The sequence below is a fragment of the Ambystoma mexicanum genome, chromosome 9 (genome assembly GCF_040938575.1).
Source record: "Ambystoma mexicanum isolate Mex_15411 chromosome 9, UKY_AmexF1_1, whole genome shotgun sequence".
Taxonomy (NCBI): domain Eukaryota; kingdom Metazoa; phylum Chordata; class Amphibia; order Caudata; family Ambystomatidae; genus Ambystoma; species Ambystoma mexicanum.
Window position 1 is genome coordinate 1,551,861,409 of NC_090931.1, and position 216,209 is coordinate 1,552,077,617.

The 216,209-nt window shown below is 48.9% G+C and overlaps 1 protein-coding gene across 5 annotated transcripts; it reads left to right on the top strand.

Moving 5' to 3' along the window:
- Window positions 1-15,255: 15,255 nt before the first annotated feature.
- LOC138489504 (zinc finger protein 271-like) lies at window positions 15,256-165,442 on the top strand. 5 transcript variants are annotated; one of them, XR_011274804.1, is made up of 5 exons: window positions 15,256-15,370; window positions 36,518-36,710; window positions 78,176-78,622; window positions 158,763-165,085; window positions 165,157-165,442. XR_011274804.1 is itself a non-coding variant. In XM_069617246.1 (5 exons), the coding sequence occupies exons 4-5, from the start codon at window positions 78,232-78,234 to the stop codon at window positions 160,385-160,387; spliced, it is 2,016 nt and encodes a 671-aa protein (XP_069473347.1). In that variant the 5' UTR covers window positions 15,256-15,370; window positions 36,518-36,710; window positions 61,127-61,164; window positions 78,176-78,231; the 3' UTR covers window positions 160,388-165,442. The 5 variants fall into 5 exon arrangements, 3 of the variants coding, with proteins under 3 accessions (XP_069473347.1, XP_069473346.1, XP_069473348.1); XR_011274805.1 differs by having other exon boundaries at window positions 158,763-164,911; window positions 164,983-165,442; XM_069617246.1 differs by adding an exon at window positions 61,127-61,164 and having other exon boundaries at window positions 158,763-165,442.
- Window positions 165,443-216,209: the final 50,767 nt, after the last annotated feature.

Sequence of the window (216,209 nt, forward strand, 5' to 3'; positions counted from 1 at the left end):
ATTTGTGCACCAGGTACGAGGTTGATCTGACAGTCATATGGCCTGTGAGGGGATAAGGTATTAGCCTGTTCTTTTTGGAAAACCTCTTGGAAATCATGGTATTCGCTTGGTAGTGTACTTGTTACACTAGTACAAACACCTCTTTATCTTGGACAGATGTCTGTGGGTCAGACAATGGCATTTCCACTTGGTAGCACGCATGAGCACACTCATTGGAGAAGGCTAATTTCTTGGCTCGCCAGTTGATGTTAGGATTGTGAGCCACCAACCACGGCATCCCTAGAATCACCCGGAACTGAGTGGCCTTGATAACGTCGAAGGCAATGACTTCCCGATGTCCGTCTTGGCACAGAAGGGTCAATTCTGCTCTGAGTTGAGTTACAGGACCAGAAGCTATCTCCGTGCATCGACAGTGGTGACCTTCTCAGTTGTCGTTTTCTGACAGAGGGGAAGCCCCATCCTTGTTACCAGGCCTTGGTCTATGTAGTTACCAATGGCTCCGCTGTCTATCTATATCTCCACAGCATGCATCCGAGACGGCTGTTGGTGAATGATCAAAATCACAGGCAGGGCAAGGTGTGAGGTCTGTGGCTCTTTTCCTTCACTCAATAAACAGACCTCTACGCTTGCCGGGCCTGGAAGTTTTCCAACTCTTGTTCTCCTCCTTCTTTCTCTGTAGCTCTAACTGTTCTAGGGGGTTTTATGGGACATTCTCTCAGGAAGTGACCTGATTTCCTGCAGTACAGGCATAATTGTTGTTGTCTCCTTTTGTCTCTTTCGGCCTTGGATAATGCGCTCCGTCCCTCCCCATTTGCATGGGTTCCGAAGTGTTTTCTGATGAACGCGGAATGTTCTCCGTTGAGCATATATACACAGTCCGATTCTCCGTTCTGGCTCGATATGTCCTTCGATCTTGCAGCCTGTGGTCTAGCTGCACTACTAGGTTGATGAACTCTGCACAGTCTTTTGGCGGGTTTACCACCTAAACTAGGACGTCTTTCAATTCCCCCCGTAATCCTCAATGGAATAACGTTGTTCGTTTCTCCTCAGGTCACCGACAAGTCTGTTAAAAGTGGCGATATATGTTAACAAATCTTGGCTGCCTTGGCAGAGGGACAGAGGTTTGTTATCCAGAGTTTGGCCCTGGATATGTTGGGCGAACAGCTTCTCCATCTCCTGTTGAAACCCCCTGAAATCCCGCAGGAGCGGGTCATCCTGGCTTACTAACAGTATGGACCAATCCGCGGCACTGCCACTCAGATATGACAGAATGAAGGCAACCCGCGACTGATCGTTAGGAAAGGCTCCGGGTCTACAAAGAAAATGGAGGCGGCACTGGTTCATGAATACTACATATTTTCTTGGGTCCCCCGTAAAAAGGTTCCAGTGGGGCCAAAGGAACTGCCCCAGGGAGGACCACCTGCACTGGATTGATGGATGTGGCTGAAGCCGACAGAATACTTCCTGGCAACGGAGCCTGCCCAGCCTGTGTTTGGAGCAATTGTCTGGCTAATTCATCGGTGCGGTTCTTGGTGACAATCAACTCCCTCCTAAGGGCGTTGGTTTCTTGCCGGGCGGAGTGCACCTCGGCCCGTAATTCTCCCAGTAACTAGGCTAGTTGTTCAGTCTCTGATGTTTCCATGACACCCAAGTGGATTTTTTAATTGAGACTTTGCGTTCTGTTACTCTCACCTGTTATCCACGGGGGTGCCACAGGATACTGGATGGAGGTCTAAGCGCTATCCCGGACCCCTCTCTGCTTGGTTATGTGCCAGATGTTGGGTAGCGCCTTAGGTTTTTGTGCGTTGAACTCTGCATCCTGCGTCTCTGTGCAGGGACGCGTGGTTGGTGCAGGCTTTCCGTGGACCTAGTTGCTTCACTGGTCCGTGTGCCCTTATGTCGGGTCCAGACTGGCTGTGACTCCGACTCTGCTTGCTGTCTTCCAGGTGAGTTATAATGTCTTTTCCGTCTTTATTCTGTCTGTTTCTTTCCCTACGTTTTCTCTGTTTTCGCAGTGTTGGGGAGAAGCTGGACCCCCACCAGGGCTGTGGGGGGCCAGCAGCCATACCCTCGCCAGCTATGGGAGACCCCAACACCTCCCATATGGCCCACAGAAATGCAACAGAGACCCCAGCAGGCAGCCACATGTTCCAAACTGCGTTTATTTCTGGGCAGCAAAAAAAGAAAAAAACACGCAGAGCATCGTGCACATCGAGAGTTCAGGCGCCGTCTCCCCTGGGGCTGGCTTGCAAGCCAGCTTTGTAATCACACTGCAGGCTGACCTCACAGAATTGGATCAGCTCCCAGAAACCTATCTCCTCCTGCTATTGGCTGCTAAGTGATAGGTTACCTATGTAGCCCTTATAGAGAGCCTGACAATTGGATGTTAGCCTTTTGCGTCAGTGGGTTGGTTTAGCTGTGCCAGCCCCCCATTACCTAATTCTAACTTGTTGCATTATGACTTTGTTCCCATAACTTTTTAGCTGAAGCAAGCAGTTCGCACCTGAGCTCTGAGCGCTGATTGGCTGGGCTGAGCCATTCTTGTTACAATTATGTTTCAAATGTTGTGCGAGTCCTTTAGAAAATGTCTTTCTTTCCCAGAAAGAAAAAAAAAAACACACTGGGTTGCCATGGTTTAGTCGCATTTGTGGAGAATTAAAAATGTTTGTCTGCAGAAATCAATCTTATCTTGAATGCGCGACCTTGGCTGCTCGTGGGTTTTGCAAGGAGCATTGCTGAAGGCTTCTGCAGCCAGTGTTCAGTGAGAGAAATGAACTTGGCTGTAATTTTCCTGAAACATGGCTTTACACTGTGCAATTAGACCATGTTAATTCATATAGGCATTTGCAAGCCTTTAAACAGGGATTTTTGTGTTTGTAGATTCTGATATTGCAGCATTGATTCTAATGTAGCATGGAAGTTGCACTGTTGGTGAAGTGGGTGTGTTTCAGCATATTTGTCACCCATGGGTGCGCTGGGGCCTGGTTGAAATGATAAGTGCGCTCCTTGTTCTTCCTGCTGTTCTTCTGTATATGCGCCTGGGGTGAGGGGGCATGGGTTTGATCTCGATTTTCCCTCTTCAGTCCCCCCTCTGGTCGACTTTGTCGACCACACCACCAAGCAACATTCACCTCCTTCCGGTCTGCATATCTTTGTCAATCCCTTGAAGTGTCCATAATTTTTTGCATTGTTGTTGATGAACAGTACATATAGGAGTGTTCTCCTTCTGTGTTCCACCACACTCACTTCCCTTCGTACTTCCTCTGATCACAGGGAGTGGCCACCTTTATTACTGCTGGAACCATGTTGCACACCGCTATCTTCTCCCTTAGTCCGGCTCTTCCTTTCACCATGTCTCTTATTTGCATTCCGATGTCTTCTTCTGTTGTTCTCTTACATCTTGCAATGTATCTCTATCTTGCACAATGATGCTGTGCTCGGTACTAGTCCTTCCGTTATCACCTTCAATCAACCAGGCAGTCATGATGTCATCCATTACCATGCAAGCACTAGCTAGTTCTTTGCTTTCTCTTTTCAGATGCATTTTTTGCTGATCATTCTTTAGTATGCTGGTACTTCACCCAATCATTCTTCTGTCTCGCTCGAGAAGTAATTCCCCACTCTTTTTACTCCTCTGTCTGTTTCTCTTCTTCCGTTGTTTTCCATCTTGGTGAATGTGTCACTCTTCACATCTTCCTTGGTCATCACCAACAAGGGCATGCTGATGCGCACGCATGAACACTCTCCTCCCCAATTCAGTGGTAGTTTCTCTTGATCTTTAGATGCATGTGCTCAATAGTAGTCCATAAGCAGTGATGTTCCTGCTCTCATCTCGCAACTTCTCTCAACTTTCTTGCATCCAGAATGATTGTCCACTTCTTGTCACTGTTGTGCTGGTAACATAACGCTGGTACCTTAACAGTATACGTCCTTCTTCATTCTACACCCAAGTGACCATCTTCGCTCTTTTGTCTCACTCCGTTAGGCACTATTTTTCTCTCTTTTATTTTATTTTTTCTTCTCTCTTTTTGTTTTTCTTTCTTCTTTTATTTATTTATTCTTTTGGGTTTTTTTTCTCTTCCAGCTTGCTCACTGGTGCATTTGCTTGTTGTTTCTTCTCTCTCTGGTCACTTTCCACATACAGTTGTTCTCCAATTAGCTGCTTTATGTAATCATCTTCCACAGGGGATTACCCCCCTTTTTCTTTTTTAAATGTATTATTTATTTTTTTTAATTTTTTTTTTTAATCAATCTCAATGTTGCTGTCTTCCCTTGCAATCTTCTTCACACCTTGGGATACACGGGCGTCGTGCTCTGCTGTAGTAATTTCTGTTGTAATCAATTCTCTTCCGGCATATGTTAAAGAACAGTCAGGACAGCTCTCTCCAGTGGTGTCCCTACCAATTTTGTACATGTGTGCATGTTGTTGGTCACTTCTGCTATGTGTGTTATGTGTATGTTTTACTCCCTTTGTGTCTGCCCTTAACTCTCCTTACTTTAGCAGCAGCTTTTCCTCACCCACTGACGCCGTAACTCTTCCTGCTTAGGTTAGGGAATGTTAGCAGGGGATACAGCGGTAATGCTCACTATTACAAATAATTTTCAAATTACCACCCCCATTATTTTGTTCATCATTATTAGTCCCATCGTGAGGGTAAAAGTCCTTATTTGCTTGCCCATAACCACTTACGCTGCTGGGTCCTTGCAGCTGATGAGATGATAAAGTTGCCCGCCTGAAAATCGCAAGAAAGGCGTTAATACGTTAGTACTTGTTAGTAACCTCAAGCTCCGCGAACTAAACAATCACTAAGGGCAAAAATCAAACCTCCCCCTGGACATTTGGTGTTTTCAAAATTTCTCAATATGGGTAGGGAAAATCTTGGGCTGTTTATTCAATGGAAGCAAGGAAATATACTTCAGGGAAACATGCTCTAAGGCAGTGGTATTCAAACTGTGGGTCGCGACCCCCTAGGGGTCCGCGGGTGCATCCCAGGGGGGCCCTGAGAGCTCAGCATGAAAAAAGATTTTTTTTTTTTTAGATTGGAAGAAATGGGCAGGGGTGGCCCACATGGGCGGGCTGAAGCATGAAACTGTCTCAGGCAACAATAAAAAAGTGGCCCACAGTTGTAAATGGATATTCATTCCTTTAGTCACAGACTGGGCCTCATTACTACTATGGCGGACCAGTAACAACGGTGCTGGTAAGCTACCGGCACCGTTGCTACCGTTCCGCCATAGTAAGAGTTGTGCTCGTGGGTGCTTGACAGCCCCCGCCAGGTCTGACCTCAGCTCGTCGGATGCACCAGCACCGTTATTAACGGTGCCGGTGCATCCGAGCTCCCCATTCCCATTTGAGCCATATGGGGCTCAAATGGGAATGGGGATCTACCGGCACCTTCGAAAGGGCAATTATCATGTCCGCCTAACTCGGCATGACCTAGTAATTGCCCATTCGCGGGTGCCAGACCCGGATGCAACTCCAGTGGCAGCCGTGCCGGTTTTACCGGCACAGCTACCGCCAGAGTAGTTATGAAGCCCACTGTTTCAATAGTACCCAAAGGGGTGCTTTGTGTTAAAATGTAAGTAAATTGTGATATATTCAGCAACAATGGTCAACATTACTAACTGCATAGTTAAGTAACTCATCAAAATGGTCCACATTGGCCAAAATGGTGGCCCATTTTGATTGGCCCAAACTAGCATTTTACATTTTTGGTACAGGCATTGCCCTATAGGCCTGTCCGAGCCTGGCGGCTCATCCATAATGGCAAGAGGTGCCCACCCAGTGGCCCCTCACCCATTATGGAGGAGCTAAGGAGCCAGCCCAGTGAAACAGTGAGCACTCCCTCAGCTGCTTTATCCAGCTAATGAACTGCTCCTGGGCTGGCTGAACTGTCAAAGGGAAACACTGTTTCCCTTTGACAGTTCAGTTTAGTTCCCCAGCCGCACATGCTCACTGAGCCATGCAAGTGCTGGGGCGTTTTGCTTCGCCAGCATTGCATAGCTCATTGGAAATGCTGGCTGGGGCACTGCATGTCTGTATGTCCGAGGGGGAGCTCCTGCGCCTCCTCGCACATACGGACAGAGCAGCTGGAGCAGGCCGTTTCAGCACCCACACACAGGCCAATGCAGAAGGTACGTTTATGTTCATTGTTTTTATTTAAACATGTGTATGGATGCGTTATGAGTGAGTGTATGGTGATGGATGCTCATGTGAATGATAGAGTGATTGCTGTATGAATGTGCAGCGCCTTGCATATACACATAATCATGTTCATTGTGTTAGGACCAGTGGGGCCCAGGGGACAGGGATGGTATCTTTTTACCGGACATCTATCATTCAAAACCCTCTGCCTTGTCCACAAGGCTTTCTGGGGCCTGGGTCCAAAATACCTTCAGCTATTCCTCCGCAAATACCTCCCCTCTCGAGCTCTTCACTCCTCTACCTCCAACTCCCTCAGGGTCAGTCGTTTATCAAAGAAACGAGCTGGGGGTAGATCTCCGTCTTCGGCTGGGGCCTCCCTCTGGAACAGCGCCCTGCCACTCTAAAACTTGAGGAGAACCATCTTTCTTCCTGCACTTATCAGACCTACCCTGTCTGCTGCCTTAAACGTAGCACTTGCAAATTGCTGGCTGCACTACCACTGTTTGTTGCCTTTATTATTTATTTATTGTTATTTATCTGTTTCTCCTCTGCTTCGCACTTTCCACTTCTCCCCCCTTCCATGCACTTTTCCCCTCACACTTGCGCGTTCTCAATGTCACTGGGCCTAGTAAGATCGCTATTTTATTCTCCTCTGTTCCCCTCCCTTGCCTTGTCACGCTCTGAAACACTTGTGTACGAGCGCGATAGAAATAAAATATCAATGCCTGCCCCCTGGACTCCCAGCAACAATTGCAAACTGTTTGGCTATTTACCCATTTTTTGTTAAAAGTATGCTCTACAATGCAACATTTTAACCTATTATTTAAAAAAAAATTCACAGGGGGAAACCCCCCCGAACCTCCCCTTAATGCCCCTCCACTTAAAAAAGATTCACCAGCCACCACTGGCCCTCAGACTGTGTTGGGAACGGGATGGGGGAACCGAGGGACTATGGTGGGAGCACAATGGGCGGGAACCATGGGATAGTGATGGGAGCAGAGTGGGGAGAGCCCTGGGTGTGTGATGGGGTGGGGAGAGACCAGCGACTGGGTAGGAGTGGGATGAGGGAGCCCAGCGACTTTGATGGGAGCAGGTGACGGCGCGCAATATATACTGTCCATTTGGCATTTCTGGGGGGTCCTGACCTGCCCAAATTTTGCTCAGGGGGGCCCTGGCCAAAAATGTTTGAAGACCACTGCTCTAAGGGGTCTGAGGTTCCTGATAGAGTGGGCAATTGAGTGGGGAATGCTTCACGATCCTTTAATTAGTAGTCCTCAGTGTTACTAATGGAAGATAACATTAAGGAAATTTCCTAACCATTTCTAACAGCATACATACGCAACAACCTGCATGTGCGGGGAAAAGAGAAGGAACAAAACAGTGTTACAGCTGTAGGTGCACAAAATGTAATATGAAACTCAATTAAACTTTGGACATGGGTGTGTCGGTCCCTATTCTAGTTGCTAGTGTGTGTTGGACCATAGGATGGCCATGTTTCCCTAACTCGGGAGTGTTCGTGCTATTTTGCAGTTCATGAAAATCTCTTGCGTTGGCCCTGTTGATCGTTCCTCCCTCGTTGCCAGGGTGGCCACCGCTTTGTAGGGCTTGACGCCTCACACATCTAACAAAGTCTGTCAGGAGGGCAAAATGTCCCACTGTAGTCCGTAGCCATTGGGTGTTGGTTGTCCGTTGTCTTCAGGCCTGCCCTGGGTCCTTTATATCTGGCGAGAAATTAAATGGAAGCGCTTGAGACCTGAGCATTTACAAATTCTTCATTTTCTTGACCTAACCTCTCTGCACTACTCTCACACTATTCAGTGTCCTAGTGGGAGGAGCCAATGGTACACCTATGCACCATCCTGTCACCACCTGGTGGCGTTCAATGGCGGTCTGACTGTAAATTGTTACACAATTCGAAATGTACCCAGAAAATGTGTAGGCACTTAATTTATGTGAAGATACTCATTACACACTTGGATCATATATATGCAATTTAGGTGCTAGTGTACAAATGGGCCTTTGGATCTTTATATTTACTGTGCTTTTGTTGTAAACTATTTATAGTGCGTGCCTTTGTTCCGTGGGGCATCAGGCACTGACAAGCTAAATAGGGAAACATCAGGGTGGTAAATTTGTCATATAGGGTGGCTGTGTTTCTAAATTAAGTGGACCATGTTACTTAGTTATGATAATCACAGGGTTTTTAAATCTTTTTTCTATGGCTCCTCTCTCAACTTCTCAGGGCGTGTCTCACAGTGAACTGCAGGCACTTTAAGCTGGTACTAATGAAATTCGCTACCAATTATTCGCTACCTGTCCCTCCCCTCTCTTTTTATTTATTTATTTATTTATTTACTTCCTCTTTTCTTTCAAACCCAACCGTCACAATTTACTCCCATTCTCTCTATCCCACCCCATGTCCACTTTTTAAACCCTACCTACTCTAATTACTCATTTGGTCTAGTATTTTATTACTCTACTACTGTAATTACTGTTACATTTAAACAATATATTTATCCCCCCATTATCTGCTCTCAAATTTTAATACAACCATCATTCTCCAGTTCGTGCAGCAATGACCTCTTTCCCTATGTGTGTTGGCTAATGCATTTGTAACAGTGCTGTGTTCAAAATCGCTAGTGGCATTACTACTTGCACTGTGTTATTTAGTCGCCAAATTGAGTCTGTTGGGAACATTGATCATCCACCCTTTACCTCTATTTCTCTCCTCCCGTGGTGAACTGTCAATGAAATGTACGCCCCCCCTCAAGTGCACCTTCCTCCACCTTGTGTGTCTCATTTAATTGTTCTGTGTTATTCGTGTATTCATGAGCCCAGTCTCCTCACTGAAAGATGTGTGCTCAAAATGTAGCTAAATGTACTCTCTTGTGATGCGCTATCATTATGCACCCCCCTCTGTACCGTGCACCCCCATTATGCTTAAACAATCTTCCTTACTTTCAACATGTGTATGCCTGGTGTTTAACAAGTTATGGGTTTCTCTGTTAATAAGGTGGTCATATCCACATCGCTCATGATGTCACAAATGTCTCTTCCCTAATGCATGGCCTGGTCGCCCCACTGTCACCCAGAAAAGAAAATGTTTTTATACCTATCACCACCCCTATGCAATTGTCCTCTGCATTATTGAGTGTACGTGAGTGTGTGTGTTGGTGTGCGTCTCGCCCGCTCTGTTGGGGAGGTGGAGCATGAGTGTGTGTGGCAGAGTGAGTCAAATCAAGTTTGTCTTGGGCTGTCCTATTAAGGGTATAATGTCAATCTATGTCCTTTGAAAGGTTTGTTCCCCATCAGGAAGACCCCTCCCAGTCATGTAACCGGTACCATTGCTATTGTGTCAGTGTTCTGTATGGGTGCTGGCTGCTGTGCAGTGCCCCTGTGTTGTGATTCTTGTCAGTCCTGGGGTAGTGGTGCTGTCATTTGTTGTGTCTGTACATGTGGTGGTGACAGCGCCTGCGTTGGTGCTTGTGGCGTCTGCTGAAATGATCCCGTCCTGCCCCATGTATCCTCCCCACATGGGCGGTGCATATTGTGGTGGTTGTTGACACTGCTATTGTGATTCTTGTGCGTGTGTGTTGAGGCTGTTTTTAACTGCCCCTCCCATTGCATACTTTAATAATTTATTTTGTGCCTACTTGTCCTCATCTGCCTTTCTCTGCCTCCGCTGTTCTCTTGCCACAATCTACAATGCACACAGTCAATGTCTAGCGCGCTATCCTTCCTTCCTCCCTTCCATAACCCCATGCATGCTGCACCACCCCTTACTGATCCTCTATCATGTTTGGCTGTGCTGTCTCGTTCAGTCCTTCTCTCCTCCTCCAATCCCTTTCTTCCCTTTCCAGTTCCCCCTCTCTGTTGCTATTGTTACTCCTTGCACCTCCCCCGTTATCTTCCCTTTAAATTGAATTCCTCTGTACCGGTGCCTTCAAATCTGCTTCCATGCACTGCAGCCCTCCCTTGCTCACTCCTGTGCTGCTAGTGGGTTGTTCTGCACCTTCCTGTTTGTTCGCTTTAGTGTATTGTGATTGTGTGTGTGTGTGTGTTTAAATGTCCTTCTGCTGTTTTCAGTTCTCTCATGCAATGCATTCCTTGCTTACCATCTGTGTCATCAAATATTACACTCCCGGAGGTTCAGAAGGGTGAGTCCCCTCTTCCCTCTGCTCGTGCTGGTTCAGCATCAGCTGACCCCTCGCATCTTCCCTTTCCTTCGTGCACACAGTTCAACTGTAGCCATGTGCTTTTAAAGCTATTCCCGTGTAAGTGCTGTGTATGTGTGTCCTTAGTGATTGCTGCACGCTTCTGGAGAAGCCGCCTATGAGCAGCCATGGTCTTTTTTAATTTACCTTCAGTACTTTTGAATCTTTGCACACTATGTTTTACTGACTTATTTCGGCATGGAAGCTGTGTGCTACACAACAGGTGAAGGGGAGTCATTTCTGTATTGTGTGATACATTTTACCTCTATTCAATTTGAAAATTTCGATAGTCCGCTGTTCAGGGAGCAAAAGTTAGAAGATAATTGAACATTTTTCAACTTCTGTGAGCCTTCTTGGCTCCGCACCTTAGCCAGTGCACTCCACGTGCAGCCGATCTTCACCAAACCATTGCCTTCTCCGGCACACCCCCACAATCTTGCGCATGTGTCTTCCACACACCGCCTCTGGGTCACCTATTCTCCAAATCCAAAACCACACCACTATCTCCTCACCATCAAAACTCTGTGTCCTATGCATCAATCTGAAGGTGACGTCACCAAACTAAAAACACAGTGCAAATGAACAGACAAATGTGCATACACAGAACAATAACCCATTTCTCCCAACCCCACAAAAACCCCAAAATAAAACGCCACAATCCCCACAGCTGTCTTCCTGTCTCAACTGGAACAAGGTAAATCACAATAAAAACTCTTATAATTGGACTGCGCACGCTGCGTCGCCTCACGTGTGACACCCCCCCTCACCAGGGGAGCTTAACCAGCCAACTATCTTCCGCACTCGGGAACAATCTAGCTACCTCCTGCGGGGAAACATCATCCACTCACTGAACTAAAACGCTCAATTAGCAGGGAACCTCATCTACTCATTGATCTACAATGTCAATTCATAGGAAATCCACACCCCTGTACATGGAATCGCCATCCAGACCAACCAGCGCGACACTCCTGTCCTATATGTGGGGAGTCACTACCCCACCCAATATCCTCATAAACACAAGAAGGGGCAACTGCCACCGCTCCAGTCCCAACAATTCACGTGCCGATCACCATCAATGCGCCGAATTTTGCGACAATGTACAATCACCCACCACCCAATTTACAATGCCTCCCCCAGTTTCTACCCAAACAAAAAAACTTAACATTTCTGCAACATACTGACCAACAATGCATCATAATACTTTAAACATTTCCCCCCCTCAAAGCCCATGTTGCTGGTTGACTTACATTTCCTATGCTGCACTGGCACTTGCTCTGCTGCTGGACACCCCCTCAAGGCGCTTCACTGGACCCCTTCTCCTGCAGGGCTCTCACCTGCCCTCAAGCGGGGTATTTCCAAGTGGCCCCCGATGCCTTTAGCCGGTTACGCGTTTTCCGGTGGTCTTCAGGTGCAGGCGAGGGTACCACAGCTTCCTTGAGTCGGCGGCAGGGAGTGCAGTTCAACGCAGGGCTTGTACAGGCAGTGCTCATTCACCCATGTTACAATGAGCAATGAGCCTCACAGAGGGCACCAACTTGTTGGGGAGAAGCTGGACCCCCACCAGGGCTGTGGGGGGCCAGCAGCCATACCCTCACCAGCTATGGGAGACCCCAACACCTCCCATATGGCCCACAGAAATGCAACAGAGACCCCAGCAGGCAGCCACATGTTCCAAACTGCGTTTATTTCTGGGCAGCAAAAAAGAAAAAAACACGCAGAGCATCGTGCACATCGAGAGTTCAGGCGCCGTCTCCCCCGGGGCTGGCTTGCAAGCCAGCTTTGTAATCACACTGCAGGCTGACCTCACAGAATTGGATCAGCTCCCAGAAACCTATCTCCTCCTGCTATTGGCTGCTAAGTGATAGGTTACCTATGTAGCCCTTATAGAGAGCCTGACAATTGGATGTTAGCCTTTTGCGTCAGTGGGTTGGTTTAGCTGTGCCAGCCCCCCATTACCTAATTCTAACTTGTTGCATTATGACTTTGTTCCCATAACATTTTAGCTGAAGCAAGCAGTTTGCACTTGAGCTCTGAGCGCTGATTGGCTGGGCTGCGCCATTCTTGTTACAATTATGTTTCAAATGTTGTGCGAGTCTTTGCGAAAATGTCTTTCTTTCCCAGAAAGAAAAGAAAAAAAACACACTGGGTTGCCGTGGTTTATTCGCATTTGTGGAGAATTAAAAATGTTTGTCTGCAGAAAGCAATCTTATCTTGAATGTGCGACCTTGGCTGCTCGTGGGTTTTGCGAGGAGCATTGCTGAAGGCTTCTGCAGCCAGTGTTCAGTGAGAGAAATGAACTTGGCTGTAAATTTCCTGAAACATGGCTTTACACTGTGCAATTAGACCATGTTAATTCATATAGGCATTTGCAAGCCTTTAAACAGGGATTTTTGAGTTTGTAGATTCTGATATTGCAGCATTGATTCTAATGTAGCATGGAAGTTGCACTGTTGGTGAAGTGGGTGTGTTTCAGCATATTTTTCACCCATGGGTGCGCTGGGGCCTGGTTCAAATGATATGTGCGCTCCTTGTTCTTCCTGCTGTTCTTCTGTGTATGCGCCTGGGGTGAAGGGGCATGGGTTTGATCTCGATTTTCCCGCTTCAGCAGCGTCTTGTCTTGCTCCACTACGCTGTTCCCTAACAATGTCTCTTTTTGTTTTCACAGGGATGGGTGCGATCTCGGAGTTACCGCACCGATGGCGAAGACCACAGTGAGTTATTGATGCGCGGAGCGCTGCGCTGTTTATTGGTGTTAATTGCTAACCTGTGTTCTCTTCTCTTTGTACAGGTTGCAGTGATGTTCCGGAGTGATGAGCGATTGAAGCGCTGCTTGCCCAGGTAAGTGCTTTGTTAATGCTGATCTTGTTCCTTCTCCCTTGCAGGTGGTAGTGAAACCTGGAGATGGGCGAGGTAAGAGAAGTGCAGGGGGCTGCCAGGACTCGCTGCTTGCCTGGGTAAGAATTGTTATTAATGCTGTCCTTGTTTCTTTACCTTTGCAGGTTGCGGCGAACTCTGGAGATGGGTGAGGTAAGCGAAGCGCAGGATGGATTCAAGACCGGTTACTTCACAGGTAAGTGTTCTTCCTCGCTAATGGTGTTCTTGTTCTTCCAGGTAATTAATGGAATCCGGATCTAGGGCTTCAGGATCGGGCCGCCGGAGAAGCAGGTGAGCAGGAGCTGGAAACGGTGAGCGTTACGCTGCAGGAATGCAGAATAACGCGAAGCGTGTTCTGCTGTTTGGGTGTGGTTTAAATAGCCCAGGTAAAGTAGTTCCAGGCCAAGTAGTTCCAGGCCCAGCCACACCCAAAACACTAGATCGCATGGCTTGGTTCTAAAGAACTGAGCTGTGTAATAGGCCCCCATGTTGGATTAAGGTCCAAAACTGCTATTGCTTTATTCCTGATGAGCTTGGTGCCAAAGGCGCCAGGACTGACTCCATGTATGTTTCTGATGGAGTTTTAAGGCCCTCGAGGCCAGTGTAAAGGGCTTTAGCCCCACTGCTGCCAGGGGGCTGTTATACCTGATGGGGAGCTCCTTCGAACTCAAGTGATTCCTCCCCTGAGAGGTTTACATGACCGACCAAATACGACTCCCCAGCCAAGTGGGATGCATTTCGGAGGGATATGATTAAAATATTCGAGAAGGCGGCCCGACCCCCTTGTAAAACAAGAAAGTCCATGCCCCTGTCGCTCTGTGAAGCCTCAAGTCAGGGACACAAGCCAGATTCTGATCGAGAGCCAACAAGGCTTCGAACTGACGGAGATTCCGGAATGCAGGCAGCAAAGGCAGCAGCATAATCCTATTGCTCCTGACCCTCTCCCTTTTATGATTAAAGGTGAATTATGAACTCTAAAAAGAAAATTGATTCAGCTGAAAACCCAATACCTGAGAAATCAAATCTGCTTCAGGGATGGAGGAGACACCTAGCACTCAGGATATTTATTCCTTGTTACTGAAGATGGCCCAGGATCTTTGAAAAGTTGTACAGGATGTGAGTGATGTCAAGTCCACTATGGAGGATGTTTCTCTGAAGGTGTCACAGTTGGATTGCCAGGTATCTGCCTTGGAAAGTGGATCTGCTACCATTACTTCTGAGATGGCTGGTAGTTTCAGGGTCTATAACAGCCTGAAGGATGAAGTGCGAATCTTGAATTGGATTTAAAAGTCAGAGCCAGGAACCTGAGGCTGGTTGGTGTTGAGGAGGATGTCTCAGAGGACTTGATGAAGATAGTCTTGGACATTTTCAAAAATTCCTTTCATTATGAACCGGTTGTATTGGGTGATCTGGATAATGCCTATAGGGTTGGCAGAAAGGATGGATCAAAATCCAGACAGATCCTCATTTCATTCACATACACAAGGATCAAAGAAGAGCTACTTGGGTTGGCAAGGAGGATGGGTAAAGCCTATCATAAAGGAAAACAGATTTTCCCCTACCCTGATTATCCCAAGGAGACTTTGGCCATACGGAAATCGTTTAAGGAGGCAAAAGAGAAGGCCAGGCCTGCTGGGGTGAAGGAAAGGTTTTCTTAACAGGAATATTGTGTTAACACTTGCCCTGCCTGCTGGAGATAAATCTACTCCAGACCACAAGGGGGCAGTAGGATGGTTGGGCCATTGCAGACCAGGGACATATAGTGTGTCCTAAAGCGTGCATTTATTTTTGGTATTTTTATTTTGTTTTGTTTGGCTTTAGAGTTGAAAACAGTTGCACGTTCTTGTTGTGAAAGTAATTGTGCTCACGCGGCTCGCGCATCTAATCAGCTCGTGGTCCATGGCCCTTTGTTGAAGGATGTTCGAAGAAAGGACCCTGCTGCAAGTTAATGTCACATGACATGGAGCGAGCAGAAAGACGTGACGTGTCCCTGCGTGCGGCCGCTCGTCACGTGTGCTCATGGCCGAGCAGGGGCAGGGGGGGCGGTGTCGTAGAAGGAAGGATGTGCCCAATGGCCAGCAGTCGCGGCTCCCTCGGGGCCGCAGGGACACTGTCCCCCGTGGTCGGATGCCTGCAGGTAGTGCGAGCATCTGCGGTTTGGCGAAACGAGTGCCGACGCGCGTAGAATTGCATGGTGTTACCTGCCAAGAGCGCACGCTTTCCAATTGCTAAGAAACATCTTGCTCGAATGTTTAATGTGCACAGTGCGTGTGTCAGCAAAGCTGCTGGGATTGTGTATGCGTCGGCAAAGTCTCCTCCCGCTCCTCCGTCTGTCCGAGGCAGGCAGGCTGGCTGGGAGGCTGGCAGGGAGGCTGGCTGGCTGGGAGGCTGGCTGGCTGGCTGGCTGGGAGGCTGGCTGGCTGGCTGGCTGGCTGGGAGGCTGGCTGGCTGGGAGGCTGGCTGGCTGGCTGGCTGGCAGGCTGGGAGGCTGGCTGGCTGGCAGGCAGTCTGGCTGTCTGGGAGGTAGACTGGCTGGGAGGCAGGCTGGCTGGCTGGCTGGCAGGGAGGCAGGCAGGCTGGCTGGCAGGGAGGCTGACTGGCTGGCGGCTGGGAGGCTGGCTGGGAGGCAGGCTGGCTGGCAGGGAGGCTGGGAGGCTGGCTGGCTGGCTGGGAGGCTGGCAGGGAGGCTGGCTGGCTGGGAGGCAGGCTGGGAGGCTGGCTGGCTGGCTGGGAGGCTGGCTGGGAGGCTGGCTGTCTGGGAGGCAGGCTGGGAGGCTGGCAGGGAGGCTGGCTGGCAGGGAGGCTGGCTGGCTGGCAGGCAGTCTGGCTGTCTGGGAGGCAGACTGGCTGGGAGGCAGGCTGGCTGGCTGGCTGGCAGGGAGGCAGGCAGGCTGGCTGGCAGGGAGGCTGACTGGCTGGCTGGCTGGGAGGCTGGCTGGGAGGCAGGCTGGCTGGCAGGGAGGCTGGGAGGCTGGCTGGCTGGCTGGGAGGCTGGCAGGGAGGCTGGCTGGCTGGGAGGCAGGCTGGGAGGCTGGCTGGCTGGCTGGGAGGCTGGCTGGCTGGGAGGCTGGCTGGGAGGCTGGCTGGCAGGGAGGCAGGCAGGCTGGCTGGCAGGGAGGCTGGCTGGGAGGCAGGCTGACTGGCTGGCTGGCTGGGAGGCTGGCTGGGAGGCAGGCTGGCTGGCAGGGAGGCTGGGAGGCTGGCTGGCAGGGAGGCTGGCTAGCTTGGAGGCTGGCTGGCTTGGAGGCTGGCTGGCTTGGAGGCTGACTGGCTGGCAGTCTGGCTGTCTGGGAGGCTGGCTGTCTGGGAGGCTGGCTGTCTGGGAGGCTGGCTGTCTGGGAGGCTGGCAAGCTGGCTGGCTGGCAGGTTGGGAGGCAGGCTGAGTGGCTGGCTGGCAAGGAGGCTGGCTGGCAGGGAGGCTGGCTGGCTGGTAGGCTGGCTGGCAGGGAGGCTGGCTGTCTGTCTGGGAGGCAGGCTGGCTGGCTGGCAGGGAGGCTCTATGGGAGGCTGGCTGGCAGGCTGACTGGCTGGGAGGCAGGCTGGGAGGCTGGCTGGCAGGGAGGCTGGCTGGCAGGGAGGCTGGCTGGCAGGGAGGCTGGCTGGCTGGCAGGCAGGCTGGCTGGCTGGCTGGCTGGGAGGCAGGCTGGCTGGCTGGCTGGGAGGCTGGCTGGCAGGGAGGCAGGCTGGCTGGCTGGCAGGGAGGCTGGCTGGCTGGCTGGCAGGGAGGCTGGCTGGCTGGCTGGCAGGGAGGCTGGCTGGCTGGCTGGCAGGGAGGCTGGCTGGCTGGCTGGCAGGCTGGCTGGCAGGGAGGCTGGCTGGCAGGGAGGCTGGCTGGCTGGCTGGGAGGCTGGCTGGGAGGCAGGCTGGCTGGCTGGGAGGCTGGCTGGCAGGGAGGGAGGGAGGCTGGCTGGCTGGCTGGCAGTCTGGCTGGCTGGGAGGCTGGCTGGGAGGCAGGCTGACTGGCTGGCTGGCAGGGAGGCTGGCTGGCTGGCTGGGAGGCTGGCTGGATGGGAGCCAGCTGGCAGGGAGGCGGCTGTCTGGGTGGCTGGCTGGCAGGGAGGCTGGCTGGCTGGGAGGCTGGCTGGCTGACAGTCTGGCTGTCAGGGAGGCTGGCTGGGAGGCTGGCTGGCAGTCTGGCTGTCTGGAATGCTGGGAGGCAGGCTGGCAGGCTGGGAGGCTGGCTGGCAGGCAGTCTGGCTGTCTGGGAGGTAGACTGGCTGGGAGGCTGGCTGGCTGGCTGGCTGGCAGGGAGGCAGGCAGGCAGGCTGGCTGGCAGGGAGGCTGGCTGGCTGGGAGGCAGGCTGACTGGCTGGCTGGCTGGGAGGCTGGCTGGCTGGGAGGCTGGCTGGGAGGCAGGCTGGCTGGGAGGCTGGCTGGCTTGGAGGCTGGCTGGCTGGCTTGGAGGCTGGCTGGCTGGCTTGGAGGCTGGCTGGCTGGCAGTCTGGCTGTCTGGGAGGCTGGCTGGCTGGGAGGCTGGCAAGATGGCTGGCTGGCAGGTTGGGAGGCAGGCTGAGTGGCTGGCTGGGAGGCTGGCTGGCTGGTAGGCTGGCTGGCAGGGAGGCTGGCTGTCTGTCTGGGAGGCAGGCTGGCTGGCTGGCAGGGAGGCTCTATGGGAGGCTGGCAGGCTGACTGGCTGGGAGGCTGGCTGGGAGGCAGGCTGACTGGCTGGGAGGCAGGCTGGGAGGCTGGCTGGCAGGGAGGCTGGCTGGGAGGCAGGCTGGCTGGGAGGCAGGATGGCTGGCTGGCTGGCTGGGAGGCAGGCTGGCTGGCTGGCTGGGAGGCTGGCTGGCTGGGAGGCTGGCAGTCTGGCTGTCTGGGAGGCTGGCTGTCTGGGAGGCTGGCTGTCTGGGAGGCTGGCTGGCTGGGAGGATGGCAAGCTGGCTGGGAGGCTGGCAAGCTGGCTGGCTGGCAGGCTGGGAGGCAGGCTGACTGGCTGTCTGGGAGGCTGGCTGGCTGGCTGGCTGGCTGGGAGGCTGGGAGGCTGGGAGGCTGGCTGGCTGGGAGGCTGGCTGGCTGTCTGTCTGGGAGGCAGGCTGGCAAGCTGGCTGGCAGGCTGACTGGCTGGGAGGCTGGCTGGGAGGCTGGCTGGCTGGGAGGCTGGCTGGCTGGCTGGGAGGCTGGCTGGCTGGGAGGCTGGCTGGCTGGGAGGCTGGCTGGCTGGCTGGGAGGCTGGCTGGCTGGGAGGCTGGCTGGCTGGCTGACAGGCTGGGAGGCTGGCTGGCTGACAGGCTGGGAGGCAGACTGGCTGGCTGAGAGGCTGGGAGGCTGGCTGGCTGGCTGGGAGGCTGGCTGGGAGGCTGGCTGTCTGGGAGGCAGGCTGGGAGGCTGGCAGGGAGGCTGGCTGGCAGGGAGGCTGGCTGGCTGGCAGGCTGACAGGCTGGCAGGCTGACAGGCTGGCTGGCAGGCTGACAGGCTGGCTGGCAGGCAGACAGGCTGGCGGGCAGGCTGACAGGCAGGCTGGCAGGCTGGCAGGCAGGCTGGCAGGCTGGCAGGCTGACAGGCTGGCGGGCAGGCTGGCTGGCTGGCAGGCAGGCAGGCAGGCTGGCTGTCTGGGAGGCTGGCTGTCTGGGAGGCAGGCAGGCTGGCTGTCTGGGAGGCAGGCAGGCTGGCTGGCTGGCTGGCTGACAGCTCCCGTGAAAAAAGAGCCAAAGGGCAGACATTTTTCCTTCCGGCAATGTAGAATTGGATCTGCTAGGTGGTGGATTGCAAACGTGTGCTTTTTGTATTCCTTCGCCTCCATGAGGGTTCTCTAAAGCCCTTTCTGGCATCAAGGATGTGGGGTCATAAACAGTTCCCCGGCACTTAGGAGAGGGGGATGCGCTCGTGCGGCATGTCAGCAGTTTTATGGCTTCCTCTGTCATTGTGAGAGTGCGCTCCCGGGTAATGAACTCAGCGCTGCCTTTTATTTGCCATGATGTCACCATGTGTCTTCGTCCGCTGGGGAGCGGCTTTTTGGGTACTTTTGTGCTACGCTGTTCCTGGTGAATCGTGGATCAGCAGGACTCGGGAGATGCGATTAGGCTCCAGACAAGAGAACACTGGAGTGGCGATTCATCTTCAGATGTCTTTTTATATATGTACACTTGGAACTGAGACTTTAGGCAATAGGATGTCTCGGTGCTTGGCAATTGATCGATATCCCTTATGAGTCATGAATCATTTGAGGTACACGCCTCGGATTGGGCGTCTGTTGTATTTTTGTAGAAGGAATGAGGGGGTACAATTGTAGTCTTTCCTCAGCAAGTGTGTGCGGTAGACGCATTCTTGTGAGCTTTCTACAAGTGCAATGCAATCTTGTCATCCACCCCATTCCATGCTCTGAGTTTTGATGGGCACGAGAACTCTGCTGTATGAGATATTACACACACCGATATGATTGATGCATATACCATTTATTGGCGATGTCTCTTCCTAGTTAGGCTGTGTCTGGCGACCTATAAATGTTCATTTTCCCTTGTTTCTACCAGCCCAGGATATTTTCTGTCTAACCACAGAATATATTTAGCGTTTTCGTTAGTGATGTTGAAAATTGGTATGCTCATTATTGTATTGGGGCAATGTGTGGGGTCACCTGGGTCATGTGTGGTTTGGCACGTGTCAAGGTGGGGCCATGCAAATGTTAGGGAAACATTTTTTTTGGGTTTACTCCACTGATGTACTGTAACCAGTGTTGCTACAGGCCTGTAGTATGTGGTAAATTGACGTATTTTTATGACAGAGCGGTTGTGGAATGTTTCAGTTTCTGTTGTATGGGCAGGCGCTTGAGCCCTGGGTGTGTTTTTGATTCTTGCATGTATATCTTGGTTTTTGGAGTTCATGAATTGCCATTTGCGTGCTTGCGTGCGTCCTTGTTGGTTTGTTAGTGTTGGTGGGTCCTTGGTGATCCGTCATTCTTCCTTACGGTCAGCTGATCAACTTTCAAGTGTGTGGGTAGTGGAGGATTGGTGCTTATTGATCCAGACTCGGGTCCCACTGGGGTGATATAGCAATTATTTATCCTATGATGTGCAGTATCTGGGGGAGGGGGGATGCTGATGGGTGCTGGGGTGGGGCTGTACTTCATTTGAGCTGAATAGAATAGACTGTACATTTCGGTTTGAATAACTAGAATGGGGGTTAATGGCCTACTATATGGAGGTGTATGGGCAGAGTGAGCTGAAGTTTCAATTGTGTAATCTGTGGTGTTTGTTGCTTTGTGGTTGTGCTGGGTGGGATGTACTGGGGTTTGTGTGTTAAGGGTGTAGCTTGAGTTCTTGTTTGATGGGGAGGGGCTAGGGACTTAAGGAATTTAGTATGTGTTTTGTGTATTATTGCTTGGGTTTGTGGTTGCTTCTAGCAGACTGCATCTGTGTCAGAGAGGGTGGGTTGGGTGCTTTGGGCGGGGGTGTGTGTATTTTGCCTTGTTCTCTTCCGTTGATTTTGGTAGTTTGTGTTGTCAGGTGGGGGAATCTTACAGTGAATATGGTGGGTGAGGAGTTGAGGTTGGTGTCTTGGAACGTTAATGGTTTGAACCATGTCAAGAAAAGAATGAAAATCTTGCGCTTCTTGGATGATCTCAAGGGTGATGTGTGTCTTCTGCAGGAGACTCATTTGGCAAAGGATGAAATTGAGAAATTGAAGGGGGCAGGTCTATGGTGCCTCATTTAATACCAAATCGAGGGGTGTGGTAGTTTTATTCAGGAAAAACGTCCCGGTCAGGGTTCTGAAAGAAATATCTGATGAGGGAGAATAATTGCTCTGCTGCTTGATGTGCAGGGCTTGAGGAGTCCTTGTGTAACATCTATGCGCCCTCAGTGGATGATGGTTCCTTCTTCAGAAAAGTGGCGCAAATATTGCAGGATTTGGGATCCAGGAATGTTGTGTTGGGAGGAGATTTTAATATTGTTTTGGATGAGTCAGTGGATAGGAGTGGAAGTCACTCTACGGGTGGTGCGGACCGGCAACATTTGGCATTGGCGGATTTGATGTTGGAACATAATTTACAAGACTGTTGGAGACTGGAGCATCCCTTGACCAGGGAGTTTAGTTTTTACTCGGGTGCACATTCAGTATATTCGAGAATAGATATGTTTTTGACTGCTGGTCAGTGTTGTCTGGGAGGCTTTGAAATGTACGATACGGGGCCATCTAATTGGTGTATCGAGTGGGTTACGGAAAAAGAGCGTTGAAAGGGAGGCATTGTTGGAGACTAAACTTACCGAATTGTCGAGGAGGGTGATGGTAGGCCCTGTTTGTGCAGAGGTGGTGGGTGAACTTAAAAGGGTGAGGAGAGAATTGAGTTCGCTCATTGATGAATGTAATGATCGAAGTAGCTTCTATTTAAAATGCGCCTACTATGAGAAGGGTGAAAAATGCGACCGGTGGTTGGCTTATAGGTTGAGGAAGCGGGTGGCGGAGCGGTCTATTCCTTTGGTTAGGACTCATGACGGCAGCATTAGCTATCATCCGGGTGTGATAAACAACATTTTCAAAGACTTTTATGAGGAACTTTATAATAATGAATCCGGGATATCAGGTGAAGGTGCAGAATTTCTGGAAAAGGTAGGCCTGTGTAGGATTAATGCGGATGATTTAATGTTGCTGGAGGAGGATTTTTCATTGGATGAGGTTAGGACGGCGATTGGTAAGTTGAATGCTGGGAAGGCCCCAGGACCGGATGTGTTCCCGGCAGAGTTTTACAAGATCCTGCCGGATTCGGCTTTGCGATTGTTGCTGGATGTGTATGTGGAGTCGTTGACCATAGGATTACTTCCCGGGACTACTCGGCATGCTTTGATATCGGTCTTCTTGAAAGGAGGGAGGAATGAAACTCTGCCTTCCAATTATAGGCCCATTAGTCTTGTTAATGTTGATAATAAGATTCTGGCGAAAATGTTGGCTTACAGGTTGGAGCGTCTGCTTCCATCAGGGATACATGTGGATCAATCTGGTTTTGTGAAGGGTAGGAAGACCTCCAATAACATCAGGAAGATTTTAAATATTGTCTCGAAAGCAAGTGGTTAGGAAGGGGATAGTGCTGTTTTATCTTTGGATGCGGAGAAGGCGTTTGATAGGGTGAATTGGGACTTCCTTTACGCGGTGTTGGACAAGATGGGTTTTGGTATGAGGTTTATTTCCTGGATCAAGCTGTTATATAGTGAGCCGACTGCAGAGGTAGTTAGCAAATGGTATGAGGTCAGGGAGAATTAGAATGGAGAGGGGTACGAGGTAGGGGTGCCCTCTGTCACCTCTTCTATTTGTGTTGGCTTTGGAACCACTGGCTGAGTTTATCAGGAGGGCTGAAGATGTGGTGGGTCACTCGTGCTGGGGGATAACGCAGAAGATTTGGTTGTTTGCGGATGACATGCTCTTAGTCCTTAGTGATCTCAAGAAGTCTATATCGGCATTGATGGATGTTATGGCGGAGTTTAATCTTTGTTCTGGATACAAAATTAACTGGATGAAATCGGAGATTATGCCTTTGAAACATTCTGTTGATAGGAGGTTTGTGGTGGATTTGGGCTTCACGTGGTGTCCGGATAGATTGCTGTATTTGGGGGTTTGGCTTAATCTGGGGATTGGTGACATGGTTAAGGAAAATGCGTTGGTCATGTGTAGTGGTTTGCGGACGGATCTTGAGAGATGGAGTCTTTTGAATCTTTCTTTGTGGGGTAAGGTGAACGCCTTAAAAATGGTATCTGCGCCGAGAATTAATTATGTTTTGAGCATGGTTCCTTTGATGTTCCCTACGACGTTCTGGAGAGATTTGGACAGGTTGTTGCAGGAGTTCTTGTGGGATAGGAACCCCCCCCCCCCGAGATTGAATTTGTGGAAGTTACAATTGCCATTACATAATGTTAGGAAAGAAGGTCTTGGGGTGCCGAATTTCAGGGCATATCACCTAGCCTTTTTTTCCAAATTTTTGGTTCCCTTTGTGGAGGATTTGCAGGATGTTTGGGTAGAGGCTGAAACCAGTTTCAATGGACCTCTTACTTCCAGAGCTGTGTTGACCTCAGTCTCCAGGAAGAGTTGTGGACATGATTTGTTGATAGATGACTTGAGGAGCGCCTGGAAGGGTTTGTGTCGTTATGTGGATGCTTTGAGGGAGCCTTGTGCCTCGGTGTGGCTAAATCCTGCTATCAAGATAGATGGCAGGGTGATTTTTTGGGCAGATTGGCATCTGGTGACCTGTTTACAAATGGTCGTTGATGAACGCAGGGGAATTGCAGCAACAATATGGTATTGAAAACTTTAGAGCTTCTGACTTTCAAAAGCTCAAAAGAGCAATTGGTGTTGTGGATTTGGAGAAGAAAGTTACGTTGGATTTGTTTGCAAGGGATTTGGTGGGATCGGGTGGAGGTCTGGCCAGTCGCCTATATAAAGTGTTTGTGTCGTGTTTACATGAGAATTTGCCTGAAGCCCAAAGCCAAGTGTAACTCCTGATACAACTCAGACCTCGGAACCCTGAAATGCAAGTGCAGGGTGGCCGAGAGGAAATGGCGTGCTTCATGTACATCCTCTGACAAACTGGCCTGCTGCAAAGGCAATACCGGCTCTCTGCCCTAACCAAGAAGACAGCTCATATCCAAGCCCGCGTCTCTGCGGCATCTAATAACTCGGCTGAACTCTTTAAAATCTGCAAGGAACTGGCCAATCCTGCCGCAGTGTCTACCTCTCCTGTCCCTTCCCAGGCCCTCTGCATGGCACTGGCCTCTCACTTCATCTCCAAAACCCAGGACATCCTCTCCTCACTCTCCTCCCATTCCCCCCCCTAATCCCTGCTCTTCCTCTGGCCCTTCTGCAGCCACCTCCCCACCCTCCTTCTCTGCCTTTCCCCTGTTCTCCGCTGACAGTTTCTAGACAAGTCTGATCTATGAAAGTCTTGTTGAAACAGGCTCACCCCTGTTCCTCCAAAACCATCAAGGACCACATCGACTCCCTGGCTCCTGGCCTGGCCGATTTCTGCAACCACTCCTTCGCCACTGGAATCTTCCCATCCCCACTGAAGCACTCCCTTGTGCACCCTCTTCTTAAGAAACTCTCTGCCGACCCCTCCTGCCCGGCTAAATATTGCCCTATCTCAATCACTCCCTTCCTGGGCAAGCTCCTGGAGAAACTGGCCATCTCCCAGCTTAATCTCCACACTGAATCTGTTGGTCGTCTTCATAACCATCAGTCTGGCTTCAAAGTTGCCAGAAGCACGGAAACTGCACTCCTGAACATCCGTGAAGACCTGCTCTCCAACCTTGAGTCTTAACGCCCTGTGCGTCCTCATCCTGCTTGATCTCTCTTCTGCCTTTGACACCGTCAACCATGCCATTCTGCTCAACCGTTTCCGTGATAAGCTGGGTATCACTGGTCGGGCTCTGGCGTGGCTGACCTCTTTCCTCTCTGACCGAACCTCCCAGGTCCAACTTGGGTCCTTCCTCTCTGTGATCTTTTTCTCTACATGTAGTGTTCCCAGGGGTCTAACCTCTCTCCCTGGCAGTTCAACCAATACCTGGCACTCCTTACCCACTGCATCGCTACTCTCTGCCGCAACTTTCAATGGTATGTGGATGACACCCAGCTCATTTTCAGGCTACCCTCTGCCTCCTCCTCTCCTTCCATCATCTCTGACTGCCTGTCTGCTATCCAGAATGGTGTGCCGCCAATGACCTCTGCCTTAATGCCAGCAAGACTGAGATTCTCCTCATCGGCACACCCGCTCCCTCCTTCCCTGCAGCTCTCTGGCTGGCCTCTCTTGGCCCTCTTCCCGCTCCCACATGCAAGGCTAAAAACCTCAGGGTCATCTTTGACTCCACACACTCCTTCTCTCCTCACATCTCTGACGTCTCTAAGAAGTCACACTACCCAACTGCACCTCCTCAGAGGTATTCTTCCTTTCCTCTCCTTCCCCCAGAAGCTCACTGTCTCCAGAGCTCTGGTTCTCTCTAGGCTTGACTATTGCAACAGCCTCTTTCTAAATCTGCCTTCCTCTACTCTCCGCCCTCTGCAACTTATCCAGAACAGGACTGCGAGACTTGTCCTTGGCCTCAAGCCCAGGGATCGTATCTCTGCAAGACTGAAATCTCTGCACTGGCTCCCAGTGTCTGCGAGGATTAAGTTCAAAACCCTCTGCATCGTCCACAAGGCCTTCTGGGCCTGGGGCCTGAATACCTTCAACTCTCTCTTCCTAAATATCTTCCTTCTCAAGCTCTTCGCTCATCCGCCTCCAGCTCCCTCAGGGGCAGTCGCTTCTGCAAGCAACGAGTTGGTGGTATATCTCTCTCTTCGGCTGGTGCCTCCCTCTGGAACAGCCTCCATGCCTCCCTTAAACTTGAGAACCATCCCCGGTTCTGGAAGCACCTCAAAACATTTCTTTGCTTCTGCCTTTTCTCCTTCGCTCCTCTGCTGACCACCTGGCTGTAACCGGAACTGTACTGACTAGCTGGACACACTTTGATCTCGGGCCCAGGTCCCTCCCGTGTCAGCGTCACACACCTGCACTGCCCACCTGGCAACCCCTGCACTTGGGGACTGTTTTTGAGGATCCCCCTGCAGTCCCCCTACCAGACCATGACACCTGATGTATGCACTTACCCTGGCACTTGCCACTTGTTGGCCGTTACTACCTGTTGTTATCATCTTTTCCCATGTACGGCACTTGTCCCTGCCCCCTTCCTGTGCACTTGCGCGATCTGAATGACACCTGGCCTAGTAGGATCGTTGTACGTCCTCCCTTTGTTCCTCTCCCCTGCATTGTCGCGCCTTGAAACACTTGTGTATAGGCGCGTTATAAATGCCATATCATATCATGCATCACCTTAGCTAGAATTTGGAAACCCAGGCCACTCTGAGCAAAGTAGTGGAATTTTTAGGATGGAGTAGACCTGTTCCTCCTTTCCAGCAGGATGATTTAACTGACATACTGGACCAAGGTCCACAGAGAGATCCCATCTTGCTGTTTCATGTTGCTCTCCAGAAAAGGGTTACAACAAATTGGGAAACTCAAAGTATTTCTGCAGTTAACAAAAACTTCTCTAGGAAATATAGGCCGCCCAACAGTGGCCATGAATATCGGACTATACATCCTACACCAGAAAGTTAAGTGGTCCAGGCGTTGACATACACCACACAGTCGGCCTACCCTACTATTCCATCGGACAGGGACGACAAACTTGAGCACAGAAAATCTTTACTGCAGAAAGCATGACTTTGAAGTCAGCAAATGCCACTTGTGCCTTGTCAAAATGTACGTTTACCCTGTGGGATTGTGTAGCAATGGCAGCTGATCAAATTCCCAATGGCTTCCTGGTTATCATCAAAGATGGAAAAGGGGCAATGTGTGAGTGCCTTCAGTCAGGTCTGGATACTGCAGATAGCATTAGCAGATCCATGGTGACTAGTACCGTGCTACACAGGTATGCGTGGTTGAGAAAGTCAGGGTTTGCACCGGACGTGCAATCCAGGCTTCTCAATATGCCTTTTTATGGCTCTCAACTGTTTGGCAGCAAGGCTGATGAAAGTCTGGGGAAGCTGCATGCCTCGAAAGTTGTAGCAAAGTCGCTCAGTGCCGCAATCGGACATCCTCAACATTCTTATCCCTGTGCATCATCTTGGAGGGGTAAGTCCTTTAGTTTCTATTCCTCAGTTGGAAGAGCGAGAGGACAGGCTAGTCATATAGGCCAAAAAAGATTCCCTTGTGGTGGATAAGGGAGAGGTACTAAATCCGCCCAAGCAACAGCTACTTTGCCCGCAGCCACTGCTTGAGCCACTTCAAATCCTCTCTGAGGCCTTAGCCCACAAGACCCGGTGGAGGCAGGCTCTCACAGCATCTGCAAGAATGGCGGGGAATTACTTCAGATGCATGTAGCCCAGTGTTAGTCTTCACCATTATAAAAAGGCCTCAGGATCATCCACTGGAGAACAGTTCTTTCAAGATTCCAGATCCGCTCCTTATGCAGGGAATGTTAACCCTGCTAGAGAAAGGTGCCTTAGAACCGGTACTTGTGGCTGAGAGGAGCAAGGGTTGGTATTCCCCTTATTTTCTAATCCCCAAGGACGGAGGATTGAGACCCATCTTAGATTTAAGAAACCTGAACAAGTTTCTCAGGAAGGACAAGTTCAAGATAGTTACCCTTTCTCAGATCCTTCAGACCCTCCAACTTCAAGACTGGATGGTGCCATTGGACCTTTAGGAGGCTTACTTTCATGTGCCGATCCATCGGAAGCACAGAAGGTACCTGAGGTTTACGGTTGGCAGTTCTCGTCATCAGTTTCGAGTTCTGCCATTTGGGCTGATGTCCGCATGAGATTTTTCACCAAGTTAATGGCAGTGGTGGCAGCGAGGTTCAGGAGAAGGGGGGGGGCTTCATATCTACCTCTACCTAGACGATTGGCTGATCAGGGCACATTTTCCCAACAGGCCCTGGAACATTTCAGCATCACCTGCCACTCCCTCCAGATTGGTCTTCTCCTTCAATTACAAGAAGTCCCACATGACACTATCACAAAAACTCCAGTTTTATGGGAGCAGTTCTGGATGCATCCTCAGGAAAAGCCTTGCCACCCAAGGTGAGGGCTCAACACATTCTGCAGATGGTCACCAAATTCCAGAGTGTCCAACGTTTTCCGGTCTATGACTTTTTGGGTTTGCTCGGCCTCATGACATCCTGCATTTTTCTGGTGCCAGAGGCTTGCCTGAGAAACAGACCCCTACAATGGGCTCTCAGGACACGGTGGTCCCAATTCTCAGGCAGGATGTCAGACCTACTTCAGGTTCAAACCAGAGCTTCTCAGGATCTCCTGTGGTGGTCTTGCGAGGACAACATTCTGAAGGGAGAACAGTTTTGTCAACCATGGCCGGAGATAACAGTAGTTACGGGAAGCCTCACTCACGGGGTGGGGAGCCCACACCAATGATCTGAGTCAGCGGTTGTTGGTCCCCATCGGAGTCCAAACGACACATCAACCTATTGGAGCTGAGGGCAATCAGACTACCGCTAAAAGCCTTTCTCCCCTCTGTATGGGGAAAGAATTTCCTAATAATTATGGACAACACAGTGGCCATATACACGGTCAAGCATATCATCCTGCTCAACCATTTCCGTGAGGTTCTCACCAATCGAGCTGTGGCCTGGCTGGCCTATTTCCTCTCTGATCGACCATCCCAGGTCATATTGGGGTCCTTCCTATCATCTGTCTCCCTCTCTAACTGTGGGGATCCCCAGGGGTCTAACTTCTCACCCTGGCTTTTCAACTAATACTTGGCAGCTCTTGCCCACTGCATTGCCATTTTGTGCTCAAATTTCCAGTGCTACGCTGATGACACTCAACTCCTCTTCAGGCTGCCCTCGGCCATCTCCTCTCCCTCTCTCATCTCGGATTGCCTTACTGCAATTCAAGATTGGTGTTCCACCAATGATCTTTGTCTGAATGACAGCAAGACTGAGATCCTCCTCATCGGCACACCATCTTTTCTCCTCACTCTTTGGTCGGCCTCCCCTGGCCCTCCTCCTACCCCCACCTGCAAGGCTAAGAACCTCGGGTCATCCTTGATTCTACACTCTCCTTCTCCGCCCACATCTCTGTTGTCTCTAAAAAGTCAAACTTCCTATTGCACCTCCTCAGAGGTAGTCTGCCCTTCCTCTCATTCCCCCAGAAGCTCACTGTCTCCCAAGCTCTGGTTCTCTATAGGTTGGATTATTGTAACAGCCTCTTTCTAAATCTACCTGCCTCTACTCTCCACCCTCTGCAACTAATGCAGAACAGGACTGCAAGACTTGTCCTTGGCCTCAACCCCTGGGATCGTATCTCTCCAGCTCTGAAATCTCTCCATTGGCTCCCAGTAGATGCAAGGATTAAATTCAAAACCCTCTGCATTATCCACATGGCTTTCTGGGGTCTGGGTCCAAAATATCTTGAGTTATCCATCCGCAAATACCTCCCATCTCGAGCACTCCGCTCCTCTACCTCTAACTCCCTCAGGGTCATTCGTTTTTTAAAAGAAACAAGCTGGGGGTAGATCCCTCTCTTCGGCTGGGGCCTCCTTCTGGAACAGCCTCCCTGCCACCCTAAAAATTGAGGAGAACCATCTGTGGTTCCGGAAGCACCTCAAGACCTTCCTCTGCCTTGGCCCCCCCTCTCCCATGCTGATCCTTTCTCTCTTGGCACTGGGCACCTGGCCACCCTCTGTCCTCTGGGCCCTGGTTCCTGTTCACCGTGCCATCCCCCCGCCGCACTGCCTCCAGGCCACCCCTTGCACTGGGGTCTGTATCTGTACCCATACAGCCCCCCTTTTTTTCTTCCTGCACTTATCTGACCTACCCTGTCTGCTGTCTTAAACTCAGGAGTTGTTGGCTGCACTACCGTTTTTGTTGCTTTTATTATTTATTCTGTTCTCCTTTTTGCTCTGCACTTTCCATTTCTCCCCATTCCTCACAGTTTTCTCCCCTCCACTCCCCCATGCACTTGCACGTTCTGAATATCACTGGGCCTAGTAAGATCATTGTTTTTTTCTCCCCTTTTCCTCTCCCTTGCCTTGTCGCGCTCTGAAACACCTGTGTATGAGCGCGATAGAAATAAAATATCAATATAAATACTGCAGCAAAAGAGGAGGTGTAGGGTCACTACCACTGTGCAGAGAGGCATTGCAGCTCTGGTACTGGGCAATTCAAGAGGCAATCTCCCTATCATCGGTTCACCTAGCTGGAGAGGAGAACACAGCGATGGACGCTCTGAGCAGGCAGAGCATAGTCTCCCACAAGTGGGAGATAGCTCAGGAAGTCTTCAAGAGATCTTCACCCTTTGGGGAATCCCTCAATTAGACCTGTTTGTGACCAGTGTCAACCGGAAGTGGGAGCTGTTGCGCTCCAGGGAATTTCCCCCAAGAGGAGCTCTAGGCGACGTGTCCCTAGTGGACTGGGAATTTCCACTCCTGTATGCAGAAAGAGGTGGGGTTTCTCCCTCTTTCTCCCTCTTTCGCTCTCGGTTCTCCATCCAGAGGTCAAAACACTCAGCCTTCACGCATGGTTTCTGCGAGATTGTGATGTAAGGATTGGGACCTCCCAGATGACGTAATGGAAATGTTGCTTTCGGCCAGAATGCCAGCAACAAAGTCCTCTTGCCTGGTTGACCTGTTCCTCTGCTTTCTTCCTGGCTACTCGATTCTCCTGTTCAACTGCTGTAGACTGAGGATTGCAAAGGATTGTGTTTTTAAAGATGGCCGCCGGTGCATTTCCTGTTCCGGCGCAATGACGTTGCTTCCAGTGCCAGTATAACCAGCATCGGCATACTGGTAACACCAGCATCGAAGTTGCTGGTACCTGCGGCATCGTGGATGCCGGTATCAAGAGTTTGGGGGCCGTTACCGGCATGCCGGTGCCACCGTTACCGGCATGCCGGAATGTGTGTGCACGCTGACTCAGAATCTACTGTAGATTCCGGCAGTAGTGGTACACGTACATGGTGGCACCGGCATGCCGGTAATTTTCCTTTTTTACTGGCAAACTCATAATGAGGCCCATTGTTTGTTTTTTTTCTGAACTCTGATCTGTCGGAGAACAAGAATAGTTTGTAGCCCATGGATAAAGTGCTGTTTTCCTCCAACAGCAATTCCACCACAATGCGGGAATTGAAATGCAAGCATTCACATCGATAAATTCAACCAATCTATATCTTTTGAGACTAGATTTCTCAAAACTGGTATTTCATAAAATAGTGCTATCACATTTGCACCGTTCAGTAAAGCGGGCCAGAGAAGGACCGGAGAACAGAGCTTCCAAACCTTATTTAAGAGGAACAATCGATAACTCCCTTTCTGAACACTCCAACGCTTTGCATGTGTCCAACATAGTAGCCTTTTCTGTGACCCTTGGGATATCTATGTCGGCTGGAAGTACTAAGTCACTAAGAGGGGTCACATGCTCCTACAGATCTTCATTGTTAGTAAGGCAGTACTGAGTCATTAAGAGGGGTCACATGCTCCTACAGATCATCAATGTTAGTAAGGCAGTACTGAGTCATTAAGAGGGGTCACATGCTCCTACAGATCATCAATGTTAGTAAGGCAGTACTGAGTCATTAAGAGGGGTCACATGCTCGTACAGATCTTCAATGTTAGTAAGGCAGTACTGAGTCATTAAGAGGGGTCACATTAGCATACAGATCATCAATGTTAGTAAGGCAGTACTGAGTCATTAAGAGGGGTCACATTCTCATACAGATCATCAATGCTAGTAAGGCAGTACTGAGTCATTAAGAGGGGTCACATACTCATACAGATCATCAATGCTAGTAAGGCAGTACTGAGTCACTATGAGGGGTCACATGCTCGTACAGATCATCAATGCTAGTAAGGCAGTACTGAGTCATTAAGAGGGGTCACATGCTCGTACAGATCATCAATGTTAGTAAGGCAGTACTGAGTCATTAAGAGGGGTCACATGCTCGTACAGATCTTCAATGTTAGTAAGGCAGTACTGAGTCATTAAGAGGGGTCACATTAGCATACAGATCATCAATGTTAGTAAGGCAGTACTGAGTCATTAAGAGGGGTCACATGCTCCTACAGATCATCAATGTTAGTAAGGCAGTACTGAGTCATTAAGAGGGGTCACATGCTCATACAGATCTTCAATGTTAGTAAGGCAGTACTGAGTCATTAAGAGGGGTCACATTCTCATACAGATCTTCATTGTTAGTAAGGCAGTACTGAGTCATTAAGAGGGGTCACATTCTCATACAGATCATCAATGCTAGTAAGGCAGTACTGAGTCATTAAGAGGGGTCACATGCTCCTACAGATCATCAATGTTAGTAAGGCAGTACTGAGTCATTAAGAGGGGTCACATGCTCCTACAGATCATCAATGGTAGTAAGGCAGTACTGAGTCATTAAGAGGGGTCACATTCTCATACAGATCATCAATGTTAGTAAGGCAGTACTGAGTCATTAAGAGGGGTCACATTCACCTACAGATCATCAATGTTAGTAAGGCAGTACTGAGTCATTAAGAGGGGTCACATTCACCTACAGATCATCAATGTTAGTAAGGCAGTACTGAGTCATTAAGAGGGGTCACATTCACCTACAGATCATCAATGTTAGTAAGGCAGTACTGAGTCATTAAGAGGGGTCACATTCACCTACAGATCATCAATGTTAGTAAGGCAGTACTGAGTCATTAAGAGGGGTCACATTCACCTACAGATCATCAATGTTAGTAAGGCAGTACTGAGTCATTAAGAGGGGTCACATGCTCCTACAGATCATCAATGTTAGTAAGGCAGTACTGAGTCATTAAGAGGGGTCACATTCTCATACAGATCATCAATGCTAGTAAGGCAGTACTGAGTCACTATGAGGGGTCACATGCTCCTACAGATCATCAATGCTAGTAAGGCAGTACTGAGTCATTAAGAGGGGTCACATTAGAATACAGATCATCAATGTTAGTAAGGCAGTACTGAGTCATTAAGAGGGGTCACATGCTCCTACAGATCATCAATGTTAGTAAGGCAGTACTGAGTCACCATGAGGGGTCACATGCTCCTACAGATCTTCAATGTTAGCAAGGCAGTAAGTACTGAGTCATTAAGAGGGGTCACATTCTTAAGAGATCATCAATGTTAGTAAGGCAGTACTGAGTCATTAAGAGGGGTCACATTCTTAAGAGATCATCAATGTTAGTAAGGCAGTACTGAGTCATTAAGAGGGGTCACATGCTCGTACAGATCATCAATGTTAGTAAGGCAGTACTGAGTCATTAAGAGGGGTCACATGCTCATACAGATCTTCAATGTTAGTAAGGCAGTACTGAGTCATTAAGAGGGGTCACATTCTCATACAGATCTTCATTGTTAGTAAGGCAGTACTGAGTCATTAAGAGGGGTCACATTCTCATACAGATCATCAATGTTAGTAAGGCAGTACTGAGTCATTAAGAGGGGTCACATGCTCATACAGATCTTCAATGTTAGTAAGGCAGTACTGAGTCATTAAGAGGGGTCACATTCTCATACAGATCTTCATTGTTAGTAAGGCAGTACTGAGTCATTAAGAGGGGTCACATTCTCATACAGATCATCAATGCTAGTAAGGCAGTACTGAGTCATTAAGAGGGGTCACATGCTCCTACAGATCATCAATGGTAGTAAGGCAGTACTGAGTCATTAAGAGGGGTCACATTCTCATACAGATCATCAATGTTAGTAAGGCAGTACTGAGTCATTAAGAGGGGTCAAATTCTCATACAGATCATCAATGTTAGTAAGGCAGTACTGAGTCATTAAGAGGGGTCACATTCACATACAGATCATCAATGTTAGTAAGGCAGTACTGAGTCATTAAGAGGGGTCACATGCTCATACAGATCATCAATGTTAGTAAGGCAGTACTGAGTCACTATGAGGGGTCACATGCTCCTACAGATCATCAATGTTAGTAAGGCAGTACTGAGTCATTAAGAGGGGTCACATGCTCATACAGATCTTCAATGTTAGTAAGGCAGTACTGAGTCATTAAGAGGGGTCACATGCTCCTACAGATCATCAATGTTAGTAAGGCAGTACTGAGTCATTAAGAGGGGTCACATGCTCATACAGATCTTCAATGTTAGTAAGGCAGTACTGAGTCATTAAGAGGGGTCACATGCTCCTACAGATCATCAATGTTAGTTAGGCAGTACTGAGTCATTAAGAGGGGTCACATGCTCCTACAGATCATCAATGCTAGTAAGGCAGTACTGAGTCATTAAGAGGGGTCACATTCTCATACGGATCTTCAATGTTAGTAAGGCAGTACTGAGTCATTAAGAGGGGTCACATTAGAATACAGATCATCAATGTTAGTAAGGCAGTACTGAGTCACCATGAGGGGTCACATGCTCCTACAGATCTTCAATGTTAGCAAGGCAGTAAGTACTGAGTCATTAAGAGGGGTCACATTCGCATACAGATCATCAATGTTAGCAAGGCAGTACTGAGTCATTAAGAGGGGTCACATGCTCATACAGATCATCAATGTTAGTAAGGCAGTACTGAGTCATTAAGAGGGGTCACATTCTCATACGGATCTTCAATGCTAGTAAGGCAGTACTGAGTCATTAAGAGGGGTCACATGCTCCTACAGATCATCAATGTTAGTAAGGCAGTACTGAGTCACCATGAGGGGTCACATGCTCCTACAGATCTTCAATGTTAGCAAGGCAGTAAGTACTGAGTCATTAAGAGGGGTCACATTCGCATACAGATCATCAATGTTAGCAAGGCAGTACTGAGTCATTAAGAGGGGTCACATGCTCATACAGATCATCAATGTTAGTAAGGCAGTACTGAGTCATTAAGAGGGGTCACATTCTCATACAGATCTTCATTGTTAGTAAGGCAGTACTGAGTCATTAAGAGGGGTCACATTCTTAAGAGATCATCAATGTTAGTAAGGCAGTACTGAGTCATTAAGAGGGGTCACATTCTTAAGAGATCATCAATGTTAGTAAGGCAGTACTGAGTCACTATGAGGGGTCACATGCTCCTACAGATCTTCAATACTGAGTCACTATGAGGGGTCACATGCTCCTACAGATCTTCAATGTTAGTAAGGCCTGTCGATGAAGGCCTTGAATCTTCTAAACATGAGCAGCTGCGTTTGCTCCAAGTAAAAGGTAATTATATTTGGTTATGTTGATGTGTTTTCATTTGTTTGGTTCCAGAATCTGTTCCAGGTTCTGGAACCATATCAGTTGATGGGGCATGTGAGATGAGTGACAAAAGTCTCTGAAACGACTAGGCATCCTGAGTCATTCCTTTGAGTAGATCTGTGATCTGACTACCGCTCACACCAGTCTCCCCACACACCACATCCTCCTCCAGTGATCTGACCACCACTCAAACCAGTCTCCCCACACACCACATCCTCCTCCAGTGATCTGACCACCGCTCACACCAGTCTCCCCACACACCACATCCTCCTCCAGTGATCTGACCACCGCTCACACCAGTCTCCCCACACACCACATCCTCCTCCAGTGATCTGACCACCGCTCACACCAGTCTCCCCACACACCACATCCTCCTCCAGTGATCTGACCACCGCTCACACCAGTCTCCCCACACACCACATCCTCCTCCATATCCACGTTAGGATCATACTCCTCTCTTACAGGCCCCTCTCTCATCCCTGCATAACACTTTACTAGTCTCCCTTTAGAGCAGCCCACTGCCCCCCATGATGAGTCCCACCACCCAGGGGCAAAGAGGGTGCCTTGTACGTCTTCCAGGGGGAAGCAGGGAGAGAGGCCATCCCACAGGCGCCCAATGTAGTGGAAGCACCCATGGCGAATTAAGCTGGCCGTCCTGGTAGGCAGTCCTCAGGTGTCGGCAAAGAGCAGCATCCAGGGGGAACAAAGACTGTTCCAGTAGGCACCGGAGTGTTGTGAGTGGGCCAGACACTGTCCCACTAGGTACCAAGGAGGTGTGTAAAGGTGCCAGGGGGAGAATTCTTACTACTTGATTTGCCTGTGACAATGTCAGGGAAGGTGTTTCCCCACAGACAGAGTTGAAGAGAGACTGTATGTGGGTGCCCGTCGGAAGCCCAGAGAAGGTAAGGTGTCAAGTATTCCCCAAGGAGAAAAGCTTCTGTGCAGACCCTTGGTGTCGTTCAACTGACCTTCTGTGTAGTCTGTTGCAGTGGCAGTTTGTGAACGGAGCTCCGAGCTCCTCGGCGCTCCATATAGTGTGGTGATGTCAGTACATCTGCTGTGGGTGCGGTGTGTGGGGAGACTGATGCGAGCGGTGGTCAGATCAGACTTACCCAAAGGAAGGACCAAGAAGATGCCTAGTCGTTTCAGAGAGTTTTGCTGTGATTAAGGTTATGTTTGAGATAAGGGGGGGAGATGTGTTATGTTGATGTGTGTTTTCATTTGTTTGGTTCCAGAATCTGTTCCAGGTTCTGGAACCATATCAGTTGATGGGGCTGAGCTGGGCTGTGTGCCTGTTGCTCGCTCCGCTTTTACTTTAATAATGTAACTGTTCCTTGCTTTCAATTGTGTTGGACTCCTGATCACAATATATTTCCTTCCAAAGTATGTTTACTACACACTTTATTCGACTTAATGATTTTCCGTTTCTTCACCATCTGCCGGAAGTGGAGATTAGTATCAGGGGATTTAGAAGGAAGCTCCTCTTCCACAGTTCCAAAGCTTTCGCATTTTTCTTCAGCTTCCTTAAGAATTTTCTAGAACATCTGCAATTCATAAACTCATGACTGTTCAGGTTTTTATTTTTTCATGGATTGTGTTTTCTTCTTTTTTTTTTATCCTTTTTAGTAGCCCGATTCATAGGGCTGTTATTACTTTCCATCAAAATCCCGACGGCCTGATGGGATGCTAGTTGGTCATCCGAATCTGCAATTGTTGAGACACTGGGTTTCCATGGAGCCTGAATAGAGATGTTCAACTCTTCCACTGGGAAGTTTCAAGAACTAAAGGAGATGTTACCAAAGTAATAGGACCTTTTGGGGTAAGATTTTAGTTATTTTTATTTAAATGTTTACAGTACACATGGTACTTTTACATTATATCTCATACAAATTCATTTTCACTAAAATAAAAAGATGCTTATACAAAAAACTTCGTCCAATGTTACATGTTGCATTTCCTCTGCAAACAAGCGAATCAATGATATTGCCCATCGGCATGCACGTTACAGAGAAAAGAAGGGTAAAGATAGAAGAGTAAGAAACTGAGTATCCTAAACCCTCGGCATCCGCATTACAGAGAAAAGGGTAAGGAAAGAAGGGTAAAGTCCTCATCACGAGTCTGGTGGCAACCCTTAAATGCGGCTGTAGCGCTATTACCGCTGAATTTAAAGGTCCGCCAGGTCGGATTTCCCCCCAGCTCTGAGCTGGGGGGAAATCTGCAGCAAATTTGCTGATTTTCAGTGCGATTACTGCTGGCGGGAAATCCGCCGGCGGTAATGGCGCACATTTTCCCCATTGGGCACAATGAGGAATTCCCGAATGGGCCCAATGGGGAATGGGCAATAACCCTTCTCCCAAACCCGTGATCCGGCGCTAATAGCGCTGGGGGGTTTGGCGGTAGGGCTATTAGCCTAACTCATGATGAGGCCGTGAGTATCCCACACCCTCAGCATCCACATTACAGAGAAAAGAATAGTATGAAAAGAAGGGTAAGACACTGAGTATCCCACGCCCTCGGAATCCGCATTACAGAGCAGAGAAAAGAAGAGTAAGTTAAGAAGGGTAAGAAATTCAGTATCCCACACCGTCTAGACAATGGGCCTCATTACGAGTATGGTGGCAAGGCAACAACGACGCTGGTATCGCTAACAGCACTGTTGTTACCATACCACCATACTACGAGTTCTGCTGCTCAAGGGTGCCCTTGCAGCCACCTGGTCTGACCAGGTGGCTGTACCAGCACCCGCGAGCAGAACATGATGGTAGCACCGGTACCGTTATTACCAGTACCGGTGCTACCACCCTCCCCATTGAGCCCTATGGGGCCGAATGGGGAGTCCCTTATTACCGGCACCCGCGAATGGGCAATTACTGGGTTCGCCAAACTCGGCATGACCCGGTAATTGGCCATTCACGGGTGCCAGAAAAAAAATGGATACCGGCAGCAGCCGGCAGCCGTGCCTGTATTACAGGCACGGCTACCGCCAGCCTCGTAATGGGGCCCAGTGAGTGATTAGTGCACTCTATTATTTTTAAAGCTTTATTGTGCATTTGGTTAACAAAACCATAAGCACATCATACATTTCATAACACATTTCATAAATCATCCATTGTATAAAATGAATATCAAAGTAAATCATTTCATAGGGCCTCATTACGACCTCGGCGGTAGACATGCCGCTGGCTGCCGCCGAAATCGTGTCTGGGTCCGGGTCCTCAGAATGAGGAATTACCGGGCCATTCCGAGTTCGGAAGGCCTGGTAATTCCTCCCTCCAAGGACCCTGACCCGGTCCTTCCCCATTCCCATTTCAGCCCCCATAGGGCTGAATGGGAGAGGGAGCAAACAACGGGCCATTACGAGTTGGCCCGTTGTTTGCTCCCTCTTCCCCTCGCGGGACCCGGTAAGCACGCCTGGTTTGACCAGGCGTTGCTTCCTGGGCCCCTTTTTATAGGGACCTCGTGAATGGGAATGGGAGAGGGAGAAAACAACGGGCCATTACGAGTAGGCCCGTTGTTTGCTCCCTCTCCCCCTCGCGGGACCCGGTAAGCACGCCTGGCCCCTTTTTATTGGGACCTCGTAATGAGGTCGGTACGGGGTTAACGGCGCCAGCACCTTTTACGGCGCCGTTTACCCCGTACCGCCAGGGTCGTAATGAGGCCCATAAGGCTACTTTACATAATCACACATTTAATAAAATCAATTCTGATAAACATTATGCATCTCATGATCACACATTTCGTAAAATTGTTCTTAAAAAACAATGGGGGTCATTCAGAGTAGGGCGGTAAGGGTTAATGGGCACCGGTAAGGATGCCGGTAAACCCTTACTGCCCTATTCTGAGCTCCCTTAGCGGGTCCCAGCAGGAACGGGTGGTCTGACCACCCGTTCTCTGGGGTTCCCGTTAAGGGACCTTGGAGCTAATAACGGTACTGCAATTTGCGGTACCGTTATTAGCGCCTTCCCCATTCCCATTGAGCCCTATGGGGGCTCAAATGGGAATGGGGAATGCTTTACTGAATGGGGACTTACCGGGTCCTCCAGGGTTGGAATGACCTGGTAAGGCCCCATTCAGCCAGACTGGACCCGGATTTGGAGGCAGCCATGGTGCTAATAGCACCATGGCTACTTCCAAACTCAGAATCACCCCCAATATATTATCGACGAATGTCCTGCTTTCATTTACTTTTTGTTAATGTTAAAAGTGGTTACGCTTTATATAATTCTATAATTCTAACCGGGCAGGGTGAGTTTGATGTCAGCTAAATGAGTATATTTAAAAACATCATCCATTAATGGTTTGCTGCTGCTGTAATCACAATGGATTCTGCGCAGTACGGTGTATTCCAAAATTGGTCCGTTTCTATGCATTCGATATGGTCCACAAACTTCCCATAGGCCTTAGAATATTGTGCCTTCATCCTTAGGTACGTATTACCACGTTGTATGTCAGTTTCGATCTCCATACGTCATAATCTACATTTTCTGTTCATCAGTTGTATGTTTATCTAAGCACCCTGGTATTCAACTGTGGCAAGTAAGTTAAGACCGAGATATATAGTGAATCTTTTTACTGCCAGGTTGGACAATTTAGTAAGGTAGGTACAGGGTGAATTAGGTGGAAACGCTTATGAGGCAAAGGTCCTATATCTTTTCTTTTGCGCTAATTTATCCATGTTGTTTCTTCGATCCCAGTGTCTTGCCTTTAGCTTTAGGATTTGGTCTCTGTTAGGCTGATCACACATGTAGTCCCTGGGTATGTCCAGGGAATTTAATAGCAGATCAGGCGTACATTCTAATTCCAGCATGAATAAGTTGATTCGATTAGCAAGAGGTTTGCTGGCTATAATGCTCAAAGGTTTGTAAGTGGTTGTTTCAGTTTAAAGTATAATATGGTGCGTTGCACCATCCAGGTGGTTCCAAGTGAGCAGAAACCAAATCCGGCTCTCGCCGCTTTCACCGGGACTGCACTGGGTAAGTTCAGATTCGATCGCAGGACCCTTGCCTCAAATTTTTTTCAACCATTCAATCTGTTTCCCAGGGGCAGCCTGCAATCCGTATAGCACAGCAGGTATTATACTCATACGATATATGGTCAGAAGACATTCAATGCTGTTCCCTCCTCTACAGCTCATGTATCTTTTAATCGCCATTGATTCTTTCCAATTCTTACGGGTAATGATGTCCTTATAAAAAAGGTTAGAGGGGTTGGCTTTGATTGGAAAGCCCAGGTAAATGAACTATCCACAACAATAAGCCTCTCTTGCCCTGCTAGACCCATGATTTTGGTTTTTTTGTGCTAATTATCCTATGATTTGCATGGGCATATGCAACTAGAGCGTCAGGCCTAAGGCAGTTCGGTCGAATATGATTGCATCGTCTGCATATCCGAGCCACAAGATTGGTATCCCATTAATCCTTGGTGGAGCATTTCAATCTTTCTCGAGGTGCTCTGCAATATCCAAAGTATTAAGATTGTAAAGAAAAGGTGCTAAAACGTATCACTGTTTCAATCCTTGGTTCGTGGAAATGAAACTGGTAAGTTCTCCCTTACGTATGGGTTGGACAGAAACTGTGGTTCTTGTGTGTAGTGTGAGGAACTCATGGTGGCAACAAGTAAGACAGACACAAATGAACACAGTTCAAGGGTGTTTATTGAACAATGAATGCTGTATGCAGGTTGGAAAACGCCTAATCTAAACTTAAATGTAAGATGGGAGCAAACGTTGACCATCAAATGAAAATAAGGTAGTCCTGGTGGTGTTGTCAAATAATAAGGGCCTATACTAAGAAACCTATTGCCAAACCTCACAACTAATACAAAAAGGGTGTAGGATAGTTTTCATGAAAAGAGTGAATTGTTCATAAATAATATATCAGGATGCAGTAGCTTGGGACTCCCTTCCCCACGTTTTCTACACAGGGTAAGATGGGAGCCTGGAGCACAGCACACACTCGAGCTTTCCCAGCACGAGTTCACAGTTCCAATGGCAAAATATCAGGACCGTCGATGACCATGGGCCTCATTCCGAGATTGGAGGTAGCCATGGTGCTATTAGCACCATGGCTGCCTCCAATACCGGTACCGACTCCAACCTGGTTCAATGGGGACTTACCGGTGTAGTCCAACCTTTGCAAGACCGGTAAGTCCCCATTGAAAAAGGCAATCCCCATTCCCATTTGAGCCCCCATAGGGTTCAATGGGGAGGGAGCTAATAACAGTACCGCAATTTGCAGTACCGTTATTTGCTCCCTGGTCCCTTTGCAACTTCCGCTAAGGGCGCTTGGTAAAACCAGGCACCTATTGCGGGACCCGCTAAGGGACCTCGGAATAGGGCGCAAAGGTATTACCGACACCGGTGTCCTTACCGGTGCCAGTAATCCCTTTGCGCCCAACTCTGAATGAGGCCTCAATTCTTGTTTCTCCTGAAAGTCTCTTACCTTCGAGGGCCAGATGTATCCAATAACAAAACAAACACAAAGTTCTCTTGGCAGTTCACATTGGGTGATGGTTTCACCCTTGGGTCCCCCTCTTCTGGGCTGTCCCTTCAAAAACAGTTCATCTTCTTAATGGGTTTTGGGTGACAACTTCACCCCTTGATCTCCCTCGTTTGGGCGCGGACCCACCTTGACTGTTGGCCTCACTCTGCCAGGTTCCCTATGGCTTTCAACAAGTCTTCTGCTATTGTTCTTACAAAATTTCTGTTCAACAGTTCGCTGTGAACCTCCCTTTCTCAGGTTCACGTACTCAGGGTGATAACGGCTCACCCCTGGGCCCCCCTCTTCTGGGACTGACCCTTCTTTTAGACAAGTAGGATAGCGTACTTTGCCTGTCTTTCACTGTCTCTTGGTTTCTCCCTCCGTCGGGCTCAACTTCCAAAACGACCAGCGGGACAGTGTACTTCTCCTGTCCCCTCCTTAGCATCTCAATGTCTTTTCAAACAGTTCATAGTGAACATTCCTTGCCGATACACTGTTTCTCTGGACGTTAGACGTTGCCCCTTCTCGTTAGCACCCCTCTTCTGGGTTCACTCTTGCCAACTTCAGATTCACTTTCACTTGTAATGTTCACAGGATTCACTTTCCCCTTTTTACTTTCACCATGTGGGATTCACTTGCCTGTCACTGTCTCAGGTTTGTGGATCAAAGTCTTTCGATAGTACAAGGATTTTACTAGACCTCCAGTATGAGCACTTTGACCTCTTCTGGCAGCTCTCCTACGGCCTTCTGGTTTCTGTAGTTTCCATCAAAACTAAGGGGGGTCAACCAGAGTCATTCACACGAGCACCCACGTGGTGCCGGAACACTCTGCAGCTGGTCCTGAAGATTTGATTTGTGTTTTATAGCTTCACCACTGGCTCTCCCTCTGTCAGGCTCGGATCCTTTTTAATGCTCCTCAAGGTTCTCTCTGTCGGGCTCGGACCCCTTTCTAGGTTTAGAAAGGCCTCCGTCATTCGGGACGGACCATGCTAAAAAAAAGTCACAATTTTAACAAAAACAAAAGTTGTGGGACTTCTAATCCCAGAATGCACTTGGCTAATGTGTTCCCTAAAATGGCACTTTATCATTGGGAGCTGCAGGAGCTAAAAGGGGATGTTTGTAGGAGTTCAGGGTCTCTCCCTCTGCACCTCGGAGACATGGTTTTGCCTCCCTGGCTCTGGGGAGGAGTTGAACTGTTGGTACCTCCAGGCCACCCCAACTGCCCCTGGTCTTGCCTTCTGGAGGGATGGCCACCTCCTCCACACTGCAATCTCCTCTCTGGTAGCAGCGTAAGTGTTTGGGCAGTGTTCTCCTGCTCCTCCAGGTCTCCCAGGGTCTCTCCAGCTCACTAGTACCTCCAGTACCTTCCAGCATCACCCACTCACTCACAATGCTGTTCCTGGCTGCTGCTTTTATACTACCAGCTAGAGTTAATTGGAGTCAGGTGTGAATAGTTGTCGCTTCCTGCCTGACTCTGCCTGACCTCCATATCAGGACAACATGGAGACTGCCCATAGGAAGCCATTGCCCATTGATTCCTATGGGTAATCCTCATGACTCCCATCTGCCTCTTCCCCATCCCAGTCCTTGTGGATTTCGATGGGGGAATGGAATTATGGGAGTTGTAGTATTGTGGAGAGGTAAAATTCTAGTTGGGTTTTAGAAGTAATTTTTGATTTCCCATGTTTTCTCCACCTTTTCCATAAGGAAAAAGGCTGGTGGGAGGGGGATTTTGGTGACAACATCCCATAAAGACTGCTGGGATATCGGTTAGTGGTGCTGGAATACTGCGTCTCACCCAAGGTATTCTCATAAGAATGACCCTGGACTCCCCTACCCGGGTGATCCTCCCGCACTGGTCCGCCCCTAAGGTCTGGACCCAAAGGCGATGGCTGGGCCCTGGCCACCCGAGTAGAGCATTCTTGGGGTCCAAATGGGAGAATACCTCTCACAGTAGCAATTTTAAGAAATTGAGTAATTGTGGATTGAATACCCAAACAGTAAGCTTATCCCACAATCACTGTTGTGGTACTAAATCGAAAGCCTTACTAAAGTCCATAAAGCAGGCATAGATGTTAGAATTCGGGGCTCTTCTTGCTTCTGCCATTAGATATTGTATTGTATATACATTGTGAGTTTTCCTTTTGTCTTCCTGAATCCGGTCTGGAATGGCTTCAGTAATTCCTCTTTCTGGACCCAGGTGTTTAGTTGTCTAAGTAGAACACTTGAAAATATTTTTTACTTGTATCTAGCATGGCCAGAAGTCTATAGTTGGTTGGATCACGCCAGTCTCCGCTTTTGTGAATTGGGATAAATATCGATTGTGTCCAGCTATCAGGAAGCCGCTCATAGAACACCTTAGCCCAAATGTCGGGGTCATCTTCATTACTGCGTTTGCTACTCCATCCGGACCTGGGGCATGGGAAGATTTCAATTTTTGTATTATATGTATTATTGTATCTACATCAAAATCTTCGTCAAAGGGTTTGGTGGTAAATATGTATTCATCCCTAGCGGGTTTAACTGCGCCCTCTTTAAAGTATAAGCTTGCCACATAATTAGCCCAGCAGCTCTCAGATACCCCCTGTAATTCACTAGGCTCATTTCCTGCCAGATGTGCCCTATACTTAGCCCAAAAGGTTCTGTTATCATTACTTTTTAGTATTTTATATAGTGATAACCAATTTGTGTTATTTGGAGAGTGTTCATGATTTCTCACCCAATTTGGGTCTGCAGTTAGGTTTGCTTGTTTATGCAGAAGAGTTCTGGCTTTTTGATGTTTGATTTTAGCGTTTGAAATGGGAGGATCAAATATTTCCGTTAGGTTTAGGGTTATTGTTAATTACTTTGTGTTACTGTGCGTGTAAAATCAATAACATGGTACATCATCAGCTCTATGTCTCAATCTTGTCTCTAGCCAGGTGTAAAGAAGTTTACTGTTTTTAAGTGTAATCAATAAGTATATACTTAGTGACCTTTCTGTCCATGCTATCCTGTTACCAGTTGCATTGATGCTAACAAGGCTTAAGAAATGTCTTCTCAAATACGGTCTCTGGTGTCAAAGTCCCGGACTGGGCCAGTTTCATACATCTCCTTGATAGGGTTGTTCTGCATGACGATATGTAGATCATGTACGTTAAGATACCATGCTATTACAACTTTCGTAATAGGGTGTCTAGTGTACCACTCAAAAAGTACAATCCCCATCAGCTGTTGGATTTGTTTTGAGGCTAAGCCATTTGGCGGTTCATAGATGTTTATAATTAGTACTCGTTCTTTAGTCTGATGAACGAGCAAGGAAGCAGATAATACCTGCGTAAGAGTATGTTCAACATTGAATAGACACAAGGAGAATCTGCTAAGTGAGCCTATTGCTAAACCTTCTGATGGCCGAGCCGACCTCTAAATGATCTGTGTGCATGCTTACAGAATATACTATCTATGTTAAAATCTGTGGTGAGCCAGGTTTCCTGTAACAGAAAAACATCAGATTTAGTTAAGTGAGCAAGGCGCATGGGTTGGGTCAAGAACGATCTGTGAGCATGTGTATTCCAGCTTAGTCAGGTCCAGCTTAGTCAGGTCAGATGTGAAGGTACGTTTTACTGTCAGACTGTGGTAGTGGGTACAATCTCAGAAAACCATTTATCTACCCTGGGCTTGTTATATACATTTTTGGCCATATGGGAAGACGCCGCAAGTAAGCAGTTACAGTCCGAATAATGATTAGGTAGGGGTAGAAATGACTCTCAATCGATCTTTCGGTACGGGTGCCACCTGCTTCCTACAGATAATTTGTCTAAAACCCGATGCCTCCAGTTTAGCAGAATGTGTTTTTATCATAGCAACAATTAGAGGAGATAACAGTTCTAGTAACTCCCAATTAGTCATACTGTCATTCTTTGGGAGTTAAATGCGAGTTATGTCTGTGGGACTAATTAATGTCAGGTCACTGATTTGAGAGATTTACAATATCATTATTCGATTTTAAAAAAGGGCGGCAGTTCGTTGGGTATATCTCCTCTATCTTGACCCATTTTCCCAATGACTTCACATCTTCATCCGTGATGTTTTTTTTCTACTAGCCATTTTGGCTAGTGCTGGATGGTTCCCCCAATTGCGTTTGGGATGATGACTGCAGATGATCAAGACACTCATGCTGGACCTGGATCTATTGATCAACACGTGGATTTGTTTGTTGTAAGTGGAGCTGCTGAATAGTTTTGAATATGGGAGCAGCAAGAGGTGCAGCAGAAATGGGGCGATTAAGATGAACATTAAAAGTATGTATCCATTCATCGATTAGGCCATATTAGTGTACCTTCTGCGGCATTCCATTTCCAGCTTTGAGTCTTAGGCTTAGATGTGCACATGTCGGTCGCACAATTTAACCCCTCGGCATCCTGTGTTCTTTCACGGCGACATTTGGTAGTATTTTTCCTTTTTTTGGCTCTTGTGTGTTTGGCAATTAGACGCTTATTGCAAATAGGTAAAGTAGGAGGGAAATCAGTATAGGGATGTTGGCGTGTGAGATTTCTTTTGCTGAATAAGGTGTCGGGGAGACTTCCTCGTAGTCCCATCATTTTCCCCCATATTATTCTTCGGATTTTCCAGCAGTGTTTCTTCGTATGTCCTCTGTGTGTCGAGGTTCAGGACAAGTAGATTTCCGCTCTCTGTTTGTGTTTCCATGGTCCGTTTCGTTCAGAGGCAGTGCAATTTTCAAGATTAGGTCTGGTCCCTTAGTAAGTATCTGCTTAACTTCACTTTGTTATTTTGCAATGGCTGCACATAATGCCATTACAGCCTCGACACTGCAGCAATTGCATTTATCTTTGATGTCAATTTGGTGTTGTTATTCAAAGGTGCCGCTCTCGGTACCGACGAGTACGATTCTTCGTCACTGTCTGTGTCACTCAAAAAAAAAAGTCTGATCTCTGTGAAGGGGAGGGATACCATTTTGGTCACATCTGGAGTGGCAGATAGATTTGTGTCTGAGGTTATCAAGCCCCTCAGATGTCTGCGTGGGTCTATTTTAATTTCCCAAGGAGTTGACACATCTTTAGCAATGAGTTGTTGTCGATTGTAGGTGAAGAATTGGAGAATGGTAAGTGGGAGTGGGAGGAGACAACTACTGGGTTGTTCGAGGCAGGAACCGGCAGCATAGTTTCCACAAAGAAAGTAATTACTGGTTGATTTCCTGAGATCTGTGCCACTTTCTTCTTTTTACCATCTTCGGTGTTTGGCTCAAGGTGGCGTGTTCGCTTGCCGCCATGAGCAGTGGCGCTGTGTAATCCATATTTGTGTGCATTTGCTCGCTTCATTTTTCTACCAGCTGTTTTAAACCAGATTCAATGTCTGTCAGATCGTTGTTCCTGTCACTGACTGCTCTGTACAGCACGCAGTATAATTAAGGACGTGTCGCCCAATCATCCACAGTCATGGTCCAGCAGGCTACCTCCGACTGCAGGCAGAAGGGCGTCTTGCTCAAACTGATACTCAGTAGATTTCGGCGAAGTGGGATTGGTCAGTGTTTGCTGACGATTAGGTTGATGTGTTCCAATGTTGGTATAAAAAGCAGGAAGCTTACGCCACTCCCCAGGGCTCCCCTGGCGGACCACGGCAGACCATTCCCGAGCCACCTTTCACACGGATACTGATCAGTTCACCATCTTTTGGGTGCTATCACACACGCTCATGCTCCACCTACCCAACAGAGCGGGCAGTGGTGCGCCCACCACAACGGGGTCCGACCCGATCCAGCGCACGCCAGCCTTAATCTTCTTTGCGCCACAGGCTTTCATTCGGCCCTCCGACTCGCGCACATATTAGACTACTTGGTCCGCGTTTCATGATGGGCCGGGTGGTTAACCGACCTCACATCAGACCCCTGGTTCCCTTTGTGGCGCCCGGCAGTGCGACCTGGGCAGTGCACAATGAGGGCAGTCCACCACAGTCGATGGTCGCATCAGGAGCACTGTCTCCCGTCGCCGCCCCGGGAACCCCCAAGAGGGATTGGGACAGTTGCCAGAGAAGGGCGCAGCGGCAGTCAATCTCCCTCTGCCCTGCAGACACAGCAAAACTGCTGCCAAGGAGCTCTACCTCTCTCTGCCGGAGCTGCTGCCAGTGGGCTGTAGCGCTCTCTGCATAGCGGAGAGCCACCTGCCCTTGGGGCCTTCCTAGCCAACCCATAGCTGGTCGCGGTGCACTGCCACAGAGGAAATGTGCCCTGCTGGGGCTGGGTGCACCCAGGCGGCAGTCCCGCAAGGGCATCCGTTGTTCTGGGCGACCGACCAGCCCTCTGTGTTGAATCCTGAGGGCGGACTGCACAGACCCCATTCGTTTACCCCTCAATGGTTTCATGCCCTCCTGAACTATCTTTTCAATGTTCTTTTCAACTTTCCCTTACGTACTTGTTTCCCAATCGGTCTCTCACCCGTATTTAGCCTTAGATGGAGTTTACCACATGCTTTGGGCTGTATTCTCAAGCAACCTGACTCCGATAAGATCCTAACCCGGCGTGCCGGAGGCCGCTACCGGCCTAACACCGTCCACAGGGTGAGCCTCGATCAGAAGCCTTGAGCCCCTGAGCAACGCCAGGGAGTTGGTCTTCTGTACGCCACATTTCCCACGCCTGCTGCTGCATAGGGATTTGGCACTGAGCGCTTCCCTTTTCATGCAAACTTGACTCGGATCTATCCTTCAACCAACACACCAACAGCGTATCCAAAACCTGCTTCTTCCACCTGCATATCCTCAGACGGATCTTCCCCTACCTTACCAATCCCCAGCCCGGAATTCCTCATTGACAAAATTCTCCCCTACCAACCTTCCACAAACCTTAGATCTCGCACTGCATTTCGCCTAATGATTCTACCCCAAAGCTCCATAAGGCTTGGCGGTTCCTCCTTCTCCGTCCAAGCGCCAATCATGTGGAAATCCCTTCCCTTACACAACTGCAACACTGAAAACTACCTAAAATTCAGGAAGGCCCTTAAAACCTGGCTCTTCCCAATACTCTCCTAATCCACTGCACCCTGTGAATACACCACTATTAAACTCCACTGCATCAATCACAACTCGGGGGCCGGCAGCTCTCGCAGCGGTTTCACCTGACACACCACCACACATTGCTCAACAACACTGCCAGCTGACTAGTACCCCAGGTAAGCCAGCAGCTTTCGTTGTGGCACACTCGCAACATTCTCACTGCGCCCCGCCCGTCGGTCCTCATGAGACGACTAACAATGAGATAAGTAGCCCAGGTTAGCACACGCCCACTAAGTAATCACTGCCACTATTAACCTGCATCGTTCTTTCAGTGAAGCTCTCAACACTAGCAATCTCTCACTACAAATGTATTCCCAAATCTAGGTACAACAAACCATTGATGACTGTCACATTACAGAAACCTACTGTAGTATAGGCTGAAACATACAGCCTGTAGAAGCCTAGCCCACCTCCTAACCACCCCACCACCATCACCACTCAGTAGTCTCAAATTCAGGTGACGCCTCCTCCTTTGGTTTATTGTATGATGAGGCCTACTCTCTTTTGAAACATAGGCCTCCCACCCACTGTACTGGGTTCTCAAATATAGGTGTAGCCTCCATCTTTGTATACTGTATGATGAAACCTACTGCATCCGATACCTAGGCCTCTCTCCCACTATGCAGGATTTTCAAATCTAGGCGTAGCCTCCGTCTTTGTTTACCATATGCTTAAACCTACTGCACTGTGAAACAAAGGCCTTTCTCCCGCTATACAGGACTCTGTTTAATATACCCAGATACCAGCTACAGTATGAAACCTAGGCCCATTGGTATAGGACTCTCAATTATAGGCCTGGACAAATATTGCACCAGCCAAGAAATCCCGCAGCCTACGGTACATTTATCTCACACCACTAGTGTGGACACAGGCCGCAGGCATGGCCAAGCATCCATGCAGGATAGAATATGGTTACGCACATCCGATCAAGTTTGCACATAGCCGTCCAGACTAAAAAACGTGATGTACCTCAACACCTCTGGCACTTGCATACAGCACCCACCACCCAAAAGTAACCCGGTATAGCTGGCCTCACATAGACTCTCTCCACAATAGCAATCTATCTCTAACCCTCAACAGCACCCACCCATGTGTCTGACCTCTCTTGGGCTGCTTAGTCGAGCCTTGCAAACCACCCAATTCATAGAACGGCAACATGCACACATGCATCTCCTAAGATAAACTCCTTAGAATTTTCAACCACATCCACTACGGTCACCAGGAGCATTCCAACCAAGGAAAAAAGCGCATTGAGGCCACACAAGTGGGGAAAAAGCGCTATATAAATAACCAAATACTAAACAACATATGCCACTACTGAGGGAATCTTTGTTTCTTTTCCTCCACTTAGTAATATGCTTACATTCGCAGGTCGCCACGTCTGATCTGAGGCTGTTTTTGGGGAGCAGAAAGCTCAGATCGGCTTGCCTCGGGCCCGGGGCTGTACAGGGGGTTGCCCCAGCCTGTGCCTCCGGCATGGCAAAGTTTGCACTGTCCTGATCTGCGGACAAAGCCCACACGGTCATGAGTCCGTGCTCCAGGGCCATCCCGCACTGGCAGTCATGGGATACCACAGCCACCTGCAGCACGGCCAGGTGTTACGGGTAGGGTGATGGTGGGCCAGGCTTTTTTAAGGCCTGTAGCAGCACTGCGCTTCCCACTGTGATGGAGGCAGGCCGATCTGCCGCTGGCCCACCCGATCCACTCATCCTTCCCCAACTCCCTCTGGGGTGGGGGCAGTGGATACGGAGAGCCACAAATTATCGTGCTGCTGGACCTAACTCAACATGATACAGCAGGTCACTTGAGGAACTGTTTGAAAGCAGTTGGTGATGGCCTCTAATTGGCTTAAATTGAATGGGGAGAAAACAGAGGTGTTGGGTACTACATCACCCTCACTGTTCTGAGCCCCTGAATTCTGGCCCAAATGTCTTGGCCCCTTTCCGCTTCCGTCTCCTTGGTGAAGGACCTGGAGGACAAAATATCTGCCTCCCTTTCTATGGCCGAGCAGCCCTCTCTGGTTTGCCAGAAGGCGCACTTCAAATTGTGGACCCTTTGGAAAGTACTTCCATGCATCCCTCTGAAATGTCCCTCTCTGTTTGCCTCCTCCCTAGTCATCAGTAATATTGATTACTGGAACGCCTTTTATTTTGCTATTCCACTGCATTTGCTTCTGTGTCTTCAGCTGCTGCAGAATATGGCAGCAAGAGCAGTTCTCCATCCTCCGTTTCGTGCCCACATGGCTGTTTCTGTGCCAGCTACACTAGCTCCCCGTTCAGCAGCGCATTCAATTCAAATCACTTTGGCTTCTTCACAAAGCTTTGCATAAAACTGGTGCTGAATTCCTTCAAGCAAAGTTCTGCATCTACATACCTGTCAGGCCTCTTCGTTCACAATCAGTGAAGATAGACTTGCACGAGTGGGTGGTCGTGCCTTTTCGGTGGCAGCTGCTAAAACTTGGAATATTCTTCCTCTCCTTCTACGTACCATCGAAGATCATCTCTGCTTCCATCAGGCTTTGAAAACCTTCCTTTTCTAGCCTATGTCCTTGGTTTAGTTTTAGCTCTGTAGCTTCAGCACCATGATGCCTTTGGGCATATGCTGCGCTTTCCAAGTTCGGATAAGATAAGAGGCGGGCTATGAGAGCAGGGGGGTCGGGTGGGACCGCTAGAGTCTTCAAATCCCAGCCCGGCCGCACAGGGCCGAGCTCCTAGTACCTGGGTAAGAGGGAAAAGTTGCCTGCTGCGCCGGCGGCCCTGGCCATCGCTCACCCACGGATGTGGGTGGCTGGAACCTCGACAACAGCCTGTCGAGTAGCCTGCTGCGCCATGGCTCAGGGCTTGCTCCTTGTGTGTCGGGACCCTGTCTGCCTGGGGAGGTGTCCCTTGAGAACAGCCAGGTTTACCTCAGCTCCCGGCTGTCCCCACTCGGGCCTTTCCTGCCAACTGGGGTACGCCCACAAACTGGCGGATCAGAGAGAAGAGCATGCGCCCCCGTCCGGTGCAGCTGATGGCTCGGTGAAGCGAGGCTGCATGGGACTCCATCTACGGTACGTGGTTGGGAACATCACCAGCAGGTTAACCCAACCCTGCCAGGCATCCCCGTCCATCTGCTGGGACGCTGACTCCCCTCTGGTGGAAGGGAATCCCGCTCCCTGGTACCTGGTCCCCCACGCGCCCCTCTGCTGGCTGGACCGTATCACGTGGGGTGCCCCGGGCTGTGTGTGTGTGTGTGTGTGTGTGTGTGTGCGCGCACACACCTGGGAGGCAACCGAGGTCGGGCCCACGGCTCTCCGTCCGGCTGCTCCACTGTTAATGTCCCAATTGAAACTCAAATGTCCCATTTCTCCTCCCAAACACGCGTTCCAGATTCAAATGCCACCTCCCTCCAGACCCACATGTCACCATCTCTCCCACAAACCCACACAAAGACACCAACATCCATCCCTCCACACAGATCTGCGCAAACCCACTCACTGGCCATAACCAGATTCACATGGCATAAAAGCTGGGGGGTCCTGCTCCGTGGTCCTAGCCTCCAGACTCTGGAACTCACTTTCCAACACACTCCGAACTGAACTCCCCTACCTTGCTTTCAAGAACAAAGGAAAACTTTGGCTCACTGAACAGGACATAGCTTCCGCCACAGCCTGATGCATAGATCTTTGAAAGGTCTGTAAATACTTCTGCATACCTACTCCTTTGTCTATTTTCTTATATTTGGCTACTCTGTGATCACCTGTTAAATATGTACATATACACACCTCCATTATCTGTATCTTGATGCTCTGCAATGTTTATATGCAACTTTGCAAGAAATGCGTCCAGATTCCCCCGGGCCAGGTGTGCAATACAAATAAACCAAATACAAATACAAAACTACACCAAGATGCTCCACCACTCGCTCCAGAGCCACACCCATATGCATCACCCCTACCTCCAGACTCACACTCAGATGGCGCCATCGGCCCTCTCTCTCTAGACCCACACCTGGATTACCCCATCCCTTCCACACACACATGCTTCCAATCCTTCCATAGACCAACGCCCTTCTCTCCAGACATACATAACCCATTCCTCCATTCACACCCAGATGCCCCCTTCCTTCCCTCCCACCAGAGTGCTCCACCCTCACTCAGACCCACATGCTCCAGCATTACCTGAAATGCCCCCATTATATGCCCTTTCTCTCCATTCCAGATCCACAATGCCCCCCTCCGAACCGGACTTCAAGATGCCCCACCCCTTCCTCCAGAGCCCTACCATGATCCCCATCCTCCCTCCACACAGCAAGATTCCCCCATCCCTCCTCAAACAATAAGCCGCCATCCCTCTCTCCCTCCCTCCAGACGCACACCAATGTGTCCCATGCCTCTCTTCATACCCAAAACAATGTCCCCATCCCTCCCCCCAGATGCACACCAATGTGTCCCATGCCTCTCTTCATACCCAAAACAATGTCCCTATCCCTCCCTCCAGATGCACACCAATGTGTCCCATGCCTCTCTTCATACCCAAAACAATGTCCCCATCCCTCCCCCCAGATGCACACCAATGTGTCCCATGCCTCTCTTCATACCCAAAACAATGTCCCCATCCCTCCCCCCAGATGCACACCAATGTGTCCCATGCCTCTCTTCATACCCAAAACAATGTCCCTATCCCTCCCTCCAGATGCACACCAATGTGTCCCATGCCTCTCTTCATACCCAAAACAATGTCCCCATCCCTCCCTCAGACCCACACCAAGATGCCACCAACCTCATACCACGATGCCTGATCCTTCTCCACATACAAAGATGCCCCATCCTGCCCTCCAGACTCAAACGAAGATATCTCCACACACACACACACACACACAGGTGCCCCATCCCACTCTCCAGACCAACAGATGCCCCATACCTGTTTCAGACCCACAACAATGCACCACCCTCCATTGCAGTCCCACACCAAGATGCCCATATACCTTTCCTGAACCACGCGCAGATAGCCCAGCAAACCCTCTCTAAAGCCACCCTCATGAACCATGAAACTCCCCCATCAGCCCCCCTGTCAGTGAAACACCTCCATCCCCCCATCCCTGCACTTTTCCTTTCCTCAGCCCTCATCCCTCCCCCCCCAGGCCTTGCTCGTGGAGCACTGTTGCTTTGCTTTCCTCCGCCCTCATCCCTCCCCCCCAGGCCTTGCTCGTGGAGCACTGTTGCTTTCCTCAGCCCTCATCCCCCCCACCCCCAGGCCTTGCTCGTGGAGCACTGTTGCTTTCCTCAGACCCCCCCCCCACCCCCAGGCCTTGCTCGTGGAGCACTGTTGCTTTGCTTTCCTCAGCCCCCCCCCTCCCCCCACAGGCCTTGCTCGTGGAGCACTGTTTCTTTGCTTTCCTCAGCCCTCATCCCCCCCCAGCCCTTGCTCGTGGAGCACTGTTGCTTTCCTCAGACTCCCCTCCCCCTCCCCCAGGCCTTGCTCGTGGAGCACTGTTGCTTTCCTCAGACCCCTCCCCCCCCCCCCGGCCCCCAGGCCTTGCTCATGGAGCACTGTTGCTTTGCTTTCCTCAGCCCCCCCCCCCCCAGGCCTTGCTCGTGGAGCACTGTTTCTTTGCTTTCCTCAGCCCTCATTCCCCCCCCCCCAGCCCTTGCTCGTGGAGCACTGTTGCTTTCCTCAGACTCCCCTCCCCCTCCCCCAGGCCTTGCTCGTGGAGCACTGTTGCTTTCCTCAGACCCCCCCTCCCCCAGACCTTGCTCGTGGAGCACTGTTGCTTTGCTTTCCTTTCCTTTGCTTTCCTCAGCCCTCATCCCCCCCCCCCAGGCCTTGCTCATGGAGCACTGTTGCTTTCCTCAGACACCCTGTGGGGGGGTCCTGCAGAAACGCTCCCGGGAATACCCCAGCCCAACGCCTTCCCATTTCCCCGCCCGTTACAGCAATGACGCAGAGAGTCACGTGAAACGAGAAAGCGGGCCGCTGCTGCCCATCTTAACAGCCCGGCTTCCTGGGCGCCGAGAATCCGGAGCCACCATTGGCTGTCCAGCGAGGACGGCAACGTGGCGTCACGTGATGTGGACGCGCTGTGCCGTTGCTAGGCCCGTTGCTCGGGCAGGAAGTAGCCCCGCCCATTGGGTACCAAGCAGCACTTCTTCCAGTGTATTACAGGTTCACACCCAGAGGTCTAGATCTCTTCCAGTGTATTACAGGTTCACACCCGGAGATCTAGATCTCTTCCAGTGTATTACAGGTTCACACCCAGAGGTCTGGATCTCTTCCAGTGTATTACAGATTCACACCGGAAGTCTGGATCTCTTCCAGTGTATTACAGATTCACACCGTAGGTTTAGATCTCTTCCAGTGTATTACAGATTCACACCCGGAGGTCTGGATCTCTTCCAGTGTATTACATATTCCCAGTGTATTACAGATTCACACCCAGAGGTCTGGATCTCTTCCAGTGTATTACAGATTTACACCCGGAGGTCTGGATCTCTTCCAGTGTATTACAGAATCACACCCGGAGGTCTGGATCTCTTCCAGCGTATTACAGAATCACACCCGGAGGTTTGGATCTCTTCCAGTGTATTACAGAATCACACCCGAGAGGTCTGGATCTCTTCCAGTGTATTACAGAATCACACCCGGAGGTCTGGATCTCTTCCAGTGTATTACAGATTCACACCCGGAGGTCTGGATCTCTTCCAGTGTATTACAGATTCACACCCAGAGGTCTGGATCTCTTCCAGTGTATTACAGAATCACACCTGAGGTCTGGATCTCTTCCAGTGTATTACAGAATCACACCTGAGGTCTGGATCTCTTCCAGTGTATTACAGATTCACACCCGGAGGTCTGGATCTCTTCCAGTGTATTACAGATTCAAACCCGGAGGTCTGGATCTCTTCCAGTGTATTACAGATTCACACCCGGAGGTCTGGATCTCTTCCAGATGCACACCCAGAGGTCTGGATCTCTTCCAGATGCACACCCAGAGGTCTAGATCTCTTCCAGATGCACACCCAGGGGTCTAGATCTCTTCCAATGCATCCATTGCTCCAGTGCAGATTCACACCCAGAGGTCTAGATCTCTTCCAGATTCACACCGAGGTCTAGATCTCTTCCAGATTCACACCCAGAGGTCTAGATCTCTTCCAGGTTCACACCCAGAGGTCTAGATCTCTTCCAGGTTCACACCCAGAGATCCAGATCTCTTCCAGATTCACACCCAGAGGTCTAGATCTCTTCCAGATTCACACCCAGAGAACTGATCTATTCCAGATTCACACCCAGAGGTCTAGATCTCTTCCAGATTCACACACAAACGTCTAGATCTCTTCCAATGCATACATTGCTCTGGTGCAGATTCACACCCAGAGGTCTAGATCTCTTCCAGATTCACACCTTGAGGTCTAGATCTCCTCCAATGCATCCATTGCTCTGGTACAGATTCACACCCAGAGGTCTAGATCTTTTCCAGATTCACACCCAGAGGTCTAGATCTCTTCCAATGCATCCATTGCTCCAGTGCAGATTCACACCCTGAGGTCTGGATCTCTTCCAGATTCACAGCCAGAGGTCTGGATCTCTTCCAGATTCACAGCCAGAGGTCTGGATCTCTTCCAGATTCACAGCCAGAGGTCTGGATCTCTTCCAGATTCACAGCCAGAGGTCTGGATCTATTCCAGATTCACAGCCAGAGGTCTGGATCTCTTCCAGATTCACAGCCAGAGGTCTGGATCTCTTCCAGATTCACAGCCAGAGGTCTGGATCTCTTCCAGATTCACAGCCAGAGGTCTGGATCTCTTCCAGATTCACAGCCAGAGGTCTGGATCTCTTCCAGATTCACAGCCAGAGATCTGGATCTATTCCAGATTCACACCCAGAGGTCTAGATCTCTTCCAGATTCACACCCAGAGGTCTAGATCTCGTCCAATGCATACATTGCTCTGGTGCAGATTCACACCCTGAGGTCTAGATCTCTTCCAGATTCACGCCCAGAGGTCTAGATCTCTTCCAATGCATTCATTGCTCTGGTGCAGATTCACACCCAGAGGTCTAGATCTCTTCCAGATTCACACCCAGAGGTCTAGATCTCTTCCAATGCATCCATTGCTCTAGTGCAGATTCACACCCCGAGATTGAGATCTCTTCTGGTGTATCCATCGCTCTGGTGCAGATTCACATCTGGAGGGCTAGATCTCTTCATTGCTCTGGCACAGCTTCACACAGAGATCTAGATCTCTTCCAGTGTATTAGATTCACACCCGGAGGTCTAAATCTCTTCCAGTGTATTACAGGTTCACACCCAGAGGTCTAGATCTATTTCAGTGTATTACAGATCCACATCCAGAGATCTAGATCTCTTCCAATGTATTCTTTGCTCTGGCACAGATTCACATCCAGAGATCTAGATGCTCTAGTACACATTCAGTATTCATTGTGATTCCCTCAACAATTGTATATACAATATCAGTCTACAACAGAGGTGCTTCGTCAAATGGGTTATGACTTAATTCCATTTTACGATGTTATGTAATGTGGTCTTCTACCGTGCACTGTTGCCACTTGCCTGGTCTCTTGGCGCTCTGATGGACCTGCAATGAAAGGGGGCTTGGGGGGGGGGAGGGTTGTGAGTGGGATTGAGATGGAGAGGAGCAAGAGAGCTTTGATGTGCTGTTTGCAGCTTCAGTTCGGAAAAAAACGGTCACTGAGCATTGGTGCATTCTTTTTAATTAAGATTTATGGTTTGTACAAAAGAAAACCTTTATCCTTGATAAACAGACTAGTCGTATATAAAAACTGTCCGACGTCAATAAGAAGACTGTCATGAATGGAAGAAGGACATAAGGGAGTAGAGTAGAACGGGTGATTAGGGTAAAGCCAAAGACCAAATGAAGAGCGAGAAAGAATCAAAAAAAAGGTTTCCCCCATTTGACCATGCAATGTTGCTGGTTCCTTCAAGGTCCATGTTCGGTCAATATGATACAATTTGGAGGGTAAAGGGGGACTTCTTTCATGAAGTTTGATATCGTGAAGGTTAGTCTGAAGTCTTCACCCATATGGATTGTCCTCCATCAGTCCTCCATGGAATACAACTTTTTGGACGTATGATCCTGCCTAAATAGTTCTTTAGGCTGTAAGCCCTGTGCAATTTGTGGCCATATGTTTCAGAGTTGCTTGGTGGTCCTTACCTTTGCAGAATGTGCAGGTAATATCCGCTGTTGTTGTGGCAAATATTTCCGATGATTCCCGCATGGCTAGAATGTTCAGAGGAATTGGAGGATGTTTGAATGGTATTTGTTCCAACCAGAGGTTATGATGCTTTTGCTTTTTTAGGTTTTGGTTGGCAATCAAAGTATCTTCCGTAATTCCTGAATTCACCATAATGACCTTGCATCCATTTTTCCAGGCTTTTAATGGGAAATCTTCAGAGGATGCGCGATCCTTTTAGTATTTTAGTATCAAGTACAGCTCTGAGGTATCGGGCATGATGTATTTTCTATATAAGGCCAGGGTTTTCCATACTACCATTCCATCAATGGAGATCAACATAATTTCATGCCTTACAGCTGTTATTGGGGTTCTTCTTGGTAACCTTAGAGCCTGTCTCTAGAATAAGCTTTCCAGTATGTTCCACATTTTCCAAGGGAATTATAGCAATGCTTCCGCTCCATGTGTGATCATTGGCACGACTTTCATTTTATAGAAGTTCAGAATCAGCCCAAACGTGAACTTGCCATAGTTCTTGTGAATCATTGCAGCCTGCAATGCTACGACTTTGATACGTATCCTCAGTTCCAGCTGTCTGGGCTTATCCTCGACACTTGAGCTTAGGGAGACTCCCAAGAAGACCATGTCCTTTACCAGAGGAAGTTCAACTTGGTTCAAGGACCATCTAAAAGGCTTTTTAGGTCTGCTCCTCATTTTTCTAAGAACCATTATGTTCGTTTTTCGCTTGTTAATTTGCAGGACATTTTTGAGGGCATACTTCTGTAGACTGGCCAGACTCCTCTGTAAGCCAATCCGTGTCATCGGCATAGAGGGACCTTGCTAAGGGAAGCCCATTGATTATAGATGGAAAGGCCCTAGTTTTGTTTAGGTCTTCACATAGATCAGAGAGGAAAAGGTTAAACAGCGTTGGAGCAAAGGGGCAGCCTGGTTTTAGCCCTCTCCGAGTAGGAATCTCTCCTGATAGCAACCCATCGGCATTCAATCTTACCAGAACTCTGGTGTTTGTGTAAAGAGTCTTGAGTGCTCCCAATAAGTGTTGAGGGCAGTTCCAGTTTGCCATATTTTCCCATAATAGTTGCCTCTCAACACTGTTGAATGCCGTTTTTTAGGTCTATTAAGCCACATATATTTCACTGTAACTATGGTTACTCTTAGTTATGTTCATGCACCAAAAAAGAAACAACTCTATTTTTAGTGATCATGAGTTCTGTAATTCATTTTCCAATTTCCCTATATGATGACACGTGTTTTGACAGTTCACCCTGTAGTTTTCAAATCAGGGCTTCAATCATTACATCCATGAAAGAGCGAAAAAAGATTTTTTGAAAATAAAGCTTCCAAAAAACAAAATAGTTCGACCATGTGTTACGTAAAGTACAACATAAACAGTCACCCATATTATTAAAAAATGATAGTGTGTTTCCAAAATGCAATTGCATAAAAAAAATGGTGAATGTACATTTCCAGAGTTGTGTTGACATGAAAGGAGGGTGGCGGGGAGGATGGTTGAGGGTAAAAAGAGAAAGAAAGGAAATGGAAAAAAATAAAGCATATTCATTAATGCACGTGGCACCTATTTTTGTAATTCACATCTTGTTAAAACAAATTAGTCGAGAGACCGTGTCAGGCTTAAGCTTACCCAATTTGTGTATCTTGTCCATGTGAGTATTCTAACAGCTTACATGCCAAATCATGGGTTAAATCCCAACCTGATTTATAAAGAATATATTAGCACCTTGCTTTTGTTATGTCTACTTGGCCAAATGGAAGAATGCCTTGATTCCTGTGCTTGCATGTTAGTCATTTTTCTTCATTATAAAGATTGGTTCAAGCGGACAGAACTAAGTGTGGATTATGTTCTTTTCGAGCTGAGCAATTGCATTCCTTAAATACAAGCGAGTCCTGTCTGTGTGATTAATGACATTTAGCTGAAGGTGTGTAAAAACGCTTGCCAGACTCTTACTGATTTGGAGCCGGGCGCGTGGGATGTTTACTCACACATCGTCACATTATGGTCGCATGCCGCACCTAGTTAAAATCTATTCCATGAGGGGTTTGTGATTTTGAAACCAAGCACGAGTGTTTAAATGTCACACCCGGTTACTCAAAAGCACATTGTCATTACATGCCAAATAAGACCTTTTGCGAGGTATTTTTATCTGTCTCTCCGAGGTTTAGCACACGTGGTATCCCGTGTGCCAGAGAGACTATTCCAGTGGGTATGCTATACTGCTCTAGGCAAGGCAAGGGGTCACCTTGCCCGTGCTTTTCAGTCCGCCTTCTCTTTGCAAACTGACACAGACCCATTTTGTTGTTTCTGTGGTTGCCGGGTAACCTTCCGAGTTCTACCTTCTTGTTTACAGTGGCCACCATCTTTTGGGCTGGCAGTAAGCTTTCTGGAATTACGTGTCGGTCACCTGAAAACGGGCTCTTTCATGCTTTATGGTGTTAATATTATACAAATCGCGTGCCCGCTACAATTAATAATTTAATTGTCGCGTAACAAATCTGAATGTTTAATATATTAAGCGTACGTCGTCTGAGAAGTTGTCACCTGATCCTTTACAATCTATCTGGTTGGTTAAAAATTCCATGTTTGAGAGTACATCACTATCATTAGTACTAATATTTAGATAATCAGTCTACTCAAGTTTTCATAAATAACGTAAATGTCTACCTACAATATTGAGCATTTACGGCAATGTCAAAATACCTACATTATTAGCTGTGACACACACTGGATTGATGAGTTGTTTCATCATCACTGTTATTAACAGGATTGGGTGTACAAAAGAATTGTTGCAATTCCGTTGGTATTCATTTTGGTTCATCCTACTGTTACATGCTACATTGTTCTGAGTACTACATGATGCATTCAAAACATGTCTATAAAAAAGGACATCTCGTTATCGGAGTTCAGATCTCTTTCTACTGATCAGAATTTACAAATCAATTTAGCTTCTACTTGTCTCAGTTTTAGTTCCTGATTTCCCCCTCTTGGTCCAAGTGTCACTTTTCTGAGGCCCACGTATCTGAGCAGTCTCTTGTCATGCATTGATTTTTTTTTGTTGCCAATGCTAGGCTAGTGGTAAGTTTGTGTCTTGGCTCCCAATCGATGATATGTGTTCTCGTATTCTTACTCTCAGTTCTCTGATGGTGCTGCCTACGTAGATTTGTTCACATTGGCATATGATGGCATAAATTACAAATTTGGTTTTACAGTTGATGAAATCGGTAATCTTGTGCGTGATGCCATGCTTATCTTTGAACACTTCTGTATTGTCTAGTGCATGTTTGCACATAGAACATGAGCTGCATTTCCTGAAGCCTCTTGGTAGCTGTGGTAACCATGTGGGAGTATATATAGTTCTTAATTCCGGGAGCAGGGAGGGACTTGGAATGTTCTTGATTGTTCTTGCTCGTCTGTAGATAACAGACAGACTTTCTTCAATTATGTCTTTGATATGCGGGTCCAATTTTAGAATGTGCTAATTCTTTTTCAGGATCCTGGACTGAACGTGGACTGAAAAGCACAGACGAGGTAAAGGACGCATGAACATAACTAAGAGTAACCATAGTTGGAGTATCCTATATGAACTGAGGGACCAGGTTTCTCTGTTGTTAACATTTTCATGTGACTCCAATAAACTTCCGCAATAACAAAGAGGGCGCTGAGGTCCACTCATTAGTACCCCAGTGAAAGGTTCCTCAAAGACTAATCAATAACACATATATTTCAGTATTATGTTTTATTGCCTTCATTTTTGGGAGGTTGATCCAGAACAGATTAAGATGAATCATTGCCAAAAGAGTTGCCTGATCATTGTAATTCTTGTTTATCACCTCATATTTTCATGATTGTGGCACTGGCGCACCAATTGGCACCCATCGTGGACTATTTGGGACTCAATTATTTCCGTAATACTCCCTGGACAACACCTATTCATATTATTCTCTTTACTTTCCGTTTACAAGGCTTTGGAACTTTCGTATTTACTTTTACAAACTACATGTCCCATAATGCACCCTGTGGCAGTTCCCATTTCCTGCATATTCCTACGCAGCAGTTCTAGCATTACAATCCCCAGAAGCCTTGGAGAACAGTGCAGCTTTCGCTTTCCCAGGACTAGAGAGGGCGGAGGTCAATTACATTCAGGTGTGCTGCTAATTAGCCTACTTCAGCACAGGGCAGCTCAGTATTTAAGCAGCTGCCTGCAGGAGCACAGGCCTCTTGCATTGAGCTTTCTACCAGCCCTTTGTTGCCCTGTTCCTTAGATATTTGCTGTGTCCTGTGGCTTCCAGTTCCTGCTCTTATTCCAGAGCCCTGTGCTTCCAGCCTTGCTGCCCTGCTTCTCAGCCCTCTCTCCCCGGCCTTTTGCCTGCACCTCTGTGCCTTCCATACTGCAGCTTTGCTTCCTTGTTTGCAGCCCTCTGTTCCCTGGCTACAGCCCCCTTTCTTATTTAAAGCCCTCTGTTTCCTGGCTGCTGCTCCCTTGCTCTCTTCCTTGCCTGTAGCCCTCTGTTCATGATTCCTGTCCTTGTCTTCCTTGAGTCTTCAGTCCTCCCCTTTGGTTTTCCACTTCAGTTATGCTGTTTCCTTAATTTCCCTCTGCTAGCCTTCTCTTGTCTTTCTAGCCCTGAGTTACTGTTCTTGATTCCTGTGTACAGTTTCCGGTCACTATTCCCTGCATTTAGATACTAGATTTCTGCCCTTCCTTTCTTCCGGTTCTCTGTTCTGAACCTTGCTCTCCTTGACTTCCCTTTCCCTGGATAGTTCTGTTCTTGTCTTCACTTGTGTTTTATGTAAATCCTATGTACAGAGTTTGACTGTTGGGCTCCAGCAGGCAATTTCTGCCCCTTCCCTTGTCGTGTTTGTGTTGTACTTCGTGTCATTGTTAACAGTGTACAGGTTCCTGTTTCAGGAAGCAGTCATTGTTCGGTTCCTGCTGGACCTGTGCAGGCTTCAGTCTTGTGAGTACTGCTACCTTGTTCGTGCCTTAGGGTTCAGATACAGACACCCACTGCTGTTGCTCCTTTCCATGAGCATTCAGAGTGGGCCCTGTAATAGCAATCTGCTCAGAAGGCTGGAGTTTCCCAAGTTCCATGGAACACTCTCTCCCCATTCTGCGTACACCCCAAGAGGGAACCCAGCGTGTTTGTACCTTTTGTATTCCCTGACCATTTCTGTTCACAGCCTCTGTTGCCTATCCTTTCTTGTCTACAGGACTCCTTGTAATCCAGCTTCTTGTGTGACTTTCTCCCTTTGGCTTAGTGGGCATGCCTCTACCCTCAGGCCCCTCTTGAGAGAATGCAAGAGCATATTTATTCTGCTTTCCCAGGCACATTTAAGTCTAAGGTATCTGAATCCCTGCAAATGAAACCCATGCCTAAGACTGTAGGTTCACGCACCTTTTCTAAGAGAACTGCTAAACTTATGGAGACACATCTTCAAAAAAATCACTTTTTGCGTGATGCTTATTACACACACTGGCTCTGTGATCCAAAAATGTTATATATGTGATTACGACCCTGAGCTACTATCTACAGAGGAATTGCAAGATGAAAACCACTTTTTGCAGACATTACTAGCACAGCCCATGGGGAATTCTCGTTAATAGCTTTAGTGCTGCCAATGCACACATCAAGTCAGAACCTTCTGCCAATTCCATACTTACCTCACAGAACCTGCGTTCCACTGAGCCTCTCCCAGAGCACACTACTCCCCATTTGAATCTACTTGAATCTCCTTCTCCAGGCACTTCTCTTACCTCAGAAGGCATACCACAGCAATACATTAATGGGATCCCTGTTGCTAAAGTAATTTGCCCTAGATCAGCATGGCTAGCTGCACAGTCACTCCAGGTTGCTAAAAACACTGATTCAATAGGACCGGACACTCAGTGTTCTGAGATGAGTGCTGCTGGTCCTGTGTACAAAAGACCAATACAGGTCATAGGATTTCTTAATACCTCCCCGATAACTAGTAACCACAGCAACACAAAGGTTAGTCTTCACATTTCAACACCTTGCTCTTCTGCTACACCAGAGTCTGACATTGTAGGTCTGGAAGATGTCACAGGAACATATCAGTTAAAGAAACAGCTTGTGTGCCTTAGACGTCAAACTGAAGACCTCTATGATGAGTTTGTCTACTTGCTTAACATGGAATCTATCAAGGGGCCACAATATATCAGACCATGAGGCACTATGTAAAACACCCGACATTCTGTCTTTGAATATCGACATGCCAAGGTCTGGAATGGTAACACAGAAACGGATACAGACCTACACAGAGCAGATGGAAGACCTGAAATTTGCATATGCATACCAGCTACAGCTTAACACAGCTCATACCCTTGTCAGCCAGAGTAACTCAGACTGTTGCAAAACAAGTGAAGAATTCACTCCTCCAGTTGGTCAAACAGCGCAAGCTGCCATTTCACCACAAGCCAAGTGTAACCTTCTGAGTGAAGTTTCCGCTGAGTTGAAGGACTTGCCAGTTCTTGCCCTTGATGTCAGTCCTTTACTCACACTCGCAGCCTCTACTGAAGCGACTAAGTCATACATATACTCTGCTTCTATGACATTCCAGCACCAGACCATGAGTCCGATATTGAGGCCCATCCTGAACTTAACCCAGCACCTGTATGGAGTCCAGTTCTGTCTTCAGTCAATACCCCAGATCCATCAGTCAACCGGAGCACACGACTCTGAAAGCCAGCCCTTGCCCGATACTACCCTAACCAACAGGGAAGACATGAACTTGAACAAAGTGGTCCAAGACCTATTGATAAGCACAGTCATTGGTGTCATGCTTCTTGAAGCTTTTCCTTCTGTTCGCAAAGACTATATAAACTTCCAAGGGAGTCCTGATCTACATCCCTCAAATGACCCTGTTGTTGAGACAGATACTGTTTTAGTGGATACTGTTCCTTTCAAGAACCCTTCCAGGTACATGATTGCCAGTGAAGAATCATTTACGAACAAAGATGCACCCTTGGTTGTACATTGCAATGGGTTTCCTGTCTTGCCTGATGTGCCTTCCAATAAGAAAATCACACTGACTATCAATACACTGGAAGATGTGGAAGAACCCCCTAGGGCAACCAATCCAGCCATAGCCCTGGTTCCACCTATCAATGTTGCACCATTGCCAGCCCTACTGAACATGTCTTCCTTCAAGAAAGAAGAAGCAATGGAGCATGCAGCAGAGCTTCGCAGATCCTCAGTCCATGGACACATTGCAGTGTTTTGTACCTCTGAAAACTTGCCTTGCCTGGATTTAAACACTAAGGTTCTACTGGATGTAAAAGTGTCCTCCTTTAAAGACTCTCACCTTGAAGCCTTAAACAGGGTTTGGTTCATCATGATGTGCTATCACAGTATAAGACCCTTCTACAGTGAGACTGGCCTTGGACTCAATCTTCTTTTTGGTCTAAATACATGGAGCCTGGAGAGGGGTATACTGTCACGATTGTGCCACTAGCACACCAATTGGCACCCATCGTGGACTATTTGGGACTCAGTTGTGTTAGGCAGAAACCTGTGCAGTTCCCTCTGGGACCACTGCAAAAGATTTAAGACTACAGGTGTTTGGCAGTAAACCCACTTGGTAGCAGTCTGTACCACACAGATTCACTTGGTAGCTGTGGCTGAGCAGTCAGACTTCCCTCAAGAAGAGTTAGGCAGTATACAGAGTATTCACAATAGGTCAAGAGCACACAATAGAACAAGTAAACACTGACCAGGGCCTGGTGTAAAAGAGATATAATTTTTTATTTAAAACCACATCTAGTAAAACACACAGGCACTAATATTAAGCAGTTCAAAAACACGGTCACTAAAAGATATACACTCCCTTAAAAGAATATTAGACAATCCTTAAGTAAAGCCCCACTTATTTTCAGACGGCGGTGAGCGCTTAACGCAGATGACACTCTAATAATTCGTTTTAAAAGGGAGAGAAAAGCAGAGTATAATTTGAAACAGATCCCAACACAAGAACACAACAAGAGAGGAAGGCAAAGTAAAACCGTGAAGTTAGATTTCAGAAGGCCGGATCCACTTTAAGAGGATCAGAACGAAATGTGTCCAAGGTCACACGGTTGAAGTGCACAAAAGTCTTGAAAAGGTTCAGAAAGGGTTGGACCAAAGAAAGGGACCAGTTAGATGGTTAAGACGGCCAGCCCAGTCCAGAAGGTTAAGGGATTATTATTACCTTCTAGCAATCTTTAGAAAGGGAGGCCTGGCGGACACGGTACCTTAAAGTGGTGAGAATACTCCTGCGGGGGCAGTTGTTCCTGGCAGCGGATGCAAGTCGGTGCTTCGTCCGGGGGAAGAGAGGATCTCGTCGGGGAGGAAGACAGGAGTCCGTTGCACTGCCAGGGAAGAAACCAGCCGCAAAGTTCTCAGGTAAAAGGAGCAGTCCTTTTATTCGCAGTCCAGTGGTAAGTGGCTATCCGGTTGCCCCGGGGTGCTTGGCACGGGCAATTCGACCACAAGACGTCCTGGGATGCGTGGAAAAGAAGGTAAACTGGTTGTGCCCACCAGTCGGGGGAAGAAGCCTCTCCAGCAGGGAGATCTTCTCTGTCGTCGGGAAGTGGTGAGTCGGTTCCGCAGGGCTCCACCGGTGGTGTCGTCGTGGTAGGTCGGCTCAGCTTCTGCCTCGTCGGATTCTCAGGTCCTGTGGCGACTTCTGAAGTTCCAGTCCCCAAAGCCCTGCTTTTATGCAGAACACCCCCATTCACTCAGCCTAGCTGTCAATCAAACATGCTAAGTGGTGAGCCGGCCGGCTCACCACTTGGGCCAATCACACAAGAGTGCGACTTGAGTTACCAAGGTAACTCAGTCCAGGTTGCCTAAACCCCCTCCCACACCCCCTGTGGTACACAGACAGAGTGGCACCACTTTTGGAGGCTTCTGTGGAGAAGCGGGCCAAAAAGTGGAACAAAGGGCTCGACTTGGGTTGGAGTCACAGAAGAGAACACAAACGCCATTTTAGAATCGAGTCCTGGCAAAAAATACCAACCGGCGAATTAATATTAAATAAATAAACCGGCGGTATGTTCGAGGCTATGAGAATTAAATAATTAAACTTGGTAGCCTTGAACAATGGGAAAATCCCATCGGTATATATTTGCGGTCGAATATAAAAAGTAGTATCCACTGCCACCAGCCAAAACTCGATCAGGGGGGACAGAGACGTGCCCCCTCGACTAACAGACCCCGGGGTAATCGAATTGCCCCGACCAGTACGTCCACAATATGATCGTTTGTACCGGTTTCTATTAATATTTGGGACTAGTAAAGCCAATGGTGACTTTACATGCCCTGGGAGACAGTAGTCAGTCCTAGGGTATGGAGTCTGTGGTGGGGTGTCACTATGACACCCCTGTGTCACTACACGGAGGGTGCTGTGTAACACACATAGTAAAAACACATGAGACCCTATGGAGTAAAGGACCCCATAGCCCATAAAGCACAAACAGTCAAAGGAACACCATAAATCATGTCCAAGAGTGGGAGAAAGAGTCTCACTCTTGGCAGGAGAAAAAAAAGCAAACTCCAGAAATCCAGCAAAGCTGCTGGGGGACTGACTAGGTTAGGAAATTCAGCCTAAAGAGACAATTCTCCCTAACAAATTGTTTCCGTAATACTCCCTGGACAACACCTATTCATATTATTGGCTTTACTTTCCGTTTACAAGGCTTTGGAACTTTCGTATTTACTTTTACAAACTACATGTCCCATAATGCACCCTGTGGCAGTTCCCATTTCCTGGATATTCATATGCAGCAGTTCCAGCATTACAATCCCCGGAAGCCTTGGAGAACAGGGCAACTTTCGCTTTCCCAGGACTAGAGAGGGCGGAGGTCAATTACATTCAGGTGTGCTGCTCCAGGTGCTGCTAATTAGCCTACTTCAGCACAGGGCAGCTCAGTATTTAAGCAGCTGCCTGCAGGAGCACAGGCCTCTTGCATTGAGCTTTCTACCAGCCCTTTGTTGCCCTGTTCCTTAGATATTTGCTTTGTCCTGTGGCTTCCAGTTCCTGCTCTTATTCCAGAGCCCTGTGCTTCCAGCCTTGCTGCCCTGCTTCTCAGCCATCTCTCCCCGGCCTTTTGCCTGTACCTCTGTGCCTTCCATACTGCAGCCCTGCTTCCTTGTTTGCAGCCCTCTGTTCTCTGGCTACAGCCCCCTTTCTCCCTTTCTTATTTAAAGCCCTCTGTTTCCTGGCTACTGCTCCCTTGCTCTCTTCCTTGCCTGTAGCCCTCTGTTCATGATTCCTGTCCTTGTCTTCCTTGAGTCTTCTGTCCTCCCCTTTGGTTTTCCACTTCAGTTATGCTGTTTCCTTAATTTCCCTCTGCTAGCCTTCGCTTGTCTTTCTAGCCCTGAGTTACTGTTCTTGATTCCTGTGTACAGTTTCCGGTCGCCATTCCCTGCATTTAGATACTAGATTTCTGCCTTTCCTTTCTTCCGGTTCTCTGTTCTGAACCTTGCTCTCCTTGGCTTCCCTTTCCCTGGATAGTTCTTTTCTTGTCTTCACTTGTGTTTTATGTAAATCCTATGTACAGAGTTTGACTGTTGGGCTCCAGCAGGCAATTTCTGCCCCTTCCCTTGTCGCGTTTCAGTGTTGTACTTCGTGCCATTGTTTACAGTGTACTGGTTCCTGTTTCAGGAAGCAGTCATTGTTCGGTTCCTGCTGGACCTGTGCAGGCTTCAGTCTTGTGAGTACTGTTACCTTGTTCGTGCCTTAGGGTTCAGATACAGACACCCACTGCTGTTGTTCCCAGCCATGAGCATTCACAGTGTGCCCCTGTAATAGCAATCTGTGCAGAAGGCTGGAGTTTCCAAAGGTCTGTGGAACACTCTTTCCCATTCTGCGTACACCCCAAGAGGGAACCCAGCATGTTTGTATCTTTGTATTCCCTGCCCCTTTTTGTTCACAGCCTCTGTTGCCTATCCTTTCTTGTCTACAGGACTCCTTGTAGTCCAGCTTATTGTGTGCCTTTCTCCCTTTAGCTTAGTGGGCACACCGCTACCTTCAGGCCCTTCCTGACACATATAGCTTTAAAAATGGGGCCAATGAGATGTTCAAGGCCGCAATCATATTTGGGTGAGCTTGGAATGGGGTGGAATTCAGCGGATTTCGAGTGTAATTTCAGTTTTTGGGGCTTTGTGGGGAGAAAACAGAATCATTGAGTGAGGAGATTGGCGAAATGAATACTGCGATGTTGTTCTTACCTCCAGTGTGAATTTTGGAGCATTCATTTAATTGATGTTGAGCCAGTTGCTTGTCAACACTAGTGGTGGATTTTTCTTCTTTTTGTCCCCTTCTTGGTTTTGTTAGAGCTGGCGCTCATGGTTTTCTCATTTCTCATAGGCTGTTCCATACACTCTCACAGTGTTGCATATTGGATGGTTCCTTCGGAAAATTCTTGATTGAACTTAACTTAAGTTTGTGTTTGCTGTTATGGCTGGTTACACTTAAAGTTTTTTCTGGGGTTCAGGCCTCCTTTTCTAGTGCAACCGGCAATCTTTCCCTCCTTTTCGCGCTTGTGAGTTTCTCCTGATGAATGTCTTGTTGTGCAGGCAGTTGTTCAGTCCTTAACACCCTTGCAGGTTTCGGCTCTTTGAAGTCTTGTTGTGAAATCTTTTCGTTCTGGGATTGTGATGATTCTCCAGCATGGGGTCTGGCATGGATTCACATGCTCATGAATGTTCCCCGTCGTCAGGCTGGGAATCCTCGGTAAAGAAAAAACCAGTATCAGTTTCGTTTCTGATCTGTCTTTCGTAGTAATAACCAATCACTGGTCTCTGCGTCATACTGACCACAGCCAATGACTGCCCTCTACCTAAGCCCCGCCTCTGGCAGCCATCTTCAGATTTTTACCGCACGTTCATGTGTTGGGATCCTCGTGCTATTGCTCTCGAGCGTTAATGCTATTTTTTCACGTTTTTCTCAAAAACCTCATTTTTTTCGGTCAAAAGAGCCTCAAGCTCCACCGACTCTCCATCCGATCAACGGGGACCCGTGTCGGATTCGTCTGCGCCCCTCAAGGGTGAAGATTTCGTTGAGCTACGCTTTTGGAGGACTCCAGAAGTTTCCTCAGGCCCGTCCCGGACATGGCCCAGGAGAAGGGAAGCTCGATGCCCGGAAAGCTGTTCAGGGTCTGCCCTGGATGCCAGCTGCAGAATGTCTTTAAGGAGGACGAACACTCCTTTTGTCTCTACTGCTTACATGAGGACAAGACGCACGTGGAGAAGGACTGTGCGTTTTGCGGCAACATGTCGGAGCGGACCATGAAGGACCGCCATCAACGTCTCGCCAACTGGCTGGAAGGGAAGAGCCCGTCCGGCGAGAAGAAGAGGAAGAAATCCGAGCGGTCTTCTAAGACCTTTGAGGACGCCCCGGCGACGGGGGTCCAACACAAGGCCAAGCACCGCGAGTCCGCTGGCACCGGGAGCGCCGAACGGTCGGGCTCTACGGGCGCCAGGCAGGGCGCACCCTCCCCGGTACCATCAACCACGAGCCAACGCTCTGGGTCGGGTAAGAGGAAGGCTGAGCACCCGGCGAAGCTCCTGGAGAGGCCCCGGTCGAGCTCGAAGGCCCCATCGGAGGGGGAGCGAGGCAGTGTCCCCCCCCCTCTCAAGGATAAGGCGGTGAGCGCACCTAAGGTGGTGAAGGCCTTAATCCATCCGGCCAAGGCCTGTATCGAGACTGTCGCGGCGGCACTGGCTCAGACTGTGGAGGCTACGCCAGTGGTGGCGACCTCGGGGCTCAGAGTCTCCCTGCCACCTCGGAGGGAGTCCTCTTTTATGCCCATCGATAGGACCCCCGTGAAATCTCTGGCGGAAAAGAAAAAGGGGGGGGCAGGGTGTCGTCGTAGACTCGGCTTCAACCTCGGAGGAAGAGCTGATCGAGGTCTTAAGCCACGGCCTCGGCGTGGAAAAAGACCGGCCCGTCGGGATGGATCCCGATGCGGGTGACGACGACATCGTCGAGGGCGCCGACGGGGCCCCTGATCGCCCGTCGGATTCCCCTCTGCCAGCGCCGCAAGACAACTCGGCGGCCATTTTGTTGGCTATACAGTCCTTATGCTCGGAGATAAAGACGAGACTACCGTTGCCAGCGGAGGAACCACTCCCGTCGGGGGACCCAGAACCGGGACCTTCTGGCGTTCCTCCTCCCAAGAAAAGAAGGATTCACCCTCCACCTCCTTTTCAGCCGTCGCGCCCCGTCCAGCCCTCCTCCCCGTCCACGACTCGAGGGGATGATACGGGGACTGACACGGCCGCGACGGGTACGGACGACGATCTTCCATCGTCACCTCCCACCAGGGCTTCTCCGCCCGACGAGATTGGATCGTTCCACTCCATGATCGCCAGGGCATCCGAACTTTTCCAACTCTGCCCTGAGGAGAAGAAAAAGGAAGGATTCCTTTATCAACGGCGCGAGGCCAAGAGGAAGACGGTCGTCGCGGTGCCTCTACTGGACGACATTTGGGATGAGGGCCTCGCCCTCCTCAAGAACCCTTCCACGACGCCAGCTAGAAGAGACCGGTAAGAAAAGAAGTACCGGGTCCCGGACGCGGCCCTCCTGTGCCTCCGGGCGCAGCCTACCCCGGACTCCGTCGTCTCCGCGGCGGCCAGGAAGAAAGCGGGGGGGGGGGGGGGGGGTCGACTTCCCCGCCGGACGGCGAGGGAAAGAAATTGGACTCTATGGGACGCAGGGTCATCTCGTCTGCAGCGACGACGATTAAGGCGGCCAACGCCTTGGCTATCTTGGCCCGCTACGGCAGGGAGCTATGGTACAAACTGGCTCCCCTGCTGGACTTCCTACCGGATGACAAGAGGGCGGACGCCCTGGAGATCCTACAGGAAGGTGAGGTGGCGTCGGACCACGCCATCACTATTGCGACGGACATCGCCGATACGGGATTTCGCCAGTTGGGCAACGGCGTGTGCCTTAGGCGGCATGGATGGCTCAAGGCTACGGACTTACGTCAAGACGTACAGACCAGAGTCCTGGACATGCCGTTCGATGGGAACAACCTGTTTGGGAAAACAGTGGACGATTCCCTTCAGGCCATTAAAGCGGACACGGAGACGGCCCGGGCCCTTGGGGTTCTGCAACAACGACGGCCACCCTTTCGGAGCAGCGGAGGCAAGGGCGCCTCCAAAGGCTCCGGCGGCGGTTTCTCCACCTACCGTCAAGCGGCCCGCTCGTCGTCTCAGGAGGCCTATAGGGGACGAGGCAAGTCGGGCGGACCCCGCCGTCGTCGCCAAGGAGGTCAAGGCGGCAAAGCCTCGTCGAAACAGGATTGAACTGACCGTGGGGTCGGGCCCCCACCGAAGCACCCCGGTGGGAGGCCGGCTGGCGAACTTAGTCAGCGTGTGGGAGTCCATCTCCACCGACCGTTGGGTGTTGGACGCCTTAGCCTGGGGCCACGCGCTCGAGTTTCAAAGAAGGTGCCCGCGCGTCCCCCCCCGTGGCCAGGAAAGAGCTTCACGTCCCGCAGCTTCTCCGGGAGGTAAAGGCGATGCTCAGGAAGGGCGCCATAGAACTCGTTCCAAAGAGGCTTCGGGGCTCCGGAGTTTACTCGAGATACTTCCTCGTGAAGAAGAAGACGGGAGGATGGCGCCCCATCCTAGACCTGCGACGTCTGAACAAGTTCATCAAGGCTCAGAAGTTCCGGATGGTCACCCTCCAGCACGTCCTGGGTCAGCTGGAGGAAGGAGACTTCCTGTCGTCGTTGGATTTGGAGGATGCCTACTTCCATATTCCCATCCTAAGGGGGCACCGAAAATTTCTCAGGTTTGTGGTCCAAGGGCGTCACTACCAGTTCAAAGCCCTCCCCTTCGGACTACGGTCGGCACCCAGGATTTTCACCAAGTGCCTTGCACCGGTGGCGGCGCAGCTGCGCCGAGAAGGGATCCACGTCTACCCCTACCTGGACGACTGGCTCATCCGAGCCAAGACGAGGGAGCTCGCCGTGGACCACACGGCAAGGACCGTCCAGCTTCTCACGGACATGGGATTCTCCGTGAACTACGCCAAATCCCACCTGGTACCCGCGCAAGACGCACTGTTTCTGGGAGCGAGGCTCGACACAGTGTCCCTTCTGGCCTCCCCGTCGGAGGAGAGGACCAGGCCATCCTGGGCAAGGTAAAACGGATGTTGGTGTCCGACGCGGCCAAGGTGAGGTCCATCAAGTGCCTCCTCGGAATGATGTCTTCCTGCATCTACCTCATTTCCCTGTGCAGGCTCCGGATGCGCCCGTTGCAGGAGTTCCTGGACGCGCGCTGGATCCAAACGACGGGCAGCTTCGAGGAAAGGATCACACTCGACTTTTGGCTCCCGACGGAGAAATCACTACATATCAACGTCCTAGAGCTCCGTGCAGTGTTTTGGGCCCTCAGGTCCTTCCTTCCGTCCCTCAAGGGCAAGGTGGTGAGGATCTTCACCGACGACACCACCACCATGTTTTACATCAGGAAACAGGGCAGAACCAGGTCCCCAGCACTGTCCAAGGAGGCGCAGGACCTGTGGCATTGGGCCGTCGCCCAAAGGATGTTTCTGGTGCCGTTTCATCTGGCAGGGATAAAAAACACCATCGCCGACTCACTCAGCAGGGAGCTGCGCTCGTGCCACGAGTGGGAGCTACGGCAGGATCTAGTGGATCGCCTCTTCCGACGGTGGGGCACACCCCAGATCGACCTGTTCGCGTCGACGAACTCCAAGTGCCGGAGGTTCGCCAGCAGGTTTCCCCAGGCGAGGAGCATGGGCGATGCTTTCTCGTTCCCCTGGGAGGGCCTGTTCCTTTACGCGTTCCCTCCATTGCCACTGCTAATCCGGCTCATCAACCAGCTCAAGAGGTCACGGTGCAGGATGATCCTCGTTGCACCTGCGTGGCCGAGGCAGATATGGTTCCCGGACCTTCTGGACTTGTCAGCGTCCCCGTCAATCAAGCTGCCGGTGGACGCGGATCTACTCTCCGGGGAAGGAGGCGCCATCCTCCACCACGACCCGAAATCGCTGAACTTGCAGGCCTGGCTCCTGCAGCGCTAGAGTTTGGAGGATACGACATACCGGCCGACTGCAGAGAGGTTCTTGCAAAGGCCAGGGCGTCCTCGACTCTTAAATGCTACGGACACAAATGGAAAAGGTTCTCTGTCTGGTGCCACGCACAGAAGATTAACCCTCTACGGATTACGGCTCCCCAAGTACTGCCGTACCTGCTGACGCTGGCCAAAGCTGGACTGGCACACGCGTCCATCAAGATTCATCTTGCTGCGATCTCCCGATACACCAGAACCACGGGGCGGACGTCCTTGTGGTCTCATCGTCTGGTGAAAGAGTTCATGAAAGGACTGTTCAGATCGTTCCCGCCGGTGAAGGCTCCGGCCCCGGCGTGGGAGCTCAACGTGGTGCTGACCAAGCTCATGGGACCTCCGTTCGAGCCTCTGCACTCGGCCCCGTTGAAGTTTCTGTCGTGGAAAACAGCCTTTCTTGTGGCCATCAGTTCCGCACGATGAGTGGAAGAGATCCAGGCCCTTTCCTGCAAGGCCCCGTACTTGACTTTTCACGACACGAGGGTAGTGCTCAGGACGCACCCCTCCTTCATGCCCAAGGTGCCGTCGGACTTCCACCTCAACGAACCCTTGGTGTTGCCTGTGTTCTTCCCATCGCCTTCGTCGCCGGCTGAGAGGACTTTGCACTCGCTGGATGTGGCTAGAGCGCTGAAGTTCTACGTGGACCGCACGAAGTGTTTTCGGAAGACGTCACAACTCTTTGTGAATTTTGGACCTGTCAATCGGGGAAAGGCACTCTCGAAGGCTTCCATTTCCAGATGGCTCTCCGGCTGTATCATGTACTGTCATCGGTTGGCAAACCGACCGCTGCCTGGCCGTCCGAGAGCCCATTCCACCAGAGCGATCGCAGCTACCACGGCGTTCCTTTCTGGTGTGCCCCTGCTGGACATATGCAGGGCTGCTACGTGGAGGTCGACGCACACCTTCACGAAATTCTACTGCGTCGATCGGGATTCCAGGGAGGAGTCCAGGGTCGGCCAAGCAGTGCTGCGCAACCTGTTCGCCTGAGGTGAGCCTGGTGAGGAGGTAAGATGCTTAATGTTGAGTTTGATGTAATGCTTAATGTTGAGCCTTTGCCACCTCCCGTGGTTGTGCATGTGTGTACTGCTATGTATTCTTTATTCATGAGCATGTGAATCCATGCCAGACCCCATGCTGGAGAAGGAACAAGTTACTTACCTGTAACTGTTGTTCTCCAGCATGGGTCTGGCATGGATTCACATGCGAACCCTCCCGCCTACCCCTCTGCGGCTCTTCACTTGGTCATACTGCCACTTCACGTGCTTCCAAATCTGAAGATGGCTGCCAGAGGCGGGGCTTAGGTAGAGGGCAGTCATTGGCTGTGGTCAGTATGACGCAGAGACCAGTGATTGGTTATTACTACGAAAGACAGATCAGAAACGAAACTGATACTGGTTTTTTCTTTACCGAGGATTCCCAGCCTGACGACGGGGAATATTCATGAGCATGTGAATCCGTGCTGGAGAACAACAGTTACAGGTAAGTAACTTGTTCCTTATGGGAGACTTTAATCTAGGCCTCAAAGGCCCCATAGATGCTAACGCTAAAACCATAACCAACACAATCGAATCACTAGGATTCACACAACGCATCACCTTACCTACACATAACAAAGGCCGAACACTAGAGTGGTTGGCAGAAATGAACAGCAATACTAGTATTATCTCCAACCGCCCCGTGCCACTGGTCTGACCACAGCTTCATCACCTTCCCTATTCCAGAATACACCGTAGCCAAAGCCTCACCGCAATTTGCTCCTGCCTCACATTACAGAAACACACGCACCATCACCCCAGAGAATATGCTTCCCATGCTCTGCCCTATCGCCAACTATCAACACTCAGACTGCAACCCTAACCTAACTGTGGAGTTATATAAGCAAACTCTCCTTCTAGCTATAGACAAAGTTGCGCCACCAAGTTCCCGCAAACCAAAACCTAGAGCTACTCCTCACTGATAACGTCCAAGAAGGCTGAAACATGTCTGGGGGTGCTTGTGCTCTTGCGCAGAAGGGATGTGACCTTGCAGTTCAGGTGGGACTGCCCCTCTCGGGGTAGGACGAAGCCTGATTTGCATATGGTTTTTCCCCTTCTGTAATGTCTTGGCAGGCTGAAAATCCTACGAGCCACCAAACGAAATGCAGAAGACACATGGAAAACCACGCCGTCAAAGGCTAACAAAAATAAGTTACTTAATGTAGCAAAAACCTACAAACAGGCCATCATCCAGGCGAAGACCCTCACTTACAATGAGCGCATAGGCAAAGCCAAAACAGGTTCAAAAGAACTGTTCTCCATGCTGCTTGAACTTGAATCTCCTGTGCCTCCGCCAGCAAGCTGCCACAAGGATTCCTCTTGGTGCACTAATATCCAGAAGGCACTACTTGACAAGACTGCCCTACTAGAAAGGAAAATTGCGGACAAAAAAGCCAACCAACATTGACCCCCCCCACCCATGCCCAACAAACTATTTGAATTCAGACCTGTTCCGATAGAAGAAGTTACTCAAATTATCAATGGCCTCAAACCTTCAAGATGCCAAGGTGACATCTGCCCAGCCTCCTTCATCAAAGAACGTGCTGCAGAACTAGCACCATTCATCACTTCTCTCATCGACTATTCCTTCGCACAAGGGATCGTTCTGAATAACCTAAAAGATGCATGGATTCTCCCACCCCTAAAAAAACCCTCTCTAGACCCCAACACTCCCACCAACTACCGCCCCATCACTACCGTCTCCTTCCTCCTTAAAATTCTAGACGGAGCGCCCTACTTAAACATAAACTTACAAATGCAGGAACATCTGGAGTCAAACAATATCCTCGGTCTACGCCAGTCCGGCTTCCTAGATCTCAAAATCCAAAAGGATGAGATTATGGACAATGGGAACCTAGCCATCCTGCGCATACTTGACCTATCTGCGTCGTTTGACCTAGAAAATCACCAAATCCTCTGCCAACAGCTCTTGTCCGCAGCACTGTTCTCTTCCCAAACCACAGCTTGGATTGATTCCTTTCTCTACAACCGCACAATGAGGGTCTTCTCCAATCTAGTGGCAGGCACACCAGCCCCAGTCCTCTGTGGCGTGCCCCAAGGCTCATGTGTTTCGCCAACACTTTATGAAATTTTCACCCAGCCCATTTTCATCCTCCTGGACGACACTACTACACCAATTACGCTCACGATACAGAGATCCCCGTGCCTATCACCCATAACCACACTGAGGATACCAACGAAATCGATAAAATCTTATCATCCAAGCCTGCATGGCGCAACATTAACTCTGTCTGAATGACGATAAAACGGAGCTCCTAGTGGTAGGGACCCAATCCTGATTAAACAAACTGCACTGTGACTACAAATTCTTTACTATAGACTGGAACGCTATCACCGTCCTGTAGGAAGTGGAAAATCGAGGGGTCTATCTCGACTTCTCGCTCTCCCTAACCAGACCAGTCAGTGCAACGGGCTTGGCAGCAGCCTATACAGCTAATCTCATTAACGCTTGCAACCGTTCCTAACACCGGAGAATTGCATCACACTAGCCAGAGCCCTAATATTGTCCAAACTAGATTATTGCAACGTCCTTTTCGCAGGATCCTCTACAAGCAACGCCACAAAACTCGAAATCATGCAGAATAACGCCCTAAGAGCAGCACTGTACATTCCAAAAAATGAACACATCTCAGCCACAGATGGAGCGCCCTCTGGCTACCCGTCCTAGACTGCATCAAATTTAAGACCCTCTCCATCACATACAAGTGTATCACAAACACAGACCATAAATACCTCACCAGCAAAATCAACAAACCCTATTCCAATAGACATATCCAAGCCATCACCTCCCACCTCCTCACTACGCCAAAATTCAAACGAGCAAAAGCAGGCGGCCGCAGCTTCCCAGTAGTGACGGCCAAACAATGGAATGCCCTACCTCTCTCACTGAGATCTGACCCCTCGCTATACTCCTTCTGCAAAAAAATAGAAAACCTGGCTCTTTACACAAGACCCCTAGCTCACGTCATCAAGTTGTGTCACCTGTTCTATCGGACTGTGCCTACCTCTCCCATATTACGAAGTGCAACTGTTTCATCTATGTACTGCAACCAGTGCCCAGATACCTTTTGGGTTTGGTGCACTTACAAATGGAAATAAATAAATAAATACCGGGGCTACTTTTAGCTCCTGCTCAATGGATCTTAATTTCTATCCCTGTTAAGTTTAGGCTCCCCACCCCCACCCCTCCACACACAGAAAGCTTACGGAACTTGTCAGCATACGCTACTGATGTTGTCCCTGCCTTCTCTCTTCTGGAAGAACACGCCTTTCTTGTAATAGATGCCGTTTGTTGTCAAAGGGGTGACTAGGAAGCGAGCGATTTTGAAAAGAGAACACTTTCTTAAAGGATAATGTGTCTTTTCGTCTCTCTCTCTTTCATAGATTTGCTGAAGATCGAAGGAGGGGCTGAACCATCTGTTACAGATTCTCATGTCATTATGGCCCTGCAGTTGAGCGACAGAGGAGAAGAACCTTCTGTAAGGGGGTTTGATGACTCCATGGAGTGGGTGAAGGTTGAAGTGGAAGAGGGTTCATCCCCCAGCGATTGTCCACAGTCAATAAACCTGGTGAAGGTTGAAGAAGAGGAAGATTCTTCTTCCTGGGATTGTCAGGGCTCTGAGGATTGGGTAAAAGTTGAGATAGGGGAGGAGCTACCTGCCCAGGATTGTCAGTATTCAGTGCACCTGGTGAAGACTGAGGAAGTGGAAGGGACGTCTGATGAAGAACGCCATAACTTTACGAAGAGGGGAAACTCTGAAGATGAAATGGGGGCATTTGCCAGAGGTTCCCAGGAGTCTGAAGGGAGGATGATTGAAGGCACAGCTGCAGGTGAGGCATACATTCATCAAAATAAAGTATTGGGAATTTAGGTGACAAAGTTTGCTATAAGAAAGGTGCACGTTTCAGAAATTAGCACTAACAATATTGTGTGACCCAGAACAGAAGGAAGTAGCACACACCACTATCAACAAAAGTGGAGATAAACCGATACGAGATGATAAAAGACTCAAAAGAACAGTGGATTGGGTCTTTTAGTAAAGTTAAGTCACAGCCCGATCCAAGATGGTCACCACAAATTAAACCAGGTTAGGCCAGCCCAATCCTTGGTTTGGAAATGACAATCAGTAATGTCATAGAGACACCCCCATTTAAGGAGAGCAAGAAACATGGTGTCTTTGTAATTGATTTCTCCACGCTGTTGTGGGCCTTCTTTCATGTCTCTAGAGATTTTGAACCCACCTGCTTTGGTCTCTTGAGCATTGCTGGTTCCTTTTGTAACCGTTCAGTCCTGATTCTGACAAGGTTGCTGTGTTTGCAATGACATTTAGATTCCTTTTGGTTCCCTTCTGCATTCTCCCCTCTTTAGTTTACTGATTTTTCCTTTGCATACATAGTCCCCTTTGCACACTTTTTGTATAAGAGACAGGGCAGGCATTAGGTTTTGTTAGTTTAGGCCATTTTGATTTGACAGAGACTGCCTAGGGCTGTGTTTTCTTTATAATTTGATGGTAGAGAATACTCCCATTGTAGCTATTAGGCAAGGAGTTTTTCCAAACCACGAGAATGTAATAAAGGTTTCACAAATTGTACCTTTTAGGTCAGTGTCATACTTGTGATACCATGCCTCCCGTACACCACCTTCTGTGGGCCTTGTTTGCAGACCTCAAAACCCCATAGTTCCACTGACATCTCACTCTTCAAATTGGTCTACAGGAGGAAGCCACAAGACGTACTTGATGTGCTTTGCGAAGGCTGGGAGGTTCAATAAAACAAGGCTGAACACTTGGTTTTCCCAGAATATGAGAGCTTGCATGACCTTTATATAGGAGTTAGTGAAAGAACATCTCTCAGCCCAAGAAAAAGAAAAGTCATTTTATGATCAGAAGGCCCACCTCGGAAATATACCAAAATGTTGCTGCCAGAACTCTGACTGCCAAAAAATTCAGACTTTTGTTTTTTGACCCCCCTCTACCCCCCTTTACACAACATATATATGTGGGAGGGGGTATGGGATATAATTAATACAAGTATGAAGGGGCTGCAGGGAATCTTCCACCGCATATGTATGTGGTGTAAAGGGAGTTGACTTTTTCTCTAAAGTCAGCATTTTCCTCCCTCAGACTTCTGGGGGTTGCAGTAATGACATAGATACGCCCACCTCTGTAAATTCAGTGTCAAAGATGAACTTCTCGTTTTCCACCCAGCATCTGAAAACAAATTGCTGACGTAGTGCCACTGGCTGTACGAGGTAACCAAAGTAGTTGGGACCCTTAAATATAGAATGAGACAACCAGGTAGGCGACAGAAAGAATAGGTCTACCATATTGCCCGTTTGAAAGAGTACTATGTTATATGGCATTTGTATAGCGCCTGCTGCCATTGGTTGTGTGTATGCATTTTTAGCCAGCACAAAGATAGGCAGGGATGGCTAGGTCCCTAACGTCAGGTGAGAGAGCGGGTGCCCGTCAGGGGGGAGTAGGAGAGTCGAAAGAGTCAGGTGATGTCAACAGCTGGACTGAATTTTGTGTGAGACTCAGCTGTATTCTATTGGAGGTGGTGATGGGGGGGTGTAGTCGAGCAGTGTTTATTGCAGATGCATGAGGTGGGAGAGACGTGCCCCAGGCAGGATACTTCTATGTTCTCTTGTGATGGAGCACTTGACGTTGCAGTGAAGATGGCTGACACCTAGTTAGGGAAGGTGAGGTGATCTTCTGTGCGGGAGATGGTTAATTGGATTGAGTTCCAGATGGTTGGTGTTTGGACTGAGAAAGAGGAGCCCCCTATTCTGGCTGATTTTGCCACTGGAATGATAAGTGCTGAGCCTGATCTGAGGTTTCTTTTAGGTCTGTAGAGTGTAAGTTTATGCTGGAGGATTTCTGGTCCTATGTTGTGGAGAGCTCAGTGGGTGATACACCTTGCCTTGAAGGTGCATCACCCACCAGTGATAAGTCTTTATATAAATAAGGTTCACGTTATGTAAACAATCTGCTATATAACATATGGCATATAATATATAACATGTTCCACTCTGCTATATCTGATACTCTCGATGTTCTTGCCCCTGTCATGAGAATCTGCCTGAAGCCCAAAACCAAGTGCAACTCTTGGTATGACTCAGACCTTGTCACCCTAAAACGCAAGTGCAGGGTGGCTGAGAGGAAATGGCGTGCTTCTCATACATCCTCTGACAAATTGGCCTGCCGCCTGCCCCAAAGGCAATACCGGCTCTCTGTCCGCACCAAGAAGAGAGCTCACATCCGAGCCTGAGGTTTCCAGACAAGTCCGATCTATGAAAGTCTCGTCAAAACAGGTTCACGCCTGCTCCTCAAAAATCATCAAAGACCACATTGACTCCCTGGCTCCTGCCCTTGTCGACTTCTGCAACCACTCCTTCGCCAGTGGAGTCTTCCCCTCCCCCTGAAGCACTCCCTTGTGCACCCTCTTCTTAATAAACCCTCTGCCGACCCATCTTGCCCGACCAACTATCGCCCAATTTCCATCACTCCTTTCCTTGGCAAACTCCTGGAAAAGCTGGCCATCTCCCAGCTTAATCTTCAGACTGAATCTGTTAGTTGCCTCCATGACCATCAGTCTGGCTTCAGAGCTGCCAGAAGCACAGAAACTGCTCTCCTGAACATCCGTGAAGACCTGCTCTCCAACCTTGACTCCAACACCCCCTGTGTCCTCATCTTACTTGATCTCTTTTCTGCCTTTGATACGGTCAACCATGCCATCCTGCTCAATTGTCTCCGTGATAACCTGGGGATCACTGGTCAGGACCTGGCGTGGCTGACTTCTTTCCTCTCTGATCGACCCTCCCAGGTTCAACTTGGGTCCTTCCTTTCCTCTATCTCTACCTGTGGTGTTCCCCAGGGGTCTAACCTCTCTCCCTGGCTGTTTAACCAATACCTGGCACATCTTGCCCACCGCATTGCTGCGTTCTGCCGCAACTTCCAGTGCTATGCGGATGACACTCGGCTCATTTTTAGGCTACCCTCTTCCACCTCTTCTCCCTCTCTCATCTCTGACTGTCTGCCATCCAGGAATGGTGTTCTGCCAATGATCTCTGCCTTAATGCCAGTTAGACTGAGATTCTCCTCATCGGCACACCCACTCCCACTCCCTCATTTCCTGTCAATCTCTTGGCCCTCTTCCTGCTCCCACCTGTGAGACTAAAAACCTCGCGGTCATCTTCGACTCCACACTCTCCTTCTCTCCTCACATCTCTGACGTCTCTAAGAAGTCACACTACCAGGTGCACCTCATCAGAGGTATTCTTCTCTTACTCTCCTTCCCCAGAAGCTCACCGTCTCCAGAGCTCTGGTACTCTCTAGGCTGGACTATTGCAACAGCCTTGTTCTAAATCTGCCTGCCTCTGCTCTCTGCCCTCTGCAACTTATCCAGATCCGGGAATGCAAGACTGTTCCTGGGCCTCAAGCCCAGGGATCGTATCTCTCCAGGACTGAAATCTCTGCACTGGCTCCCAGTGGCTTGAGGATTAAGTTAAAAACCCCCTGCATTGTCCACAAGGCCTTCTGGGGCCTGCAGCCTCTATACCTTCAACTCTCTCTTCCTAAATATCTTCCTTCTCGAGCTCTTCGCTCCTCCGCCTCCAACTCCCTCATGGTCAGTCGCTTCTCCAAGCAACGAGTTGGTGGTAGATCTCTCGCTTCGGCTGGAGCCTCCCTCTGGAACAGCCTCCCTGTCTCACTGAAACTTGAGGAGAACCATATCCGGTTCCGGAAGCTTTTCAAAACATTTCTCTTTGCCTCTGCTTTTTCTCCTCCTCCCTGCTGAATCGCTGGCTAAATCTGCACTGGTTACCTGGCCACCCTCTGATCTTGGGCCCAGGTCTCCTTCACTGCCAGTCACACACCTGCACTGCCTTCCGGGCAACCCCTGCACTCGTCACTGTCTCTGTATCCTTACAGTCCCACTACCAGCACTTGACATCGGTTGTCTGCACTTACCCTTGCACTAGCCACAAGCTGGCCGTACTTTACTTACTGTTGTTCTTTTATCCCATGTACTGCACTTTCCCCTCTGCCTCTCCCTCGCACTTTCCCCCTTGCCCCTTCCCATACACTTTCGCGATCTGAATGTCACCTGGCCTAGTAGGATCACTGTCTGTCTTCCCTCTGTTCCCCCTCCCATGCCTCGTCACGCCTTGAAACACTTGTGTATAGACGCGTTATAAATGCCATATCATATCACAATAACACACTTTGTACTCTGGCAATACTATAATGGCAAATCTACACAGGTCTACGTGGTACCCTCTTAACTATCGATTCCTTTGAAATGCCTCCACGGCTAACAGCCCCAAATAACATACAAATCAGATTGTAAGATGAATCAACGATAGACCACAGAAAGAATGCAAGTTAAATCAAGCAATGGCAGAACAGTCTCCCGTCTACCTAGAGACGGTTCAGTGTGAGGATCCCCCCCACCTGGGCAATCTGTAAATAAAGCGTATCGACAAACCCAGTCCAGTTATACTCAATATAGTCTTGATTCTTTCTAAAAGGTTCTACGACCCCAATGTTCCTGGTTTCGTAGAGTTCTTCGACGCGTTGTCGACTGGCCCTTCCTGAGTGAACTCCCTTTAGGGCAGAAGCCACGTGTCCTCGGGATTCCAAGAAAAGGTGAACGCTGTTGTTGGGGAAGCAGCTTCAATCTTCACGGTGTTCATTGACGAAGGCTCGTGAACGTCCTGTGAAGATGAGGCATGCGGTATACCTCGACAACGATAGTTCGTTGCCGCAGAAAGTCAATGAAGAACTTTGGCCCAGCTAGGGCGTCGGGTCATTGGCATCTAGCATCGACGATCGGGACGTGACCACGGCTGGATCTCGGCTGTTCGTCGGCGTCTTTGAGGTCTTCGGGTGGTGGGAAACCCACCAGCGGATTCATCTTGGTCATCGACGACCATGACTTTCTCTGGCAGGAGGAAAGTGGTCGATGTTGATGAGCAAGGGGAGTCCTTGAATCAAATGTTTTAGGCAATGGAGCACTGCGGCCCCGGTCTTCGACGGAGGTCGTCGACGGTGATGGACTTCACTGTCCGGGCGCTTCACTTTGGATTCCGCAGCGGTCCCCTTCTCTGGTCGGCATCCTTTCGAGGGTCTGACTTCCAGGGAGCTTTGGCAAAGATCAGCTGGTGAACGATGGCCCCTTCTAGCTCAGGAAGAGGTCTCCTAGCCCGGTCCTCTCTTCGATCAGTTCTTGAAGGTACAGCAGCTTTCAGATTGTGTCGAAGGGAACAGCGGTTCACATTCTTCCGGCTCGGCTTCGAGAGTAAGCGTCAAGTATCGACTTCAGCTTCTGAACGATTTCCATCAGTAAGAGGCCCCCAGATATACGGTTTGGTCTCTCCTTCACTCTGCTGGGTCACACTCAGGCAACCAATCATCCAGAAGGGCATTCATGCAGTCAGTCAGCCAATCAGGCACACAGTGCATTCAGGCCATCCTCCTCCCTCTCAGACACTCACAACAAGGAATGTGGATTGGGACAAGTACCCAGCCATTCAACACTACACCCTGCATTCAGGCCAGTTTCAGGCAGGGCTGTCTCAGTCTTTGTGTCGCATACCAGAAACCAAACACCCATAACAAGAAGTGCATATTGGTCACACACTCCATTCACCCAGGTCCCACTCCAAGGTTGTACCCACAACACAGTCCTGGGAAGGCTCCAGCCAGCCAGTCTGGCCTGGACGTCCCCACAATACCATATATGGAACTTCCACCCAACAGCCAGTCAAGGGGAAGGGACAGAGTCCAGGCTTCCCAGGACTTTGGGAAAACAAGGTAACAGGCAATAGAAAGCAAGAGGCCACAGGGGCCATCTTGTTTTCTACCAGGAATCAACTGATTCCAATGGCAGGGCCTGGGTATCCCAAAATGGAGGATACTCAGAGCACCTGTAAAATTCAGCATGGAGCTGCCACCAGCCCATACCCTGCTCTGTGGGCCACCCACAGGTGCCTAAAAACATACACTAGGGGCACAGGGTTGTACCCCCACTCATGGGTGCCATAAGGGTATCCCAAGGGTCTCTACACCAAACCAAAAGAGAGAGCTGCACTGCCAGGAGTCCCACATGGACTCCTGTGCTGAAAGTAACACAGAACATACATGATAAAAGGACTACAGGACAAGGACATGAAGGCCCTGGCCCTCCAATGCATTTCCAGAATCACAAACCCGACCGAGGGGTGTCCACAGTGAATTGTTTGAGAAGACATAAAGACTTGTGAAATTAAGAAAAGACATAGTGAACCCGAAAGCGGGAGGCTGAAAGTTGAGAAGGGTCTGCGTCCGGAAGAGGGGGACCTAGCAATGAGCCATTATCACCCTAACTACTGTATAAATTGAACTTTTTGGTTTATATTCCGACCCTCGAAAGCAAGAAACTTTTTGGAAGAAAAGAGGCCATCAAGGTTCTTGAAGGTTGAGAGCAGAACTGTTGTCTCGTGCTGGGGAAGCTCGAGAAGAGTGATGTGCTCAGAGGTCCCACCTTACCCCGTGCACAAAATGTGGGGAAGGGAGAACCCGACTACTGCATCCTGACACTTTATTTGTGAACGCTTCCTTTCTTATGAATCCTATCCCACACTCTCTTTGTAATTACCGTAAGAATTGGCTGTAGGTTTTTCTTGATATAGGCCCTTTTATTTGACACAGCGCCACTAGGACAGCCTTATTTTCATTTGATGGGTCGAAAGCTTGCTCCCATCTTAGATTTAGGTTTAGATCACCCACTTTTGTAAACCACCCTGGAACTGTGATCACATGCATCTGTCTTTACTGTTGCCACCTTAAGTGGTAGAATGGGAAGAAATGGTTTGGTGCTGGGTCAGAGATGTGTCTGAAGGAGAGGTGTTTCTCAGGGAAGTCCGAGGGTTTCCGATGGTAAAAGCAGGGCCTAGCATGTGTACCTGGAGGGCTATTTAGCAGGTTGAAGAGTGAATGTACTGGTCTAGATGGCTTTGGGTGAATCGGTGAGGATGAAGGTATGGGGGATTGTCTTGGGTCTGGATGGGAGGTAGGGGGAGGTATGGCTGATAGAAATGGCATGGGAGACGTGGTGACTCTTTTTTACATGTTTAGGGGATAGGGGCGGCGTGTGGGTAACCGAAGGACAGCTGAACGGGGGTGGCGATGAGGATTGCACGTAAGGTGTCTAGAGATGCAAAGCATGGATCAGGGTGGCGAGATTACAGTGTTGGAGGACGAGTGAGGGTAGAGAGGTCCAAAGAGGAAAGGGTCTTGTAGAGGGGAGAACACTGGGAAGGCAGCCTGGGTCAGAGAGGGAGGATGATTGAATGGTTGCTGCGGGTGGGGGGATCTCGGCGGGAAGGAGCAGTAGGTAGTATTCACTCATTGATGCTAGGTTGGGTGGACGGTGGTGGCATGTAAGGATGAGGTTTGACGGGGGAGTGGAGGCCAGTAGGCACCTCTTGTTTTGGAGCTGTTAACCATAGAGGGAGTGGGCACAGTCTAGCAGTGGTGGGTCTCAACAGCACGGACCCACATGGAATGAACTGAGTAGAAAAAAAACAAGCAGGTGCAGCAAACAAAACGGTGACGAGAATCAAGACCCCAAGCCAAGGCCAGGGCTACTCTGTTACGTGAAGATGTAAGCATGTCCTACCACAACGGTAGCGAAGGTCACAACGGGAAACCCACACTTGTCGCCCTCTAGGCGGGAGAGGTGCAAGTGTAGCAAAACACAACAGAGGCGAAGCCCAAAACTGCAAAATCGCACCTTGAGAACTCTTGGAGGAGGAAATGCGAGCAAGAATGCAGATCAGTTGCACAATGCTATGCTGGAAGCCCAGTTCTTGAACCTTGTGGGAGGCTCAGTGCAAGCGTGGCAACGCAAAGCAGTAGTAAGTTTCAACAGAAGCTCACACCTAGGAGTCTGAGGGAAGAAAATGTGAGTGTGGCAGTGTATAGATCGTAATGTCCCTGCTCATTTGGTAGCCAGCCACTCTAATGGGTTCCAGTGTTACCTCAGAATGTAGCCCCAAATACTAGGGCCACACAAGAAGAAAGATCTGCAAGATATGTTGGACCAGATCCCAGATGTCTTTACTTGATTCCGGGGGAAAGTGGATGGTTTCTTCCACCAATCCATACCCCTCCTGGCCATCATGTCATCCTTATGCTGTATCAGATTCCTGAGTAACATTCCAGTGGTATTGGTTCCAAAAGCAGGTACTTTGAGTTGAGGTTCTGTGTGGATTACAGGGCTCTGAATACTTGTCACCAAGACAGATGCACACCCCTTGCCTAGAACAAATGAGCTGGTGGATACCTTGGGTGCCTCCAAATACCTCAGCACATTTGACCTTGCTGCAGGTTATTGGCAAATAGCTCTTGCAGAACATGCCAAGGAGAAGACCGCTTTCTCAACAGCAGAGGGTCTTTACCAGTTCAGGGTAATGCCCTTTGGGTTGAAGAATGCACCTGCCACTTTTCAGAGGCTTGTGAATCATGTGTTAAACGGGTTGGATGAATTCTGTCTTGCATATCTGGATGATATAGTAGTTTTCAGTGCCACCTGGGAAGACCATGTGAAACACCTTAGGATTGTGTTACATGCTCTTCAGAAGGCCCACTTGACCATAAAGGCCAGTAAGTGCCAGATTGGACAAGAATCAGTGGTTTACTTTGGACATGAAGTAGGTGGAGGGAGGATACAGTCTCTACCCAGTAAGAAAGGATCACCCGGAAGTCCTTGCCTCCTCTAAAACTGGGAAATAGAAACCAGCGAAGGGAAGCACAAACCCCAGGGAAACCGCCTGGGGAAAAAAACCCTGGACATCTGGAAACGGTCTTCTTGGAAGGGAGACTCTTCTCAAGGCGGAGAGTGAGGGAGGAGTCCTACAGGACGAGAAAATGACAGGTAAGTGGGAGAAGGAGAAAGTGTGAGAATGATAATCTAGGAGAGTGAGAGCGCTTACAAATAACTGAGGTGACTAGAAGTAAACCCTTCGCCTCGGGCAATCTGGGTGGCTGAGAGTGTTGGAATCCGAAGGGGGACGAATTCACTGCCAAGGGAAGAATGATTAGTGATAGCCCAAAGTAAGGAAGGAACGGGAAAATCAAACTAAGATCGGGACTTACTTCCGCAAAGCGGACTCTGGTTCTGAATCGGATCGGGTGTGTGAATCGGTCCCCGGCTCGAACGAACGGGAGAAATCACGGGAATCACAGAGGGGACAGAAGCGGGAAGCACGATTCCATAGGAGAAAGAATGAGAGTTAGGAAGGTGAGTCAGATAGCTTGCAAAGACTTAGAATGCCAGGATAGATTCTTGCGAACTTACAGAGCATCACATTCATCAGAAGCGATGCCTCGAAGCGGTGTTCCGCATCCCTTAACATATGTCAGGTGATCAGTCACGTGCTTCTGCCGGCAACGTGGAAGGACTAGTCTGAAAACTGTTCCCTTTTGCCCTATTGGAATTACCTAGGAACACATCTCCACACAGAGACCAATACGCCGGACTTGCCATCGCAGAAAAGGTGTAACAGTATGCCCCCTCCTGAGGGGCGGCGAACCCGGTGTTGGGCAGAAACCTGTGCAGTTCCCTTAGGGACCACTGCAAAAGGCTTAAGACTGCAGGTGTTGGCAGTAAACCCAATTGGTAGCAGTCTGTACCACCCAGATTTACCTGGTAGCTGTGGCTGAGCAGCCAGACTTCTCTCAAGAAGTGTTAGACAGTATATAGAGTATACAAGATAGGTACCAAAATACAGTAGCACAAGCAAACACTGACCAGAGCTTTGGTATCCAGTATACAATTATTTATTTAAAGACACACTTGGAGACACTCTAGCACTATTATTGTAAGCAAGTTCAAGGTGAGCGCTTAACTAAAGATGGCACTCCAATAAGTTAAGAAAAAGGGAGGGAAAAGGCAGAAAATTAGGAACAGCACACAACTCAATACTTTAGAAGCACTCAGCAAGGCAGGAAAGTCAAAGTCTACTTATGAGCAAAAAGTTCAGAGGCCAGGCTCCCTCTTGGAGAGAGTAGAACACCAATGCGCCCAAGATCACACAGTTTAAAAGGCTTGGAAAGTCTTGCAGAGAGTTTAAAAAGGAATCGGTTCAGCTCAGAAAAGTTCAGTTAGCCAGCCTAGGGCCAACCCAAGTGGTAAGATGAGGATTTACGAGACACCCCACACAGACCGTTGCGAGGGAGGCCAGGCGGACACAGTACCTTGAAATTGGAGAGGATCCTCCAGCGGGGGCAGTTGTTCCTGGCAGTGGATGCAAGTCACTGTGTCGTCCAGAGGAAGAGAGGATCTCGACGTGGAGGAAAGCTGAAGGTCGTTGCACTGCCAGGGAAGAAACCAGCCGCAGAGTTCTCCGGTTAAAAGGTACTGCCCTTTTATTCGCGGTAGTGGTAAAACGTGGTATCCCGGTTGCCGGGGTGCTTGGCACAGGCAAGGCGGTCACGAGATGATCCGGGAAGGCGAAAAGGCGGGCAAACTGGTTATCCCCACCAATCAAAGGAAGAAGACTCTTCGGGATGAAGATCTCCTCTGTCGTTGGAAGAAGTGGTGAGTCGGTTCGGCAGGGCTCCACCGGTGGTGTCGTTGTTGCAGGTCGGCTCAGCTTCTCCCTCTTCGGATTCTTTGGTCCTGTGGCGACGTCTGAAGTCCCAGTCCCCAAAGCCCTGCTTTTATGCAGCAAACCCCCATTCATCAGTCCTAGCTGTCACTCAAACATGCTAAGTGGTGAGCCGAGCGGATCACCACTGGGCCAATCACACGAGGGCGACTTGAGTTGCCGAGGCAACTCAGTCCAGGGTGCCTAAACCCCCTCCTGCACCCCCCTGTGGTACCCAGACAGAGTGGCACCACTTTGGAAGGCTTCTGTGCAGAAGCCCGCCAAAAGTGGAACAAAGGGCTCAACTTTGGGTTGGAGTCACAGAAGCGAACACAAATGCCCTTTTGGAACCGAGTTCTGGCAAAAAATACCAACCGGTGAATTAATATTAAATAAATAAACCGGCGGTATATTTGAGGCTATGGTAAAAAGTATTAGCCTCGAACAATGGGAAAATCCCATAGGAATAGATTTGCGGTCGAATATAAAAAGTAGTATCCACTGCCACCAGCCAAAACTCGCTCAGGGCGGACTGGACAGTGCCCCCTCTAACAACAGACCCAGGGGCAATCGAATTGCCCCTACCAGTATGCCCACAATATGATGGTGTGTACTGGTTCTGTTCACAATTAAGGACTAGTAAAGCCAATGGTGACTTTACATGCCGTGGGAGACAGTAGTCAGTCCCAGGGTACGGAGTCTATGTTTGGGGGTCACTATGACACCCCTGTGTTACGGCACGGAGGGTGCTGTGTAACACACATACCAAAAACACATGAAGCCCTATGGAGTAAAAGACCCCATAGCCCATAAAACACATTACAAAGTCAAAGGATATCTCAAATCATGTCTAAGAGTGGGAGAAAAAGAGTCTCACTCTTAGCAGGAGAACAAAATAAACCCCAAAAATCCAGCAAAGCTGCTGGGGGACTCAACTAGGTTTGGGAAATTAGCCTTAACGGAGAATGCTCCCTAACACCCGGCTTACCCGGGTGAAGGTGAAAGAAACGTCAAACCAACCGAGGGGCATGTACCCCTGGCCCCGGTTCCCATGTTTTGTCGGCAGGTGAGTAACCTTTCCAATCAACAAGGAATTGTAGACGTCCCGATGATATCTAAAATCACATATACCTGCTACTTCATATTCGACTCTCGAAGTAGTCATGACTGGTGGTGGCAATGGTGTGACTGATCGAGGGAATCGATCTTGTACACTAGGTCTGATCTGGGACAAATGGAACACTGGATGGATGCGAGACCAGGAGGGAGGCAAAGACAACCAAACTGCTGCCAATCCCACTCGTTCTAATACCGTAAAGGGTCCAAAACATCTCGGAGAAAGCTTAGAGGGAACCAGATGTTTGGGAAGGAAACAAGAGGCCAACCATACCTTGTCTCCCTGGTTGAGAACCAGAGCATCTTGGCGGTTTTGATCGGCGTATCTTTTGGCCCGATCTTGGGCTGTTTGTAGCGCAACACGTGCAGTTCGGTGTCCCTCTAGAATGTCCACAATTAGACAGTCCACTCCGGGTATTCTGGATGAGGTGGAAGGGCCTGACGATATAAAAGAAGGATGGTATCCATACAAGCAATAGAAGGGACTTGTCTTCAACGCTGCATGCTTGGCATTGTTGTAAGCAAATTCGGAAAATGGTATAAGATCCACCCAGTTATCTTGGGTGGCCGAAACAAAGCAGCGTAGGTAGCCTTCTAAGGTCTGGTTTAGGTGTTCAGTCTGCCCGTTGGTCTGGGGATGGTACCCTGAACTTGGAGCTCTCTTAATGCTTAAGACTTGGCACACTTTTTTCCAGTAATCTGATGTATATTGCGGACCTCGGTTGGAAATGTATCTGGAAGACCACGTCTTGCAAAAATTTCGGTAATGAATATCTTTGCCATCTGAGCGGTTCCTGGAATCTTAGGTAACGGAGTGAAGTGGGCCAATTTGGTGAAATAATCGATGGTTACCATAATAGTGGTGTTATGCGAAGAAAGAGGGAGATCCACAATAAAATCTGTAGATATAATTTGCCAAGGTCGTTCAGGTATAGACATTCGGGCTAGTAGACTAAGGGGGAGTGCGTAAAGTTTTTGATTGGATGCAAATACTGCAAGCTTTCACATAATCTGAAACGTCCAACTGAAGTGTAGCCCACCAGAAATGACGCTTGATCAAATCGAGAGTTGTTTGAATGCCACGATGTCCGGCTGCCCGGGTGTCATGGCACATCCGAAGAACTTCTAATTGTAAGGGTTGTGTGGGTACCAATACCTTGCCTTCATGAAAATACAACCCCTGATCTTTCGTAAGATGGTAAGATGCGGCTAATTCTTCACACCATTGTTGTTGATTTGAGGTATCAGATTTCAGGATTTGGAGAAAATCAGAGATGACTGAGACAAACCGTGCTCGGGGAAACATCTTCTCTGGACAAAAACGGGTGGATTGAGGGTCTTTGCGAGACAGCGCATCTGCCCGTAGGTTTTGTTTCCCAGGTAAGAAAGTAAACTCAATTCGATATGGAAGAAAGAAATGCGCCCATTGTGCTTGTCTGCTGTTGGTGGTTTGAGCTTGTTGAAGAACCTTTAGATTTTGGTGATCCGTGCGTACTTCTATCGGGTAGGGGGAGCCCAGTAAGAGATGTCTCCATTCTTCAAAGGCTTTCTTTATTGCCAGTAGTTCCATTTCAAGTACCGAATAGTGTTCTTCGGAAGGAGTGAACGTCTTCGAGAGATAGGCTACAGGTCTTTCGTCCCCTAGTCTTGATCGTTGTAATAGAACTGCTCCTGGAGTATGGTGCGAGGCGTCAGTTTCTACAATGAAAGGACGATTCTGCTCTGGAGTGACCAGTATAGAGGCTGAGGTAAACAGATTCTTGAAAGTGTTGAAGGCGTGTTGAGCCTTGGCGTTCCATGAGAAATTGACTCCCTTCTTCAGTAGTCTTGTGATGGGTAAGATAATATCCGAATAGCAAGGGATGAACTTCCGATAAAAGTTCGCAAATCCCAAAAAACGTTGGATCTCCTTTACCGACGTGGGGGATGGCCAATCAAGAATGGCTGAAATCTTCCTCTGATCCATGGATATGCCCTGTGCCGATAAGACGAACCCAAGGTAGGTGTTCTGTGTTTGATGAAACTCACACTTTTCTGCCTTCCAATATAATTGATTAGCCTGGAGACAATCCAATACTATATTTACATGATGGATGTGATCGCTTTGATTAGCCGAGTAAACCAGTATATCATCCAAGTAGATGATTACAAAATGAAGGAGGATGTCGGCAAATAGATGGTCCATGAACCTTTGAAACACCGCTGGTGCGTTTACCAGTCCGAATGGCATCACCTGGTACTGGAAATGGCCAAAGGGGGTACTGAAAGCTGGCATCACCTGGTGGAATTCGGATCAAATGGAACGCCCCTCGAAGGACCAATTTGGTGTAAATTGCTGCTCCCTGAACTGCTTCCAGAATATCTTTGATCAGGGGCATCGGGTATTTGACCAGGACAGTGATCTTATTGAGTCCCCGATAGTCTATACAAGGACGGAATTCTTCTGTGTCATTTTTAGGAATAAAAAAGAGAGAGGCAGGAGATTTGGATTCAGTGATCAACCCGTTCTGCAGGTTATAATGGAGATACTCTTTGAGAGCCTCTTTCTCTTTGAGTGACGGCACATACATGCGTCCAAACAGAATAGGTCGGTCGGGAAGCAGTGTGAGGTGGCAATCATCCCGGCGATGAGGTGGTAATGTGGGAAAAAGGGGTTTAGAGAAGACCTTATAGTATGCTGGTGACAGGGTGGCACAGTGTTTAACTGATTGATAGATGAGGTTTCGGGAAGGTTAACCTCTCCAGACGGAACCTGAATCCCAACTGCTGCTTGTGCTACGCAATGAGCTAAACAGTACTCTGAACCCCAAAAAAAGAGTTCCTGCCGTCTAATTTATAAACTGGTTATGGGTGCGGAGCCAAGGGAGACCCAGAATTACCGGGAAGTGGGCAGCCTTTATCAGGTTGAAAACCAGGCTCTCCCTATGCGAAGCGATCAAGCAAGTAACTGTGGTATGGTTTGTTCTCGAATAGGCCCGGAGATTAACGGACTGCCGTCTACTCCTTGAATGGGTGTGGAGCAGGATTTAACAGTCCTAGCAATCCTGTGTGTGGCTGCCCACTGATCGTCTAAGTAAGGCAGGGATACCTTGAATTATTCGATCTGGTAGGCTACAAGTCAGCGAAAGTACTATCATTGATTGATTAAGGATGGGCTGGTCAAGAGATAAACCTAAATGAGGTGGGGAACCCAGACTAGATTTCCCTACCGTGGTGGCTCCCTCTACGGCAGGGATTTGGCGTTTCCCGGCATCCGGACTCGTGTTCTGCCCGGGGGTACTAATGGATAATCCCGTAGTATGTGAGAGGAGGATCCACAATACATGCAAAGCCCCAAGGCCTTCCTCCGTTCTCTTTCGGCGGGCGTTAATGGACCCTTGACAGATCCTATCTGCATGGGTTCATCAACAATAGGAGACTTAGGCACACTGGGGAGTGGATCAGAATGAGAACGATTTCCCTTTGGTCTCCTTTTCTCATTGGCCCTTTCTTGAAGCCGGTAGTCGATTTGCCTAGTGAGGGTTATCATTTCTGCCGGGTTGGCCGGTCGAGGAACTTTGGAAACCTCATCCTTTAGTTCCTCTGAAAGACCCCGGCGGAACAAGGTTAGTAGTCTGTCATCTGGCCATCCTATCTCTGAAGATAATTGTTTAAATTGGGTAATGTAAGAAATGAGATCCTTACTTCCCTGGCGAAGATCAAGTAGCTTCTCTTGGGTAGAGACAGAAATTTCCTGGCGACTAAACATAGACCTCAAACTGTTGACAAACGCTGGGTAGGAATCTAATGAAGCGTTTCCTGACGTAACTAAGGGGGTAGCCCATGCTAATGCGGGACCTGACAAGTGTGATACTAGGAATCCCACCTTATCTTTATCTGTTGGAAAAAAACGTGATTTAAACGTGAATTGCACGGTGCAACTATCAGTTCCAACAAGAGAACAAATTGGAATAGACACTAATCTGATCGAGCCTTAACTTGACGGAACCAGGTAAACAATTGTTTTGCAAACACACTGCGCATAAACACTAATTGAGTCCAAAGTGGTATAGTAGATTTAATTGTCACTGAGGTAGCCTGACACGTGTTTCGGGCACTTGCCCTTCAACTGAAGCTACAGAGTTGTACATATATACACATTATTGTGATACGGGGTTAACCAAAAACAAGGAAAAGAAGGAAAAAGTAATTTTGGAACCAAGGTTAATGCAAGGTGTAGGGACCCAAGGTATCGGTGCATCCAAGGTGAAAGACCACAAAAACATACATTAATAGTATGGAAACACAACATTTTTGGTACATCATATCAAGAGTCAAGTTTCCAATTTTTGAACAAATTTCAAAGAGTCACAAAACAAGACAGAATACAATCAAACGCAATTGCAAATGAAAGAATAAATAAACGAAAAAAAACTAAAACACATACCATGAAATTTGTTCAAAAATTGGAAACTTGACTCTTGATATGATGTACCAAAAATTTTGTGTTTCCATACTATTAATGTATGTTTTTGTGGTCTTTCACCTTGGATGCACCGATACCTTGGGTCCCTACACCTTGCATTAACCTTGGTTCCAAAATTACTTTTTCCTTCTTTTCCTTGTTTTTGGTTAACCCCGTATCACAATAATGTGTATATATGTACAACTCTGTAGCTTCAGTTGAAGGGCAAGTGCCCGAAACACGTGTCAGGCTACCTCAGTGACAATTAAATCTACTATACCACTTTGGACTCAATTAGTGTTTATGCACAGTGTGTTTGCAAAACAATTGTTTACCTGGTTCCTTACTTGGCGTTAGATTTGGCAAATCGCGCCTCCTGCATCCACCTGCAGCTTTACTCACTCCAACCAAATATATTAGATCCTTGCGCTGAACCTCAAACCCCCCCTCTTGCCACTCAATTCGGTTAACTTGACGGAAGCATCAACTGCAGAAAGAAAGGATCACCCGGAAGTCCCTGCCTCCTCTAACACTGGGAAATAGAAACCAGCGAAGGGCAGCACAAACCCCAGGGAAACCCTCTGGGGAAAAAAAACCCTGGGCGTCTGGAAACAGTCTTCTTGGAAGGGCTACTCGGGAGGTCTTGAACTGGTCTTCTTGGAAGGGAGACTCTTCTCAAGGCGGAGAGTGAGGGAGGAGTCCTACAGGACGAGAAAATCACAGGTAAGTGGGAGAAGGAGTGTGTGAGAATGATAATCTAGGAGAGTGAGAGCGCTTATTAATAACTGAGGTGACTAGAAGTAAACCCTTTGCCTCGGGCAATCCGGGTGGCTGAGAGTGTTGGAAGCCGAAGGGGGACAAATTCACTGCAAAGGGAAGAATGATAAGTGATAGCCCAAAGTAAGGAAGGAACGGGAAAATCAAACGAAGATCGGGACTTACTTCCGCAAAGCGGACTCTGGTTCTGAATCGGATCGGGTGTGTGAATCGGGCCCCAGCTCGAACGAACAGGGGAAATCACAGGAATCACAGAGGGGACAGAAGCGGGAAGCTCCAGACTGGACACGATTCTATAGGAGAAAGGATGAGAGTTAGAAAGGCGAGTCAGATAGCTTGCAAAGACTTAGAATGCCAGGATAGATTTGTGCGAATTTACGGAGCATCACATTCATCAGAAGCGACGCCTTGAAGCGGTGTTCCGCATCCCTTAAGAGACGTCAAGTGATCAGTCACGTGCTTCTGCCGGCAACATGGAACGACTAGTCTGTTAAAACTGTTCCCCTTTGCCCTATTGGAATTACCTAGGAACACATCTCCACACAGAGACCAATGACGCGGACTTGCCATCGCAGAAAAGGTGTAAGACTGGGTCTCCAGAGCTCCATCCTGTACTGTGCTCCTGGGAGTCGCTTAGTTCAGTAGGTTTTGAGGGATATGTCTTGGTCTCCAGAGCTCCATCCTGTACCGTGCTTCTCGGAGCGACTTAGTTCAGTAGGTCTTGAGGGCTGCTGTGGCTGTGGCTGTGTCTCCAGAGCCCCACCCCGTACCGTGCTGCTGAGAGTAACTTAGCTCAGTAGTGGTTGAGGGCTGCTATGACTGGGTCTTCATAGCTCCATCCTGTACCGTGCTGCTGGGAGTGACCTAGTTCAGTAGGTCTTGAGGACTGCTATGGCTGTGTTACCAGAGCTCCATCCTGTACTGTGCTGCTGGGAGTGACTTAGTTCAGTAGGGCATGAGGGCTGCTATGACTGGTTCTCGAGAGCTCCATCCTGTACTGGGCTGCTGGGAGTGACTTAGCTCAGTAGGGCTTGAGGGCTGCTATGGCTCGGTCTCCAGAGCTCCATCCTCTATTAGGCTGCTGGAAGTGAATTAGTTCAGTAGGGGTTGAGGGTTGCTACAGCTGGGTCTCCAGAACTTCATCCTGTACTGGCTGCTGGGACTGACCTAGCTCTCTAGTCCGCAGTGCTGCTATGGCTGGGTCTCCAGAGCTCCATCCTGTACCGTGCTGCTGGGGGTGACTTAGTTCAATAGGTCTTGAGGGCAGCTGTGGCTGTATATACAAAGCTCTTTCAAAACGCTGTTAGAAATTACTTAGCTGAGCAGGCCTTGAGAGATGCTATGGCTGAGTCTACAGAGCTTTGTCCCGCTCTTCTCAAATCATCCTGGGCACCTTCTCCTCTCCTATTTCCTTCTCCACCTGTGGTGTCCCCCTGGGTTCTATCCTCTCCCCTTCACTCTTGAACATCTACCTTGTGTGCTTGCACGCCTCATCTCCTTCGCCAACTTCCAGTGTTACGCAGTTGACACACAGCTCTTTTTCAAACTAACCCTCTTGCACACTCCATCATCCCTGAATGCCTATCTGCCATCCAGTGCTGGTGCACCTCCAACGATCTCTGCCTCAACGTCTGTAAAAGTGATATCCTTCCAATTGGGACCCCTGCTCCCTCCTTCTTCTCTTCACTCTGGCCTTCAACCTTGGACTCTCCCCCTGCTCCTTCTTCTGATGCCAAAAACCTTGGAGTCATCTTCGACTCTCCTCTCTCCTTCCTCCCCCACACTCTGGACATTGCCAAGAAGTCCCACTTTCAGCTCTTCCTTCTCAAAGGTATTCTCCCGTTTTTCACTTTCCCCCAGAAACTCAATGTAACTGGAGCCCTGGTTCTCTCTAGGTTTGACTATTGCAATAGCCTCCACCTGAATCTACCATCTTCCACTCTGCGACCTCGCCAGCTGATCCAGAATAGAGCAGCAAGACGCATCCTTGGCCTTAAGCCCAAGGACGGCGTCATTCCTGCACTAAAAAGTCTTCACTGACTCCCGGTTGCTGCACGGATTACATTCAAATCCCTCTGCATCATCCACAAGGCTTTCTGGTCCAGGGAACCACACTATCTTCAACTTTATCTTACTAAATATTCTCCCTCCAGACCACTACGTTCCTCTGGCACCAACTCTTTGTGTTAGTGTGTAAAGCGTTTTGCTACACAGAGGGTAGGTGGTTGTTCGCTTTCCTCAGCTGGCTCCCTCCTATGGAACAGCCTCCTCCTCCCTCGCGCCTTGAGCAGGACTTTCTTAAATTTCTGAGGCTCCTTAAGACTTTCCTTTTCTTTTTGTATATGGTAAAAAATGAGGACTTTCCTCTTTACCTCCTGTTTCCCTTCTTCTCTCCTCTGCTAATCCCAGTTTCTGTGATTTGTGTCGGGGACCCTTATGCATCCTCAGGGCCGCTGACTTCCCACACCCAATTAGCCCAGCTCCTGTACAGCCTCAGCACTTACATTGGCACACCCTCCGCCCTGGAGGTTCGCACGTACACCTAACACGGCTCCAGGCCATGTAGCAGTCAACAATCCTGGCACTTCATGTGTGGGTCACCCATGAGCTCGGACTCCCCAGCACTTACCCCCCTCTGCGCTCTTCCTTGCTGCACCTGCACATTCGGAATATTCACAAGGCATATTAGGTTAGTCCCTTTTCCTTTTTTTTACCTCCCATTGCTCTTAAATACTGTGGTTTGTAATGTGGTTTACTCCCTTGTTCTCACCCTTTGCCCTGTGGGTGCTTTGAAACAGTATTTTACTTGTTGTATAAGTGCCTAACAAGCGAAGAATAAATAAATAAAATACAGTGCTGCTAGAAGTTACTTAGCTCAGTAAGCCTTGAAGCATCCAATGGCCGGTTCTCCATATTTCTGTCTCTACAGTGTTTCAGAAAGTGACTAAATTTAGAGGCCTCAGGGTCTACCATGGCCGGTTCTGTAGAGCTCCATCTGATACAGTGTTGCAATGAGTGACTCATTTAGCCTCGGTCTGTCATGGCTGGGTCTGCAGAGTTCTGTCCCGTACAGTGCTGCTGGGAGTGAGTTTGGTCAATGGGCCTCAAGAGCTGTCAGGGCTGGGTCTGCAGAGATCTGTCTCGTACAGTGCTGCTGGGAGTGAGATTTCTCAATGGGCCCCAAGAGCTGTCATGGCTGGGTCTGCAGAGCTCTGTCCCCTACAGTGCTGCCGGGAGTGAGTTTGCTCAACGGGCCTCAAGAGCTGTCATGGCTGGGTCTGCAGAGCTCTGTCCCGTACAGTGCTGCTGGGAGTGAGTTTGCTCAACGGGCCTCAACAGCTGTCTTGTCTGGGTCTGCAGAGCTCTGTCCCGTACGATGCTGCTAGGAGTGAGTTTGCTCAACGGGCCTCAAGAGCTGTCGTGGCTGGATCTGCAGAGCTCTGTCCCCTACAGTGCTGCTGGGAGTGAGTTTGCTCAACGGGGCTCAAGAGTTGCCATAGCTGGGCCTGCAGAGCTCTGTCCAGTACGATGCTGCTAGGAGTGAGTTTGCTCAAAGGGCCTCGAGAGCTGTTATGGCTGGGTCTGCAGAGCTCTGTCCCCTACAGTGCTGCTGGAAGTGAGTTTGCTCAACGGGCCTCGAGCTGTCATGGCTGGGTCTGCAGAGCTCTGTCCCATACAGAGCTCTGTCCCGTACAGTGCTTCTGGGAGTGATTTTGCTCAACGGGCCTCAAGAGCTGCCAGGGCTGGGTCTGCAGAGCTCTGTCCCGTACAGTGCTACTGGGAGTGAGTTTGCTCAACGGGCCTCAAGAGCTGTCATGGCTGGGTCTGCAGAGCTCTGTCCCGTACAATGCTTCTGGGAGTGAGTTTGCTCAACGGGTCTCAAGAGCTGTCATGGCTGGGTCTGCAGAGCTCTGTCCCCCTACAGTGCTGCTGGGAGTGAGTTTGCTCAACGGGGCTCAAGAGCTGCCATGGCTGGGTCTGCAAAGCTCTGTCCTGTACAGTGCTGCTGGGAGTGAGTTTGCTCAATGGGCTTCAAGAGCTGTCATGGCTGGGTCTGCAGAGCTCTGTCCCGTACAGTGCTGCTGGGAGTGAGTTTGCTCAACGGGCCTCAAGAGCTGCCATGGCTGGGTCTGCAGAGCTCTGCCCCGTATAGTGCTGCTGTGAGTGAGTTTGCTCAACGGGCTTCAAGAGCTGTCATGGCTGGGTCTGCAGAGCTCTTTCCCGTACAGTGCTTCTGGGAGTGAGTTTGCTCAACGGGCCTTGAGAGCTGCCGTGGTTGGGTCTGCAGAGCTCTGTCCCGTACAGTGCTGCTGGGAGTGAGTTTGCTCAATGGACCTCATGACCTGTCATGGCTGGGTCTGCAGAGTCTGTCCCGTACAGTGCTGCAGGGAGTGAGTTTGCTCAATGGGCCTCAAGAGCTGTCATGGCTGGATCTGCAGAGCTCTGTCCCGTACAGTGCTGCTGGGAGTGAATTTGCTCAACGGGCCTTGAGCTGTCGTGGCTGGGTCTGCAGAGCTCTGTCCCGTACAGTGCTGCTGGGAGTGAGTTGTCTCAATGGGCCTCGAGCTGTCATGTCTAGGTCTGCAGAGCTGTGCCCCGTACAGTGCTGCTGGGAGTGAGTTTGCTCAACGGGCCTCAAAAGCTGACATGGCTGGGTCTGCAGAGCTCTATCCCGTACAGAGCTCTGTCCCGTACAGTGCTGCTGGGAGTGAGTTTGCTCAATGGGCTTCAAGAGCTGTCATGGCTGGGTCTGCAGAGCTCTGTCCGTACAGTGTTGCTGGGAGTGAGTTTGCGCAACGGGCCTCAACAGCTGTCATGTCTGTGTCTGCAGAGCTCTGTCCCGTACAATGCTGCTAGGAGTGAGTTTGCTCAATGGGCCTCAAGAGCTGTCATGGCTGGGTCTGCAGAGCTCTGTCCCCTACAGTGCTGCTGGGAGTGAGTTTGCTCAACGGGGCTCAAGAGCTGCCATGGCTGGGTCTGCAGAGCTCTGTCCCATACAGTGCTGCTGGGAGTGAGTTTGCTCAAAGGGCCTCAAGAGCTGTCATGGCTGCGTCTGCAGAGCTCTGTCCCGTACAGTGTTGCAGGGAGTGAGTTTGCTCAACGGGCCTCAAGAGCTGTCATGTCTGGGTCTGTAGAGCTCTGTCCCGTACGATGCTGCTAGGAGTGAGTTTGCTCAACGGGCCTCAAGAGCTGTCGTGGCTGGATCTGCAGAGCTCTGTCCCCTACAGTGCTGCTGGGAGTGAGTTTGCTCAACGGGGCTCAAGAGCTGCCATGGCTGGGCCTGCAGAGCTCTGTCCTGTACAGTGTTCCTGGGAGTGAGTTTGCTCAATGGGCCTCAAGAGCTGTCAGGGCTGGGTCTGCAGAGCTCTGTCTCGTACAGTGCTGCTGGGAGTGAGATTTCTCAATGGGCCCCAAGAGCTGTCATGGCTGGGTCTGCAGAGCTCTGTCCCCTACAGTGCTGCCGGGAGTGAGTTTGCTCAACGGGCCTCAAGAGCTGTCATTGCTGGGTCTACAGAGCTCTGTCCCGTACAGTGCTGCTGGGAGTGAGTTTGCTCAACGGGCCTCAAGAGCTGTCGTGGCTGGGTCTGCAGAGCTCTGTCCCCTACAGTGCTGCTTGGAGTGAGTTTGCTCAACGGGGCTCAACGGGGCTCAAGAGCTGCCACGGCTGGGTCTGCAGAGCTCTGTCCTATACAGAGCTCTGTCCCGTACAGTGCTGCTGGGAGTGAGTTTGCTCAATGGGCCTCAACAGCTGTCATGTCTGTGCCTGCAGAGCTCTGTCCCGTACAGTGCTGCTGGGAGTGAGTTTGCTCAATGGGCCTCAGGAGCTGTCATGGCTGGGCCTGCAGAGCTCTGTCCTGTACAGTGTTCCTGGGAGTGAGTTTGCTCAATGGGCCTCAAGAGCTGTCATGGCTGGGTCTGCAGAGCTCTGTCCCATACAGTGCTTCTGGGAGTGAGTTTGCTCAATGGGCCTCAAGAGCTGTCAGGGCTGGGTCTGCAGAGCTTTGTCCTGTACAGTGCTTCTGGGAGTGAGTTTGCTCAATGGGCCTCAAGAGCTGTCATGGCTGGGTCTGCAGCGCTCTGTCCCGTACAGTGCTGCTGCGAGTGAGTTTGCTCAACGGGCTTCAAGAGCTGTCATGGCTGGGTCTGCAGAGCTCTGTCCCCTACAGTGCTGCCGGGAGTGAGTTTGCTCAACGGGCCTCAACAGCTATCATGTCTGTGCCTGCAGAGCTCTGTCCGATACAGTGCTGCTAGGAGTGAGTTTGCTCAATGGGCCTCAAGAGCTGTCATGGCTGGGTCTGCAGAGCTCTGTCCTATACAGAGCTCTTTCCCATACAGTGCTGCTGGGAGTGAGTTTGCTCAACGGGCCTCAAGAGCTGTCATGGCTGGGTCTGCAGAGCTCTGTCCCGTACAGTGCTGCTAGGAGTGAGTTTGCTCAATGGGCCTCAAGAGCTGTCATGGCTGGGTCTGCAGAGCTCTGTCCCCTACAGTGCTGCTGGGAGTGAGTTTGCTCAACGGGGCTCAAGAGCTGCCATGGCTGGGTCTGCAGAGCTCTGTCCCATACAGTGCTGCTGGGAGTGAGTTTGCTCAAAGGGCCTCAAGAGCTGTCATGGCTGGGTCTGCAGAGCTCTGCCCTGTACAGTGCTGCTGGGAGTGAGTTTGCTCAACGGGCCTCAAGAGCTGTCATGGTTGGGACTGCAGAGCTGTGCCCCGTACAGTGCTGCTGGGAGTGAGTTTGCTCAACGGGCCTCAAAAGCTGTCATGGCTGGGTTTGCAGAGCTCTATCCCGTACAGAGCTCTGTCCCGTACAGTGCTGCTGGGAGTGAGTTTGCTCAACGGGGCTCAAGAGCTGCCATGGCTGGGTCTGCAAAGCTCTGTCCTGTACAGTGCTGCTGGGAGTGAGTTTGCTCAATGGGCTTCAAGAGCTGTCATGGCTGGGTCTGCAGAGCTCTGTCCCGTACAGTGCTGCTGGGAGTGAGTTTGCTCAACGGGCCTCAAGAGCTGCCATGGCTGGGTCTGCAGAGCTCTGCCCCGTATAGTGCTGCTGTGAGTGAGTTTGCTCAACGGGCTTCAAGAGCTGTCATGGCTGGGTCTGCAGAGCTCTTTCCCGTACAGTGCTTCTCGGAGTGAGTTTGCTCAACGGGCCTTGAGAGCTGCCGTGGTTGGGTCTGCAGAGCTCTGTCCCGTACAGTGCTGCTGGGAGTGAGTTTGCTCAATGGACCTCATGACCTGTCATGGCTGGGTCTGCAGAGTCTGTCCCGTACAGTGCTGCAGGGAGTGAGTTTGCTCAATGGGCCTCAAGAGCTGTCATGGCTGGATCTGCAGAGCTCTGTCCCGTACAGTGCTGCTGGGAGTGAATTTGCTCAACGGGCCTTGAGCTGTCATGGCTGGGTCTGCAGAGCTCTGTCCCGTACAGTGCTGCTGGGAGTGAGTTGTCTCAATGGGCCTCGAGCTGTCATGTCTAGGTCTGCAGAGCTGTGCCCCGTACAGTGCTGCTGGGAGTGAGTTTGCTCAACGGGCCTCAAAAGCTGACATGGCTGGGTCTGCAGAGCTCTATCCCGTACAGAGCTCTGTCCCGTACAGTGCTGCTGGGAGTGAGTTTGCTCAATGGGCCTCAACAGCTGTCATGTCTGTGCCTGCAGAGCTCTGTCCCGTACAGTGCTGCTGGGAGTGAGTTTGCTCAATGGGCCTCAGGAGCTGTCATGGCTGGGCCTGCAGAGCTCTGTCCTGTACAGTGTTCCTGGGAGTGAGTTTGCTCAATGGGCCTCAAGAGCTGTCATGGCTGGGTCTGCAGAGCTCTGTCCCATACAGTGCTTCTGGGAGTGAGTTTGCTCAATGGGCCTCAAGAGCTGTCAGGGCTGGGTCTGCAGAGCTTTGTCCTGTACAGTGCTTCTGGGAGTGAGTTTGCTCAATGGGCCTCAAGAGCTGTCATGGCTGGGTCTGCAGCGCTCTGTCCCGTACAGTGCTGCTGCGAGTGAGTTTGCTCAACGGGCTTCAAGAGCTGTCATGGCTGGGTCTGCAGAGCTCTGTCCCCTACAGTGCTGCCGGGAGTGAGTTTGCTCAACGGGCCTCAACAGCTATCATGTCTGTGCCTGCAGAGCTCTGTCCGATACAGTGCTGCTAGGAGTGAGTTTGCTCAATGGGCCTCAAGAGCTGTCATGGCTGGGTCTGCAGAGCTCTGTCCTATACAGAGCTCTTTCCCATACAGTGCTGCTGGGAGTGAGTTTGCTCAACGGGCCTCAAGAGCTGTCATGGCTGGGTCTGCAGAGCTCTGTCCCCTACAGTGCTGCCGGGAGTGAGTTTGCTCAACGGGCCTCAAGAGCTGTCATGGCTGGGTCTGCAGAGCTCTGTCCCGTACAGTGCTGCTGGGAGTGAGTTTGCTCAACGGGCCTCAACAGCTGTCTTGTCTGGGTCTGCAGAGCTCTGTCCCGTACGATGCTGCTAGGAGTGAGTTTGCTCAACGGGCCTCAAGAGCTGTCGTGGCTGGATCTGCAGAGCTCTGTCCCCTACAGTGCTGCTGGGAGTGAGTTTGCTCAACGGGGCTCAAGAGTTGCCATAGCTGGGCCTGCAGAGCTCTGTCCAGTACGATGCTGCTAGGAGTGAGTTTGCTCAAAGGGCCTCGAGAGCTGTTATGGCTGGGTCTGCAGAGCTCTGTCCCGTACAGTGCTGCTGGGAGTGAGTTTGCTCAACGGGCCTCAAGAGCTGTCATGGCTGGGTCTGCAGAGCTCTGTCCCATACAGAGCTCTGTCCCGTACAGTGCTTCTGGGAGTGATTTTGCTCAACGGGCCTCAAGAGCTGTCAGGGCTGGGTCTGCAGAGCTCTGTCCCGTACAGTGCTACTGGGAGTGAGTTTGCTCAACGGGCCTCAAGAGCTGTCATGGCTGGGTCTGCAGAGCTCTGTCCCGTACAATGCTTCTGGGAGTGAGTTTGCTCAACGGGTCTCAAGAGCTGTCATGGCTGGGTCTGCAGAGCTCTGTCCCCCTACAGTGCTGCTGGGAGTGAGTTTGCTCAACGGGGCTCAAGAGCTGCCATGGCTGGGTCTGCAAAGCTCTGTCCTGTACAGTGCTGCTGGGAGTGAGTTTGCTCAATGGGCTTCAAGAGCTGTCATGGCTGGGTCTGCAGAGCTCTGTCCCGTACAGTGCTGCTGGGAGTGAGTTTGCTCAACGGGCCTCAAGAGCTGCCATGGCTGGGTCTGCAGAGCTCTGCCCCGTATAGTGCTGCTGTGAGTGAGTTTGCTCAACGGGCTTCAAGAGCTGTCATGGCTGGGTCTGCAGAGCTCTTTCCCGTACAGTGCTTCTGGGAGTGAGTTTGCTCAACGGGCCTTGAGAGCTGCCGTGGTTGGGTCTGCAGAGCTCTGTCCCGTACAGTGCTGCTGGGAGTGAGTTTGCTCAATGGACCTCATGACCTGTCATGGCTGGGTCTGCAGAGTCTGTCCCGTACAGTGCTGCAGGGAGTGAGTTTGCTCAATGGGCCTCAAGAGCTGTCATGGCTGGATCTGCAGAGCTCTGTCCCGTACAGTGCTGCTGGGAGTGAATTTGCTCAACGGGCCTTGAGCTGTCGTGGCTGGGTCTGCAGAGCTCTGTCCCGTACAGTGCTGCTGGGAGTGAGTTGTCTCAATGGGCCTCGAGCTGTCATGTCTAGGTCTGCAGAGCTGTGCCCCGTACAGTGCTGCTGGGAGTGAGTTTGCTCAACGGGCCTCAAAAGCTGACATGGCTGGGTCTGCAGAGCTCTATCCCGTACAGAGCTCTGTCCCGTACAGTGCTGCTGGGAGTGAGTTTGCTCAATGGGCTTCAAGAGCTGTCATGGCTGGGTCTGCAGAGCTCTGTCCGTACAGTGTTGCTGGGAGTGAGTTTGCGCAACGGGCCTCAACAGCTGTCATGTCTGTGTCTGCAGAGCTCTGTCCCGTACAATGCTGCTAGGAGTGAGTTTGCTCAATGGGCCTCAAGAGCTGTCATGGCTGGGTCTGCAGAGCTCTGTCCCCTACAGTGCTGCTGGGAGTGAGTTTGCTCAACGGGGCTCAAGAGCTGCCATGGCTGGGTCTGCAGAGCTCTGTCCCATATAGTGCTGCTGGGAGTGAGTTTGCTCAAAGGGCCTCAAGAGCTGTCATGGCTGCGTCTGCAGAGCTCTGTCCCGTACAGTGTTGCAGGGAGTGAGTTTGCTCAACGGGCCTCAAGAGCTGTCATGTCTGGGTCTGTAGAGCTCTGTCCCGTACGATGCTGCTAGGAGTGAGTTTGCTCAACGGGCCTCAAGAGCTGTCGTGGCTGGATCTGCAGAGCTCTGTCCCCTACAGTGCTGCTGGGAGTGAGTTTGCTCAACGGGGCTCAAGAGCTGCCATGGCTGGGTCTGCAGAGCTCTGTCCCGTACAGTGCTGCTGGGAGTGAGATTTCTCAATGGGCCCCAAGAGCTGTCATGGCTGGGTCTGCAGAGCTCTGTCCCCTACAGTGCTGCCGGGAGTGAGTTTGCTCAACGGGCCTCAAGAGCTGTCATTGCTGGGTCTACAGAGCTCTGTCCCGTACAGTGCTGCTGGGAGTGAGTTTGCTCAACGGGCCTCAAGAGCTGTCGTGGCTGGGTCTGCAGAGCTCTGTCCCCTACAGTGCTGCTTGGAGTGAGTTTGCTCAACGGGGCTCAACGGGGCTCAAGAGCTGCCACGGCTGGGTCTGCAGAGCTCTGTCCTATACAGAGCTCTGTCCCGTACAGTGCTGCTGGGAGTGAGTTTGCTCAATGGGCCTCAACAGCTGTCATGTCTGTGCCTGCAGAGCTCTGTCCCGTACAGTGCTGCTGGGAGTGAGTTTGCTCAATGGGCCTCAGGAGCTGTCATGGCTGGGCCTGCAGAGCTCTGTCCTGTACAGTGTTCCTGGGAGTGAGTTTGCTCAATGGGCCTCAAGAGCTGTCATGGCTGGGTCTGCAGAGCTCTGTCCCATACAGTGCTTCTGGGAGTGAGTTTGCTCAATGGGCCTCAAGAGCTGTCAGGGCTGGGTCTGCAGAGCTTTGTCCTGTACAGTGCTTCTGGGAGTGAGTTTGCTCAATGGGCCTCAAGAGCTGTCATGGCTGGGTCTGCAGCGCTCTGTCCCGTACAGTGCTGCTGCGAGTGAGTTTGCTCAACGGGCTTCAAGAGCTGTCATGGCTGGGTCTGCAGAGCTCTGTCCCCTACAGTGCTGCCGGGAGTGAGTTTGCTCAACGGGCCTCAACAGCTATCATGTCTGTGCCTGCAGAGCTCTGTCCGATACAGTGCTGCTAGGAGTGAGTTTGCTCAATGGGCCTCAAGAGCTGTCATGGCTGGGTCTGCAGAGCTCTGTCCTATACAGAGCTCTTTCCCATACAGTGCTGCTGGGAGTGAGTTTGCTCAACGGGCCTCAAGAGCTGTCATGGCTGGGTCTGCAGAGCTCTGTCCTGTACAGTGCTGCTAGGAGTGAGTTTGCTCAATGGGCCTCAAGAGCTGTCATGGCTGGGTCTGCAGAGCTCTGTCCCCTACAGTGCTGCTGGGAGTGAGTTTGCTCAACGGGGCTCAAGAGCTGCCATGGCTGGGTCTGCAGAGCTCTGTCCCATACAGTGCTGCTGGGAGTGAGTTTGCTCAAAGGGCCTCAAGAGCTGTCATGGCTGGGTCTGCAGAGCTCTGCCCTGTACAGTGCTGCTGGGAGTGAGTTTGCTCAACGGGCCTCAAGAGCTGTCATGGTTGGGACTGCAGAGCTGTGCCCCGTACAGTGCTGCTGGGAGTGAGTTTGCTCAACGGGCCTCAAAAGCTGTCATGGCTGGGTTTGCAGAGCTCTATCCCGTACAGAGCTCTGTCCCGTACAGTGCTGCTGGGAGTGAGTTTGCTCAACGGGGCTCAAGAGCTGCCATGGCTGGGTCTGCAAAGCTCTGTCCTGTACAGTGCTGCTGGGAGTGAGTTTGCTCAATGGGCTTCAAGAGCTGTCATGGCTGGGTCTGCAGAGCTCTGTCCCGTACAGTGCTGCTTGGAGTGAGTTTGCTCAACGGGGCTCAAGAGCTGCCACGGCTGGGTCTGCAGAGCTCTGTCCTATACAGTGCTGCTGGGAGTGAGTTTGCTCAAAGGGCCTCAAGACCTGTCATGGCTGGGTCTGCAGAGCTCTGTCCCGTACAGTGCTGCTGGGAGTGAGTTTGCTCAACGGGCCTCAAGAGCTGTCGTGGCTGGGTCTGCAGAGCTCTGTCCCCTACAGTGCTGGGAGTGTGTTTGCTCAACGGGGCTCAAGAGCTGCCATGGCTGGGTCTGCAGAGCTCTGTCTCGTACATTGCTGCTGAGAGTGAGTTTGCTCAAGAGGCCTCAAGAGCTGCCATGGCTGGGTCTGCAGAGCTCTGCCCCGTATAGTGCTGCTGTGAGTGAGTTTGCTCAACGGGCTTCAAGAGCTGTCATGGCTGGGTCTGCAGAGCTCTTTCCCGTACAGTGTTTCTGGGAGTGAGTTTGCTCAACGGGCCTTGAGAGCTGCCGTGGTTGGGTCTGCAGAGCTCTGTCCCGTACAGTGCTGCTGGGAGTGAGTTTGCTCAATGGACCTCATGACCTGTCATGGCTGGGTCTGCAGAGTCTGTCCCGTACAGTGCTGCAGGGAGTGAGTTTGCTCAATGGGCCTCAAGAGCTGTCATGGCTGGATCTGCAGAGCTCTGTCCCGTACAGTGCTGCTGGGAGTGAATTTGCTCAACGGGCCTTGAGCTGTCATGGCTGGGTCTGCAGAGCTCTGTCCCGTACAGTGCTGCTGGGAGTGAGTTGTCTCAATGGGCCTCGAGCTGTCATGTCTAGGTCTGCAGAGCTGTGCCCCGTACAGTGCTGCTGGGAGTGAGTTTGCTCAACGGGCCTCAAAAGCTGACATGGCTGGGTCTGCAGAGCTCTATCCCGTACAGAGCTCTGTCCCGTACAGTGCTGCTGGGAGTGAGTTTGCTCAATGGGCTTCAAGAGCTGTCATGGCTGGGTCTGCAGAGCTCTGTCCGTACAGTGTTGCTGGGAGTGAGTTTGCGCAACGGGCCTCAACAGCTGTCATGTCTGTGTCTGCAGAGCTCTGTCCCGTACAATGCTGCTAGGAGTGAGTTTGCTCAATGGGCCTCAAGAGCTGTCATGGCTGGGTCTGCAGAGCTCTGTCCCCTACAGTGCTGCTGGGAGTGAGTTTGCTCAACGGGGCTCAAGAGCTGCCATGGCTGGGTCTGCAGAGCTCTGTCCCATACAGTGCTGCTGGGAGTGAGTTTGCTCAAAGGGCCTCAAGAGCTGTCATGGCTGCGTCTGCAGAGCTCTGTCCCGTACAGTGTTGCAGGGAGTGAGTTTGCTCAACGGGCCTCAAGAGCTGTCATGGCTGGGTCTGCAGAGCTCTGCCCTGTACAGTGCTGCTGGGAGTGAGTTTGCTCAACGGGCCTCAAGAGCTGTCATGGTTGGGTCTGCAGAGCTCTGTCCCGTACAGTGCTGCTAGGAGTGAGTTTTGCTCAACGGGCCTCAACAGCTGTCATGTCTGGGTCTGTAGAGCTCTGTCCCGTACGATGCTGCTAGGAGTGAGTTTGCTCAACGGGCCTCAAGAGCTGTCGTGGCTGGATCTGCAGAGCTCTGTCCCCTACAGTGCTGCTGGGAGTGAGTTTGCTCAACGGGGCTCAAGAGCTGCCATGGCTGGGCCTGCAGAGCTCTGTCCTGTACAGTGTTCCTGGGAGTGAGTTTGCTCAATGGGCCTCAAGAGCTGTCAGGGCTGGGTCTGCAGAGCTCTGTCTCGTACATTGCTGCTGGGAGTGAGATTTCTCAATGGGCCCCAAGAGCTGTCATGGCTGGGTCTGCAGAGCTCTGTCCCCTACAGTGCTGCCGGGAGTGAGTTTGCTCAACGGGCCTCAAGAGCTGTCATTGCTGGGTCTACAGAGCTCTGTCCCGTACAGTGCTGCTGGGAGTGAGTTTGCTCAATGGGCCTCAACAGCTGTCATGTCTGTGCCTGCAGAGCTCTGTCCCGTACAGTGCTGCTGGGAGTGAGTTTGCTCAATGGGCCTCAAGAGCTGTCATGGCTGGGTCTGCAGAGCTCTGTCCCGTACAGTGCTTCTGGGAGTGAGTTTGCTCAATGGGCCTCAAGAGCTGTCAGGGCTGGGTCTGCAGAGCTTTGTCCTGTACAGTGCTTCTGGGAGTGAGTTTGCTCAATGGGCCTCAAGAGCTGTCATGGCTGGGTCTGCAGCGCTCTGTCCCGTACAGTGCTGCTGCGAGTGAGTTTGCTCAACGGGCTTCAAGAGCTGTCATGGCTGGGTCTGCAGAGCTCTGTCCCCTACAGTGCTGCCGGGAGTGAGTTTGCTCAACGGGCCTCAAGAGCTGTCATGGCTGGGTCTGCAGAGCTCTGTCCCGTACAGTGCTGCTAGGAGTGAGTTTGCTCAATGGGCCTCAAGAGCTGTCATGGCTGGGTCTGCAGAGCTCTGTCCCCTACAGTGCTGCTGGGAGTGAGTTTGCTCAACGGGGCTCAAGAGCTGCCATGGCTGGGTCTGCAGAGCTCTGTCCCATACAGTGCTGCTGGGAGTGAGTTTGCTCAAAGGGCCTCAAGAGCTGTCATGGCTGGGTCTGCAGAGCTCTGCCCTGTACAGTGCTGCTGGGAGTGAGTTTGCTCAACGGGCCTCAAGAGCTGTCATGGTTGGGACTGCAGAGCTGTGCCCCGTACAGTGCTGCTGGGAGTGAGTTTGCTCAACGGGCCTCAAAAGCTGTCATGGCTGGGTTTGCAGAGCTCTATCCCGTACAGAGCTCTGTCCCGTACAGTGCTGCTGGGAGTGAGTTTGCTCAAAGGGCCTCAAGAGCTGTCATGGCTGGGTCTGCAGAGCTCTGCCCTGTACAGTGCTGCTGTGAGTGAGTTTGCTCAACGGGCATCAAGAGCTGTCATGGCTGGGTCTGCAGAGCTCTGTCCGGTACAGTGCTGCTGGGATTGAGTTTGCTCAACAGGCCTCAAGAGCTGTCATGGCTAGGTCTGCAGAGCTCTGTCCCGTACAGTGCTGCTGGGAGTGAGTTTGCTCAACAGGCCTCAAGACTGTCATGGATGGGTCTGCAGAGCTCTGTCTCGTACAGTGCTGCTTAGAGTGAGTTTGCTCAACGGGCCTCAAGAGCTGTCATGGCTGGGTCTGCAGAGCTCTGTCCTATACAGAGCTCTGTCCCGTACAGTGCTGCTGGGAGTGAGTTTGCTCAACGGGCCTCAAGAGCTGTCATGGCTGGGTCTGCAGAGCTCTGCCCTGTAGAGTGCTGCTGGGAGTGAGTTGTCTCAATGGGCCTCGAGCTGTCATGTCTAGGTCTGCAGAGCTCTGTCTCGTACATTGCTGCTGGGAGTGAGTTTGCTCAACAGGCCTCAAGAGCTGTCGTGGCTGGGTCTGAAGAGCTCTGTCCCATACAGTGCTGCCGGGAGTGAGTTTGCTCAACGGGCCTCAAGAGCTGTCATGGCTGGGTCTGCAGAGCTCTGACCCGTATAGTGCTGCTGGGAGTGAGTTTGCTCAACGGGCCTCAACAGCTGTCATGTCTGGGTCTGCAGAGCGCTGTTCCGTACGATGCTGCTAGGAGTGAGTTTACTCAATGGGCCTCAAGAGCTGTCGTGGCTGGGTCTGCAGAGCTCTGTCCCCTACAGTGCTGGGAGTGTGTTTGCTCAACGGGGCTCAAGAGCTGCCATGGCTGGGTCTGCAGAGCTCTGTCTCGTACATTGCTGCTGAGAGTGAGTTTGCTCAAGAGGCCTCAAGAGCTGCCATGGCTGGGTCTGCAGAGCTCTGCCCCGTATAGTGCTGCTGTGAGTGAGTTTGCTCAACGGGCTTCAAGAGCTGTCATGGCTGGGTCTGCAGAGCTCTTTCCCGTACAGTGCTTCTGGGAGTGAGTTTGCTCAACGGGCTTTGAGAGCTGCCGTGGTTGGGTCTGCAGAGCTCTGTCCCGTACAGTGCTGCTGGGAGTGAGTTTGCTCAATGGACCTCATGACCTGTCATGGCTGGGTCTGCAGAGCTCTGTCCCGTACAGTGCTGCAGGGAGTGAGTTTGCTCAACGGGCCTCAAGAGCTGTCATGGCTGGGTCTGCAGAGCTCTGCCCCGTACAGTGCTGCTGTGAGTGAGTTTGCTCAACGGGCCTCAAGAGCTGTCATGGCTGGGTCTGCAGAGCTATGTCCCGTACAGTGCTGCTGGGAGTGAGCTTGCTCAACGGGCATCAAGAGCTGTCATGGCTAGGTCTGCAGAGCTCTGTCCCGTACAGTGCTGCTGGGAGTGTTTGCTCAACGGGCCTCAAGAGCTGTCATAGTTGGGTCTGCAGAGCACTGCCCCGGAGAGTGCTGCTGGGAGTGAATTTGCTCAACAGGCCGCAAGAGCTATCATGGCTGGGACTGCAGAGCTCTGTCTCGTACAGTGCTGCTGGGCGTGAGTTGTCTCAACGGGCCTCAAGAGCTGTCATGGCTGGGTCTGCAAAGCTCTGTCCCGTACAGTGCTGCTGGGAGTGAGTTTGCTCAACGGGCCTTAAGAGCTGTCATGGCTGGGTCTGCAACGCTCTGTCCCGTACAGTGCTGCTGCGAGTGAGTTTGCTCAACGGGCCTCAAGAGCTGTCATGGCTGGGTCTGCAGAGCTCTGTCCCCTACAGTGCTGCCGGGAGTGAGTTTGCTCAACGGGCCTCAACAGCTGTCATGTCTGTGTCTGCAGAGCTCTGTCCCGTACAATGCTGCTAGGAGTGAGTTTGCTCAACGGGCCTCAACAGCTGTCATGGCTGGGTCTGCAGAGCTCTGCCCCGTACAGTGCTGCTGGGAGTGAGTTTGCTCAACGGGGCTCAAGAGCTGCAATGACTGGGTCTGCAGAGCTCTGTCCGATACAGTGCTGCTAGGAGTGAGTTTGCTCAAAGGGCCTCAAGAGCTGTCATGGCTGGGTCTGCAGAGCTCTGTCCCGTACAGTGTTGCTGGGAGTGAGTTTGCTCAACGGGCCTCAAGAGCTGTCATGGCTGGGTCTGCAGAGCTGTGCCCCGTACAGTGCTGCTGGGAGTGAGTTTGCTCAACGGGCCTCAAAAGCTGTCATGGCTGGGTTTGCAGAGCTCTATCCCGTACAGAGCTGCTGGGAGTGAGCTTGCTCAACGGGCCTCAAGAGCTGTCATGGCTGGGTCTGCAGAGCTATGTCCCGTACAGTGCTGCTGGGAGTGAGCTTGCTCAACGGGCATCAAGAGCTGTCATGGCTGGGTCTGCAGAGCTCTGTCCGGTACAGTGCTGCTGGGAGTGAGTTTGCTCAACGGGCCTCAAGAGCTGTCATGGCTGGGTCTGCAGAGCTCTGTCCGGTACAGTGCTGCTGGGAGTGAGTTTGCTCAACGGGCCTCAAGAGCTGTCATGGCTGGGTCTGCAGAGCTCTGTCCTATACAGAGCTCTGTCCCGTACAGTGCTGCTGGGAGTGAGTTTGCTCAACGGTCCTTGAGCTGTCATGGCTGGGTCTGCAGAGCTCTATCCCGTACAGAGCTCTGTCCCGTACAGTGCTGCTGGGAGTGAGTTTGCTCAATGGGCTTCAAGAGCTGTCATGGCTGGGTCTGCAGAGCTCTGTCCGTACAGTGTTGCTGGGAGTGAGTTTGCTCAACGGGCCTCAACAGCTGTCATGTCTGTGTCTGCAGAGCTCTGTCCCGTACAATGCTGCTAGGAGTGAGTTTGCTCAATGGGCCTCAAGAGCTGTCATGGCTGGGTCTGCAGAGCTCTGTCCCGTACAATGCTGCTGGGAGTGAGTTTGCTCAAAGGGCCTCAAAAGCTGTCATGGCTGGGTCTGCAGAGCTCTATCCCGTACAGAGCTCTGTCCCGTACAGTGCTGCTGGGAGTGAGTTTGCTCAAAGGGCCTCAAGAGCTGTCATGGCTGCGTCTGCAGAGCTCTGTCCCGTACAGTGCTGCAGGGAGTGAGTTTGCTCAACGGGCCTCAAGAGCTGTCATGGCTGGGTCTGCAGAGCTCTGTCCTATACAGAGCTCTGTCCCGTACAGTGCTGTTGCGAGTGAGTTTGCTCAACGGGGCTCAAGAGCTGCCATGGCTGGGTCTGCAGAGCTCTGTCCCGTACAGTGCTGTTGGGAGTGAGTTTGCTCAACAGGCCTCAAGAGCTGCCATGGCTGGGTCTGCAGAGCTCTGTCCCGTACAGTGCTGCTGGGAGTGAGTTTGCTCAACGGGCCTCAAGAGCTGTCATGGCTGGGTCTGCAGCGCTCTGTCCCGTACAGTGCTGCTGGGAGTGAGTTTGCTCTACAGGCCTCAAGAGCTGTCATGGCTGGGTCTGCAGAGCTCTGTCTCGTACATTGCTGCTGGGAGTGAGTTGTCTCAATGCGCCTCAAGAGCTGTCATGGCTGGGTCAGCAGAGCTCTGTCCCGTACAGTGCTGCTGGGAGTGAGTTTGCTCAACGGGGCTCAAGAGCTGTCATGGCTGGGTCTGCAGAGCTCTGTCCCGTACAGTGCTGCTGGGAGTGAGTTTGCTCAACGGGCCTCAAGAGCTGTCATAGCTGGGTCTGCAGAGCTCTGCCCCGTACAGTGCTGCTGGGAGTGAATTTGCTCAAGGGGCCTCTAGAACTGTCATGGCTGGGTCTGCAGAGCTCTGTCCCGTACAGTGCTGCTGGGAGTGAGTTTGCTCAACGGGCCTCAAGAGCTGTCATGGTTGGGTCGGCAGAGCTCTGTCCCATACAGTGCTGCTGGGAGTGTGTTTGCTCAACGGGCTTCAAGAGCTATCATGTCTGGGCCTGCAGTGCTCTGTCCCGTACAGTGCTGCTGGGAGTGAGTTTGCTCTACAGGCCTCAAGAGCTGTCATGGCTGGGTCTGCAGAGCTCTGTCTCGTACATTGCTGCTGGGAGTGTGTTTGCTCAACGGGCCTCAAGAGCTGTCCTGGCTGGGTCTGCAGAGCTATGTCCCATACAGAGCTCTGTCCCGTACAGTGCTGCTGGGAGTGAATTTGCTCAACGGGCCTCGACAGCTATCATGTCTGTGTCTGCAGAGCTCTGTCCCGTACAATGCTGCTAGGAGTGAATTTGCTCAATGGGCCTCAAGAGCTGCCATGGTTGGGGTCTGCAGAGCTCTGTCCCGTACAGTGCTGCTGGGAGTGAGTTTGCTCAACGGACCTCATGGCTGGGTCTGCAGAGCTCTGCCCCGTACAGTGCTGCTGGGAGTGAGTTTGCTCAACAGGCCTCTAGAGCTGTCATGGCTGGGTCTGCAGAGCTCTGTCCCGTACAGTGCTGCTGGGAGTTAGTTGTCTCAATGGGCCTCAAGAGCTGTCATGGCTGGGTGTGCAGAGCTCTGTCCCGTACAGTGCTGCTGGGAGTGAGTTTGCTCTACAGGCCTCAAGAGCTGTCATGGCTGGGTCTGCAGAGCTCTGTCTCGTACATTGCTGCTGGGAGTGTGTTTGCTCAACGGGCCTCAAGAGCTGTCCTGGCTGGGTCTGCAGAGCTATGTCCCATACAGAGCTCTGTCCCGTACAGTGCTGCTGGGAGTGAATTTGCTCAACGGGCCTCGACAGCTATCATGTCTGTGTCTGCAGAGCTCTGTCCCGTACAATGCTGCTAGGAGTGAATTTGCTCAATGGGCCTCAAGAGCTGCCATGGTTGGGGTCTGCAGAGCTCTGTCCCGTACAGTGCTGCTGGGAGTGAGTTTGCTCAACGGACCTCATGGCTGGGTCTGCAGAGCTCTGCCCCGTACAGTGCTGCTGGGAGTGAGTTTGCTCAACAGGCCTCTAGAGCTGTCATGGCTGGGTCTGCAGAGCTCTGTCCCGTACAGTGCTGCTGGGAGTGAGTTTGCTCAACAGGCCTCTAGAGCTGTCATGGCTGGGTGTGCAGAGCTCTGTCCCGTACAGTGCTGCTGGGATACAGTGCTGCTGGGAGTGATGTTTGTAGTGCAGCTTCCCTTATATTGAGCATTTCCCCACTTTTCCTAACCCGTAGCTGTGAAGCGGGAGGTTATCAGTGGAAAGTGAACTTTCATTGGGTTATTCATTGTGAAATGAATACCTTTGTGATTATTGGGCCACATGCCAATGTTTTAGTTTAAGAGGACAAAGAAGAAAATTCTAACAGTACATACTGTTAAATCATGTGACGAACATGAACTTCCTGTACCCATTGACCAACTGCATAGGAGAATCTGATTGGAAATAGGTTGGATTTAAATCATTTTAATTTCAGAGTAAGTGCATTCCATATTATGGGACATTAGACTGACTTTCTAATAATGCAGTTTTCAGTGAATAAAGGAAATGCCCAAGTGGCCGGTTAATTCCCTGTTTTGGAGAAGCTGAAGCTTTCCCATCAGGTAGGATGGTCTCCTCAGATAAATTGATCTATCTTAGTGATAGATACATTCACTTAGATACAGTTCTAAGTGAATATACTGTAACAGCGCCACAATGCCTCCGGGCCGCTGGGCACTTTATAAATCTAAATAAATAAATTAGTGGCGCTTAGATGGATCTCTGGCTGAGATCTCATAAAGTACTGTCAGGCACTGGGAAAGACAACAGTTTTGGCTTTTGTGTCCGGATACAATTATAATTTGCTAGGTATCGTCATTATTTAATCTGGCGCACACACAACAGTTTACAAGTCTTTCCATGATATGGCATCATTAGGTGATATTTCATGTGCCCAGATCCATATGTTGCTATTGGATTTCCAAGTGATATGGCGCGTGTTGCGAGTCAGTAATAGGTCTGGGTGATTCGCTGTTCGATATCACAGAGGATTGTCTTTTTAATAGGTCTTCCCCCAGTTATGATTGAACCCAAGATGAATTCAGAAGGTGCTCAAGTGATTCCTTTATTCATTGAGCGATGACTCCAGGCACTAAATGGTAGATTTAGCTCTGACTGTCCAGGGGGGCCCTACGGTCATCCGAGTTCCACTACTCCCCCAAATGATCTATATAGTGACCATCATGCAATCGTATTAAATGTCAAGTGGTGCTTGTCTTAGGCTAAAGGAGTTACTCTACCACACATAGCGGATATCTCAATCCCTGGTGCACAGAAGAACATCAGATAGGATGTGACAAAGGACCATGAGTTTATTTATAATATAGTATCAAACCATCTATCATTGATAGAAAGCAACCTTGAGGTGGATCCCCCAGTACATGAGAAAGCTCACAGCGTTGATGATTTTATGATTTGTAAACGTGGTAGGCCTGGGATGAGCTCTTTTAGGCAGATGATAACCCAATTGTCTGAATTTATGATAATTGGTCAACAATGGCCCTAGACACTGCAGTAGAGATCATTTGATTGAGGCTCTTTGACAAGCACCAGCACTGAGAGCTCCTGACTACCACCAAACTTTCATTGTGCAGACAGATGCTTCAAATGTAGGTATAGGTGCAGTCCTTAGCCAACTGGATGAGAAGGGTAGAGAGCACCCCATGTGCTTCATCAGTACAAAACTGAAGGATCCTGAGACAAGGTGGGCAACAATCAAAAGAGAATGCTTTGCTATTGTGTGGGCACTGAAGAAGTTTAGGCCATACTTGTATGGTTCTACTTTTGTTATTCAGACTGACCACCAACCCTTGAGATGGTTAATGCAAATGAAGGGAGAAAATCCAAAACTATTGAGCTGGTCAATCTGCCTACAAGGGTTTGATTTCACCATTGAGCACAGGTCAGGGTGTCCCCATCAAAATGCTGATGGACTCTCTAGGATGTATATCATCGACCAGAGGTATGAGGTTCATCCAGGAGTGGATTAAATCCTCCTGTCCCTTAGTCTGGGGGCAGGAGGGGGGGCGAGTGTTAGGGAGAATTCTTTGTAAGGCTCATTTCCCAAACCTAGTGAGTCCCCCAGCAGCTTTACTGGATTTTTGGGGTTTATTTTTTTCTCTCCTGCTAAGAGTGAGATTCTTTTGCTCCCACTCTTAGACATGATTTGAGGTGTTCCTTTAACTTTCCATATGTTTTATGGGCTATGGGATCTTTTACTCCATAGGGTCTCATGTGTTTTTTTTGATGTGGGTTACACAGCACCCTCCGTGCCGTAACCCAGGGGTGTCGTAGCGACCCCCCAACATAGACTCCATACCCTGGGACTGACTACTGTCTCCCAGGGCATGTAAAGTCACCATTGGCTTTGCTAGTCCCAAATTATGAACAGAAACCAGTACAAACCATCATATTGTGGATGTACTGGTCAGGGCAATTCGATTGCCCCGGGGTCTGTTGTTCGAGGGGGCACGTCTCCGTACCCCCTGATCGAGTTTTGGCTGGTGGCAGTGGATACTACTTTTTATATTCGACCGCTAATATATCTCTGGGATTTTCCCATTGTTCGAGGCTACCAACTTTAATTATTTAATTCTTATAGCCTCGAACATACTGCCGGTTTATTTAATATTCATCCGCCGGTTGGTATTTTTTTACCAGAACTCGATTCTAAAATGGCGTTTGTGTTCTCTTCTGTGACTCCAACCCAAGTCGAGCCCTTTGTTCCACTTTTTGGCGGGCTTCTCCACAGGAGCCTCCAAAAGTAGTGCCACTCTGTCTGGGTACCACAGGGGGTGTGGGAGGGGGTTTAGGCACCCTGGACTGAGTTACCTTGGTAACTCAAGTCGCACTCTTGTGTGATTGGCCCAAGTGGTGAGCCGGCCGGCTCACCACTTAGCATGTTTGATTGACAGCTAGGCTGAGTGAATGGGGGTGTGCTGCATAAAAGCAGGGCTTTGGGGACTGGAACTTCATAAGTCGCCACAGGACCTGAGAATCCGAGGAGGGAGAAGCTGAGCCGGCCTGCAACAACGACACCACCGGTGGAGCCCTGCTGAACCGTCTCACCACTTTTCCCAACGACAGAGGAGATCTCCAGCCCGGAGAGTCTTCTTCCTTCGACTGGTGGGGATAACCAGTCTACCTTCTTTTCGCCTTCCTGGAGCATCTCGTGGCTGCCTTGCCTGTGCCAAGCACCCCGGCAACCGGGATATCACGTTTTCACCACTACTGCAAACCGAAAGGGTAGTATCTTTGTACCGGAGAACTCCGCGGCTGGTTTCTTCCCTGGCAGTGCAACGACCTTCATCCTTCCTCCACGACGAGATCTTCTCTTCCTCTGAACGACGCTGTGACTTGCACCCGCTGCCAGGAACAACTGCCCCCGCTGGAGGATCCTCTCCATTTAAGGTACCGTGTTCTGCCTGGCTTCCCTTGCAACCGTTTGAACGGGGTGTATTAAATCCTCGTCTCTCGAACCTGGGTTAGCTTGGAACACCTTAGCTAACCTTTCTGCACTGAACTAAACCTTTTTCGAACTACCTCCACAAACTTCGAAGACTCTGTGTAACTGTCTGATCTTGGGCATCTTCCGCCCGGCTCCCTTGAAAGTGGGCCTGGCACCTAAACTTCCTTGCTCACCAGTAGACTGTGCCTTCCTAAAACTTGCTGTGGTTCTTTAAAAAGTGTTTAGTGGGTATGCTTCCATAATTCTGCTTTTCCCTCCCTTTTTATCTAATTGTTGGAGTGCCATCGAACGTTAAGCGCTCACCTCTGTCTGGAAATAAGTGGTGTTAACTAAGACTTGTCCAACAAGTAATCGGGGATGTACATATGATAATATTTATTGTGTTTTGAACTTATCTTACCAAATTAGTGCTAGTGTGTTTTATAAGAGTGTGTTAAATAAGTATATACTTTTACACCCAAGCTCTGGTCAGTGTTTGCTTGTGCTACTGTATTTCTGTACCTAATTTGTATGTTCTGTATACTGCCTAACTCTTCTTGAGAGAAGTCTGACTGCTCAGCCACAGCTACCAAGTGAATCTGTTTGGTACAGACTGCTACCAAGTGGGTTCACTGCCAAACACCTGTAGTCTTAAATCTTTTACAGTGGTCCCTAAGGGAATTGCACAGGTTTCTGCCTAACAGCGGCCCAGAATGTATTACCCAGAACCCCAGACAAAATGAACATTGTGTTTTTTCCCCACCAAATCTCACACTTTGTCGGGAATTGTGGCTAATAAAAACTGGGGCAATTTGCGCAAGGCAGACCTCTGTGGATTCCCAGGGGTGTCCTCTTTTGGAAAATGCATGGGGTTCCCTGTTTTCCTTGCTGGCTTTGACACCCTAGGCCAAAATCTTTAGGTTGCCACATGAACACAATGGGCAGTGGCGAAAGGCTTGGGGTGACCAGTGGGTTACCCTTTTTCCTTTTGCGCCACCGGTAGGTGCCCCCACACATGTGAGGTACCGTTTTCATCGGGACACCTGTGGGAACGCGGGACGGTAGGCCATGTGCTGTTGGCGGTGTGTTTCGGTGAGTGGCCAGAGGGAAATGTCTGAGAATTGTCTGCATTTCCAGCCAATTTCAGAGACATTTCCCTGTGTCCACTCACCGAAACACGTCGCCACCAACAGATGTCATACCTTCTCGCGTTCCCACAGGTGTCCCGACGAAAAAGGTACCTCACATGTGTGGGTGCACCTACCGGGGGCGCAAAAGGCCCAAATCTGTAGGTTGCCCACATGAACAAAATGGGCAGTGGCGAAAGGCTTGGGGTGACCAGTGGGTTACCCTTTTTCATTTTGCGCCACCGGTAGGTGCCCCCACACATGTGAGATACTGTTTTCATCGGGACACCTGTGGGAATGCGGAACTGTAGGCCATGTGCTGTTGGGGGCGTGTTTCGATGGGTGAGCCGAGCGAAATGTGCTGAAAATGCATTTTTTTCCCCACATTTAGGACTTTGCGGGGGTGTCTGGGTAATAAATTCTGGGGCGATGTGTGCAAATCATACCTCTGCGGATTCCCACGGGTGTCCTCTTTTCGGAAATGCATGGGATTCCCTGTGTTCCCCGGTGGCTTGGACACCCGAGGCCCATATCTGTATGCTGTGCCAGTCGGCAGAGCGTCTCAAATTCCGGTCAGAAAACAGACTTGGGGTTACTTGTGTTTTAGGCTTTCCCCTTGGCGGCCAGATAGGTGCACCCACACATGTGAGGTACCGTTTTCATCGGGACGGTGATGCTGGAAATGCATCGGAGGGACAGGGCCTCCGTATCCTTGTCCTTTACTGCTTTTTATCGTGTGTTCTGTCGTGTTTTCCGCGCAGGAGTTCATGTGGGACTCCTGGCAGTGCAGCTCTGTTTCTTTTGGTTTGGTGAACGGACCCGTGGGATACCCTTATGGCACCCATGGGTGGGGGTACAACACTGTGCCCCAAGTGTATATTTTTGGGCACCTGGGGGTGGCCCACAGAGCAGGGTATGGGCTGGTGGCAGCTCCATGCTGAATTTGACAGGTGCGCGGTGTATCCTCCATTTTGGGATACCCCGGCCCTGCCATTGGGATCAGTTGATTCCTGATGGAAAACAAGATGGGCTTGGTGGCCTTTTGCTTTCTATTACCCATTACCTTGTTTTCCCAAAGTCCTGGGAATCCCTGACTCTGTCCCTTCCCCCTGACTGGCTGTTGGGTGGAAATGCCATATATGGTGTTGTTGTGAAGGCCCGGCCAGACTAGTAGGAGCCTTCCCGGTGATGTATGTTGTGGGTACCTCCTGTGGGTGGGACCTGGGTGAATAGAGTGTGTGACGAATATGCATTCTGTGTTGTGGGTGTCTAGTATCTGGTGGTTGACACAATGACTGAGACAACCCTGCCTGAAACCGGTATGAATGCAGCTTGGAGTGTTGAATGGCTCGGTACTTATCCAAATACACATAACTTGTTGTGAGTGTCTGGAGAGACGTGAATGGCCTGAATACCTTGTGTGCCTGATTGGCTGCCTGCCTACATGAATGCCCGTAGTCGTGATTGGATGCTTGAGTGTGACCCAGCGGAATGAATGGGAGATTAACAGTATATCTGGGGACCTCTCACTGCTAGGAATCGTGTTCAGAAGCTGAAGTCCACTACGACGAGTAACTGGAGTAACTGACGCTTGACCTTGAAACCCTGTTGGACGAGAAGAATTGCTGTTGCTCTCCTTCGCAATCTGAAAGCTGCTGTGTTTCCAAGGACTGACCTAGAGAGGACCTGGTAAGGCGCCCTCTTCCGAGATACGAGGGAATCATCGTGCACAACTGACCTTTGCCAACGCTCCCTGGTAGACAGACCTTCGACAGGCTGCCGACCCGATATCGGGACTGCTGCAGAACTCCAAGGAGAAGCACTCGGACTGTTGTCCGCCACTGTCGATGACCGCCGTCGCCGACCGGAGCCGCCGTGCTCCCGTTTGCCTAAGAACTTCCATTGATCATCGGACGCTCTCGTCTGCATCGTCACCCGCTTGTCTCCCGCTGGAGAAGGCCCGACCGTGGACGCACCGAGGAGCATCCACCGGTGGGTTTCCCGCCACCTAAGGACTACAGAGACGCCGACGACTCGACGCCCTTGCTGGGCCACAGTTCTTCATCATCTCTTTGTGGTCCAGAACTATCGTCACCGAAGTGCCCTGCACGCCTTTTCCTTGCAGGACGCCAACGCTCTGTCGTCTAGCACCGCTAGGAATGAAGCTGCCACTTCCCTACCGTAGTTCACCCTGTTCACCGTCAGACGACCCGTGACTCCTGCCTTAAAGGGAGGGCACTCGAGAAGGGCCGTCGATTCCCCGACACCGAACGCCAAGTTCCCCGACACCTCTCGACGATCCGTGGCTCCCGCCCGAAAGGGAGGCACTCAAGAAGGATCGGTCGGCGCATCGTCGGAGAACTCTACTCCACCAGGTACATTGGGTGGGTAAAACCTTGATAGTAAGAAGTGAGACTATTGAACATATGGACTGGGCTTGTGCGATATATCCTTATTTCACAGGTTGCCCAGGTGGGGGGGGGGATCTCCACACAGAACTGTGCCTAGGTAACGGGGCCAGCATTCTGCCTATTGTTTCAACCATCTTACGTTCCTGCCTATCTCTATTGCTGGTTCCCTCGTTATTAATCTGTGTGACATTTTAACCGTACAATTGATGCACTTTAATGAGATTGGATAACATTAGTGGTACCACTTTAGAAATGTATATATTTATCATTATTGACTTCCGAGTACAAAGTGCGTTATTGTGATCGTGTACATACCTTAGAATATTAATTATATAAAGACTGTGTTTTCAGTAATACAGTGTGTGGACATTCCTTCCTGTGTGGGGGTTCCGGGACTACACTGTACTTAAGAACCAGCCCGCATCACCTCCTGAGAAGCTAGGCCTTGATTGCTCGTCCATTGCTACCTTATAGAGAATCTTGGCTGGGGTCTTCTGTGCCTCTCCTCTACCATATAGAGAGCAGAAGTACAGACACCCCCTACCAGTCTATACAGGGACACCTGTGGGAATGCGGGATGGTAGGCCATGTGCTGTTGGGGGCGTGTTTCGATGGGTGAGCCGAGCAAAATGTGCAGAAAATGCGTTTAGGGAGAATTCTCTGTTTAGGCTGAATTTCCTAACCTAGTGAGTCCCCCAGCAGCTTTGCTGGATTTTTGGGGTTTTTTCTCCTGCCAAGAGTGAGACTCTTTTACCCTCACTCTTGGGCATGATTTGAGTGCGTTTCTTTGAATCTAGATGTGTTTAATGGGCTATGGGGTCTTTTACCCCATAGGGCTTCATGTGTTTTTGTGATGTGTGTTACACAGCACCCTCAGTGCAGTAACACAGGGGTGTCATAGTGACTCCCCAGTATAGACTCCATACCCTGGGACTGACTACTGTCTCCCAGGGTCTGTAAAGTCACCATTGACTTTACTAGTCTTGAATTCTGAACAGAACCAGTACAAACCATCATATTGTGGACGTACTGGCTGGGGCAATTCAATTGCCCCTGGGTCTGTTAGTCGAGGGGGCACGTCTCCGTCCCCCCTGGTCGAGTTTTGGCTGGTGGCAGTGGATACTACTTTTTATATTCAACCGCGAATATTTCTCTATGGGATTTTCCCATTGTTCGAGGCTACTATCTTTATTTAATTACGATAACCTCGAACATACCGCCGGTTTATTTAATTAAAATTAATTCTCCGGTTGGTATTTTTTGCCAAAACTTGATTTTAAAATGGCGTTTGTGTTCTCTTCTGTGACTCCAACCCAAGTTGAGCCCTTTGTTCCACTTTTTGGCGGGCTTCTCCACAGAAGCCCTCCAAAGTGGTGCCACTCTGTCTGGGGTACTTAGGAGGGGTGGAGTGGGATTTAGGCACTCCGTCCTGATTGGCCCAAGTGGTGAGCCGGCCGGCTCACCACTTAGCATGTTTGAGTGACAGCTAGGCTGCCTAACATGCGTTCATTTTCCCACATTTCAGACTTTACAGGGGTGCCTGGGTAATAAATTCTGGGGCGATTTGCGCAAATCATACCTCTGCGGATTCCCACGGGTGTCCTCTTTTCAGAAATGCATGGGGTTCCCTGTTTTCCTTGGTGGCTTGGACACACGAGGCCCATATCTGCATGCTGTGCCGGTCGGCAGAGCGTCTCAAATTCCGGTCTGAAAACAGACTTGGGGTTACTTGTGTTTTAGGCTTTCCCCTTGGCGGCCAGGTAGGTGCACCCACACTTGTGATGTACCGTTTTCATCGGCACACCTGTGGGAATGTGGGACGGTAGGCCATGTGTTCTTGGGGGTGTGTTTAAATGGGTGCACCGAACGAAATGTGCGGAAAAAGCGTTTTTCTCCTCACATTTCGGACTTTGCAGGGCTGTCTGGGTAATAAATTCTGGGGCGATGTGCGCAAATCATACCTCTGCGGATTCCCACGGGTATCCTCTTTTCCGGAAATGCATGGGGTTCCCTGTTTTCCTTGGTGGCTTGGACATCTGAGGCCCATATCTGTATGTTGTGCCGGTCGGCAGAATGTCTGAGATTCCGCTCTGAAAACAGACTTGGGGTTACTTGTGTTTTAGGCTTTCCCCTTGGCAGCCAGGTAGGTGCACCCACACATGTGAGGTACCGTTTTCATCGCGACACCTGTGGGAACGCGGGACGGTAGGCCATGTGTTGTTGGGGGCGTGTTTTGATGGGTGCGCCGAGCGAAATGTGCAGAAAATGTGTTAATTTTCCCACATTTCGGACTTTGCGGGGCTGTCTGGGTAATAAATTCTGGGGCGATGTGTTAGGGAGAATTCTCTGTTTAGGCTGAATTTCCTAACCTAGTGAGTCCCCCAGCAGCTTTGCTGGATTTTTGGGGTTTATTTTTTTCTCCTGCCAAGAGTGAGACTCTTTTACCCTCACTCTTGGGCATGATTTAAGTGTGTTTCTTTGAATCTAGATGTGTGTAATGGGCTATGGGGTCTTTTACTCCATAGGGCTTCATGTGTTTTTGTGATGTGTGTTACACAGCACTCTCCGTGCAGTAACACAGTGGTGTCATAGTGACCCCCCAGTATAGACTCCATACCCTGGGACTGACTACTGTCTCCCAGGGCATGTAAAGTCACCATTGACTTTACTAGTCTTAAATTCTGAACAGAACCAGTACAAACCATCAAATTGTGGACGTACTGGCTGGGGCAATTCAATTTCCCCGGGGTCTGCTAGTCGAGGGGGCACATCTCCGTCCCCCCTGATTGAGTTTTGGCTGGCGGCAGTGGATACTACTTTTTATATTGAACCGCGAATATTTTCCTATGGGATTTCCCATTGTTTTAGGCTACTATCTTTATTTAATTATTTACGGTATCCTCGAACATACCGCCGGTTTATTTAATTAATATTAATTCTCTGGTTGCTATTTTTTGCCAAAACTTGATTCTAAAATGGCGTTTGTGTTCTCTTCTGTGACTCCTACCCAAGTCGAGCCCTTTGTTCCACTTTTTGGCGGGCTTCTCCACAGAAACCCTCCAAAGTGGTGCCACTCTGTCTGGGGTACTTAGGAGGGGTGGAGGGGAATTTAGGCACCCTGGACTGAGTTAACTAGGCAACTCAAGTCGCACTCCATCCTGATTGGCCCAAGTGGTGAGCCGGCCGGCTCACCACTTAGCATGTTTGAGTGACAGCTAGGCTGAGTGAATGGGGGTTTGCTGCATAAAAGCAGGGCTTTGGGGACTGTAACTTCAGAAGTCGCCACAGGACCTAAGAATCCGACAAGGGAGAAGCTGAGCCGACCTGCCACAACACCACCACCGGTGGAGCCCTGCTGGACTGCCTCACCACTTTTCCCAACGACAGAGGAGATCTCCCGCCAGAGACTCTTCTTCCTTTGACTGGTGGGGATAATCAGTTTCACCGTCTTTTCGCTTTCCCGACGTATCTCGTGGCCGTCTTGCCCGTGCCAAGCACCCCGGCAACCGGGATACCACGTTTTACTGCGAAACAAAGGTACCACCTTTAACCGGAATCTCCGCGGCTGGTTTCTTCCCTGTTAGTGCAACGACCTTCATCTTTCCTCAAAGTCGAGATCTTCTCTTCCCCCGGACGACGACGCAACTTGCACCCACTACCAGGAACAACTGCCACCGCTGGAGGATCCTTCCCACTTAAGGTACCGTGTCCCACCTGGCTTCCCTTGCTACCGACTGTACGGGGTAGATTTAGTCCCCGGCTTTCGTACCTGGGTTAGTCTGGGGCATGCTGGCTAAACTTTCTTAAAGCCTCTCTAAACCCTTTTTGAACCCTCTGCAAGACTTTCAAAGCCTAGTGTAACTGTGTGATCTTGGGCGCATTTGGACTTTGGCTCACCAGTGACTTTTGCTCTTCTGCCTTGCTTGTAGTGTTCCTGAACCTTAGAGTGGCGTACCTTTCCATATTCTGTCTTTCCCCCCCCCTTTCTCACAAACTTATTGGAGTGCAATCTAGTTAAGCGCTCACCTCTGTATGAAAATAAGTGGTGTTTTACTGTGACTTATCCGATAAGGGAAAAGGGGTGTATATATTACAATAGTAACTTTGTTTAGAATATTTTACAATAAGAGTGCTGGAGTGTTTCAAACTGTGTTTTTAAATAAATAATTATATACTTTGATACCAAAGCTCTGGTCAGTGTTTGCTTGTATTATTGTATCTGAGTACCTATTGTGTATACTCTGCATACTGCCTAACTCTTCTTGAGGGAAGTCTGACTGCTCAGCCACAGCTACCAGGTAAATCTGGGTGGTACAGACTGCTACCACGTGGGTTAAGTGCCAACACCTGTAGTCTTAAATCTTTTGCAGTGGTCCCTAAGGGAACTGCACAGGTTTCTGCCTAACACTGGTGTACAGCGGTGGGATTTGTATTGAGTATACACTTTAGAGTGCTTTAGGATACCTTAGTACAACTAACCACAAAGCTTAGCACTGAAAAAGTAATCTTTCTAACATGTCAACTATGGAAACTTATAGTCAAGAGTCCCTTGCTACAAAAACTGCTGATTGTTTGAGAGTTTTCTGTAAGGTAAGCATAAGGATCTCCTGACTAAAGGCAAGAAAATGGAATTGATAGAAAGGTTGTTAGCTAACCAAAGTCTGGATGATGGGTCTGAGGAACCTACCATGCCAGAAAATGTAGATAACAGTATAGAAATTGATATTGATCAAAATGTTGAGAATCTTGAGGAAGAGTCAGAAGAGGAGGGTGAGGCTGCTGTGACTGTCCCCCGTAGGCCTCTGTCTGCTCTACTTGCTGTACCTACTGGGCCTTTGCCAAGTCCCACACTAAGTCCTCAATATCTCGAATTAGAGAAAATGAAACTTGAACTAGAGTTCAAGAGACTGAATACTCTGGCTGAACAGAGACATCAGGAAATGAATCAAGAACTAAGGCTAAGGGAAATGGAGCTCAAGTATGAGCTAGAAATGAAGAAATTATCTGTCTCAAATGCTTCTCTCTCTGGCTCCTCTAGAAGTTCCAGTCCTAAAAGACCCCGGATGCCTAAAGAATTGGTTGGTATGTATGAGCCTAAGTTGGATGTGTTGGATTGGTTGTCTCTGTTTGAATATAATCATGGGCTCCAGAACATCACAGGAAATGACTTACTCACCTGGTTGTTCTCTATGCTTCCCCCTGTTGCAACTGATCTGGTAATGGAGTTGGGGGAGGAGGATAGGAACGAGTATGAATGTGTGAAACTAGCTCCGATAGCTAGATTTGGGAAGACCCCTTCCCAGTATCTTAAGAGGTTTAGAACCCTTAAAAAGCATGATGGTACCCCTTGGGCTACCTGGGTGAGTGAAGGGTTGAAAAACTTAGAGGGATGGTGTAACGGCCACCTGATTCCCGCAGAGGCGCCGGTCTTGACTGGGTGAATGCCGTATCTTCAAAGGTGATGTGTAACACACGGTTGGCTCTTTGGGCTGGACCTCTGTGCACTGTATGTCTGACTCGAAGAGTAAGTTGTCTGCAGATAGAAAATATGGGATTAATGAACTGGGGTTATTGGGTGCCTCTCTCCTCTTCCCTTTCTCTTCTCCTGTAGAACCCCAAAAGTTAACGCCCTCACCTTAGGTAAGTGAACGCCGAGCTCTCCATCTGCCTCGGGGCAGGGTGCCGTAACCAGTTTCTTCACTGGATAAGGGTGCAGGCCTCTTGACCTCAGAGGACTGCTGTCCGTCGTTAACTGCACGAACGGTAAGTTCTGGGCACTTCAAATGTCTTAAGTCTTTTATAATGATATCTTTTGTTTTGCAGGGTTCCGGCGGTGGCGGATGGCGGGCTGATGAGAGTTGAGGATCGAACCCACGTGAGGAATAGAAGCGCCTGGAAGCACGTAAGTAAGCGCTTGTAGCCTGCTTCACGATGCGCACTAACTGTCCCTTTTATCTTGCAGGTACAAGTTCGGAGCTTTAGAGAAGCTGAAGGGTGCTGGAATACCCACTGGATTCGGCGTGGGAAGGAGTAATGGCACGTGAGTAATAAAGTTGCCCAATGTCTTTAAACGCACCTTCTTTTGTCTTTCAGATGCCGGAATGCAGTGGGAAGACCTCCGGAGCATGCGAAGAGTAGGTAAGCCTTTGTCTTTCAGATGCCGGAATGCAGCGCGAGGCGTTGGTGACAGCCGATGGACCAGGTAAGAGATGCGCTGCCACTGAAGACCGTAGTGCTAACCTGTTCTTTCTTTGTCTTTACAGGTGCTGCTGAAGACTGGATTCCAGGATGGTAAGCCTTTGTTCCCTTAGGCCCAGGATCAGAAGCAGAAGACACGATGAGCGTTCTGCTGCAGAGAATGCAGAATAACGCAAAGCAAGATTCATCCATCGGGTGTGGTTTAAATAGCCTCCTGTAGTGCTTAGGTGTCTCCTTCCACAGCCACGCCTAGATAAGAAAAGAGTTCCTGCTTTCCAGAAGAGTTCCAGTGTTCTGAACCTAGGAAGTGGCTCTTGCCCCACCCAACAGGAAAAGTAGTCCCAAACAGAAGAGGATCAGGGGTTCAACTGGCAGGTAAGTAAGCGCATGGTCTGCTGCAGGTAAGTCCACCCAAGCATTATGAGCCCGGCGCTTCCAGCGCTGGGACTGGGCATCTTTATGAGCCTGGTGCCACTGGCGCCAGGACAGGGTCCAAAAGGTCCCAATTGGGACTGGCTGGCACTCGGAACCGGGGTTATGGGTCTGCTTCCAAGGGAGTCGGGCAAGTCCTGATCTTTTGGAAGCAGAGATCATGAAAGCACCCCCCCCGCAAGGCCCCTCCCAAACCGGGCTTCTCCGGGGGTTTGGGCTTGTTAGGAAATGTTCGATGAAATCTTTTGATTAGACGAGGCGCGTGGACATATTCTGCAGGTTCCCAGGATCTTTCTTGGGGACCGTAGCCTTTCCAGTCAATCAGGTAAAATAGTTTAGATTTGGAGATCTTGGAATCCAGGATGCTTTTGACTTCAAACTCGAGTTCTCCATCAACTAGAATAGGTTTTGGAGATGTAGTTAGTCGGGTTTGAGGATGCACGGGTTTTAATAGAGAGACGTGGAAGACCAGATGTATCTTCATGTGAGGGGGCAAGTCCAACTTGACCGCTACTGGATTTACTATGGTAGTGATGGAATAGGGACCAAGGTATCTTGGGTTGAATGTGCGTGGTCCTTTTAGAGGTAGATATTTGGTGGGTAACCAGACTTGATCTCCTACTTGATATTGGGGGGCTTCCTTCCGATGTTGGTCTGCTCCTTTCTTGTATTGTTCTTTAGCCCTTTGAAAGTGAGAAACGGCTTCCTTAAAGGCTTGGGTGATTGTAGAATGCAGGTGGTCTACTGCTGGTGCTCCAAGATCTTGGAGTGGATCCAACTCCGAGGTTCGAGGGTGACTACCGTATAAAAGAAAAAACGGGGTCTTCCCAGTTCCCGAGTGGACAGTTATTGTAGGCATATTCGGCTATCCAAAGGATATCTTTCCAAGTTTTTTCAGTTTGTTGTAGCATGCAGCGCAAATACTGTTCCAGAGTTTGATTGGTCCTCTCGGTTTGTCCGTCGGTTTGAGGGTGGTGGGTGGTCGAAAGTCTCACATCAATTTGAGCCGACCGACAGCAACTTCGCCAAAAATGAGAAATAAATTGACTACCTCGATCCGAAATTAGAACTGAAGGAAAACCGTGCAGTCGGACGATGTTTTCGAGAAATTCTCGGGCCAGAGTTGCTGCTGTTGGTAAGCTTTTGAGTGGAATGAAATGCGCCATCTTGGAGAATAGGTCCACGATTACTAGGATTGTATTGTATCCGGAGCATGGAGGTAGATCGGTGATGAAGTCCATAGAAAGCGTATGCCAAGGCCGAGGCGGGATGTCAGTAGGGCGTAAGAGGCCGGCTGGTTTTTCCTTTTAACTCTTGTTTTGGGCGCATACTCCACAGGACATTATAAAGTCTCTGATATCTTTTTTCCAAGACGGCCACCAGAAGTAGCGCTTGATCTTTTCCGAGGTCTTGGTCATACCGGGATGTCCTTCCATTAAAGAATCGTGATAACAAGAGATTACCTTTTTCTGTAAATCTGTGCTGGGCAGGTATAACCGTTCTTGGAAATATAATAGGTTGTCCTTCACCGTAAAGTCCTTTCCCTGCAGATGCCAATTCTGTATGTCTGCTGGAGTTACCAGTAGCCTGGCTTTATCCTTAACTTCCTCTATGGATTGTGTGGCGATTACACCTAGAATTCTTTGTTCGGGAATGATAGGTACAGGTTTAGGATTGATCAAATGTTCTTCCACTCCCATCCGAGAAAGGGCATCAGTTTTACCGTTTTTTGTACCAGGTCGATAGGTAATTATGAAGTCAAACTCGGCAAAGAATAGTGCCCAATGGAGTTGCCTAGAGGATTGAGCTTTTGCGGTTTTCAAATATTGCAGGTTTCGGTGATCTGTAATCACAGTAACGGTGTGTCGGGCCCCCAGAAGATAATGCCGCCAAGCCTTAAAGGCAGACTTGATAGCTAGAAGTTCCTTATCAGTAATAGTGTAATTGATTTCAGGAGGCGAGAATTTGCGGGACCAAAATGCCACGGGATGCAACTGATTGGTTACTGGGTCCTTTTGTGATAGAACTGCCCCCATGGCAAGGCTCGAAGCATCACTTTCAACGATGTAGGGGAGTTCTGGGCGAGGATGTTTTAAGATCGGTGCAGAGATAAATCTAGTCTTCAAATCCTGGAAAGCTTGTTCCGCCTCGGTAGACCATTCAAAACGTTTGTTTTTCTTTAACAAGGCGGTGATGGGCTGGACTATTCGAGAGAATTCGGGGATAAACCTGCGGTAAAAGTTAGCGAAGCCTAACATGCTTTGAACACCTTTTACGGAGGATGGTGATGGCCATTTGAGAATTGCATCGACCTTCTTTGAATCCATACGCACTCCGCTAGGTGATAATATGAATCCCAAGAATTCAACTTCAGTCACGTTGAAAACACATTTTTCCAACTTAGCGAAAAGTTTGTGTTGCCGCAATCTCTCGGACCATTTTCACGTGTTTCCGATGTTCAGTTTCCGATGAAGAATAAACTAGGATGTCGTCAATGTAAACCACAACACACACATCTATGAGGTCTCTGAGGACATCGTTCATAAAATATTGAAAGGCGGCCGGGGCATTGCAAAGTCCGAAGGGCATGACCTGATATTCAAATAGCCCATACTTGGTGCGGAAGGCCGTCTTCCATTCATCGCCCTCTTTTACTCGTACCAAGTGGTATGCTCCTCTAAGATCCAGCTTTGTATATATGCATGCTTTTCTGACTTGGTCCAGGAGTTCAGGGATCAAAGGTAACGGATATCTATTCTTAACGGTGATCTGGTTCAGGGCGCGATAATCTATACAAGTTCTAAGGTCCCCTTCTTTTTTTGGAACGAAGAATAAAGCTGAGGAAGCAGGGGACTTGGAAGGACGAATAAACCCATTTGCTAGGTATTGATCGAGGTATTGTTGGAGGTGAAGATTCTCAGGCTCGGTGAGGGCATAAATTCTACTACAAGGAGGAGTAGATCCAGGTATCGGGTCTATCTGGCAGTCATAAGACCTATGAGGAGGTAGAGAGTTAGCCTGATCCTTCCTGTTCTGCAGTCTGTGGTCAATTTGAACGACTAAGTCAATATAGTCCGAACAGTCTTGCGGGGGATTCACTACTTGGGCTAACACATCTTTGAGCTCTCCACGTAGACCTCTATAAAACAGCGTAATCCTTTTGTCCTCAGGCCATCGAGTTTCCACTATCAGTCTGTTGAACGACGCAATATAAGCCAAAAAGTCTTGATTACCCTGTCGCAATGAAAGGAGCTCATTGTCCAAGGCCTGCCCCTGTGAATGTCTTGCAAACAGTTTTTCCATACTGAGCTGAAAAGCTTGAAAATCGGATCATCTTGATTAACTAGAGGGATTGACCAGTCTGCCGCATTGCCACTAAGGTACGAAAGCACGAAAGCTACCTTAGCTTGATCAGTTGGAAAGGCTGCTGGCCGGCATAAGGAGTGCAACCGGCACTGATTAATAAATACTGCAAACCTCTTTGGGTCACCAGAAAATCGTTCGGGCGGAGCCAGAGGTACATTCCCAGGTAGGTTGATCTGCACTGGGTTCGTAGAGGATGTTGAAGGAAGATTTGCCCCTGATGCGGGTAACGGAGTTTGTCCGGCTTCTGACTGTAGCAATTGTCTAGCGAGATCGTCTGTTCGTTCCTTGGAAATAATCAGTTCCCTTCTTAGAGCATTCGTTTCCTGACGGGCTGCATGCACTTCTGCTCTTAGTTCCCCAAGTAACTGGGCTAGCTGGTCGGTATCCGAGGTTTCCATAGCGCCTGGGTGGGAGTTTTGCGGTAGGCTTTGCGTTCTGTAACGCTCACCTGATTCCCGCAGAGGCGCCGGTCTTGACTGGGTGAATGCCGTATCTTCAAAGGTGATGTGTAACACACCGTTGGCTCTTTGGGCTGGACCTCTGTGCACTGTATGTCTGACTCGTAGAGTAAGATGTTGGCAGATAGAAAATATGGGATTAATGAACTGGGGTTATTGGGTGCCTCTCTCCTCTTCCCTTTCTCTTCTCCTGTAGAACCCCAAAGGTTAACGCCCTCACCTTAGGTAAGTGAACGCCGAGCTCTCCATCTGCCTCGGGGCAGGGTGCCGTAACCAGTTTCTTCACTGGATAAGGGTGCAGGCCTCTTGACCTCAGAGGACTGCTGTCCGTCGTTAACTGCATGAACGGTAAGTTCTGGGCACTTCAAATGTCTTAAAAGTCTTTTATAATGATATCTCTTGTTTTGCAGGGTTCCGGCGATGGCAGATGGTGGGCTGATGAGAGTTGAGGATCGAACCCGCGTGAGGAATAGAAGCGCCTGGAAGCACGTAAGTAAGCGCTTGTAGCCTGCTTCACGATGCGCACTAACTGTCCCTTTTATCTTGCAGGTACAAGTTCGGAGCTTTAGAGAAGCTGAAGGGTGCTGGAATACCCACTGGATTCAGCGTGGGAAGGAGTAATGGCACGTGAGTAATAAAGTTGCCCAATGTCTTTAAACGCACCTTCTTTTGTCTTTCAGATGCGGGATGCAGTGCGAAGACCTCCGGAGCATGCGAAGAGTAGGTAAGCCTTTGTCTTTCAGATGCCGGAATGCAGCACGAGGCGTTGGTGACAGCCGATGGACCAGGTAAGAGATGCGCTGCCACTGAAGACCGTAGTGCTAACCTGTTCTTTCTTTGTCTTTACAGGTGCTGCTGAAGACTGGATTCCAGGATGGTAAGCCTTTGTTCCCTTAGGCCCAGGATCAGAAGCAGAAGACACGATGAGCGTTCTGCTGCAGAGAATGCAGAATAACGCAAAGCAAGATTCATCCATCGGGTGTGGTTTAAATAGCCTCCTGTAGTGCTTAGGTGTCTCCTTCCACAGCCACGCCTAGGTAAGAAAAGAGTTCCTGCTTTCCAGAAGAGTTCCAGTGTTCTGAACCTAGGGAGTGGCTCCTGCCCCACCCAACATGAAAAGTAGTCCCAAACAGAAGAGGATCAGGGGTTCAACTGGCAGGTAAGTAAGCAGCATGGTCTGCTGCAGGTAAGTCCACCCAAGCATTATGAGCCCGGCGCTTCCACCGCTGGGACTGGGCATCTTTATGAGCCTGGTGCCACTGGCGCCAGGACAGGGTCCAAAAGGTCCCAATTGGGACTGGCTGGCACTCAGAACCGGGGTTATGGGTCTGCTTCCAAGGGAGTCGGGCAAGTCCTGATCTTTTGGAAGCAGAGATCATGACAGATGGATTAAGGGTTACAAAGTGAACACTTATGAAAGTATGAAGAATCTTTTTATGTTGGAATCAATTTATGATGCCTGCTTTCCTGAGCTCAGACAGCACTTGGCTGATTCGAAGGAATTAGATTCCCGAAAACTAGCTAAGGCTGCTGACTTGTGGGTTGACAACAGGGCCACCCACAAGGATTCTGGGGTAACTCAGAAAAAGGATGAGGGGAAACAGCCTAAAAAGGACTCCAAAGAGAATTCTAATACTGCAAATTCCAAAGAGGGCCCCAAACAAAACCAGAAAGGTAAGCCACCAGGAAAACCACAGCAGAATAGTGTCTCCTCTGGTGCCAAACCAGCGGGAGGTCAGAACAAGCCTCCATTCCAGAAGCATTTGGTAAATGCTTTGTTTGTGGCTCTACTGACCATGTGAAAGGAGATCCCAGATGCAAGGGTTAAACCTTCAGGGATCCAACTTGCCTCCTTAGCCTTCGCTCCAGAAGAGGAAGTCCCAATGGCAAGTGGAAACTTTCTACTGCTGGCTGATGAACCCATTGGAGTCTCAACCAGTGTTTCATTAGTCTCTCTGGGGTTGTGGGAACAACATAATTTAGATGTGTATAATTCTATCCCAGATAATACTAAATAGTATTATAAAGACCGTGTCCAGGTGAATGGTCAGGAGACCCCTGCCATTAGAGACACTGGGGCCAGCATAACTGTGGTGGATGAATCATTTTTCAAGGCAGAGGATGTTTCTAAGGCACCCAAATGCCTCACCAAGTTAGCTGGAGGGCCTGTGCAGATGTGCCCCCAGTTACCAGTTCTCATCCAGTGTAATGACATGGCTGTAAAAATACCTGTCAGTGTACAATGTGAAGTGCCAGGTAGGGTTCTCTTGGGTAATGACCTAAAAGCTCTTGGAGTTGTCACATACCCCCAGACCACCTAGTAAAAGGCTACAGGAGCTCACAAAACCTGCAAGAGAGAAAACCCTGAGAGGGTTATCTCAGGAGATGATGACAGAGATCACTCCTTTACCACTGGAGCAACTCACTGCAGTAACTTCCAGATCCGGAGTAAAGGGGCAACCCAAGACTCCTAGGAAAAAGTCAGCAGCAAGCACTCCAGTGCTTCCAACAGTTACACCTGTAACTCCACCTCCAGCTGAGGCTGAGAGGGAGGTACAACTCTGTATGGTTGAACTAGACTCTGAGGAAGAGCTAGTGGGAGGCCAAGAACTTATTGGAGATCTAGACCCTGAGGACCATCCTGAGCTGCAGTCTTTACTGGCAGAAGGTGGGCCAAGCAGGGCAGCTTTCTGTAAGGGACAAAGAGAATGTCCAACTCTGGAGGGTCTCCGCCAACAGGCAGCTGCTCAGGCTGATGGGCAAGAGCCTGGGAAGTATAGGTTGCACTGGGAAGATGGCCTCTTCTACAGTGAACCAACTGAGTCTGAACCTGGAGACTACAAACGCCTTGTAGTACCTCAAGAAAACACACAACAGTTCTTGCACTTAGCCCACGAGATTCCTTTGGCTGGTCACTTGAGTTTCAAGAAGACCAAGGAAAGGCTCTCACTCTACTTCTATTGGCCAAAAATGGGGGCCGAAGTAGATAAGTTCTGCAAGAGCTGCCATACCTGTCAAACTTCTGGTAACGTTGGCGCCAAGAATGTGGCACCATTAGTGCCTCTCCCAGTTGTGGGAGTCCCATTTGAGAGGGTAGGGATTGATATTGTTGGTCCCCTTGATCCCCCTTACCTCCTCAGGCAACAGGTTTATCCTTGTTGTAGTAGACCATGTTACTAGATACCCTGAGGCAATACCTATGAGAACTGTTACAGCTCCGGTATTTTTACCAGGGTTGGGTTTCCTAAGGAAGTAATCTCTGACAGGGGGTCAAACTTTATGTTCCACTACATGAAAGCCATGTGGAAAACCTGTGGAGTTACTTACAAGTTCTCAACCGCCTACCACCCCCAAACCAATGGACTGGTAGAAAGATTTAACAGAACCATGAAGAGCATGATAGGTGCTTTAGAGGAACCTCTGAAAAGAAAGTGGAACCTTCTACTGCCATGCCTTCTCTTTGCTTAAGTCCCTCAAGAGGGAGTATGTTATTCTCCCTTTGAACTTCTCTATGGCCATCCGGTCAGAGGTCCATTGTGTAAGAGGATTCAATTCAACCCTACAGCTAAGTCAATGCCTAGTCTGGGATACTGAATGGAAACCCTTATTAATATATCTTTATGTCCAGTTCATGAGTTCTGGATGACTACCCCTATTTAACACCCCTCTCTTAGAATCCCCCTGACCCCACTGAGCCAAGAAGTAGTTCTGTTTTGCAAGTTTAAAAGGTTTATTTGAAAAATAATTAACAGTATATATATATATCACACTTTTATAATTGAATATCACACTTAATCTGAGCAGTAATCAATAATGGATAGTCTGGCACTAGCACACCTATTTATAATCAATGATGAGTGGGTATAGGATGGATGAGATAGCAACAATACTTTTATGGTTTCAAATAGATGCAATGTGGCACGAAAATGCAGTAGAGAAAATAACTTAATAGGATTTCAGCAAAAGACAATGTAATCACTTTCTTGGACAATCCCCCCCCCCTTTAAGCAATGTAAGGAGATGAAGATAAGAGCACACAGTTCTTATGAATGTAATCAAATAGAATTCAGTTCAATTCCCCCCCAGCAGCTTATACAACAGATAGGAGATTTGAAACACAGGCAAAATGCTTTGAATATGGTGACAATGCAGTGAGAAATATGCTGAAAATGCTTTTAATTCCCTTTAGGAGGTTCAGGGTGAGTGAGAGATACTAGGGATGAGTGCAGGCTCACTTTAGCAATGATTCAGAGATGGTGATTAAGAGGCAAACAAATTTTTAGCAAGGAAAGAAATGACTGCTGATGGTTACACGTGGCCGGATTTTTAACCAAATCGCAAATCGTGGTAAAATTTGCAAGTGCGTGAATCGTGATTGCGGAAAAAGTATAATGAGTAGGAAGTGGGTTCTAGGCTCGTTGGAAAGGTTAGATTCTAAGCTTTCAGAGGAAAGTTAAACCAAGTTCGTAGCCCAAACGGTTCCAGAGATATGGATGATTAAATAAAGGTAGTTTTTCGGATTTTAAGTAAACTCAAAATGACAAGTGACAGCTATGCAGCTGCAGAATTGACAAGTGACAACTTCTAGGAGGCAGTTCTGGTTAGATTAAAATAGTTTGGATTAGATTATTTTAACTAAGAGATTGGTTCTGCACAGTTCTGCTAGGTACTCGCAATATATTTTTGAAATAGGCCTCGCCACGGATCTGGTCAGGTTTTGGACTGGACTCCGGTTCTGGTCTCGGCACTTCACAGTGATCTGGGTCAGCTCTCTGGTTCTGCTAAACAGCAGTCTGGGTCACTCTGGATCTCTGGCCTCTGGTTCTGGATACTGCTCTGCTTTCTCTGGGTACAGCACTGCTTCTGAATCTTTCTGCACAGCTTTCTGTGGACACAGCGCTGATCTGCACGGCTCCTGGATGCTGCTACCGCTGTTGGGTTTGCTGGATGCTGAGGCCTACTGAGAAGAGTTCTCAGTTTGTGGGTTTAGGGCCTTGATTCGAGTTCTGAATCAAGTTCTTTGGAGTTTTAAAGTCTAAGTGTTGGATCTGGTATCTTCTGGATGTTGTGTGGTTCGGCAGAGCGCGTTGCAGCAACTGGATTTGAATGTCCTCTCTAGCTTCCAGTGGCTCTTTTTATGTCTTTTGAAAGTGGGTGTGTGTGCAGCATCACTAGCCAGCCCCTCTCTCAACTGCCCATTGGTCAAGCTTTCCGCACTGCTTTGATTGGGGGAAGGAAATGTGTGTCATGGTGATGCTGTTTTATGGTCTGCAGTAAGGATACTCCCCTGTCAAATTGCACACAAATCTATATTTGACCCAAATACATATTTGCACAGGTACACATTTGTTTAAAATTACATGCACCCATCACATATCACATGAGGTATACTCTGATCAAACTCTGCTCTTCCTGGAGGCTTGCATTCAGAAATAGCAACATATTTTCGATTTTAGTAGGCTATGCAACATTGGTTTGTCATTAAAATTTATACAAATGTGCGCAAGGCATGTATGCATTTATATAAGGAAGTGTCAGATTTTTAACATGCATACATTTGGAGTGAAACCCTATTTTCCGCTAGCAACCCCCCCAGATCATACCACCAGGTCCTAAAACCTCTTAAAATGTGGGCAGAAAAATCACAAGAATTATGGTATCATTTAGATAATTTTGACAAGTCCGCACCATGAGTTAAACATCTTTCTTAAAATCATATTCTGGCCAACAGGGGTGTGTCATCCCAGGTCACATGGTGTAGAAACCAGTTTATCCAGTTCCTGCCAAGCTCAGAGACCCTGCCCCTCCCAGCTTCTGCCAAGAGGAAGCTATTTTACGCCCACCCCCCCTCCCCCCCCCCAATAAACCATCTGCCTGGGCCCTGGAAGGCCCATTGTTCAAGAGGAAGCCATTTATGACCTCCCCCCCCCCCCCAATAAACCCTCTGCCTGGGTCCTTTGTTTAGTCTCTAGCAGTCCCTTGGTAATTCAATCAGAGAGGGGTAACCTCCCCTCAGAATGCAGCCAGGCCTGAGAACTGCTGTGGATCCAGTTTCACTCCAATTGGGGGGAAGTTGTCAGGCAGAATTCAGTTTCATTAAGCCAAGTTTCAGATAAAATGTCACTTTTTGTCCCCCAGTTTAAATCACTTACGATTTTTACATACACATTAAATAATTACTTCCTTCAAGTCATTTCAGAGTATAGTTTTACATTGTATCCACCTCTTAGCAAGTCCTTCCTTGGTCTGGTTTTGTTTCATTTGTTCAGTTTTACACACAAGTCTGGTGGTTTTAAAACACCGGCTTTCTGATAGTGGTGAGTACTAGTATTGCAGCCATTTTTGGGATCTGCCTTGGATTCAAGCATTTCAAACAAGAGATATTGCATGGAAGTATATTCTCCAGGTTCAACGCATGGCACTGGTGTTTTTCCTTTGACACCCATTCCACTCATGCTCGCACTGGTGGGTGGCAGGTTAGGCAACCATTTTGGTGTGCGCAAACTGTGTGGTTCTCTTGGATTCGGGCGCACGTGGGCTTTTTGGCCATCTTGGATTTTCTAAGCCCACAGCACCAAATGTTGCAGCATGATAGCTCAAACGTGGGTCAGGACACCCAACAAAGCCCCCCCACGCGACTGCACTTTGAATTTGAGTCGCTGGGGAGTCGGGTGCACAAAAGGTGATTACCCACGCACTGGTATGTCCGCATAATCTTCTTCCAATTCTGCAAATGGCACAGTTCAGCATCTTTTCCTCCATCCGGTACTGATCGATCGGTTCTCCTCGCCGGTCCTGATGGGAATATTGGGCAGTATCCCGGGCCCCTTGGGTCTTTGCTCCCGGTCTCCGGATCGTCCTCCCTGGCCAGTCTCGAGGTTTTCTTTCTCCTAGGACGATAAAAGGAAGAGCGGCAATACCTATTCATGGACATTTCTCCCCCACCATTGATATAGTGGGGTGGCATATCTATTTTAGAACTCAACAGATATGAACATGCACATTTTTTTTAAATTAAGCGACAGGAACACATAACTTGAGAAACACAGAATTTGATAGGCTATATGTAGGATATTTTAGGGTTGGAATTGAATTACTCTGGAGCGGTACCCTCTGGGATTGCAGAGGACTCCTCCAGTTGCTGCAAAGTGTGCCTGGGATGGCAACACTTCAACTGGTTGATGTGGACCCACTTGTCTTCCCCCTCTGCCAAACCACCTTTGGGGATGCGGATCTTGTAGGCCACAGGGGAGATCTTGTCTATAATCTCAAAGGGTCCCTTCCATGTAGGCAAAAATGTTCGCTGTCTTGCCTGGTTTCTTTGGAAGTTGTATAAATAGACCCGGTCCCCCACCTGATATTCCTTCCTGGAAGTTTTCAGGTCATAGTGGGTCTTCATACTCTCAGCTGATCTTTCTAGATTCCGCTGAGCATAGGCAAAAGCATGTTGAAGGTGTTTCCTTAAATTCTCCACATACTCATGAGTTGCGGAGGCATTTATCAATGTTTGCTCTTGGGTTCTGTAGAGCAAATGCTGGGGAAGCACCATCTTGCGTCCAGTCATCAACTCAAATGGTGACATTTTGGTTGCAGATGAAGGGGTAGATCTGATGGCCATTAGGACCAGAGGTAATCGGATATCCCAACTTGGCCCAGAATCTGCCACAAACTTCTTTAATATGCTCACAATGGTTCGGTTATATCTCTCTACTGCCCCAGAAGAAGCTGGCCGGTAAGCAATATGTAACTTCCTTTTGACCCCCAGTATCTCCCACATCTTTGTCATTACTTCACTGGTGAAGTGGCTACCTCTGTCTGACTCAATCCTTTGAGGTAGACCAAAACGGGAAAAGATGTGGTTAATCATCAGGGCAGCTGCAGTTTCTGCCTTGCAATTTGGGGCTGGGAGACATTCCACCCACTTGGTAAACAAGCATGTAACGGTCAACATGTACTTGTTTCCTCTAGACGAGCGAATCACAGGGCCTACAAAGTCGATTTGTAAATCTGACCATGGGAGTGTCATTACCCTCTTTTGGAGAGGTGCACGGTGCGTGAGGGATGATGGCTGAAATTGTGCACACACAAGACACCCCTTCAAGTATTGGTCGAGGTCCTGCCCCATGTGTGGCCAGTATGCAACCTCTCAAGATTTCCAGTGTTGTGTGAAACCCCCTATGGCCGGCGGTGGCCGCATCATGCTCGTGACTTAACATCAGGCTTCGGAATGAGGTAGGAACCACCCACTGATCGTGGCCAGGTTTGGATTTCCTTACCAGCAAACAGTCTTGGATTCGGAACATTTTTGGACATTTCATCAACACTCTTAGGTCCTCTTTCCCAAGGTAATCGGTATCCGTCAGGGGAAAGTTCTCAGGGTCCTCAAGGTGTTGATAAAACTTACCAATAATTGGATCCCCCTTCTGAGCTGTAATCAAATCAGCATCAGGGGTCTCCTTGCTCCATTGGGCAGTTCAAAGATCATTGTGAGCACTTGTCTGGGACCTAGTGATAGCAGTGACCTGGATTTCCCCCAACAGGGACTCTATTTCGATTAGATCCCCTTGGATGGCCCTGGTTTTGGCCAGCTGATCAGCTAAGTCATTTCCAGTTTTGTCTGGTCCCTCTACTTTGGAATGACCCTTGATCTTTTTCCAGTAGATGGTCATCCCATTCGATGTGACCAGATCATCAATGTTTTTGATTAACTTCCCATGTTTCAAGGGTTTGTTATTAGCACATAACATGCCTCTGGTTTTCCAATTAACCAGGTGCTCCACGAACCCGTTCCGTACATAATCCGAATCTGTGATTATGACCAGTTTGTGGAGTTGATGCTGGACAGCAGTGAGGATGGCCTGATGCACAGCCATCAATTCTGCCACCTGACTACTAGGGGGACCAATTTTGTATCCAGCGGAGGGTTCTGGGAACTCCTTCACCCATGCATTCCCTACGCCAGCCACCAGTTCTTTCTCCCCGTCGTTGTCAACATGGTAAGAGCATCCATCCACATAGACAGTGGGCATTCCCTCACACTTGTCTTCTTCAAAGACTTTGTGTGGGGAATTAAGGTATGCCTCCGTGTTGTCCTTGATTTTTAGACTTTCGTCCTCAAGACAGTTTTCTCTGGCACAATCATGCAAGTCAGCCAGACCTTGCGCGAGGGGACTTCTTGTTTTGGCCATATCTGACCTCCACAGGAAAGCCTTGCATTGACAGAATCCAGGAAGTAATTAGGGAATTACTCCCATTCCCGGCCCGGATTCTGTCACTTTGGAGATATTGCAGAGGCCGGTGTGGAGTCTCCACTATCATGTGTTCCCCCTGGATAAACGGGCGGTAATTCTTCAATGCCCACACCCGTGCCAGGAGTGCCTTCTGACAATCGTTGAATTTTTCCTCCACAGAGGATAAAGTTTTGCTCGCATAGGAGATTACTTTATTGACCTTGTCATGCTTTTGGTATAATACTGCCGTCAAGCACGTATTAGAGAACCCCGTCTCCAGGAAGAACTCCTTGTTTCTGACAGGGTAATCTAGGCAAGGCGCTTGTGAGAGGCTTCTTTTGAGTTGTCTTACTGCCTCGGCTTGTTCTGGACCCCATTCCCACTTAACCCCCCCCTCCCTTCAGGAGATGAATCAGGGGTCTGGTGATCTCTGCGTAGCCCTCAATGAACTTTCTGCTGTAATTAGTCAGTCCAAGGAGGCTCCTTAGTTCCCGCAGAGTTGTGGGGTCTTTCAGTTTCTGGAGTGCTTCCACTTTCTTTTCTTGGGGACAGAGACCCTGAGGAGTAATCTCATGCCCCAAGAAATTAACACGGGTTCTACACCACTGTGCTTTCTGAAAGGAAAGTTTTGCTCCGGCGGCCCTCAACTGGGTCAGAACATAACAGATCTCCGCTATGTGTTCCTCCACAGATGAACTTTTGATGAGGACATCATCTACATAAGCCAGGTTACCTCTCGCACCCAGGTCGGGCATGGCCTTATGTAGGAAAATGTTGAATTCATTGCTGGAGTTGAGGTATCCGAAGGGAGTCCGGGTCCATGTGTACTGCTGGCCCCAAAGGTGAAAGCCAGTTTGTATTGGTCCTCCCTACTGATGGTCCAGTATCCATTGGTCAGGTCTATTGCAGTGAATACCTGTGACCCCTGGATCTGGGCCAGCCCTTGGTCAATGTAGGGCAGAGGCCATCGGGAAGTATGGATCAGTTTGTTGAGCTCCCTGAGGTCGGCGCAGAGTCTCCACTGGCCGTTTGGCTTCAATATTCCCAGCACCAGGTTATTGAAGGTGCTGTGAACTGGACGGATTATTCCCTGGGACTCACGGTTCTTAATTATTTCAGTAAGGGACTCCATGGATGCGAGAGGCAAACAATATTGCTTCACAAACACTGGAGTCATTCCATGGTCCGTGGGAATTGTTGTGTGGATGTCGGTGCGGCCACAGTCATATGAGTATACCGCAAAGAGATCTTGGAAATCCAAGAAAACTTGTTTCAACTTTTGCTTTTGTTCCAGAGTCACACAGGCATCAGCTAGGTTCACTCTCTTCCACCATCTGCCTGAAGCCTGGAAAGACTTCTGGTTTGGCTATCTCAGCGGCCTCCTCCAGCTGGGTGGAGAAGTCCCTGGTCAGAGTGCTGATTTGGACTGGAGGCCTCAGGTGGGAAAGGCAGCCCTCATGGACCTGGAAAATCACCTTATCCCTCCTGAAGTCACAAGTCACATCTTCCTTACCATAGGGGCAAGAAGTGTACACCAGGAAGTCCCCCCCCCATGCCGGGTGAAAATCCTGTCTGGTGTTGTGTTGTCATCACTGTCACCGTCAAAACAGTCCTTGGGGATTGGTCCTAACAGTTCATTTCCTAGATCAATGGAAAAATGTCGGTCATCAACCGCCATTCCAATAATGGTGCCTGCGGCTAGAGTAATACTCTTTAAGTCGCTGTTATCCACCTCGATTGGAATGGTGTCATGTTCTATGTTGACTAATGGTGTTGGGTTTACCCCTAACCCTTGCTGTTGGAGAGAAGCATTTAGATTTATATAAGCATCAGGGTTTTGCAATTTTTGCCCTCTTTTGACTTTCACTTCCAGGGAGAATTGTCGGGTCCTTTCTGGGATGGAGACTTCCTCTTTAATCTGAATTTCAACTGCATAAGGTAGCAATTGAGCTGACCTAAATGCTTTTTCTGGATCATCAAAGCCCATGGGATGATCCGCTAATCGGGACCAAGCTTTGAAGTTTATTAGGTCCAAACTAATGGCAAAGCGATTGAGAATGTCACTGCCTAAGTAAAAAGCGGCAGTGACGTCTCGCATGACCCAACAATTGTGGACTATGCTCTTGTTGCCAATGGAAATTTTGAGCACACACCTGCTTGGCAGGAGATGTTTGGAATTGGGTGCTTCCAGGTCCATTTCCCATTTGTCTATCAGTTTGAATGTGGGAATGGCTGGATCTTTTGGGAGTTGGCGGAACATGGCTTCGCTGATGAAGCTCTTATCATTGTTCACGCACACTCGAGCGAGAACAGAGTCCTTCCCAACATTTAACTGAACAGGGATGAACAACTGCTCTCCAATTTGCTGAATATCAGCCAGGCTCTGAGCTGATTTCACATCTTTCTGGACTATAGGAGTGGGAGTTTCTGATTGTGGATTAGTAAAGAATTTCAGGGTGTTTCCTTCCAGTGTGGAATACCACCTTAAACTGGAAGGAAGGTTGATTTTCAGAAATAGGGAGGACCCCCCCATCACCAGTCTGTTGTCCTACTGCTATTACTGTCACGTCTGGAATTTGGTTGTTCTGGAAGTGAAATTCTACTTGGTCAGATTTTTGTTCAACCATGTGGCAGGTGCCGTTTAAACTAACATGGTTGACACTCTGTTTTAATTTTATTGGTTGGCTAGTCTGGGTCCAGAGGACCTTGTTTACACAATCTATTAGGGGTGACAACCTTCTCAAGAGGTCATTCCCTAGTAAACAAGGGATGCCCTCTGGAGTCACTACTATGACCGGGTGTTTCACCTTGTGTCGCCCAATTTTAATGTCCAAGTCTGCAGTCCCCTCAACGGGAATTTCCTTCCCGTCAAAGTTCTGCACTTGTCCGGGAAGAGAGGTGAGAAGAATTCGGTAATTCTCCCCCCTTCCTGCATTTAGTTCCTCAAAGGCCCTTTTGGACAGAAGGGTAGCTTGGGATCCAGTGTCCACCAGTGCCAAAATTGTACCCTTCCCCTGTACTTGTACCGGGGCATAGTATCTTCCCTCTTTCTCCTCAAGGGGGCATAGATAATGCACATTTTTAGACAACTGGTGGGCTAATTCTCTGGTTTTGGACATTGCTAGAGAAGAGATTTGGGCAGAATTCTGTGGAGAGTCTTGGGAATCTGAAAGAAAAAGTTGGCAACTGGAGATCAGAGCCATTGTGGGTTCCCCTGGTTCCGGTTCTGGGCCGCCCCCCCCCCTTTTTGTAGGCCGTCACCAGGATGGGTTTGAATCAGGGGATTTTGGCATTGTGGGTTCTGGGATGAGATGATGGGCGGCGGTAGCTCAGTCTCCATGTCTCCCCAGTCTGGATTGGAATCCCTTGGGACCCATTTTTCTTTGGGAGGAGTACCCCCATCTCTGAAGGAGAAGATCCTTTTCCCAGGATCTTCTGAGGATCCCTCTCCCTCAAATTGGAAGACCTGTACCACCTCCACAAAGTGGGTCTGTTTGGGTCCTTTGTTTCTCCTACCCCCCCTCTGCTCCTTGGGAGGCAGGCTTTCAGGGATAGATTTTGTTTCCGGTTCCTGGTTTTCCAGGGGCTGTTTACAAGTTGGGAAGGAAGCTTCCTCCAAGGCTTTACACCCCCCTTCCCCTTGTGCCTCCTCCCTGGGAACCGTTGTGATATTGGGGTGCTGCCCCCGTCGTTGTTCTGGAGCACCAGGTCCAGAGTTTGGGGCATTCGGCGGTGGCATGCTCATCTGAGGGTTCTGTTGAGCCCTCAGTATGTGACCCAGATCTCGTGCCATATTTTGGACCTGGCGCTCAAGTTGTGAAACCCGCTCAGGCTGATACGGGGCTCTATTCTCTCCCCTGGGCTGATCCCGGGAAGGGTAGCTATCCCTTGATCCCTTGTCTGGTAGTACCCCTGGTTGGGAAGATTTTGGTACCCCTCCACCCTTGGCCTCCCCTCTCCCGGATTAGGTTGTCTGGGCTCAGGGAATTGGGGAAAGAAGGATGGATGATTTTGGGGCTGAAAATTGGGTGGATACCTGGGGAAAAAAGTTCTGCCCAGGATTTGGAGAATTTCTGCCCTCCTGGGGGAAGTTAGGAGGGAAGTTCCCCGGGTCACGTGCTTGGCTGGATCTCCCCCCCCCCCCCCTTGGGCTGGAGGAGTCCACACATAACCCAGGATTGGTCGGTTTCCCTTGTAGCGGGGACTTACATAGTCAGGGGAGCGGGGGACCACATTTGTGGGACTACCTCCTCGACTCCCTGTCTGTGACTGGCCCGAGGGCCTTCTGGGCTGTGAATTATTTGGTGCAGGCAGGTTTTTAGGCCCCCCCCCTATCTCCAAATCTAAAACGGGGAAACCTTTACCTCTGCCACCTTGGCAGCAGCAGGGGTGCTGTTGGTTTTGGGGTATTTCAGCGCATTATTTTTATTTTCAATAGGCTTCTGCACCTCATAGATCCGGGTAGCCTGTTCAATGACCCAGTCTAAAGATCTTTTCTCATGAAAATCTCTCACGAGCTGGGTCATTATATATTTAGGGAGAGCATGGAAAAATGTATTGACAAACTCTTTGCTGTCTATGCGCACCCTTCTGGTGGTCTGCGCAAAAGCACGTTTTAATTCTTGCACAAACTCTTGTGGGGCCTGATCCTCCCCACATTGCAAATTGTAGGCTACCTTGCGAGCCTCTTGAGGATTTCTGTGAACAGAAAAATGTTTCAAGATGGCCGCCTTATAGGTGGACCATCTTAAATGATTTTGGTCCTCCAGCTCCGCAAAGAAACTGGAGTATTCTGGGGAGAATGTCCATTTGACGTACTGGATGCAGCTACTGCTGTCCATCAAATGGAAAGTCTCCATCATTTGCTCATAGAGCTCCAAGTGTTCCCAAACGGAATACTTGGCGTTCTTATGCTAAGGCGTGATGACACTCCTTATTGCCTTTATTTGCTTCAATGGGTCCTTAAGCAAGGCCCTTTTGGCCTTATTGGCCTTTTTGGTTCGGGTAACCCTGGTCCATTCATCCTCTGACTCAGAGGCACTGCTCCCAGAGGTTCCTGTCTGCTCTTCCAGGTTTTCCCGGATTCTGCGAGCCTGGGAATGGCTGGCAGAATGTGGGGACCTGGTCTCCTGTGTCCTGCGCCCTTCAGAGGAGTCTTCAGATTCCTCCTTGCTGTCAGGATTTGATGGGTATCCCCCCCCCACTGACCTAACTGGGCAGAAGTTTTCAGGATGCCCTTAATGGGCCTACTCTCCTGGGGTTCCCCACTAAATTGCACTGTGCTTGGGTGCCCATACCCGGATGCCCGCCCCTCCATTCCTGGGAGGTACTGGCCTATGAGCCCCATACTTCTGGTTGGATAGTAATCTGCCAACCCCGTGGCCCTGGGCTCATGTGCGTGAGGGGACATGGGGTTGGCAGAGTCCAGAGTCCAGGGACTGAGAGATATGAAGGCCTCTGGTACTAGGGCTCCTGAGGTTATGCTCAGGAGTCTCCCTCTCCCAGCGAACCTGGTCTCTATCCGCCCCTGCTCCCTGTTGCAATGCAAGAGCCTGCGCTTTCAGTTCCTCAGTTAAGGCCTTACTAGACCTATCCGTCTCTCCTGCATCGCTACCTGTTGTTGGAGCCTATCATTGTGCTGACAGAGAGCCTCATTTTCTCTCTCTGCCTCCTGATTGGTCCTGGAGTACTGGGCCAGTCTTTGCTGCAGGAGGGTTACCTCCCGAGTCCCTTCCCTACTGGCCTGCTCCTTTCTTGCCAGAGCCTCCTCCACCCTCCTGGTGTGCTCTAACAAGTTCTGGTGTTCTTTTTGGAGGTCACCTAGTCCCTGGAGGGCAATGTGATTTTCTTCCATTTTCCTTTTTAAATGGCAGACTTCATGGCCCTTTCCTGACTAAGAGTCTATCTGTGCCGCCAGGTCGTCCCTTTGCCTTTGGAAGGCACCAGCTCTCTGGCGCTCCTGATCACTCTGCCTGGGTATCCAGGTCTTTCAGAATCAATGTATTGCTTTCTTCCTTTTCCCTATCTAGGTGGCTTTGCAGGGTGACTACCTGCTCAGCACATGCCCTATTGAAATCTAATTGTTGCTCCAGCTTTTTCTCGCTCTGTAGTAGGGAGTCCAAACCTTCTTGGTACTCCTTTTGCAAGGCCAGAAATCTGGTATCCTGGTCAGCCTTTACCTGTTGCAGGATGTCCATATCCTCTTTTATTTTAATGATATACTGCCTACTATCATTTTCTAACTCCTGGCTCCTCTGCAGCCTCTGCTCAGAAGAGACCAGGTCAGATTGGACCTTCTCTAACGCCATCTGTCGCCTATTTGCCAGATCTTGGCTTTCAGTACATTTATCCTGCATGTCTCCCATATATAGGTACAGGTATGCCGCTATCCTGGCAATCTTATTGTGTTCATCTTTGGCTTTAGGAGCCATATATAGTTCACTCAGGGCCACATGTAATGGACCCTGATCTCTCCATATGTCTGACCCTGTTTCAGTGACCTGTTGCGCGATGGCCTGCAACCAGACCGTTTGGTCCTGGTGAGTCCACTCACCTCTCACAAATAGCTTATGTAAGAGGTGCTCCCTCGCTATTTTCATGTCTACCAAGGTCGTCATTCTAGAGATTGATCTCTGTCCTGACTTACAGAAATTAGTATTTTATTTTTGCAAAACAGACCTGTCCCTTTGAAGAGTGCTTTACAGCGTAAAACAGCGTGGTGATCCGACCGGATGTATGTATCCCGTCAGTTAGCATATGTATATATCACACTTTTATAATGAATTAATAATTGAATATCACACTTAATCTGAGCAGTAATCAATAATGGATAGTCTGGCACTAGCACACTTCTTTATAATCAATGATGAGTGGGTATAGGATGGATAAGATAGCAACAATACTTTTATGGTTTCAAATAGATGCAATGTGGCATGAAAATGCAGTATAGAAAATAACTTGATAGGATTTCAGCAAAAGACAATGTAATCACTTTCTTGGACAATTCACCCCCCCCCTTTATGCAATGTAAGGAGATGAAGATGAGAGCACACAGTTCTTAGGAATGTAATCAAATAGAATTCAGTTCAATTCCCCCCCAGCAGCTTATACAACAGATAGGAGTTTTGAAACACAGTCAAAATGCTTTGAATATGGTGACAATGCAGTGAGAAATATGCTGAAAATGCTTTTAATTCCCTTTAGGAGGTTCAGGGTGAGTGAGAGATACTAGGGATGAGTGCAGGCTCACTTTTAGCAATGATTCAGAGATGGTGATTAAGAGGCAAACGAATTTTTAGCAAGGAAAGAAATGACTGCTGATGGTTACACGTGGCTGGATTTTTAACCAAATCCCAAATCGCGGTAAAATTTGCAAGTGTGTGAATCGTGATTGCGGATAAAATATAAGGAGTAGAAAGTCGGTTCTAGGCTTGTTGGAAAGGTTAGATTCTAAGCTTTCAGAGGAAAATTAAACCAGGTTCGTAGCCCAAACGGTTCCAGAGATATGGATGATTAAATAAAGGTAGTTTTTCGGATTTTAAGTAAACTCAAAATGACAAGTGACAGCTATGCAGCTGCAGAATTGACAAGTGACAACTTCTAGGAGGCAGTTCTGGTTAGATTAAAATAGTTTGGATTAGATTGGTTCTGCACAGTTCTGCTAGGTACTCACAATATATTTTTGAAATAGGCCTCGCCACGGATCTGGTCAGGTTTTGGACTGGACTCCGGTTCTGGTCTCGGCACTTCACAGTGATCTGGGTCAGCTCTCTGGTTCTGCTAAACAGCGGTGTGGGTCACTCTGGGCCTCTGGTTCTGGATACTGCTCTGCTTTCTCTGGGTACAGCACTGCTTCTGAATCTTTCTGCACAGCTTTCTCTGGACACAGCGCTGATCTGCACGGCTCCTGTATGCTGCTACCGCTGTTGGGTTTGCTGGATGCTGAGGCCTACTGAGAAGAGTTCTCAGTTTCTGGGTTTAGGCCCTTGCTTTGAGTTCTGAATCAAGTTCTTTGGAGTTTTAAAGTCTAAATGTTGGATCTGGTATCTTCTGGATGTTGTGTGGTTCGGCAGAGCGCGTTGCAGCAACTGGATTTGAATGTCCTCTCTAGCTTCCGGTGGCTCTTTTTATGTCTTTTGAAAGTGGGTGTGTGTGCAGCATCACTAGCCAGCCCCTCTCTCAACTGCCCATTGGTCAAGCTTTCCGCACTGCTTTGATTGGGGGAAGGAAATGTGTGTCATGGTGATGCTGTTTTATGGTCTGCAGAAAGGATACTTCCCTGTCAAATTGCACACAAATCTATATTTGACCCAAGTACATATTTGCACAGGTACACATTTGTTTAAAATTACATGCACCCATCACATATCACATGGGGTATACTCTGATCAAACTCTGCTCTTCCTGGAGGCTTGCATTCAAAAATGGCAACATATTTTCGATTTTAGTGGGCTATGCAACATTGGTTTGTCATTAAAATGTATACAAATGTGTGCAAGGCATGTATGCATTTATATAAGGAAGGGTCAGATTTTTCACATGCATACATTTGGAGTGAAACCCTATTTTCCGCTAGCAACCCCCCAGATCATACCACCAGGTCCTAAAACCTCTTAAAATGTGGGCAGAAAAATCACAAGAATTATGGTATCATTTAGATAATTTTGACAAGTCCGCACCATGAGTTATACATCTTTCTTAAAATCATATTCTGGCCAACAGGGGTGTGTCATCCCAGGTCACATGTTGTAGAAACCAGTTTATCCAGTTCCTGCCAAGCTCAGAGACCCCGCCCCTCCCAGCTTCTGCCAAGAGGAAGCTATTTTACGCCCCCCCAATAAACCATCTGCCTGGGCCCTGGAAGGCCCATTGTTCAAGAGGAAGCCATTTATGACCTCCCCCCCAATAAACCCTCTGCCTGGGTCCTTTGTTTAGTCTCTAGCAGTCATTTGGTAATTCAATCAGAGAGGGATAACCTCCCCTCAGAATGCAGCCAGGCCTGAGAACTGCTGTGGATCCAGTTTCACTCCAATTGGGGGGAAGTTGTCAGGCAGAATTCAGTTTCATTAAGCCAGGTTTCAGATAAAATGTCACTTTTTGTCCCCCAGTTTAAATCACTTACGATTTTTACATACACATTAAATAATTACTTCCTTCAAGTCATTTCAGAGTATAGTTTTACATTGTATCCACCTCTTAGCAAGTCCTTCCTTGGTCTGGTTTTGTTTCATTTGTTCAGTTTTACACACAAGTCTGGTGGTTTTAAAACGCCGGCTTTCTGATAGTGGTGAATACTAGTATTGCAGCCATTTTTGGGATCTGCCTTGGATTCAAGCATTTCAAACAAGAGATATTACATGGAAGTATATTCTCCAGGTTCAACACATGGCACTGGTGTTTTTCCTTTGGCACCCATTCCACTCATGCTCGCACTGGTGGGTGGCAGGTTAGGCAACCATTTTGGTGTGCGCAAACTGTGTGGTTCTCCTGGATTCGGGCGCACGTGGGCTTTTTGGCCATCTTGGATTTTCTAAGCCCACAGCACCAAATGTTGCAGCATGATAGCTCAAACGTGGGTCAGGACACCCAACAATTGGCCCTGATTAAGGAGGGATTGGAAGGCGCTCCTCCCCTCAAGCCAGTCAGAGTGACTGACTATGTGATAGGCCTCCGAAGGAGAATGTCACACATGATGGCAGAAGCTAGTGATAACCTGAAAGCTGGACAAGCTTTGGTCAAGCATTGGCATGATCAAAAGGCTAACATGGTTGAGTTCACTCAAGAGCAGCTAGTTCTCGTTATGCTCCCAACAAGGCAGAGGGCCCTGCAAGACAAATGGATGGGACCCTTCAAAGTTGTGGGAAAACTTGGGGAGGTCAACTATCTGGTGGATCTGTGCAGACCCAGGGAAGCTCCTAGAGTCTTCCACACCAACCGACTCAAAGCGTACGTCTCCAGACCTGAAGTAGGAGCCTTGCTTCTAGCTTCAGCAGCAGAGGAAGAAGAGAGTGAGTCTCTCCCTGATCTCCTCAGAGGTGTACCTTTAGATGAAAAAATTGAAGGAGTCAATCTCTCTTCAGATCTGACACCTGAGCAACAAGGAGTGCAAATCTATGTTAAATCAGTTTGCCTCCCTGTTCTCACTCTCACCAGGCTTGACCCCTTGGGGACAGCACGAGATACTCACTGGTGACTGTCTGCCAGTCAAAAGCAGAGGATACCGAATGTGAGAACCCATATCAAGGGGGAGGTCAAGAAGATGCTTGATCTCGGGGTAATAGAACCCTCTACTAGCCCATGGTCTAGCCCAGTTGTGTTAGTACCAAAGGCAGGATCCAAAGACTTGAGATTCTGTGTGGACTATAGAGCTCTAAATGCAGTCACCAAGACTGATGCCCACCCTTTACCCAGGACAGATGAGTTGGTGGCTAAAATTGGTGCAGCCAAGTACCTCAGCACATTTGACCTTACGTCAGGTTATTGGCAAATAGCCTTGACAGACCATGCCAAGGAGAAAACTGCATTTTCCACCCCAGTTGGCTTGTACCAGTTTAAGTTCATGCCTTTTGGATTAAAAAATGCACCTGCTACATTCCAAAGGATGGTGAACCAAGTTCTGGCTGGGATGGAGGACTTCTGCATGGCATGCTTGGATGACATTGCAGTCTTCAGCCACTCCTGGGAGGATCATGTGAACCACCTAGGACATGTTTTGCAGGCTCTTGGACAGGCCAATTTGACTATCAAGGCAAGTAAATGCCAGATAGGTCAAAGTAAGGTGGTCTACCTTGGGCGTGAGGTAGGAGGTGGAGAAATAAGGCCTTTGCTCAGCAGGATTGAAGCTGTGCAAAATTGGACAACACCTACTACTCAAACCCAAGTGAGAGTCTTCCTAGGCCTCACTGGGTACTTCAGGAATTTCATTGAGAACTATGGGACCATAGCTTCTCCACTGAATGTGATCTCCTCTCCAAAATTCCCTAAAAAGGTCAAATGGAATGAGGAGTGCAATCAGGCCTTTGAAAAACTGAAGAAAGCACTTTGCCAAGCTCCAGTATTGGGAGCTCCTGACTACCACCAAACTTTCATTGTACAAACTGATGCTTCCAATGTAGGTATAGGTGCAGTCCTAAGCCAACTGGATGAGAAGGGTAGGGAGCACCCCATTTGCTTCATCAGCCGTAAGCTGAAGGATCCTGAGACAAGGTGGGCAACAATAGAAAGAGAATGCTTTGCTATTGTGTGGGCACTGAAGAAGTTTAGGCCATACTTGTATGGTTCTACTTTTGTCATTCAGACTGACCACCAACCCTTGAGATGGTTAATGCAAATGAAGGGAGAAAATCCAAAACTATTGAGATGGTCAATCTGCCTGCAAGGGTTTGATTTCACCATTGAGCACAGGTCAGGGTGTCACCATCAAAATGCTGATGGACTCTATAGGATGTATGTCATCGACTAGAGGTATGAGGTTCATCCAGGAGTGGATTAAATCCTCCTATCCCTTAGTCAGGAGGGGGGGGGGGGCGAGTGTTGGGGAGAATTCTCTGTTTAGGCTGAATTTCCTAACCTAGTGAATCCCCCAGCAGCTTTGCTGGATTTTTGGGGTTTATTTTTTTCTCCTGCCAAGAGTGAGACTCTTTTACCCTCACTCTTGGGCATGATTTAAGTGTGTTTCTTTGAATCTAGATGTGTTTAATGGGCTATGGGGTCTTTTACTCCATAGGGCTTCATGTGTTTTTGTGATGTGTTACACAGCACCCTCCGTGCAGTAACACAGGGGTGTCATAGTGACACCCCAGTATAGACTCCATACCCTGGGACTGACTACTGTCTCCCAAGGCATGTAAAGTCACCATTGACTTTACTAGTCTTAAATTCTGAACAGAACCAGTACAAACCATCATATTGTGGACGTACTGGCTGGGGCAATTCAATTGCCCCGGGGTCTGTTAGTCGAGGGGGCACGTCTCCGTCCCCCCTGATCGAGTTTTGGCTGGTGGCAGTGGATACTACATTTTATATTCAACCGCAAATATTTTCCTATGGGATTTCCCATTGTTTTAGGCTACTATCTTTATTTAATTTTTTACGGTAGCCTCGAACATACCGCCGGTTTATTTAATTAATATTAATTCTCCGGTTGGTATTTTTTGCCAAAACTTGATTCTAAAATGGCGTTTGTGTTCTCTTCGGTGACTCCTACCCAAGTCGAGCCCTTTGTTCCACTTTTTGGCAGGCTTCTCCACAGAAACCCTCCAAAGTAGTGCCACTCTGTTTGGGTTACTTAGGAGGGGTGGAGGGGAATTTAGGCACCCTGGACTGAGTTGCCTAGGCAACTCAAGTCGCACTCCATCCTGATTGGCCCAAGTGGTGAGCCGGCCGGCTCACCACTTAGCATGTTTGAGTGACAGCTAGGCTGAGTGAATGGGGGTTTGCTGCATAAAAGCAGGGCTTTGGGGACTGTAACTTCAGAAGTCGCCACAGGACCTACGAATCCGATGAGGGAGAAGCTGAGCCGACCTGCCATGACACCACCACCGGTGGAGCCCTGCTAGACTGCCTCACCACTTTTCCCAACGACAGAGGAGATCTCCCGCCGGAGAGTCTTCTTCCTTTGACTGGTGGGGATAACCAGTTTCACCGTCTTTTCGCTTTCCCGACGTATCTCGTGGCCATCTTGCCCGTGCCAAGCACCCCGACAACCGGGATACCACGTTTTACCGCGAAACAAATGTACCACCTTTAACCGGAAAACTCTGCAGCTGGTTTCTTCCCTGTTAGTGCAACGATCTTCTCTTTCCCCCGGACGACGCAACTTGCACCCACTACCAGGAACAACTGCCACCGCTGGAGGATCCTTCCCACTTAAGGTACCGTGTCCCGCCTGGCTTCCCTTGCTACCGACTGTACGGGGTAGATTTAGTCCCCGGCTTTCGAACCTGGGTTAGTCTAGGACACCCTGGCTAAACTTTCTTAAAGCCTCTCTAAACCCTTTTTGAACCCTCTGCAAGACTTTCAAAGCCTAGTGTAACTGTGTGATCTTGGGCGCATTTGTGCTCTGCTCTCTCTGAGTGGGCCCAGCCTTTGGACTTTGGCTCACAAGTGACTTTTGCTCTTCTGCCTTGCTTGTAGTGTTCCTGAACCTTAGAGTGGTGTACCTTTCCATATTCTGTCTTTCCCCCCCCCTTTCTCACAAACTTATTGGAGTGCAATCTAGTTAAGCGCTCACCTCTGTATGAAAATAAGTGGTGTTTTACTGTGACTTATCCGATAAGGGAAAATGGGTGTATATATTACAATAGTAACTGTGTTTAGAATATTTTACAATAAGAGTGCTGGAGTGTTTCAAACTGTGTGTTTTTAAATTAATAATTATATACTTTGATACCAAAGCTCTGCTCAGTGTTTGCTTGTATTATTGTACCTGAGTGCCTATTGTGTATACTCTGCATACTGCCTAACTCTTCTTGAGGGAAGTCTGACTGCTCAGCCACAGCTACCAGGTAAATCTGGGTGGTGCAGACTGCTACCAAGTGGGTTTACTGCCAAACATCTGTAGTCTTAAATCTTTTGCAGTGGTCCCAGAGGGAACTGCACAGGTTTCTGCCTAACACGATGTGCGCAAATCATACCTCTGCAGATTCCCACGGGTGTCCTCTTTTCGGAAATGCATGGGGTTCCCTGTTTTCCTTGGTGGCTTGGACACCCGAGGCCCATAACTGTATGCTGAGCCGCGCGGCAGAATGTCTGAGATTCTGCTCTGAAAACAGACATGGGGTTACTTGTGTTTTAGGATTTCCCTTTGGCAGCTAGGTAGGTGCACCCACACATGTGAGGTACCATTTTCATCGGGACACCTGTGGGAACGCGGGACGGTCGGCCATGTGTTGTGTTTGTGTGGTTTTCATAACGTTTTGTCCCATTTGCTGGTGCCCTTTGTCTCACAACCCTTTCATTTCCCAAATGTGACCTGCATTTAGACGCTGCTTTAGCCACCATACACTTTTGTAACCTGCACAAGTCACCTACCCTTGAAAAGGTCTGCCTGTGCTCTTTCAAAAAATGTATGGCTGCCGTTCCTCACCACATTGGTTTTCCCGATTACACATGCTAAGTGCAGGCCGTGAGCGTAAAACTCCTGTGTACCATGGCTCAGTGTTTGGCTTGTGGTATTGCTTGTTTTGTAAAACACTACAAAAAATGTGTGTTCTCCTAACTGCAAGAGTCGGGGGAATGTAGCGGAGCATTGCTTTTCTCGAAATTGATAGAAGCCATTGCCGTACCAAGCCAACCATGTCCAACACATACCTTTTTGTTTTCGGTCATTTTCCCACTTTTCCCCCAATCGATGGCAGTTTCCCCTACCTAGTTGTTGCCTGACCTACGCAAATCACCCCTTCCTAAAATTGTAATTTTGTCTACTTTTCAGAAATAATTGCCTTTCTGTCCTCCAATTCAGCTTTCCTGCCCTTTTCTTCCATTCCGTCCATGCATGTCCAATTGGCAAAAATGGCCAAAATTGCCTACCTCTCACAAAACGGTTGATAACCACATCAAAATAATTTTTTTCCATTTCCACTCAACCTGTTCTTGAAAGCCAGGAAATTGGGGAACTCAGCACAGCAAGCCATTTGTTCCTAGCTCTTACAAGGACAAAACCACAAAGGCTTCTTTGTACATCATTTTATTGGCATTTTTTTAAAAAACCCAAAATTTTCGCCCTTTTTGCTTATTTTCTCTCACCCCCCTACAGCAACCTGGGATTCCTGGGTGGCGTTACGACTGCCTACATATGGGAAAAAAAGGAGCCAGCTTTGGCCGAGATATCTCATGTAACAAAAAAGTTACAAGCCATTGAATGGCCACATACCGAAATCACCAAAAAAGGCCCTGGCACTAGGGAGAAATACCCATGGCACTTAAAGGGTTAATGTGCATTTCCTCAACTGAAACCAGAATTTTTGACATAAGATCCACATTCCTTTAGGAATCGTTTTTAAAAAATACAAAATATATGATAACCACACTAAAACAAAATATTGAAAGCAAGATTTGTAACTAGGTCGTTACCATCAATCGATGCTGTTTGGTAGAGGGGATGGTCACATTTCATTGGGTTTGTTATGTTAAATTACAGGTCTCGTTATAGGCGTCTTTTTGCCAATTGCATGGCCTCTTGTACTCCATGTTTCCTGCTATACTCATTCATGTTTCCTTCTGCACTCATTAATGTTTCCTTCTGCACTCATTCATGTTTGCTCCTGTACTCATTAATATTTACTGCTGTACTCATTAATATTTCCTTCTGCAATTGTTTGCTCCTGTACTCATGAATGTTTCCTTCTGCACTCATTAAAGTTTCCTTCTGCACTCATTAATGTATGCTCCTGTACTCATTAATGTTTGCTCCTGTACTCATTAATGTTTACTGCTGTACTCATTAATTCAGGCAAGGAAACACGCACATTGGCTGCCAGTAAAAGAACACATTCTCTTTAAAACCATGGCCATTACACACAAATGCCTTTCACTTAACGCACCCCCTATCTTTCGGAAAGGATCACTCCCAGCTCTTCATCCAGACCCACGAGATTGCATCTCACTAACCAGATCTATGTCCCCACCTTCAAAAGATCCAAAGCAGGAGGGTCCAGTTTTCAACACTTAGCACCCAAAAACTGGAATGCCCTCCCCACTGAACTCAGAAATTAAGTCTTATAGTCTTCAGTCTTCCGCAAAATGCTGAAAACCAAACTCTTCAACTAATCATGTCACTTCTCTGTAACCAGCAACATTTGTTTTCAGGCCCGTTATGCTGTTCCTCTGTAACCAATGAACATACATCTTCCTACGGTTGTCAATATTGTTTGCACTGTTGATCCTCTTATGAAAGTCTGTACTAAGCAAGTATTACACACAATGCCCCAGGACCGCTGTGCGCTATATAAATAAAAATATATAATGTTTTCTCCTGTACTCATTCATGTTTCCTTCTGCACTCATTAATGTTTTCGTCTGCACTCCTTAATGTTTACTGCTGTACTCATTAATATTTCTTTCTGCACTCATTAATGTTTGCTGCTGTACTCATTAATGTTTCCTTCTGCACTCATTGATGTTTGCTCCTGTACTCATTTATTTTTTAAATTAGTGAAATCAAATATGTTTTTTATTCAGATTTCCAGGTTTAAAAAGAATTAAACTTTAAAAAAATGCATGTTTAGATTCTAATAACGTGTAATTGTTTATCGGCGCTTATACAAAAAACTAGCGTACTAGGCCTTAGGGCATTTCTTCTAGTGGAAGTGCATGAAGTCTTACAGTTGCAAACGAGCTAGGGAGGGGGGACAAAAAAGGGGGACGGGGACAACAGGACAAACAAACAAACTACTCCTACTACATTTTAGGTCAAGCTAGCGTACAGACGGGAGTAGGTGGGGTGCAACAAACAAGTCTAGTCCTGCAGTGCCCTGGGTTAAGTGCACAAGAGTAAGTGTAAAGTCGGCAGAGATTTCTTTATTATATTGATCACAACAGAAGATATTCTATCGCCAGGGAGACAAAGGTATTCCCTCTAGATTGCTCAGTGTGTTACTGGGGGATGGGTACAATCATTCACAGCTCTACACTTGGTATGTTGAATATTAAGTTGCGCAATAACAGAAAATAATATTTGGAACCTTTTGCTTCTTTCAACAGAAAATGAGCCCACTACCGAAATCCTCCAAAGAAGCCCTGAACAATGCAGAGATTGCGATCAGAGCTTTACTGAGCACTCCCAACTCATGAAACACAAGAGGATCCACTCGAACAAGAAAGTATCGACATGCAGTGTGAGGGACAAGGGCTTCACGGGCAGCGCCAGTCGAACTACACAGAAGACATCCCACTCTAGAAAGAGAACACTCAAATGTACAGAGTGTGACAAGACCTTCACAAAGAGCTCAAGTCTGCTAAGTCATCAAAGAATCCACACTGGGGAGCGACCATACAAGTGTACAGAGTGCGAGAAAACCTTCACTACAAGCTCAAATCTGTACAGTCATCAGAGGATCCATACTGGGGAGCGACCGTACCAGTGTACAGAGTGTAAGAAAAGTTTCACTTTCAGATCGCTTATGTACCAGCATCAGAAGAGCCATACTGGGGACCAACCATACCAGTGTACGGAGTGTGAGAAATGTTTCACTTTCAAATCACATCTGTACCAGCATCAGAAGAGCCATACTGGGGAGCGACCATACCAGTGTAATCACTGTGAGAAAACATACACTACAAGCGCAAATCTGGGCAGTCATCAGAGAATCCATACGGGGGAACGACCATACCAGTGTACAGAGTGTGAGAAAAGCTTCAACCACAAGTCGAATCTGTGCAGCCATCAGAAGATTCATTCAGGGAGGCGGTCATACCAGTGTACGGAGTGTGAGAAAAACTTCACTCATAAGTCAAACCTGTACAGCCATCAGAAAATCCATACAGGGAAGCGGCCATACCAGTGTACCGAGTGCGAGAAAAGCTTCACAAAGCGGTTGAATCTGCAGAACCATGAGAAAATCCATACAGGTGAGAAGCCCTATGAATGCGCAGTGTGCCGGAAACGCTTCCGTTCCAGCTTCAATCTGAATTGCCATCAGAGGATCCATACAGGAGAAAAGCCCTATAAGTGTACAGAGTGCAAGAAAGCATTCACTTATTCCTCCGCCCTGCGGCGTCATCAGAGAATCCATACTGGGGAGAAGCCCTACGAATGCATAGTGTGTAGGAAATGCTTCAGTTCCTGCTCCAATCTGAGCTATCATCAGAGGATCCACTCACAAGAGAAACCCTGTGAATGCATAGCTTGCCAAAAATCCTTCCGAGACCCCTCTGCTCTGAGGCGCCATCAGAGGATCCATACAGGAGAGAAGCCCTATGAATGCACAGAGTGCAAGAAAAGCTTCAGTTACTCCTCTGATCTGAACTGGCATCGGAGGATCCATACAGGGGTGAAGCCCTATGAATGCACAGTGTGTCAGAAATGCTTCAGTTCCTGCTCCAATCTGAACTATCATCAGAGGATCCACTCAGAGGAGAAGCCCTATGAATGCACAGAATGCAAGAAAGCATTCACAAACTCTTCCACTCTAAAGCGCCATCAGAGACTCCATACAGGGGAGAAGCCCTATGAATGCACAGTGTGTCAAAAACGCTTTAGTTACTACTCTAGTCTAAACTGGCATCAGAAGGTCCATGCAAGGGATAAGATTGTTTCAGTGGTAGAATGTGTACAAGCGTCAGAAGATCTATCCTGTCAACAAACCTTAGGAGAGCATGAAGTGTGATGAGGCCTGGGGAAGGTAGCGGGAGGTTGCATGGGGTGCTTGAAGAATTGATGACCAGCTCAAGTGACGTCCCAACAACAAGTAAGACTCCAACAACAACCCATGCGGTACACCTTCTTTTACTCTGCCTGGTACGTTTGTATGAGAATCAGAATGCCAGTAGCATGGATCACTGTGTTGTGCTTGGAAATGTAATGAAAATCTACAGCATTTGGCAGGGTTCAGTGTACCGAGTGTCTCAGCAGATAAAGCCAGTAAACCTGAAGGAGAACAGGACATCTGCCCAAGGTGAAGGTCGGAGAACTGTGAGAAACCTGAAGGTGTCTCACCTGTTGGTCCCGAGGATCTGTCATGCAGGTGGCCAGGACATGACCATTGCTTTTGGATCCAGTTTCTGGGGGTGGACCAGTGCAGGAGGATCACCTGGATGGGGGGGTCTTCGGGGAGTGGAAGTGGGACACCGGACGGTGAGATGCGGTATCCACTTCCCCGTGGCACCTTCGCCCCATCCTACCCGGTGGGATACCTAGGAATTCGATCCCCTGCCCCCATTTCTCCACACACTTTCTCACGGACAGTGCAACGTGAGCGAAAACGGACTAACACCAGAGCTGTATACCTGACATGTCCCAATACAGTGGTCAAGCAAGGTCAGGCAAGGTCAGGCAATTACTGATCATTACACACCCCTGACTTCCATCACACTTCCTCACACGGATAAATGGCAGAGCACGAAAGCACACTCTGAGCAAGGCAAAGCACACGAGGAAGCAGCAGTTCCAAGATGGCAGTCTAAAAGAAGGTGGAAGACGGAAAGACCGAAGAGGATTTCAACCTCTTCACCGACAAACCGCATCCTTCATGAGCCTTCAAATGTAGAAAGCGTAAGACGCGGAATTGAAGCTAAAGTATCCTGCATTGTGTGTCGGAAGGTACCTGGGTCTCTCTGGAACTGATAGTCAAGACGAGAGGTGAATTGCCACTGTGGTACTGTGCTTGGCTCTTACAACAAAGCAGCACAGCCGGTGAGTTGGGGAGACGGATACCAGACTGGTCTGCGTGGAAAACAAGGATGCAAGCGGCAACATCGTATGAAGAAGATTATTAATACAGCAGATGAGTGAATGAACTTTGAAGCTAAAATACTATTCCATAGACAGAGTGGTCGCAGACGTGAATTGTGAAATCGAAGTGGTCCTGCTATGGGTCAAGCCAAACCCTGTGCACATTAGAAAGTCTTCAATATTTGATGTGAAATTGACATTGGTCCGAACCCGGCTGAGGGAGACTGATGGTATAGAAGGGATATGAGCCCGAAAAAGGAAGAACTTGCGAACATTGTGTAAAACATGAAAGGTGAAAAGACAGGCTCGAGCCCAGCAGAGTGAAGCCTGTGCGGAACTGTGTGCTAAAGCAATCTGAGCCCAGTTGAGGGGCATCCTGTGTGAATACTGAATCACCTGAAGTAGATACTTGTGAAAATCTGAAAGGGGGGGAAAAAACTTGTATATTTGGGTGCATCAGGCCCTTTGAGTGAAGAGACTTTGAGAAGCAAAGAGACTTACACTCTGGAGTCTCTGATGCTGAGTGAACTGTAACCTTGTGCCGAGAAGCCAGAGACTGTGCTTTGCTCCAGTGAACCGCCTTGTCCTGTGCTAAAAACGTGGGGAAGGGAGGCCAAGGGCCAGAAAACCTGACATATCATTTTTAAACATTTCTTTCTTTTTCATAACATTATTTCCCACATTATTTTGTATTTAGAGGTTAGGATTGGCAATAGTTTTTTTTTTAGTATAGGCCCTTTTAATTGACAAGACACCACTGTTTATTGTATTGTCCATTATAGGTGGAAGATGTTATTGCATGTAGGTGATGTGTGACGTCATCTGAGACTATATTTATTGTATTGTCCATTAAAAGTGAAATATGTTATTGCTTGTAGATGTGTGATATCATCTGAGGCTATGAGGATGATTCATGGAGTTATTTGCACATAAAACACACATTTTCACGCCATTCTGCCTGAAAATCCACATACCTCAAACAGGGATTTTCAGGCAGAATAACGCACAAATGTGCATTTTACGCACAAATAATTCCATAAATTAGGGTGTATGTGTATTGTCCATTATAGGTGGATGATGTTATTGCATGAAGACGATATGTGTGACATCATCTGAGGCTATGTTTATTGTATTGTCCATTATAGGTGGATGATGTTATTGCATGTAGACGATATGTGTGGCTGTGATGCTGGAAATGCATCGGAGGGACAGGGCCTCTGTATCCTTGTCCTTTACTGCTCTTTATCGTGTGTTCTGTCGTGTTTTCCGCGCAGGAGTTCATGTGGGACTCCTGGCGGTGCAGCTCTTTCTTTTGGTTTGGTGAACGGACCCGTGGGATACCCTTATGGCACCCATGGTTGGGGGTACAACCCTGTGCCCCTAGTGTATGTTTTTGGGCACCTGTGGGTGGCCCGCAGAGCAGGGTATGGGCTGGTGGCAGCTCCATGCTGAATTTGACAGGTGTGCGGAGTATTCTCCATTTTGGGATACCCCAGCCCTGCCATTGGGATCAGTTGATTCCTGATGGAAAACAAGATGGCCCCGGTGGCCTCTTGCTTTCTATTACCCATTACCTTGTTTTCCCAAAGTCCTGGGAAGCCCTGACTGACTCTTCCCCGACTGGCTGTTGGGTGGAAATGCCATATATGGTGTTTTTGTGAATGCCTGACCAGACTAGCTGGAGCTTTCCCGGTGATGTATGTTGTGGGTACCTCCTGTGAGTGGGACCTGGGTGAATAGAGTGTGTGACGAATATGCATTCTGTGTTGTGGGTCTCTAGTATCTGGTGGTTGACACAATGACTGAGACAACCCTGCCCGAAACCGGTATGAATGCGGCTTGGAGTGTTGAATGGCTCGGTACTTGTCCCAATACACAACTTGTTGTGAGTGTCTGGAGAGAAGTGAATGGCCTGAATACCTCGTGTGCCTGATTGGCTGCCGGCCTGCAAGAATGCCCGTAGTCGTGATTGGATGCTTGAGTGTGACCCGGCGGAATGAATGGGAGATCAACAGTATATCTGGGGACCTCTCACTGCTAGGAATCGTGTTCAGAAGCTGAAGTCCACTACGACGAGTAACTGGAGTAACTGACGCTTGACCTTGAAACCCCCGCTGGACGAGAAGGAGTGCTGTGGCTCTCCCTCGCAATCTGAAGTCTGCTGTGTTTCCAAGGACTGACCCAGAGAGGACCTGGTAAGGCGCCCTCTTCCCGAGCTACGAGGGACCATCGTGCACAGCTGATCTTTGCCAACGCTCCCTGGTAGACAGACTTTCGACAGGCTGCCGACCCGATACGGGGACTGCTGCGGAACTCCAAGGAGAAGCACCCGGACTGTTGTCTGCCTCTGTCGACGACCGCCGTCGCCGACCGGAGCCGCCGTGCTCCCGTTTGCCTAAGAACTTCAATTGATCATCGGACGCTCTTGTCTGCATCGTCACCCGCTTGTCTCCCGCTGGAGAAGGCCTGACCGTCGACACGCTGAGGAGTATCCACCGGTGGGTTTCCCGCCACCTAAAGACCACAGAGACGCCGATGACTCGATGCCTTTGCTGGGCCACAGTTCTTCATCATCTCTTTGCGGTCCAGAACTATCATCACCGAGGTGCCCCGCATGCCTCTTCCTTGCAGGACGCCAAAGCTCTGTCGTCGACGAGCACCTCTAGGAACGAAGCTGCCACTTCCCTGCTGTAGTTCACCGTCGGACGTTCGACGACCCGTGACTCCTGCCTTAAAGGGAGGGCACTCGAGAAGGGCCGTCGATTCCCCGACACCTCTCGACGATCCGTGGCTCCCACCTGAAAGGGAGGCACTCAAGAAGGATCGGTCGGCGCATCGTCGGAGAACTCTACTCCACCAGGTACATTGGGGGGGTAAAACCTTAACAGGAAGAAGTAAGACTATCGAACATTATATGGACTGGGCTTGTGCTATATAATCTTTATTTACAGGTTGCCCAGGTGGGGGGATCTCCACTCAGAACTGCGCCTAGTGGTAGGGGTCAGTGTTCTGCCTATGGTTCCAACCATCTTACGTTCCTGCCTATCTCTATTGCTGGTTTCCTCGTTATTAATCTGTGTGACATTTTAACCGTACAGTTGATGCACTTTAATGAGATTCGATAACATTAGTGGTTCCACTTGGACGTGTATATATTTATCATTATTGACTTCCGAGTACAAAGTGCGTTATTGTGATCGTGTACATACCTTTGAATATTAATTATATAAAGACTGTGTTTTCAGTAATACAGTGTGTGGACATTCCTTTGTGGGGGTTCAGGGACTACACTGTACTTAAGAACCAGCCTGCATCACCTACTGAGAAGCTAGGCCTCGATTGCTCGTCCATTGCTACCTTATAGAGAATCTTGGCTGGGGTCCGCTGTGCCTCTCCTCTACCATATAGAGAGCGGAAGTACAGACACTCCCTACCAGTCTTTACAGTGGCATCATCTGAGGCTATGTTTGTTGCATTGTCCATTATAGGTGGATAATGTTATTGTAGACAATATGTGTGGCATCATCTGAGGCTATGTTTATTGTACTGTCAATTATATGTGGATAATGTTATTGCATGTAGACGATATGTGTGACATCATCTGAGGCTATGTTTGTTGCATTGTCCATTATAGGTGGATAATGTTATTGTAGACAATATGTGTGGCATCATCTGAGGCTATATTTGTTGCATTGTCCTTTATAGGTGGATGATGATATTGCATGTAAATGATGTGTGACATCATCTGAGGCTATATTTATTGTATTGTCCTTTATAGGTGGATGATGTTATTGCATGGTAGGTCCAGAAACATGACTACGCCTTCTTGATTTATCGCTAACCTTAACGTTGTTTGATATATGCATAATGCATGTGTTCTGTCTGTAAAATAGGACCATATTACTATGTAATATCATTTGATATTGTATCCACTAGGTCCCATACTGTTTATCTTGAATTGTAGGTCAATACACAACAGGGTAATGACTAAGCTGTTTTGAGCCATAATTGATTTTGATGTTGAATCTATCGCTTTGCACTGCATGTTGAAATAATTGTGTTACAACACGTGATTGCAAATAATGTGATGCAGTTTCTTGGAACGATATCAATGCCCTTGCAAAATATTTGAATAATTCTTTAGATTGCATTACATAATTTGTTGTATCTCTCTGCACTGCATTAGTAAGAATGTAAACTGAATATTTTGTTATAAAGTTTCAGTCACCCAAAATGAAACATCTTTGAACTCTAGACATATAATATGTCCGCCATCCATTAGTCTACACTTTCAGTGACATCACCAAGCGACGTTGCGCGTACCGTGTCATGCGGCTGGCTTCACATTAGTCCAGTTCATAGGCTTTATTTCGACTTAATGTCATAAAAGCAACAATACATCACACAATGATATGAAACATACTTGATGAACTATAAAACATCAATTAATCAGATCAGCAATTCATCATAACAACAGCTAAAATATGATACATGCCTCCTCCCGAACCAAAACAACACAATGGGCCTCATTACAAGGGTCCCGGTCCAGTAACAACGGTGCCAGTAAGCCTACCGGTACTGTTGTTACCGGACCGGCATACTACGGGTCTGTCTGCCGGAGTCACTGTGCTTGGCAGGTCTGACCCTGCCGGGCACAGCGGCCATAGTAGGTAGACCTTCACGGAAGCACCGGCACTGTTAATAACTGTGCCGGTGCTTCCTTGGTCCCCATTGCCATGGACTCTATGGGAATGGGGAATTACAAATTGCTGGCGCCTGACTTTCCGGAACGCTGGGGTTGCGATACCCCGGTGTTACCGGGAAGTCAGGCGCCAGTAATTTCTTTCGGGTCTGGCGGCAGCCCGCCGGTATCACCGGCAGGGTTACCGCCAGACCCGTAATGAGCCCCAATATCTTTCCAACGGAGCTATGGAGGGTTTCTCTGTTTCTTTGAGTGAACCCTCCATACCCACTAAAGGTAGCAGCTACTAGCTGCAAAGACAACAGGTACCTCAGCTGAGTCTAAGCACAATGCCATAGCCTCCCTACTAGTCCTACAGCCACGACTTACGAAGACCTCAGGAAATGCTTCCTGAATGGTTTTGTGACAGGGCATGAGAACATTAGATGGCAGAGGTCTTCATCAAATTCATTCGATAGAATACACTTTGCAGACACTTTAATGTTCCGTCTATGTAAAAGTGCTGCAGTAGGCAACATTCCTAGACTTTAAATATATAGCTTTTTACTTGGTTGAGGATAAATTATTTTTATTTATTATTAAGTTGTTTTTCAGTTCATAAAACTATTACATACATACTATCTAAAGATTAATTAATTGTAGAAAAAGAAGTAAATACTCAGACATGCATACAATACATAATATAAAACAATTATCCATACAGTACTAAAAGGCTACTGAACATTTCCTTAATACATTAATACATGTCAAAAGCCAATGTGTATTAAAAGCTTTCATTATTTCTAGGCGGGATTGTTTTCCATACTCCATATAACGCAATATATACAGCCTCAGATTGCACATTCAGACCCATCTCCAGAATTCCTGATTGGACATAATTCATTTTATGGACAAATCGACCATAATACAACATATACTGATTTAATCTTTCAGGACATGAGGTTAATACGTGCCTAGTTCATCAACGTTCAGGCACATTCGGCAGTATCCATCTTTCGAGTGGATTGGGTCCTCCGACGTATTCCATATCTATGACAGTAATCACCACAGCTGTGATTCTTCAGAAAATCTTTTTGGCATCTGCGTCCTGCGTTGATGGCGTCGATACACCGTCCTCAAGGGCCTCAGACGAGCCGACGTCACCGGATGTTATAAGTACGACGCACGACGCCCGTAGCCTCAGTTCCGTTTTTTCCACAAACGTGTTCACTTCGGAGATCTCGGCGTGCCTCGATTCTACTGAATCCTGTTCTTTCAGTTCTTCGAACCTGTTTCTTCATTGCTATTGTATGTCGTCTTCGGCTACTTCCACCCCGCAGTCTGGCTTTAAGAAGTGTCGGGTGTGCGGGTCCAAGATGTCGCTGACCGACACGCACGACGCTTGCCTCTGGTGCCTCAGGGAGGACCATGATACGGACGACTGTGTCGACTGCCAATCGCTCACATCGAAGGCCTTGCGGGAGTGTAAGAAGAAGCTGTCTGTCGGTAAGGTGGCCAAGCCCCAGAAGTTGCGTTCCACTGGTCTTTCGACGGACGATTCGAGGGGTGACTCTCTGCATCATCGTCGGGAGTCCGGGGGTTCTCGGTCTGGGAGTTGGTCCTGCCATTTCCTCTGCCTCTTCGAGGCACTCCAGGAAGCGCCGTCACAGGCCGCCTTCCCCGTCCTCTTCTGAGGACTCCGCCCGTTGGCTGGTAGCTTGTCCCAACAAGCATTCCACTCCTGAGGAATGGGATTCCTTCCGAAAGGAGATGTTGGTGATTTTTCAATTGCAGGGCTCCGGTCCGGCCGCGCCATCTGAGGACGCCGGTCGTGGCCGCGCTAGAGACACCGCTTGTCCGCCTTCGGGCTCGAGCAGTCGTCGCGACCACCGGGCGCCTTCGAGGTTCCGGTCAGACAAGGATGGTCGCTCTAGGCATGCCCGTTGCAGGTCCCGGTCCTCGACGCCATCGAGACCGCGAGACTCTGTGAAGGCTTCGAAGAAGATATCGACGCTGGCGGCGCTGAGGTCGTCGACGGACTCTCTCGAGGCCCCGCCTCGGAAGAAGTCGTCGACGCCATCGGCGCCCAGGCTGTCTAGAGACACACTCTGGGCTTTGCCCTTGAGGCCTGTGTCGATGCCGTTGAAGCTGTCGGCGCCACGCTCAACGTCGACGCCCTCGACGCCTTTCGAGGCAGCCTTGTCGGAGGTACCCTGTGGCGCGGTGGCACCCCCCAGAAAGGTGATGGCCAAGGCTAAACTTGTCTTTGTGCCTTTTTCTATACCCTCTTTCCAGCCTCTGGATTATATTTCTCAGGTGGATGAGGGGTCTGAGGAAGGTGAGGTTCCTTCATTGGTTCCTGATGACATTGTTTCTGGTCACAGTCAACTTGAGGACCTGCGCCAGTGCTTACATGATGCCAGTGGGCTAGACACCTCTCCGGAGGTAGGCCTGAGCCTGGCACGCATGCCGACTCCTCTTATCGGCACCTGATGTCGAGGGTCACGGATTACCTGGGGTAGTCTGCCCCCCCCCCCCCCCCGGGGATTTTCAGCAGGTTGACCTGACTGATATCCTGGACCATGGTCCACCAACTGAGCCTGTGATGCCATTCCATATCGCCTTGCAGAGAAGGGTGGCTGCGGCTTGGACCTCTCCGGAGAATCTCCCGGCATTGAGCAAGTCCTTGCCGAAGAAATATCGCCCAGCCAGTGGCGACCCCTGCTACTTGACCATGCACCCCACTCCAGAAAGTTTGGTAGTGCAGGCGGCTACGGCCCCAGCAAAGCAGGTGTCGTACCCTATCATCCCTCCTGATAGGGACGACAAACGGTTTGACGGCTCGGTGAAGAAGGTATTTTCTTCTGGGGGTATGGCGCTTCAGGCTGCCAACTCAGTTTGTGCCTTGTCTCGTTTCACACACACTCTGTGGAACTGTATTTCCCTAGCGGCTGATCATATTCCTGAAGGGGAGGAACGGGATGGTTTCCTTGCTATCGTGCAGGATGCCAAGGATGAATCTGTTCAGTCGGGTTTGGACATGGCTGATTGAGCCAGCCGGTCCATGGCGTTGAGCACTGTAGTACGCAGGTTTGCGTGGTTACAGAAGTCGTGTTTAGCTCCTGATGTGCAGGCCCGCCTCCTCAACATGCCCTTTGATGGTGAACATCTTTTTGGCAGCAAGACTGACGAGAGTCTTGAGAGGTTGCAGACCTCCAAAGCTGCAGCAAAGTCGTTAGGTGCTGCAATCCGCCAACCTCTGCTTTTTCGTCGTAGGGGACAGCAAAGGAGGGGAGGTTCCTTTCGATATTACTCGTCCTTTAGTAAATCGAGAGGAGCTGCTAGTCAAAGGGGCCACCGTAGGAGTGCCAGAGGTGGAAAAGAAGGTACTCGAGGTGCCATGGCCACGCGAGCAGTTCCCTCTTTGCCCTCAGGCTCTGCCGCAGCCGCTTCAGCTCAGTCATGAGGCCCATGCTTCGCGGATTGGGGGAAGGCTGGCGCAGCATCTTATAGAGTGGCGTGCCATTACTTCAGATGTGTGGGTTCTGGAGATCATAGCCCATGGCTACTGTCTTCCTTTCCGGCAGAGGCCTCATGAGAATCCACCAGGGAATCTCTCTTTGAAGAGTCCGGATCCGCTCCTTGCACAGGAAATACAATCCCTGCTGGAGAAAGGTGCCATAGATCTGGTGCCTGTAGCGGAGAGGGACAAGGGATGCTATTCCCCTTATTTTTTGATTTCGAAAAAAGACAGGGGATTGAGACCCATCATGGACTTGCGCGGTTTGAACAAGCTCCTCGGGAAGGACAAGTTCAAGATGGTTACTCTTTCTCAAGTCCTCCAGGCCTTTCAACTTCCGGACTGCTTGATGTCTCTCGACCTCAAGGACGCTTATTTTCATGTGCCGATCCATCTGAAGCACAATAAGTACCTGAGGTTCGCGGTTGGCGACTCGCACTTTGTTTCGGGCCTGCCGTTCGGATTAACCTCTGCCCCGAGGGTTTTCACCAAGCTCATGGTGGTGGTGGCGGCAGCGTATCTCAGGAAAGAGGGGATTCATGTCGACCCCTACCTGGACGATTGGTTTTTCAGGGCGTGCTCTCCCGAGCAAGTCCTGGATCATCTGTCTGTCACCTGCCACTCCCTTCACAAGCTGGGCTTCTCCCTCAACTTAAAGAAGTCCCACTTGACGCCAACACAGCGGCTCCAGTACATCGAGCAGTGCTCGACACAGCCCTGGGGCAGTGTTTTCCTCCCCAGATGAGGGCTCACCACATTCAGCAGATGGTGCACAAGTTTCAGCATGCCCAGAGTCTCCCAGCATTCGAGTTCGTGAGGTTGCTCGGCCTCATGGCATCCTGCATTCTTCTGGTGCCAGAGGCCAGGTTGCGGATGAGATCTTTACAATGGGCTCTCAAGCTCCAGTGGTCACAGTCCTCCGGCAGGATGTCGGACCCCGTTCAGGTGCCGCCCTTGGTCACCCAGGACCTTCTCTGGTGGGCTCCGTTTTGGCTACCCTGGCCGGAGGTGACGATCATGATGGACGCGTCCCTCACGGAATGGGGAGCTCATGCCAACAAGCTGACAGTCAGCGGTCGTTGGTCTCCATCGGAGTCCAGACTCCATATCGTTCTGTTGGCGCTGAGGGCCGTCAGGCTTGCCCTGAAGGCTTTTCTGCCGACTGTGCGAGGAAAGAATGTCCTGATTCTGACGGGCAACACAGTGGCCATGCACTACCTCAACAAAAAGGGGGGGCAGGGGTCACTTCCTCTGTGCAGGGAGGCGATGCAGCTCTGGTTTTGGGCCATCCAGCAGGAAATTTCGATCTCGGCAGTTCATCTGGCCGGAGACGAGAACGAGACGGCAGACGCTGTGAGCAGGCAGAGTGCGATCTCTCACGAGTGGGAGTTGGCTCAGGAGATTCTCCTGGAGATCTTCGCCCTTTGGGGGACCCCTCAAGTGGATCTCTTTACCTCCAGTGTCAACCGGAAGTGCGAAAGGTTCTGCTCGTGGGAATTTCCTCCAAAAGGAGCCTTAGGAGACACGTTCGTAGTGGAGTGGTCCTTCCGACTGCTGTACGCGTTTCCTCCAGTCCCCGTCATCCCGCAAGTGCTACGGAGGTTACGGAGGTTCGGTTCCTGGATGATCCTCATTGCTCCGGCATGGGCCCGGAGAACGTGGTACCCGGACCTTCTCCACTTGTCCATCTGCCCTCCACGTCGTCTTCCCTACCGAGACGATCTGCTCTCATGGGAGGAGGGGGGGGGGGGGTCAGGTTCTCCATCCAGAGGTCAGATCCCTCAACCTTCACGCTTGGCTTCTGAAAGGTTGAGGTATAAGGATTGGGACCTCCCTGAAGACGTGATGGAGGTGTTGCTTTCGGCCAGACGGCCGGCAACCAAGTCCCTGTACCGTTGCAGAAAGTTCTGCGACTGGTGCAGGGTTAAGAATGTGGATCCTTTTTCATGTGACATTCCTGTGGTTCTGTCTTTTTTGCTTTCTTTAGCCCACAGGGGCTTGCAGGTGGGTAACATTAAAGGTTACCTGGCGGCGCTTTCCATATTTAAGCGCTCGTCTGAGGAGTGTTCTTATTTTAAAATTCCTTTAATTTCTCAGTTTCTGAAAGGGCTCACTAATGTGTTCCCTCCGTCGCCTTTCCAGGTGCCCGGTTGTGATTTGAACCTTGTTCTCAAGTTTCTAATGGGTGCTCCATTTGAGCCCTTGCACTCTTGCCCTTTGAGACTGTTAACCCTTAAAACTGTATTTTTGGTTGCGGTCACTTTCGCTCGCAGGGTGAGTGAGTTACAGGCACTTTCAGTTAAGCCACCCTTCACTGTGTTTCATAAGGACAGGGTTGTCCTTAGAGTTCGTCCTTCCTTTCTTCCGAAGGTGGTGTCGGAATTTCATTTGAGCCAAAAGGTTATTCTTCTGGCATTTTATCCTCCTCCACATCCTGGTAAGGAAGAGGAGAGGCTCCATAGGTTGGATCCTGGAGAGCTTTAAGCTTCTATATTTCACGCATGTCCCGGGTCAAAGTGGATGATCAGCTCTTTATTGGTTATGCTGGAAGGCGTTTTGGACAAGCTGTTACTAAGCAGATCATGTCTCGATGGATTATCTTGGCAATTTCTGAATGTTAGAGCTTGGCGGGTAAGGACACTCCGGTAGGCTTACGGGCCCATTCAACTAGGGGTATGGCTGCCTCTACTGCCCTGCAGTGGGGTGTTCCTATTCGTAACATCTGTGATGCAGCCACCTGGGCTTCGGTTCATACTTTTGTACGTCACTACTCCCTAGATTCTATCCATGGGCAAGATCTGGCCTTTGGCAAGGCATCCTTAACTCTGCAATTTGATTGGGCATTCTAAATTTGTGTATTATAAATTCTTTTCCCACCTCCTTACGTTGGTACTGCTTTGGGAGTCTGTCATAGATATGGAATAAGTCGGAGGACCCAATGCCCTCGAAGAACAAGTTACTCTATTAACTGGTAACGTTCTTTCAATGGGATGGTCTGACGACGTATTCCATATCGCTCCCTCCCTGCCTTCCCCGCTACAGAATTTCTTATGCGATTGCAGTTTGTTTCCGCAAGGCTTTCTGTGGTCCTACTGGCAGAAGATTGGTGCCACATGTTCTGGGGGAAAAAACTACAACTGAGGCTACGGGCGTTGTGCGTCCTACTTATAACATCCGGTGACGTCGGCTCGACGGAGGCCCTAGAGGACACCGTATCGACGTCATTGACGCAGGACGCAGAAAAGATTTTCCGAAGCAGCACAGCTGTGGTGAATACTGTCATAGATATGGAATACGGCGTCTGACCATCCCATCGAAAGAATGTTACCAGGTAAGAGAGCAACTTGTTCTTTTCCGAGATCTTCCATTGGTGACCGAAGGTAGATTTCACCGGGAGTTGGTTGGTTCGCATTAATAATCTAAAGTTCCGTACCGACGGGTCTGGGCAACATATTAAATATCTTTGAGGTTTATAATACTCATGTACAATCCATTCAATATATTAAAAAATTGTCAATTCATACATACGAGTAAAATTCATCTCCTAGTCGATTCTCTTTGCTTTGGATTTAAACGCTTTTTTGGTAGCAGGGAAGAAACCACTCCAATTCCTTTTTGCCTTATTCCAGTAATCTTCAGAACCTACCAATTCTTTTATGGTAAGATAACGAGCCAAGGATTCAGAGGCTCGAGATTTCAGGACTACATCCTAGTCCATTTTGATCAACACCGCCCTCTTTACCACGACCTTAGAATGAGGAGCCATAACATCCCCAGGGGCCCCCAACGAACCTTTGACATGGGTTCCCCATTTCATTGTGATACCCCCTTGCTGTGGCAAAACATCCATCATCGCCTCTCTGTATTTATGTAGATCCACAAGCAAACCCAATATAACACTGGCCGCGACTGGGAAAAATAAAGATGTTTCGGGGCCAGTACACACTCCTGCCGTACGCCCTTCTTGATGTCTATGCTACCTGTAGTACTCCTGTCAGTTCCCAACCAGACAACTGCAGTACTGGCTCTGGGGTACACGTCCTTTCATCTTTTTTTCGATACGTTTTTTACCAAAATGTTTTCAACAAGAAACTGATCGAAAAATATAGGGGGTGGGCAGGAAAGTGTTTAAGAGGCGGGGTTGTCGAGGAATAGATAAAAACAATAGGGGATTGGGGTTTGGAGGAAACCTCACCCAAAAAGAAAAAAAAGTACATTCAATGTGTTGTTTTTTAATTTGGAAAGTATTCATTAAAAAACACATAAAAAAAAGACTGTGGATTAAATTACATAGAACCCGCTCTGGATAACAGATAGGGCATTTGGGCATTCTGGAGGCTCTACTAACACCTCCCATAACTGATGCCTCAGTACAGTATCAAAGGCGGTGCATAAGTCCACACAAACTGCATATACACTAACCTTTCTGAGGACCGACTATTTATCACATACGAGCCACAGGCGGAGGCTTTGGTTGATCATACTCAAGCCTTCACAAAATCCCGCCTGCCGGTGGTCAACGATGCCATTATTCTTAGCCTAACGTCTAGATGGAATAATAGTTCCCTAGCAAATATTTTCCCTCCTGCGTCCATTAATGAGATGGTCTAAAATTGGCAGGATCATGCTGACTTCCCTTATGCAGTGGTCCAAGACACAGGCACCACGTTTTTACTCCGAGTGGCATTAAACAATTTTGTCAAATAAGGGACCCAAACAGTAGATTTGTTTCTATGGAAATCTATCGGGACCCTATCCGGTCCTGGGGCCTTGCCCAATTTTTGATTGAGGAGCGCTAGTCCAACCTCATCATTTGTGAGCACTAGCGGGAAACAGTTGTGTACACCCCTAGCACCCACTCTGGAGTAGCTTATTTCCAGTGGTACTGCCCCTTCAACATGATAGTTTGCCATAGTGTTCTACCCAACGCTGTTCCGGGATATTGCCTTGCAAAAGATTGGGCCCTGTTTTTTTAGCCAGCCCCATCATAGCCCAGAAACCTTTTGAGTCCCCACTGCCTATTGTTTGCAATAGTTTTTCCCAAACATCTTTGTGCTACGCCTTCTTGTTGTCCTTCAGCGTCTTCCGGTACTCCCTTCTGGCCAGCCTGACTTTACCACCTGTTTGTATGCCAGGACCCTTGACAACTGCTATAAGCCTCCCCTTAGCCTGCCTGCAGTCCTTATCATACCAGGGGGTTACTGTTTCTGAAAGATTACAGACAGTCTTTGCTGGTTTAGAAAATTGCTGACTGACAAGAGCCATAATTTGCTCATGAAGGGATATTAGGGAGACAGCATCACACAGGTCTGCCATTGCATGATCCTCCAGGGATTCAATAATATTGTCATAAACTGATGGCAAAACTCCCCCTAAATCGACTCCCCCATCTAATATTTCTCCTGGCATGCCCCACAATTTCCAAATGACTGCACCTTCCCCTGGGCCAGTCTGCCTTCTTCCGCGTGCTACCCCCAAAGCGCTCCCACAAATCCAAAAGGAGGGGGTTATTATCGCTCTCAATCCTCTCATGAACAGAGAATGCCTTCACTAAGTCCCAGGCCTCCAAATTTACAAAGATGTAATCGATTTTGATTGCAGCCAAGTTATCAAAAGTAGAGGCTGCTGGGGAGTCACCCAGGAAACGGCCATTGCATGCTCTCAGGTTAGCAGACATAAGCAAAACAGCTGCGTCTTCCGCATCTTTGTGTTGTCGCAGCGGGAAAGCCGAACTCGGAGGTCCCAATCCCTAATGACTATCCACTTCGAATGTCAATCAGACTACAAAGAGGCTGAATCTGGAGATCGAGATCCCCCATCACTAAAATCTTCAAAGGTCTACGTGAACTCAGTATCCAGTCTAGCATTTTGTTTGCAATCCCCTCTACGTTCCAAACCCCTACCCGATGAAACCCTGTTATAGAAGTTGATCAATAAAATGAGTAAATCGCCCCATCATTTTAGGCGAATCACTAAGGCATCTGGTGAGTCCATATTGATCTGAGTAACGGATTTAAACATGGCAACATTGACCCCAGTCACTAAACACCCATGCGGGCACCCTCCCACCCCCTTACTTGCTGTTTTAATGCATGTCACATACCTGTGAATGTACGTGGGTTCCAGGGCCCAAGTTCCTGAAGACAAATCACCCCCAAGTCCCAAACAAAAGTAAGCCAGTCTGTATCAGAGAGGTACTTGTCTATCCCAGCAATATTCCATGATAGAACCCACACTGCAGGCAGAATCTGAGATGAACTGTCTAAGGCCTGTAAAATGGCTCAGAGAGCTGACCGCTTGCTGCTGACATCTGTGTGTAGCCTGCTGATGCAGGTTCGAATCCCGGTAGGGCCAACTCAGCCTTTCATCCTTCCGAGGTCGATAAACTGAGGACCACGCTGTCGGATGATAATATCAACGGTTATCCAGCGCTTTGATGCCTCTGGGTGAGTTAGCGCTATATAAAAGCCTGATTATTATTGACTGATTATTATTTGAGAGTTTGAGGTTGCTCGCAGCACCCCGGAATCCATTGCTGGGGTGAGAGCAGGTGGAAATGACTCTGTCCCTGCCCAGGACGCCCAGGCCTTCAGTTTCTGGGTATCAGTGAAGCACTACCACTAAGCTGTAACAGCCTGTGCTGGATTATCCCCCCCCCCCCCACTACTGACATAATGCATCACTGGGCCCACTCTATGGCTGGAATTGCCTGTAGGTTCGTTCGATATGCTAATCCAGTTGCCAGAAGGTAAAGAGGGCTGATGGTGCATTCTTACTAACGCCCACGCCATTTACCTGACATGTCCCAACACAAGGGTAAGGCAGAGTCAGGCAATTGACAAAAACTACGCACACCTGACGGCCGTTTCCCTTCCCCACAGGGATAAAAGGCGGAGCACAAGAGCACACTTCGAGCAAGGCCGAATGTATGAGGGAGCAGCTATTCCAGACTGACAGTTCAAATGGAGAAGAAAGGCAGCGAGATCGGGGAAGACGACAAGGAGGGATGTGCCCGTGCCTTTTTCAACCCATACCTGCAAAGCCTCTGTGGAAAGAATTATACGACTGGGATTTACAGCTGGTGTGTGGTGGAACAGATGTCAAAGGTGCACAGGGGCCTCCCGCAGTGATAAACCAGGCGGGGAGGCATGCTGGCTACCATGGTGCTGTCCTTGACTCCAGAAGCAAGACAAACCAACGGGTTCGGCACAGCCTGTGAGTCGGAGAGAGCTGATAGCAGACCGGACTGTGTTGAGCCCAAGGTTGCGAACGGCAACTTTGTATGAACTTGTGAACAAAGGATTTGTGTGTTTTGAAAGAAGATCTGCTAAAGGACCAGCTGCAGAGTGGTCAGGCACCACGTGGGTGCTCATTCAAAGGACTCTGGCTGGTCCCCTTTGGTTGGAACTACAAGTGCCACAAGGCCCTAGGAGAGGCTGGCGCGAGGAGTCCGAAGGGTCATACAAGAGTCGAGTGAAACCCCTTGTACAATCGAAGGTCTGACACATTGTCAAGAAAGAAAGGCAAGTGTGAACCTGACAGAGGTATGCCTAAACAAAGCTAGGGGAAGGGAACCCCCGCTTTCTGATGAGAATAAGCCATTCATGAACTGTGTTAGAATGGCTATGTGAACCCTACAGAGGGATGTGAAGGGGACAGCTAAAGAGAGTGAATCCTGCATATTGATAAAGCAAAGTGAACTGTGTATTTGGCAAACGTGAACCCGGCTGAGGGATGCCTGCGAATCAAGGTGAATATGAATACACCGTGAACATTGTGTCGACAAGAACAAACCCGATCAAAGGATGCCCACAGTGAATGATTGTTTAAAAAGACATTAAGACTCTCGAATCTTGCAAATGGTGATATTGTGAAAAAAAGGCCGTAGTGAACCTGATGGAGGGAGGCCCACGTGGAAAGAAGGACCGGAACCCGGCAGAGGGCGAACCTAAGGCGAAGAGTAATCGCCTGTGAAGAGTTACTGAAGGAACTTTAGTTAATGGCACATCAGGTCATCTGAGGCAAGAGACTTTGGGCCTCATTACGAGTTCGAACGGTAGCCGTGCCTGCATTACAGGCACAACTACCGCCGAACTTGCATCCGTCACCCGCGAATGGGCACTTACTGGCCCATTACGAGTTGAATGGGCCGGAAAGTGCCCATTCGCGGGTGGCGGTAATGGCGTGTTCCTCATCCCCATTCTGCCCTATGCCTATGGGGCAGAATGGGGATGGGAGAGAGAGCAAACAACGGGCCATTACGAGATGGCCCGTTGTTTGCTCCCTCTTCCCCTCGCGGGACCTGGTAAGCACGCCTGGTTTTCCCAGGCGTGCTTAACGTGTCCCGCGAGGGGACCTCGTAATGTGGCGGAACGGGTTGAACAGTGCTGTCACCTTTTACGGCGCCGTTTAACCCGTTCCGCCAGGGTCGTAATGAGGCCCTTTGTGTGAAAGAGACTTGGCCCTGGAAGATCCTGGCATCGTTGAAAGGAACTGTAACCTTGTGCTGGCGAGGCCCAGGAGTGTGCTGTGCTCAAAGGTCCTGCCTTGTGCCGTGCTAAAAACGTGGGGAAGGGAGACCCAGCCATACCATCCTGACTTATCATTTGGTGAACACTTCACTTTCTTTTCTTGAGAACATTATCCCACACTATTTTGTAACTTAGTTGTAATGATTGGCAATCGTTTTTTTAGTATAGGCCCTTTTTATTTGATAAGACGCCACTAGGACTGCGTTATTATTTTTTGATGGTCGTAGCTTGCTCCCATCTGTAGATTTAGGTTTAGATCGGCATTTATCACACCCTTGATAAAGTTCAATAAACACCCTTGAACTGTGGTCACATGTGTCTGTCTTGCTTTGATACCATGCCTTCCTTACAGTGGCTAAACAGGCTAATGTCAATACTCTTGAAATGTACCTTATGCCAGGCAACCAGACTAATGTTCAATCTGACCGATTTACAGATACAATTTGTAGATGGACATTTGGAACCAGCACCAAGAAGTTAAACTAAATAACCCATGAAACACAACCATTGGGTAAGGGGCTCACAGCCTTCCTTTAGACGTGTCAGAGAAAAATACTCATCCCACACCTATGAACCAGATGAGCAAACACAATATAATAAGGTGAGACAAATGAAATAGTAAAATCGAGCAATAAATCAAGATAAGAACTAATGCAAACAGTAATTTAAAACTAAGTTAATTTGTAACTTTCTCTGAGCCCTGCATTTGGGCTCGTAGCTAAAAGAAAAGAACCTGGTCCCTGGGTAACCGGTACAAAACAATGAAAGCAGCCTGCTTGAACCTGCTAGAATCCACTTGAACCCACTTCTGCCCACTTCCCTCACAATCGGCCCAAATCTCCCTGTTCCAGGCAATCCATTTTAACTGATTAGGAAGGATGAAGATTAGCTGGAAGGCACAGCGTAGAGCGAGGCATGCCCAACAGTTTTGGAGGGCTGCCTGAGTCTGACTCCCCCTTCTCGCTCCTACGGGCATCTACAGGCGTAGGGGACATATGCTGAGAGCAGTTCCCCTATAATCCTCCCAGTAGAATCAGAAAGTATTAAAAATGCTCAAACCAATAACCAAAATCAGAAAGCTTTGCACTGCATTCCATTACTAATTATCTGGGTTGGGCATGGAAATGGAGGAAGGCCAAGGTAAAGCTGTATAAATAATGACTTATTTGTGAACTAAGTGCATTGATTTCTGCAGTTGAACACATACTATTGAGTTCCTTGAGATGAAAAATGGTTGCATTTGTGTTTTTACTTATTTCAGTATCGCTAAGAACAGCTGACTAGTGCATAGGGCCCGACGTGGTGGTCTTCAGCTAGCAACCCATTGGGTTATTGGGCCACCACTTAGGTGCAGGCTCAGCTAGATACCTGTTGATCACATTGACCCTACAGCTGTGCATGACTGTATTTAGTGAAGAACATGGCGATGGATTCTTCATGCATTGTGATCCATGCAATACGACACAAGATGACGCATTTCTATGCTTTGTGCTGATTTGACCTGTGCCTACAGTAAATATGGATCTCTGATTATTTGGTTTTGATATTGAATTATTGTATCCCTCTACGTTTTTGCAAACCATTATGCACAGCGTTTTATTCTGTCTGTGCAATAGGGTGGCAAGTGTTTACAGTCCGTTTGGATTTTAGATGTTTCGATCTTATGATTAATTAGTGTTGTGAGGATTTGATGAACTATATTGTACTGTGCTTTTGTGGTTTGAACACCGAAAGAAATCTAAACTGAACTGAGTGAAGAAGGACTTTGACTTTCTGCTAAGGAGGATCTAGCTACAGGAAATAACGAGCGAGAAAGGACTAGAAAAGAGACAGAGCAGCTGGTGTGAAGCCAGCCCAGCCCGGGAAGTTCGAACCTGTGAATGTGAAGCTGTACGAAGGCTGAGCCCCAGTGGCGAGACCTTCAAGGACGGTCGGCGGAGTGTTATGGTGGAGGCCAAGCTCCTGACCAGTGGATAAGCAAAAGCGTGTGGTCCAAGTCTCCATGGAGCTGCGTGGATGAAGCAGGGTAGCGGAATGAGTAAAAGGAGAATCGCTGAGGAAACGCAAGTCAGCCCATCATCCCAGGAAGAAACGGTGTTGCAGTCCCGAAACACAACAACATGTAACAGGAGTGGCGAGAAACTCAGTAGGGATTTGGGGCAGCTCACTGGTCAATAAAGCCTCAGGATTACGCTCCCTTGTCACAGTAATGACGTGCCAAGAACCAGGAGGGCCTCGGGAGTGATCGCCCTCGTCACAGTAGTGATTCCTAGAAAACCAAGAGTTGAGAAAGTCTTGGGATGAATCTCCCTCGTCACAGTAGTGATATGCCAAGAACCACGAGAGCCTCAGGAGTGATCACCCTCATCACAGTAGTAATTTCCAGAGAACCAAGAGTCGAGAAAGTCTTGGGAGTGATATCCCTCGTCACAGTAGTGACACTCCAAGAACAAGAGTCAAGCGAGTCTCGGGAGTGATCGCCCTCGTCAAAGTAGTGACACTCCGAGAACAAGAGTCAAGAGAGCCTCGGGAGTGATCTCGCTTTTCACAGTGGTAATATAAATACAAGTAAAGAGGATACTAGAACTCAAGAGCTGCATGGAAGTAATCTTCATAACATCATAAGACAGGGAAGAATTGCTGGAACTGTAAATGAAACATTCAGGAGTCCTTGGGAAGAAGTGAAGAGACTTTTGAGGACTATTGTTAAAAACACTATCCTAACACAGCCCTTAGGGCTGTGCAAGGTGTGTCAGGAGAAGGGTGTCATTTTCCTGACCACACTCTCTTTGTTCAATCAGAAGCTAGAGAAAAAGATTGTTGGAAAATAGATAAAGACTGAGCCAGTTCACCAGGAGAAGGGGGTCATTCTCCTGGTCCATTTTCATTAGGATGCTGAGCCGTTTGTGATCGGGTTAGAGTAGGATTTTTGGACAGGACGGATACTTTTGATTTAGTCAAACATCCTGATGATGAGCACTCAAGTTGATTAGGTAGGGAAAACCTTTCACAGATAGGGAGTGGTAGGTTATTTTCTTTATTTCGTAAATAAAAATCTTGTTGAAACATGCCAACCCTTTGTCCGACTTGTTACTCCACCACTCCACAGTGGCCAACCTCTCAAAATGTACAAAAAAGGCACTCAAGTCTCCTCCTTCCTGATCAGGTCGCAGCACTCGTGGGGGAGTGCCAGATTACCTGGGACTCCACGGAGTCAGTCGAGAGTCTCTTGATGGCATTGACCCACTCTCACCGAACTATCAATGATCCCCTCTAAGAAAGATTCTAGAAATGGAGGAGTGCCGTCTTCAAGCCGGAAACTCCTTGTGTGAGGGTCTTGCCATAATTGTCACTAGCAGCTGAAAGAATGTGTGGGCCCGAGGCCCCAGCTCTTCCTCGTCCTCCGAACTACTGGAGAGTACACTGGTTAGGGGAGTATCTGGAGGACTTGGTGAGTGCTCTTTTGTAAATAATGAAAGTTGCTTTCTGGCTGTACCTAGGAAGGGTTTAATCTGCCACTTCCCTACAGGGGCTACTTTATCAATTGTCCTGGACAAGGCTGGTTGGTTGGGTCTGACTCTATGTGCCTCATTACGAGTTTGCTGGTATCTCGGCGGTAAATCCACCGAGATACCACCAAATGGAATTACTGTTACCACCACTTAGTCTGGTGGATTTACAGTCCGATTAGAAGTGGTGGTAGATGGTGTTAGTCCCCTTTTTATGGAGTCCATAAGACTCCATGGGGATTTTGGCAGAATTACTGCCGGTGGTAATTCTGACAATTTTGCATTTGCTTTAGCGGAACGGTGACAGATTTACCTCAACTCTTAGCTGGAGGTGAATCCTCCACCTCCCCACCAAACTTGTAGTTGGGCAGTGCTGTAATGCAGCGATAACAATATTACTGTCGTATTACAGACAATTTTTACTGTACTGCCCAACTTGTAATAAGCCCATATATCGGGTTATACGCATCCCACTTCTGACATCACTTGTGGTAAGTGAGACTCGAGAGACTGACAACAGGTCATGTTCCACCTGAATTTTACTAAACCAAAGAGAATAAGGCCTGTTCTGTCCCTACTCTAAGGTGTTCTTTGCTCTATCTAGAAAATCCGAAAAGGTGGCTAGTCAGCTGTCTCGCACAAAACTAAGTCCTCTATCCAAAGTGTATTCTACCCCAAATCTTGTCGCTAATAGTAACACAAAAGATAACATAAACTCAACCAGAAAGGGATTCACTCTCAACCCTGGGGAGGAAGGATAGCTCAAGGGCAACACGCTTGTCTTGGAAGCAAGGCAATGCAGTGCACCACAGGTTTGAAACCTGATCCCGCGCTTAGAAACCACTCGTTGGTATTAAGCGCATTATAAATGAACAATTACAACCCTGGTAGTGGTGGCTGGCTCATGACCCCCACCCAAATATCTCTCTTCCAGGCCACTTGCCTGATATTTAGAAGTGTCTCTGGTTTCTTCCTTGTTTTCAAAAAAGGATGCTCTCTGTCCCTTGGAGTCAAGCTGGGGCTCTGGAATATGGTTGCTCTCAACCCACCTTGAGATTGCAGGCCTCTCTCCATCTCTTTGGGTATTTATCATCTCATCCCCCCTTGGGCTACTGTTTCCTTCTTCCCCTCTTGGGGAAGGACTTCTCACTTCCCATTTAGGGATCTCGCTCATTACAACCCCCTCACCCCCCATTGGTGTACTGTTGCTTCCACCCCACCTTTGGGTATTTTTACTCTCATCCTGCACCAGGGTTTGGTATCCTTCACCCCACCGTGGCGTCTCTGCACCCCTACCCCACTGTGTGGTCCTGTTACTCTCACCCTGCTCTGGGATCTTCTGTCTTTCAGCCCGTCTTGGGCTACGGCCGGGTCTCTTCGCTCCCCTCCCTAGCCCCTGGGACAGCTGCATACGTTGTGTGCTGTAATGGTGTTCCGTGAGAGGGGTGGTTTCCTCGGCAGGCGTGACACCATGGTCTAGCTTCTTGCTTGGTCCTTTGTATCGGTTTGGCATCCTTCTGCTTGTCCTCGTTGGTCCGTCGGCATTGTCAACAGTGGGTGCCATCATCCCACATGTGGAGGGGTTGAGGCTCCTTCTCTCCTGCGGCCGTTTCTCCTCTTCGGGACTGCGTCGGAGAGAGCAATGTTCCGAGGGCTCCTCTGCGGCAAATGCCCTCTGCGCCAGGCTGCTGATGTTGGACCCCACCTTCCAGGAGGACATCTCCGCTTGCAGCTGACTTTGCAGGACTTGCTTCGCCAGCAGCTAGCTCTGCCGCACTTCACCTACCTGTGGATGGCTCCGCGGGTGTTTCTCTCTCATGCTGCTTGTTCGGCCTCTTTATGGTTCAGTCTAAAATGAGATTGCATCATCAGTTAATACTGTGGTTCATATAACACTGGGATTATTAAAGGTTCAGAAACCAGACCAGCCATTTCAAAAAGGCTTTGGACCAGAGGGAGGACGATTAAAAACCTTTCCTGGGGATTCCTTGATCTTTCAGGGGGAGTCACCCCCAGTGGGATACTGCTTTCCCTGCCCACTAGGGGTTGTTAAATGTAGTGGGCCCACCTCCCTATTCCCAAAAGGGAGGGGCTTCCCTTTGGGGAGAAGGGACACATTCCGTGGATTTGTCACAGCTGTCCCCATTAGAAAGGTAGAAACTACACAGTAGGGGTATGTGACGTTCTGATGTACGTTTTATAGAAACTCATACCGAGTAGTGAAGATATTGAGAACCAGGAAGTCCCTACTGTATGGCCTTTCCTCTAATGCCTGCACATTTTTCTTGTTGGTCGCTTAGGAGACGAGAGCGCGTGAGGAAGAGAGCGAGATGGACGGTTTATCTTGGGCGTACTGAAGAGTGAGGAAGGAAAACAAAAACAGCTGAGTGGGAAGCGGGCCTGTGTGTGTGAAAACGCCCAGGAGTGGGAAGCTGGTCGAAGCGAGATATCACCGTTTGATTCCGGAGCGCTACTCCCCGACAACCAAAGCCGTATGATTACGAGGAAAGGGAAACTGACAAGGTGAACATCTCACCGAACCCGATGCGAAGTCAGTTTCAGCCGTCGGCTGTTGCAACCAAGTCTGACTGAAATCACGCACTCGGAGGTGAGTGAGCGACAGAGAGAGAGAGGAAAACTCTACCGCTTTAATCGCATGCAGATTGAGTACAGAATAGGCGACCGTTGTCGCTCGATAGATTGTATTGAAGTTGGCGCTGTTGCGCTTTTGGCTAGAGACATTAGTACGGTAAACCAAATTGAAAGGTTTATAGAAGTTAAATACGCGCCGTTGCGCACTCGACTACTAGGGAAAGGAAAAGGGGAAGCTGAATACCACTACTGTCAAAGACTGCATCAGTACTCACTAACAAGAAGCCATGTATCCAAACAAAAGAGCTGAGCAAGAGAGAGAAAAGGAGAGAGAAAGAGATAGAAACCAAGACAAAGAAAAGGAAGAAGAATAACTCAAAGGAGGAGATAATAGTAAAGAAATATATATATATTATATATTCCCAAGTGGAGATCATAAAGACAAAATAAAGAGAAATAGGAAAAGGGAAACGATAAGAAGAACTATATGCTTTCATCTGAAGTTTGAAACTATATAAAGAAGAAAACTAAAGACTCTTTCCCGATCTGTTGACAAAACCTCCATCTACGTGAAGCTCGAAGTCCTCAAGAGAAAGTGTATCCTTTTCAGTACCTAGAGAGAAAGAGAAAGAAAGTACATAATAAGATAATAAAAGAATTGGATTCTTGTTGTAATCCAAACAACCTACGTATTGGCTCCGAGTATCATTCATGTCTTAAAGGCTATTCTCACAATTGGCACAGCGAGTAGAGCGCTTGCTTTGACACCCGTGCAGAGCCTGTTAACGCAGGTTCGAATCCCGGCGGGGCCAAACTCAGCCTTTCATCCTTCCGAGGTCGATAAATGAGCACCACACACCGTGGGTAATAATAAGCAGCGCTCGGATACCTGAGGGTTTGTAGCGCTATATAAAAGCCTAATTATTATTATTATTAGAAGTGGGATAGGAGAACGCCATGGAGGACCTTATTAAAACCCTAAGTGAGGGACAACAATTATTACAACAGGCCTTGCAATTACAGACTCAGCAGGCCCAAGCAGACAGACTAGCATTTCAACAAGCCTTACAAATGCAGCAAGCACAACTACTTGAGGTTACCAATACCAGGAACAACACTCCAGTGCCTACCTCTGTGTTACAAAAATATTCAACCGGAGAAGACCCTGCACATTTTTTTGTGAATTTTGAAAGAGTTGCTCGAAATGCACAGTGGCCAGCCGAGAGATGGTGCCATTACATCGCACCATTGATGACCGGGGAAATGCAGTCAGCTTATCAAACCGCCAACCCAACAGGAGACACCACGTATGGAGATATGAAGAAAGTAGTGTTAGAGAGGATGGGGCACGATGAAGAAACGTATCGCATCAAATTCAGAGACATCAAGTTGGGTGGAGAGGAAACTCCTAGACAGTTGTACTACCGAGTTAAAGAACTGGCAGAGAAATGGTTACAGCCCACTGTGTCCTCTCCAAATGAAATAACGGAGAAAGTGATATTAGAACAATTTATTGAGGCTCTTCCTGGACCTGTTCAGAGATGGGTTAAACAACACCATAGACTATCTTTAAGGGAAGCAGTAGATGTGGCTTCAGCCTATCAAAAAGCTGGCCAGGGTCGGATAATGACATATCCGACAGCTAACAAGTTACATCACCCTGTGACCAAAGCTATGCCTCAATCGAGATGGCCAAATTCTATGTTGAAGAAACCTGAAGGAGTAGTTTTACGGTCTCGACCAAACAGTGAGGGCCCTAGCAATTATCGTCCTTTTACATCCACAGTTCGAGGCCCTCAATGTTTTGATTGCGGTGAATGGGGTCATCTTGCTAGGTTCTGTCCAAAGAAAGCAAGAACGGAGCCAATGGATGTGGGGGCCTTCGACTCCTTGAAAGAAAGTGAATATTTGGAACATCTACCTGGAAAACAACCTCAGTACCTGTATACTTGTGATGCGGAAGTGGATGGAAAGCCGACAACTGCATTGATCGACTCCGGGACTCTACAGACCGCTATAACACAAGAGTTGGTAGGTGAAGCTGATCGTTCTTCTGGGGAAATTCCAATACGATGTGTACATGGGGATGTAAAATCTTACCCATCAAAGAATATCCAGATTAAGCTAGGCGGGGAGACCATGGGGGTGACAGCAGCAATTCTCCCCAATCTACCAAAGCCATTATTAGTTGGGTCCGATATACCTGAGTTACCTAAATTAATACATAAAATTGAGAAGAGCTGGTGGGAAAGTGCCCCTTTCTTTGAAGAAGAAATCGACCCACCAACCAATAAAGCATTTAAGAGTAAAAAGTTAAAGAAACTTCAGAAAGAAGAATGGAAGAGTAAGAATGTACTTCCCGTAGCAGTGGACTGGAAGATAGAGGAAGATGGTGATAGTTTCAGGACTGCTCAAGATTTAGACCCCTTACTTCAGTATGCCAGGGAACGAGCTTTGGAAGATCCCAAGGGTCAAGGTCCACATTTCATCAAAGAGAAAGGGTTGTTATACAGAGTGAGTAAATCCCGGACTGGGGATGAGTTGAAGCAACTTGTAGTTCCTCAGAAATATTATCCAACAGTACTAGAAGTCGCTCACGTACAAGTTGGGGAGGGACACCTCGGAACAGAGAAAACTACTAAGAAAATTTTGGACAGATTTTACTGGCCCGGGGTTTATCAACAAGTATTTAGATTTTGTCAAGCCTGTGAGGACTGTCAGAAGAAGAATAGGGCCAACGTAAAGAAAGCTCCGCTACAACCAATGCCCCTAGTACAAGAACCATTCAGCAGAATTGGTATCGATATTGTCGGACCTATTGATCCTACGAGAAGAGGTCATAAATACATCCTTGTTGTGGTAGACTATGCCACTCGTTACCCAGAAGCTTTCCCCTTAAAGGCCACTAATATACAACAGATATGTGACGAATTAATCCCTTTTATAGGTCGAGTAGGGATTCCCCGAGAAATTGTTACAGACCGAGGAACAAACTTTATGTCCAGTGTGATGAAACAAGTCTGCAATTCATTAAAGATAGAACATCTGAAGACAGCAGTATACCATCCACAAACGGATGGGTTAGTAGAACGCTATAACCAGACTATCAAGCAGATGATTCGGAAAACAACCTCACCAGAAGACAAAGACTGGGAGCGAGTATTACTGTGGATACTAATGACCCTCAGAAATACTCCACAATCTTCCACGGGCTTCTCACCCTTCGAATTATTGTTTGGAAGACCCGTGAGGAGTTTGTTAGACGTGTTGAAAGAAAATTGGGAGGAACAACCAGAACAGGAGTTGTCCCTAACTGAATATGCCTCACAGCTGCAGGAACGAATAGAAAAACTACGGGTTGTAGCAAGAGACAATCTTCTCCAAGCTCAGTTGAACCAAGAGAAGTATTACAACCAGAAAGCCCAACTTCGTACCTTTAAGAAAGGAGATCAGGTTCTAATCTTAATGCCCACATCAGACAACAAGATGTTAGCCAGTTGGAAGGGGCCTTTCGAGATCCAAGAAGTTCTGGGACCCTTAACATATAAAGTGAAGCAACCCGGTAGTAGACTCCTGTGTCAGACGTATCATGTGAATTTGCTTAAGAAGTGGATTCCACCAATACAGAACGTTGCTATGATCACTAACGATGTACCGTTAGAAGGAAACTTTCCCCAGATAAAAGAGAAAATAGGTGTCGAAGGGTTAAATATCAACATGGAGTTAACAGTACTACAGAAATCTGAGCTGTCTCATCTTTTACAAGATTTTGATGACATATTCTCTTCCCTTCCAGGAAGAACTAGTCTAACCTACCATCATATAGAAACTAAACCAGGGTCTGTCGTAAGACTCAGACCTTATCGGATACCTGAGTCAAAAGTAAAAGCCATCAACCAGGAAGTTCAAGAAATGCTAGATTTAGGAATCATCGAACCATCATTTAGCGACTGGAGTTCCCCTGTAGTCCTGGTCCCGAAGCCAGATGGTAGTGTAAGATTCTGCATGGACTTTCGGAAATTGAATGAAATTTCTAAATTTGACGCTTATCCGATGCCACGCATCGATGATCTCTTAAATAATCTAGGGAAGGCCAAGTTCCTGACTACCATCGATCTGACCAAGGGCTATTGGCAGGTACCATTATCAGCAGACGACAAAGAGAAAACAGCCTTCGCTACACCGACCGGACTCTACCAGTTTACGGTATTACCCTTTGGCCTACATGGTGCACCAGCAACCTTTCAAAGGTTGATGAATCATTTGATAAAAGGACATGAAGGATATGTTGGTGCATATCTGGACGACATCATTATATATGGTAACACCTGGCAAGAACATATGATTCATCTAAGAAAGCTGCTCGTAACACTAAAAGGTGCTGGTTTACATGTAAACCCTAAGAAAACCCATATAGCTGAGTTCCATACGAAGTATTTAGGGTATTATGTTGGACAAGGGATAATTAAACCCCAAGAGGAGAAAGTAAAGGCCATCAAAGAGTTGAAGTTCCCGGAAAATCCAAAACAAATAAGGGCCTTCCTTGGTTTTGTGGGGTATTACAGAAGATTTATTCCACACTTTTCTACTTTGGCTACTCCACTAACAAATCTGTTGAGGAAACCCTCCTTACCAAAGAAGGAGTGGCAGAATACTGAAGCTATGGAAGCCTTTAATGCTTTAAAAGAAGCTCTCACCAGCAAGGCAATGTTACAATGCCCTGATTTTGAATCCCCATTTGTTCTTCAGACGGATGCTTCAGGAACGGGACTTGGGGCAGTCCTTCTCCAGAATCAAGGGAACGGCGAAAGACCTGTGCTGTTCATCAGTCGTAAGTTATTACCTCACGAACTCAACTATCCAACAATAGAAAAGGAATGTTTAGCTGTTAAGTGGGCCATTGATGCTCTTAGATACTATCTGCTGGGACGTGAATTTACTCTAATAACGGATCATGCACCGTTGGTATGGTTAGCACGTAACAAGGACTCAAATCAAAGAGTACTAAGGTGGTTCCTTTCCCTCCAGCCCTTCTCTTTCAAAACTGTTCACAATCCTGGGAAGTTGCTGTCACAAGCCGATTATTTATCCAGGGGACAAACCCTTCCCGAACGTAAGGGTTTAGTAGAGGGGGTGTGATGTTCTGATGTACGTTTTATAGAAACTCATACCGAGTAGTTAAGATATTGAGAACCAGGAAGTCCCTACTGTATGGCCTTTCCTCTAATGCCTGCACATTTTTCTTGTTGGTCGCTTAGGAGACGAGAGCGCGTGAGGAAGAGAGCGAGACGGACGGTTTATCTTGGGCGTACTGAAGAGTGAGGAAGGAAAACAAAAACAGCTGAGTGGGAAGCGGGCCTGTGTGTGTGAAAACGCCCAGGAGTGGGAAGCTGGTCGAAGCGAGATATCACCGTTTGATTCAGGAGCGCTACTCCCCGACAACCAAAGCCGTATGATTACGAGGAAAGGGAAACTGACAAGGTGAACATCTCACCGAACCCGATGCGAAGTCAGTTTCAGCCGTCAGCTGTTGCAACCAAGTCTGACTGAAATCACGCACTCGGAGGTGAGTGAGCGACAGAGAGAGAGGAAAACTCTACCGCTTTACTCGCATGCAGATTGAGTACAGAATAGGCGACCGTTGTCGCTCGATAGATTGTATTGAAGTTGGCGCCGTTGCGCTTTTGGCTAGAGACATTAGTACGGTAAACCAAGTTGAAAGGTTTATAGAAGTTAAATACGCGCCGTTGCGCACTCAACTACTAGGGAAAGGAAAAGGGGAAGCTGAATATCACTACTGTCAAAGACTGCATCAGTACTCACTAACAAGAAGCCATGTATCCAAACAAAAGAGCTGAGCAAGAGAGAGAAAAGGAGAGATAAAGAGATAGAAACCAAGACAAAGAAAAGGAAGAAGAATAACTCAAAGGAGGAGATAATAGGAAAGAAATATATATCTATTATATATTCCCGAGTGGAGATCATAAAGACAAAATAAAGAGAAATAGGAAAAGGGAAACGTTAAGAAGGAGAACTATATGCTTTCATCTGAAGTTTGAAACTATATAAAGAAGAAAACGAAAGACTCTTTCCCGATCTGTTGACAAAACCTCCATCTACGTGAAGCTGGAAGTCCTCAAGAGAAAGTGTATCCTTTTCAGTACCTAGAGAGAAAGAGAAAGAAAGTACATAATAAGATAATAAAAGAATTGGATTCTTGTTGTAATCCAAACAACCTACGTATTGGCTCTGAGTATCATTCATGTCTTAAAGGCTATTCTCACAGGGTAAAGCAGTTATTATGTACTAACCTGGTGAGTAGAGATCCCTGAATAAGGGAGGGGCGTACTTTATCTAGATGATAGAGAGAGTGGGACGGCCCTTGCAGCCTCTTTCAAGAAAATGAATAAAAAACCTTTAACTCCCAAAGACAGATTGTGTGTTATTGGGGTCCTGTGTGGCAGTACCCTGTTCATAAACAAGGATCCATGAAGTTTAAACATTTCTAGAAGGAATCAAAACCTACCAGGGTTAATGTCCTGGGCTCATTAGAAGTTTCCTGATATCCCGCCGGTAATTCCAGCGGGATACCAGGAAACTGACCTACCGTTACAAGCGCCTGATGTCCCGATATTACTGGGATATTACAGGTGCCTGCCACGGGGGTCATTCCCCATTCCGTGGAGTCTCATAGGACTTAATGGGGGGGGGTACCAGTAGTTTGTTGCCGGTGGGGGCCTGATTTACCTCCAGCTCTTGCCTCGAGGTAAGTCAGTGAACCTCCACCGCCAAACGTGTAGTCTGGCGGCGCAGGAAAAGTAGTGGTAACAAAATGACCACCACTCTTTCCCCACACAGCCAAACTTGCAATGACCCCCCAATGTTTTTTTATTACTTATTTGTTACCCTACGTTTCTAGTTTGATATTCATGGACCTCAATCACAGATGACTCGAGATTCAGCCTCAGTACTTGGATTTCAGCCATTTTTTTAACAATGTGGTATAATTAGAAATGAGTTATATCAGAGGGGTGAATATACGTAGTATCCATCTATTCTTTTGTATAGCGCCACTAACCCAGAGGCCCCAGAGCACCGACAAGACAAACAGGACATAGAAACATAAAGGCGATGAAAGCTGACAAGCCTAATTCTCCTTAGCTAGACAAGTTGATTGAGGGACCCTTTGGTTGGTGCAAACTGGTGGACCCAAGCAACCTCTATTCTTTGGAAATTCCAAATGTGTGTCGCATGTGAATGAAGCAAGAGACGGAGACAGTAGATCCCTCAACTTTGATTGTGTACAGTATAGCAAAGTTGCTTCATACAATCATGCGCCAAAAAAGTAAATTACACTGTATCTGGGGTAAGGTATATTCCAATGTGTATTGGATGGCTGTATGTATAGATTGCCCTATGCGATGACGCGTGTTTTGGCGTTTCTAACGCCTTCCTCAAATCAGGGCTAATTCACAAGCATGTGGTTGTAATTTAGTTCCTCTCTTCTATTTCCTATTCATAGAAAATTGTATTATTGCCAAGGATTGTCCATTATCAGTGTTTAGTTACAATTTGCAAAAAGCATTGTGAATCACCAAGGCAAAGTATATACAGTAAACAAAAGCATATACATACATTAATTCCAATATATATGTGATAAAACAAACGTGTCAAAAACCATATAATACAAGTGTGTTAAGACGTTATTGCCATTGTTTGTGTAATCAAAGAAAAAGAGGGACAAAGGGAGGGTGGTTCAGGAAGGAGAAGCACACCGCATAATTATGCAGTTAAACATTAAAAGGAAACAAAAGAAAAAATCACAAGAAAAAACAAACAGACACAGAAAGAAAAGAAACAATGAATTATTAGCCCATATATCTAACAGTACAGGTCTGCGTACTAGATCGAGGTTTATTGATGAAAAAGCACCTCTTACTTACTTGTATCCATCTGTATTGGTATGGTCATGGGTTAAATCCCTTCCTATTAGGCAAATAACAATAGTTACTATTTGCGTACCTGCTGACACGCTCTTATTAGTTGTGCATCCAATGAATTATAACTCGTGCCTGTGTATACATTTGTTAATTTTAACATGTCAGTTGACCCGTCCTATCTTTGTCCTATCCATGTTGCACTGTTTCTTAATACAATTACTGTTGCCTCCCGGTTAAAATTACCTGAAAAAAATTATGCGAGTTTGACTGTTCTTTCTCAAAAACAAACGCGTGCATCCCATAGAGCTGTCCCATTTCAGTGTGTTGGGATTTAAGCGCTTGTTCATTCCACTCCTAATTGCTGCTCCCCCATAGCTTACCTTGGTCTCTACGGGCTTCCCCCGTGTGTCTGTCTGTTTCCACGTTCGTCCCTGATCTAAGCGACGATATGTTGTGGTCACGGAGTCATGACAACCACGAATGGTCCTTCGCCTAGCTTTAATCTGGCGGCCATCTTTGTTGCATTATTATTTATTAGTAGCCGTCTCATAAAAAGACAGATATTTGTTGGACTACCACACAAATATCCTGTAATTATTGTGCCCCTTCCTTTGCGTTTTATGCAGTCTTTCGACATGCTAGGCACACTATTGTTTTCCAAATGTGCATTTCACACTTCCATAAAAAAATGTAAACAATTCCGAACTGAAAAATGCTGCTTGCAGTCACTAGTTTTCTTTTAAATGTTTTTTTTTTTGTCAGACACCACACATACTCGGTTATTTGTGTACCCCTCTGTGTTTTAGCACAGGTTATATTTATTACATGCAAGCAACCAGCCCAATCCATCCCCTGGCCAACCACCAGTGGCAATTTGCCCTTAATGTTTGCAAAAAAATGAATGGTGGGTGGAAATGGGCGGCAATACACACATGGAAAGCCACCTGTTCCTCAGGCACTTGGGACGATGCACATAAGAGATGACTAGCATGTTAATGAGCTTCCCTCCTCTCACAGTAAACAGAAAGATTGTGTGCAAATTCAAAAGAAATCACTTTGAGGCTGCAGGCCGCTCCCACAGTAGGAGAGACTCGCCCATGCTTTCCAGTCCATGCTGACATAACAAGCATGAAACATTATACTTTCTTAGCTCTTGATCCACTTAACCTTGTTTTGTGATCCCTTTCTGTCCTTGGGTTGTTACACTTGCATATAATGGGTACACTGCACCCTGGCATTAATTGGCAATTATTTCAATTTTAGCTGGTTGTGTTTGACGTCTGTTCGGGTCATTTTGCGTGTCCTACGGCAGGCAGCCGCGCTTGCTTAATTGTTATTTCAGAATAAGGCCACGATTTAGAGACCAGAATCAGCTGTTATAAGTATGAAGCACACATTTCAAATGCTTCATGTAAGCGTAATGAGGTACAATGAAACAGATGTTCAGGCAAGACAGTGTCGTGGGGACGCACAAGGCCATTTGTGGTACTACAGGCGACCGCAGAAGCAGAACGTGATACTGACATCCGTCAGTGGATTTACAAGCAGCTCCACGTGGCACAGCAGTCAAGCTGCCCTGCAAGCAGGACGACCAGGGTTCGCATCCTGAACACGGACAGTAGCAGCCTGTTCAAAATGTAAACTGTATCAAGTGAAAGTGCACATTGAGCGATACATCTTTTGTCATCTGATGTCTCACATCACAGCCCTGACTCCCAGACTGTTCGAACACTGCTAGTTACGGCCTGCTCCTGCTGTACTAAGCCACCTAATGTCGAGACCACCATACAACCACTTGTTTGTTGCACTATAAAGTCCAGCCAAGGGCGAGTTTCTGGCTCAGTCAGGAAGGAAGGCCATAACTTTCTACATGCCGCTCTCACGCTGTGGTATTGTAACATGAGCATAGGTCTCCTCCCTCCCCAGTTTATGTGTGATGTACGTTAAGGTACAATGCATCCTTCTGGGAACATATCTCCCATCATCATCGCCCCCTCCCTCTCCCACCATGCTCTGGGTGCTCATCTAGTGTGGGTAGTTAAGTATGGAAAATCCCAGAATGGTATTTGTCTGTGGTATGGGGTGCCCACCGCCCCAGTCTTTGGAATATACATGACCACGCGCTGGTTGGAGTTTGGACTGGATCGAATGTACATGTGTCGACATACTTATCATGGAGAATAATCGATTGTAAGCTGAACGGTGCCTCACCTCGCTTTTCTATGGAGACATGTGGCACTTTTGCAGTCGCTTTGCACCAGAACGAAGCAAATTGAGCCTGCACTACTAAACAATGTCATCTGAAATCAGGGGCTCCAAGCCTACCCCAGTCAAAGGCGTGTGTCTCATTGGGCTCTATTGTATCTAGCAAATAGATCTGTGGCGTTTGGATCCTTACTTCATTGGGCTACATTGGATCTAGCAAATAGATATGTGGCGTGTGAGATCCTTACTTCATTATTCTCTATTGTATCTAGCAAATAGATCTGTAGGGTGAGATCCTTACTTGATTGGGCTCTATTGTATCTAGCAAATAGATCTGTGGCGTGTGAGATCCTTACTTGATTGGGCTCTATTGTATCTAGAAAATAGATCTGTGGCGTGTGAGATCCTTACTTCATCGTTCTCTATTGTATCTAGCAAATAGATCTGTGGCGTGTGAGATCCTTACTTCATTGTTCTCTATTGTATCTAGCAAATAGATCTGTGGCGTGTGAGATCCTTACTTCATTGTTCTCTATTGTATCTAGCAAATAGATCTGTGGCGTGTGAGATCCTTACTTCATTGGGCTCTATTGTATCTAGAAAATAGATCTGTGGCGTGTGAGATCCTTACTTCATCGTTCTCTATTGTATCTAGCAAATAGATCTGTGGCGTGTGAGATCCTTACTTCATCGTTCTCTATTGTATCTAGCAAATAGATCTGTGACGGGTGAGATCCTTACTTCATCGTTCTCTATTGTATCTAGCAAATAGATCTGTGGCGTGTGAGATCCTTACTTTGAGCTTTATTGTATCTAAATTGACAAGGGGGGTCCTGGGAGTCTCTCTGCCAGACATTAGTCCTGGTTACGAGAGACTTACCCAGAGTCTTTAGCTCGCTATCTTTCACAGAGAAGAAATATCCCAAACATTTCAGTCTTTGTCCTGCCCTGGGGCAGTCCAGCATCGAAATGCTAGGCAATTCTCCTCTGAACAAGAGTACCAACAGCATCCCTAGACACGTGTTTCAGTCTGGTTGGACCTCATCAGTAGGGAGGAGCTGTGCCTCTCTAAGAATAGTGAGCAAGGGGTCCACATCTGGATTCCTCTAGTAACTTAGGGTGAGACCCAAAGTTACTTGAATATGCAAATTGACAAGGGGGGTAACCAGGACTAATGTCTGGCAGAGAGACTCCCAGGACCCCTCTTGTCAATTAGCATATTCAAGTAACTTTGGGTCTCACCCTAAGTTACTAGGGGAATCCAGATGTGGACCCCTTGCTCACTATTCTTAGAGAGGCACAGCTCCTCCCTACTGATGAGGTCCAACCAGACTGAAACACGTGTCTGGGGATGCTGTTGGTACTCTTGTTCAAGACTCTGGGTAAGTCTCTCGTAACTAGGACTAATGTCTGGCAGAGAGACTCCCAGGACCCCCCTTTTCAATTAGCTGTATTGTATCTAGCAATTAGATCTGTGGCATTTGGATCCTTACTTCATATGCTGCAGAAGTAGCAACTTTATGGCCAAAATCATATCACGTTTCCCTTTTTCTATCCAGTATTCATTGGGATATTCGTTGGTGAATAATGGGGTACCCACTAATTTTCTTGAAGTAGTGACAGCCAGGGAATCTGGTTTTAAATTACCTCCAATGTACAGTGGATCAGTAGGTGCAGACTTGTATTTTTACTCTATTCTTAGATTCACAGGTTTTGTTTGTGCTGGAGTAATTGGGGAGGGCGTTAACCTTTTCTGTCAGTCCGCATAAAGGCACTGGTCCTCTGTAAGTGACAACATTATCCGATGTCAGGGGAAGGTATGGGGTATTATCTAGACTGATGCCATCACCATCATCTAAAATATCCTCTTCCTTGCTATAGTTATCTTCCTGCTGCTCTGTAAAGGACTGTTCTAGAGTCTCCTCCACCTTTTTTGAAGGTGTAATCTCCTCTGAAAAGTATTTTTCTTTTCTTGGGTAGGTGTACATACTAATCAATAAAGGATTTAATCGTATGCTGTGATTCTTATCACCCCTATCTCCAAACCCCTCCTACACCCACAGGGGACTGTCCAAACACCCCCCCCCCCACCCACCAGCAGGGGATGTGGTAGGAATAGAGATAGGGAGCAGCATATACTGTCACTGTGCATCAGTAAAGAGAGCAGGCGATCGACCCCCTGCAGTGGCCGGCGGCTAATGTCTTTCATCTGCCAAGGAGAGGTTTACTAGTGTCACATTGTTTTTTTATTCACAGTCCACTGTTCACACCTTCCAGTAACCCTCCATAAGTCTATTAAAAGACATGTACCATATATAACACATCAAAACAAAATACATTTACTTAGTTAGACGGCCCCCCATGTGTGTGTATTAAAGACATGCGCCATATAGAACATGCCAATACACAGTACATTTATTTAGATGCCCCACTCTTAAAGTTCATGCTCAAATGCTTCTGACTTGGCACTCAGTAATGGAACACTCAAGGAATGCTTTGTCGGCTCTCATGTATAAAGTACATCTTTTAATAATGGGAAATAAGTAACAAACATCAGTACCAAAATGGCCACTATGCACAACACACTTAAAATGCAATAAGTCATTAATGAATAAGCAACAATCATTGTCATTACCTCTATGTCTATTCAAGACCTGAAGACTGATCAACCATCTCCAAGATATCATAGTCACCTCAAAAACACCGACCGGCCTCACTGGTCTTAGTAGGCAAACTCACTAAATCTGGCTAAACAATCTCAGCAAATCTTGCTAGGCAATCTTCATAGACGCACCTCGCCATTCAATACCTCTATATCTTTCTCACTGTCTGTAATAGGCAGGTAGACGAGACCTGGAGGAACCTGAAGTGGTTCACACAATCCAAGACAAATGCCAAAAATATTTAAAACCATCAATAACAATCACCATGGTCTTCATCAAAAAGCATAAAAAATGGGGAAAAATACTTCAAAAAGAGTCTCTGTCAATTGGGAGTAACCATGGTGCCAGCATCAGCCAATCAGAATTAGTGTAGGGCACTGTTTTGCCTTGGGTGATAAGTAAAATATATTCTCTATGCTGCTAAATCAAAATTTAATATTTCGGCTCACAAGTCAAACGGTAGAGTCCTCTGGAGACCCAAAATGTCTCGGAAAAGCCAAAAATTCTATTTAGTGGCTTTACAATCCAGCCAGGAAAAAGAGGGATTTGACCTCTGCCCTCTGCTCCAGTGCTCCTCCCTATCAAGCCTTTTTTTCTCCCTCTCCCTTCTTGCCTGCTCCAGGTCTGTGCACAGCAAAATCTCTGCGGGACTCAAATGCAGCCTTTTTCCTATTCTCTGGGCTCTCACTGTTCATGGCTACAGCGGCTGGAAGTTGGGTAAATAAGGTCAATATCAGTGCCCATCATCCTTTCCTGCAAGCCCCCCAGAAGTTGCGTTCGTCTTGAGAACAAGGCATACACACCTTTCACCCACTTTGAAAAGCTGCAGAGGAAGTTCTGCAGTGTTTCAGTAATTTAGTAGTTCTTTGATATTGCTCACCCAGTCCAGTTTATAACAAGCGTCCAAAATGTTCTAGCAACAAGGACACCTGCCGCTTGTCCCAGAAAGCCAGGCGAGCATTCAGCTGGTCTGTTTACAAAAAAACAGCTAGTGTTCCAATTCCAAGGCCATTTGGCACCTATCACAGACTCTCGATTGAAAACACCATTTACTGGTCACCTTACAATTATGTACACGTTTGCTTTACCTCACCTGAATGTAATGTGCATTTCTCGCGTTTACTAAATATGAGTCTGCATATGCGTTGAGGCTTGGGTCCATGGCTCAAATAAGCCACTTGAAGCATGGTTAGACATGAAATTACATGTCACTTATAATGGAGCTGAAACGCTCTGTAGACAACCGTTTCCCCTTCATTTCACTCTTTGGAGTGGAGGATGTTTTAAGGAGTATCGGCCTTTCCTCAACTCATTTTATGAAAATTCAATCCTCCTTTTTTCTGCATGGCGGAAAGCATCCCCTCACCTTCCAATGACGCTGAAGGCGACTTTGTTATGGTTTCAGTGTCAAGCTATCTTTATGTGTTTTTGTCTTTTGGTGTGTATCTTTCACCCTGAAAGACTCTGTGTGTCGGAGTCTAGTGGTCCATGCTTGATTTCGATTGTGAACCTCGCACTTAACGTTGAAGTAGTCTTCCTGTGCTGGAGTGAGATTTTGAATGTGATGACGTTAAGCAATCGGTCAGTAGTTTTGGACAGGTGCCATCTATTTTCGTTTTCGGCCTATCCTTTTCCTGTGCAGCCTTATGGACTCCAGGGGAGCCGTCCACAGTACCACTTGACGTAGGCCCTATGGAGCGCTGGGGGCCGGCTGCAAGGGAAGACTTGATATTTTCTCTGTTATCTGTTCCGCTGCATCCCTTTTGAAGCCGATGCTCGGTTCTTCGGCTTGGAGCTATACCATGGTAGCAGTAGACTCTCCCATTGATTTTTCTGCCTGCACGGCATAGGCTGAACTGCGTTTCTTTTTGGCGCTCGTTTAATGGCTTCGTCCTGAAGAGCTTACACGCTCGACACCAAGACTAGTCGTAGTCCCTTGAAGACCGGACAGAATATAAAGGGAGTATTCTCCGTGGGAGCCGAAACACTCAAGCAAGCTGATATATTTCAAACTATGGGTCTTTAGAGGCCTCCTACAACAAGGCCAAGTAATATAGGAAACTTGTAATCACCCACTCTCCCTACCGTTCACCTTTCAGCATGGAGCTTCTGTCAATGTCGTCTCTGCCGCCTGTCTCAATGCCGATGAAAAGTTGGTTAAGCCGCAAAAAGACACAGATGGGATTTGAGTTGCCTAGATAACAGAACTCTGTATTTTGCATCCAACCTAACAGCAGAGAAAAAAATGAGAGAGTCGACGTGCGTGGGATCATGGGTGCCCGCACATGTAGAGTTGGGATAATGTGACAGGCCCTGTTGACACCCCTTTTTTAATTTTGAAAATTAAGATTAAACACTCCGTATCAGCCACTAGATGGCGGCCTATGCAAAGCATGTGAATCTAAGCAGATTACCAAGCCTCAGAAACGTTAAATTGAAATCAAATGTGACCTGTTCTACCATATTTCTGAAATAAAAACAGATAAAACAAAGAGCTCACACAAAATGAAATCAAAAAGTAACCCGTGCTTAAAAACATTACAAATAATAGGAGCATATAAGGAAGAATTGGGAATTACACCCAAAACGGTTAAGATAAAATTATCCAGACATGTGTGGGCTAGCTTGCGAGACTCTTTGCTGGAATAATAATGTTTTGGTGATCACTTTGTGTGGATAGTTGAACATTTTAATACGGTCTCCTCTTATTTGAAAAAGCATCCATCAAGGCATTTTAGGTATCAAATTTTAAGACTCAGGCTAAATTTAGTGCCAACACAAGAAAACTTGGGGCACCTAAATAAGGTTCCTCGGGAACAGAGACTTTGTCGCCATTGTCACAAGCAAATAGAGACTTTAAAGCATCTGTTTGTACAGTGCCCTAGACTGTGGATTTTGCGGACTCAAATTTGATCTATGAATTTGATCCCTACAGAGCAAGAGTTGTGGAGGAGGATCTTAAATTGTAATGAATTGTGTTTATCCATACGTATTTTGTGCAGTGGTTTTTTACCAGACTGAAGTTAGGATTATGAGCATGATATTAGGTTGGTGATTTTACAAAGAATATGTTGTTGCCATTTATTCTTGTGATGTTGTATTGTGATGAATTGTGAATTCTGTTTTTTGTTAAAGGTACAATTTGTACTGTATGACACATAAAATAAAAAACCCGTCATAATGGTAAATGCTGATAAACCTATTGATACCTCAATACTGAGGGTATGGCTCTCTCACTCTCTCCCAGTGCTAATCTGTTGGATGCAAGATCCCTTAACACAAGTCCTTCAACAAACCGCTTTAAGCCAATGGCTACACTGCTCATTCCTAAGGCAACTGCACACGTCTCTGCTACTGCAACGTTTTCCATTTGACCTGCAAATCTAGTCGAGAAAACTTACTGGACAGTTATGGAAGTGAAGATCGGCAGGAGTTATGCAAGTGAGGGTCAGCAGGACGGTCTCACTTATTTTCAGGTCGGCTGCAATACCATCCACTCCAATGAAGATTTAGCTCTGACCGTCAGATGTGGCAAATGATGCATTAAGGATCTGTCAGGTTCTCTGCAGATGCACTGCCTAGTCCCGGAATTGCAGCTTCTTTACGGGCCGCACATCTCAATGTGTCTGGCGTCCTCCTTTAACCACATCCCACCAGCAATGACCGCAGCACCTTGGTCCCACCAGCTCCATTGGGATCTTTCTTAACCTGCTTTCTCTTTATGAGGATACAAAATCTCAGGGTTTTTACATTAGTATTTATGGCATTAAAGAACAGTGTCAGAAAGATCGGGTTATGCAGTGACCAGTTTAAAAAGCCAATCTACACCATCAGTGATCGAGTAATAATGTTAACATTATCATAGGAAACTATCACTGTTTCATGCAAATAACTTTCAACTGTATTCCCAAAATACAGTATTTACATGGTTTGTTAATTCATAGTAGAGTGGCGTTTTGATGCAGGTATACTGCACACAGCATGAGTGCAAGTGGCGTCTGAGAAAGATCAGCTGGAGGTCAGGAGTCCTCCCCCAGCACCAGAAAGCGGATGTCCAGACCACCACAGCAATGCATTGCCAACAACTTATCTTGAATCAAGGTAAGCTACGATGCTCGTAGCCCACCAGAGCCGCACGCCTGAGCCCCTCCTCAGCCTCCAGCTACAGGATCTGCAACACCCCTGCCTCCCCAGCACTCATTGCTGCCCTGGAGGTCAGGAGTCCTCCCCAGCACCAGAAAATGGATGTCCAGACCACCGCAGAAAGGCATTGCCAACAAATTATCTTGAATCAGGGTAAGCTGCGATGTTCGTAGCCTGCTCAGCTGTTCATTGAACACCGGAGCTGCACGCCAGATCCCAAAATGGCTGATCAATTTCTTGGCACCAAAGTGAGGCTGCTACAGCTGTTGCTAAGCAACCTTACCCTCCGATCTACCCACAAGGCCCCCGCCGGCAGGCAGAAGCCGGCCCACCTCAGAGAAGGCCCTTGAGGAAAAGCCCTGTTCTGCGTCTGTTACACGCATGGACCGCGGCGTGGCCTCCTCTTCATTGCCTCATACAAGATAAACTGCTGTAGAGCTCTCGACGATAACTTTACATCAGCCTGGGTGAGTATACTACAAACCTCCCTACCTCTTAACAGAAGCAGCTCATAGAGCCCTGTCACCTCTTGACCTGCTCCACTGACCCTTGCCATTACATGGCTGCCCACCAAATCACCCGTGTGCGCCTAACCACCTTACTGTAAGAGCATTCTTGTACTATGAGTTTAGCCACCATTGTACCGTATTGTCTCCTGCACTGCTAATTCTCTGAGATTCTCACCTGACCCTCAGCCCTAGCCCCACGGGGCACTACACCTCACCTAAGCTAAGCTACCCTCATCCTGTGTACTGCATTACCCGTGTACCTCTACCAGTTGATTCTAGCCTCATCCTGTGTACTGCATTACCCGTGTACCACCAGTTGATTCTAGCCTCATCCTGTGTACTGCATTACCCGTGTACCACCAGTTGATTCTAGCCTCATCCTGTGTACTGCATTACCCGTGTACCTCTACCAGTTGATTCTAGCCTCATCCTGTGTACTGCATTACCCATGTACCACCAGTTGATTTTAGCCTCATCCTGTGTACTGCATTACCCGTGTACCTCTACCAGTTGATTTTAGCCTCATCCTGTGTACTGCATTACCCGTGTACCTCTACCAGTTGATTTTAGCCTCATCCTGTGTACTGCATTACCCGTGTACCTCTACCAGTTGATTCTAGCCTCATCCTGTGTACTGCATTACCCGTGTACCTCTAGCAGTTGATTCTAGCCTCATCCTGTGTACTGCATTTACCCGTGCACTACTGCCGTTTCAATTAGTCTAGTGTCCCGTGCTCGCCCATCACCTGTGAACCTCCACTCTCTGAACTAGACCTGTCCACTGGGTACGGCCAGTTCATACCCCGGAATTCAAAAGTGTACATGGCAACCCCTTACAGATACATACTAACCATTGCCTCAATACTTCAGTGTCAATATCGACTCTCTATCCTCCGTCACACTCTCACACCCTTACCCTACTCTCACCATGACCTTTGCCCACGAAAGCCATAATGAGACCAGCCATCCTCTCGGCCCCATAGAATGGATCAGCCGCTTTGCGGCTCCTCCCTCACCTTGGCACCCATGCCCAGTGAAGGACAGAAACTGTAGACTTGGCTCACGATTCTTACCTATTAGGGAATGCAATAAAAAACTCCCCAGTCACATACCGCCACCAACAAGCTCTGCGCTCATCGGGGTCAACACCCCAATAACCGCCATCAGCGCCTTTGAACACCCGTTGATCAAAAGGTGCTCTCATCAATGCCCGGTCACTGGTCACCCACGCACTTGACATTGCAGACCTTATCTCCGCTAACAACCTCCACCTTCTGGCTGTCACCGAAACCTGGCTGAAGCAGGCCCAGCCCTGTCCCTCGCCATCCCTGATGGTTATTCAATACTAAGGAACGACAGAGCCTCAGGTAAAGGAGGTGGCGTGGCCTTTATTGCCAAAACATCCCTTGGTCTGAGAGTAACCTCCTCGCCCAGCCTCCGATCCGCTGAACTGTCAGTTAAGTTCCAACTCTCTGCAGCGCAAACCATCCTTATGCACCTTATTTACAGACCCTCTGGACACATCTCATCCTTCGAGGAAGAGATATCCGACCTCTTGACAATGAATACTAAACCAGGCTCGCAAATTATCCTTCTTGGTGACCTAAATCTAGGCCTCAGCGACCCTAATGATGCCAATGCGCTTTCCTTTGAAAATACTTTCTCCCAACTTGGGGTCAAGCACAGGGTCTCAGCCCCAACTCACAACAAAGGCAGAACCTTGGACTGGCTGGCAGACCACAACTGCTCCACCGCTATCCTTAAAAATGACTGGCCAGACCACCTTGCATCTCTTTTTCCATTCAAGGGAAAGCGCTGCTGAATACTGCACCGGCAACCATCCTGCAAACCCCCTCTAGGAATAACCGCAAGATCACGTTGCAAAGCCTTCGCCCTCTAATCCACAACATCCTGGCCCCTGCAAACTATACCAACCTAGATGTGGATAAACTTGCTGACCTCTACAATAAAACTCTTGAATCAGCCATAGACATCATCGCTGCTCTCAAACTTACCAACGCTAAACCAGCAGCCCACCTGAACAAATGGTTCACTCCTGAGCTTAAAATCCTTTGGAACGCTAAACGTATGGCGGAAGCCACTTGGAGAAAAAACCCTAAGCCGGCCAACAGACTGTTCTTCACAGAAGCATCCACCCCCTATAAAACATCTGTCCTCGGCCAAAAAAAGAGACCCACGACAACAGAACTGACAATGCCAAATCAAGAACAAAGGAGCTCTTCACTATCCTAAGAGAACTAGAGTCCCCCTCACCACCCTCAGAAACATGAGTGAAAGATGCAGACTGGGGCAAGAGAATCCAAAAAGCATTGGCAGAGAAAATTGCCATGCTACAATCTAAAATCGAACAGAAAAAGTCTAGCCTAGGCATAAGAGCTAACCCTCTACCACCACCCAATAGACTAAAACTCCCTTCTCTTTCACCCCAGTCTCAACGAAAGAAGTGGAAAGCATCGTAAAAGGCCTCAAACCATCCAGATGCCAAGGGGACTCCTGCCCAGCTGCCATCATTCAGAAAGGCACCAACGACTTGGCCCCTTTGATTACAGCCCTAATCAACACCTCCTTCAAAACAAGCTCAGTCCCTAGTAGCCTCAAGGAGGCCTGGGTCATGCCCCTTCTAAAAAAAAAAAAAAATCTAGACCCCAACATCCCCACTAATTTCAGGCCCATCACCACTGTCCCCTATATACTGAAGATTTTAGACAGAGTGGCCTATCTGCAAATTCAGAAGCACCTGGAAGAGAACATCCTCCTGGGCTTGAGACAATCTGGTTTTAGGCCAAGGCATGGAACAGAGACAGCCCTTCTGGACCTAAAAGTCCAGATGGACGAGGCAAAGGACAAGGGAAATCTAGCCATTCTCCTGCTGCTTGACATCTCAGCAGCCTTCGACCTCGTAGACCACCAGTTCCTCACGGAACATCCGACGGCCTCTGCTGCATTCTCTAACCAGGCGACCGTCTGGGTCCAATCTTTCCTAGCAGACCAAACCACATGGGTCTTCTCACCTGAGGACTCAGCCCACCCTATCCCCATCCTTTGTGGCGTCCCACAAGGTTTGTGCGTCTCGCCGACCTTATACAATATCTTCACTAAGCTATTGTTTGACCGTCTGGACAACTTGGGTGTCACATACACAAATTATGCTGACAATACCCAGGTTCTCTCACCCTATCAGGATGCTATGAAGAGGACTCCACACAGCTTAACAACCTCTACCTGGAGATCCAAGCCTGGATGGCAGAACACAGCCTATGCCTCAACGACAAGAAAACTGAGCTCCTTCTCGTTGGCTCCCAACCTCGGCTAAACAATCTAGACCCCTGTTACGCTTCTATCAACATAGATGGTAACCTCATCACAGTGGCCAAAGAAATCGAAACCCTAGGGGTTTACCTGGACTCCACTCTCTCGCTCAAAAAACAAGTAAACGCCACAGCCTACACTAACAAGCTCGTCAATGCTTGCAAAACCTTCCTCTCACCTGCCAGCTGTATTACTCCAGCCAGAGTGCTGCTGCTCTCAAAAATCGACTACTGCAGCACTCTCTTCCTTGGCACCACAGAGCGCAATCTGAACAAACTTCAAGTGCTTCAGAATAATGCTCTCATAGCGGCCTTGAGTATCCCACGGCACCAATAGAGATGCATAACAGAGCGCTTTACAGGGATACACACCAACACAGATACATAACAGAGCGCTTTACAGGGATACACACCAACCCAGATACATAACAGAGCGCTTTACAGGGATACACACCAACCCAGATACATAACAGAGCGCTTTACAGGGATACACACCAACCCAGATACATAACAGAGCGCTTTACAGGGATACACACCAACACAGATACATAACAGAGCGCTTTACAGGGATACACACCAACCCAGATACATAACAGAGCGCTTTACAGGGATACACACCAACCCAGATACATAACAGAGCGCTTTACAGGGATGCACACCAACCCAGATACATAACAGAGCGCTTTACAGGGATGCACACCAACCCAGATACATCACAGAGCGCTTTACAGGGATGCACACCAACCCAGATACATAACAGAGCGCTTTACAGGGATGCACACGAACACAGATACATAACAGAGCGCTTTACAGGGATACACACCAACACAGATACATAACAGAGCGCTTTACAGGGATACACAGATACATAACAGAGCGCTTTACAGGGATACACACCAACCCAGATACATAACAGAGCGCTTTACAGGGATACACACCAACCCAGATACATAACAGAGCGCTTTACAGGGATACACACCAACACAGATACATAACAGAGCGCTTTACAGGGATACACACCAACACAGATACATAACAGAGCGCTTTACAGGGATACACACCAACACAGATACATAACAGAGCGCTTTACAGGGATACACACCAACCCAGATACATAACAGAGCGCTTTACAGGGATACACACCAACACAGATACATAACAGAGCGCTTTACAGGGATACACACCAACACAGATACATAACAGAGCGCATTGACATGGATACACACCAACCCAGATACATAACAGAGCGCTTTACAGGGATACACAGATACATAACAGAGCGCTTTACAGGGATACACACCAACACAGATACATAACAGAGCGCTTTACAGGGATACACAGATACATAACAGAGCGCTTTACAGGGATACACACCAACCCAGATACATAACAGAGCGCTTTACAGGGATACACACCAACACAGATACATAACAGAGCGCTTTACAGGGATACACACCAACACAGATACATAACAGCGCTTTACAGGGGTGATGTTTTTGTTACATTTCTTTTGCAATATGTTAATGCTCTGTTTGTGGCTATAAAAAAGTTCAGCCCACAGTGGGCAAGTGAAGTTGGCTATGTTCAGTTTATCTTCCCGGCCGTGAGGTATGAATACATTTTGTGTTTTTTCCTGCAAATGGTGCACTCATTTTTTAGTTATGTGGATTGCTTTTTCCCCCACTTTTGGACCTGTGTTGGGAGCGCCCCTAGTTCAACAGTGGGTAGAGAATGAAAAGAGAATAAGGGATGGCAGGGTTGGCAATCATGCAAGGTAATGAAGAGACATCACACAAACAACAGGATCAATGGATAATCTATCGTCTGGTACCTTATGACTTGAAAAGCCTCAACCAAGTATTCTTGTAACGTTCTTCCTTTTTCCCCCATTCTAAATAATGCATTCTCTAAACAGAACAAGATCACGACTTGAAGCGGAGTTTCTAACTCCAGTTTATTTCCAGTGATGTTTTCTAACTTCAGTTTATTTCCAGTGATGTCCGAGCCCCATTTGCCACAAGTCACAGTTCATAGTGCCCAAGACCACGACTTGAAGCAGAGTTTCTAACTCCAGTTTATTTCCAGTGATGTCAGAGCCCGATTTGCCACCGTTCATAGTGCCCATAAACTAGAAGAACCTTCTACATTTAACAGATTATTGGGGCATCTTGGAAGTAAGCATGGCTCAAAAACAGCTACTTGCAGTACTCTATTGCATGTTTTTTAGCATCCCGACCCCAGCAATTTACAGGTGCAAGCATGTGTGCACACGGGGTAGGCGGGAAATCAGATCAGAAGTTGCCCTGCTATGAGAACCACATACCCCACAAAGTGAGAGGTTGTCCCTAGAGCTCTCATAGAATTTCTTTCTGGGAATTTGGTAACCAATCCTCAGCCCCACACACCATCTTGAGCATGATTAATCTAACCTTTAGGCTAAATTCTCTTTTTCATAATCATTTGTGTGTTAGATTACTAATCTGCAAGCCACGTCTGTACTCATTCTTTGGATTTTACACTATCATTTTGGAGCCACCAGTAATTTTTCCCTGTTTGTTCATTTTCCTAAATAGTTTTTTTTTTAATACTTCTGACACTTGATCCTTTTGTTTTTTTTTAACTCTGTATTTAGCAGAGTGCATATTTGAGGCGTGTCTCTACTTAAGCAATATTTTTTTATTGGGCATTTAGTTAATTACAAAACTTTAAGCACCTCAAATAAGAGTAAGAATACAAAATTCTAAAAATAATAGATTTCTTTCAATTTTATACAAAGTTGGCTACACAATCAGTGAAATCTCGTGACAGCTGGTGCAGTCACTGCTACGGATGCCACCAAGATACCACCGACCAGAATATACATGAAGAAAGAGGCTATACCCACTGTTAATGCCACCCCCACCCGGATGCATATTGCTCTTAGCACCTCGGGTAAACCAGCCAGGATGCTAGTAGCTGTGTAAGGGAATTCGATTTATAGATGTTATGGTTGACAGCCGGTTTATTTTAAATGAATTGTACAATCATTTTCCAAAATATATTTTTTCCCAAAACTCTGATATACACAGGGAAACGATGGATATTAAAGACCATGCTTAGGAAGTCTGCATCATCACATGTGGAGCAGAGAGGGTTGGGGGCGGAGGGGGGGGGCATACACAACTCTATCTGCACCCTAGACACAACAACATTCTCAATGGTTATATTACCTTAGATTTGTATAGCACCTCCTGCCATGGGTTATTGCATGGAAGTATAATGGAACATTCAGTGGTGGTAAGGAGGAGCAAACTTAGGGAGATAGTTGGAATGAGGGCGAGGGATAGGTAAGATGCTCAGGAAGACATGGGAAGGAAAAGGTGGACGAGCTTTGTGTATAATTAGACCAAAAATATTGTGGGACTCAACTGCAATAAATGGGCACAGTGCCAAAAGCAGAGAGCTGGAGAGGTGTTTGCCACGCCAGGGGGGTGGGGGGGGGGGGGGTATGTCTGGAATGTACTCAGTGCATGGTGATCTGAGGCAGGTTGAATGCCAAAGAAAGCCCAGGCGGCACAGCCATTCACTTACTTTCCTAGGCCCCCAACATCATCTGGGAGGGCTGGCTGTCAGAAATCTCCCTGAAAAACAAGCATAGGGTCGCTCAAAACTTTCCTCAACTATGCCATGGTTACCACAAGAATGTTTATAGACTTTAGTGGGAAGGATCTGCAACCCACAACTGCTCATTACACCTCTGGCAATCCCAGGCGAGCACGGTTTACACTACTGGACAGCCATGAGTGCGCTCCATAGTTAGTTGCACTACACTCTAGCATCAGGATTGGCTTCCACCTGCAGATCTTGTAGTTTACTCGCTGGACGCAGATTTACACAGGGAACTGACCGCTCCCCTTTACAATAACAGACAGGCTTTCCAGTGATATTTGGTCTGTGTAGTTTTCTAAACAGCAACTTGTGTAGACTAAAACTTTAAAAACATAACCATAACTGCAAAGCCATCCCTTTGGAGTTTTCATTGTTGAAAAAAATAGGCCAAGCGTTTTGAAACATTAGGAAAATCCAAAAACTTGGTTCTTGGACTCAAACACTGAACCCCTGAAAATGTGAGCAAGTTCTGCAGACGTCACAGCCCTTAACTGCCACACCAAAAAAAAATGAAACCATGTATTTTCATCTTTCTTCAAATCCAAATCAAAAGCATATTTTTACAGATAAATTGTAAGTACCTTCTCTTAGTGCGTGACTTCATGTTACACTGTACTTTTTTACCACCTTACCCCTGCTCCATAGGATTCCCCCATGGGAGCGCCGGGCATTGAGGGAGCAGCCCTGCACCGTATTCCCCCTAGGGAGCATCAGGCATCGAGGGAGCATCAGGCATCGAGGGAGCAGCCCTGCACCATATTCCCCCCAGGGAGCATCAGCCATCGAGGGAGCAGCCCTGCACCATATTCCCCCCAGGGAGCATCAAGCATCGAGGGAGCAGCCCTGCACCGGATTCCCCCCAGGGAGCATCAGGCATCGAGGAAGCAGCCCTGCACCGGATTCCCCCCAGGGAGCATCAGGCATCGAGGAAGCAGCCCTGCACCGGATTCCCCCCAGGGAGCATCAGCCATCGAGGGAGCAGCCCTGCACCATATTCCCCCCAGGGAGCATCAAGCATCGAGGGAGCAGCCCTGCACCATATTCCCCCCCAGGGAGCATCAGGCATCAAGGGAGCAGCCCTGCACCGTATTCCCCCTAGGGAGCATCAGGCATCGAGGGAGCATCAGGCATCGAGGGAGCAGCCCTGCACCATATTCCCCCCAGGGAGCATCAGCCATCGAGGGAGCAGCCCTGCACCATATTCCCCCCAGGGAGCATCAAGCATCGAGGGAGCAGCCCTGCACCGGATTCCCCCCAGGGAGCATCAGGCATCGAGGAAGCAGCCCTGCACCGGATTCCCCCCAGGGAGCATCAGGCATCGAGGAAGCAGCCCTGCACCGGATTCCACCCAGGGAGCATCAGGCATCGAGGGAGCAGCCCTGCACCGGATTCCCCCTAGGAGCATAGAGCATCGAGAGGGCAGCCCTGCACCAGATTCCCCCTCTAGGAGTGTCAGGCATCGAGGGAGCAGCCCTGCACCGGATTCCCCCCTAGGAGTGTCCGGCATCGACTGAGCAGCCCTGCACCAAATGTCCTCCTAGGAGCGTCGGGCATCGAGGGAGCAGCCCTGCACCAGATTCCCCCCCTTAGGAGCATCAGCATCGAGGGAGCAGCCCTGCACCAGATTTCCCCCCAAGGAGCATCAGGCATCGAAGGAGCAGTCTTGCACCAGATTCCCCCCTGGGAGCATCAGCATCGAGGGAGCAGTCCTGCACCAGATTCCCCCCTGAGAGCATCAGGCATCGAGGGAGCAGCCCTAGACCCTATTCCCCCCAGGGAGCATCAGGCATCGAGGGAACAGCCCTGCACCGGATTCCCCCCTTCAGCATCGAGGGAGCAGCCCTGCACCATATTCCCCTCTGGGAGCATCAGCATCGAGGGAGCAGTCCTGCACCAGATTCCCCCTGGGAGCATCAGGCATCGAGGGAGCAGCCGTAGACACTATTCCCCCCACGGAACATCAGGCATCGAGGGAGCAGCCGTAGACACTATTCCCCCCACGGAACATCAGGCATCGAGGGAGCAGCCCTGCACCGGATTCCCCCCGTAGGAGCATCAGCATCGAGGGAGCAGACCTGCACCAGATTCCCCCCAGGGAGCATCAGGCATTGAAGAAGCAGTCCTGCACCAGATTCCCCCCTGGGAGCATCAGGCATCGAGGGAGCAGCCCTAGACCCGATTCCCCCCAGGGAGCATCAGGCATCGAGGGAACAGCCCTGCACCAGATTCCCCCCTTCAGCATCGAGGGAGCAGCCCTGCACCATATTCCCACCAGGGAGCATCAGGCATCGAGGGAGCAGGCGTAGACACTATTCCCCCCCACGGAACATCAGGCATTGAGGGAGCAGCCCTGCACCGGATTCCCCCCATAGGAGCATCAGCATCGAGGGAGCAGACCTGCACCAGATTCCCCCCAGGGAGCATCAGGCATTGAAGGAGCAGTCCTGCACCAGATTCCCCCCTGGGAGCATCAGGCATCGAGGGAACAGCCCTGCACCGGATTCCCCCCCTTCAGCATCGAGGGAGCAGCCCTGCACCATATTCCCACCATGGAGCACCAGGCATTGAGGGAGCAGCCGTAGACACTATTCCCCCACGGAACATCAGGCATCGAGGGAGCAGCCCTGCACCAGATTCCCCCGTAGGAGCATCAGCATCGAGGGAGCAGACCTGCACCAGATTCCCCCCAGGGAGGATCAGGCATCGAGGGAACAGCCCTGCACCGGATTCCCCCCTTCAGCATCGAGGGAGCAGCCCTGCACCATATTCCCACCAGGAAGCATCAGGCATCGAGAGAGCAGCCGTAGACACTATTCCCCCCACGGAACATCAGGCATCAAGGGAGCAGCCCTGCACCGGATTCCCCCCGTAGGAGCATCAGCATCGACGGAGCAGACCTGCACCAGATTCCCCACAGGGAGCATCAGGCATTGAAGGAGCAGTCCTGCACCAGATTCCCCCCTGGGAGCATCAGGCATCGAGGGAGCAGCCCTAGACCCTATTCCCCCCAGGGAGCATCAGGCATCGAGGGAACAGCCCTGCACCGGATTCCCCCCTTCAGCATCGAGGGAGCAGCCCTGCACCATATTCCCACCAGGGAGCATCAGGCATCGAGGGAGCAGCCGTAGACACTATTCCCCCCACGGAACATCAGGCATCGAGGGAGCAGCCCTGCACCGGATTCCCCCCGTAGGAGCATCAGCATCGAGGGAGCAGACCTGCACCAGATTCCCCCCAGGGAGCATCAGGCATTGAAGGAGCAGTCCTGCACCAGATTCCCCCCTGGGAGCATCAGGCATCGAGGGAGCAGCCCTAGACCCTATTCCCCCCAGGGAGCATCAGGCATCGAGGGAACAGCCCTGCACCGGATTCCCCCCTTCAGCATCGAGGGACCAGCCCTGCACCATATTCCCACCAGGGAGCATCAGGCATCAAGTGAGCAGCCGTAGACACTATTCCCCCCACGGAACATCAGGCATCGAGGGAGCAGCCCTGCACCGGATTCCCCCGTAAGAGCATCGAGGGAGAAGACCTGCACCAGATTCCCCCCAGGGAGCATCAGGCATCGAGGGAGCAGCCCTGAACCATATTCCCACCAGGGAGCTTCAGGAATCGAGGGAGCAGCCGTAGACCCTATTCCCCCCAGGGAACATCAGGCATCGAGGGAGCAGCCCTGCACCGGATTCCCCCGTAGGAGCATCAGCATCGAGGGAGCAGCCCTGCACCATATTCCCCCCCAAACCCCCCCACAGGGAGCAGCCCTGCACCGGATTCCCCCACAGAGCATCAGGCATCGAGGGAGCAGCCCTGCACCGGATTCCCCCACAGAGCGTCAGGCATCGAGGGAGCGTCAAGCATCGAGGGAGCAGCCCTGCACAAGATTCCCCCATGGGAGCATCAGGCATTGAGGGAGCAGCCCTGGAATAGATTTCTCTCTGGGAGCGTCAGCATCGAGGGAGCAGCTCTGCACCGGATTCCCCCCCTTAGGAGCATCAGGCATCGAGGGAGCAGCCCTGCACCAGATTTCCCCCCGCCCCCGCACCCCTGCACCCCCTGGGAGCACCAGGCATCAAGGGAGCAGCCCTGCACCGGGTTCCCCCCGTAGGAGTATCAGCATTGAGGGAGCAGACCTGCACCAGATTCCCCCCAGGGAGCATCAGGCATCTAGGGAGCAGCCCTGCACCAGATTCCCCCCTGGGAGCATCAGACATCGAGGGAACAGCCCTAGACCTGATTCCCCCCTGGAAGCAGATACCTAGAGAGCAGCCCTGCACAAGATTCCCCTCTGGGAGCATCAAGCGAGTAGCCCTGCACCAGATTCCTCCCTGGGAACATCAGGCATCGAGGGAGCAGCCCTGCACCGGATTCCCCCCAGGGAGCATCAGGCATCGAGAGAGCAGCCCTGCACCGGATTCCCCCCAGGGAGCATCAGGCATCGAAAGAGCAGCCCTTCACCGGATTCCCCCCAGGGAGCATCAGGCATCGAGGGAGCAGCCCTGCACCGGATTTCCCCAAGGGAGCATTGGGCATCGAGGGAGCAGCCCTGCACTGTATTCCCCCCTAGGAGCATCAAGCATTGAGAGGGCAGCCCTGCACCAGATTCCCCCCCTAGGAGTGTCAGGCATCGAAGGAGCAGTCCTGCACCAGATTCCCCCCTGGGAGCATCAGGCATCGAGGGAGCAGCCCTAGATCCTATTCCCCCCGAGGGAGCATCAGGCATCGAGGGAGCAGCCCTGAACCATATTCCCACCAGGGAGCTTCAGGAATCGAGGGAGCAGCCGTAGACCCTATTCCCCCCAGGGAACATCAGGCATCGAGGGAGCAGCCCTGCACCGGATTCCCCCGTAGGAGCATCAGCATCGAGGGAGCAGCCCTGCACCGGATTCCCCCGTAGGAGCATCAGCATCGAGGGAGCAGCCCTGCACCAGATTCCCCCCAGTGAGCATCAGGCATCGAGGGAGCAGCCCTGCACCAGATTCCCCCCTGGGAGCATCAGGTATTGAGAGGGCAGCTCTGCACCAGATTCCCCCATGGGAGCATCAGGCATCAAAGGAGCAGCCCTGTACCGGATTCCCCCCTGGGAGTGTCAGGCATTGAGAGGGCAGCCCTGCACCAGATTCCCTCCTGGGAGAATCCGGCATCAAGGGAGCAACCATGCCATCCAGGTGTGGCCCACTCTTCCTTTACCCCAAGGGCTTGGTAACATTCCACAGAATACTTGGCCTCAACACATGAAATTAGCAGTTCTACTTTAATGGAATAGTAAGATCATTCTAGAACATAGGCCTGCAACCTTTAGCTCACCAGATGTTTTCAACTCTAGCCAATATTAGGGAATCATGGAGTCACATGAAAAAAAAGAAATCTGTCAAGCTGCCGTTTGTAACTCAGATAAACATGTTTTCTTTTTTTTTTAAAGTATTCTTTTGCCAATAGTCACAGGTTTATGGGTTCTAAGAGATAATAAATGAAAAAAAAATATTCCTGCACCCGAAATCTACTAAGCATAGCCATTAAAATGTCGAGTACCCCTAATACCAAGTGCATAAATTGCTGCTACTTTTCTTTGCATCTCACATTCTTGAAATGTTTGCTTTTCTCGCAGCATATTTCATAATTCTACTCTCTCCATGTACAGGACTGACATTTCCCCAGGAACCGTGTGTCTGCCTAGAAACGATTGTTAATGGCACCTTTCTGCAGGTTTCTTTAGCTCCTGGCCCCGGTGAACCCCGACTATTGGATGATTACGTCACTCGCACAGCCTCCAGTGGGACGCCACTCGCACAGCCTCCAGCGGGACGCCACTCGCACAGCCTCCAGTCTGACACCACGCCTTTTATGATCGACTATAGGTGTGAGGTGGTCACTAGAGCTGTGTGTGAAAAATAAGAATGGCCCGATTTCCTATTTTCTTTCTGTGCTTTAGCAGCCCTGTGTAATGCTGGAAATGCATCGGAGGGAAAGGGCCTCCGTATCCTTGTCCTTTACTGCTTTTTATCGTGTGTTCTGTCGTGTTTTCCGCGCAGGAGTTCATGGGGGACTCCTGGCAGTGCAGCTCTCTTTCTTTTGGTTTGGTGAACGGACCCGTGGGATACCCTTATGGCACCCATGGTTGGGGGTACAACCCTGTGCCCCTAGTGTATGTTTTTGGGCACCTGTGGGTGGCCCGCAGAGCAGGGTATGGGCTGGTGGCAGCTCCATGCTTAATTTGACAGGTGCGCGCAGTATCCTCCATTTTGGGATACCCCGGCCCTGCCATTGGGATCAGTTGATTCCTGATGGAAAACAAGATGGGCTTGGTGGCCTCTTGCTTTCTATTACCCATTACCTTGTTTTCCCAAAGTCCTGGGAAGCCCTGACTCTGTCCCTTCCCCCTGACTGGCTGTTGGGTTGAAATACCATATATGGTGTTGTGAAGGCCCGGTCAGACTAGCTGGAGCCTTCCCGGTGATGTATGTTGTGGGTACCTCCTGTGGGTGGGACCTGGGTGAATAGAGTGTGTGACAAATATGCATTCTGTGTTGTGGGTGTCTAGTATCTGGTGGTTGACACAATGACTGGGACAGCCCTGCCCGAAACCGGTATGAACGCAGCTTGGAGTGTTGAATGGCTCGGTACTTGTCCCAATACACATAACTTGTTGTGAGTGTCTGGAGAGAAGTGAATGGCCTGAATACCTAGTGTGCCTGATTGGCTGCCTGCCTGCATGAATGCCCGTAGTCGTGATTGGATGCTGGAGTGTGACCCAGCGGAATGAATCGGAGATCAACAGTATATCTGGGGACCTCTCACTGCTAGGAATTGTGTTCAGAAGCTGAAGTCCACTACGACGAGCAACTGGAGTAACTGACGCTTGACCTTGAAGCCCTGCTGGACGAGAAGAATTGCTGTTGCTCTCCTTCACAATCTGAAAGCTGCTGTGCCTCCAAGGAATGACCCAGAGAGGACCTGGTAAGGCGCCCTCTTCCCAAGCTACAAGGGACCATTGTGCACAGCTGATCTTTGCCAACGCTCCCTGGTAGACAGACCTTCGACAGGCTGCCGACCCGATACGGGGACTGCTGCGGAACTCCAAGGAGAAGTACTCGGGCTGTTGTCCGCCACTGTCGACGACCACCGTCGCCGACCGGAGCCGCCGTGCTCCCGTTTGCCTAAGAACTTCAATTGATCATCGGACGCTCTCATCTGCATCGTCACCCGCTTGTCTCCCGCTGGAGAAGGCCTGTCCGTCGACGTGCCGAAGAGCATCCACTGGTGGGTTTCCCGCCACCTAAAGACCACAGAGATATCGACGACTTGACGCCCTTGCTGGGCCACAGTTCTTCATCATCTCTTTGCGTTGCAGAACTAACGTCACCGAGGTGCCCCGCATGCCTCTTCCTTGCAGGACGCCAACGCTCTGTCGTCGACGAGCACCGCTGGGAACGAAGCTGCCACTTCCCTGTCGTAGTTCACCCTGTTCACCGTCGGACATTCGACGACCCC

Excerpts from the sequence above, each read along its gene's own strand:
- LOC138489504 (XM_069617246.1), top strand. The coding sequence starts at position 78,232 with ATGGCCCTGCAGTTGAGCGACAGAGGAGAAGAACCTTCTGTAAGGGGG. Across the intron at positions 78,623-158,762 it reads GATTGAAGGCACAGCTGCAG|AAAATGAGCCCACTACCGAA; the intron begins GTGAGGCATACA and ends TTCTTTCAACAG.